This window comes from Drosophila biarmipes, chromosome 3L, assembly GCF_025231255.1.
Source record: "Drosophila biarmipes strain raj3 chromosome 3L, RU_DBia_V1.1, whole genome shotgun sequence".
NCBI lineage: Eukaryota > Metazoa > Arthropoda > Insecta > Diptera > Drosophilidae > Drosophila > Drosophila biarmipes.
Window position 1 is genome coordinate 11,973,443 of NC_066613.1, and position 259,346 is coordinate 12,232,788.

The 259,346-nt window shown below is 44.1% G+C and overlaps 69 protein-coding genes and 1 long non-coding RNA gene across 81 annotated transcripts; 33 read left to right on the plus strand and 37 right to left on the minus strand.

The window, feature by feature from the left end:
* Positions 1-4,166: 4,166 nt before the first annotated feature.
* LOC108028068 (serine protease 1-like) lies at positions 4,167-5,095 on the minus strand. The gene is made up of 2 exons (XM_017099709.1): positions 4,833-5,095; positions 4,167-4,772 (listed from the first exon to the last, which is right to left on the minus strand). The coding sequence occupies exons 1-2, from the start codon at positions 5,090-5,092 to the stop codon at positions 4,214-4,216; spliced, it is 819 nt and encodes a 272-aa protein (XP_016955198.1). The 5' UTR covers positions 5,093-5,095; the 3' UTR covers positions 4,167-4,213.
* Positions 5,096-6,221: 1,126 nt separating this feature from the next.
* Positions 6,222-7,104, minus strand: LOC108027995 (serine protease 1-like). The gene is made up of 2 exons (XM_017099622.1): positions 6,845-7,104; positions 6,222-6,780 (listed from the first exon to the last, which is right to left on the minus strand). Exons 1-2 carry the CDS (start codon positions 7,102-7,104, stop codon positions 6,222-6,224), a joined length of 819 nt encoding a protein of 272 aa, XP_016955111.1.
* Positions 7,105-7,600: 496 nt separating this feature from the next.
* Positions 7,601-8,514, plus strand: LOC108028548 (serine protease 1-like). The gene is made up of 2 exons (XM_017100448.2): positions 7,601-7,863; positions 7,918-8,514. The coding sequence occupies exons 1-2, from the start codon at positions 7,604-7,606 to the stop codon at positions 8,474-8,476; spliced, it is 819 nt and encodes a 272-aa protein (XP_016955937.1). The 5' UTR covers positions 7,601-7,603; the 3' UTR covers positions 8,477-8,514.
* Positions 8,515-8,638: 124 nt separating this feature from the next.
* LOC108028546 (serine protease 3) lies at positions 8,639-9,606 on the minus strand. Its single transcript, XM_017100446.1, has 2 exons — positions 9,338-9,606; positions 8,639-9,280 (listed from the first exon to the last, which is right to left on the minus strand). The coding sequence occupies exons 1-2, from the start codon at positions 9,595-9,597 to the stop codon at positions 8,725-8,727; spliced, it is 816 nt and encodes a 271-aa protein (XP_016955935.1). The 5' UTR covers positions 9,598-9,606; the 3' UTR covers positions 8,639-8,724.
* Positions 9,607-10,233: 627 nt separating this feature from the next.
* Positions 10,234-11,190, plus strand: LOC108028547 (serine protease 1). Its single transcript, XM_017100447.2, has 2 exons — positions 10,234-10,507; positions 10,576-11,190. The coding sequence occupies exons 1-2, from the start codon at positions 10,248-10,250 to the stop codon at positions 11,126-11,128; spliced, it is 813 nt and encodes a 270-aa protein (XP_016955936.1). The 5' UTR covers positions 10,234-10,247; the 3' UTR covers positions 11,129-11,190.
* A 1,253-nt stretch (positions 11,191-12,443) lies between these two features.
* LOC108027996 (brachyurin) lies at positions 12,444-13,524 on the plus strand. The gene has a single exon (XM_017099623.2). The coding sequence runs from the start codon at positions 12,444-12,446 to the stop codon at positions 13,395-13,397; it is 954 nt and encodes a 317-aa protein (XP_016955112.1). The 3' UTR covers positions 13,398-13,524.
* A 979-nt stretch (positions 13,525-14,503) lies between these two features.
* LOC108028761 (serine protease 1) lies at positions 14,504-15,464 on the plus strand. Its single transcript, XM_017100734.1, has 2 exons — positions 14,504-14,793; positions 14,856-15,464. The coding sequence occupies exons 1-2, from the start codon at positions 14,537-14,539 to the stop codon at positions 15,412-15,414; spliced, it is 816 nt and encodes a 271-aa protein (XP_016956223.1). The 5' UTR covers positions 14,504-14,536; the 3' UTR covers positions 15,415-15,464.
* An 8,428-nt stretch (positions 15,465-23,892) lies between these two features.
* On the plus strand, positions 23,893-25,791 carry LOC108028706 (serine protease 1). Its single transcript, XM_017100655.2, has 2 exons — positions 23,893-24,155; positions 25,195-25,791. The coding sequence occupies exons 1-2, from the start codon at positions 23,896-23,898 to the stop codon at positions 25,757-25,759; spliced, it is 825 nt and encodes a 274-aa protein (XP_016956144.1). The 5' UTR covers positions 23,893-23,895; the 3' UTR covers positions 25,760-25,791.
* Positions 24,212-25,099, minus strand: LOC108028707 (60S ribosomal protein L15-like). Its single transcript, XM_017100657.2, has one exon. It carries the CDS (start codon positions 24,888-24,890, stop codon positions 24,288-24,290), a length of 603 nt encoding a protein of 200 aa, XP_016956146.1. The 5' UTR covers positions 24,891-25,099; the 3' UTR covers positions 24,212-24,287.
* Positions 25,792-26,572: 781 nt separating the features above from the next.
* On the plus strand, positions 26,573-27,381 carry LOC108028309 (serine protease 1). Its single transcript, XM_017100032.2, is given in 3 exon segments — positions 26,573-26,606; positions 26,609-26,924; positions 26,926-27,381. Coding segments are annotated over 3 exon segments (795 nt in total). The 3' UTR covers positions 27,371-27,381.
* Positions 27,382-28,511: 1,130 nt separating this feature from the next.
* On the minus strand, positions 28,512-29,342 carry LOC108028310 (serine protease 1). The gene has a single exon (XM_017100033.2). It carries the CDS (start codon positions 29,332-29,334, stop codon positions 28,546-28,548), a length of 789 nt encoding a protein of 262 aa, XP_016955522.1. The 5' UTR covers positions 29,335-29,342; the 3' UTR covers positions 28,512-28,545.
* Positions 29,343-30,130: 788 nt separating this feature from the next.
* Positions 30,131-31,833, plus strand: LOC108028308 (protein tantalus). The gene is made up of 3 exons (XM_017100031.3): positions 30,131-30,435; positions 30,553-30,654; positions 30,708-31,833. Exons 2-3 carry the CDS (start codon positions 30,584-30,586, stop codon positions 31,555-31,557), a joined length of 921 nt encoding a protein of 306 aa, XP_016955520.1. The 5' UTR covers positions 30,131-30,435; positions 30,553-30,583; the 3' UTR covers positions 31,558-31,833.
* Positions 31,834-34,622: 2,789 nt separating this feature from the next.
* LOC108028306 (chymotrypsin BI) lies at positions 34,623-37,033 on the plus strand. The gene is made up of 3 exons (XM_017100029.3): positions 34,623-35,663; positions 35,723-35,898; positions 36,402-37,033. Exons 1-3 carry the CDS (start codon positions 35,143-35,145, stop codon positions 37,031-37,033), a joined length of 1,329 nt encoding a protein of 442 aa, XP_016955518.1. The 5' UTR covers positions 34,623-35,142.
* On the minus strand, positions 37,019-38,711 carry LOC108028307 (brachyurin). Its single transcript, XM_017100030.3, has 3 exons — positions 38,219-38,711; positions 38,056-38,154; positions 37,019-37,386 (listed from the first exon to the last, which is right to left on the minus strand). Exons 1-3 carry the CDS (start codon positions 38,676-38,678, stop codon positions 37,073-37,075), a joined length of 873 nt encoding a protein of 290 aa, XP_016955519.1. The 5' UTR covers positions 38,679-38,711; the 3' UTR covers positions 37,019-37,072.
* A 3,574-nt stretch (positions 38,712-42,285) lies between these two features.
* LOC108028303 (organic cation transporter protein) lies at positions 42,286-47,383 on the plus strand. The gene is made up of 3 exons (XM_017100025.3): positions 42,286-42,835; positions 45,432-45,874; positions 46,055-47,383. The coding sequence occupies exons 1-3, from the start codon at positions 42,468-42,470 to the stop codon at positions 47,203-47,205; spliced, it is 1,962 nt and encodes a 653-aa protein (XP_016955514.1). The 5' UTR covers positions 42,286-42,467; the 3' UTR covers positions 47,206-47,383.
* A 613-nt stretch (positions 47,384-47,996) lies between these two features.
* Positions 47,997-49,395, plus strand: LOC108028305 (uncharacterized). The gene has a single exon (XM_017100027.3). The coding sequence runs from the start codon at positions 47,997-47,999 to the stop codon at positions 49,305-49,307; it is 1,311 nt and encodes a 436-aa protein (XP_016955516.1). The 3' UTR covers positions 49,308-49,395.
* On the minus strand, positions 49,339-51,112 carry LOC108028304 (T-cell activation inhibitor, mitochondrial). The gene is made up of 3 exons (XM_017100026.3): positions 50,892-51,112; positions 50,401-50,828; positions 49,339-50,343 (listed from the first exon to the last, which is right to left on the minus strand). The coding sequence occupies exons 1-3, from the start codon at positions 50,974-50,976 to the stop codon at positions 49,396-49,398; spliced, it is 1,461 nt and encodes a 486-aa protein (XP_016955515.1). The 5' UTR covers positions 50,977-51,112; the 3' UTR covers positions 49,339-49,395.
* Positions 51,113-51,405: 293 nt separating this feature from the next.
* On the plus strand, positions 51,406-51,978 carry LOC108027997 (U6 snRNA-associated Sm-like protein LSm5). The gene is made up of 3 exons (XM_044094961.2): positions 51,406-51,555; positions 51,628-51,824; positions 51,887-51,978. The coding sequence occupies exons 1-3, from the start codon at positions 51,507-51,509 to the stop codon at positions 51,914-51,916; spliced, it is 276 nt and encodes a 91-aa protein (XP_043950896.1). The 5' UTR covers positions 51,406-51,506; the 3' UTR covers positions 51,917-51,978.
* A 134-nt stretch (positions 51,979-52,112) lies between these two features.
* On the plus strand, positions 52,113-58,545 carry LOC108028820 (microtubule-associated serine/threonine-protein kinase 4). Its single transcript, XM_017100807.3, has 3 exons — positions 52,113-53,297; positions 54,935-55,297; positions 55,378-58,545. Exons 1-3 carry the CDS (start codon positions 52,992-52,994, stop codon positions 57,289-57,291), a joined length of 2,583 nt encoding a protein of 860 aa, XP_016956296.1. The 5' UTR covers positions 52,113-52,991; the 3' UTR covers positions 57,292-58,545.
* Positions 58,546-58,970: 425 nt separating this feature from the next.
* Positions 58,971-68,932, plus strand: LOC108028502 (protein SCAI). Of its 3 annotated transcripts, none has more exons than XM_017100378.3 (9): positions 58,971-59,414; positions 63,381-63,530; positions 63,588-63,770; positions 63,914-64,144; positions 64,201-64,323; positions 65,179-65,639; positions 65,699-65,953; positions 66,015-66,218; positions 66,602-68,932. In XM_017100378.3, the coding sequence occupies exons 2-9, from the start codon at positions 63,433-63,435 to the stop codon at positions 66,844-66,846; spliced, it is 1,800 nt and encodes a 599-aa protein (XP_016955867.1). In that variant the 5' UTR covers positions 58,971-59,414; positions 63,381-63,432; the 3' UTR covers positions 66,847-68,932. The 3 variants fall into 3 exon arrangements, with proteins under 3 accessions (XP_016955867.1, XP_016955870.1, XP_016955869.1); XM_017100381.3 differs by having other exon boundaries at positions 65,194-65,639; XM_017100380.3 differs by having other exon boundaries at positions 63,914-64,132; positions 64,189-64,323.
* On the minus strand, positions 68,923-69,865 carry LOC108028504 (chymotrypsin). The gene is made up of 2 exons (XM_017100383.3): positions 69,597-69,865; positions 68,923-69,529 (listed from the first exon to the last, which is right to left on the minus strand). Exons 1-2 carry the CDS (start codon positions 69,830-69,832, stop codon positions 68,959-68,961), a joined length of 807 nt encoding a protein of 268 aa, XP_016955872.1. The 5' UTR covers positions 69,833-69,865; the 3' UTR covers positions 68,923-68,958.
* Positions 69,866-69,942: 77 nt separating this feature from the next.
* Positions 69,943-71,476, minus strand: LOC108028503 (galactose mutarotase). The gene has a single exon (XM_017100382.2). It carries the CDS (start codon positions 71,130-71,132, stop codon positions 70,038-70,040), a length of 1,095 nt encoding a protein of 364 aa, XP_016955871.1. The 5' UTR covers positions 71,133-71,476; the 3' UTR covers positions 69,943-70,037.
* Positions 71,477-71,877: 401 nt separating this feature from the next.
* Positions 71,878-73,586, plus strand: LOC108028039 (transmembrane emp24 domain-containing protein B). The gene is made up of 6 exons (XM_017099677.3): positions 71,878-71,917; positions 72,012-72,240; positions 72,307-72,384; positions 72,709-72,972; positions 73,041-73,208; positions 73,266-73,586. The coding sequence occupies exons 2-6, from the start codon at positions 72,094-72,096 to the stop codon at positions 73,320-73,322; spliced, it is 714 nt and encodes a 237-aa protein (XP_016955166.1). The 5' UTR covers positions 71,878-71,917; positions 72,012-72,093; the 3' UTR covers positions 73,323-73,586.
* A 1,518-nt stretch (positions 73,587-75,104) lies between these two features.
* On the plus strand, positions 75,105-103,196 carry LOC108028681 (DNA-binding protein D-ETS-3). Of its 3 annotated transcripts, none has more exons than XM_017100617.3 (10): positions 75,105-75,616; positions 78,312-78,605; positions 79,012-79,388; positions 81,934-82,101; positions 92,320-92,370; positions 94,565-94,624; positions 96,645-96,692; positions 99,709-99,898; positions 102,356-102,564; positions 103,016-103,196. In XM_017100617.3, the coding sequence occupies exons 2-10, from the start codon at positions 78,373-78,375 to the stop codon at positions 103,150-103,152; spliced, it is 1,473 nt and encodes a 490-aa protein (XP_016956106.1). In that variant the 5' UTR covers positions 75,105-75,616; positions 78,312-78,372; the 3' UTR covers positions 103,153-103,196. The 3 variants fall into 3 exon arrangements, with proteins under 3 accessions (XP_016956106.1, XP_050742226.1, XP_016956109.1); XM_050886269.1 differs by lacking the exon at positions 75,105-75,616 and adding an exon at positions 76,353-76,357; XM_017100620.3 differs by lacking the exons at positions 75,105-75,616; positions 78,312-78,605; positions 79,012-79,388; positions 81,934-82,101 and adding an exon at positions 91,409-92,130.
* A 1,779-nt stretch (positions 103,197-104,975) lies between these two features.
* LOC108028682 (protein lethal(3)malignant blood neoplasm 1) lies at positions 104,976-110,088 on the minus strand. Of its 2 annotated transcripts, XM_017100622.3 has the most exons (6): positions 109,827-110,088; positions 109,659-109,767; positions 107,522-107,665; positions 106,784-106,945; positions 106,157-106,612; positions 104,976-105,811 (listed from the first exon to the last, which is right to left on the minus strand). In XM_017100622.3, the coding sequence occupies exons 1-6, from the start codon at positions 109,857-109,859 to the stop codon at positions 105,081-105,083; spliced, it is 1,635 nt and encodes a 544-aa protein (XP_016956111.1). In that variant the 5' UTR covers positions 109,860-110,088; the 3' UTR covers positions 104,976-105,080. The 2 variants fall into 2 exon arrangements, with proteins under 2 accessions (XP_016956111.1, XP_016956110.1); XM_017100621.3 differs by having other exon boundaries at positions 106,157-106,945.
* Positions 110,089-112,120: 2,032 nt separating this feature from the next.
* LOC108028404 (larval cuticle protein 65Ag1) lies at positions 112,121-112,900 on the minus strand. The gene is made up of 2 exons (XM_017100219.3): positions 112,536-112,900; positions 112,121-112,476 (listed from the first exon to the last, which is right to left on the minus strand). Exons 1-2 carry the CDS (start codon positions 112,652-112,654, stop codon positions 112,278-112,280), a joined length of 318 nt encoding a protein of 105 aa, XP_016955708.1. The 5' UTR covers positions 112,655-112,900; the 3' UTR covers positions 112,121-112,277.
* A 126-nt stretch (positions 112,901-113,026) lies between these two features.
* Positions 113,027-114,009, minus strand: LOC108028403 (endocuticle structural glycoprotein ABD-5). The gene is made up of 2 exons (XM_017100218.3): positions 113,813-114,009; positions 113,027-113,313 (listed from the first exon to the last, which is right to left on the minus strand). The coding sequence occupies exons 1-2, from the start codon at positions 113,944-113,946 to the stop codon at positions 113,127-113,129; spliced, it is 321 nt and encodes a 106-aa protein (XP_016955707.1). The 5' UTR covers positions 113,947-114,009; the 3' UTR covers positions 113,027-113,126.
* Positions 114,010-114,791: 782 nt separating this feature from the next.
* Positions 114,792-115,385, minus strand: LOC108028411 (larval cuticle protein 65Ag1). The gene is made up of 2 exons (XM_017100228.3): positions 115,216-115,385; positions 114,792-115,156 (listed from the first exon to the last, which is right to left on the minus strand). The coding sequence occupies exons 1-2, from the start codon at positions 115,332-115,334 to the stop codon at positions 114,958-114,960; spliced, it is 318 nt and encodes a 105-aa protein (XP_016955717.1). The 5' UTR covers positions 115,335-115,385; the 3' UTR covers positions 114,792-114,957.
* Positions 115,386-117,344: 1,959 nt separating this feature from the next.
* LOC108028405 (larval cuticle protein 65Ag1) lies at positions 117,345-117,940 on the minus strand. The gene is made up of 2 exons (XM_017100220.3): positions 117,766-117,940; positions 117,345-117,706 (listed from the first exon to the last, which is right to left on the minus strand). Exons 1-2 carry the CDS (start codon positions 117,882-117,884, stop codon positions 117,508-117,510), a joined length of 318 nt encoding a protein of 105 aa, XP_016955709.1. The 5' UTR covers positions 117,885-117,940; the 3' UTR covers positions 117,345-117,507.
* A 1,548-nt stretch (positions 117,941-119,488) lies between these two features.
* On the minus strand, positions 119,489-120,016 carry LOC108028407 (larval cuticle protein 65Ag1-like). The gene is made up of 2 exons (XM_044094745.2): positions 119,837-120,016; positions 119,489-119,777 (listed from the first exon to the last, which is right to left on the minus strand). The coding sequence occupies exons 1-2, from the start codon at positions 119,953-119,955 to the stop codon at positions 119,579-119,581; spliced, it is 318 nt and encodes a 105-aa protein (XP_043950680.1). The 5' UTR covers positions 119,956-120,016; the 3' UTR covers positions 119,489-119,578.
* Positions 120,017-121,087: 1,071 nt separating this feature from the next.
* LOC108028408 (larval cuticle protein 65Ag1-like) lies at positions 121,088-121,577 on the minus strand. Its single transcript, XM_017100224.3, has 2 exons — positions 121,427-121,577; positions 121,088-121,367 (listed from the first exon to the last, which is right to left on the minus strand). Exons 1-2 carry the CDS (start codon positions 121,543-121,545, stop codon positions 121,169-121,171), a joined length of 318 nt encoding a protein of 105 aa, XP_016955713.1. The 5' UTR covers positions 121,546-121,577; the 3' UTR covers positions 121,088-121,168.
* Positions 121,578-122,690: 1,113 nt separating this feature from the next.
* On the minus strand, positions 122,691-123,057 carry LOC108028409 (larval cuticle protein 65Ag1-like). Its single transcript, XM_017100226.2, has 2 exons — positions 122,942-123,057; positions 122,691-122,883 (listed from the first exon to the last, which is right to left on the minus strand). Exons 1-2 carry the CDS (start codon positions 123,055-123,057, stop codon positions 122,691-122,693), a joined length of 309 nt encoding a protein of 102 aa, XP_016955715.1.
* Positions 123,058-123,608: 551 nt separating this feature from the next.
* LOC108028410 (larval cuticle protein 65Ag1-like) lies at positions 123,609-123,975 on the plus strand. The gene is made up of 2 exons (XM_017100227.2): positions 123,609-123,724; positions 123,783-123,975. The coding sequence occupies exons 1-2, from the start codon at positions 123,609-123,611 to the stop codon at positions 123,973-123,975; spliced, it is 309 nt and encodes a 102-aa protein (XP_016955716.1).
* A 1,136-nt stretch (positions 123,976-125,111) lies between these two features.
* LOC108028400 (endocuticle structural protein SgAbd-6) lies at positions 125,112-125,900 on the minus strand. The gene is made up of 2 exons (XM_017100215.3): positions 125,664-125,900; positions 125,112-125,358 (listed from the first exon to the last, which is right to left on the minus strand). The coding sequence occupies exons 1-2, from the start codon at positions 125,807-125,809 to the stop codon at positions 125,169-125,171; spliced, it is 336 nt and encodes a 111-aa protein (XP_016955704.1). The 5' UTR covers positions 125,810-125,900; the 3' UTR covers positions 125,112-125,168.
* A 1,458-nt stretch (positions 125,901-127,358) lies between these two features.
* LOC108028401 (endocuticle structural protein SgAbd-6) lies at positions 127,359-128,506 on the minus strand. Of its 2 annotated transcripts, none has more exons than XM_017100216.3 (2): positions 128,212-128,506; positions 127,359-128,145 (listed from the first exon to the last, which is right to left on the minus strand). In XM_017100216.3, exons 1-2 carry the CDS (start codon positions 128,343-128,345, stop codon positions 127,950-127,952), a joined length of 330 nt encoding a protein of 109 aa, XP_016955705.1. In that variant the 5' UTR covers positions 128,346-128,506; the 3' UTR covers positions 127,359-127,949. The 2 variants fall into 2 exon arrangements, with proteins under 2 accessions (XP_016955705.1, XP_043950678.1); XM_044094743.2 differs by having other exon boundaries at positions 128,208-128,506.
* A 1,137-nt stretch (positions 128,507-129,643) lies between these two features.
* On the plus strand, positions 129,644-130,216 carry LOC108028402 (larval cuticle protein 65Ag1). The gene is made up of 2 exons (XM_017100217.3): positions 129,644-129,830; positions 129,907-130,216. Exons 1-2 carry the CDS (start codon positions 129,700-129,702, stop codon positions 130,100-130,102), a joined length of 327 nt encoding a protein of 108 aa, XP_016955706.1. The 5' UTR covers positions 129,644-129,699; the 3' UTR covers positions 130,103-130,216.
* Positions 130,217-131,461: 1,245 nt separating this feature from the next.
* Positions 131,462-132,007, plus strand: LOC108028081 (larval cuticle protein 65Ag1). The gene is made up of 2 exons (XM_017099723.2): positions 131,462-131,666; positions 131,722-132,007. Exons 1-2 carry the CDS (start codon positions 131,539-131,541, stop codon positions 131,921-131,923), a joined length of 330 nt encoding a protein of 109 aa, XP_016955212.1. The 5' UTR covers positions 131,462-131,538; the 3' UTR covers positions 131,924-132,007.
* A 1,029-nt stretch (positions 132,008-133,036) lies between these two features.
* LOC108028156 (larval cuticle protein 65Ab1-like) lies at positions 133,037-133,625 on the plus strand. The gene has a single exon (XM_017099815.2). It carries the CDS (start codon positions 133,053-133,055, stop codon positions 133,359-133,361), a length of 309 nt encoding a protein of 102 aa, XP_016955304.1. The 5' UTR covers positions 133,037-133,052; the 3' UTR covers positions 133,362-133,625.
* Positions 133,626-134,084: 459 nt separating this feature from the next.
* Positions 134,085-134,795, plus strand: LOC108028024 (larval cuticle protein 65Ab1). The gene is made up of 2 exons (XM_017099660.3): positions 134,085-134,301; positions 134,357-134,795. The coding sequence occupies exon 2, from the start codon at positions 134,437-134,439 to the stop codon at positions 134,749-134,751; it is 315 nt and encodes a 104-aa protein (XP_016955149.1). The 5' UTR covers positions 134,085-134,301; positions 134,357-134,436; the 3' UTR covers positions 134,752-134,795.
* A 1,177-nt stretch (positions 134,796-135,972) lies between these two features.
* On the plus strand, positions 135,973-136,292 carry LOC108027998 (larval cuticle protein 65Ab1-like). The gene has a single exon (XM_050885780.1). The coding sequence runs from the start codon at positions 135,978-135,980 to the stop codon at positions 136,290-136,292; it is 315 nt and encodes a 104-aa protein (XP_050741737.1). The 5' UTR covers positions 135,973-135,977.
* Positions 136,293-137,787: 1,495 nt separating this feature from the next.
* Positions 137,788-138,382, plus strand: LOC108028023 (larval cuticle protein 65Ab1-like). The gene has a single exon (XM_017099659.3). The coding sequence runs from the start codon at positions 138,026-138,028 to the stop codon at positions 138,338-138,340; it is 315 nt and encodes a 104-aa protein (XP_016955148.1). The 5' UTR covers positions 137,788-138,025; the 3' UTR covers positions 138,341-138,382.
* A 1,615-nt stretch (positions 138,383-139,997) lies between these two features.
* LOC108028083 (larval cuticle protein 65Ag1-like) lies at positions 139,998-140,588 on the plus strand. Its single transcript, XM_017099725.3, has 2 exons — positions 139,998-140,167; positions 140,227-140,588. Exons 1-2 carry the CDS (start codon positions 140,049-140,051, stop codon positions 140,423-140,425), a joined length of 318 nt encoding a protein of 105 aa, XP_016955214.3. The 5' UTR covers positions 139,998-140,048; the 3' UTR covers positions 140,426-140,588.
* A 1,945-nt stretch (positions 140,589-142,533) lies between these two features.
* LOC108028162 (larval cuticle protein 65Ag1) lies at positions 142,534-143,177 on the minus strand. Its single transcript, XM_017099822.3, has 2 exons — positions 142,832-143,177; positions 142,534-142,767 (listed from the first exon to the last, which is right to left on the minus strand). The coding sequence occupies exons 1-2, from the start codon at positions 142,942-142,944 to the stop codon at positions 142,569-142,571; spliced, it is 312 nt and encodes a 103-aa protein (XP_016955311.1). The 5' UTR covers positions 142,945-143,177; the 3' UTR covers positions 142,534-142,568.
* A 634-nt stretch (positions 143,178-143,811) lies between these two features.
* LOC108028760 (larval cuticle protein 65Ag1) lies at positions 143,812-144,218 on the plus strand. The gene has a single exon (XM_017100733.3). The coding sequence runs from the start codon at positions 143,836-143,838 to the stop codon at positions 144,142-144,144; it is 309 nt and encodes a 102-aa protein (XP_016956222.1). The 5' UTR covers positions 143,812-143,835; the 3' UTR covers positions 144,145-144,218.
* A 259-nt stretch (positions 144,219-144,477) lies between these two features.
* LOC108028759 (endocuticle structural protein SgAbd-6) lies at positions 144,478-145,169 on the minus strand. The gene is made up of 2 exons (XM_017100732.2): positions 145,105-145,169; positions 144,478-145,023 (listed from the first exon to the last, which is right to left on the minus strand). The coding sequence occupies exons 1-2, from the start codon at positions 145,114-145,116 to the stop codon at positions 144,718-144,720; spliced, it is 318 nt and encodes a 105-aa protein (XP_016956221.1). The 5' UTR covers positions 145,117-145,169; the 3' UTR covers positions 144,478-144,717.
* A 4,414-nt stretch (positions 145,170-149,583) lies between these two features.
* Positions 149,584-150,888, minus strand: LOC108028757 (uncharacterized). The gene is made up of 2 exons (XM_017100729.3): positions 150,247-150,888; positions 149,584-149,873 (listed from the first exon to the last, which is right to left on the minus strand). Exons 1-2 carry the CDS (start codon positions 150,480-150,482, stop codon positions 149,696-149,698), a joined length of 414 nt encoding a protein of 137 aa, XP_016956218.1. The 5' UTR covers positions 150,483-150,888; the 3' UTR covers positions 149,584-149,695.
* Positions 150,889-151,318: 430 nt separating this feature from the next.
* Positions 151,319-151,868, minus strand: LOC108028758 (endocuticle structural protein SgAbd-6). The gene is made up of 3 exons (XM_017100731.3): positions 151,781-151,868; positions 151,627-151,718; positions 151,319-151,566 (listed from the first exon to the last, which is right to left on the minus strand). Exons 1-3 carry the CDS (start codon positions 151,787-151,789, stop codon positions 151,338-151,340), a joined length of 330 nt encoding a protein of 109 aa, XP_016956220.1. The 5' UTR covers positions 151,790-151,868; the 3' UTR covers positions 151,319-151,337.
* Positions 151,869-154,147: 2,279 nt separating this feature from the next.
* Positions 154,148-155,133, plus strand: LOC108028756 (pupal cuticle protein 20). Its single transcript, XM_017100728.1, has 2 exons — positions 154,148-154,549; positions 154,804-155,133. Exons 1-2 carry the CDS (start codon positions 154,148-154,150, stop codon positions 155,131-155,133), a joined length of 732 nt encoding a protein of 243 aa, XP_016956217.1.
* Positions 155,134-156,731: 1,598 nt separating this feature from the next.
* LOC108028209 (zinc finger protein 672) lies at positions 156,732-158,643 on the plus strand. The gene is made up of 2 exons (XM_017099874.3): positions 156,732-157,467; positions 157,771-158,643. Exons 1-2 carry the CDS (start codon positions 156,939-156,941, stop codon positions 158,616-158,618), a joined length of 1,377 nt encoding a protein of 458 aa, XP_016955363.1. The 5' UTR covers positions 156,732-156,938; the 3' UTR covers positions 158,619-158,643.
* Positions 158,644-158,853: 210 nt separating this feature from the next.
* Positions 158,854-167,825, minus strand: LOC108028434 (serine/threonine-protein phosphatase 6 regulatory subunit 3). The gene is made up of 11 exons (XM_017100264.3): positions 167,681-167,825; positions 167,300-167,459; positions 167,040-167,239; positions 166,652-166,976; positions 166,277-166,590; positions 166,076-166,214; positions 165,903-166,021; positions 165,264-165,840; positions 165,144-165,208; positions 164,021-165,085; positions 158,854-163,837 (listed from the first exon to the last, which is right to left on the minus strand). Exons 2-11 carry the CDS (start codon positions 167,357-167,359, stop codon positions 163,711-163,713), a joined length of 2,991 nt encoding a protein of 996 aa, XP_016955753.1. The 5' UTR covers positions 167,360-167,459; positions 167,681-167,825; the 3' UTR covers positions 158,854-163,710.
* Positions 167,826-168,186: 361 nt separating this feature from the next.
* LOC108028586 (E3 ubiquitin-protein ligase SHPRH) lies at positions 168,187-173,041 on the plus strand. The gene is made up of 10 exons (XM_017100500.3): positions 168,187-168,376; positions 168,439-169,583; positions 169,648-170,363; positions 170,433-170,988; positions 171,053-171,227; positions 171,282-171,667; positions 171,725-171,840; positions 171,901-172,132; positions 172,190-172,350; positions 172,407-173,041. The coding sequence occupies exons 1-10, from the start codon at positions 168,226-168,228 to the stop codon at positions 172,570-172,572; spliced, it is 3,804 nt and encodes a 1,267-aa protein (XP_016955989.1). The 5' UTR covers positions 168,187-168,225; the 3' UTR covers positions 172,573-173,041.
* Positions 172,824-175,866, minus strand: LOC108028588 (zinc finger protein 91). Its single transcript, XM_017100501.3, has 3 exons — positions 174,885-175,866; positions 174,212-174,825; positions 172,824-174,155 (listed from the first exon to the last, which is right to left on the minus strand). Exons 1-3 carry the CDS (start codon positions 175,798-175,800, stop codon positions 173,097-173,099), a joined length of 2,589 nt encoding a protein of 862 aa, XP_016955990.1. The 5' UTR covers positions 175,801-175,866; the 3' UTR covers positions 172,824-173,096.
* A 330-nt stretch (positions 175,867-176,196) lies between these two features.
* LOC108028366 (zinc finger protein 26) lies at positions 176,197-178,967 on the minus strand. The gene is made up of 2 exons (XM_017100155.3): positions 177,966-178,967; positions 176,197-177,908 (listed from the first exon to the last, which is right to left on the minus strand). Exons 1-2 carry the CDS (start codon positions 178,834-178,836, stop codon positions 176,464-176,466), a joined length of 2,316 nt encoding a protein of 771 aa, XP_016955644.1. The 5' UTR covers positions 178,837-178,967; the 3' UTR covers positions 176,197-176,463.
* A 547-nt stretch (positions 178,968-179,514) lies between these two features.
* Positions 179,515-180,180, plus strand: LOC108028370 (uncharacterized). Its single transcript, XM_017100158.3, has 2 exons — positions 179,515-179,822; positions 179,879-180,180. Exons 1-2 carry the CDS (start codon positions 179,577-179,579, stop codon positions 179,954-179,956), a joined length of 324 nt encoding a protein of 107 aa, XP_016955647.1. The 5' UTR covers positions 179,515-179,576; the 3' UTR covers positions 179,957-180,180.
* Positions 180,047-183,332, minus strand: LOC108028365 (zinc finger protein 668). Its single transcript, XM_017100154.3, has 2 exons — positions 182,252-183,332; positions 180,047-182,194 (listed from the first exon to the last, which is right to left on the minus strand). Exons 1-2 carry the CDS (start codon positions 183,186-183,188, stop codon positions 180,591-180,593), a joined length of 2,541 nt encoding a protein of 846 aa, XP_016955643.1. The 5' UTR covers positions 183,189-183,332; the 3' UTR covers positions 180,047-180,590.
* Positions 183,333-183,947: 615 nt separating this feature from the next.
* Positions 183,948-186,388, plus strand: LOC127010912 (zinc finger protein 14). The gene is made up of 2 exons (XM_050886701.1): positions 183,948-185,316; positions 185,375-186,388. Exons 1-2 carry the CDS (start codon positions 184,009-184,011, stop codon positions 186,176-186,178), a joined length of 2,112 nt encoding a protein of 703 aa, XP_050742658.1. The 5' UTR covers positions 183,948-184,008; the 3' UTR covers positions 186,179-186,388.
* Positions 186,389-186,425: 37 nt separating this feature from the next.
* On the minus strand, positions 186,426-187,481 carry LOC108028368 (splicing factor 3B subunit 6). Its single transcript, XM_017100157.3, has 3 exons — positions 187,277-187,481; positions 187,080-187,198; positions 186,426-187,011 (listed from the first exon to the last, which is right to left on the minus strand). Exons 1-3 carry the CDS (start codon positions 187,292-187,294, stop codon positions 186,783-186,785), a joined length of 366 nt encoding a protein of 121 aa, XP_016955646.1. The 5' UTR covers positions 187,295-187,481; the 3' UTR covers positions 186,426-186,782.
* A 336-nt stretch (positions 187,482-187,817) lies between these two features.
* On the plus strand, positions 187,818-194,717 carry LOC108028523 (transportin-1). Of its 2 annotated transcripts, none has more exons than XM_050886502.1 (10): positions 187,818-187,966; positions 188,395-188,500; positions 188,565-189,236; positions 189,311-190,423; positions 190,481-190,651; positions 190,713-190,884; positions 190,947-191,042; positions 191,371-191,446; positions 191,701-191,875; positions 191,929-194,717. In XM_050886502.1, the coding sequence occupies exons 2-10, from the start codon at positions 188,402-188,404 to the stop codon at positions 192,034-192,036; spliced, it is 2,682 nt and encodes an 893-aa protein (XP_050742459.1). In that variant the 5' UTR covers positions 187,818-187,966; positions 188,395-188,401; the 3' UTR covers positions 192,037-194,717. The 2 variants fall into 2 exon arrangements, with proteins under 2 accessions (XP_050742459.1, XP_050742460.1); XM_050886503.1 differs by having other exon boundaries at positions 187,825-187,966; positions 188,398-188,500.
* A 121-nt stretch (positions 194,718-194,838) lies between these two features.
* Positions 194,839-198,376, plus strand: LOC108028277 (transportin-1). 2 transcript variants are annotated; one of them, XM_017099981.3, is made up of 9 exons: positions 194,839-195,028; positions 195,081-195,752; positions 195,828-196,895; positions 196,948-197,118; positions 197,178-197,349; positions 197,412-197,507; positions 197,582-197,657; positions 197,718-197,892; positions 197,948-198,376. In XM_017099981.3, exons 1-9 carry the CDS (start codon positions 194,930-194,932, stop codon positions 198,053-198,055), a joined length of 2,637 nt encoding a protein of 878 aa, XP_016955470.1. In that variant the 5' UTR covers positions 194,839-194,929; the 3' UTR covers positions 198,056-198,376. The 2 variants fall into 2 exon arrangements, with proteins under 2 accessions (XP_016955470.1, XP_016955471.1); XM_017099982.3 differs by having other exon boundaries at positions 196,960-197,118.
* Positions 198,377-213,047, minus strand: LOC108028276 (laminin subunit alpha). Its single transcript, XM_017099980.3, has 15 exons — positions 212,628-213,047; positions 212,114-212,260; positions 209,989-210,613; positions 209,672-209,881; positions 209,080-209,493; positions 208,742-209,014; positions 207,743-208,595; positions 206,932-207,583; positions 206,589-206,869; positions 206,303-206,531; positions 205,774-206,244; positions 203,806-205,706; positions 200,555-203,746; positions 200,274-200,488; positions 198,377-200,210 (listed from the first exon to the last, which is right to left on the minus strand). The coding sequence occupies exons 1-15, from the start codon at positions 212,847-212,849 to the stop codon at positions 198,748-198,750; spliced, it is 11,148 nt and encodes a 3,715-aa protein (XP_016955469.1). The 5' UTR covers positions 212,850-213,047; the 3' UTR covers positions 198,377-198,747.
* Positions 213,048-215,769: 2,722 nt separating this feature from the next.
* Positions 215,770-216,146, plus strand: LOC108028234 (uncharacterized). The gene is made up of 2 exons (XM_017099898.3): positions 215,770-215,861; positions 215,923-216,146. Exons 1-2 carry the CDS (start codon positions 215,828-215,830, stop codon positions 216,009-216,011), a joined length of 123 nt encoding a protein of 40 aa, XP_016955387.1. The 5' UTR covers positions 215,770-215,827; the 3' UTR covers positions 216,012-216,146.
* A 1,319-nt stretch (positions 216,147-217,465) lies between these two features.
* Positions 217,466-218,033, minus strand: LOC108028537 (uncharacterized). The gene is made up of 2 exons (XM_017100434.3): positions 217,938-218,033; positions 217,466-217,878 (listed from the first exon to the last, which is right to left on the minus strand). The coding sequence occupies exons 1-2, from the start codon at positions 217,996-217,998 to the stop codon at positions 217,601-217,603; spliced, it is 339 nt and encodes a 112-aa protein (XP_016955923.1). The 5' UTR covers positions 217,999-218,033; the 3' UTR covers positions 217,466-217,600.
* Positions 218,034-218,133: 100 nt separating this feature from the next.
* On the minus strand, positions 218,134-218,630 carry LOC108028539 (uncharacterized). Its single transcript, XM_044094837.2, is given in 3 exon segments — positions 218,134-218,430; positions 218,497-218,560; positions 218,562-218,630. Coding segments are annotated over 3 exon segments (303 nt in total). The 3' UTR covers positions 218,134-218,260.
* A 1,410-nt stretch (positions 218,631-220,040) lies between these two features.
* Positions 220,041-220,565, minus strand: LOC108028538 (uncharacterized). Of its 2 annotated transcripts, none has more exons than XM_017100436.3 (3): positions 220,468-220,565; positions 220,240-220,410; positions 220,041-220,183 (listed from the first exon to the last, which is right to left on the minus strand). In XM_017100436.3, the coding sequence occupies exons 1-3, from the start codon at positions 220,499-220,501 to the stop codon at positions 220,077-220,079; spliced, it is 312 nt and encodes a 103-aa protein (XP_016955925.1). In that variant the 5' UTR covers positions 220,502-220,565; the 3' UTR covers positions 220,041-220,076. The 2 variants fall into 2 exon arrangements, with proteins under 2 accessions (XP_016955925.1, XP_050742017.1); XM_050886060.1 differs by having other exon boundaries at positions 220,240-220,413; positions 220,468-220,538.
* Positions 220,566-220,804: 239 nt separating this feature from the next.
* Positions 220,805-226,608, minus strand: LOC108028536 (multidrug resistance protein homolog 65). The gene is made up of 9 exons (XM_017100433.3): positions 225,938-226,608; positions 225,166-225,411; positions 224,942-225,113; positions 223,619-224,503; positions 222,723-223,561; positions 222,101-222,661; positions 221,663-222,044; positions 221,244-221,600; positions 220,805-221,153 (listed from the first exon to the last, which is right to left on the minus strand). Exons 1-9 carry the CDS (start codon positions 226,252-226,254, stop codon positions 220,953-220,955), a joined length of 3,960 nt encoding a protein of 1,319 aa, XP_016955922.1. The 5' UTR covers positions 226,255-226,608; the 3' UTR covers positions 220,805-220,952.
* Positions 225,005-225,869, plus strand: LOC127010833 (uncharacterized). The gene is made up of 3 exons (XR_007763651.1): positions 225,005-225,119; positions 225,187-225,422; positions 225,503-225,869. It is a non-coding gene; the product is annotated as an uncharacterized LOC127010833 (long non-coding RNA).
* Positions 226,609-227,172: 564 nt separating the features above from the next.
* Positions 227,173-232,497, minus strand: LOC108028657 (multidrug resistance protein homolog 65). Its single transcript, XM_017100583.3, has 12 exons — positions 232,366-232,497; positions 231,733-232,052; positions 231,234-231,479; positions 230,996-231,167; positions 230,558-230,872; positions 230,046-230,502; positions 229,891-229,991; positions 229,449-229,836; positions 228,687-229,395; positions 228,333-228,629; positions 227,897-228,263; positions 227,173-227,831 (listed from the first exon to the last, which is right to left on the minus strand). The coding sequence occupies exons 2-12, from the start codon at positions 232,032-232,034 to the stop codon at positions 227,277-227,279; spliced, it is 3,909 nt and encodes a 1,302-aa protein (XP_016956072.1). The 5' UTR covers positions 232,035-232,052; positions 232,366-232,497; the 3' UTR covers positions 227,173-227,276.
* A 163-nt stretch (positions 232,498-232,660) lies between these two features.
* On the minus strand, positions 232,661-243,808 carry LOC108028604 (bestrophin-2). 3 transcript variants are annotated; one of them, XM_017100523.3, is made up of 12 exons: positions 243,701-243,808; positions 240,555-240,926; positions 239,325-239,435; positions 239,075-239,261; positions 238,645-239,013; positions 238,416-238,544; positions 237,656-237,763; positions 235,319-235,558; positions 234,515-234,824; positions 234,310-234,402; positions 233,997-234,239; positions 232,661-233,929 (listed from the first exon to the last, which is right to left on the minus strand). In XM_017100523.3, exons 2-12 carry the CDS (start codon positions 240,623-240,625, stop codon positions 233,361-233,363), a joined length of 2,430 nt encoding a protein of 809 aa, XP_016956012.1. In that variant the 5' UTR covers positions 240,626-240,926; positions 243,701-243,808; the 3' UTR covers positions 232,661-233,360. The 3 variants fall into 3 exon arrangements, with proteins under 3 accessions (XP_016956012.1, XP_050741725.1, XP_016956013.1); XM_050885768.1 differs by having other exon boundaries at positions 233,997-234,053; positions 243,571-243,802; XM_017100524.3 differs by having other exon boundaries at positions 243,571-243,802.
* Positions 243,809-244,719: 911 nt separating this feature from the next.
* Positions 244,720-246,046, minus strand: LOC108028178 (lipase member H). The gene is made up of 3 exons (XM_017099840.2): positions 245,863-246,046; positions 245,092-245,804; positions 244,720-245,034 (listed from the first exon to the last, which is right to left on the minus strand). The coding sequence occupies exons 1-3, from the start codon at positions 246,044-246,046 to the stop codon at positions 244,801-244,803; spliced, it is 1,131 nt and encodes a 376-aa protein (XP_016955329.1). The 3' UTR covers positions 244,720-244,800.
* Positions 246,047-246,774: 728 nt separating this feature from the next.
* Positions 246,775-250,421, minus strand: LOC108028737 (L-lactate dehydrogenase). The gene is made up of 4 exons (XM_017100703.3): positions 250,286-250,421; positions 248,215-248,594; positions 247,264-247,719; positions 246,775-247,192 (listed from the first exon to the last, which is right to left on the minus strand). The coding sequence occupies exons 2-4, from the start codon at positions 248,590-248,592 to the stop codon at positions 247,028-247,030; spliced, it is 999 nt and encodes a 332-aa protein (XP_016956192.1). The 5' UTR covers positions 248,593-248,594; positions 250,286-250,421; the 3' UTR covers positions 246,775-247,027.
* Positions 250,422-259,346: the final 8,925 nt, after the last annotated feature.

Below are 259,346 nucleotides of genomic sequence, written 5' to 3' on the forward strand. Positions count from 1 at the left end.
TTGTTGTAGGGCACATATACACCCGCGAACGGTGGCATACACTGGGAAAAAAATTGTATAAAGTATTACAGTTTATTAAGCATACAAATATATTTTTAGATTTATGGGGTAAAAACGGTCATTTTTATCACCATAGATCCTGAATCAAGCTTTCAAACATCGGTTCTGAAAATTAGAAACCACATTTTTATACAATTTGAGCAATAAATGCTTTACTTATTTGCTAATTATAATAAGTGGACAATTGTATATTTCGTTTCTGATCTAAACTCAAGGATTAAATTTACTAGGCAAGGCCACTTTGTGTAATTATTAATATTTATTTTATAGCTATTATTTTATTAGCTCCACCAAATTTCTTCAAGTGCACATTGCGACATATACTTATGTGAATGCTACCGCTGGCCTGGCTTTTTGTTTAATTCGTTTTTCTATTGTTCACAGCCAAGAACTTTAGTCCGACGGGCTTTGGCAACATTGTAAAATGCATGAATGTGTTTAGCCAACTTGCGCTATCTGCGCCCCTTTTCCACGCCCCTGACTGCAGATTTTTGCATTTTGCCAGCATAAAAGTTGAAAGCGACATTATTGAATATGCGTTGTCGTTGTCGCTTTCCCATTGTTTGGCTCTAACACACACTCACACACTTACACAACGCCCTGGGGTGGGCGTGGCACTTGGCTGAAAAGCCAGAAGCTTAGCGGATTCTTACGGCCCATAGAAATTTATATGCCACTTTCGCACACATTAAAGCCGGAATGGCCGAAAGCGAATCGAATGTTTAAGGTCAGACGGATGGCAACTACAGATACACCTCCACCGAAACCCCAGCCCGTGCTTATTTATGCTTTGTTTGTCGCTTTGGCTAATAAATTAGCAGCTTTACCTTTTGGCCCAACTGCAAACCAATAGCAATTTATCGCAGCCACAAGGAAAGGCACGTAGCGAGTGCGGGATATTCCAGGATCCCGGCACCGAATCCCGGATCGAAGGGGTTCGTCCTTCCAAATGTGCTCGCCTTATCGCCGGCTTAGGCGACACGCACAGGTGGGCTAACTCAGGTGAAGACTGCGCGGGAATGGGTGGGTGGGTGGTGAGACCCCTCCGACGAGACAGGCAATAGTTGTTACCGACTTTAGCCTTTGACTAACGACGGGCGACAATAAAAATGGCCCTGGCAATTGGCACATTGCGGTTGCAAGTTAAAAGGATTTTCGATTGGAAATTATGGCCTACGAAGGGAGTGGGGCTGCGGGAGGAGTCTGGAGAAAGTTGAGGACTGAGGTACCTTTTAATGAAAGTCAAAGTAAATTCATGCTCAAATTAAATTGCTGGGGAATGTATTAGATAAGTATTTTGCGTTTTCAAAGAAGGTTACCGTAAGTTTACACTGATAAAAAAAATGCTAGAATAAATTCATGCTCAAATTAAATGGCTATGAAATGGGTTAATGTAAATTGTCTACCTTGATACACAAATTTTAACTGAATGCCTTTGTATTTGGTCAATTGAATAATATATTTTTGGATTTAAGTTGATACGTCTTATTTAATTGCTTGCACAGATATTTAGTTTTAATATTCAACTCGTTATTAAGGTAAACAAAATTCAGACTTTCACATGCCCAAACTTTAAGCTACAAATTTAATAAGAACCTAGTGCAACAAGCAGGCCAGTCCGCAGGAAAGGAGAATCTAAAAAATATATATTTCGATTGCGTGCGCGCGAGGAAAGTCCTGGAAATTCGGAAACGCTTGCCAGGATTTATCGTGCGTCCATTACAAGCGGAAATTAAGCGCGGCAGGTCGCCAGCTGGACAAGGGGGGCGTGGCAGGCGGAGGGGCGGGCGTGCGTGAAAGCGTTTTGCCGGCTGGCCATAAAGTAACGAGCGGGCCAGGCATTCCGGCGGACCAAAGCAGAGCTATTGTTTTCGGGTCCTGCCAGAGTCCTTTGGCCGCCTTTGTACGCCAGTCACGTGGCACGCAACGACAACTTGGGATTTGTTAAGTGGCGCGTCGTTTTTGATGTGCGGAATGTTTAGCAGAGGTCCCGACCCCAGCTCTCCGGGCATTCAGCTTTTTTTAAGGGGAAAAGTCCATCACGTGTCCCGGACATTTTGCACATAACTTGTTTCAGCGTTTTTATTGCCAACTTCCGCTTCCGCTTTCGAATGCACTGCGAATGTCTTTTGTTTTTGCCCACCTTGCGGTTAATGGTCCTTCGACCGGCAAAAAAGGCGGCGGCGGCGGTTGCCACTCCAGAAACTCCATCAGCCATGGCTGATTCGATTTTCCGATGTGTACCTTTGCTTTTAGTGATTGAAATCGCACATTTTAAGTGAAAAAGCGCACACAGAAGTGCACTCAATCATTCGTCACGTGATTCAGTTGGCGCGGAGTGAAGACCTCCCTCCCCATCCATTCCTGACTTTTCCAGGTTTCCCGGGTTTTCAGGGTCTACCCGCTTCTCGCCGAGCTCCTTGTGCAAATGTTTTTCTTAGTTGGACATCGGGTGGAAAGTGTTGGAGCGCCACGGCTGTGTTTATTCAAAAGATTACGCCACCAGATGAGAAATGGAGACACAATTGTTCATGTTGTTTATTGTCTCGCGGGCGGGGGAAACGAAAAGCCCTGCGATAATGCCACGTAAATGTTTTGAATGCGAAATCAATAGGGAAAAGCAGCTTTAAGTCGGGTGGCAATTCAATGGCGGAAATTCGCAGGGCGAACTTCAAGCGCAAAACTTTTCTAATTTGCGCATTATGAAAATTGGGTTCCGACATAAAAATCCCACCAGCAGTAGGAGAATTAAGTGAAAAGCAATTTTTGAGCCTAGTCAAAAGGGAGAGAATGAATGAAAAGAACTGAGAAAAACTTTTCCATTAAGGAAATTAACTGAGATTAAGTGGGGCCCCTGCCTTTGGCCCCCCTTGAAAACTTTACCCGATTGGGATGAATCAAAATTGCAACAATTTCAAGGCATTTAAACAGTTGTCACATACACACACAGACGCGCCGGAAGTGAGCCTGAAAGCGGAAGCAGCCCACAACACATGAAATTGGCTTAAGGAAGAAAGCGGAAGAAGGAGGAAGGGACTTTATTTGTTGCCTGCCACACTTCGGTTGCTTGTTTGTCGTCGTCCTCGTCGGCGTCCCCGTCGATACTAATCTAATTTTATTGATATTGACACAATTTCTGCAGATTTCCGCATAAACATAAAAACAGAGCTCGAACCCACATAGACGCTTCGGCTCAAGTAGCAGAACATCCAGGCACGCAAACAAATGGTATCTAATAAAAATTGAACAAAAAGCAAACAAAAGTTCGATGATGTGGCCGCCATTGGAGGGAAGTCAAACAATGCTCAAGTACTCGGCAGCCATTTCCCGCAGCAAATCGAGAAGGCACAAAATAGATATGTTCAGGCAAAACAGAGTTCTAGAAAATATAAGTTGCAAAATCGATTCGAAACAAAAGTATAACTTAAATAATAAAATCGAAAGCCTTATTTGAGCGGATAGACTTGCTCCGAAAATAAAACAACCTGTGGAAAAGTTTGGGACTTAATCATAAAGCGCACTTTATACGACTTCATAAATCTAACTAGCAAAAGAAATTCCCTCAAGAAATCGTTGTGTATTTGGACAAGTTAAGATAGGTGTGGGTATTGCCCACTTAAACAAATTGTAGCTTAAACTGAAAATTTCCCAATCCATAAATTGATAAGAAGCCAGATTTGTATAGACACAGAATTAGCTTTCTACAAGATAAGCTAAAAAGATCCGGAAACTTAATCTTACACTTTTAAGGGGAATTACCAGGTGTTGGAGTCTTATAGCCGTTAATTGACTGATTGAAGGGCCAATAAGTATAAATCAGCTACAACACGATAAGGGTAATTTATAAACATACCTCTGTTCTTTCTAAATAAGATCTGAATTTAAAAGAAAAATGATTAACATTTAACCCTATCAAATGGGGTTTAAGATCCATTTTAGACAACTCAAGCATTTTTTAATTTTAACTTATTCTTTAAGTGCTAGGATACATTCTGTTAAAGTACAAGTATTGAGAATTAAAATGGGATGCAAATTTGTTTCGTAGGTAGTACAAAATATAACAAAAAATTCAGAATATAAAATAAGTAATCTGAACAATTTTTAGAGGGGTCAATCACTTAGTAATTTTATTTAATTTTTCACAAGTACATTTTTAGGCCGAAATTCCGGAGTTGGTCTTGATCCAGTCCAAGTAGCTGGTCACCCGGGTGAAGGCAGCCGGGGCACCAATCTCGCAGCCGTCCTCAGCTCCAAAGGAAGTGATGCCAATGAGGGTGCCATCCAGAGCCAAAGGGCCGCCAGAGTCACCCTGGCAGGTGGAAATGGCATTGGTTGTGGCCACGCAGATAACCTTGCTGGTGACCACCAAGCTTCCGAAGGTCTGCTGGCACACGGAGTTGGCAATAACCGTCAGATCCGCGAACTGCAGGTTCTTGGTGACAGAGGTCTCCGTGTCGGCGGTCATTCCCCATCCAGAGGCAACAGCGGTCTGGCCGACGTAGGAGGAGTAGCTACTGGCGATGGCTGGCAGGTCGATCTTGTTCACAGAGGCCGAGAAGGTTACGGATGGGGTCTTGATCAGGGAGATGTCGTTGCGCACAGTCTTCGAAATGTAGTTGGCATGCTGGATCCAGTTGGAGCTGGAGATGGTCTGGGTGAACTGCGGGCTAGTACGGACAGTTGCTCCATAGTAGATGGTCACGTAGGAGGCTCTGCAAGCGGGAGTTGCCAATAACTATATCATTCTTTAGGTTACCAGTAGTGAAACCTACCCGCTGGTGCAATGAGCAGCTGTCAGCACCCACGAGTTGTCGATGATGGAGCCACCGCACCACCAGCTGCCCTTCAAGCCGAGGAAGCTGAGTCCCACCTGGTAGGGAAACTGATCCGCCACTGCATTCTTTCCATTGGTAATGCGACCATTGATGGATGGCTTCGCCACCCTGTCACGAGGATGCACTAGCGGTGTCTGGGGCAGAAGACCCGCGGACGCGGAGGCAATGGCCAGAACCAAAACGATAAAGACCTTCATGTTGATCGTAGTACGTTGACTGAATGCCTTTCCTTTGCTAATTCAGGCTTTTATACACCATCCTGGGATTGCTTATCGCTGTGACATATTGGGCGAATCCCAAAAGCGATAAATGCGACTTGGTGTTTTGCCCTTAAGCAATTTGCGTTGCTAAAACCCCATCGTATTCGATTCCTAATACCATAAAAATCTGATGATTTTTGGGCATTTCCCCCTTTAGGAAAATATTTTATGATGGTTAATTGAATGATGGTTAATTGAATGTTTTCAAATTATGTAAGCTTTAAAATCGCATTTTCAATACTAATTCATGCTAACTTTATATCCTTGTGTTACTGAGAAACTTGTGTGTCTATGATTAATCTTTGTATTTAAATTGTCCAATTAAAATATTTAAATGAGGAAATTATTATTAAAATTAATAAATAATTTTAGATTCATAATAAATAATAATAAGATTCATTTATAATTATATATAGTAATGTTGAAATCCATCTTATGTACCATGATTTACGCGTGTCACCAGCTACTTGGACTGGATTAAGACCAACTCCGGTGTTACCGCCTAAATGGGTTCCTTAAAATATTTACCAAGTTAAGCATTCCGTTTCAAGACAATCTTTTTTTGTTTTCTTGTCTTATGAAAAAACATTTTCGTTATTTGTAGAACTAACTTTGTGGTATTTGGTGACAAAATACCACAATTGATAAAAAATTTTAAAATCACACAGACCTTTGCGACTGAATACAATGCAATAGTAATAAATGCTTGTAGTAACGATCACAGAATAACGTTTTTGCATTTTTTTCCTAATGCTCATTAGGGGCGCTCATTAAAAATGTCTTTATTTTATGTTCATAAAACTTGAAGGGGGCACAGAAATCTCTTTCAACTCAAATTTGCCTAAAACAAATCTTTGAAACCAACCAAATTCACGAGGCTCGAGATTCTGAGACACTGCCATGTTGACTTCCCAACTAATAATCCATTTAGTATCTTTAGTATCCATTTAGTTTTAAAGTTCATTTAATATTTAAATGCAACACTTTTTTCGTGCAAATTAAGAAACAACAAATTTCAGGATATCATGATTTTATTTTTGCAAAAGGTTGCAGAAGTTAAGTAAATCTAAGCCGAAACTCCGGAGTTGCTCTTGATCCAGTCCAAGTAGCTGGTAACGCGGGTGAAACCAGCCGGGGCATTCCTTTCACATCCCTTGGAGGAAACGAAGGAGGTCACTCCGATCAGCTTACTGTCCAAGGCCAAAGGACCGCCGGAATCGCCCTTGCAGGTGGAGACCTCATTGACCGAGGACACGCAGATGACTCCGCTCCTGACCACTTTGCTTCCATAGGACTGCTGGCACACTGAATTTGCAATCACCGTCAGATCGGCGTATTGCAGGTTCTTGGCCACAGAAGTGGTGGTATCGGAGGTCCTGCCCCATCCGGAGGCCACTGCAGTCTGTCCCGAGTAAGTCGAGTAGCTGCTGGCGATGGCGGGCAGAGCAATCCTGTTGATGGAAGCCGAGAAGGCAACCGATGGGGTCTTGATCAGAGAAATATCGTTGTTTAGGGTTGCCGAGTCGAAGTTGGCATGCTGTTGGAAGTTGGAGCTGGAAACCGTGTGGGTCAGTTTCGGACTGGTGCGAACGGTGGATCCATAATAAATTTTTACGGAAGACGAACTGGATGATAAGAAAAAGAAAACATAAAAATCTCTCAAGGAATCCATCCAAAGAGGATACTCACTCTTTGGTGCAGTGGGCAGCCGTAAGGACCCACGAACTTGCGATGATGGAACCTCCGCACCACCAACTGCCAGAAGAGCCGGTGAAACTGAGTCCCACCTGGTAGGGAAACTGGTTCTCCGCTGCGTTTTTTCCGTTTGTAATTCGACCATTGATGGATGGAGCTGCTTCAATGTCGCGAGGATGCATTGGAGTATCCAGGGGCAGGAGCCCAGCGGAAACGGACGCAACAGCCAGAGCAAAGACCAGGAAAACCTTCATGGTGACCATTAGTGCTTAGTAAGTGAATCATATTACTTGTTCTGAGGTTTATATACCTTTCTGAGCTCTTATCGATCTTAACTTATGGGCAAATCCCCCTTCATTAAACTGATTGTAAATTATGGCCAAAGCAGTGATACATCCTGAAGATTGAAGTGTGGAAAATCCCATTTATTTTAATTTGACTTACTCTTCAAGTTTAACCAACGAGAAAACCTGAATTTTTCATGTAAATATACTCTGAACTTATTTTAATACGATCCATTAATAAAATTAAGATTCTCCTATATTAAAGGCCTTACAGCTACTATCAATGTCCAAGGCGCGTAAAGATTATCTGTTCATAGTTAGGTGGTTTGGCATTTCCCTTTGAAAATTTCTGGAAGTTCTATCGGATCGTGGGGATTTGCCCAGCGATCTCTAGATAAGACCCTTACAGCAAGTATAAAAAAGTCTCGTTGAGGAGGGGAAAGCATTCATTGTACGATCAACCATCAGTATGAAGGTCTTTGTGTTCTTAGTTCTGGCCATCGCCTCCGCCTCCGCTGGGCTCCTGTCCCAGACCGCTCCTGTGCATCCTCGGGACAGGACCATCGTTCCTTCCATTAATGGTCGCATCACCAACGGCAACAACGCCGTGGCCAATCAGTTCCCCTACCAGGTTGGACTCAGCTTCACAGGATCGGAGGGCAGCTGGTGGTGCGGTGGTTCCATTATCGACAACTCCTGGGTTCTGACCGCCGCCCACTGCACCAGCGGGTAAGTTACCTGCAGACACCACTAAGATTCTGAGACTTAGTTTTGCATTCTCAGTGCCTCCTCCGTGACCATCTACTACGGAGCTACCGTGCGTACCAGCCCGCAGTTCACCCACACGGTTTCCAGCAAGGACTTCATCCAACACGTCAACTACATCTCCCTGACAGTCCGCAACGACATCTCTTTGATCAAGACTCCGGCCGTAACCTTCTCGGCCTCCATCAACAAGATCGCCCTGCCCGCCATCGCCAGCAGCTACTCCACATACGTTGGACAGACCGCAGTTGCCTCCGGTTGGGGCCTTACATCGGATGAGGCCACCGCCGTGGCCAGGGATCTGCAGTTCACCGACCTCACGGTCATCGAAAACTCCGTGTGCCAGAAGGCCTTCAGCAGTCTGATTGTCACCAGCAGGGTCATCTGTGTGGCCACCCCCAAGGGAACCTCCACTTGCCAGGGAGATTCCGGCGGCCCCCTGGCTCTGGATGGCACCCTCATCGGTATCACATCCTTCGGATCGCCCGATGGTTGCGAGGTTGGCGAGCCAGCTGCCTTCACCCGCGTGACCAGCTACTTGGAATGGATCAAGAGCAACTCCGGAGTTTCGGATTAGAGCTTCTTTACTTCTGTAACCTCTTGCAACAATAAAATGAGTATTGAAATATACAACACCTTTTTTTATTAAAAAATCATAAATGTTTGTTGATTCTTTTAAAGGCGATTCAATGAATTCTTTCCCAATATTAAAAGCTATAGTGAATGAAATAGGCTAGGATTATAAATGCTTCATGGAATTAAAATATATTTCCAGTTTCTTTATTTATTAACTATTAATCAGTGGGGGAACTTTATAGACATCCCCTAATAAAACACGCCGGACTTGCTCTTGATCCAATCCAGGTAACTGGTCACGCGAGTAAAACCAGCTGGGGTATTCCTCTCACATCCCTTCGCGGATACAAACGAGGTGACACCAATCAGCTTACCATTCAGGGCCAAAGGACCGCCAGAATCGCCCTGGCAGGTTGACTTCTTGTTGGTGGAAGCCACGCAGATCACGCCACTAGTGATGACAGATCCAAAGGTCTGCTGGCAGACGGCATTACTGATAACCTGGAGCTCGGCATATTGCAGGTTAGAGGTAGCGGAACTGTCGGAATCTGAGGTCTTGCCCCATCCGGAGGCGACGGCAGTCTGTCCGGCAAAGGAGGAGTAACTGCTGGCGATGGCGGGCAGACTGATCTTATTTATGGCAATCGTGAACTTTACAGATGGAGTCTTGATCAGAGAGATATCGTTACTCAAAGTGGACGCCTTGTAACCGGAATGCTGGACAAATTTGGAGCTAGAGACCTTCTTTTTCAGCTTTGCACTGGTGCGAACGGTAGAACCATAGTAGATGGTCACGGAAGATGCGCTAATAATGAGATATTATATAAGTTTAAGAAGTAATATCCATTAAATGATTACCAACCCTTTGGTGCAATGAGCAGCGGTTAGAACCCAAGTGTTAGAGATGATGGAGCCCCCGCACCACCAACTACCAGAGGAGCTTGTAAAACTGAGCCCCACCTGGTAGGGAAACTGGTTCGTAGCCGCCTTATTTCCATTAGTAATTCGTCCTTCAATAGATGGAGCAGCAATACTGTCTCGAGGATGGACTGCAACATCCTGAGGCAAAAAACCCGCAGAAACGGAGGCAATAGTTAAGACCAAAACTGCATAGACCTTCATTCTGATCGATTACACTTCATCGAGTGAAAATTACCTTGTAATGAGGGTCATTTTATACTGCCTTCTTATCAACATAGGAAAAAAGGAGTTGTAAATTTTATAAATCCCACCGACCTAGTAGGGTTTACAAAATTCTGTTGTCAACATCATGGATGCCTCACGAATGCGTAACATCAATAGGGGAAACTACGTTCCCATATTACCAAGAATAAGTTAATAAATTTGATTTGCCAAAGGTTTACTTTTAGATGATTTATTTATAATGTTTACTACACAGATTACGCTGCAAGAAGTCAGTAATAACGAAGTCATATTAGCGAGTAGGGAAGAAGATAACGATTATTTAACCACTTTATGACACATTTACTTTATAAATGTGTCTACTCCAAAGTTTTTAGGTAATTGGATTTTATTCCCACAAGTTAAAAGTTCGGAATATTCGATAAGCAAATGAGTGCCCGTACTCTAAACCTTATCAGTCTAGAAATATATTACAAAACCGTCCAAAATTAACTGATATAAATTTCTGCGAAATGTAATCAAAGCATTTGAGTGGACTGGCCCAGCCATCTAAGCAGATAAGATTCTGCGCGTTTGGTATAAAAGGGGGCCCAATCGAGTCGGATAATCACACTCAGTTGAGCAACAACATGAAGGTTCTCGTAGTTTTGGTTCTGGCTCTGGCCTCCGCCTCCGCTGGGCTCCTGCCCAAGGTCGCTCCTCTCCACCCCCGTGACAGGATCTCGACCCCATCGATCACCGGGCGCATCACCAACGGCAAGGACGCCGTGGCCGACCAGTTCCCCTACCAGGTGGGACTAGCCTTCTCCAGCTCTGCCGGCAGTTGGTGGTGCGGTGGTTCCATCATCGACAGCAACTGGGTGTTGACTGCTGCTCACTGCACCGACGGGTAAGTTTCGCCACCCTCCTCCTTCGGATCGAATCCTTGCTAAGGAGACATTTTCTTACCCCATGCAGAGCCGCCAGCGTGACCATCAACTACGGTGCCACCGTCCGCACCAGCCCCAAGTTCACCCAGACCGTGGCCAGCTCGGACTTCATCCAGCACGAAAGCTACCTGGCTCTGACCATCCGCAACGACATTTCCCTGATCAAGACCCCCACCATCTCCTTCTCGGCCGCCGTCAACAAGATCGCCCTGCCCGCGGTCAGCGCCACCTACTCCACCTACCTTGGCAAGACCGCCGTCGCCTCCGGCTGGGGTCTTACCTCCGACTCTGCCACCGCCGTCGCCAAGGATCTGCAGTACGTCGAGCTGACGGTCATTGCCAAGAGCGTGTGCCAGGACACCTACGGATCCCTGATTGTCACCGACCGCGTCATCTGCGTTGACACCAGCAGCAAGGCCTCCACCTGCCAGGGAGACTCCGGCGGCCCATTGGCTCTGGACGGAACCCTCATCGGCGCCACCTCCTTCGGATCCGCCAGCGGATGCGAGGCTGGACTCCCCGCTGCCTTCACCAACGTGTCCTACTTCCGTAACTGGATCCTGACCAACGCCGGTATCTAAGCTTTGAGAGAATAAAAAACTGCAAGCTACTTTGAAAAATTAAAAAAACATGTTTTTAATTAATCTGAGGAACTTTAATAGAGCAACTTATGAAACGCGCTAGCAAAGAAAATCTAATTAAACAAAGAAAAATATTTTATTGTTAGCATTTCATAAAAATCTACTTAAGATGCTTATTACGAACAACAACTTCTTTTTAAAAGTCTTACTGAAAGCTCGAGTTTTAATAATGTTGGTTCTTCTGACGTTCTTAAATAATTTTAATTAATTAGTTAAATATGAAATATTTATTTTATGAGGGTTCTTCGTGATCATTTGCTTTCCTACGAGCTTTATTAGGCGCCGTCTATCAATAACTTTAAAGCAAAGTCAACCAATCAATTAAAAGTACAAGCTCTTACCCACTTAAAACTATTTTTCTCTTATCTGATTTCCAAGTAATCTTACATATTAAGCAAGCAAATATTTTTTCTTCCCCTAAAACCAACAACCTACGATCATAATTAAAAACGTACTTCAAGATCACCATACAACTAAATGACGGATATTGGGCCTTGGTACGGAATTCCCCAAAGCCATTAAGCTCCCGGAACTTTATCAATGGCCTTTTCATGTGTCGAAATGCAGGCGAAGGGGTGCAGTAAATTAAACAAATAATAAACTAAGCGCTGATAAAACGGCAGTCAATAAATATAAAGACCCCGACCCAGACATTATAGCCAGCGTCGGGGCCAAGACAGAAATCATGCAACTGAGGGGCCCGGGAAAATGAATGGTTTGAAAGCAATTAAGGAAACTGCACTGGGCCGAAGGGAGGCGAAGGCCCATCCTAAGCAACATAATCGTCGAAACGTGCGGCAATTACACGGGAGCTTGAGGAATTGAATGCCAAACATCTGCTGCTCTTCCCGCCACTCCGGAGGTTTAATTTGCACTGGCCCCAGCAAATTCAATTAACAGACGAATCGGACACGTGCCGAAACCAAGACGTTGACGCAATTTTGATGCCGCAATCGCTGGCTATAAAAACACCAGCCAAAACAACAACAACCCCAGTACTTCACATGAAGAGCCCACTCAGGCCCGAGCCAAGTCTTACAACCAAGTCTCATTACAACCAACAAAGAAATCAGATATCGGGGTATAAACCAGGAGTGAAGCGCTTCCATTCATCGTTTTCATTCAACATTATATGTTTTTGATAATGGGAAAAGAGCAACCTCTTTATAAGACTGGAGAGTTCCCTCAATACAGGGTCAAGAAACACGATTAAAGGCGAGTCCCCATATTATTTTCTGTCCTTTTCAGTGATAAGATGACGCTTCCAATGATGGCCCCTCTTTGCCTCCTTCTTTTAATACTAGTTGTATCAAGTGAATCCTGGCTGGACTCTTATAAAGATCCTGCAGAGAACTCTCCTGCTGAGGATGACGATGAAACCCTCATGGAGAGACGCTGGCAGCTGGGCTATGAGAACTGGCGTCTTCGCTGCGAGAAGTTCGAGGCGGAGGAGAACCAAACCTCCCCAGTAAACACTCGAATTGCAGGCGGGGAACTGGCCGCACGTGGCATGTTTCCCTATCAAGTGGGTCTGGTGATTCAGCAGAGTAATGGTGATCTCGTAAAGTGCGGTGGCTCCCTCATCACCCCTCAGTTCGTGCTGACCGCAGCCCACTGTTTGATCGATGGCATAGGGGCTAGGATTTACTCGGGTGCCACCAGGTTCGCAGATGAGAGAGATTCTGCCGAAGAGTTTTTGGTCACTCACCGGGATTTCATAACCTATCCTGGCTACTTGGGCTTTGGGGGATACAATGATTTGGCCTTGATACGGCTGCCGAGGAAGGTTATGGCCTCCGATCGAGTGCAACCCATCGAGCTGGCTGGAGAGTTTATGCATCAAGCGTATTTGGAAGGCAAAAGTGTAACCCTCTCGGGTTGGGGGAGCTTGGGAGACTCGCCGGGAAACGAAACGCGACTCCTTCAGTACCTGGATGTGGGGGTTATTGGCCAGGAGAGGTGTCTCTGCTACTTTCTGCCCGGTTTGGTTACCCCGCGCCATGTGTGCACCGATGGCAGCAATGGACGAGGTGGCTGCAACGGCGACTCCGGCGGACCGTTGGTCTACCACTGGCGCAACGTCAGCTACCTGATTGGGGTCACCTCGTTCGGCAGCGCCGAGGGCTGCGAGGTGGGGTCGCCCACTGTCTACGCCAGGATAACCGCATATTTGCCATGGATCCGACAACAAACGGCAATGACCAACTAAATGCAATTAACGCCTAATGGCAGGCCATTAATTGCTAAACAATATAGTCGGGCCAGACAATAAAACCAATTTGAGCAATGAAACCGAGACGGGCTCTTGTCGAGAAGGGAAGGTGAAAATGGTCCATTTTATGGGTGGCTGTTCTCCCTTGAATGGAAATTGTTACCGATAAATAACAATAAACATTTCGGCATTACAGCGGACCAAGTCAATTTGGGGAGCTCAATAAAAAGGAAATCTTAGGGAATGTACGGAAAACATTGCTGACGAATTCGCCAGTGAATTGAATTCTTCTTTGGCTTGATTTATCGTTTACAGACCTCCTCCCCTTTGCGGCTAATCGCCTTTAATTGGCCATCCGAATTGGCTATTAACCGCAGCGATGTGGTCAGTCCAACGCGTCACCAAATCACGCGGCCAGCGATGATAAAGAACGACTGCGGTTGCGAAAACAACTGAACTCTGTTTGTTTATAATCGTAAATCGAAAAGAGCGTCCCGATGCGCAAATATTAAACAGCCGAATGATTTGTGGTTTTATTATGGGACTCTGTGGAAAGTCAGCTGTCAAAACAGGGCTTTCGGCGGTCTTGACCAACTCACGTCCTCCTCCTTGACCTTTGGCGAAGGTAAACAAACCGTCAACCCTTCTTAACTATGGGTTTACCACTGCTCTCCCTACAGACGGACGATAAGATAGTAGCCACTACTAAGATACGCAACCGGCACACGTCACGCGCTGAAGAGCAAAGCAAACCCTTGCCAATTTTATAAATATATATATCATGTTTGTTTAAAACTAATCAAATTAATTAGCAACCTCATGCTCGGCTCCCGATAGCACACCGGTGGGATCTGGAAATCCACCTGAGGTTTAGATTCGAATCGGGATTAATACTAGAGGACTGGGAAAGTAATTTTGGCGGCCGCATGGCTGAAGTACATTCATTCATATCTTCTGCGAAAGATCTCGGCAGATAAGGCCGTTCGAACCGACTTCAGTGGTACTATCTAATCGCGAGGGCTCTATTTGTGAATTGCAACCTAATCTCGGGCGCGATTTTTCCACTATAAAAGACCCCCGGCGGGCCTTGGAAGACCAGTTGAGTTCCTTTGACTGAACAAACAACAGTTCCCGAGATGAAGTTCCTGATCATCCTTGCCCTGGCCGTGGCCGCCTCCGCTCTGCCGGAGCCGGAGCTGCGTCACCGCAGCCGCGAGATGCCCGTGGTGGGCAGCATCGAGGGCCGCATCACCGGAGGAAGCGCCGCCGCCGTTGGCCAGTTCCCCTACCAGGTGGGACTTTCCCTGAAGCTGAGCGCTCTGTCCAGCGCCTGGTGCGGTGGCTCCCTGATCGGCAGCCAGTGGGTGCTGACCGCTGCCCACTGTACCGATGGGTAAGTGTCCTTTGGCCGGGAGGATGACCCAATCCTTATACCCTATATTTGCTCCTTGACAGAGTCCAGTCCGTGACCGTCTACCTGGGCGCCACCGTCCGTACCTCCCCCGAGGTCAGCTCCACCGTCTCCAGCTCCGACATCATCATCCACTCCGGCTGGAACAGCTCCAACCTGAAGAACGACATCTCCCTGATCAAGATCCCCGCCGTCAGCTACAGCAGCAGGATCTCCGCCGTCGAGCTCCCAGCCGTCGCCAGCTCCTACTCGACCTACGCCGGTGACACCGCCATCGCCTCCGGCTGGGGCCGCACCAGCGACTCGTCCAGCTCCGTGGCCACCAACCTGCAGTACACCCAGCTGACCGTCATCACCAACAGCGTGTGCGCCGCCACCTACGGCACCTCGATCGTGACCTCCACCAACATCTGTGTCTCCACCACCAACGGCAAGTCCACCTGCAACGGTGACTCCGGCGGCCCCCTGGTCCTCGAGTCCAGCAAGGTCCAGATCGGTCTGACCTCCTTCGGTGCCGCTGCCGGTTGCGAGAAGGGCTACCCCGCTGCCTTCACCCGTGTGACCAGCTACCTGACCTGGATCAAGTCCAACACTGGCCTGTAAGGAGCCATTGGGAACTAGCATTTCGCAAAATAAAAATCGATTCTAACGAACTTTAATTGTTTTTAATGGTCGAAATAGTCACCAACTAATACCTTAAGAGCCTTGATTTTTAGCCAGTTGGGAACTCATTTCCAAAGTTTATTGCATCATATAGATAATCATTTTATAAATTGTATAGATTAATATTTATAGATCGCCTCGACTTTTTGATGGGCAAAAATTAAGGAAGTCTCATATGTCCTTGAACCCTAATCCATAAAAATGGTTGGCAGGTTTTAGTTATTTACCAAAAGTTATTCATAACTTAAAGCTTAAGGTCAAAAGTCGGCAGTTAAAACTGAAAGTTGAGAGTCCTCGTGGCCAAGCTGTTACTGCCTCTTGGCAAAAACGATCTTATTAAAATTCATTAAATTGCCAAGCGACACATAAAAGCAGGAAACTTCAGAGGCAGCTGGGAAAAAATACGGACGAGGAAAAGTTTCGCTCAATTGAAAGTCAAAAGGAAAAACGCAGACAATATGTCAACACTTGAATTATTACGAGGCATTTAAATAAATGACGAAAGTTGTTGCCTTATTTGTAGCACTTATTATTTTCAGGCCATCAATTGTAATTTAAGGACTTGATCATGGTGCTTTCCGGCAGTGTACGGAGCTCACATGTGGAAGGATGGCAGGTGGTGCCTAAAATCCAGTCCCGACCAGATGGTCCTGCGGTTTCGCATAAAAAGCATTTACTCAACAAAAAGCAGAGACGCAGATAGAAACAGGAACCAAAAACCAGATCCAGAGACATAACAAAGTCAGTCAGGGAAATAGCAGCAGCTGAGCTTGAAAGTGGATAAGGGAATGCGAATGGCAACGGGAACGGGAGACCCCCAACTCCCACCCGAGGGTTAAGGGGTCCAGTCGTGCTGATAAATGTTTGCATTGCGGAAATTTATGACAGCACAAAAAGTTTCCTGCACTCGTATTCTGTGGTTTAGATATGACAAAATATCATACATAGCCCCGAATAAAAAACGCAGAAGTTACTGCATATAGCTGTCACAATGGGTATATGTGAGTGTAGGCAAAGTTAGTTAAAATGTCAACCCGAGAGCGGATGACGAGTGTTTATGGGCAAAGTTTTTTAGTTAAAATCCACTTTGGCCAGTTGCAATGCTCTGATTGAACGCCCCAGAGTTCGCCCCTTTCTTGGCCACAAACTTCATTTCCCTGCTGGTTGAAGTGAACCTCGATTTGGGACATTTCGTTGGCTTCCCAATGACAGTCAGTTGGTCAAGTGGTTTTGTTTGATTCACTTTATTGGCAAAATATTTTGCCAGCCTGCGGGCAGAGACGAGAATCCGGTGGCCGGAATTTGCATTGACTTCAATTTACTTATTTATGTCCTGGCACCTTTGGGCCAAGACCCTTGGCCTCTGACCCAGTTCGCAGCTATTAAATATTTAGCTCCCTTTCATGCGGCAGCTAATAAAATCAATTCCCGCATCGTATGGAGCTCTAATCACAGAGCAAAACCAATTAACGAACTGTCAGCTCATCAATTATGGCCACATAAAAGGGTGGGGCGACGGGACTTTTCGACTGGCGAGTCAACAACGCAATCCTGGCTAATAAATGCCAGCCAATTCAAAGCAATCAACTTAATTAACGATTTTTGGTGGGGCCATGATTCGGCTACATAATTAATTAAGTGGAGTCGGAATTAGCCAACCGCAAAGAAAACCAAAAAAAGGAAATCAGACGCTGGCAAATTCGCAAACTCAGCTTTTCGGGGTCACCACATGGTGGAAATGAGACCGACTTCAGATAGTTTTAGTCGTAATGATGTTTATGATGATGTGTTACACTCAGCATGACCAACAAAATGGTAGATAAGTTAATCAGACACGGAACTTTGACTTTACCCTTTAGGTCAGCTAGTTATTATAGGTTTGCAGCTTTTCTAAATTAATATTATTTTCTTAACTAACTAGTTAAATTAAATGTAATGCAAAATGGAGATTGATGTCATTGTAACAAGCACGTGCATGGCATCACTATAGAATTTTTGGGTCACCACTTTGCGGAAATTGGCATCATTGCAAAGTACAGTTCCGTTGAATAAAGAATAGTTGGGGAAATAACTTAACTTGGGACCAACTTTGACTGGCATATTCTTAACCCTTGGTTCGCCGTGTGCCTGTGACACTTTGAATGATGTTCGGCTAATTAAGCGCCCAACGATTACTATTGCTCTGGCACTTAACAACCCCAAGTCACTTGCGATGACAGGCCAACACAGAAAGTGTTTCTAACAAAAAAGCCCCATACCGAAACCAAACAAAAAACACTGGCACATACACAGACACTGGGTATCGCACACTTAATTCATTTAACTCAAACATTTTCATTTATTTATCGCATTACTGGCTCTTTCCTCCCCGCCGGAGCAACCCCAGATGGAACCGCCATCACCAGAGTTTTTTCGGCTAATGACTTCCTGCTTTTCCTAACGCGCTCAGCATCCGGCTTCCCCACATGTGGGAGTGTGTGGATCTGGGAGGGATTGGGTTGGGCGTTCTGCTGGGCTTGCTCCGGTTCGGGATAACTGACTGGGTGACTGACTGACTGGCTGACGGGCCAACCACCCACCGAGGGGTAAGTGGAAGGCGCATCGGGCTCATTGAATGCTTTTGGCATGTTGCCCGGCTCGACACCATTATTTCTGGTAACAAGATAATTGTATAATGAAATCCAAACAACACTTCGGTCCTGGTGTGGCCCTGCTGGTGGCTCCACTTGAACCACCAACGCCGAAACGAGTTCACTCAGCTTCCACCACAATGACTTGACGGCAAAGTTCGCTGGTTTTTTGTTTGGACCCGGAGACAAAGAGTTTTGGCTGGCTTGCTTTCTTCCCTGACTTCTGATGGAGTGGCATTACTTGTTCTGCTCCAAGTGGGCTCTCCAGATGATCTGGGGAGACTGCAGCTTCCTATTTCACTTTAAGCCTTCTTGGATAAATATTTATTTAACGCTTTCTATAAGTTTCCCCTTTGGGAAACAGCATTACTTGGTCTTTATTTTTCTCGAAATTAGAAAGTCATTTGCCGAATTTGGTGATAAGATAATCCGTATTTTCATGCAACTCATTCAATTTCTCCAACACTATTCCATTGATAAGATAGTATTTAATTTTAGCACTGAAATACCTTTTCCCCAAATGTGTTTTTTAATTCATATAATTCGTAGAAAGAGTTTATCGCAATTTTATCAATAACAAAAGAGGGGTTTTTCTGATATCTTAAAACCTTTAAGGTCGAAGATTATAAGAGATTGTGATAGAAGTTCCACACCAAATTATCAGCCAGAGCTGGCTGTAACTTTCCTACTGATAAATGAGTCTATTGTGAGTATCTTAACATTCCAAGTTACTCGAGTAATTTGCGCAACAAAATCAATTGTGAGAGCAATTCCTAGTCCGCATTCCCTCTGTCGAAGATGTACAGGGAACACATCCCCTTTTCTCTTAATTTCATTTCATTCACATGGAAGTAAAATGTCTTGTCATGGTCTCGTGCCTTTTGTTTCCATGTTTCCTTTTTTCCCGCCCGCCTTTTGTTTTCCCTCTGGGAGTGACAATTGATTGACGGGAAAAGTTAATGGCTTACTCTCCGGGTTCCAAATATAGAACTCGAGGAACACTTAAAGAAGTGCGTCTGCTTTTAGGCCAGCAAGCCAGCAATCGGTAACAATAATTGAAACATCTCCGGGTCTTGGAAATTTCCCCAAAAGCTCCGAGCACATATCAAGTAGATAGTCCACACACTCCACTCACGGCCATATGCAAAGCCGCTCGGAGAGCACTCACCGAAATCCCCATGCCCCATCCTCCGTGGATCCAGGCATCCCTGCACCCTGGCATTACCTAGAGCCATCACTCAGTAAAAAACGGAGAGGACGGGCTGCAAGAGTAGGGCAAAAAATAATAATACTCTGCTCCTCCGGCAGGGCACAAAATAAAGACATAAAGCAAACAAATGCCGGCATCGAGGAGGAAATATGGGAGAAACCCGTCCGCAAGGAAGGTGGATTGAATGCCTGACTGCCAGTGGAGTGGCTTTTAGTGCGTTCAAGCAGAAAAATATATAGAAAACAATAAACCGAAATTACAACAAGGCAGAGTACCGAAAAAATATTGGCAAACAAAACGCTTATAAGCCATAAAGCATTTGCCAGCCCCAGCTGCATATTCATATAAATATTTGCATACTAAAATTTGATGAGTAGTTGTATGTTTTCCGGCACAACAGCGGCAAACATTACATCCAGCAGAGTGCGGAAATATTTCAACAGCGGATCGCATAAATTTCAGGCATTAATGAAGTCCCCGCACAAAAGGCATTCCCGACTGAATGGACAATCTACACAGGATATTAACTACTCCCGCACCCCGGACAGAGCATCAGACTGCATTCAAATTCTGGCAGACAAGACACGCAAATATACAAAGGAAAGTTGCAATATTCGATGCCAAGAACGCCGGCAACAATGGCAGGAATCCACAGCGAGTATTCAGAAGTCATTGATACGGCCCGAGCGGAATCATTTTTTCGGATGTGCCAATGCCAATAAGCAGACAAGTACCATCTCCGGTGGGGACACGTTCCTGTTTCGCCCCGGAAAAATCCACCCGACTTCGTCCTTCACTCCGTGGAAATCCAATTGTCGTAGTAGACAAAAATCCTTGGCGTTGGCACACAATAATAAAAGCGACGGCGGCGAAAAAAAGAGGAGAGCCAAAAGCAATCTATCGAAAAGGATTTGTTTGCATGGCAGGAATTTATATTTATATATTTCGAGCTGGAAAAAGACTGAGCCTTCTCATATGCAAAAGCCGGCGGGATGCCGTCAGCTTATTGATAGAAAATCACGGAGAAAGCAAAAATTGTCCTCGCTCTGCGTTTTTCTCAAATATTTGCCCAGCCAACTCGATATGTACATTGTACACATTATATCCACACATATACATTTATGTATCCCCATATAATAACTTAGTTTGATCCCTGCGCATAAAATTTAATGCTGGCCACTTGTGTTTGTCGTCTGTTCGCCGGATTTGTGTCAGAATATTGACAGTTGGTCGACGCCACTGTATCGGGACAACAGGGCGTGTGTGCAATGCTCAGGACCACCTTCCGTCACTCTTTCGGCGCTAAGCTCCCTCCTTATCAAGTTTTCTGGTTGAAAATTGCACTCAGGTGCAGTTCGAGACTTGGAAGGAGCTCCTTAGTCTGCCAGCTGTTCCCTAATCAAACTTTTTCAATACATCGCGCATTAAAAACGAGTTGACAAACTGCAACACAAAACTTTGACCAAGTCCCGGGACCTGCTAAGTCCTGGGTTAACTTAGGTCACAGCGCTGGGGGACAGGATAGGGAGGCCGCCCTCAGACGTGAGTCACGCAAACATCTCTACTTGCCACCCAAGTGCAGTGGCAAATTGCATTTTGAAAAAAGGAATAAAAATCAAACTTTGCCAATGCATTTCCACCAGGGGTTTGGGCAACATCTTGGAAATGGGATGATGTAAAATGAGGCGATAAGTTGTTGGCAAGTTTGGGAACCTGCACAAAAAAGGTGGCTAGCGAGCACATTACTCATACGCAGTGTGAGACCATCCCGGGAGGCATGATTAATGAGGCGGCTGCTGTTGACATCCCCAAAAGCAATTTGAATTATAGCAGGAAATAGACATAGTTCCCTGTGATAAGTCATCAGCGACGGGGCCGAGAAGAGGGGGTGGTGCGGGTCAGCTGGGCCAGACAGTGGTCATTAATTCTGGCCAACAAGCAGTCCGAGACGGATTCCTTGAGCTGACCGCAGGCACAGCGACATTTTCATGACAATTTAACACAAAAAGCTCAACTGACCGATCTCTGCTACACTGCCAAAAAATAAGTGACGAGTTTCCTTCATGTATACCAAAGTTAGATGCGATTTCTCCAGCTGATGTCCATTATACGAAAGACAAATTAATAAGTCATTCTAAATGTGATGTTGATATTAAAAAAGAAAAAGTATTTAAGTCTGTTAGCAAAAGTTTCATTGGAAAAAGTAGATCTGGCGAACAAATAACTTACTGATGAAAGTTACCATGACAATAAAAAATCCGCTCTAATTATTCCAAAAGAAGCTATATCTCTTTTCCCAATTTGTACCTGTATCTTTAGTTAATTTCTTTAGCTGGCTTCTTGCAGCAAGTTTCAGGGCACTACAATATGTTCTATCCGGTCACTCCATAAACTTTTCTAACTAGATTGGAAAGTATATTTTTTCAAGTGCCTGATACGACATTATTGGATTGGGCGAATAGCGACAGCCAAAACACACAATCCGAGTGCCAGTGGAAGCGTAATTGATGCGGCTCACATTAGATGGTTGCTCCGAAGAGGGCCAAGCTCGGCTGAAGTGAGCCGGACGGAGTCCTTGGCCAGCCACCAGCCTCTCAAGTGCTCCCCAAGAACCCAACTGACCTCTCGGGGAACTGCTCCTTTCGCAGCCGCTGCTGCTTTTTATCCCAAGCTGCTGCTTCGTTTATCATTTGTTGTTCACTTGTCGAAATTTTATTGCTGCAATCTTGTTTGTCGTCGTCGTCCTCTCGTCCTTTTCCTTTTCTCGTCAAAGGAGAGCGCTCGCTGGGGGACATTTCAAATGCCTTCCTAAGGACTCTAACATACACTTACAGCTGAAGACAAAATATTGGCACTTGGGTTTTTAAGAAAATTTGTTGATCTATTACAAAAAAATTTTTAATGTGCGTTCGTACGTATTTTTCACGAATGAAAAAAAGGTTTTTTTTAGAAATTAAGTAATATATATCTTAAAAAACTTTAATTTTTACCCCTTAAAAATTAAAAGAATTCTCGGTTAACTATTTACCTAAGAAGAGGCTAAGCAAGGATGAAAAAGAACCTAGCATCCAAAGCACATTTATATAAAAAAACCAAAACGCGAATTCTTCAGACTCCGCCTCAATTTTGACCCCAGCTGTGTCGCCATCCAATTGGGCCAGAGGCGTAGTCGCACCCTGATGAATATTCGGGTCCTTTTCTTACCAGCCCCCTTTCGACGCAACTGGATGAGCAAGCTGCATGCTCCTCGCATCCGAGAGGACTGGACATTGTTGTTCAGGCTGTCGTTGTCGCAGCCGGAAATGCGTCTAATAAGCGTGTGTGTCGGGTGAGCGCATTACGTATACGTAATACACATTTATATATAAGTGTATTACATACGTCTCTGCCGGCAATTTAAAGGGCGACCCTTTTTCGGTTGCCTTAAAGCTGGTGCTCAACCAACAATGAGAGCAATTATTTCAGGAAAATTAGTTTCCTTTGTTCCTCCTGGGGGACAGAGACAAAAGAAGCGAATTTTCACGCAATCAGCGAAAGGAGCAACCATAAAAACGCTCAGCGCAACGGCGAAGGAAAATCAATAGAATGCAGTTAATATAGGGATTAAATAAATGAAAAACTTTCCAGTTCAAGCTCTGCACTACTCTTCAAGGCGAGGAAATATATTTTATGGCCGGCATTTATGGCCCAGACACGCACAGTGGCCCACAAAAGTCACTGGCCGGCGGCCACTACTACACATACTACATGTGTCAGCATGAAAGGCAATGAATTGTTTTTATGTGCTAATGTCCGGCAGAAGCCTGCTCCCAGGACCCGAAATCGGGAAATCCGGTTTGCTTGGCATGCCCGACACGTAAGGCGATTTGATTTCAATTTCCCAGATTCAACTTGCCACTGTCATCTAGCCATCTGCCATCGCCCATCCGACCGCCCACCCAAATGAGTTGGCAACTTTGGCACACCGCTGCGTATGCTTAATACGATTTGCTGCCGACCATCAGATAATCACTGGGTATTTCAGCCACTCCACACCGCCGAGAGCCGCCGTAAACCATTTCTGATCGATGGTTCTCGCAGGAATCAAGTAATTCGATTTCGTTTAGCCGCTTTTCCCAGCTAAAAATACACCAGAATTTAAGTTAAGCAGTGCAAAAGTCAGCCAAAGTCGTCCGTTTGGCGGAGGCGGAATAGCACTGGCGTCATCTAGCGAATCTATGCTTATCACTTATCACTTATCACTCGAGTGGGCGACGTCTGCCGCCTGTTCGCCTGTGAAGTGCGTTTAATTGAAAGCCTGCGGCGTGTAATCTCAGCGGTTTCCCACCGTCCGATAACAGCAGATACTTTATTTCTGGCTTCGCTCAATCAAAGCCGATAAGTAGAGCTACATCCTCTCGGCCCGAAATAAAAAGAAAAGAAACAAAAAAGGAAAAGCCACGGCTGATAAGGAGTTTCACGCGCATAAACAGAAATGACTTGGTCAGAATACAAGAGGCCCGGCAGCCGATAGCCGGGCCAAGTGAGTGGGTATATAAGAGCCGCTGTGTCCAGTGGAGAATCATTCGTTCTTCGACCATCATGAAAGTGCTCGTTGTCTTCGCTTTGGCGCTGGCCACCGCCTCCGCCGGTCTGCTGCCCCACCAGGTGCCCGTCCACCCCCGTGACCTGCCCTCGGTGACCACCATCGAGGGTCGCATCACCAACGGCAAGACCGCCACCGCCGGCCAGTTCCCCTACCAGGTGGGACTCAGCTTCGCCAGCACCAGCGGCAGCTGGTGGTGCGGTGGCTCCATCATCGACAACGCCTGGGTGCTGACCGCTGCCCACTGTACCGACGGGTGAGTTGGGGCTCCCTTACCTATATATCCACCAGAACTTGAAAGTACTCTAGATATTCTAGTTAACGTGCCAGTCGAGAATTATAAGGCACGACATGGTTTATTCAACCGACAGTAGAAGGGCTTTCCAAATTATCGTTTCCTGGGCATCTGCTCTCGGTTCTTGCGCTTCCAGGCAGCGCGTTTAGATCCACCAGTGGTCTTAGAACATCTGTATCCCTTGCCAATGCCACGGGAACTCTTCCCACCTGAAGTTAGACCGCGCAATTCCCGATGCTTTGAGGTCCAGTTGATTTTCGGATCACGGCGAATGGCTCCGTGATGGGCGTCGATCAAGATTACCTCAAAATACTTGAAAGCAGCATCTTTCGCAATCCAATACGAGTTGAGAACTCTTAGGCCACCAAGCCTGCGGCCAACCCGTTCCTCAGCGATGGACTGCAGTCCCCGATACGGCTTCAGTTGGTTCACTCCATGACTCTTCGGCTTGCCGTAAGTGCAACCTTTGGGCACTGGACGCTTGCGGCCACCACGGCGAACACGTACTCTGTAGATCACGAACCCTTGCTTGGCTCGGTATCCCAAACGCCTGGCCTTATCCGGGCGAGTGGGTCTGGGTGCGCGATGCAGCTTGGCCACCAGATGGTACTGCCAAGCGCGAATGCGCAGCAGGTACCGCATCACATCGCTTTGCTTCTTCCTGTACAGCTCCTCCATGTAGCGATAGGCTCCCATCACAGCAAATTGAATAAGAAGGCTTTAGAAATCCAAAGGACAATTACTTTGTCAAAGCCTTCTTGAATGTCTGTCTTGTTTATGACAGCAAACATTTTTAGATAAGAAAAAAATACAATACTCAAAATAATATTTGCTCTGAATTAGTGATTTTAAATAACATACATAGGTGATTGTCAATTAATTCATAATACTTAATTAAAAATTTCTACATATTTATTTTGGTTATAGAAGTTATATGAAATAAATATATAATATAAGAGATATACATTTCTGTTTTATAATAACAATCTTTCCGATACAGTGCCTCCTCCGTGACCATCTACTACGGCGCCACCGTCCGCACCAGCGCCAAGCTGACCCAGACCGTCGCCAGCTCCAACTTCATCCAGCACGCCAGCTACAACTCGGTTGTGTTGAGGAACGACATCTCCCTGATCAAGACCCCGTCCGTCTCCTTCACCAGCGACATCCAGAAGGTTGTGCTGCCCGCCATCGCCAGCTCCTACTCCACCTATGCCGGCCAGAAGGCCATCGCCTCCGGATGGGGCAAGACCTCTGACGCCGCCTCCTCCGTGTCCAACACACTGCAGTACGAGGTCTTCGATGTTGTGTCCGTGGCCACCTGCCAGTCCACCTACGGCACTCTGATCGCCACCTCCAAGGTGATCTGCATTGCCACCCCCAACAAGACCTCCACCTGCAACGGCGACTCCGGCGGCCCCCTGGTCCTGGAGAGCAGCAAGGAGCTCATCGGTGTCACCTCCTTCGTGTCCAGCGCTGGCTGCGAGTCCGGCGCCCCCGCTGGCTTCACCCGTGTGACCAGCTACTTGGACTGGATCAAGACCAACTCCGGTGTCACCAACTAAGCACCTATCAAATAAAAACGATTATTGACTTATATCTTATTTTTTGGGGGGAATGAGTAACAGAAACATCTGCTACCAAGGTATAAAATGTAAAAAGGTATAAAATGTTAAAATTAACAAAGGCTTAGGAAAAATAAAAAGGCTATAATTTATTAATTGTAGCTCTCTTTGTAGTATACTTTTCGGCATACAAAGTATTTAAGACTAAAATGTTTGAAGAATATCATAAATGATATTAGGAGAACCAAAAACGAATAAGGACTTATTATAAACAACAATTGCAACACAAATCTTAAGATATCACAATTACTACTACTTTTCCTGACAAATTGTTTTATAGCACCCATAAACCTCGTTGTTTAAGTTAAGCTGTAGGTATCCAAATAAAAATCTCTTCAATATAACAAATTTTAACTTTAGGAATGAAAAATTAAGATCAATAAAACATATGATTACTCAAGACTTGCTAAAAACCATTTCCTAGAGATAAGCATTTAGCTTTGTTATTTAAGTTATTTTACGACCTTAATAAAACCGTTTATAGATAGTACATACTCTTTTTGTAAAGTAAAAGGTAGTAGTAGTAGTAGTAAGGTAGTTCTTCATTTGACTTATTTAAATATTTAGACCTATGAATTATGGGCACATGATGTGAAGGAAGCGAATATAAATAATCGAGTAGGAAAGAGGATCGTAAATCGTCGACCTAACTGATTACGAGTTCTTAGAACGGATAGATACGAACCTATTCTTGAGCGTATATAAAGCAGTTCCGCTAGTGGTGCCACCTCAAGTGAAAAAATTATTCAAACCATGAAAGTGCTGGGAGTTCTGTTCATTTCGGCCTTCGCTTGGTGGCGGCCTTCGAAAAGCCCGTGCCCGTGAAGGACATGCCCGTGGATAAGAGGATAAACGGACGTATCACCAACGGCTATCCTGCCTACGAGGGAAAGGTGCCCTATGTGGTGGCTCTGCGATTCGAGAGCGGAAACGGCGGCTGGAACTGCGGCGGCTCGATCATTGGCCACGAGTGGGTCCTCACCGCCGCCCACTGCACCTACGGAGCCAGCTACGTGACCATCAGCTACGGCGCCGTGTGGCGCCACCAGCCGCAGTTCACCCACGTCTCCTCGGAGATGATGCACCACCCCGACTACGACAACGGCAAGCGACATCGCCCTGATCAAGACCCCCCATGTGGACTTCTGGTCCCTGGTCAACAAGGTGGAGCTGCCCACCTACGACGATCGCTACAACAACTTCTACGGCTGGTGGGCCCTGCTCTCCGGATGGGGCGCTACCTCCGATACCAGCGGCATGACTGACTACCTCAACTGCGTGGACATCCAGATTTCCGACAACGACGTGTGCCTGAACTACTACGGCAGCCACTTCATCACCCCCAACCACCTGTGCTACGCCACACCAGAGAACAAGGGCTCCTGCGGCGGAGACTCCGGCGGTCCGCTCGTCCTCCACGACGGCAACCGCCAGGTGGGCATCGTCTCCTTCGGCTCCGTCGAGGGTTGCCTTTCCAACAGCCCCAAGGGAATGACTCGTGTGTCCAGCTACTTGGACTGGATCCGCGACAACACGGGCATTTCCTACTAATAAAATCCGCCTTGTTTAAATAAAAGAAATATTAATTTGCATTAAAACCTTAGGGCTTTTGAATTGATCTTTATTGATCATCAAAGGTTTTTTGCTGAATATTGTAGGAATCACACACAAATTTATCGGGGTATTCCACTTCAAGATCAAATTTAATTTACTCAAGGTATGCATTCTAGAATGACAGTTTTTGGGTTCCGATTGCGAAAACCATAGGAATTTCGGAAAAATCGAACATGAGAATGAATTTTGTCTTTGACTCTCGGTTTTTGGATACAATGTAATAAAAAGTATTAGAGAACTCCAACACAAACTCAAAGAGGTGTCCTTCGTCTAAATCGGAATTTAAACTCCCAAGTTATGGGATCTTGAGTGCAGTTTTTGAGTTCCCATTCCAGAAGCCATTGGATTTACGAAAGAAGCGGACCTAAAAATGGGTAAAACATGTGACCATCTTTCAAAAATCTCACTTTAATGCAGAACAATGGGGAATTCCACCACAAAACTTATAAAGGTATCCCACATCAAAATCGGATTAAAATGACTCAAGTTATGAATCTGGAAGTGCAGTTTTTGGGTTCAAATTTAAAAAACCAGAATTATGAAAAAATCGAACATGAAAATTGGTTAAAATTTAAACTCTCGATTTTAGGATCAATTTTAATGTAAGGTATAAGAGAATTCCATTACAAATTCATAGAGGTATCCCATGTTTAAATTGGTATTCTATAAGCCAAGTATTTAGAATTTGGGTACCCATTATGAAAACCATTAAAAATACGGAAAAATCGAACATCAAAATGGATTAAAATGTTGACCCCCTTTTAAAAGTAACACTTTACTGTAGAATTTAAGAAAATTCAATCACAAATTCATAGAGGAACCCCACATCTATGAGGTCTTAAAGTGTCGTTGTGTTCCATTCTGAACTTAAAGAAAATATGGAAAAATCTTAATGTTCGATTTTTTTTGGATTGGGTAAAAATTTTAAATCTTGTATAAATTAACAATTGTTTATGAGACATTATCGAATTCAGCCAAGAATTCATAGAGCTATCGGACGCCTAAATTGGAATCCAATAACTAAAGTTATAGAACTTGGAAGTGCCGTTTTTCTCCCAGCCCAACCAAAAGTATTCAATTTTCATTTAGCAAAAGTATATTTAGGAATCTTTTTAGTAAGAGATGCCAGTGTTGTCGCGGATCCAGTCCAGGTAGCTGGTGACGCGCACCATTCCCTTGGGACCGTTGGACAGGCAGCCGGCGGAGGAGCCGAAGGACACGATGCCCACCTGGCGGTTGCCGTCGTGGATGACCAGTGGGCCACCGGAGTCGCCGCTGCAGGTTCCCTTGTTCTCGGGCGTGGGGATGCAGATGAGGTCGCCGGAGAAGCTGCCGTAGTAGTTCTCGCACACCGAGTTCTCGCCGATCTGGACGTCCACGCAGTTCAGGTACTCAGAGACGCCGCCCTCGTCGGAGGTCTTGCCCCAGCCGGAAACCAGAGCCCACCAGCCCTGGTAGTTGTTGTAGCGATCGTTGAAGCTGGGCAGCTCCACCTTGTTGACCAGCGACCAGAAGTCCACGTGGGGAGTGCGGATCAGGGAGATGTCGCCGGATCCGTGCTCGATGAAGTCGTTGCGGGACACCCAGTGGGTGTACTGGGCCTGCAGGCGCCACAGGGCTCCGTAGTAGATGGTCACCGACTCCATGCCGTCGGTGCAGTGCTTGGCAGTCATGACCCAGGTGTTGCCGATGATGGAGCCGCCGCACCAGGTGCCGCCGCCGTTCTTGCTGAAGCCCAGGCCCACGATGTAGGGCACCTTGCCCTCGTAGGCAGGGTAGCCCATGGTGATGCGACCCTCGATCGAGGTCTTGCCCACGGGCACATCCTTCCAGAAGACTGGCTTCTCGAACGCCGAGGCGGAGGCAATCACGCCGAGGAGCAGGACCGCTAGCACTTTCATTTTCCTCAAGTTTTGAAAACTTAATGATTTCAAACGAACAGTTGCGATTCTTTTATAGATTGCTGTTCAGCCGGAAACGAAGTAATCTGCTGGGAGCGTAATTTACAACATCCTGATAAGGGGATCTTTGTTTTGTCTTTCAAGTAAACCAACTTGACGAAATCTCACGAATGAAATTGGCACATTCGATAAGATTTAAGTGTGCGTTCTATCAAGCAAAGCTTATCAAATGTGGGGATTTATTATGGGCATAAAAAATGTATTATATTGCCTCAAATATGGAAATAAATAACGATAATTAGCGCGTATTATAAAAAACAAAAAACAGATGATTAAATACATTTTTCTTCAGTTAAAAATGATATTTTTTATTTCTCCTTACAAGAGCACACACAAATTTTAAATATTTCTCAACAGATTTCTTCTTTTAAGTTCTTTTACATTTTTGTTTTTTGTTTTCCCATTCAAATTTGGCGCCCGATTTAACGGTATTCTTTTAAAACTGATTTTTAAATAATAGCGGCGGAGAAATACCATCTTTTTTTCCTGCGAGCGGACGGTCTCTTTAAATGTATATTACATATTATACCCGGGACACACACCCCTTCAATTGAAGTCTCCAGATTTGTAGAATAACATCAAGGACTTAAACCCTTAGCCATACTTGGCAAGGACTCAAACCACTTATCAATACCGATAGTATTCTCGATACCAGGAGACTTGGAAAACCATATTCGATAGTTTGTCTCCGCTTGTTTCGCTCCTATTTCTTAGCGTGACCGTTCAGTGTTTCGGCATTTATGTCCACATAAGGGAGAAGAAGCGTTAGGACGTCGCGTTAAGACGTATTAGAGAATGTTATATTTTATTAAAACCTAATTATTTTCCATTAATTTGTACGCGTTAAACGATACTGAAGGGGCTCGTTGCATATTCCGAACCGCACTAGGCAACTCCTGTCTGCGCTACATTTACCCAGGACTAGCTTTCCTTTCACTGTTCGCACAGAAAGTACCCCCTGGAGCGAAAGGGATCTGCCTTTTCAGACAGACGCCTCCAGAGAAAGGGCTCCACAACAAGGAAATGCGCGATTTTGGGAAGGTATGCAAACCACAGACGATCTTTACCTCCCACGGTGTTCCAACTTGAGTTATACAGAAAACCCCACTCTTCAAGATCTGTGTGTATGTATTGAGGTCTCTTTTGTTATTATTTCAGGCATGATTTCTAGATTCCAAGGGAAATTATAATGGACAACATTGTTTACGACTTTGCCAAGATCACTTTTCAACCGAAGGAGGTGGCCTTCACGGGGAATCGGTGAGTGGCAGCAGTAGACCTAGTCAGAACCCCGCCTATAACCCGCCTTTCAGGTCATCCACTAGCTCGAATCTTTCGTGGCGACTGAAGGAGATGGCCATGTCGGACATGGAGGAGATGCAGGATACATCCGAGCCAATAGCGACACCCGAATCCGACGGCAATGTCAGCAGTGCGTCCCAAGACTCCGACGACGTGGACTCCCAACTGAGTCGCTGCGAGGACAATGACGACGACAGCGATTGCATCAGTGGATCCTCCAGTCACAGTTCCCACATCGGGGCTCGGGCGGGCGTGGCTCGTCGCCGGATGCCCGCCAGGGTGTCCAAGGATAACTTCAATCGGATCTGCAGTGCCATTATGAAGCCCGTTAAGAAGAAGCAACGCAGGGAGTTAAGCACCAACGCCCAAACGCTCAAAAGCATCGAAAAGATATACACCAGCAAGCGGATGAAGAAGTTCACGCCCACCAACCTGGAGACAATCTTCGAGGAGCCCAGCGACGAGAACGCCGCCGATGCGGAGGACGACAGTGAGGAATGCTCCATCAGCAGCCAAGTGAAGGTGGTCAAGGTGTGGGGTCGCAAGCTCCGCCGGGCGATTTCCTTCAGCGATGGCCTTAACAAGAACAAGATCCTGTCAAAGAGACGCCGCCAAAAAGTGAAGAAGACATTTGGCAAGCGCTTCGCCCTCAAGAAAATCTCAATGACTGAGTTCCACGACCGTCTGAACAAGAGTTTCGACAGTGCCATGCTCGAGGCCGACGATGGCGAGGCGGGCGGGTCGGGGGATCCCCAAGACGTCCTTGAGATCCCCAAGACATCCATGACCATGGAGGATATACAGCTGCCGGCCATGAGCAGCCAACACCAGTTCCTCATGCAACCGGCGGGCTTTGAGTAGACAGACTGAATGATTCAACGCGCACCACATAATTATTCATTGCATTATTACTAAACAAAAACAATTGTACTGATAGCAACTATGAAGCTAGGATTTACGTTCGTTTGGCGCTCTTCACGCCGTAGCCCTAAGTTCCCAACAAAGTTATATGTGTGTAAATAGCATGTAGTGGAAAGTAAACTAGAGCTAAACCTAAAACTAAACTTATCCAGCCATAGAATACGATTCTGTGCCTAGCCATTAAGCGTATAAATAAAAGTTGAAAATACATATCCATCCACTGCCGTACGAGCATCCGATTAAGTTGACGAATGAGGAACTCTCACGATTTGAAGGTTTTTATTTATAATTTTAATTTGTATGAACAATCTCGGCGCCATCTCTGAAGTGGATGATTAAGAAGTATATTTAACTGTCTCGTAACTTATCATAGCAATAATTTTTATTTTTAAAGCATAAATATATAAAAAATTCATTTCTTTAAAGGCTTCTTTATTTACAAATCATTATAATTGGAATGTGAATATTGCCGAAGGATGTAAACTCTAAGCATTTCTGCGAGTCCACTGTAGTTTTTGCTATTTTTTTATAGAGTCCAGTTCTCTATTCCCTGAACTCCACCTTCACGCCAATGCCATGATGTAGTCTGCCATTAAGACCAACTGGGGGCGGTGAATAGAGCGCTAACAAGGAACACTTAAAAATAAAAATAAACCAAATCGCATGCGAAACGGAAGCGCAACGCACCGAGGTGGCCGAAAGTCTGGACGGATTGTGCGAGCCGGGTGGCTCCCGAGCTCAATTATTTAACGGCCGCCGCGTGATTAGCAAGTGCAATAAAATGCAGTAACAAAAACGCGCCCATTATTAATGAGTGCAACATGCAACGGGGAGCGATTATGCAGCGAGTATATATAGCTAAAGTTATAGACACAGATATAGACGCACCACCGCACGATAGCGAACTGGCCGGGGGGGAGGGGGTCGAGGTGGGTGGTGGTGCGGCGGTGCATTTGCATAATCAAGTTGCTGTGCCTCACTGTTGTTGCAGCCTCATTACATGCGGCTTCGTTTCGATTTGATCCAATCCAATCCCATTTGATTCGATTCGATTTGATCATACATATCACATTGGCGAGCGCGAGACGATTTGATTTATTTGCTTCGCTAGGCACACAGACCGCAGCAATTTCCTAAATCGACAACAATGGCCAGGTAACAGAAATACTTTCAACACCAAATAAAGCTGATTATCCCAGCCGGCGGCAGGCGGCGCACGAATTAATTTAATTAACAACACATACATATTTTATGCTGCATTTCATTTCCTGCTAAGAATTCTGCGCATGCCAGCCGCTGCTGCATGCAACCGAATGGCAACCTGTTAATTTGTTGACGAGCCGCGGACGGGTGTCCGCCCCAAGGCCCTTCCCTCGAGCCACCCCAGTCCGCCCTGGCAATAACCTTGAGGTCTGCAGTACCCAGTAGTCGGCTTAATTTGAATCTCCAAAGCCCGGCTATCCACTCGGAGCCACTGCGGTTGAAGAAGACAAAACGCACAGGCGAGCTTCACTAACTAGAAAATAGATGATATGGCTTGGAAAAATTAAAAATAAATATTTTTCAAACATATTTTAAACATATATTATTATTAAATGCAGCAAAAACTATGTGCCAGGATCAACATTATATCGCAGGCCCTAAATAAAATATAAAAGTTATTGGATATGGGTTAGGGGTTTCAAGTTAAAGGGCATATCATTAAAATCATATCAACCAAAAAATTCATTCAATTTATTAACTTTAATAATTCAATTCAAAATATTAATTTTTCTTTAATTCTTAATATTCACTATTATATATTAAAATATTTAACAGTCAAGCACTACCTACAGTTAAGATTAAGATATAAGGTGAAATATTTAATAAAATGTTTTTATAAAACTAGATTTGAGCTTAATAAAATATAATTTTTATGAACTGAACAGGTGCTTCTATTTAGAAAAATTTTAACACAGTTCCCCAAACAGAAGCTTGACTGTAAAGTGATCAAATGCTATCGCAACTGGGGTGAAGATGGAGCAGAGGTGGCATGCAAATATAAGTGTAACAATTGTGTTATTGTTTTTCGCTTACAGCAACCCAGCGGCCGGGGCTTTTTCTCAATGAAAGACTCTTCTCGCCACTCAGCCACCAAAGCCGAAAAAAACCCGATCGCGAATGCATAATGAAGATGGAGCCAAAGCGAGAAGCGAGTGAAGTGGGGAGTGATGTAACAGCGCCAAAGCGGGCGGATAACTAGAGTTACAGCCTCGCATTCAATTTAAATGGCAAAACCACAAGGCACCGACCGAGATCCAAGACGAAATGCTGCCTATGCGGCACATATCTCCATTTCCAGAGTAAAATGCGGACTGGCAGCGATCGAGGCAAAGGGCGGACTCCGACTGAAAAGCGACAGTTCCTCAACGAGGAGAAGAAGACCCATCGAGGGAGGGAGATCGCCGATCGAGAGGAGCACTAATCAGAGGCGAATTAAGCCAAATTGATGCAACTGCATTTGTGCGCGGCCAACTGAAATGCAGCCAAATAGATGAAATAATTAAGGCGGCGCGCAATTTCTGCGCTGGCAAAAGAGTTTATAAAAATGCTTGCAACCTGCGCGCCGGCGCAGTGGCTAACAAGACGCGAAGAAAGCAGTACTGGCGACTGGCGACTGGCGGAGATTACGACGCGCATTGCGATTACAGCTGATGTTCAAAGCGGCGAAGTGTCCAGTAACCAGCGCAACGGCTTTTCGAAACGGGAAAACAAAAGTGACCAGTGGGTGAACGGGTGGCAGGAGGCGAGGTGGCGGAAGTGGGTTACAAGAGGAAGCAAGGAGTCAAGGAAGTCCAGCGAGCAAAAGGAAAGCAGATTCGGTGGTCGAGGAAGCAGTGCAAGAACCGGAAAAGCAGTCCAGCACCTCAAAGAGGGAGGAAGTTACCCAAGAAAACTGATAAGCCGGGCAGAAACGAATTTAAAAGTGGAAAAATCAGTCTGAGATATAACAATAAGGAAACAAACTGACTGGCGCAAGCTTAGAATCACTCGATACAGTCAAAATATGTTTAGAAAGTGACAACATTCTAGTAAAATCAGTTTACGTCTTCAGGAAATAAGTCAATAATCCACAAGGATACTTTAAATTGTGGACAAAAATATTCAAAACAGAAAACTAAAACTGGCCAAGTTGTTTAGGAAGTGGTAAAATTAAACAGGAAAATATAAAAAGAGTATTTCATTAGTTGAAGAACTTAGTAAAGCCAAGCTTTAAAGTAACAAATTAACCTTTTTTTGAAGATACAAAAAAAAAGGCCAGAAAAAAACAGGGGCCTGGTGTCTTGTAAGTACTAAGCAGCTTCCGAATCCGCAGCAGCCTGTTCCTCCGGAAGTAAGCAGTGTTAGAATCCCCGCATTCAGCTAAACAGGAAACCATGCAAGGGAAACACAGTTAGCAGTGAAAGCAGTCCAATCACCATAAGTGCCAGCAATTGCACTCGCAATTAAAAATTAAATGCGTGCGCGAACAGAGCAACAAAGCCAATGTCCAAACAATCCGCAAGTGCAAGTGCCACGCTGCTGCTGCTCATTTGGCTCACATGGCTGACGATGCACTGCATCGCTCTGGACTGGCAGCAGGTTAAGCCGATGTACCTGGTATCCATGTACCCGGGTCCCATGGGTCTGTCCACCTCCTCGTCCTCCCCCTTTTCCTCCTCCTCGTCCTCCTCCCTGGAACACGATGCGGAAATGAGCGCCAGCAACATGGACAGTCGTCGCATAAAGGGAATGGGACTGGACCTGGATGTGGGCGGCTTCAGCGAAGAGGATCTGGAGGACAGAGAACCACTCGTGCTCAACCTGGAGACGACGCCGCTGGTGGAGAAGATGCTGCCCGAGGGAGCCATGGCCATGGACCGCATATTTGGCGGCGACGTTGGCAATCCCCACTGCTTTCCCTATCAGGTTGGAATGCTGCTCCAGAGACCCAAGGGTCTGTACTGGTGTGGCGGCTCCCTGATCTCCGATAAGCATGTCATCACCGCCGCCCACTGCGTGGATATGTAGGAATGGTAAGAGTATGAATGGGGAACCAGTTTGCTCACGGGTGTATATATTGCAGGGCTAAAAGGGCTCTGGTCTTCCTCGGAGCCAATGAAATCAAGAACGCCAAGGAGAAGGGCCAGGTGCGACTGATGGTCCCCAGCGAGAACTTCCAAATATATCCCACCTGGAATCCAAAGAGGTTGAAGGATGACATTGCCCTGGTCAGATTGCCTCATGCCGTCAGCTTTAATGGTGAGTATGGTTGTACAAAATGGTTGTTTAATAATGGAACACGTCGTCAGCTTTTAAAAATGGTTGTTTATAAATGAAAAACTGTCAAGTGTTTCAAAAAGAATAGGAACTACCTCGACAGATTTAAAAAGCCTTATTAAGTATTTAATAAATAATAAACAATATTATTACAATAGGTTCGACTGCATTATTTAAGTTATTATTGCTCCTCATCGTTCCTAAAAATAGTTAATAAAATGTCTTAACATATTTATTTTAAATACGTAAAAAAAAGAAGTAAAAGACATCCAAATCGAACATATGTAGGTTTATCTACCTGGTATCACTACACGCACCAAAAAATTAAATTGTCTACATTTAAAAATTATATTTTAGGGTAAATAAAGCATAGCTTAAAAAATGGTGCATTAGCAGTAAATCAATTAACAACCAGGAAAGAACTATCTTAAGATCTTTCTATACTTTTATAAACCTTTTATAAATTCTGAAACCTCTTCTTTCAGAGCGCATCCATCCCATTCAACTACCGAAGAGGCACTACGAGTACCGCAGTTTCAAGAACAAACTAGCCATCGCCTCCGGGTGGGGCCGATATGCCACCGGAGTACATGCCATCAGCAATGTTCTGCGCTATGTCCAACTGCAGATAATCGATGGACGCACGTGCAAGTCCAACTTCCCGCTATCCTATCGCGGTACAAATATATGCACCAGTGGCCGGAATGCCCGCTCCACCTGCAATGGGGATTCAGGAGGGCCCTTGGTTCTTCAAAGGCGACACTCGAAGAAAAGAGTTCTCGTGGGAATTACCTCCTTTGGCAGCATCTACGGCTGCGATCGTGGCTATCCGGCGGCCTTCACCAAGGTGGCCTCATATTTGGATTGGATCAGCGACGAAACTGGAGTTAGCTCCCATCAGGATACCACGGAGGCGATATTCTTCGATCAGTATCTAAGGGACTACGGAAAGCCCCGACAAAGTCGCCGGCTGGAGACGGAGGAGCAGCCGGAGGACGATGTGCCCGATGAACTAGATGTCCATCCCAGACCCTCTTCCGACGAGGACATCTCCGAGGACGTCAGACCGCGAACACGGCCACGCCCGCACTCCGAACACGAGTTCTATTTCTTGTAATCCAAAAATAAACTTTTATTTTAAGACAAAAGCCAACGCTTAGTTGCCGTAGTTGACCACACCGGTCTTGGCCTCGATCCAGTCCAGGTAGGAGGTGATGCGGGTGAACACACCGGGCCAGCCCACCTCGCAGCCGAGGGCGATTCCGAAGGAGGTGGCTCCGATCAGGGTGTTGCTGCCGTCGTTCAGGACCAGAGGGCCGCCGGAGTCGCCGTTGCAGGTGGAGATGCCGCCGGTGGTCTTGATGCAGATGTTGGTGCTGGCAACCAGGCCGAAGTACCAGGGCGAGCAGCCGCTGTTGTTCATGATGGGAACCTCGGCGTACTGCAGGATATCGGTGGCTCCGGTAGCGGCTATTGGGGGAAACAAGGAGAAGGAAATCGGAATAGTTCTAGGAAAGTGTGTAATTTCTAAGGCTAGGTTAAATCTATAATAATTTTTCTTTTAATGGACTAAAGGTGTATTTTTTGATAAATTACTTAATGGAGTGACACTAAAGCTTTCTAATCAGGAATCCGTATGGATTGTATTAAACAAAGGTATTGCATAAAAATGTTAGGGCAATAATAACAAATAAGATTAGATTTCCTGAAAATCGAATATGGAATCTAGTTTGAAGTTGTTTTTCCTTATAGATTAATGAGATTAAAACAGTTTGTCCAAAGGTTAAATACCGTTCGGAATAGGGTTTTTCCCATTGCCGATTTAATGAATTAATCAAATGACTAGGAACCCATAAATGTGTATTCCAATATTAGATTTCACTATTAGATATTTCCAAGAATAATTTTCTTTGTTTAAAAATGATTACTAGCATACTTAGGTTCAACGATTCAATTTTATATAAATATTTAAAAATATGGTAAGGTCATGCTTTGTGCGTAGACCATCTATTTATATTTCGTGCCTAAGTGGCAGTGACTTTGCCAAAGGTCTTAAACTTGCTTGCTGCATTATGACGACTTAACTTTCTCTGTTACACTTAAGACTCCAAATTTGTACAAGGTATAAAGGTCACTTACAGTCGCTGATCTTGCCCCATCCGGAGGCAATGGCCGACTCGCCGCCATAGGTGGCGTAGCTGTTGGACTTCACGGGCAGGTTGGCGGGCTGGATGTACTCTGTGAGAGAAAGAAAGAAAAACCACTTTAGAACTCTTCCCTTTGAAGAGAAAGAAATACCCACTGTTGAACTCGATGGGAACGGGCAGCTTAATCAGCGAAATATCGTTGGTGATGGTCTCGGCGATCCAGTTCTCGTGCACGATCACATTCTTGGTCTCCACAAAGATGATCTGCTGGCCCTCCTCCTTGGCGTTGGTGCGGTCGTGGGCGCCCAGGTAGACATCCACTCCGGTGGTCAAGCTGTCCGTGCAATGGGCGGCCGTGATGATCCAGCGGTCGCTGATGATGGTGCCTCCGCACCAGGCAGCACCTCCGGCGACGTACAGGAGTAGTCCCACCTGGTAGGGGAACTGGTTGGGCTGGGCCAACTGTCCTCCGGTAATCCTTCCGCCGGGCAGGGGCTCGCCATGGACCTTGGGCATCGGGGTCTCGATGTTCAGGTTCTTCACCGACTGCCAGTCGACAGCCTGGGCCCCCAGGATGGCGGCCAGAAGCACAACCGTAGCGCAAGCGAATTTCATTGTGATCACAACTAAGGTGTTCGCCAAGAGTCGGGGCACTTTTATACGGCTTTCTATGGGCACAGGGGTATCATAATTCATCGACTATCTGTGGTGGATTGCCCAGGCTGGAATAAACCGAGGTGATTTATAATCGTCTATTGGCCACTACTGATAGAGGCGATGCTACTTCTTGGCGATAAGGAGCGCAAGCCGAAAAGTGTGAATCGACATGGCCCAGTATTGGCAATAAAGCCCAATCATGGCCAGATTAATCAGTTCGTAGTAGACTTATCTGGGGCACTGATGACGAGCCCACGGGAATTCTACATTGAATGTTGGTAAAATACTGGTTTTCATTGCAATATTACTTTTACTACTGAGGTAAAACCAAAAAACTAATATAATAGAAGGTTCTGATGTTCCTACTTTTTTCTAAATTAAAGCCAATCCACTTTTTCCATGTTCTTTCTTAAGAAAACCATTTCAGATAATCGCAATCGTAATATCTCCACAAAGCCTTATCTTCGAAATACTTGTATTGCCGGCGATAGCAAGCCCACGACATCGATTACCGAAGGGGTTTCTGATTTAATTGCATAATTTATAGAGCCGCCAGTCATAATTCTCGCAGTCTGAACTGCGATGTGCCTATGATATGAGTAAACAGCCTGATCGTACGTGCGAACTTCCTGACGACTCATTATGATGTCATAAGCGCCGATGCACTTCCCTCAGTTCAATTAAAAGGTTCGGTATTTTCAAAACAACTTCCAAACTCAATTAAAGCGTAAGACTTATGGAGCCAAATGGAAATAAAATAAGTAACAAAAAGCTTAACAAAAGCGGAGAACTAAGCGAAAAATGAATCAAAACGGAAATGGATTTAATGCAACAATTTTTGTTTGTTCAGTTGGAGGTCGTCTTACAGTTGAGCCAGTCCAAACAAAAACCCTCGAGACGAAGTCTAACCAGCTGCAAGTTCACAGAGAAGAGTCTCAGGGAGACCCATAGAAGGACACATTTGCCCATTTAATTAGCACAGCTTTCTAAAAATTATACAATTCAAATGACACCTGCCAAGTGCTCAGGTAGGCCGACATAATACCGAATTACCCGTATGACACTATCTCGCTATAAATCTAAATCATAGGCGTTCTATTAGCTCGCCAACAATCGTTGATAGATACACTTAGCAAAGTTGAAACACAAAATGGCAAAGTCCTTGAAGCAGGCCCGAAGCAGAGCTAATTAAAACATTAAATGCGTAGCAAACTATTAAATTGTAACAAAAAAGCAAAAACACATAGCTAAATTAATTCAAAACAACAGGGTGTAAAGCTTGTTTCACAGGGTCGAAGACCTGAATACCCTTAGTGGTTCATGAAATACAACTGCAGTAACAAGCTAAAATTATTAGTAAATCTAGAAAGAGATTTATATCTATATCTAGATATCCATAAAAATCAGTACTGAACTAATCCTAGTCCTTGTTTATCAATTTTAATTTAGGTGTTCCCTTTTTATGCATAACTTTCCCCACTGTTGCTCCAATTTCGCTCAAAATGCATAAGTCCACCTGACAAAAATATCTTCATTCAAATGCACGTCAAACTCCTAATCTTATTTATGTTACATACACTTAGCAAGGGTATAATAAAATTTTAATTTATTAAGCGCGATTAAACTGGTTTAAAGCGGCAGCGGTCAAGAGAACAATATTTTCGTGTGCAGTTGTAATGAGAAGCGATATTATGTGATATGGGTGCGACTTCATAATTAATATAAATGCACGCATGCGCCGTCGCCCCCGCCACGGAACATGCGTATCTTAAATTGAACACACGAACATTTGTGAATAAATAAGATAAACAGGCATAAACACTTCAAAATATTAATTTAACAGTTAAGTCCTGAATAAAATATATGCATCCTTCTAATTGCATACTCGAATAATATAAGACAGAAGATAAGCGTATGCAAACATTACATTTTGAATGAGTTCAAATCAAGTTCGGGTGTAAATCTCTCAAAAGTGTGTCCCAAAAAGGAATATCGAAATAAGGAAAGCTCGTGCATAAGTAGTCCGAATAAGACGAAGATGCTTATAAATAAGATAAGCCAGTGCTTCTTCTGGACAATTAAAGATACAGTACAAGATATTTGCTTATCGGAATTCATTTCGTATTTTTGTGAAATTCTTTTTTATGAATTAATACTTGGGTGTTAATAAACAAGCTTTGCCAAAATAGCACGCAAAAATGTTTAATTTGAAGGCTAGTTGTTTATTCCTCACAAGGAGTTTTCTTTCACCGGACATCTCAAATTGGGATCTTCATGTATCTTCATGTTTAACTTATCAATTAATGCAAATATGTTAACAAATAAAAAAAACAGAGCATCAAAAAAAAACCTAGCTGGAAAAGTAATTTTCCATTGTTAATTATTTTATTTTTTTCAAAAGTATTGTGAAATTCTCTATAGGACTTTGTAAAAATAGGTACTGGTTTCTTATTCGGTGAACTATGCACATGAGTTATTATACAGATGTTAATCAATAACACATTAAAAAAAAATCACATTAAAAAATATTTTTAGGTGGATGATTAGTTATGGAAAAGTACTGGCCTAAATAAATTGTGAAACGCATGTTACAAAGATGTTAATAAAAAAGGTCAACTGAAAACTTTGATAAACAAGTATTACCTAGATTCATTCTGGAAAAGCAAAGATTACTTCTCAAACTTTTCGCAATTATGATCTCATGAAAATACGCCAATAGAAAAGATAAACTATAACTCAATCCGTACTGCTTGCATAAATGAATGATAATTGAAAACACAAATTTGCACTGGAAAATGAAATCTCTATTTAAAAAACTGGCGCCCAAATAAAAATATATTAATGCTTCAATAAAAATAGGAAATAAGAAGTCGGCACGTGATTACAATTAAATAAATGAACTGCTAAGCTCAAGTAAAGTGCAGTCGAGTCTTTGAAGGCTAGTCAGGCTCCCCATCTCCTCCTCCCCCGATCTGCGGATCACGCAAACTCGTTTTGTTAGATGGCTTGATCCGATGTCGGGTTTAATCCCCTCGCTGCTCAATTTATGAATGGGCCGTGACGTATTTATAAATATAACAAATAACAAATACTCTTTGCTAATTTCCTCAATCCCCAACAATCGCCAAGTGTTTGCGGCATGAATCACGCCTGAAAGGGGCTATTAATAAAAGCTGGACCCAGCTGCTGGGCCTGGAGCACCCACAAGATGTGCACGGGCACCTTCCGAGCTCCTGGGAGTCATGGATCGCTCGGCAGGCTTAAAAATAAGCCACCAAGAGCTCTTAACACAAAACGCCGCCATAAGATCTGGCAGGCGATATGGGCGTTTGGGGCTCGCCTGCCGATTCACAGCCGATTCAGAATGCCGATCCGAGTCGATCCGGTTTGCCAGCTGTGTGAACCAGGCGGCGAACAGCTGCTGCTGCTCAGCGGCTCAACTTTCGCTGCCGGCGGTCTCTTGTTCTTGGCAGCGGCAGAGCACAAGTGCAGCGGCTCAAACCCCAAACCCCTGAAACCCCAAACCGCCAAGAGCCGAGCTTCTTGGCCCGGGCTCATATAAAAACGGCTTTTGGCGCGCGTGCTCAGTCAGTTGCAGATTCGAAACGGAAACGCGCGCGTGCGCCGCAATCGAAGTCGATCAAGTATTTGGATTTCAAATTCAATTTTTCGCCGTTTCGGTCAAGTTCTGAATCACTTGGAGTGACACACATAAGGCAAGGTCGCGGCATACCGAACTCAACAAACATGGAAGGCCAGGCCAAGCAAGCGTACTTCGTCAATGAGGCATTTGCCCACGAAGAGCCCCCTCAAGGTGGAGGTGGCGACACGGTGCATCGCCGGAAAAGCGGTGGCAACAAAGAGCTCCAGCTGGAGGTGGGCGGCTTCAAGAAGGGTCAGGATGCCAACGATCCACCGCCACCCAGCATGGACTTTGATGACATACTCCCCCTCATCGGGGAGTTTGGGCGATATCAAAAGCTGCTCTTCATCTGCATGATCCCCTTCTCGTTCTTCGTGGCCTTCGTGTACTTCTCGCAAATATTCCTCACCCTGATACCCGAGCAGCATTGGTGCCATGTGCCCGAGCTGGATGCCTTGGATGTGGAGGCCAGGTGAGTTCAGTTCGGATCTCTGGGGAAATCTCTAGGGGTCTCCCTCAAAAATCTAAGAAGTCAAGGAAAATCGTAAGACAAGGCAAGGCGATTTCGGTTATGGCATCCGCAGTTGAGCGCGGCTTAGCTGGGTAATTCACGTAATGTGCCCATAAATATTCAAATGTGTTGTGTGTAATAATGATCGCAGTTGATTGCTGGCCCGCACACTACACTGTGTGTAAAGTGCAGTAGTCGCAGACGTCGCCTCGGGTGCTAAAGTGTAATGAAGACTTTGTGGCTATTCAAATGATCATGAATCCATTAACGGACAGCGCGTTTCAGAACTTTATGATTGCCCACAGCTGTGGGTGCTAAATAACAACAATGACTATATTAAAGTCATAAACGGAATGCGGTATTGATCCAATCGATTATTCAATGTAGTTGCTTTGAAATTAACAGCTTGTCTGCTTATCAGGGGTTGTAAAGCGTAAAACAAGCTGCACAAAAGGGTTATAAAATTATAACATTTGCTTTCAAATCAGCCAAATAAATATGGCAACTTGAGTAAGCCCAAAAGCCAAAATCAGACATAACAAGTATATATGATTCAACAGAAATAAATAAGAAAATAATCAATCATAATTTGAATTTGAACTGCTCAAAATAAACCCCAACTCAAGTACCACAAAGTTCAAGGACTTCAAAGAGTTCAATCAATTTAAATAAATAGAACGGGCCAAGTTATAGCAATTAAGGCAAATCATAATCGAGAAAAAGGTTTAACAAATATTGGTATTTATGTGACTTCGAGCAATCTATTCAAACAATCCCCATCCGGAAGTGTTATTATTGTGCGTAAATGGCTATCTGAACTCTGCGGTTCCGTTTTAACTTTCACAAAGCAATTGATCGATCACTATAACTAGCAACCAATAGTACCAATCACCTTGGAACCGAAAGGCTAAGGCTAATACCGGTTAAGCCTGCCACTTGGCGCGTTTTTGTGTGTGTGCTAGACTAAACTGGATAGTACCAAATTATAAGAATTGGCCGCGCGAAAAGATTTGGCCCGCCTTAGCCCCCACTCTCCGAATTCTCGATTCTACTAGTCAAATTATATAAAGTATGTGCAAGTCTTAGCCGTGCAGCGCGATTTGAATTGAAAACGAAAAACGAATGAAACGTAACGAAAACGAGTGTTCTGACCAAAGTCATTAGAGCCGACTTGGCTAGAACGGCCCGTCGGGACGACCTTGGGCCATGATTGGGTTTTCCAGTCGGGCGGCGGCTTAATAAGGCAAAGAACCTTACTGCGAAAACGATCATCTGGATAATTGCCGAGCTGTCCGCCGCCCAGTGGCAAGGAGAGCGTTTTCCTCCGGTTCGGCGGATGGAGTGGGTGGTGGGGCGATGGGTGGGCCGGTGGGTTGGTGGCTTGGCGTGCTGGTGGGGCGGCGGGCCACTCGGGGCAGTTAGATAAGCCAGGTTGGCCGGCCAAATTGTTTAATTAGCAGCAGCGCAGCGTGAACGTTGCGACAACGCAGCAGGTAGCAGCAGCAAAAGCACAAGTAGCAACAACAACCATCATCAAGCCTAATGTTGTGTGGCGGCGATGATGTGAGACCGCCGACTTTACGATGGTCTACTGCCTGGGCCATCGAATTTTAAACACTCTTTTAGGGGTTCGGTTAGGGTTCCTTAAAATATCCTTTCACTTATAAACCTACTTTCAAAAACGATTTTGTTAGATGTACAGATAATTACAGCTTTTAAAAAGAGTTGAAAACGTATTTGAAGAAAAGTAAAGCATTTAAATCTAAGATGATCTTTCCTAATTAAACAGCTATGTGATACTACTAAAACACACTTTTTATGAACTTAATAAAAAGTTTAATCATCGCCTGTCTAGCGGATTATGCAAATAAAATCGATTAATGTCAAAGACTGCTCTCGGAATAATATGATAATGTTTTTTTTATGAGCGATGAAGCCTAATACACGTTGAATTCATTTATAAATTTAGGCAGCTGATGCATTATAAAACCAAGAATGAGGTTTAAATAGACTTGGTTAATAGAATCAAAATTCCACAGAGATCCATTTCATATAATAACATCTATTATACGCTAATAAACTAATATTTCTTCATCGTGGGAAAATAGAAAACAGAAGAGAATATTCGAGTTCTAGTACAACTAGGACTATAGTTATTAAAATAACTTTAAGTTGGAACAATTAAATACTTTAAGTATTACGTGATTTGGTCAATTTTCCGCATGACCACATCCGTCATGAACTCGCAACAATCCATCTTGGTAATACACCAAATGCAGACACTTTAAACCGACCAAAAACGGGGCAGACATGGACGGTTAAAGTGTATCCAACCGCATTTTCGAGAGCCCCTCAAGATCACGATAATTAAGTTGTCTCGCGTACATACCCATTCAAAGATATATGTACTGTGGCTGGCTGTTAGTGTGCCCGGTGCAGAAGTGTTGGCCATGGCTTAGAGCGTCTGAGAACTGGAGACAATTCCACACGCCTGACCCTGGATGCGTTAATTGCACCGACCGAAAGATAACCCCCTTTTGCCACCTCTCGTTCCCAGACTGGCGATTTCCATACCCATGACCAACGGGGAGTACAACAATTGTTACATGTACGACGTCAACTACACGGAGGTACTGGCCCAGGGCAAGGTGATGGCCGACCCCAAGTGGCCGCAGGTCAAGTGTCGCCACGGCTGGTCATATAACTTCACGGAGATCCCCTACTCGACGGTGGCCACCGAGCAGAACTGGGTGTGCGACAAAGCAGCCCTGCCCACCTACGCCCAGTCCATATTCTTCCTGGGCGCCATCGTGGGAGGACTCCTCTTCGGCTGGGTAGCGGATCGATTCGGTCGCATTCCCGCCCTGATCGGCACCAACATGATGGGACTCGTGGCCGGAGTGGGCACTGCGTTTGTCACCAACTTCTGGCAGTTTGCAGCCATGCGGTTCTTCGTGGGATTCGCCTTCGACAACTGCTTCACTATGATGTACATTTTGGGTGAGTTATGCATCTTATTTGTATATAAATCGTTAGTTAGTTAATTGAGTGTTTGTAGTTACAAATATAAACCTTCCTTTGAAGAGAAATATCTGTAACACAAATCAGTGATTAGGGTCATTATTCGGTACTGAACTATAAACTAAATGAAATTGTTTTTTGTGTTTTTTTGACCCACAGTTCTCGAGTACGTTGGTCCCAAGTACCGCACCTTCGTGGCCAACATGTCGATAGCTATATTCTTCACTGGTGCCGCCTGCCTGCTTCCCTGGATTGCGTACTTCATCGCAGATTGGAAACTCCTGGCCATCGTGACCTCCGCCCCGCTGCTCCTGGCTATCTTTACCCCATTTATGGTGCCAGAATCGGCCCGTTGGTTGGTCTCCCAGGGAAAAGTGGACAAGGCCGTTGGAATCCTGAAGAAACTTGAGAAGGGAAACGGTCGTCAGGTGCCCGCTCAAACATATCAGATCTTCGCGGACAGCTGCAAGAGGATGAGGGAACAGGAGGCCCAGAATGGCAACTACTCCGTGCTGGATCTTTTCAAGTCACCTCGATTGCGACGAACCACATTGCTGCTTATTGTTATCTGGATGGCTATATCCCTGGTGTTCGATGGACACGTGAGGAATGTGGGATCCCTGGGACTGGACGTCTTCTTCACCTTCACATTGGCTTGCTTCACGGAACTGCCTGCAGATACCCTCCTCACGGTGATCCTAGATCGCTTTGGTCGCCGTTGGCTGGCCTGCAGCTCCATGGTGCTCAGTGGAGTGTTCAGTCTACTCGCCACTGTGGTGCCCGTGGGCATTTACTCCGCTGCCCTGGCCATCATGGGTCGATTCTTTGTCAACATCAGCTACAATATTGGCCTCCAGTGGGCGGCGGAGGTGCTGCCAACAGTGGTTAGGGCCCAGGCTGTGGCCTTCATCCACATCATGGGCTATGTGGCCAGCATCATTGCTCCGTTTGTGGTTTACTTGGCCAACATTTCCCAAGCACTGCCATTAATCATCCTGGGAATTTTGGGTATCATTGGTGGTCTGTTGGCGCTGCTCCTTCCGGAGACCCTTAATCATGTCCTACCACAAACCCTAAGCGATGGTGAGGAGTTCGGACGTGGACAGAGCATTTGGGACTTCCCCTGTTTGGCCAAGCAGGTGGACGACGATGAGGACGAGAAGAGGAACGCCGACGTGGAGGAGGTGCGATCTCAGGCATTTGTGAGGGGAACCCAGACGGGGGCATCCTTGAATGCATCCACAGGTGGAGAACTGAGATCCAGCATCCTGCGCAGATCTACCAAGTCACGCAACTCCACGAAGCTTTAGAGGATCAGCTCTAAAACCAACTATTAGGTAGCTAATTGTTATAGCAACCAATAATATGTAGCTCTGCCTTGCATTTGTAGCATCATCTAGCCTCTATGTGTCGTTATAGACTTTTGTGATACTAGAAATAAGAAATTCTATGCGCCTCTCAATAAAGTCAACAAGTCCAGCCAAACAAGTTTGAATGTGTTTTCTAAGTTATTAAATACCATATATTATGGCTAGAAACTTTCGAAATGAAAGCGAAATTAAATAAAATACGTAAAATTCATGTAGATAGATCCCGGGTTTTAAACCGGAAGAGTGTTAATCATTTAGCTTCGAACCCATTTAGCTTACGCGAACTGCTCGTGCACAGCTCGAAAACTCTATTTAATTAATGCAGAAAATTATCTTAGGTTGGTCATGTATTGCTTCCACTATATCTTACAAAATCTCATTTTTTCGGCTTAATCTCTATTTACTATATATTTTACTGAGCTAGAAAGATGTCATAACTTATCAAGGTCTTGAACATCATGTATGTTTTTCTTTGTTTTAACAGAATGCAAATGCTTGATTATATAAATGATGTAATATATATACATATATGCCCAACCGTTTATGATCGTCGTGTTTTTCAGCTTTTCCGCAGGTGCAAAATGCAATTAAACGTTGCATGCATTTATTGGCACAAGGGTCAACAACCAAATCCGCAAGCAAATATCCGATTGAACTACAAATAACTGCCGATTCGCCACTTACCTATAAAAGCTACGCCCTATCGAGGGCATCCAACCAGTGCAGCCAGAATGGCAACTTCCTCCGCTTGGCTTGTCCTTATGGTGGGGCTCGGGTTCACTGGCGCAATGGATTCAAATATCCAAAGTAATAGCAGCAAACTCCTGGCGGTTCTCAACACATCTGCTCCGGTTCAAGAGCTACTATACCATATCGATGTCTGGCGGAATGAGGCAGCCTCAGTTGCCCTGGAAACTCCTGCTCCTTCCAATTTAGAGTACGTAATTCGCTCTGAAGTTGGTGGAGACTGGGAACGGGGCAGGCTGGTCCTGCAATTGGCGAATCAAGCGAGGACCGTGGAGCTCAAGGAGGCCATTTACACTGCTCTGTGGAAAGAGCTCCAGCAGACCAAGCAGATCTACGATCCCTCGAAGATCCTGGAATTTTACGACCAACTGTCTCTGCATACTGATGTGCCACTCCAACTGATGGAACTGATCCATCGGGCCTTTATCAATCGCAGTGCTCAGTTGTTGGAGGCTCCATTTCACACAGCCAGTCGGGAGGCCACCTTCCCGTTGGTAAACTCTCTGGTCCATCGCCTAACACTCAGCACTTTGGATTATCTGAGGGACATCCTTCAAGTTCTCTACGATACTGTTCTAGCACTCGAAACGCCTTTGAGTGTAGTGCAGAGGCTGGGCAACTTTACGGCCAGCTTGACGCAGTTGGCTCAGGCAAACCTTCAATTACTCGACAGAGAGGAGCTCAAGCGTGGAGATCCGCTGGTGCAACAGGCTTTGCAAAGCAACCTTAGAAATTTATTGAAACAGCCTGGCTTCGAGCAAGAAGTGGAGCCCTCTCTCCAAGCAGAAATCTATGCTCACCTTCCCAGGGATGAGCAACTCCTGTACACTGCGCGAAAAGTTTGCATCCGCAATGCAACCGATGAAAATTCCTACATATTCGAATGCCCGCAAACGTATCTGATCTGCAGTAACGTTAGAGATTCCAAGAAGGCTGCCTATTTCATCCAACGTGGGCACAGCAATGACAGCCGGCTGCAGTTTGCCTTCTACAGCGCGTTCTGGCGGAATCGCTACATCCTCATGGAACCGGCTACTTTAACAGTGCACAATGCCTCCAACTCGATCACCAAAAACGTCTACAGCCGCACCAATATCAACTGGTGGCGTGTGGTGTATGGAAATGGAGGAATCTCCTTGTATGATGCAGCCACCGAGAAATCCGTCCTGTGCGGTGGGGATCCCTCGCACTGGGATGGCGAGGAGCATCATGTCTACACCCGTCATGCATCTGAGTTTTCAAAGCATCAGGAGGAGTGCACCTGGGCCCTGGAAGACTGCAGCGATGCCGCTTAGCTGAAAGGAAGAAGCGATGGTGCAGCCTTAATTACTATATATTATTACTATGTTTATTTTGACTAATAAGGCACATGAGAAAATCCAACTACCTCTGCTGAAAATCCCAGGGTATGCACACAACGCCGTCGGTCAGTACCGAATAGTAGTGGGTTATGTGCAGCTTGCACTCCTTCAGGTCCCCGACCTGCAGCTGCGATAGGTCTTTCAGTGCTGTTATCATCTTGTCTGGCGTGACGGCGTCGTCTTTGGTCAAGGATTGCAGCTGCAGCTGCTTTATGCACGAGTCCATTAGCTCCTGCTCGACGTGTTTATCCTGGGCGTACTTCTTCATGCGCTCCCTGGCCAGTTCCATATTCACAGTGATGAAATCTACGAGTATGGAACCCGGACAGGTGGCTGGCGTGATGAACTGGCCCGTGGGGCTCACCATCAGGGGACCCGCCTCTGATTCCACCACAATGGTGAACTCCTTGAGCGTTTTCGGCCATTCCGCCGGGTACTTTTGTTTACCTAGGTAGTCGTTGAGCGAAGTGGTCACCTTCATGAGGTAGCTTGCGTAGCCCCTGGCCTGTTGCTTGGGCATAAACTTTCGTCGGCCGATCTGGATCTCCAGAAGAACCTGCGACAGTGTCTGTTCGTAAACTGGGACCACCTTAAGATAAGCATCATGATGCGGAATGTTCTTGATGAAGTCAATCCAGGTGTTGAGCACATCGCCAGTAAACAGCATCACATGTCCTTCCAGACTGATGCCCGTGAAGGGAGCAAAGACCACAATGCGACGCTTAAGGGGAGCCATTTCAACCAAATGAGTGTTGGCCAGTCGCTCTAGGGTCTTCAGGCAGCCGCGATAATGTTCTATGTTCCAGCCGCATTCGTAGCGGGCATCCTGTAACTCGAGCTTCTCGACTAACACTTTTTGGAGCTTGTCGATCTCGGCCTGCAGGTCCGCAGTTTCCTTAGAGCGCTGTTTGGCTGTGCCCGCATTCTCCTCCAGCCAGGTGGACAGTACTGGTCGCTTGAAGGCACGTTCCTGAGTTGAAGCAAGTTATTTAAATGACTCTTAAACGGAAACAGGAGTAATACTAACATTCTTCAACTGAGATTCGAATTCGGCAAACTCCGTGTCGTATTGGTAGTCCTGGCCTGGTTTAAAATCCAACCCGGAGTAGCCTTTCGGCGGCTCCGGCTGCGCCTTGATGTTCTTCACAAACTCCGTGGACAGGTTGCAGGACTCCAGGAGGCCCTGAATGAAGGTCTTTGGATCCCTAGTGCTCTGCCAGTCTGTTCGTATCTGGATAAGCTTGAAGGAGTCCCGCTTGTCGGCATCGGCACTTGTGCGCACATAGAACTTAAGCACCTGGGTGTCCCCACTCCGCTGCCTGCGTTCGTACAGGGCCTCCAGATGCTCACTCAGCAACTTCAGGGAGTTCTCGTTGGTGTTCCTCTGCTCAGGATGCTGGGCAAAGAAGTCCGGGTGCACGGCGAAGTAGAAGGGCCTCAGCGCCGTTGTAAGATCTGCAAAGGATCGGTATCACATGATTAGTATCCAAAAGTCGTGGCATATGCAAAAGCACTGACCTTGGTTCAGCGATCGACGCAAAAGCAGGAAGTGCCGCCTGCTGGTGACCAGTTTCCGGATCTTGGGGACCAGCGACATGGACATTATGTAAGCGGTGGGCGGCGGCAAGACCCTGCCCCTCGTCACAGATGGCCGGCATACGGCAACGACTGCTGTGGGCTCAAAATTTTAAGATATATAACTTCTGATCTTGAAATTATGAAAGACGGTCAAATTGGTAAGACCGTTTCGCGAAATGCCTAAAATCCGTTACTATCGGGGTATCAGTGGTGACAACTTGTCTGTTTTTTGGCCGGTATTGGCTGCTTTGCTAATTGAACCTCAGTAATACTTAGTACATTGGCGTTAATTACCAGTTTGACTTGCGTTGACTTTCGGTTTAATTCTAAGCGAGATCGGACGAATATAAAATCCAAGAGTACAAAAATTATATATTAAGATATAATAACTTCCTTTTAGCTAAAATTATGAACAAGTTTTGCCAGCACTACCCGCCGATAGTTATTATGTGGCCAGACCTAGCACAGAATTCCGCATTGTTTACCTCGCTGCTAAAGTTTTTAGCGGAACTCCATTTATTGTAGTAATAATAGTAGAACAAATCTCAAGTAATAATGACTGCCGTTCCGCCCCCTTCCAACATCTCCACCCTGATGCCGTTGGGTAAATAAAGCTGCCCAAAGTGTACAAGCCACTGTTCCTAACTTTTGCCGGTTTGCCTGGGACTCCTTGCAGAACTGGTGGACAAATGCATCGGCTCCCGCATCCACATCATCATGAAGAACGACAAGGAGATGGTGGGCACTCTTCTGGGATTCGACGACTTCGTAAATATGCTCTTGGACGACGTGACGGAGTATGAGAATACGCCCGATGGTCGCCGCATCACCAAACTGGATCAAATTCTGCTCAATGGCAACAACATCACAATGGTGTGTGTTTCGCAAAATCTTATCTACTTGTGCATTATTAACTAATAATTAATTCATTGCAGTTGGTGCCTGGCGGCGAGCTGGCGGAGTAAGAAGGTTTCATTTATGAACATAAATACATTTGTAAAATAAATCAAGACTTTTTAATGTGGAAGCGTTTGCACATATGGTAATCTACAGAGGTATGTTAAGTGCTAACAGTGGTCTAACCGGTTAACAGTAGTTTTGAAAAGCGGTTGGTTTGTGGTTTGCAAATACATTGTGGAAAATTAATTCTAGGAGATGTTTAATGGACTATTGGTGAAGAAATGTTAATGAAGTGTAAACGGTAAAATGCATAGTTTTGAAAATTTTATAAGAAAAATTTAAAAAGGAATCTACACTTTTTATATCTAAAAAAATTCTTAGTAATCTGTAGACCTATAAAACCTACGAAAGCCATGATAAAATCATTACTTTCTTCCATCATAATTCAAATGAAATGTTTTTAAGTTTGAGACCTGATAGCACTACTTTATTTGTTAACAGAAACCAGGAGAGGCGGAATTTCTAGACTTTCCCAGTGAAATTTACTTTTGGAAATTCAAATGTTAGGTTTAACTTTTTGGGACTTCCCGTTAACACTTAACAGCCATTTATGCTCTGGCGGTCATGCAAAGTAGGCGCATGCGCTCAACCCCCCAAATCGCGGGTCTCAGCGATACAGCAGTCAACATGTGCCATAAATATTAACCGCTTTTCCCTCCTGGCCGTGCGTGTGGGTGCACCGTGCTCTCCGCAGCGCCGCTCTGCGTTCTCCCGCTTCCGTTCGGCACCTCCAGCGCTCAGTACGGCACCAGGCTTCGACGGAAGTGGAACAATCCAAGCGGAAACCGACTCGCGCGACAACAAAACCGAACTCGAATATGGAAAACTTTTTCGCCAAGCCGATATAGCACTGATAAACGCAGCTCGGAGTGAACTTTATGAATGGTCATGACTAATTGTAGTCACCCAGCGGCAGCAGCAGCTCCAGCATTCGTTGTGTGAGCTCGAAAGGTGGAGGTTCCCCCGTTTTGCAACGAAAGATTTCAGTATCTCGGTATCTGTATCTGTCGGTGTCTCGTTTGAGCGGCTCGAATGATCCGCCTGTAATTATGACTGCGTGAAGAAATCAATAAGAGGAGGATGGCCAGCAAGCCCATGAGCACCAGCTGCCAGAGCATTGCGACGGCGGCCAGCAGTGCGGCCACGACGGCGGCGGCGGTGTCCATATCGGCCTCCAACGCCACCTCCGTGGGCTCCCTCATTGCCGCCGCCTGCCAGCAGCAGCAGCAGCAACATCCCCACCAGCAATATGCACAGTCCCAGCAGCAACACCTCTATCAGACGCATCAGCAATCATCGCACTATGTCAATGGCACCGGCAGCTTGGGCAGGCTCAAGTTCCACAAGAGTCTCGACGCCAGCGACGAGGAAATCGAGTATGCGCAGGTATGTCCAAGTGGCCAAGTATCCAAGTGCTGGTCGGAATGGTCTCCAAATGAATTCAATTGTCCCCCACACTGAGTCATAATAATGCGACAAGGTCCTGCAGTGCTGGCTCAATTGAATTTGTCTTGTGGGTGGTGGGTCGGGACGGCTGGTGGTTGCTGTTGAGTTCCTTGTCGAGTGGGCGCTCTTGGGGGTGGTTTGCGCCACCCAGCTCCCACATCGCTGCATTTGCTGCCCCCCTCAGCTGTTTAACCTCCCGGCCGGGTCGTTATGCATAGTTTACGCTTCGCCAGGCAACCTCAACAGCCGCCAACAGCCGCCGTCGTCGATCAAGTGTTAATAATTCAATGCCCCGGAAATAGTCATATATTGGAAAGTATCGTACACCCGGGGAGAAGATGGGTCTCCGGTAGGGCCTTGACTTTGGCCCAGGCAATTTGATGAATTAACCAGTTGGATTCATTTATGGGTCGTTGGATTTGGGGGAGGCTTACTCGCATGCCATAATATCCATAGCTCTATTGTAACTGCGGACATCACGCTATATTTCCTAGCAATGTCACGATAACTAGTACGATTGGCTAATACATTAAATTACTATCGAGTTCGTGTTTAGTAAAAAATAGTACCTTCCTCATCAAACCCAATTACCCAAATTCAGGTAAAATGTTAGTTTTTTCCTTGATTTGTCTTTTAAATCCTTTATTTTGAATGATTTTAAGGAAATATATCTTTCCCATTTGTACATTTTTCTTCTTGGTTCCCTTTTTTACTAAAAGCCTTTACAATATCCATTTAAATGAACACTGTAGTTTTCTATATATAAAGCCACACAATTTGCTGTTCCTTGCCGATGGCATTATAGCCGGCGGGAGGTCCATTGCAAAGCCTTTCAAGCCAGTTATTATGCTCTACGCAAAAGAACGTTAATGAAAGAGCAGTGCGGTATATCTATGTAGTTATCATTTCGTATCAGGGCCGCTGTTTCTTACTTAAAAATATAAAATTATCTTAAAGAAACTGGAATTTCGGATGTAATTATGTTGTTGTTCTTCATGAAAACAAGTGTTATAATAATATTTTTCTTTCATAAATTATAACACGGAAGCTAGACTCCATCGTGGTCATTTCCCTTTTCCTATATTTTCTTTTCTCTATTACTATCCTAATTTATGGGTACGGCCTGCATGGTATTATTTTGTCCGCACCTGTATCTGGGTTGGTTTGCTTTTCTCCTGCCCGTTAGCTATCTTTCTGGGGGGGCAGTGAAAGTGTTGCCTGCTGGGGGCTTCATCCCGTATTCATAGAAATGCTTTCAATAAAACAGGAAGAACACTGAGGACGAGGGAATGGGCTTGGCAAACATCATTTTGATGGTTTGCACCCCCAAACCTGGCGGCTATTCGGTGTGCCACATTGCTTAGACGTGCAAATACCCGGAAGTGCTAACGATAGTTTAGCATACAAGCTTTTCACTTTCGCCGCAAATCAACACGTTCCTTTCACAGAGAGAGAGAGTGCATAGTGAGATAATGGTAAATCTGGTGTGCGTTATAAAGATACGAAGTTACAATTAAATATTTTGGTTTCTTGTATCTTCAAGCTGGTAATGATAATATTATATTATGTATTTTTAGCTATCCCGTTCGACCCACATCCTGGGACGCCATAAGTCGGAGCGGTTTTTGGCGTCCAATCCGGATGAGGACCGTAGGCGACGCACCATAATAGTGGAAAAGAAGAACAACTCCTATGGGTTCACCCTCCAGAGCTACGGGATCCACTACAAACGGGATGAGGAGCTGGAAATGATCACTTACGTGGACTATGTGGAGTACGGTGGACCAGCCTATCGTGCTGGAATGCGGGAGGGCGACGTAATACTCTCCATCAACGGCAAAGATATGGAGAAGGCGGACCACAAGACCATCGTCGAGTTCATTAAGCAGTGCGACACCAGGATGCGGATGGTAGTACTTTTTGAGGACTGTGTGAGGAAGGTAGAGTATCAATAGGAGCAAAGATATACCTTTTAAAGTTGTAAAAAGCGTGATATTTTCACAAACTTATTTTCCCCCAGGTGGACCTTCACATGCGCTACATCCAACTGCAGAGCATGTTGCAGCAAAAGATGAACGAGCTGGAGAGGGTTCATTTAAGAGAGCGGGAGTTGTTGGAGGGCAAGTGGAAGACGCACAGTTTGCCAGCGCGGAAGAAGGCCAACGCGAATACTTCGCCCAGTGACGGAGAAGTTGTTTCACCTACGGAAGTGGGTGCTGAAACGGGCTTTTATCGTCCAGCCCTGTCCACAGAGGATGTGCCCAACATAGCGGCCCGCCAGCAGGGAGTGGGTGGACCAGGAATAATCCCACCTCCCGCTCAATTTATGCTCACCTACCACTACCTGGATCCTACTTACCGATACGTTCTGCGACCCACCCACGGCAGCTCAGAAGATTATATTGAAGGCCTAGGCCTCCAGAGGAGCAGCAGTGATCATCAGCAACCGGCACAGCGTTATATACTCCAGCGAACCGAATCCGTGGATACGAATTCGATGACTCAAACTCAACCGACAGCAACGGCTCCTACTCAATATCACAGCACTACTGGTGGATCGGCGAAGCCACCGGCACCACCACCTCGAACCTGTGAAAAGCACAAGCCACCGCCTAAACCACCAAAAACTGAGAAGGAAAAATCCACTGGGAAACATTATCATATGGGACACTCCTGCAATCCCTGCTTGGGGCACTTTCGTTGGAAGTCAGCGGAGAAATCAACGGTTCCAGCGCCAGATAACGTAAGCTTGGATGCCTACGATCTGGCCAGTCCCTGCTGCGATACGCATTGTGTACCGACGAGAAGACGACATCGCCAGCATAAGGAGCACACCCATAAGCACAAGCACCGAGAAAGGGAGCGGGTGGAGAGCAAGGAGCAAAGGGTCAGACCCAAGTCCACATCCCATGCGTCACCCAATGCCAATGGTGGTGCTGGAAACGCAGGACCTGGCCACCATCACCATCATCATCATCACCATCATAGCCACGAGCAGCAACAACAACAGCAGCAAATGCAAGCGGTTCTCCACCATCATCACTATTCCCACCAGGTGCAGAATCCCTGTCAAGTGCAATCCCAATCCGGCAGCACACGCTCTCGCTACTTTGACTTGGCTTCTGGATTGGCCAGCCATTGCAGCTTGCATTCCTGCACCTCTAGTGAGTTTGCTCCAGGGGATACTGCTTCGTACACCACTTCCATTAGCACGGATACTTTGTTTTGGGACCCCAAGAGCGAGGCGGGCCAATCCCGACAACACTCCACCAAATCCAGGCAATCATATGAGCAGCAACCACAACAACAACCGCCCCACCAGCAGCAGCAACAGCCGCATCAAGGGCACCACCACCACCATCATCATCAGGGGGATTACCACCAGCGGTATCATGTGACCGCCAACCAAATGCAGCCCCAGCAGATCTATCCCAATACTATAGCTTATGTTCAAAAACCCAAATCCTGGGACAACCTGGCCAACAAGGCGGGCTATAATGTTGGTTACGGTTACCTTGACACAGTGGCTATAAAACCAGCCATAAAAATGCAGATTGCCCAGCAGCGTCACTCGATGCCGCGAAGAAATCCATACGGCAGGTACTCCACCTACGGAGATGTCGAGAACTATGCCCCACCGCCTACAGAGTTTGTGGGCGAGCTGACCACCACCACAACCACTACGATAACGGCAAAGTCCACGGAGGAGCTGTTGACCGCCTGCGATTGTTTGACGCCCCAGCAACAGGCTGCTATTAAGGCGGCACAGTACCAGCTTAGCCAAAATCAGAAGCTGACCCACCAGAACTCCTGCCAGATGGGATACTACTCGCACCTGCCGCCTCCCACCACGGATGTAGGCACCTCGACCACCAGTCAGCAGGTGCACGGGGCAGGAGATGTCCAGACGACGTCCGAGGCCACCAGATTGTAGGCTGCATAGAGATCCAACCAGGAACCGTCTCATGAATAGAAACAGTGCACCATGAGTTGAATAGTAAGACTTCTAGAGTTGAATAGTTATTGAAACAGTTTTAAAATCACAGGTTTAATATGAGTATTAAGTTGAATGAGCGTAGAAAGAATTTTTAATAGTTTTTATTTTCACAGAAAATAGAGCTCAACACGATATGAAATTGTAATCTAAATATTGGAACTTTTAAATAGTCTTTTGATTTGACCAACAAGTTATACTCGAAAATTCTAAATTATGAATTTTTCACAATGTACGGATAAGCCAAAGAGTGAAATACTTAGTTAATTAAATATTTTAGGATTGGATTATAGGAGTGAATGAAATATTTAGCTAATTATTTGGTATCTATATTTAGTTAATGGTATAGGTGGAATTAAAGTGAAAAAAGAATTAGGTGCATATTTCATACTATAAATTACAACTCAAACGCTCAACTTATTAACATGATTCAACCACTCATGAGTGCACTCATATTCAGCTCCATTCGCGTCTTAAAAACCGAACATCGAAATCATTTGAAATGGTAAACGAAGCCAAATTTTAAACGTTTAACTCCAACAAAATTTAAAAAATTTTCGTAACTATTCAAATATATGTACAGTGAGTTTCACAGGTATAAGACAAATATTTAGCATCCAAAAACCGCAGGACAATACACAGAGATAAGCAGAATAGAAGATACTTCTAAGGATAGATGATTCCACAATTAGTACACCCTAAGATCTAAAAAATTACAAATTTAAAGCTATCTTATGTGTATGGAACTCACTTTATGTATATGCGATTAAACTAGGACGCATTGACGTTTAGATTTTTGGATTTATTGAAAGACTGAAAAGCCACGCGCATATTCCAAATGAGAGAAAAATCTGGCGTCTTGTAATGATATAGGATTATATATATCTGTAATTGCCATATAATATGGTTAACCTATCATGCAACTAGATACTGTTTTACATGTAGCATATACACACACGTAAGCATATATATTTATTGTATACTGTGTCCGAACAATGTAATTTATTTCATTGTGATAGTGAAAGAGCAGGCACTAAAAACCGCAACAATTTTAGTCGCAATTTTATCAAGCAACCAACCAAATATAATTTAAAAAGCTTTTATGTAACGCGAAATGTAAATGTTATTGTACTTTATGTATTGCAATAAAACTCAAAAGTGTGTTCATGTAGTGTGGCCCCTAGAAAAAACTAAGATTTGAGTTCTTAAAATGTAAGAGGTTTGGTGTTTAGGTCTTTTGGAAAATAAGAGTTTTTGGCTGTACATACCTAATCTCAAAACATTTGTTGACCAACGAAACACTCTCTATTGGCCGACTTGAAATTGTTTAAATATTTATACTTTCCGGACGTAGATAAAAAAATTTGACCTTTTGTAATTTAAAAAAAGGACGATTTGGGAACACCCCATTCCGAGCGAATCAGCTGCTTTTACGGAAGTGCCGCCATCTACCGCTACACTTTGGCATTTTTCAACCCCTGGAGAATGCCTCCGCCAGTTGCAACGGGAATTTGCCGGTCAGCTGTTCAACCCCCGCGAATGGAGCAACTGTCAGCGACGCCCTCTGTCGGACATCGACGGCACCAGCAGCTGTCAAAGTGGCAAAAAAATCAATACCAACCCCCAACCCTCCTCGTTAAAAATGTAAATGCGAAAAAATTCAATACTGTGCAGCCAAACGCGACGGTCGCAGCGTTCTCCACTCACAATCGCTCTCCCCGCTTTGTTTCCCCAGCACGTAATGCTCCAGATTCGGAAATATATCCCAATAGTCGGTTAAAGATTGAGAAGGGTTTCGAATCGCCCCTAAATCCTCGGCGAAATCCCCAGCGAGGGCAACTTGCAAACCGGCAACAAAATAAAAAGTGCACAGCCTGTTCAGTGAGTGAAAAGTGACAAAGCGTTCCGGCGTTGAGCTGTAGCATACGATCTTGGGCAGATCCGGCGAAACATATGTCAAGTGCAGGGCGCCGCGACTGCTGCGGGAGGCTGTGACTGCGACTTCCGCATCCGCTCCTGTTTCTGTTGTTGTTGGCGGCAGCAGCAGATACAACAATGATAAGGTGAGTGCGCCCGGGGTTCCCCCTGAGAAGTGTATGAAATGACAACGAATAAAAACGGGGATTTCAATAAGTTCCTGTGAGTTAAATACATTTTTAGGAACATGGCAAAACACTTTCCAAATTCAAAAGAGTAGGGTATACCTCAGATTTTTTTGGTTTGTAATAGTGAGTATAATTTTTATTATTATTTTATTTGTTCCTAATTTTTATTAAAAAAATTATATTTTTATGTTTTATTATATTCTTGGCTGAATATTCCTCTTAGTTTCTAAGGTTTTAAATGCTATTTAAATACCTTGTCCTGGTTTAATGATCAAATTTAAACAGATTTAAGGTATACAATTAAGATCTTTGAATTATTAAAAGTATTCACTATTGGACCTTCTCATTTACCTAATTATTTGACTTTAGAACACGGTTCCTGGCTAGCATACAAACATCCTTTGCCCACTTCGAGGCGAGATCCATTTCGATAAATAGAAATTGCCAATTAAATGTGAAATGTAAATTGCCCCCGGGCGACAGTCGAGCAGTTCACAAAAAGTGTCCTGGGGGCCGAGGGAAAAGTTCTCCGCTGGTCACTCGCATCCGGTTTTTGGTCCTGACAAAGTTTTTGTGCAGCTTGTGATGTCTGCAGCGAGATATGAGAATTGTAACTTTGGACCGACTGTCTGTCGGTGCGTCTGTATCATTAGGGCAAAGTTGGCCCACTCAAGTAGTTGGTTTTTATATGTATGTGCGAGATTTTTGGAATTCTATTTTTTACCAGCCCCGCTGCCATTAATTATGAAGGCTGAACTATGCCAAAGTTTTGCAGACGCTCCCCCGCCTACGCCTTTTGAGCTGCTCAATTGTTAAACCGAAATTCATAAGTCCTAATGACTGGCTGGGCGGAGGTGAGGTCCTCTTTGGGGGGTTTGGAGCAACAGACAACTTCAAGTTGCTGCGGATGCGGACGTTGCATGTACGACAACATCATTATCAGCGTCGGCAGCGTCAAAATGCCATTAAATGTGTAGCCTACAATGCCTTTGAAGGATTACACACCCCTCCCACACACTCCCGCCTCCAGAAGGAAAACGGAAAAAATGTGCAGCTTTGTCAAATAGTAAAGAGCGCGGAGCGGCAGCGAATAGTTGATACACAGGGAGAAAATAAATCAATTTGAAAACATTACCTGGGACTGAAAAAAATTTCCTAACTTTAACCTGAATTTTGTTTACATTTCTAGGCTCAACTTTACTTAAAAAAATTGTAATGAAAAGTCAATTCCAGAGAGACTTCGTTTGTAAAGCTGAAAATATAGTTCCTATTGAGAATCAATTGACAATTAAATTAATACTTTTTAAAGTAATAAAATAACACAATCACAATTCTCTCTCTTTAATGAGGAAACGAAACTTTAATGTATAGATTTTCTGTTTATTAATCAGGTAATTTCAATATTGTTTCTGGAATATTTTTAATATATCTTTATTTTTTTGTATGTACAAAATACATTTCCATTTTTATTAGATCTGATATATTTATAAATAATACATTTCTCTCTGTGTAGTGCTGCCGCTGTTGGTGTGGCAGTTGCAATTGCTGTTGTTGCTTTTGCTGTTGCATGAGTGCTGGCGGGCATTGAAAAACACACTCACCCACACATGCACGCACTGGCAGTCAGTCAAAAGCGCGCTGCCCACCCACTGCGCCCACTTTACCCCTTTTGCCGCCCAACAACCCCCCAAAGTGCGTTGCATACTCCACTGCTGCTTCTTTTTGCACGCTTTGTTTGACTGGGATTGGGATTTTCCCCAGCAGTTGTACTCACTCCCGCGGCTCTTGTTGTTGCTGCTGTTGTACACATTGTCACACAGGCAACAACTACAGACGGCAACTACAAAAACACGAGCAACAGCGCAAAAAAGAGGGAAAACTTTGCCACGTTAACTAGTGACTGACTCCGCGAGGCGACAAAAATGTCCTATATTAAGAAGAACTTCAAATCTAGATTTTAACATATTTTTTTAAGTTTTACTAAACAGAAAAACATTTTTGGAAAAAGTTTTTGGATTTTAAATTTGAAATATTTTCTTATACCATTGTTTACCATTATGTTCTCCTTATTAATATACTCGAATGAATTGGGCTTCCTACATAGATTTTATTTATAAGTAGTTTTCGAAATCAGTGCTGCCACATTTGAGGGTGACAGGACGACATCCTGACGTAGCCCTGCACCAACTGCGTTTGGGGGCGGGAAAAGGACGACGAGCAGTCGGGCCAGGACAGGACAGGAGTTCCCCGGCCACGGGGAGGGTGTTAATGAGCAACATCGCAGTGGCAACGGTTCTGCTTAGTATTTGTGTTTCTTCATTTCCGGCTTCCACATGTTGACATGCTGATGATGTTGGTTAACTTCTGCCGAGGATGATGGCCATGATGAAGTCAGCAGCGGGAGCAGGAGGAGGAGCAGCAGCCGGCCTGTCAGTCAGTGAGTGAGTGGGCGAGCTGGTTAGTCAGCTTTGTTTTGCTACTCCACTCGCTGCTTGTTTGTTAACGCTGCGTATGCGTAATTTTCATATTATGTAATTTTAACGCGCTAAATGGAAGCTTAATTTGATTAGGGCGCCATAAATGTGTCCTGCTCGCTGTGTGTGCCCCAAATTGACTTGTTGGTCGGACTCTCGCAGAGGTGACGCATAGTTGACGCAGTTTCCCAGTTGCCCAAAAAAAAGAGGAAACTATATTTACGCCATCTCCCAGCCACTAGCTCGCATCTCCAGTTACCAATTCAAGGTGCACAGAAAGAAAACATTAGAACAATGGGTTGATAAAATGTCACTCATTGCAAGGAATATGTTTTAATGATTTTAGGGGTAGGCGTGTAACTAAAAAAGTACTGTTGGAAAACATATGTGTTAGGAGTAATACCCTTTAAATATAATATAATTGTTTTAAGGGTGATAGAACTGTTCAACATTTTCCAACTTTCGCTAAGAACCTAATATATAGCCCGACAATGCAAGGTCATTTAGTTATTAAATCCCAATTTCTGCCAGTGTACTGGGCTGCTGCCTGATGAGCTCATATTGAAAGTTTTTGTGCTCTGTGGGACGACCTAGTTTGGCCAAAGCCAAATCAATGTGGCCGCTGCGGCGCCATTTGCACTGCCGACCCTTTTGTGCATTTACTCTGTTTTCCGCTCTGCCCTGCTCGACATTTTCCGGGTTTTTCCTCCGCCTGTGTGTGTCTTTTTTTCTGTGCAAACAATTTCGCCTGGTCGCCTGGTCGGGCGTTATTAATTGAGCTTTTGATGCATAGCCAGTATAACGATTGTCCCATCCCCATTTCACCTCCCATCCGGGCCATCTCATCCATCTGTTCGTGTGCACTTAAAAGGCTACATAATTGTTTTTACCAAATTGAAATTTTAATTGAATTCGTATTGGAATCGGCATCGGCATCGGGCATCGGGAATCCCTCAGTTATGACTTTAAATCGTTGCCGCACCGGCTTAGAAGACAAAGGCCGAACGGCAGCTGAAATTCTATTTGAATTGGGGGAACATGAAAATTAAAAATTTAATACGCGTATTCGTGGAGCAAAAGAGCCGCATAGGCATTTCATTTTATTGCAAGCAAAGCCCCGGCATCAGCATCGGGCCCATTGACATCCTCGTCGTCATTATGCACATTATCCACATCAACAATGGCTCAATGAGCGGCTGAATGAATCTCAAGTGGGCAGTCAGCCCCGCCCCTTATTTGGTATGGATACGTGCAGCAATAGATAGCAAGATAGATGGATGGTTATAGGGATAGATAGATAGATGAATGGGTAGATACATATTGAAAAAATTGCTTGAATCAGTTTGTTTATTTGCGGGATAGTTGAGACCCTGCCCATCGGAAATGGCGAGAGCTCTGCGGATATACCCAAAGCACTTGAGATTAATCAAATGAACAATTCCCATTGCAGCAGAACCGATTCGCAGACATAACACATTGCGGTGGCGGTTGAGAAGAACGGCATGGTGAAAATGGAATCCACGGAAGAACAGGATCGAAAGCTCGTTTTGGAGTTCTGCCACCTGCTAGAGAAGTCCAAGCAGCTCTTCAACGGGCTCCGGTGAGTTCACGGGTTCAAGTACTGTTCTGAGTTGTAATTGAAATTATTTGCCTCCAGGGATCTGCCTCAGTACGGCCATCGGCAGTGGCAAGCGTACTTCGGCCGCACCTTCGATGTTTACACAAAGTTGTGGAAGTTCCAGCAGCAACATCGCATGGTACTGGACTCAAAGTACGGCCTGAAACGCTGGCAGATCGGAGAAATAGCTAGCAAAATTGGCCAGCTCTATTATCACTATTAGTAAGTATGGGAAAACAAAAATAAACATAAGAGAGAAAGAAAGTAAACTTAAATACTTTATATATACGTATATATATAAATAAATAATTCAAAGATAACAATTCGTTTGATTAACTACTTAATGGCAAACACTCCTCCCACAGCTTAAGAACCAGCGAAACCAACTACCTGAACGAGGCGTATCAGTTCTATGCGGCCATCAGGGGCCGGGCCTACTACTCGCGGGCGGCCAAGGAGGACCGGCCGGACCTGATGGTGAAAAAGCTGCGATACTACGCCCGCTTCATCGTCGTGTGCCTGCTGCTCAAGAAGATGAAGCTGGTGCGCGAGCTGGTCACCGAGCTGGAAAAACAAATACAGGAGTACACCAACACGTAATTACTTAGTGGCCCATTTTTGACTCCGTATTAATCCCCAGATTTCCCCGCAGCTACGAGCCGGAGGACCATCTGGAGTGGTCGCTGGTGCTGGAGGAGATCAAGGGCTTCATCAAGGCGGAGGCGGCGGTGGCCGTCCTGCACGCCGACTCCAATCCCATCATCCTGTCGCACAGGTGAGTCGTTGCCACAAACTCCATCCGTACTCGCGTGTTTGCCCGTGCTTTCGTCGGCGGAGGAGGAGTCTGGACAGCTTGTGGGTGGCCAAGTGTATAGCCTCTAACTGTCCGCATATGTCTATATGCCCTGTTCTGTTTGCGTAGGTATACGAGTTTTGCTTGAGTTCGTTGCCGTTGATTATGTTCATTTGTTGTGCTTATCACAGAAGACTTGAAACACCAGAAAACACTCACCGTTGTCATTTTGTCATGCACCGAAACCATGATCTCTGTCCCAAAAACACCTGCCAAACCAATCACAATCCGGGTCGGGGGACTAAAACTGTTGAATTTGTAAAATAGAAGGATTTTATGTGGATAACAATAGATTTCCCTTATTTTTTCTGTGTTTATACCTTTATATCTGTGAATTATCTTACAAACTGACTTTTAATCTAAAAAATATCTTATAGATTGACCTGTAAATATGTCAAAAATTTTATATTTTTTATATCTTTAAAGATTTCATATAAACAAAATTCTTACTTATTCAAATATTTTTTTGTATTTATTATACACAAAAATTGTTCTTTTATACAATGAATTTAATTAATTTTTTAAATAAAATAATAAAAACAAACTTAGAAACACTTATTTATCAAGTGAGGAACAACAGTTTTATCGCCCGACCCCCCACACACTCCACAAGACGTTATCATTTCATTATCATTTGGTCCACGATCCCCCGAACTCGATCCCACACCCGTACCCTTGTCACCTCATTAGTGCGCCGCATTCTCAATTCTTCTGTGAAAGCACGGGCCCCGCCATCCGCCTGAGGACGAGTGCGACTACCCCGACTGATGTGTCCAGTGGTTCCGGTTCTAGGTTGTCGCCGCTGACGACGCCGCCCTGCGAGCGATCGCCGCACATGACGCTCAGCCTGCAGGAGATCCTGATCGTGGGCTCCGCCTGCGAGCAGGCCAAGTTCTCGGAACTGACCATGGACATGTTCCGGATGCTGCAGACGCTGGAGCGCGAGCCCACGGAGTCCACCACGAATCCGCTGAGCATGGCCCACGGACTCCATGGGCACGATGCGAGTCCGGCGGCCAGCCGGATACCGCCGTACGGAGTGCCGGGCTCCAAGGGCTACATGGAGAACGGACGGGCCTTTCGAGACAATCCCCACAAGTATTTACTGTACAAACCTTCGATTAGCCAGCTGCTGGTATTCCTCGCCAGCGGCTCCAAGGAACTGCCGCTGGGCGGTGCCCTGCTCCTCTATATGTCCGCCGACGGCTGCTTCTCCACCACCAAACATCCCGAGGATTGTGAGTATTGTATCTTTAGTTGTAGGCCTTACCTAATCCGTGATATATCTATTTTTCAGTTGGCTACGAGCTGGGCGGCCTGGCCACCAGCGTGAAGCGGGACAGCGTGGACGGCGGCGGTCTGTCGTGCCGGGGCAAGTCTTACAAGGAGAACCACTGCCTATACCCGGGTGATCTGTATCCCTTCACACGACGGCCCATGTTCGTCGTGATCGACTCGGACAACTCGTTCGTCTTTCAGCACATACCGCGCTACTTTGGCCAGCCGCTGGTGGTGCTCATGTCGCCGCAGGACGTGCCGCCCGCATTCCAGGGTGATATTTCTTTGGCTAACTTATGGGTTGTCCAGTTCTGACCATTGTGGCTCGATTTCAGCTGATGTCCAGCACCACGGCTCGCTGTTTACATTGTTCCTGCACTCCCCGCTCACCGCCCTCTGCTACATCTGCAACGTCGGAGACGTGCCCATCCACCACTGGGAACGCTGCCAGACCTACGTGGACCGCTTCATCACGGAGGCCTCGCGCCTGGTCACGCGGTGTCGCATCGACGAGATCGAACAGGGCATAGGATTTATAGGTCAGTATTTCTCACTATTATAATTATAAAGTTCTGTTTAAAGGGGTTTCTACATTTTTAAGGTACCTTAAAAGAGGTTATTTAGATTTAGGTACATTATATGACATGTACATGTAAACATAAAAATATAGGATTTTATAATTTAAAAAATAATTTTTTTAAATGTTGGAATGTTGGTATAGTCTTGTATTGGAAATACCACTTAACTAATCTACTTACAAACATCGAGATACTCTGTACAAGAAATGAACACAACTATACTGTCATTAAAATGTTATAATATAGAGATCTACACTTGAAAAGATAATATTATGACCCATACAAGCATATTTACATTTTCTCCCCAACAATCTTAAAGTTAAATAATAATCCCCCTTTTGCAGACTCCTCCTATGTGCAGTTCTTCGGCGACGACTTCCTGCGCACCCTGATCCTCCGCTTCGTCTTCTGTGATGTGGTGCTGCGTCTGCACCGCGGCTTCCGGGGGCGGCACATGAGGCCGCGGTGCGAGCCCCAGCTGCCGGCCAACGAGCTGCTGGAGCACCCCTCGCTGTCGCACATCATCTTTCAGCTGGCCTCGGCCCTGGACGTGCGGGGCCACTTCTCGGAGGGGCCGGAGTGCGACTGATGACTTTTTGCGGCCGTAGTCCTAGCGGTGGCCGTGGGGATCTGCCTGCGCCAGCAGCTGTGCCAGGTGATCGAGAGGCAGCTTTCCGGGTGGATGCTTTCGCTGTACAATACTTTTCCGCTGGGCTGGAACTGGGCCTGAGACCGGGGACGTGGGTTTCCATGGGTTTCCGTTGCCTCTCCTTGGCAGTGCCCCGGCTGCCGGCGTAATTCTTTTAATAACGTACGCAACGTAACTGCAGTATAATACGAATATAAATATATAAATACGAGTATAATATATATGATATATGCGTATATGGATAAAGGTAAATTAATCAAGTAGCTAGTTTTCTTATATAGTGCGTCGCGCAATGGAAATGGTCCAATGATAGTTGCTTAGCATATACATAATTAATGATAACGAGATATACATACGGGAAATCAATGATATTCAGCCGATATCGCTGCAGCAACAAGAACAACAACCACAAACATGTCAAAAGAACCTAACAAACGATAACTGCCAAAAGAAGATGAAAAAATCATAAAAAACGAAAAACAATTTAAGAACACGAAACCGAAGATCTAATCAAATTTAGTTTGAGCGATAGCGGGGAATTTTTATGAAAATTGTGAGAGGGGATTTTTTGTACCGGGTCTAGGATCGCCTGATCGGGAAAATACGCAGCGGAAACATTTTAGCTTTTATACAACCGATATTGGGGGAAACCCAATCGAAAGTGAATTACGAACACGACACACTATATAAGAAAGGGAATGCGTTTTTTATGCATTGTACGCGGCGCTCATAACAAATTTAACTTACGAAACCAGAACATTATTGTACGTATGTAATATTGCATATATGTATCTATTATGATTACAAGATGACTGAAAGTTACTGTTTCAACAAAGGAAAAAGAAAACCATAAAACAACCAAAAAGAAGGCAAAATTAGCAAAAGTAATAATAAATAATAATAACTTATACATAATGCCCTAGTTAAGGAAACATGGAAAATATACAAAATATATTTTGCGTATGTAAAAGTGAAATACAAAAGCCCAACCAACATTTTATACGAAATAAACGCATACAAAATTTACACTTCAACTAACGAATGAGGATCTGTTCTTGAGTCATTTTCCAAAATGCCGCAAAATTCCATTTCGGTTTTCGGTTCAAACTGTGAATTGGAACAGGTCACCGTAATAATAAATATTTATGATAACGGATAGTTACAAGTCACACTTACTCTATGGATTTATAGGCAAATGATAAACGCAATATTGAAAGTTACAAAATTATATATAAAGCATATATATTTCAATACGAAAATAAAACTAGTTGAACGCATAGTAAATTACTTGATCATTTTTACACGACAAGCCGCAAACGAAAATAAAGCAAAATCTTACCAAAAAGTTAAGACACTTTAACAATTACTTTAAATTTATTATTTACTACGGATAATATGTGCATTTTTATATATTTAAACGAAAGATAAACAAATTTTACGCTAGTTACAATTAAATTTTTTTGAAGTCTTCAAGCAGCCGTATTAAAACGAAAAGAGAACTACCACAAAACGAAAAGATAACTAATTTATTCAGCCGAGTTCTTATCAACTTATTCGCTTTGTTAACTAACAAATTGTATAGCTTTTCACAATTTCGTTTACACTTTTTGTACATATAGGACAAATACTGAAAGAATCGTTGAAAGAACCAAATTGTATCACTCACTCATTGTATCATTTCCATTCGGGTTTTGTACATTTCGAGAACTGCATTTACGAAGTAGCGAGAGCCAGTAAGGTAAATAAAACGAAGGAAAGAATTGCAAATAATCAGCAACATTAACCACACACTCACACGTAAACCAAGCCCACAAACGAGAACATCTAAACATTATCATAAACAAATTGTTTAAACGACATGCAACACCGTCAAAGTCACAAATAACATACAAATCGACAACAGCATTAAGAAATGATAACAAATTTAGCAAAGCCACAAGAGAATATTATGAAAATGGAACGGAGAACGAGAAAGTGTATGGGAGTTTGTATGAAGTAATAAGAATAAAGCACACGTTTGAAAAGAGATTCGCTTTTTAATGGCTCCGCGGTCTACTTTTTAAGACCCCCAGTGTAATAGTTTATCCACTTGAGATGGGACGAAACCCGAGTGGATATATCGGGTAGCCTCAGCTTGCACTCGCTGTCGAACCCGTGGGATACAATCCCCACCAGAGTCTTGGAGCCATCATCTAGCACCATGGGACCTCCGGAATCTCCTCGACAGGGCAGACCTTTCGTGGAATCAATGCATATGAAGGAGCTGGGCACGACCTTTCTACCTGTCCCATTCAGCTGCCTGTTCCACTGCCTCTCACACTCCTTGTTCGAGATGATGGACACCCTGATGTACTGGAGCACCTTGCTGGGCTCCTGCTTGGTTGTGATGCCCCATCCAGAAATGATGGCGCGACGACCCTCATAGGTCTTCTTGGTGCTGGGCAACTTCGCGGCTTGTACATTTCTACCGAAAGTGAGCCTCTTGGGTAACCGGATCAGGGCTATATCGTTGGTCACGGTCTTCCGATCGAATTTCCTGTGCACAATGGTGTGGCTTCTGTTTAGCACGATTTCCTTATCGTTATAAGAATTGAGGTTTCCCACGTTGACTAGCACTTTTGAGCTAAGGTGAGAAAGAGAAAGAGAACAGTACTTAACATTTATTTGGATCCTGAATGGGCGATACATACAGCTTAGACTTGGGATCCTGTAGACAGTGGGCAGCGGTTACAATCCAACGACTGCTGAGAATAGTACCTCCGCACAGATTGGGCTCATCCATGGAGCCTTCGAAGTAGCACAGGAGGCCCACCTGGTATGGCAACTGCTTTACTTTTGCCACAGTGCCATTCATAATTCGCAGGGAGCCGATCTCCTGGCCTAATCCCAGAGAGAACTGAACTATAAGCACCAGCTGGAGGATCATTTAAACTGATTTATGACTGCACACCCTACAACAGCTTATATATGGCCCGAATTCGTGGGGTACATTGATTGGCCTGTTTTATGGCCTCGGCGTGATCGAACCTGTTTGCATAATCTGCGTGCTCTTCCTTTATTGGTTATAATATTTACGGTTAGACGGATACATGGTATTTATTCGTATATATGGGTGAGATAGGGCTCGCCGCTCAGCGAGAAACCCCAAACTTGTAGATAACTTCATGGTGGTACCTTTCTCCCGGCCGCAAAATGGTCGAGGGAAAGTTACTGTGGTTCACGGAGTCGGGAAACTTTTGTGTCTCCAGGCAGAAGGCTCCGTGCTTGGCATAAGAAGCTCCTTCCTTGCCGGGAATAGCCAATTCACCGCGTTCCACATCCGGCATAAAGTTGGAGGTGTAGAACTGCACTCCGGGCTGATTGCTGACCACTTCTAGCCAGCGTCCAGAGGGCGGATGGGAGGCTCTGGCCACCTTGGCCAATGGTTGCGGTGGGTCGAAGGTTACACAGAAATTGTCGTCGAAGCCACGAGCGGGTTGTAGATTCTTTAGACGTTCACCAAGATTACCGGGGGCACGGATATCAAAAGCTGTTCCCTCGACTGGTAGAATCTTTCCCGTTGGTATAGAGGATTGATCCGTTTCGGTGATCGCATAAGCATTGATCTCGATGTTGTGCTCGTAGAGACCACTGGCTCCGCTTTTGTGGCCTGCCAGGTTGAAGTACGAGTGGTTGGTGAGATTAACGGGTGTGGGTTTATCGGTCACTGCACTCAGATCGACATGGAGGCAGTTATCCTCGCTTAAGGTAAATCCCGCAGCGACTGTGACCTTTCCGGGATAGCCCTCATGACCGTCCGGATTGGTGTGGGAGAGAGTCACACCATCTGGACGCACTGCCACCACTTCCCAGTGGGCCTTATCGAAGCCAACGAACCCGCCATGGAGCTGGAACTTGTTGTCCCGGTTCTTGGACACCTCCACGAGCCTTCCATCCAGCGTGAAGCTGCCGTTGCCAATCCTGTTGCACACCCGTCCAATGGTTGCTCCAAAGTAGGGATTCCTGTCGCTTTGATAGCCCGCCAAGTCATCAAATCCCAGGGTCACGTCATCTATTTGACCGCTGGCATCCGGAGTCTTTATGCTGGTGATGGTGGCTCCACGGGTGATCACCTGTACGGACACTCCATTCCCGTTCGTCAGGGTGAACCGCTTGATGGTGTCCTTTGACTTGGTGATCGGGTTCACCGCTTCGGTGGCGAACACGTCCTCCGTGACGTTGACCATTTCGGATCAGGCTGCAGCTGGGGAATGAGTGCGAGTGCCGGTTGCACTGCGTTTTTATCTGACCCTCTCCAATCCGTAGAGGTTAATCAGCACTCGATGCGCAAATGTGTTGGTTTAATTATCACACAAAAGCCGCAAAACAAAAACACACGATTGTGCACATAGATAATGTTATCACAAGGTGGCTATGAAGAGGTTTTGACAAAGGGGAAGGGTAGTCCCGGGGCTCTTTAAAAATTGTGGCAGTCTTGGCTATCCCAAAGATTGCTCAAACTCGGCAATAAATTAGAATAATTCTTGTTTACTCCACTTTTTTAATCACCTTAATTATAGTTCAAATTTCAGAGTTGCCAGGTCTGTTTCAGAAAGGCTGCATTATGAGCAGGGGTGGAGTGAAAAAAGTTGAGGATTAACCCCCCTCAACTTATTTTCTTGATGAGTTGTAAAGTTTTTCTCAATAATTATAACTTTGATTAAAGAATATTTTGTAATAAGTTCTTAAGATTTTGTCAATGATCGATATTCTGAAGTGTATTATGTATATCTTCTGAAAATATTCAATATCTTATATCTTCTGAAAAATATTCAATCAAATAAAGAAAGGGCTATCAATTGTGCAGTAAACAATATCCTATACATTTCTGTCCATTATTTTAAAATTTTAAAATAATTTATATTCCAACTCCACCCCTATTGAAACTGCCGCCACCCTAACCGATCTGGCAACTCTGCCCTAGAAAATACCAAAATACCAAATAGCACAACAGTCCACCTCTAAGCAACAGGTCGGTTGTTTATTGAATTTGGTTTATTTAACTTTAAGTTAATTCGGCAAATAGAAAGCTATCTAACCGGTGCAGATTCCCCTTTTGTTGACAGAAAGCGCAGAGGAAACTGAAGAGTGGCGCCCGCTGAGTTCACCCCACCCACGCACCAGTAACCTGACTACAGAAATCCCACAATGCAATTGACGTGGCAGAGAGATCAGATAAATCTAATACTTCCCATCGCCGTGATTTGTTGTTGCCTGCTAATCGACGTAACCACCGCTCAAGAGGCCCAACAACCATGGTACGAGAATCTCCCAGCGGTGGCCATGGACTACAAGGTGGGTTCCGTGTTAGGGATTCCCCACGAGGATCGCACTTCATCTGGATTGTGTCTTGTCTTTTAGGTTCACATAGATGCTGGCAAGGAGGACTGCTACCATCAGTACGTTAAGGCAGGAGCCACCTTCTATGTGTCTTTCAGTGTAAGTGGAGGGTTCAAGGGCCCAGGGCTCGAAATCAGTCGTATGCTTTAGTTCCAATCTACCCAACTATTCAGTAATAATTCGAACATCAATCCAGTGAATGAAGCGGAAATAATTGAACAATGCTTAGAAATATTAAAAATTACACATAATCCGGTTGTTCCATCGAAAACCACTTATGAACATACTAATTTATCTTATATCCAGGGTAGAACGTCCTATTAATATTTTATGATTTTAGGAAAATTAATTGCTTATTTAAGTCATTTAAATATAACAAAGATTCGAATTCGAACCACTATTGTAAAACCAATCTATTTGCAGGTCGTGCGCGGAGGCGATGGCATGGCTGGCTTCGCAGTCCGCAATCCTGCTGGTGAGGTGGTGAAGCCCTACCAATGGCAGGCCACTGCAGACTACACGGACCAGGTCTCGCCAGGCGGCTACTATTCCGTGTGCATCGACAACCAGTTCTCCCGATTTGCCAGCAAGCTGGTCAACATCTACATCACGGTAGTGAAGTACGATGCCTGGGACAAGTACGCCAAGGAGATCGAACAGCTGCAGCTGAACATGCAAAACTTCACAGTAAGCTAAACTGGTTTTTAGACACACCCGAATATCCGAATAAACAATCACAATGATCTATTTTCCAGAACACCATTGGCACCGTGGAGCGGAATATAAACGAAATGATGGGCTATCAGGCGCATAGCAGGCATCGCGAATCGCGAGACTATGCGTTGCTATTGGACAACAATGCTTATATTCAAACCTTCTCGATTAGCCAAATCGTGGTCATATTGATCACGTGCTCCATACAGGCAAGTTGTCTCTTTTATTACCATTTAATATTTATTAAACAATGTTTCCTTTTCTAGGTTTTCTTTGTGCGCAAACTATTCGAAGTCAAGTCGGGCTCCAAAAGTCGCATTTAAGCTCGCCAAGCTAATTTCCAAGGCTTTACAGCTTCTTTTTCAAATTCCATCCGCATTTCCAAGACATTCATTATCCCGGCTGAATCCCGTTCGCGTTTTGTAACTTATTTTACCACTGGCTAAACTGATCAAGTGCTACTAAGCAGACTTTTTCGTAATTGCGACTACTTATGTCATACGAGTTGTAGACAGCAAAACTTATTGTGATAAGTGTACATTTGTGTGTTTTGTTCAATTAAAATATTGAAGATTTTTGTAAATTTAGTCTCTTTGGAGATTTATTTATTTTGGTTGGTAATTTCATCGATGTGTGTTTAACGACTGCTGCCGTATGCTGTGCGTGTGCCGTCAGAGGCTGAGCAAAGCTGTTCCCTATGCACCTTTAAATTAACATTTTGTTCTTCACTGTTTTTGAAAAGCTATTGGGTTTGATTCTTGACTTAAAGCTCTTAAAGGACTTGGAAAAAGCTTTGGTAGTCCTACATGAACAGTTACAATTTAAAATCCTGGTGGGAAAACCCTTTTTAAAAAGATAGTATATTTTTGATGCAAGCTAATATAATATTTGTTGAAACAAATATACTATTTTGAAGTTAAACGCTTATGTCCCAGTAAGCTTTAACAGGAAATATGTTTCCTCCGTATCTTGATGAATTTTAGAGGCAGCTCATTAGCTTCATCTTCGAACCGAAGACATTTCACAGAGGTTTCTTAACCTATGCTGGAAAATTAATCACCCCCAATCCCGCTTATCGCAAATTATCCGGCCCCATCCATCGCAGGTCCTTAAATCATGTCACCTCGCTGGCCGCTTATCTAAAAGTCATTTAACACATGTGTGTGCTGCAGCAGCTGGCATGTTAATTATATCCTTTTTGGCAGGCTGGCAGGCACGTCTGGGGGTACTGGGGCGCCTTTTGTGGCCACTTTTGCTCGAAATTAAAATGGTATTATGTGAGCTTATCTGCGGGCCTTAAAGCGCCCGCAAAACTAAGGCCCTAATGGCCTCGCACACCAGCTCACGCTCTTTAACTGTTTTAAACGCCATTGTTAAAATATTGCTCATACGCACTTCCGCCCAAAATGGGGTCTTCTTTCTTCGGCAGCACTAATGATGCCCCAAGAACATGGAGCAAAGGGCCCGGCGAACGCAGGAGCATCCACGATGGCACAGCGTTGGCTCCGCCCACCAGCAGGAGCGGGAGCAGGGAGCACGGGGCAGCAGCCGATGACAGCGGCAGATAAAAGGGCAGCGGCAGAGTGGGCTGTGGGTGGGGGTGGTGCGGAGAGCGCGCCTGCGCGTCAGCCACCGCAGGAACGCAGGACGATGGGGTGACACATCCTTGCTGATTATACCCTCCCTCCCCAGCTGGGAGCAGGGACCACCGCCAGTGGGAGGAGTGTGTCGCCATCTTTGAGCGTGGACTGGTGACTGGACGGGATGATCTGGCCGCCACATTAACTTGGAGTGCGCGCTACCAAGTGCAACACGTCGCGGACGACATAATAGCGGTACTTTGCGGTTTAGATTCGTCGGTCACACGTCGTCAATATTCCCGGGAAGAGTACCAGAGGCGAACCTTTCTTGGTCAACAGCAGACAGCAAAACAAACAGTGGTGGCATTCAAGAGGAGCACGGCGGAGGATACAAACCCACACACACTCACGGCCAGGAGTGCGGAAGACTTGGACACACACGCCCAGCTTGTTGCTCGCTGGGGGCGTGGCAATAGTGAAAAAGAAACGACAAGGACACATGTGTCCTGCCAGTGTGTCGCGGAAATTTTTGTGCGGAAATTATAGAAATTTCGCTTTTTGATTTCATTTTCGTTCCGCTTTCGTTGCGAGCCTCTCACCGCACATCGCACACCACCCTCAACCCACCGCCCACTCTCACCTCCGCCCCTTGTACACCTGTGCGAAAAGGCACCGAGTAGTGCCCAAGGAGCCCGCTGCCGTCGGTGTCCGTGTCCAGTTGGCTTCGTCGTCCTTGCACTGACAAATTTCCTTGCATATCCGCTCCAGTACTTCGCAACTTTGGCTGCAAACAAACCCGTCATTTGCGTGGCGCGTCGCTGTCGCGTTCACTTGTCGCATATCCGTCGCCATTTTGACAATAATTTCATTTCCGGTCGGCAATTTGTACGCACCTGAGTGAGTGATTAACTGCATCGAACTCGAGCGACTGTGAAGTGTTTGCGATTAGAACGTGTCCCGCCGGAAGCCCGAAAGATAGTCGACGAGGGGTCTTATTTTTGGATAAACTTAATTGCATAAACAGGCACAATCCTGAGGTGAGTTTGGGCTGCGTTATGAGATTAATATGGTTGGTTGAATATCCGACGGAATCTTGAACTTCGAAAACTGTTTAAGTTAAGTTTTTTATTAATGAGTCGAGTTTCTATTGGTAAATAGAATATATATCAAATCCAAAATCATTTATCTTAGATATATATTTTTTTACAAAAAAAAAAATTCAAACCATAACGGATTTTTGTTTTATTTTTTCTACTTTAATTTACATTTTTAGACCCTTTGGATCCTTTTTGGAAGTATATGACCTAATATAGTTTATAATAATTGTATGCATTTTTAAAGAATCAAAAATGCCTTTGTTTAAGTTATTCCCATATTTAAAAAATCAAATCAACTTAGGTATAAGCGCCTTTAACATCACTGATCAAATGGTCTGATGTTAATAGATTATTAGATTAAAAAAGTCAGGAGGATATATACAAGTTTGCGTACTATATTCAGCTTTTTTAGATCTCAAATTAGGTTAATGATTATTTTGCTTATATAAACGAAAGCATCGTGTTTCCGATGAAGTTTGTGAAGCAAGTGTCAAATATTAACTTAGATCGTCTAATCAGTTTAGACACCAAATTTATGCCAGTTTAAGTATGTCAGATTTTAAAAAGACAGTAGAGACAGACTGATAGGAGGAAAGAATGAGATGCCCAGATGCTGATCTTGAATTTTTTCAAGTCTCAATTGTTTCCTTTAATGCGGTGCAGTTGTAATATAAACGCAAGGTAATAAAAGTGACATTTGAACTCTAAGGAAAGACATTAAAGACATTAGACAGTAACACAAAATAACCAAGTGCATCTGAGATATTATTTAATAATTAAAGGCAAATTTGTTTAAGAATACAGTTAATTTGTTTTGAGCAAGTTACCTCAGTCCAAAAAAAGGCTAGGATAATTCAGTTTAATAACTAACTTTCGCTATTTCCTGCGATCTCTCTGCATTTTCTCCCTAACGCCAATTATCCAACCCCCAAAAAGCTCATCCCACCATCAGAACATTCTGTGGCATATGTTTTCTGCTAATCGAATTAGCAGACTTTAAGCGGAAGTATTCATAAACCAGCACACAGAGCAAATCAGCAGCATCATCGGCATAAGCTCGGCAATTAGGCAGCCCCGCAGTTCCATCAGCCAGCGAGCAGCGAGAGCATTAGAATATCCAAACTTCCGAAAATCGCGTAAAAATCTTACAAGCCATTAAAGCGCAGCCAAACGTGTGGCCTCTTAATTAAAGGATCTGTCGTTCGACAAGGGGATTACGCCATTAACAGCTGTCGAGCAGCACAAACTCGGCAATCACAGCGATACGAGCTGGTGTTCAAAAACTCAGCACGCGTTGGGGAGCGGGACGAGCATTCAGCCCATCTGCAGACCGACATCCTGGCATCCCGCTCGTATTTCCGGTGTGCGCGCGTTCGCTCGGCGATTGTGATAACTTGGGAAATACTCAAATGCGGAGTACAAAAAAGCAAAAGAAAATGTCTGCCTGCTAATGTTGGCTGCTGAAATTTGCGTACAGGCAAACGCAGGTCCTCGGCCCAAGTACAAATAATAATAATAAATAATAAATGAGGCGTGTGCAGGCCGTTTATAATGTCTGACAAGGCGAAAGTTGATGATGTTCTGTAGATGCGACCGTTTCGATAACGAAATCTATTCCCCCAAAGATCTTAAAGCCGCTGGGGGTTCTGTTTCGGTTTCAGTTGCTGGCGTTTCGGGGTACTTTAAGCCAGAGACAGGACAAGTCGCACTTTGTATGGCATAAATTTCGTCGGCATAAATCAAAATCCAGCAACTTCCGACGAGGGCAGAGTGCAAAAATTTGCATGCCCTGTGTGTGCTAACTGCAGACTGGCCGAAAAGGGCCAGTAAACAATGGTTCGCCTCCCCAGTCCCAGGGCAGCTGGACATTAGAGAGCCACGCTCAAATGGCCGCCACCCACGCACAGTTCAGCGCTCATACGCAACGTTGGCCCAGTCCAAAACCGGGACTGTACACACAATAAATAACGAGCCAGATAATTATGCACGTCGTGCTTGTATCTAAGGGAGCTCCGCAGCTCCGCAGCTCCAAAGCAGCCACTATTAATTATGCCAGCCGTTCGGGGGCTCCGGGCGACTTGTTTAACGTGTTGGAGCCACGGCAATTAGAGCGATTGTTGGCCCGAGAGGCATTCCTAAAATTGCAGTCTTTAATTGTGGGCCAGGCGCTGGCGTTATGATTTATTAATATCTTGTTCTGCAATTCGCCATGAGGTGAGCGATGGAATTTACTCGTACTTTAAAGCAATTAAGGGTCAATTAAAGTTGAAGAATTTAGAGGGAATTGCATTAGTGTTCCTGTGGTATACAGTATTTGACTCTGAATCAATAACTAAACTTCCTTGAAAGGGCACTATACGTTGTGTAGGAAAAAGGTATTAAACTTTATAAAAAGAATAGTTTTTTTATATCTAGTGAAAAGGTTCCTTTTACGGTTTGAAATGTTTATAAAGTTATGACATGATTTGTTTATTTTGCTGTTATTTTAGTTATTAAATGTTTATCTTTTATTTTCAGTTCTAGACTTTGTTTAAACGGAATTTTTAAGGTTCCTTTGAGTGTTGCTTTACTTTGTTATCCTCCTATTCGTGGATCTTCTCAATATTTTTCAATGTACGTTCTCCTTCTCCCGCAGAGTCAAGTGGAATCCCTTGTTTAGCCAACAGCCACCCATCGAGGCTCCCCAGGCGTGCGCCATGTACGAGAACTCCTGTTCGTATCAGACGGCGCTGGACCTGAAGCGAGTGTCGCCGCCCACTCTCGCCCAGGTGAAGACGGAGGACTGCCTGACCCTCGGCCAGTGCTCGCCGGACTGGACCTCGTACCGCTTCCACCAGTCCACCTTCGAGCAGCTCAAGCAGAGTGTCGAAAAGGCCAAGGCCGCGCTTCAGGACCGCAGCAGTTTCTTCGGGGCCAGCAGTGCCTTCAGGTGAGTTTTGAAAGTTAAAACTTAAAAAAGAATTAAATGACATATTTACGCTTATAATATATATTATAAGTTAGTACAAATATATTTTTTAAACGTTTAATATTGTTTAAAAACTATTGTTGAATTTCAAACAATCCACTGTTGTTCTTAGCTCTTTAAATTTTTGAATTTTATAAATTATTCTATGGAGCTTCTCAAGAAAATTCTTGCAAGACAGTTTTCAACTTAGGAATTATAAAATAATTTGCCTAACCCTAACTCTTTCAAACTAAACTTTTAAAGACATGTCTATGATATCCTAGTAATGAAAACTAAATTGCCTAATAATAATATATATAATTCATAATTTATAGCTTATGTTTCTCGGGTTACCTACTAAAAGATTAAATGTTTCCCCCCATCGCAGTGACATCTACTCCAGCCAGCGCTTGACGGACACCTTGGACACCCTGCCTGTTCAGTCGGGGAACGGGGCCGGCAGTTGCCTCGGCCTCCCACACAATCCCAATGTGGGAGTGGGCGTGGCCGGAGTGCTTAACTACAATGCGGTGAGCAGCAGTACGGCCGGAGTGCTGGGCAGCAGCGGGAACGGTGTGCAGAGACACCGGCTGGACACCCTGCAGCCTCCACCTGGCTGCTCCCCCGCCGTCACCCAGCACGGCGTCATCACGTCCAGCGCCGGACAGGTAACGTCCGGAACTCTGGATGCGGTGAGTGCGGCTCCGGCTCTGCCATCGCTAACTGCGTCCAGTTCCTCGCATGTGGAGCACAAAGTCAGGGCAGGTGAGCAAACTATAGCTTTTACATCGGGATAAAACAAGTGAAAAAAACCAGTATAAGATATTTCATGTTTTTAAATATTGGTAATGGGTAAATGGGTAATACACGTAAATGATTTACATTAAATAAAATCTTTATCTCAAAGATATTTGTATTTAACATACGATTTTGATTTGACAATTGATTAAGATTTTAAAAGCACCTAAATTTTAAAAAAGGCTGAAAAAACTATCTTACTGATTTATGCGGAAATAATATCTTCCTTCTTGGACTTTAACTTTACTATTTATGGCTCTGCGTTGATTCTTAGAAATTACGCAGAGCTTATATATAAATTTAAGTTTCCCAAGAATATGATTAATACAAAACAACATATGCATGTTGAATTATATTATATTTCCTAAAAAAAGCTTTTTATTTATAATTTAGATGATACATTTATTTTTTCTTGGCTTAATATTTAATGGTAACATATTTTTAGACTTGGCAGTTATATAATTGAATTGACATGGGGAAATATATTTTTTAGTGCACCAACCCACTGACCTTCTCGCAATTGTCTAGCACAAAAATGTCAACGAAATGGCGGAAAAACAAATCCTGCGCTTCCGGCCAAGGCAAACGGACCCAAAGCAAAAAAAAGTAGCCGAAAATGTTGTGCCACAAAAGTGGCAAATTTCGCGTATTTATTTAAACACATCCAAGCAGCATATGTTGGCCAACGGCCACCCCCGCCAATCCCAAACCAGTTGACCAACCACCAAATATGTCCGAACCCGTAACATTTAATGGCCAAAACAACGGCTAAAAACCGCGACCAGCCATGTACATAATTCTGCTTGTTGTATCAGCAACAATAAGAAGCGAAAAAATTGGGCAAAAAATTTAAATTGAATTATCCATATAAACGCTGGGGTCTCCCGGGGTCGGTTCTATTCCTCTGATATTTTCATGGCTCGTTTTTATTTTCGGCTTGGTTTGCTTGGTTTGGTTACATATTTATCAATTTAAGCCGGGCCGGCGGATGTGGCTTATAATGCGGCCCGGAGCCGGTTGCTGTTGACTGTTTGCGGTCCTTGCCAGGTTTTGATAGAAACATCAAAAACCGAACAATTTCATCGCGTGCCTGGCAAGAGTTTGTTATGCCGCCTCCGTCCGTCAACTTGTCCGTGTCCATTTATTTCTATAAGAAAACTTCTTTCCTTCTTGCTATCTTTTTTTGGCAAATTTATGTCCTGTTTCTGCTTCGTTTTCAATTAGAAAAGGCTGACAAGGCACGACTTGTCTGGTTCTTGGCCGAAGGACGAGTGGTTCGTGGAAAAACTTGGCTCAAATTGAATAATAAAATGCTGGCTTGAATATGCCCTATCTTACTTTTACTTTAATCGCCAATTTAAGGACGCTCTTCCTCCCAAGAGACAGCTTCAGAAGTCTGCCCTCGCAGTTGGTAGACACAAAATGGCCGCCCAGCTCATCTTTTTCCATCCTCCTCTCGACGCGCTCAAGCAAAAATTGAAATGAATCCTTTTCAGCCAGCCTCCTGCTCCTTGACGCCCCCGTCTCTTTCATCTCTTCTCCGGCTGTCTCTTTCTGTGGTCGATGTCAAGTTGTAGCTGAGTTTTTGCCGCTTCTGCTGCGCCATGAAAAGATTTTGTCATGCGTAACTCATTATTTTTTGCTCAAAAGACGTTTGGCTCACAGAGGCGCATAAAAAATAATTACACTTTGCAGCCAGCCAAGGCGCAGAAAGTTATATACATATTAGTATAATATTGTATATTATATATTTTGAGAAAAGTCTTAAATTAGTGTACTTTCTTAGAAGTAATTTGATTATTTTCAATTTAGGTGGATAAACATTGAATATGCATTTTTAGAAAGAATTCTTATATTTTATATTAAATATCATGATATAAATCAGCTATCTTTCCTCTTCCAAATACGTTTTCGCCCAACCTAGCAGCACAAGTTATGATACAGTTCCTTTCCAGACAGCTCTCATGATGGGAACCGATTCCCATCATCTTCATGGCTATGATTATCATGGGTTCGGTCCATATCCGGCTTGACATTTCAATTGAAAGCGTAGCAAATTCCTCGTGCAATTTTTCCTTGCTGACTGGCTTATTGTTGTTTACATCAAACAAAGATTTACGGCAATTAAACATCTCCATCGCTGGTCTGTGAAGTGACAACCCTCGCGATTATGTCCTTTGCGGTTCACAGGATCTGTCAGCATTTCCATTGGGCGAGGGAGAGAGTCGGAGGGTTGAGAGGTTGGAAGGTTGGCGGTCGAGCGACGTTGCGTGACGTGCCTGCAGGGTGGGGTAGAGTAGTAAAAACCATAATTCGAGCCATAAATAAACCAGTCGCTAGTTGTGATGACAATTATCTATGCCGAGATTTATGGGTGCCGACTCTCCGTTTATTTTCACTTTTTTTTCTGGGATCCTTTCCGTGGCTAAAGGCGAAGCGTGCCGTGCTGAGTGTGCAAATTTTCGCTGGCCGGCAATTAAAATGTCCTTTTGTTTGTGCCTTCGTCTTGCAGATAAATCCTCGCTGGACTGCGCCACCACATCCTCGCATGCGGCGGTGCCCTCGTCCTCGTCCTCGAGCAGCGACCATCAGCAGGGCAGGATCAGCGGCAGCAAGAGCAGCAGCACCAGTGGCGCCGGAGCAGGGGGATCAGGAGCATCGGGCGGCGGCTCTGCACTGTGTAAGTTCAAAATTGTGATTATGTCAAAATGTCCTTTGAGCTTTTGACAGCTTTCAGTCAGGACAGCAACCTGAAGGTGGCACACAAAGTGTCATTGCTCACATAAAAGGTGGCGCCTTTGTGCCCAGGGGGTGGAGTGTCCCTGGCAAGGGTTTTCCGGGGCAGTGGGTGGTTCGTGGCATAGCATTAAAACGACTATCATACAATATTTTTGGAACCTTCAATTTTCGATAAACTGTTTTGAAAGCTCATTCAATAAGAGTCCAATTTTTACTGACTCTAAAGATCCGTAAAAGTTACTAACTTATTCAAACGAAAATTTCGAATTTATTCTATTTTTACATAATAAAAAAGAAAATGAATTATTTGGTACGAGATAAATGTACATTAATAATATCATATTTAAAAAAAGGCCTGGTCTTTCCTTACACATTTGATTAATAATCAAGTTATTATCTGCTTAGATAATTATGTTTGCGTTCTTATAGTATTTGTATTATTATAATAAGAAAGAACCTTTCCTTGGTGAACGGTCTTGGGTTTTGAATTTCCTGTAGAAATACACATTGCAGAGACAAGCAGCTGATAAAATTGTAAATAATCGTATTATGTATGGGGAAACGTTTAACTTAACAACTTACATATTTAATTGATCAGTAGATAACCAATAATTAATAATTTTGATAAATGTGGTACCTATCAATTCAACTAAAACATAATAATAATTTTTAACATAATTGATCCATTATTTCCCACGAAGTGCTTATGTCCCTCTTGATACCTCTACCAGTTTTGATAACTCAATTGCTCACTTGACATAATGCTTTAAGCCTGACTAATGCGCGTAATCTGGGCTGCGAGCCTTTTATGGCAGGTCCCTCTGGGAACTGCAATTGAGTTCATTTGGCAGTGGGAAAGTTGGCAAACAATTGTCAAGGCCTTATGTTAAGGTCCTTTGTTCCTGTCTACTGTAAACATACAAAACGCAACAGTCACAACACTCGCTCGCTTTGCCAGTGAATCTGTGACTGCCCGTTGATAATTTGACTCTTAAGTGCTCTTCAGCGCTAATCCTATTAAAGCGTGTTAGTCACACGCTCCTGCGAGCGCACTTCACTCGCAAGGACAACCCCCGAGCGCATCCAGACAGCCTGTCTACCAGTCCCAGCGACCAGCTCGAGGGATGGTCCTTCAGCGAGGACAATGAGGCTAATCGACAGATCATAAAATGATCAAAATGTTATGTGAAGCGCATTAGGGCGCACGCTCCGCTGACAGCGTGGTAGATACTCTACGGAGTATCTGTATCTTTGGATTGGCAGGGAGGGGCTCGATGTGTGGGATTCTTTCGGCACAGACAATTGAGCGGTTAGGTGTGCATAATGGGAAAGGGTGCAGAGCGGCAGCACGACATGGTTAAACTCATCGAGTGGCAATTGATAGAATTTATTGTTTTATTGGCCTGATTACAGATATGTTTGTTTATTCATGGTTTATTGGGTATAATGAATGGGGCTTAGCTGTTGGTTTAATAGTTTTAACCTTATTAGGGAAATATAAAGATATAATGAACACTTAGAATACATTTTGGTGAACATCAGACTATTTTAATAATAGTTATTAATATTTAATACGTAAAATGTGTCCACTTTATTAGTTTAGTTAAGATCATGATACTGTTGACGTATATCTAAGACACAGACAAATAAATAAAAAGTTTTGAATTCTACGAATTGATATTGTGAATTTGGAATGACAAATCAAATTTCAAAATCAAATTTATAAACTAATATGGGTATTTATTTACTTTGCATTTTTTGACAAATATTATTATGTTATACCATTATATTGTTAGATGTCTCTATGGTATATAGAAAATTTCACATATTGAAAGTTAAAAAAAAAACAAATCCCCGTCTGCTAGAAAACCTTTTGTTAATTTTGATGATGCAAAATGTTTCTTTATAACTCCGCACCAAAGATTTACAATTTTAGACAGAACGTGCATCGATCACCCTGGGCACCCCGTTCCTTCTATTCTTAATTACATTTCGGGCCCTACAAAATCATTTTTTGCGATGTCTATCATCATCTGTCGCTGGGCTGTTTGTTTGCCGGTGGCTCACCCGAAGTGCTCAACTCTAATCATAATCCCATAATCTGCCAGCAGGTCGGGCACACCCCCACACCGCCCCTCATCAGCGCGCCCAGCGGGTGGCTGCCACCCCCTTTGGCCTTTGCCGCCCACAAGTGAGCGCCACATTGCGTCCTTTCGTCCTGCCTCCCTCCATATGTCGCCCTGTTCCAGTATCCCGTCTCTGTCCGCCTGCGCCGTATGTTTTGCTCACTTGAAATTTAATTTCTGATTTCATTTGCGCAGAGTTTATTCTTTATTTTCTTTTTTTGCCCGTAATTGTTTCAGGCTGTGAAAATAAATTGAAAACGCTGCTGTGCCAACTGGCGCCAAAGGACGATGAAGTCCTTTTTGACAGCTTCGCGGACTGACGCTTGCGCTTAAATTTATTCACTAGCATTCATGAATGTTGTTGCAAAAAAACCGAGAAGAGTGGAAAATGGCAAGCAAAAAATGCGCAATTTGGTGGGAAGGAAACGGTGAACTTGGCCTGGAAAAACTTCGGGTTCCCATGCTCTATTGTCCGCTCATGTGTGCGCCTATTGATGTCCAAATATTTTTATTCATGGCCCTTTTCGCGGTTCACTTAACTGCCGATTCAAGTCATTACCCTCCCCCGGGAGATTTCGGCACGAGTCGTTCATAAATCAACTCATTGTTGGACCCACCACCCAGCCCAGCCCACCGAAAAGATGACGGCAACAAGCTGGAAAATGTTTGGCTAATTTAGTTTTTGTACTCTCATACTGATCGGCCGAAGATAGGCTAACAAATTTGCCCAGCCATGGCGTAAAACTTTACAAAAAATAATTAAAAATGCCCCAAACAGTTGTGAAATAGAAAACTGTCAGCTAGTTCAACAGGTTGGCTTCCGCCTCCGAAGTCCGCCGCTCTTTGTGATTTATGCCGCTGGAAATGACCCGCTTCCGACATGGTATATCAGAAAAGGAAAATATATATATGCAGAGAAAATGGGAAGAGCACACAAACCAATGGGCGGCGGCGAAAGGAAAGTGGAAAAAGTGGAAAATGGAAAAGCGGGGCGCACTTGAAAGTTTTAGAAGCCCTAGGCCACCTCCAGGCGACCAGGAGGAGCGAACCCACCTACCCATCCCCAGCTCCTCGGCGGAAACGCAGTGCACCCGGAGCCGGAGGTGGCTGTGTCGAAGCGTCTCCGGTCTCGGCAGCCAGCGCTCCGCAATTTAGTTGTCAATTCAATTTATGAGCTCGCTGAATTTATGGCCGCCACCTCGACACTGGCCGTGCTTTTATCTCAAGTGACACAACTCACGTGAGACCGTGGGACCTGGAGAGTGGAAACCCTTGACCCGCCAAAAAGTCAATCCGCGTTATCAATTGACAGCGAGGGTCGCTGGGAGTCAAACCGCCGTAATTTATAGCAGGCCGGGCACGTGAACCGCTCCTCCAACCCCTTTTCCAATGTTAATTGTTTGTTTGCTGTTTGTTGTCATTGGCTCTTAAGTGGCGCGGGGCGAGGGGTCGGCCTGGTGAGGGGTGCTCGCCAGGGGTGTGCCGTGTGAATATGTTAGCTTTCAGTTTAGAAGAAATCAAAAAAGATACAAAATACAAATCGGAGCCCTGTAGCTCACTGCTACGACCAAGGCATACTCTGTACATTCCGAAAACTGAGATGGTAAATAAACCCTGAACAAATGTCCTCAATTAGTGAAATGGTCTCCTTACTTATTCAAGAAGAAAAGTTCTTGAATTCATATCGTCTCACGAATTTGTTTTTAAAGATAAAATCTTTATAAAATTGAGTTTAAAGAAGCTTCACAGACCAAGAACAGTAAATTTCGATTTTAGGAACTTAACCGATCATATCTCACTTATAAGATCGACAGAACAGCATTGAGATTGGTCTAAATAATATATATATTAATAAATAATTAAATAATTAATATGCAATATGATTGTCATGGATATTTTTATGAAATAATAATTTTAATAGCTAAATTGATGACAAAATGTATAGTTAACATATTTTTTAAGTTCCCACTTTGTTAAAGATTTTTGTAGTTTCCCCAAACCCAATATACCCTTTCAATCTGTAAGGGTTACTCAGTATAAAAAGGAGCGTGGAACAAACGAGCTCATGGCACTCTCTTGCAATTATCTGAGAAAGTCAAACGGTGGTAATCGGAGTCGAGCCCGGCACCCTCCATCCGTGACACCCTTCCACCTTTCCCTTTTTTCGGCCGCACACCACCCCCTCCTCCTTATCAATCGCGCAATTATTGCCGGCATTGTTTAGATAGACAGCCACGAGGACACCTTCAATATGTCGCTGTGAGAACTTCCTTTGGCCCACCCGTTTGTTGTTCGTGTCCGTAATTTGTTTTTATTACAATTTTCACTTTTATTTGTGGCCCTGGTGTTCATTTTCGTGGTTTAGGGTTTGTTTGATTTCGCGTGTTTACCTTTTTGTTCGAATTCCTAGGCGACATTGTTTTTATTTTGTGGGAACGACTTTCGGAGAGTCATTAAGATCTGGTGCATTTGATAAGCGGGGTGTAATAGGTGTGAATAAAAGTAAGGTAGAGCGGTCAGCTTGACAATTAAGGAGCGGTGTAAAAGAGATAGGCCTTTTGATTAACCTAAAAAAATTATAATTTAAACCGGCTTATACCATCCCTATATATGCAAATTATAAAATATTTATACTGTTTTGATTTTTATCAAAGAAATTCATCATTAAATTGATATATACTAATGAAATTTATAAATATGTGGACCCATTTTCTAGAGGCTGTTTCGGCTTCCATTTTTTTTGCAGTTCCTAGTTTATAGAATTACAAATTTTGTTTTATTGTAGTAGAAACTGAAATAAGTTCAAGAGTACCAATAAAATTAAGTAGTTGATTGCTAAATCAACTTATACTAATTTATATTTTCTTAATAAAGACGACCCTCCATTTTTTGAAAACCCAGCCCATCTTAGACCTCTCTTTAACCCCTCTTAACCCTCTCAACGCTTTCCTAATAAAAACTTTTTGAGCTGCCAGTTCGAAACTGATTTATGGGCCGCCGTCGCCGCCCATTTGATTAACAAATATTGGAACAGCACAGCCAGGGCAATATAAAAATGGGTGTATTGTATTTTTATTATTTTTATGCCGATTATAACAATACGCATTTTGGCAATAACAAAATGCACAGCGCCAGGCGAAATTCGCCGCGGGCAAAATGAGCAATCCGTGGCAAAGGAGGAGGGGGTTCAAGGCTCGAGCCAGGACATAAAGACCCGCAAGGAGTCAATGGGGAACCAGGAGCAGGAGCAGGAGCAGGAGCAGGAGCAGGAGCAGGAGCAGGGGCATCTTTCGGCCTGTCATGCCTCGCAGGCCGCTGGCCACGTGCCGCGTCAAAGTCTCCATCGCGTGTTACATCATTCATACGTCATTAATGGCCACGTGTCTGACTCCAGTTGTTATTGTAGGCAGGGCCATTTCAGTGTTTTCAGCCTTGCAAGGCGAATAAATATTAGCAGCCCTCTCTGTCTGGCCAGCACTTTCCCATCTATCTCTGTCCCCGTCTCCCTCTATCTCCGCAGGCTTGAGAAAACAAATCGCGGCGCTGATTGCGTTTCTTATTAACTGCTGTGGGTGGTTGGCCAGGACAATATGCTCCCTGTCTTTAGTGCACTTTAAGAAAAAATAGGGAAAGTCCCCCAAGAACAAAAATGCAGTTGAAGCTAAGAAAACTCATAAAAGTGAACTCATAAAATCTATGAATCTATTGTTTTTTAACTATAACACTAAGAATTATGACCTAGGGTTTCCTATTGTTTCAAGATTTCATAGGTATATGGGTAGAATTCTTATGTTCAAAATTTATATCTGCTTAATGTACTCGAAGTTAGTTAAATATTGCTTTTCATTAAGTAAGATGTGAGAAAATTTTAAAAATATATGTGAGAAGATATGAAAAACAGTTTGAAAATAGAATATTGTTTAAAATTGTAATTTAAAAACAGTTAGATAAGAATAAGTGTTTGGAAAGTAAACTCAGAACAAGGATCATATTGTCGGGGGTGACACAGAAATCATTTCGGGTGAATATATAAGGTTCCTCCCAAATTTTTTATGATTTACCTGTCGGTGTTTAAAAGAATTTAATCCCACACAGGGAAATTTCATTGTGCATTGGACATTCAAGTACTCGCTTCATTTTTCTCCCAGTGCAGGTGGTGTCGTCATGTTTGTCTTGACGCTCCGTTGAATATTTTGGCTGCACACACAAAACAAATGGCCAGGCGCCCGATGCATTGATTGTCCTCTTGGGGCAGTGGGATTTTGTGGGTGGCTGGTGGCGAAATCTGACGAAGGACACACAGATGTTCCGGGCCAATGTGTTGCGGCTTAAAGCTGGCTTAAAACACTTGACTTGTGGGCGGGACCGATGGGCGAGCCGAGGCAACCGCAACTGTGAGGGGGCGGAAGTGTTACGGCGGCGCAAAATGGCGGAAATCGCACAACAAAAGAAATTAATTTAAAGTTTTTCGCCCAAAAGCGTGAAAATGAAATTACATAATGAATGCAATTAAAATGTTAAGCCAAGCTGGAACACACAAACAAACACATGCCGGTGTGCCGAAAAGAGAGCTTTTCCTTTTCCCTCGCTTTGGCAGAGCAAACATTTTGAGCCAAGTGAAACTCGGTTTCTGCCAGAGGGGCAGAGAACAGCAAATTGCTATTTAGCCATTTTAGATGCCATTAGCACGGCACACACACACAGAACTTGAGAGCTTATGGTGGGTGGGATGGGGGTGGTAAGGTGTTTGGGGCCGGTGGAGAAAAGGGAAAAGGGGCTTTCCCTGCAGCCACGTTTATTAAATAACTGCGTGTCAAAGCAACGCACACAGCACCAACACACGAGCAGAGTCACAAACTAGCACACCCACACATCGGCAGTTGCCTTGACTTGCTAAACTTTTCCCTTCGAATGTTTGCAGATGTATGGGTACGGTGCGTGGGCGAAAAGCGAAAATTGTTTTTAACTAAAATGAAATAGAAGAGTGAGGGAAAGGTCAAACAGTCGAGTACTGTCTACTCATTTTATAAACAGAAAGGAATTAAATTTAATTAATTAAATTTTTTTAGGGATATAATTTTCCTAATTTTTTTGTTAAAGAACATCTATTAAAGAAAAAGATCACACAGAGTAGGTGTACTACCTTAATCATTAATAAAGAACTACTATTCCGAGTTAGAAAACCGCATCTTAAAATATATAAACTTAAATTATAACTTTAACTTATTATTGAATGTGGTAGTCCCAAAAGTGACACTAGTTCAAATACTTCCTATTTTGAATAAAAATAATTAATAAATATTAAAAATACTAAGAAGATTTATAAAACTTTTTAGTTAGATAAGTGTCATTTACTTATAATAAAATTTATTCAAGGGTTTAATAAGTAAATACGATATTACTGGCTTTTAATTTATTCGTTTTATTTTAAGTTTACATGTGCAAAGAAATACAAATTTAAAAATTGCAGTTACTCTTTATAAGTACGATTTGGATAAATAAAACCTTTTTTATACTTTTAAAAATTTGTAATTATGATTAATTTGTTTCCCGCAAAAGTGTAAAATAAGTTTTATACATTGAAATTGTACTTATACAAAAGGAACTACTATCTGTATTCGTATAAATATCATTTTTTTAATCAGTATGGTATTACCTTAAATTGTTGTAGGGTATTGAAAGGGCATAATAGGGCAGGGCGGTGAACACAATAAAAAAGGAAGCAGGCTAAGCTTTTCCTCTGTTCGTGTGAGTGAGGAACTACAATTTGTTCGTTGACGCCTGTGAATTAGCCTGGCCGCCCACGAGGATACACAAGGATACGCAGGGAGGGGATCCGAATGGCCAGCGGCACTGCCAGGGCAAAAACAATTTCAATGGGAATTCAAAAATTAATTAAGCCAGCCCAAAAGGCAGCTGTGTAGATGAGTTCGTCAGAGTGTGTGTGTGTGTGTGTGTTAGTATGTGCCTCGGTGTGGGTCTGTCATTTTCTGTTGCCTGCTTCGTGGGGCAAGAAGAAGGCGAAGGAGTTGGGGGCGATGGAGGAGGAGGGGGCAGTGCTACAATTGCACTTGAGCAGCTGCAGCGAAGTTGGCGTCGACGCCAACGCATGTGCACCACCCTAACCGCCCCCTAACCCACCTGACCCTCGCCCCAACCCCCCCAAAAGCAGTCAAAGCCTTTCACAATCAACTATTGTTGATTTCTCCTACGAAAGCCAGCAGGCAGCTCCAACTTCTCGCGCATTGTTTTTGCCCTGCCACCCCAAAGCCACCCCCTAGTCACCCAGCCACCCAATGCCACCCAATGCCACCTCCCCCTTTTTGGGGGTGGGGGCATGGTGTTGTAGGCGAACGACGAAACGGTAATATCCTTGTGTTTGGTGGAAGGAAAAAGGAAGTGGATAATACATCCGTCCTTGTTGCTTCGTGTCACCCACTAAAAAGGCGATGCCACTTCTGGAAGCTCTGCCGCAGGAGCAGCACGAGCGGCGGCAGCAGCAGCGGCTGCATTGAGTGGCCCGCGAGAGGGACAGCACTAGTGCGCACTGCGGGAAAGAGACGGAGTCAGGGGTCCTGCGGCTTGTCCTTAGTCAAGTGGAAATGGTAACCTCCTACTGGAAAAGCGGGAGAGCGAGCTTGGAAAGCTCTAGGGTTTCACTTTATAATGCTTAAAACTCAAAACCATAGAGATCATTAGAAATGGGGTTCTGAAAACGAAACTCTAGCAATTCTCTTGGCTCCCCAGCTATTTGCAAAAAGCTTTTCCCTATCGAAGCTTTCTCTAGGCCACACCCCGACTCACTGCTGATTGGCGGACGCCAGTCGAGGGGGTGGCTGCGGATTAAAACCCTAAGTATATCCTGCAGAGGCAGCGGCAGAGGCAGCGACAGAGGCAGCAACACATCCACCAGCCAGCAGACCAACCCAGACAGATAGATACACACCCGGGCCGCGGACCACCCACCACCCACCGAAGCACGACCAACCAACCAGCCAGCCAGCCACCCCCAACGGCCGCAAAAACGCCGCTAAGGGTTGGAGGCGATAGCAGGACGACGGCAGGACGAAGGCAGGATATGCGCGATTTGACGACGGAATGAAATCAATTGTTACGCTGCCGTGCCACAGATCGGACGCAATCCGGTGTCAGTGCTCAAGCCCGCTAGTCCTAGCATCCTTCTTAGTGCCTCCTGGTGATTTACGCGATTCACTCGAGTCTCGCCGAGCCTACCCACACAAACACAAATACAGCCGCACAGAGGGCCACAAGGACCTTAAAATATCACGTATACGTGCGGGGACATTGACACATATAAATCAGTTGGACACGCGAACGGCGGGCAGGTCGAAAAGTGCATTGGAAAGTTCGGGCGGAAGTCGAGGTGTCCGGTAAACGGTAACCGGTTCCGATCGTCACTTTTCCCGTTCCCGTTCCTGTTCCCTTTCCTGTTCCGCTGCGCGTCGCTGCCGCTGCCCGCTTTGGCCTTTTTTAAACAAATTCAATTGCGGACACCACTTGGCGACGTCTCCGTCTCCGTGTTATTAGTTTCCGGCCGCCGGCGACCAATTTACCGCTTGCCAAAAAAAGGCAAAAATAAAAACAGGAAAATAGAAAACACACAGAGAGTGCGACGAGGGCAGATAGCAAAAAGCAATTTGAATTTGAATTTGAAATTCCAACTAATTGCTGTGTGCGGGGGAAGTGGAACGAAGCCTAACCGAAAAAAACCAAAGCGCCCAACACCCAACCGACGGCGGCCACAATGCTGGACATCAAGTCCTCCGCCGATTACTTGTCACGCTCCACGGGCAGCTTCAGCAACTTCTCAATGCTCTTCGCAGGTGAGTGGGCGGTGTGTGAGCCAGCCCGACCGTCGGCCACCTGGAATCCAAGTAATTAGACCAATCCAAGACCCAGAGTAGCCCTTGCCCCTGAGACACTGCCGTCGGCTGACGGATGGAGCGCCCTTTCTGCGACTTTTGGCCCTGCCTGTGAACATTACTAAACCAACTGGTTCTCCTCTCTTGCAGATTCCTCGTATAAATCGTCGTGGGGCTCCCACAGTTCGACACAATCGCAAGGTGAGTTCTGATCAATGAATCAATTTAAAGGGATATTTAAATTGGTGTTTAGAAAAAGGTTTTGATGTACAAAATGCAATTGATTTATAAGGAACAACTGACTACAAATTAAACTTCTACCACTTAAAATTATATCAAATTTTATGTTAGCATTTAACACTTCATTTTAACAGTAATCAATCACGACGGTGATATCATAAAATACTTATATTCAGCTTACAAATATATTCTTGCACAAAATGAAGACCATCGATTTAAAGTATTTATAAAAGGGCAGTTAGAATCCAGCCTAAAATATGAGTTTTAGTAAATTTTAATAGTGACTGAAATAAACTTTATAAATATAGGTAAGAAAAAATGATCCAAAAATGTAGTTCTTTGTGCTTTGTCCACAAACCAAATGAAAAAGTACGGTCTTAGGAAGATATTTTGTTCCCATGCTTCCCTATCTTTCTTCAGATGTGTCTCTGCCATAGATTGCATTACACATCACCCTTTCCTAACGTTACTATTTTTAATGGACTAAAATCCTCAACCGACATGACTTATTCGCAAAGTTTCAATGATCACAAATTGCCATAAAATATACTCAGAAAGTTCCGCGTCAATCCCGAAATTACAGCAAATTACGTCCCACAAGGCAGGCACTCAAGGAACCCGAAAATAAACATTAAATATGCAAAACACACACATGACATGGAGTGCGAAACCAAAAGTGATGGAAATTCACACGAACCGAAGCCAGTGAAGCATGCAAAATGGGCGCCTGATAGACGTATTCAAGCAAATCAACCAGCCATCAATGGAATATTGACAGGCATTTCGTTTGGGGGTACAATATAGATAAAGGCCCGAAAAAGGTGTGGACTACACGTGTTCCGGGGGTTGCGACTCGTCGAATCAATGGTTAGTGAAGCGAGCAGAGGGGTTAAGGGCTATTAGGCCAGTTATGGTTATGGCTCACACTAATTGAAATTATATTGTCCTTTGACACCCACTCCAGCAAAAGGACCGCCGCCTCGAGCGGTTTTAAATCTGAGAAATTCCAAAATATTTTTTTACACTCCGTGGACGACAGCAACAGAGACTGAGTTTCAGCTTGGCTGAGCGCATTTAGCTGCTGGCCATTGATGACATCTAAATTGTGCACAGCCAGAGTTGGTGCTCAACTCTAGTTGAGGCTGGAACCTGCACCACCGAGCCACCGAGCCACCGAGCCACCAACCCGCCCAGAAACCCATCCCCACCCAACCACCTCCCGCTGCTGCTGCAATCGGTCGCCTTTTGTGCTCTTCGCAGTTGAGTGGCCACGCAAAGCGCAAAACCAAAAATGTCATATGAAAAGTTGTCGGTGTTGCTGCTTTTTTAGCACAATAAGTGACAACGAAAACAACAGCGGGCGGTGCACGAACCACCCAGAAGATGTACAGCCCTCTGCAGAGAGAAAAACTCCGGGAAAAAGGCCTTCGGTTGAATACTAAGTAGGGATTTAGTTTCGAATTCTCCATGTCATGTTAGATTCAACATAAAAGTATGTTACAAAAGATTCGGTGCATGATTTTCTGCAAACAGATTTTTTTAATGAAAAGGTTTAACCTTTGAGAAATCGGTCGTAAAATCCATAATCAATGATTTGAAAGTGTTACAAAATCCCTTTTTTTTAGATGTTTGACAGGGACTTAATTTCTGAACATAGTTGGGAACCAGCTTAAAATATCCTATAAATCCTGCCAATTTGGAATCCGATATTCTCAAACCCTATCCAGAGCCACCCTTTTTTCCAAGTGTTCTTCCCAGAGTCCTTGGTGTTTCAATGCGCTTGCGGCTTTAATTTTATTCGAGTATGAAGCGTGAAGTTTGCCACACAACTTGAACGCGCCGAGATTGTAAATTGAATTGCCAGCGGCATTGTTTTCGCTCTTTGCAATCATATTCCATTACGAGCGGGCCGAGAGATCCTGCGATGCGGTGCGATGCTCATGTCACAGTCGTCCTGTGTCCTGCCTTCGGGCACCGTTGCGCCCCACCCAGGCGGGCTCTTTGATGCCGGGCCAGAGATAATGTTTGTGTTGCGGTTGAGTTGACGATTGCCTTTGATTGTTCGACTGAGAGTGCTAACTGACAGGGCCGACAGGTTTTTAATTTAGCAATTTGAATATATTTAAACGCGTTTCTCCAATGCTCTCGCTTGCAGGCTACAGCTCGAACGCCTTGGGCATCAAACATGATCCGCACTCACAACTACGGCAACCTGGTGAGTACTCTGAATTTGTCATTATATGTTATTGTAGGCAAATACAAACTGCAAGTTTTAACAAGAGATTAAATGGGTTAAACATATTAATTGGTAATGGGGGATGTCTTTCCCCGAACAAAAAATGATTTTGAAATGCATCACTACACAAATAAACTGGTAATAATAATAATATCCATAAGTCTTTAAGAAGAAGAAAAAGGTTTTTAGTAAAAATTATAAATATTTACCTGTATAATATACGATATCGTATAAAATCTCTCAGATATTTAAGTGAAAATCATAAATATACTTCAATCTGTCACTCAAACCAACTTAAAGTTTTGAAGTGCAGATGCTTCAGCCCACGTGCCACATTGTTCAGCCTAAAAACCAACATAAACAGCCAGGAGGACAGATCTCGAAAGAGCCGAGTGTGCGACTCAAAATACGAAACGAATTCTGTTGGCCAACACTAATAAAGTTCGGGCATTGTGTGTATCGAACGCGCGCTGCAAGTGCCACTCGACGAGTCCTGTGGGCTGCGAGTCCTTTTTTCCAGCCGGCTACCCTGCCACTCCTGCTGCCCAGCTTTAAAACCCATTCGAAATCGCTTCGAGAGCGAAACCGAAACCGAAACAGAAGCAGAAACAGCAACTGAAATCGAGCAAATACTGTCGCAGAATCAAAACCTTAAATACGCCACTTGAGCAATGGAAATGGTAATGGAAACAAAAGTGCCGAGCGGTGGAATTGAAGCGTAATGGAAACAATTGAAGCTGCCATAAAGGATTCTCAATTAGAGGGCGACGAGGAGCCGGCGGGGAGGAGGAAGGATCCGCAGACCCAGACGCACTTGGCTCGGCTTTTGTTGCTGTCAAATTTGACGGCCGTGGTTGAATAAGACGCGTGCCAGTCGGGGGCAGTTTTTTCGCTTTTCGGGGCATTAAGGCTGTTGAGAGAACAAAGCTGGAGCCGAAGAAACTGTTGGCAAAACAATGGCCAGGACACAGGACGCAGGACACAGAACTCAAAGTTACGACAGAAAATACTTATATAAAACAAGGCAAGGACCGGCGGAGGACTCTGGCTGGATGATGCGAATTAAGGACAATTGTGCCGTATACTATGTCTGGTGTCGCTCGCGGCGCAATCAGAGTAACCTTTCTTTTCCCCAAATGCAGCACACAGAGAAAATGCTTTCTTCAGGTTCAGAAACTCAACAATTTCCCAGCATACAGTTAACATTTCTGTTTTAATCGTCCGTAAAAACTGTGATAAATGTTTTATAAAGTTTAGAAATTTGTTTTATTACTACACATAGAAAAATAATATTAAAAGTGTGGCAAAATTAATGGAATCTCAAAATAGTATAGCCGAGAATGAATCGATCCCACAAAACAGAATCTATAACTTTTTCTTTTTATAAGAAAATCGCTTCATATCGCAAGACAAACTCGAGAGCTTTTTGTCTTGGTTTCAAGAACGTTTCTCCTCAAAATGGTGAGAAAACGCATTCTCGAAATGGTACTATTAGACCTTGGCTTTCCTACATCCTAAATAGTTCGGTATCAATTATTTGAATATTTTTTATGTTTTTCTGTGAAAATGTACTATTACTTGACGTATTGTGGTATTATACATATATTTATTTTGAGTGTAGCCACTCTTACACACATATACACACTTACACAGCTAGGCCTTTGCAACGCGCAGGAAACTCGCGCCGGATAATAAGTGAAATGGATATTTCGAGTGTGAGTGTGTGTGCAAGTGCACTCGACAAATGCGCGCAAATGAAGCATCTGCAGGCACACACACCCACCAAATATAGCAATATGTAAGTATACATGCCTTATAGCAAGGGCTTTTCATGGTTTTCTGGTAATGCATTTCATTTCGTCAACGGAAACTAAAACTTGCCTTTTGTATTTGCCATAAGAACGGTCGTACGGTCGGCACCCTTCATTAAGATATTTGCATAAAGAACCGGTACTAATGCCACGCTTTCCATTTCCATTTGCCTTTCACCCCCCCGCAGATCCATATCAAATGTTCGGACCCACCAGCAGCAGACTGGCCAGCTCAGGTGAGTGGAAATCACAAAAGCATAAAGATGCAGGTGCCGCGATTAGTTTTCCCCGACTTCCCGCGACTGCCACGTGACTAAGCTCCAACCCCCAAGGAAAGCACTTCGACCTCTGCCGCCCGCAGTTCATTATCATATCAATTTCTGGCCGAGATTCGACTTAGTCATTGCCCAGACGGGCGACCCTAACAAATTAACCCATTGCATGCGAGCTTAACCCCTTTCGGCGGGCTCCCTCCGCCTTTTCGGGGTGCAGTTTTCTAATTTATGCGAAAGGTGTTTTCCCAAATTTATTGCACCGCTTTATGCCAGTGTGAGTGTGTGAGGGGCGTGTCCTGGCAATTGTTTTTTGCAGCTCTGACTTTTCGTTTCATTCATTGCTTGGGAATTGTCTATTTTCTGGGCACGCGCCCTGCCCGAACTCCGGCCAAAATCCATTAAAAAGAGTTGCGAACCCAGGCAAAGGCTCCGTCAAAGGGTTTCAACGGTGGGCGTGTCCCTTATGGATTTGATAAATTGGTCAATGGATGTGTTCTTTTTCTCACAAAGCATTCGCCATAAATGACCATGAGAAAAAATAATAGGATTTATTAAAAGTATTCCCTAAATAGGGTTTCGTATCATCGAAATTAGGCAACTATATTTTCCCAGGCTGGAAAAATATAGCGAAATACTGTTAAAAGGCTGCGGAGAAAATTACCCTTAATTAAATAATAGTTTCCTACCATACTTAATTGATAAAAAACATTATATTTAAACGGGGAAAATTGTATATTGCAACAATTACCTTGCTCACAACAAAGGAAAATTAAATAATGCATGTTTTATCGAAATTTCTTAAAAATGTATTTCGGCAATAGATTTAAAACGTGAAACGAAATCCAACAGGCAGGTTTTGCAATGTAAAATTTAGGGCAGAATAAAATACTAGTTTAATGCGAGTGCAAACAATGGCTTTTTTTTATCCCTTTTTTTGCTAAATTTTTCCTGAAACGAAAGTCACTTTCAAAATGGTGTTCAATGCCTCTGACCAGTTGCCAGGCAAAATCAATAATTCCTATTGATCCTGCGCTGGGGCAAGCTTTTGACGCCGCCATTATGGTGGCTCGGGCTTTGGCTGGGGCTCCACCCACCGTTGCCAGTGCCCCAAGTGGGCTGCAACCACCTCTCCACCCCACTTTTGCACCCTCGAAACATGGCGCTCGAGCGGAATTAGCATAAAAACCCAGACGCCCAACATTTTCCGGCGCGACATTTACACGAATCCAGCCCTCTCGCTCTATCTACCTCGCTGTTTCTCCCTCTCTTTCGATTGTTTGTTGTGCGGTTTCCAGCATAGGGGCTTTGGGCTTAGGCCGTTGCCAGGAGTTGGCTATAAACTTCAACTTGAAGTTGGACCCAAAAGCTCACTGAGAAAAACCCACACACAGGACCTCGGTGGTACACAGTGCGCTTTCGCTTTTTGGGTGGCAAGAATGCTGTTTTTGATTAATTATGGCTTCCTCCCGACACGGAACCGCTTTGTTAGCCAGGTCCGGCCAGCTGGCCAACACTTGACATGCCACACTCATTTGCATATGTGCATATGCAGGCCGCAGGAGTGATAAAAAGGGGAAACATGAGATTGCCTTAGTTCGTTGCTGCATAATTAAATAAGCCAGGACCAAACTGAAGTTTTCTTAATTATGGAAACAGCAAAGTGCAGAGATCAAAGAACTGGCCGGGCTAATTGCTTCCGGTTTTCCAACTTTTTTCCCACTTGTTCTTATTAAATTAACATTTTTTGGAAACACAAACTTTAACGCCTCGCTGACACTCCTTGGCGGGCAATTACAACACTTTAGTTAGCTTTTGTCGGCTGCTAATAGCGTGTCAATTGCCCAAGGGCCACGCCCAGTTTCCCCTGACTTGGTGTCTTCTGCCCGGCCCCAAATTGTCATTCATCATCGTCAGCCGGCGGAGAAGCGTCGTGTTGGCACTTAGCACATTTACTTGGCCATGATTTGCAATTAACGCAATATTCATGACGTTCTCACACATGAGCAGCCCAAAGCCACCACCCAAAAGGCCCCTTTTTTCTCGACTCAAGTTTTCCCAACCACCCCGTGGAGTGTCCTTTTTTTGTGTATTTCGCCTGACAGCAAACAGAGAGAAAGGAGCGATTGTACTCCCTCGTATTCGTCCTTTCGCTTCCACGGCCTAATTGCCAAATGATTAAGCGATTTATGATGTCTGCGTCGAATGCGTAGCAAATTCGGCGCACAATATACAATCATAATTCTGTAAATGTTTCAGCACGCACAATGGGAAAAGCCAAAGGCTGAGGGAGTGGAGTTAAGACAGAAAGTCAAAGTTCAAATGGGGAAATACTGCGATGTGGGTGTATACATATTGCTGGAGTCACATTTCACGGAGTCAATAACAAAAGAAGGTGGAAAGCGATGGCATTGGCTTAGAGAATTGGCTATAGTTTAAGAAACAAGTATTCAGATTTAAATTTAAAAAGGGAATTTGGTTTCTTTCCCTTAAAAATACTTCCCAGAAATTCACAGTTTTTTACTAATTCAAATCGCAGCATGGTTCCTCCCGAGTGAAAGTGCAAGCCATAATATCTCCATGGCCTCCCGGAGGAGCTGCTTCCATTACACTTACATGCAATGCCGTTTCCGTTGCGCTACACTTCTCTTACAATAATTTGAGGCAAGCGTCATACATTACCCCCGTGGTCCCAGTTATTTATCGGGGGGATACCCACTTTGGGGGTTCTCGGACTGCGTTTCGATTCCCTGGCCTGAGGACCGGGCAGGAAATGCTTTATGGGGCCTTTGCATGCCACAAAATGCTTACATTTTGGCCACATCCCCGCAGCTGTAGTTAATTCAAGCCCGAAACGCCAAGAGGATATGCTCTTTTGATGGACATTTAGGCAGGCCAAAAATACCCACATTAAATGTCTCAATACGTAGGAGTCACAGGGGTCATTTCTCATATTTCCCGCTTCCCCTGCCCATTTCAGGCTCTGGCCAGATCCAACTGTGGCAGTTCCTGCTCGAGCTGCTCTCGGACTCCAACAACGCCAGCTGCATCACCTGGGAGGGCACCAACGGCGAGTTCAAGCTCACCGATCCCGACGAGGTCGCCCGCCGATGGGGCGAGCGGAAGTCCAAGCCCAACATGAACTACGACAAGCTCAGCCGCGCCTTGAGGTGAGTTTTACTTTTACTTTTATTAAGCCAATTTGGAATTTATAAATTTGTTTAAAGGAAAATGTATTAGAATAGAGTATCTTTTTATTTTGCATTTTTTCAATTACAAAATCGTATAGATATGGAAATATTAAAAAAAATTGTTGCTTTATTATATTACGTGTTCAATCTTATCAGTTTGTGTTTCTTTCATTAACAAAATCATATATAATTTGCAAATATTTATATTTCAAAAAAGTTGGGTACATTACATTTTTAACTAATAATAAAGCATTTGTCAAGGCTCTGGTTGAAGTCCAATACATCTTCTAACTATTTGTCTGTATTTTTCCGCATGTTATCTCACGAATTAATCCAAATACAAAAAATAGTTCGAATTCGGATTATTTCCCAACCACATGGGGTTGTTTTTTCCCTGTGCACTGAAGTAGACCCCAATTAGCCGATATCTGCGCCTCGAAATGCGAGCATGTGTGCAATTTGGCATTCGGCTCATCAGTAAATGATTTGTCCCTGCACTGATTAGCCGATTCGATGGCTAAACAGCCAGAAAATCACCCAAAAAACTGGCTAATCCACTTGCTGGCCAAGACTTTGGCCCACTTGATTGTGTGGGCGTGGCAGGTCGGCACAGAAATTCAATCATAAATTGTTCCCTCGGTCCGAGCGGGAATGTAATCGAAAATCCAATAAATTCGAAATCTAATTTCAGAAGAAGGTAACTCGATTTCGCAAACTGGAGCTCCAATATTTGACTGAGCAGTGGCATATGCACAACTATTTGTGCAACGGTCAATTTGCTGGGTAAACAGGACCAGGACTGAGCTGGCCTAATCCACTGGGCGAAGAACCCTTTTAGCCGGCTCCTTGAAACTGTCACTCGCAATCAGACGAGTGCCAATGAAGCGAATTCAAGTGGAAAAGTCCTGACAGCCAATTTGCAACAGGCTCCGCTCACAGATGTAAATAAATGTAAAAAGTCTAGAAAAATCACGCAACAACAAAGGAAGAGGCGGTGGGGAATGGAATCCTTTTTGATGTGCAGGAAGCCTCAGCATGTCTGTTCTTTTTGCGCATTTCAACTCAATTGAACACAAGAGACATCATCGCCGCTGGCTTTCATGTTTGCTCAGAAATGCGAGAGTGTGTGTGGGTGTGGGTGTGGGTGTGTAAATTAACACTCAGCCCGGCCGGGATATATCCTTCACTCGCACGAGGACATACAAGACACCCAGGACACCCGGGACACCCAATCCCCGATCCCCGATCCCCACTCACCCACTCACCCACACAGCCGCACAGCAAGGACAAGTGCTTTAATGCTTCATTTGACATGTTTATTCACAGCCAGCTGGCCTTTTGTTGGCCTCTGCTGATCTGGCCTGTCCTGGCCAATCCTTAAAATGGCTTTGCTTTAATCCTTTTCTCGCCATGCAGTTATCCTGGCCCCTGATTGTGCCCCTTTGTCCTTGGCTCATCAGTCATTGATTGGCTTCGATTGTCTGGGCAAAGAGCAGCGGCACTTTCTTCTTTCACTCTTTTGCATTTTCCCCCGTCGAGCTTTTGTTTTTACTGCTTTTAATTTATGGCCGTAATTGGCATAATTTATGGACGGTAGAAAAAATAACAGAAAGAACGGTCTCAACTGCTCGCATTATGCCAATTTGCATTGATGCATTGAAATGTTTGCTCTGCCTGCAACGCTTTGTAATTTATTTGCCCATTTTTTTGCTTTTCACTTGTCTGGCGGAAGTTGTGGACATTTTAAAGCGTAACAATAAACGAACAATATGCAGGAGGAAAGGGATATTAAATTGCCGTTTGAATGTGCTTTAAGGGCTGCGATATTCCGACGACTGGCCAAACATCCCAGCATAATGAAAGAAATCGCCTGCTAGCCCTCGAATGCAAACAAATTTCGCTCGGATTTCTTGGCCGTCTGCCCGCCCACACGATTTTACCCCTCGCTAAAAGTTATATTTGCGTTCTGGCACAAGGCGTTGCCATTTAATTGCTGAACAGCATCGGAAAAGGGAGCCGCGCCTGGGGAGCGGCACTAAAATCGCTTAATGTCAGCAAATTAACTTAAAACGCATAAAGCGAGCATTATTCTGTAATTATTTATTGTCCTTTTGGGGGGAGTCTGCTCATCTCAGCTTTTGTTTGACTTTCCCACATTGAGATCAGGGAAATGGCCAGCAGGAGGAGCAGCTTCACTGTTCGGGGGTTGATTGTTTAGGTCCAAACTCAATCTTATGGGTATGGTTGTAATAGTGTTAAATAGTAGTCAAGAATGAAAGATATACACTTGCTTGGATCGAGTTTAAAGAGCTTAGGTTTTGCTAGTTATAATAATTTTCTTAATCATCCTAGAGAGCCAAATAGATTTTATAACAAATATTAAGGTAACGTTCATCGAGTGTTTTACTGACTGCTTTCTCCCACTTCCCCCTGCAGATATTACTACGACAAGAACATAATGACCAAGGTGCACGGCAAGCGGTATGCGTACAAATTCGATTTCCAAGGCCTGGCAGCCGCCACTCAGCCGGCGGCCAGCGATCCCACCTACAAGTACCAGAGCGACTTGTTCATGACACCATATCACCACAGCGCCAAGCTCAGCTCGTTCATGAGTCCGCACCACGGCATGACCTCATCCTCGGGTAAGCACACGTTTGGGATATCCGTATAAGGAACCATCCATAACTCATTCTTATAGCTTCCAAAAAATGAGACACCGCTTTAAATTATTAATGTGATCTCAATGAATTCTCCATTCCTAATTAACTAAAATACAAATATTTACACTCAATGAAATTGATTATAAATTGCGTTATTAATAAGTGTTAAACAATAGCCCACACAAGTCCTTAAATGGAAGTGCACCTTTTTAAAACGCAAATTAACAGCTTTAGCCATTAAACAAAACTTTACAATAGAAGAATACATTTAAATGAATAGATTTAAATGAATAAAATTAAATATGAAATTTTGAAATAGGTTGAGAAAAAATGTTCGAGGTCTTTATAAATTATTTTAATTTATTTAATAAAAGAATTTGTATATTTAAAATACACTTTTCTAAACTGAACATTTCCTTTAACTTTCTTACAGCTTCGATCTTCCCGTCGGCCGCCTCGTGGGGCAACTGGGGCAGCCCGGCCACGAACCTGTACCAGCCGCACTCGATGAGCCATGTGACCCCCTCCCACGTGGCGCCCCATCTGAGCAGCTATCCCCACTACGCATGACCATCATCGTCCGGTGGCGCCTTCTAATATGAGAGCAACGCCATCGCCGGTGCCTCGGGCATTGGCGGCGGCACGGCCTCGACGGGCGTGGGCCTCGGCGGAGGTGGAGCTGGGGGTGGTGGTGGCGCCTCCGGTGTCAGCACGGGCGTGGGCTCCACCTCGAGCAGCACCACCAGCAGCGGAGCAGGAGGAGGCGGTGGAGGAGGCGGCGGAGGCACTGTCATGAGCGGCTTTTCCAGCAACGGCAACCTGAACGGAGCCCACGTCTCCAGCAGCGGAGGGTCGTCCAGTGTGAGCAACAACCTCAACATAGCCACGGCCACCTTGACGGCGGCTCCGGCTCATGCCAGCGCCGGATTCGGGACGATTGGCGGCCTCAGTGTGGCCGGCATGGGCGTTGGGGTCGGAGTGGGCGTGGGGGGTGGCAACTCGACGCTGAACTCGCTGGTCGTGGGCAACCGCCTGATGAACAGCAGCCTGCCCACGCTGCTCAAATGATGCCACTTGGAGAAGTTCGGGCTGACGATGGGCGCAGGTCCTTCGCCGCCGGCTGCCACGCCCGCAGGCGAAAACATACCGCCGTACCACCATCACGGGCATCCCGCCCACTCCGGACTTCCAGGACACGCCGGCAACTACGGGGCCAACGAGCGGGCCCTGTACGATTATCTGGACATGAAGAGCGGCGAGCAGGCCACGTTTTTACTGTAGATGCCAGGCAAAACTTGTAACCAGAACCACCAGAAACGATCCAAACAAACAAAAATCGAAACGGAAAGCAGGCAGCAAAAGTATTTGCGGCGGATTTTATTCATAGGTACTTAGCGAAAGACACCCATAAGTCCTAACCCGAAGATTATAAAAAGCAGAGGCAACACGACCCCCGGCTAAGTATTTTACGTGTGAGTGTGAGTGAGTGAATGATTCGTTGTTGCCCTAGGTTTAGGAACTAACTTTCCACTAATATACGATTAAGAACCGAACCGATATAGTTGGCATTCGAAGCTAAACCAAGCTCTAGGTGTTTTAGTGTATCAAGGACTAACTCTTTCCCTAAATTCAAAGCAGAACTTTTCCAGGCTAAGACTCCGAATAGTTCCAGAATTCTCCAATTGTTGTTAGCATTTTGTGTGTAAAGCATTTGTAAATAGCAAAGTAACAATATCATCCTCCAAATAACGTTCAGCACAACAGTGAATGTCTAGTTATAAAAGTTTGCCACATTCTCACTTCAATTTACGATTTGTATATAAATATTTGCCTAAGTGTAAAAATGTTTAGAGCGTAAAGTAGCCTATTGGTTTATTTGAATTAAAGCATTAAATTCGGTTTTACGTTTACCAATTTTCGTTTATCTCTTATCGTTTCGAGATGGTTGACTGTGATAGTTGATTGTACAGTTAAAACTCTTACATATTTTTTAAATACCAAATTACAAACGAATAAATATTAAAATAAATTACGAGTACGTACTAACCCCAAGTCTAGACATACTATATATTTGTGTGTAAAAAAGAAAACTTTCTAAATTGTAAGTCAAAGTTTAACTATAATAATACGATGCGAATATATATATGGAAATTTAAATGTGTGTAACTATATGTATTTACCGAATCGAAATACGACAAAAAGCGAACTAATCGTTAACGATCTAAGTGTATACAATTTTAAATTCTGAATGTAAACTCTACGAAGCGGAAACCAATATAAAAACAAACATCAGCGATGCCCACACACCGAAACCCTCTAAGAATTTAGTTAATTTAAGGCAAAAACTTTCAACAAAAATAAAACCCAATTCAAAAAGACTCGATTCCTATCGGTTAAACGTGTTTTTATTGGAGAATATTAACAAGATTTGTTATGTACAGCAAGGGGGAAAGAGGTGGCTACCCTAAACTTGGACTAATCCGCTGCAGAATCACCGGCTACTGCTCCTGATTGAACCACTTGAACTCGTAGTGTTTCAGCGAGTTCTCCTCGGGCAGCGCCTCCTTGGCGTCCAACTTCCGCCAGCTAACGTGCGGCTGGAATCCAAACTCGTTCGCAATGTACTCGATGGTCCGCTGCACTGCATCCTCGCCGATGGCGAAGTAGCTGCCCTGCTTGTCACCATTGCGACCGCCGGTCTCCTCGTGCCCGTTGTAGTCCAGGATGTATTTGAATTTGTACAGGTCCCCCGTGGCACCAGCGGCACTTGCGCTTCCGGAACCAATTCCTCCGCCTAGCCCTGAGGCTTTGCTTCCGGAACTGACTCCTCCAAGTCCGGATCCTGACGAGCTCGCACCACCGACTCCTCCAAGTCCGGATCCTGACGAGCTCGCACCACCGACTCCTCCCAGCCTAGATCCTGACGAGCTACTGCCACCTACTCCTCCAAGTCCAGATCCTGTCGAGCTTCCCACAGGTTCCGATGGTTTCCTGCCTCCAGCTACTCCCAATCCAGATCCTAGAGGACTTCCTCCAGCTGAACCTCCTGATGCCTTACTCCCTCCTGAACCTCCTACGCCGAAAACACCGCCAGATGCTCCAGTTGGTGATCCTCCAGATCCAGATCCTCCCGCAGGGGCCTTTCCTGCCGAGAAGCTTCCACCGCTTGCTGAACTTCCGGCTTGTGGATTGGCTGATACTCCGGAAATTCCCGCAATGGTTGCCGAATCTGATAATAAGCCCAAGGGAAATTTAGTACAGACTCGAACCATAAGGTAGAAGATGTGTAGAAAAAGTGTATATACTTAGTGCAAATTTATACCAATAGGTGGCTTTTGGTTTTGGTATTTTTTGGCAGCACCCAAAAAACATACTTAAAATTAATTTAATTGAATTTGTAAAAGTTTCAGAGAAAGAACTTTAACTTTAAGAAAAATGCCACAAAATTGAGAAATTTGTAATAGATCTTCAACAAATTAGTTATTTTGGGTATGCAAAAAAGTCAGACCCAGGACAGACATTAAAAATTAAATATTATAAATACTTTAAAATATCTTCCCCCAATTTGGCTTACTCAAGAGAAGTGCTTGGTGTGGGTTCTGTGTGAGTGTGGGCTGTGCCTTCGAACGCGTCACTGTTTTCGCAGAGGCAACTCCCGATCGAAGGACCTTTCTAATGTCTGCACTCGGGCTTTGTGCTACGGATTGAATGTAGCTGGCGATCGGAAGACTGGCTTGGCCCTCAACAGCAAAGATTTTCACTTGACTGGCGGGCACCGATGCGGGGGCAACCAGTGGCTGTTTCGCCAGGGCCACAGGACCTGTGATCTGGCCTGCATACGTGATGGCTTCCCTTACTGCAGCCTCGTCCAGTTGGATGTTCAATGGCGGATACACCGGCGGTCCAGCCTTGTCGACCACGCCCACATTGAAGTCGATCTTTTTATTGCCACTCGACGATTGCGAATTGGAGGTCTGAGTGCTCACATGTCCGGTCACAGCGCCCTTGGTTGTGTAGTAAGTGTTCATGGCTAAGTTGAGACCAAGTTCGATGTGTTTAGTGTTTGGTGCATTCGTGTAAGTGTTGGTGCTTTGCTGTGTATCTTGGTCCAAGCCAAGACGCTTTGCCACAGTTTGGGCAATGGAGTCGCGGAAGGGCAACTGCACGTTCAGGCCGTAGTCCGGAGAGCCCTCGGGCTTACCTGTTTGCGCCGGCGCCAATGGCTGGGAAAGAGTGCGAATCTCCGTTTTGGGAGGGGACTTCTTCAGGAAGCAGCCGGCACATCCCTCCGTGTTGAAGGTATTCCTGGGCACAGCCGCCGGAAGTGGCAGGGCCTTTGGAGTCGTTGCCACAGGCAGGGTTTCTGGGAGTTCAGAAAAATAAGGTGATATGTGGCCATTGAATTTTACATTAAATGTAACAAATTATCTCCAAAAAAAATATCATATCATTATTAAATACTTTAAAATATTAAATACTACGATGCTGAAAACCATTTAGTTTTTTCATTTGATTATAAAAACATGTGACTGAAATTTAAGAATTTACTTTTTTCTTTATTCCTAACTATTTTAAAAAACGAGTTCACTTTAAACATTCAAAAGTAAGAACTAAAACAGACAGAACTTCCGAATTTCAGGCTTAAGTTCAATTTCCTAAATTTTTTGAATTGTTTTATTTGCAAATTAATACTATTTTCGTATGCTGAGCCAATTCTTATCGAACCATTAACGGCTAGTTATATTTAGATCACTACGTAGTTGGATAACCTGTTGGTTATTAAAGGAAATAATGTTGTGGAGTCGGTTTAATGATTTGAATTAATAAATAATAATTTTGAACGCTTAAAACATGCATTTAAATAGGTTGACAGGTTTCAAGTAGGATGCATTCTGACTTCAAGAGCTATGAATTTGTCTCCAAACTGGTTATTACTCACTTTGGCCGACTGGACCTGCGTAGGGATAGCTCTTCATTGAGATAATGCGGAACTTGCCCTCCTCGTCGGTGGCATAGACCGTCACGTGGTATATTCCATCGGCGGTGATGAACCCAAACTCGCCCATGATAATGCCGCGTTCATCTGCGAATAGGGAAACGAGATGAGCTTTGGGCAAACAGATTTTGTGTTCATTTTGAATATGAATGCGAATTTTACGCCGATATGTGATTCTTAATTCGTTTGATAACCTGCCCGGCCGGGCCCATAAAGATTAAGATCTAATAAACTGTATCGATAATGGCGATCATAACTTGTGAGCTGGTTTCTTAAAACCCCCACACCCGCGCCAACGCCCGCCGGCCCGAAAGGCAGGGGCCTACGCAAGATACATTCCTATGTTGAGAAGAATTTATTAATTTGGACGACACTGTGCATGTGGATGGTCTTAAAGAGGTGCGACTCTCACCGAAGCATCCTGTCCAGCCACCCACCAGAATTCTCATGCGAAATTCTGGCTTGTGGCCTTTGTCTCTTTAAACAGGTTTCCCCAATACTGGCCAACAAGTTTTAACGGTTTGCATCAATTGGCTTTCGATTGTTTGTTTTATGTTTGATTCGAATACTGCTTCGTGTCACTTTCCCATTTGTCTCGATCGCTTTCGTCGCGATTAGAAAATAATTCTTTATTAAAATTTATTCTTTTGTCGTGATCAATTTGCGATTAAATTGTTCATTGGGCTGGGCTAAGTAATTAAAACTATTAAACTCAAATCAATATAAATTATCTAATTCTTTTTTCTGGTTATAAAATAAAAACGAATTAAAAAGGAACAATAAAAAGGCTTTCAATTTAGACGGTAATAAAAATAGGAACACCTTCTTCTGATTTAAATTATAATCCTTATTCTCAACAAAACAAATAAAATATAAACTTCTGTTGTATTTATCAAAATACTTTGTGATATACACTATTAGGAGAACCAATGGACTTAATTTTAATGCATTTCATAATATAGACCAATAAAAATGGATCAATAAAATTGAGGATCAAAATTTAGAGTGGTCTTAATAATTAGCACCAATAAACAAATTTCGAGCTGTAAGTTGTGTTTTAAAAATTGTTCCACGACTGTTTTGCAACTTGTAAGAGAACGCCTAATAACAAGGGTACACTAACATCAGTTTTTTCAATGGGTCATGCCCTTTGTGTTTTGTTATTATTTTTAGCGTTAAAACACGTTAAATAGTAAATTGAGCATACCATTCCAATCGACTTGATGTAACGCCCCGTAAACTAGACTTCAAAATTTGATCTAGATCAATGAATCAACCATTTGAATAAGAATGATTCAAAAACGCCGCAATCGAATAAAAGGCTTTGTTAGGATACCGATATCTTGTGTTCTCCTTTAACGTGTTATTCAACAAACGAATATCACTGTTGAATGCACAACAAGTTCCTGAAATATACAAATATGAACGTAATCCAATATTTCGGCCTCAACTCTGGCATTTCATGTGCCAGAATTATACTTATAAATATTGAAATGTGACTGTTCTTTTTGGAATTAGCATTAGCCGAAGAAAGAAAAACCATAAATAAGGCAAACTTTTGTGAATTCGGACGCGTCTACATGTTATGCTAATCGGACGCGTTTCGTTTTCGTTTTTCAGAAAACTTTATCACCGATTCAGCATGGAAATAAAAATCATAACGACCATGTATGCCATTTGGACAATGGACACCGTACGTGGATGTGGATGTGGATGTGAATGTGGACCTCCGGCCAGATGTGTCTGTGAAGATTCCGCTAATTGCCATTGGTGGCTGGTATTTCAATTGCTGGTGACCTGTCGCTCAGGTGCACCGTGCACCCATCAAACGTGTATTGTGTGGCATTGCACAAGCCGCCAGTCGCAGTCCGGCTCAAAAGTCAAAAGTTATGGCTTTTTTTGGCTAATGCTGCCAGCCGAAGCCGATGGCGACTCCGCTGCATTTGCGCACTTGTGCTCCTAACGACACTCGAGATGACGCATCATCTATTTACATATTTCGGTTTTGTGCCAATAAATCGACGCACAGTAGTCGAGATATGCTAATGGTTTAATTAGCATCATTAGCCAGGCAGCTCACCTCTCTTCTCCGCCCGATGCTGCTGCTCGTCGATGGTGAAGCCGAACTTGTAGGGACGCACTGTGGTCGCCGCCGACAGGACGCGGGTCAAGGTGCACAGGAGCAGGAGCTTAAAAGGATCACCGTGAATGCCGAGGTCAAGAACAAGGCAGGGGTCAGAGCACTTACAGAACAAACGATCGCAATCATTTTTGGGCTCATTTTGCGGCCTGATTTTTATTTAAATTGCTCACAAATTTATTTTATCTTCACGCCCTATTATGAACTGTCAGCGATCTCACAAAAAACGCATAAGTAAGCGGGCGTTTATATTTTAATACAAATATACGACTATAAATATTTGAATTTCAAGCGGACGGAACGACGACGCGTTTCTCACGCCGAGATTATCGGTTCGGAGCAAGCGCCTGAGAATGAAACACACCCCACGGTGTTCGGCAGCGAATTGACAATGTTAATAATATTAGGTAAACATTATAAAACATTAGAAGCGGACGCGGACCTGCCGCTGCCCGTTGGCCGCGTGTGCGTGCGTATCTGTGTGGCCCACGCTGTATCTGTATTCGCCAAGTCTCAAACCGCAGAGTTGGTAGCATTGGCCAGAGCGCATCACACCTCTTGAGCGTCGGCCGGGCCTTTACTCATAATTTAAATTTCATGCACTCTGTATGTTATTTATTTGATTATTTATTATTTGCTGATTTGCATCCTAGATATGTTTAACCAACGGCGAAATTCGTCTTTGTTAGACAACAAATGTGGCTTATTCTTCTAGACTTTCTGAGTACCTTCGATCCGCATATTTATTGAGAGTTTGAGTACTCCCTTTTAAACAATTAATGATCAAAATAAATTATTCTTTAAACGGAGTATAGATACGGAGTATATATAGATAATATAGAGTATGCCTATTAAACGTATACATTTTTAACTAAACGATTAATAAGTTAAATTTTAATCACAATGTAAGATGTTGAAAGACCAAGAAAAATGAATACATTTAAAATCCTTAACAATGCCTTGTGAACCAACGCTTGCTTAATTAGCTATGCATGTTCCAATCCTAGCCTGTTCTTAAAAGATAATAATGAGTAAAAGGAAGTTTAAAATAAATAAAATTAGTGGGAGTATAAAGCTGTAATACCCTTTTAGGTAAAACTTTTTCATACCATAAAACCTAAATTTCACAAATATTTCCTAAGATCCTTCACGAAACATCTGAATAGGTCTGAGAGCAAAATTTGTCATCGGGTATTTGTTGATAATCAAACGAATCCCATGTATTTGTCATCCAACTTGTTGAGTCCAATTAGTGGCCGGGCTTTTGACCTGCTTGATGAGCAAATCAGAATGCAATGAGGAAGATGTTTGCACTTCTCTATTCTCATTATCGATCGGCAATCAGCAGTCAGCGTGTCTTCTGCCGGATGCTAGCGGGCAATTGTAATTGAAATATTGCTGTCAAGTTCGGCAATGACTGATGTTGTATGCTTAAATTTGCATATTAATTGCAATAAAAGTTGCCTTTGAGTACAAGCATAAGTGTTGCGAATCTAACCCGACGCTCACGAAGTTATTGGTAATTAGCCGTTGGCACCCAAAAGTATGCAACGGAAAATCTCAAGTTCGTTGTCTAAGTCATTCGTTTTGAAGGCAGATTTACATACAAAGCCCTAAAGCTTGCTAAATGTTTTACAACATTTAACCATTTTATTGCGGTCCACAAGTTCGACTATAAATTACCTAAACCATTGTTTCATTTTAATTTGGATGAAAACTAAGGATAACACATATCGTATTATAATCATTCAACAACTAAGCTGATAAAACGGAGAACAATACAAAATGGTAAAGGAGTTATAAAGAAAAAAAGATTTCTTGTCTTTAAGTTCTGTTATAACATTATAAATTTATTAATTAATTAATTTCCGGGAAAGAGAAATAGATATGTTTTTCATTATTTCATTGACTCTTCATGGTGGAAGGAAACTGAAACTAATTTAATATATTATAATTATAATATATTATTAAAATTTTTATTTAAAATTTGTTCGTCTCTAACAACGATTTATATATTCATAAGAGATGAATGCTCACCAAAATGTGTTGACAGTTGTGCCTCTCTGTACAAAATTCAACTTTTATGAGTGTCAAGTCAGTAAAAATTAAAATTTAGGCTAGTTTCTGTAATTGTTTCTAAATTCTTTTAAATTTCATCATAATCGAAAAATATAAACTTGTTTTTAACACTGTGAGCTGTCAAAAAATAAACTTTAGGCCTCTCTAATGAATTAAACTTGTAAAAGCTTCAAGTTTTTTACAAGCCCGACAGCTTTTAATTTAGTTGCGGGTGAGTGCATACAAAATAATACGCGCATTTCGTGAAGACCATAATTTCTTTCACTGCTCAGCCAGTACCCGTTCATTAGCACATAATCTGGAGCAAATAAAACCAATTCAAATATAATCTTCAAGTTTTAATATTCAACAAATTGCGTTCTGTGACTTAGAAATGGTTCCCTTTCAAAGAAAGTGAAACCGGAAAGTATTGGGGAAAATAACAAGGAATTGTGTAGGATTGGGTGGCTTTAAAGCTGCTTTGAGTGCAAGCAACTCAATTTAGGCCTCGGGGGCAACGGGCAGATGGGCACCCTGGGGCTGGAATCCGTTCTCATCGGCGATGTAGGTGACTTCGTAGGTGACACCATCATCGGCCACGAAGCGGTAGGATCCCTGGACGGAGATGGCCTCCTGCTCGGTTCCAGCGTTCTTCAGCACACCTTGGGCCTGAGCTGCCTGACCATCGCTAGTCTCCCAGCTGTTACGAAAGTCAGCATTAGTTAGGCATCCCTTTGGGGCAGCTGCCAATCTACTTACTCGTATTTGAAGCTCTCGGGTCCAACGTCGGATTCCGATCGCAAGATTTGAGCCTCCGAACCGGCAGGAGCGGCCAGAGCCACGGAGAAGAGGGCAACGAAGACAATCAGGAACTTCATGGTGATTCTTGGTTGGTGATTTGATCTGCGGTTATCGAACAGTTCACGACGAATGGTAACGATGGTTGCCAGTGTAAACCCTTTTATAGTTGGCAAACTGTTGGCAACGGCTCAAAGCGTGGCCGAACTAGTCAAACGTGTGGAAGACATAATCAGCAAAGTCAATGTTAATGTGAAAAAGTCTGGTTTGGGTTTCATTTTCGTTTGGAGATCGAGCATTAAAAGGCCTAATATGAAATTTAAATAACACCATAGGCCGAAAAGAATTGCGGCTATAAATATTCAATTATTCAAATTTTTACCAATTCATTGTGCTAGTATTATGTTTCTATAAATCCACCCAAAGTCAGTGACGTCAATAAGATCTGGAGCTTCCTTCAGATTTTTGTGTTGTGTCTAGTTTATTCTTCGATCTTTAAAACTTTTACATTAGATTGGGAATATTTAGCTCAATTTGAATTTCAGACATCTCCTAGGCCACCAGCCTGAACTTAGGGTGGTAGCCGGTCTCGTCGGCCGTGAAGCTGATCTCGTACTTCTTGCCATCTGGAGCTGACCAGCTGGTCGAGCCCTGGACAGAAAGAGAGCCATCCTCCTCACCTGCACCTGGCTTTACCTCTCCGGTCTCGGTGCGCGAGATTCCATTGCTCGTCTCATAGCTGTGGTCAGGGATGGAAAAATGGAGTTAACTAATTAATGAAAGGATTTGGGTTGGGCGCAAGTTATTACTGTGAGCATAACAAAAAAACTAAAATAAATTTATTTTTCTAATTGCATTGCACGCCTTATTGACCAATAAAATATCATCATGAAAGCTCATTATGATCTTTCTCCTTTATGTGTTACTGTATTAATATTATATTATATATTAATGAATGTCGACAAGAATGTCTTATAGATTTTTTTAAATCAAACTGGAGTATTTAATACATACGATTTTATAGTAACGATTTATTGTGCCAAACCTTTCTGTTTGCTTTGTACATCTAATCAAAGCATATAAATTAAATGTGTATGACAAAAGCTCAAATCTATTTTTAAAAAACTTCCCAGCATACTTGGGTCAGGACGTCCAAACTTCCTAATCCCACATTTCATTTAGAAAATTTAAGAATAAATTTCAATTGTTCACATTATTGCCGTCAAGGCAATACCTACGCAAATGAATACTTGTCTCCAGTATTCTCGCTCTCCAGTTTGATGGTCTCCGCCTGGGCGTCCTCACCAGCGGGCAGGGCCAAACAAACTCCTATGGCCATTAAGGCTACTATCCACATAAAATTCGAATGCATCGCGGGTAGAATTCGTTTTCACAGTCTCCGTCACACTTAGCTGCACTTTACTGAGCTGCCATGCGATCGAATGACGCCCTTTTATACAAAATCTCTCGATAATGTCCTCATCGGCGAAAAATGCAAAATAATAAAACAAATAAAAATAAAGAAATCAGCTATAATGGAAACATTCAATAAAACACATTTTAATTACAGATTTACACTCTAAATACCCTGCACTAATCGTGCATGAAGGTATACCCAGTGGGAGGTAATGCATGCAATTACCTTGTCGACAGCCATTGATAGACATAATTACGTCTCACCGCTCCGTCAAGCTTTTTTTAAATCCATTGCTACTACTCGTGGTTTGAAAGAAAAACGAATCATGAACATTTTCTTTTGTAAAACCTAGATTAATCTAACAATCTTCGAACACAAAGTACCAACTCAAGCTTACAAGATGTCTTCTAGTCGGTATGCTTGCTCTCGGTTCTAGCTTTTTGTTATTGTGCATTGTGATTTTGCCATTGTCATTTCTCATATTATCATTAAATGTATGAACAAGTACTAGCCCATGCATATGTAAGAATGTGAACACTTCTGATGGTAAAAAATCATAATAGAAAATTATTGAGCACCGAACACTCTCAGTCCAATTTCTAAATAATTATTCCTTCTTTTAGTTCCTCTCTTGGGCAATTAAGTAAATAAAAGCTATTTTTAGTAACCTATTTTCTATCGCTAACTATATGTAATAGATTCCTATGTAAACCAATACCTTCTGCTAACTAACGTTAAATCAAACTTTGTGCGTTGAGAACCAAAGAAAACAAAATTTTAAAAAGTAAAACACAATTGACTTCTGGTAATCATTTTTCATTTAATATTTAACAAGTTGAGTGGACTGACTTAGTTCCCATCCTTTGAAAACAAGGACAGGATCGGTTTGGTAAGGTTCGGAGTTATTAACAAGGATTGGGTAGGATTGGATGGCTTTCAAGCTGCTTTGGATGCAAGCAACTCAACTTAGGCCTCGGGGGCAACGGGCAGATGGGCACCCTGGGGCTGGAATCCGTTCTCATCGGCGATGTAGGTGACTTCGTAGGTGACACCATCATCGGCCACGAAGCGGTAGGATCCCTGGACGGAGATGGCCTCCTGCTCGGTTCCAGCGTTCTTCAGCACACCTTGGGCCTGAGCTGCCTGACCATCGCTAGTCTCCCAGCTGTTACGAAAGTCAGCATTAGTTAGGCATCCCTTTGGGGCAGCTGCCAATCCACTTACTCGTATTTGAAGCTCTCGGGTCCAACGTCGGATTCCGATCGCACGATTTGAGCCTCCGGACCGGCAGGAGCGGCCAGAGCCACGGCGAAGAGGGCAACGAAGACAATCAGGAACTTCATGGTGATTCTTGGTTGGTGTTTTGATCTGCGGTTATCGAACAGTTCGCGACGAATGATACTGTCTGATGGCTGGGCCTCTCCTTTTATAGATAGAGGGCTAAACTTCAGCGACCGAGCCCAACGCGGCCAAACTAGTCAAACGTGTAGTGTATAAAGCATAATGTGATAAATGTGTGAAATTAATTTCAGCCTAAAGCGGAATCGTCAAAAGGCCAATACAATATGTAAATTGACCATCTTCTTCTGTGTAGTTAATCGCATTCCCCTTACAACTGTCTTCTTTGGGTTGTTGTTAAAATGGAGCTTTAAATTATAAAAGATTCGTTATCATAATAGGCCCCAGAATCAACTCTTGGTTCTTAGTCTCATAAGTAGCAGTTGCTATACAATTTTAAACATAAAAAAAAAACAAAACAAATCTTCTCATGTATTGATAAAATATAAAACTGATTGCCATTGTATACTGCCAGGTATTTCATATATAATATAAAAATCTCGCCTAATTGATTCTTGCAGTAAAAGCCTTCCACTCCCTTGAGTAAATAAATTCAACGACTGTCAATAATTAAGCTTTGTTATGTCATTTATAATTATATGTAGCACATATTGATTAGGATCCACTCCGTCCCATCATTCCTTGTATAACGTTTATGGAACTAGTTGGTTAAGTTTAAATGAGTAAAACATTGAGGTAAACACTCTTTAATAACTTATTGCAAACATTTGTGCTTACAAAATATAAGACATCGGCCAATCTGAAGTAAAACACATCTTAAATTAAGTTTTTTAGAACACAATTGTTTAACAAATACTGCCTAATACTACCTTGTTTAACTAATACTATCATTAAAGGGCTTTTAAGCTAAATAAAGCAAATAAAAATGTTTATTCATAATATTGTTTCTTTGTTTATTTTAACACATACGACAAGCATATATTTCCATATTACTCTGTTGTTGGGCACTAGAATTGTGTTCAAAAATGAAAAATAAAATGCTGTTAAACGCAGCACACACTTAAGAATTTAACCGGGGAAGTGATTCAGTTAAGTTTCAATCCATTCAAACATACTGTTTTTAATTTACTAGTTATACCCGTTACTCGTAGAGTAAAAGGGTATACTAGATTCGTCGGAAAGTATGTTACAGGTAGAAGGAAGTGTTTCCGACCCCATAAAGGATCACTAGCCAAGTCAATCTACCCATGTCCGTCTGTCTGTCTTTCTGTCCTTCTGTCCGCCCGTTCGTATGAACGCTGAGATCTCGGAAACTATAAGAGCTAGAACCAGTCAGACTTGTCATGCAGATTCCTGGGCTTCCTGCACAGCGCCCACTATCTGTAGCGCCTACAGTTTTAATGATAAAGACAAAATTTTACCTGAAATGTGTTTGTCTCATCAATACCTTTCGACTGAACTATCTACTCTAACGCATGCTCCCTTATGCTGAGTAACGGGTATCTGATAGTCGAGGCACTCGACTAGAGGAAGAATTTTTTTTTTTTTTTTAAGGAGTAAATGGGAAATGGAGATATATAACCAACAAAGCGATATTTTAAGGCGCCACCTATCTGCTATTACAGTAGATGTTATGTGGGCGAAAGACAGATTCAAGCGTTTAAGCCGTTTGTTGGCATTAGAGTGGGCGACAGTCGATAGGTATCGATGAGACAAACACAATTCAGTTAAAATTTTGATTCCATCATAATAACTGCAGATTTTCGCGGATTGTGCCTTTTAGAGTGGGCGTGGCACCCCGCTGAAACAAACTTGCGCTGCGCATGAAGCCCAGGAACCACATGCCAAGTCTGCCTGCCAACAGTTATTTTTTTGCAGTTAATCGATATTAGAAAGGTACTGGCTAATCCATTATCGAGGTCTTTGCTACGACTGGCACGAAAATATTTTTCCTCTACGTTCTCATTGGCGATGTTATTGACGGATTTATGAGTAAAATACTGCCTTTTGCCAATAGTAATTAATAGTAATTCAAATAGTAAGGCACAGTTGACTTCTGGTAATCATTTTTCATTTAATATTTAACAAGTTGAGTGGGTTGACTTAGTTCCCGTCCTTTAAAAACAAGGACAGGATCGGTTTGGTAAGGTTCGGAGTTATTAACAAGGATTGGGTAGGATTGGATGGCTTTGAAGCTGCTTTGGATGCAAGCTCAATTTAGGCCTCGGGGGCAACGGGCAGATGGGCACCCTGGGGCTGGAATCCGTTCTCATCGGCGATGTAGGTGACTTCGTAGGTGACACCATCATCGGCCACGAAGCGGTAGGATCCCTGGACGGAGATGGCCTCATTCTCGGATCCAATGTTCTTCAGCACACCTTGGGCCTGAGCTCCCTGACCATCGCTAGTCTCCCAGCTGTTACGAAAGTCAGCATTAGTTAGGCATCCCTTTGGGGCAGCTGCCAATCCACTTACTCGTATTTGAAGCTCTCGGGTCCAACGTCGGATTCCGATCGCACGATTTTAGCCTCCGGATCGACAGGAACGGCCAGAGCCACGGCGAAGAGGGCAACGAAGACAATCAGGAACTTCATGGTGATTCTTGGTTGGTGTTTTGATCTGCGGTTATCGAACAGTTCGCGACGAATGATGCTGTCTTATGGCTGGGCCCTCACTTAAATAGTTGCTCCAGCCTCTATGATTATGGTAAACTAAATATCAAGTTCGGTTAAACCTGAATAGTTCAAAGCCCAATACGAATTGCAAATGAAACATTTTGGCCTATTTTGAGGCATTCGCTTTACATAGTCGTTTTCTGTGGACCTCAATACTCTTTTGCCAATAATGCGCCTACAAGCATAAATTAAATTGTATCTGAAGGACATTATATTGAATAATTTACTATTTGTAATTAAACTTATGTTCTTAAACATACTAATACTACCATTTGCCATGCGAAAAAGAAATAATGGTTTAATGACAGGTTTTGCCACTAGTAGAACCACCATTGGATACTCAATAAATGTTTGGTTTTGTTGGATTTTACTTACTAATTAGATATATAAAATATCACATAGTGTCCGGGTGAATGAAAAGGGCTATAAAGGCAAGACTCTTGGGATTTCCGATTTATTTTCCTTGGCTTGGCAAACAGCACAATAACACCCAAAAACATATTCTGCAGGTTTTACATTTTTTATACCCTTGCAGAGGGAATAATGATTTCAATCGTATAGTTGCCATAGAAACGATCGGAAAATTAGTCGGAAAATATGAAAGAAAATATATCTTTCGAGTTTTTTCACAGATAACGTTCTAAGCTTGAAAATACCATTTTTAAATTTTTTAGAATTTTGAATTCAATTTAATAAAAATCAAATAAATGGTCTAAAAAAGAATGAAATCATTTTTTTAATATCACTGAAGTCAGCAACAATCCTTAAAATTTTCACAGGTGTTACTAAAGTTGATTATTTCTTATAACTGCAAGGGTATACAAACTTCGGCTTGCCAAAGCAAATTTCCTTTCTTGTTTTCATATTATATTCCTACCAATTTTCCGATCCTTCCAAAGACAGCTACAAATATGATATAGTCGTCCGATTTTGATAAAATTTAATTCGAAACTCAAAACCAATTAAAAATTTTTGTTTTCAAGCGTAGGAGGTTATAATTTAAAAAACACCAAAGACAGTAGCTATAAAATATAGTTATCCGAACCGACTGGTTCCGCCTTATATACTACCTGCAATAGAAAGAAGACTTTTGCGAAAGTTTTAGCCCGATAGCTTTAAAATTGGGAGACTACTTTGCGTAGAAACGGACGGACAGACGGACATGGCTAGATCCACTCGTCTAGTGACGCTGAACAAGATACTATCTATACTTTATGGGGTCGGAAACGTCTTCTTCACTGCGTTGCAAACTTCTGACTCTGCAAGTATAAAAACACCGGAAAACCTTTTTAGTACTAATCGACTTAAAATCACGGACGATTTCCTGTAATATGTACCATCTCATTCCATTGACACTTCAGATCTTTTTAAACATTTATTAAGCACTAGACTGTAAGACTCTAGTTTAAGAGGTTTTCTGGGACATGAAAGCACTTGGAACCACGTCCAAAAAATTAAAGGCATATAAATTTATTTTTAAATACCTCCCTTATAAAAATGTTTCGCGGATTAATAGTAGCACATTATTTACATATTAGTTTTATATTTTAATTAAATTTTCATTTAAGATCTTTTTCTTTCCTAAACAATATCAACAAAGAACTTTGGATGGCTTAAGCCTCGGGGGCAACGGGCAGATGGGCACCCTGGGGCTGGAATCCGTTCTCATCGGCGATGTAGGTGACTTCGTAGGTGACACCATCATCGCCCACGAAGCGGTAGGATCCCTGGACGGAGATGGCCTCATTCTCGGATCCAATGTTCTTCAGCACACCTTGGGCCTGAGCTCCCTGACCATCGCTAGTCTCCCAGCTGTTACGAAAGTCAGCATTAGTTAGGCATCCCTTTGGGGCAGCTGCCAATCCACTTACTCGTATTTGAAGCTCTCGGGTCCAACGTCGGATTCCGATCGCACGATTTTAGCCTCCGGATCGGCAGGAGCGGCCAGAGCCACGGCGAAGAGGGCAACGAAGACAATCAGGAACTTCATGGTGATATTTGGTTGGAGTTTTGATCTGCGGCTATCGAACAGTTCGCGACGAATGATGCGGTCTTATGGCTGGGCCCTCACTTAAATAGTTGAACGCCTCTTAGGCTAAACTTATACAAACTGCTCAAAACGTAATGATGAATGAATAATTTGAGTTCAGGTTAAAGCTGAATAGTTTAAAGCCGAACATGAAATGTAAATCGACCCCTTTATCGCTGTCGTGGTTACTTTACGCATTCGCTTTCTGCGGAGAGAAATATAAGCTCAGATAAGTAAATAAAGAGAGTCATTATGTTTGGGAAAGTAATATATTAAAATTAAATTAAGTTCTTAAAGATTTCAAAAACATATTTGGAATTACAATGTATAACCACAAATATCAGAAATTCGTGTAGACGCAATTTTAATTCATTTCCTAGCATTAATAATATGTATTTAATAGCTCCTATCGAATTTGAGGACAATATTCCACGCCTTTAATCTGAAATCTTTATTGTTGTTAATACAACAAAAATAGTGCCGGTCTATCGATTAATTTTCAATACATTTTTAGCCTACTATTGGGCGACAAAAAAACATTAATTAATTATATAAAAAATAAAATGTGTATCAATTATATGTTTACCCTAACAGCACTTATTACATTACACTCTCTTACCGAGATTGCACAGCATACTGCTACAGCATATACTATCGGAATAGAAGCTTGGTAGGCAGTTAGTGTGTTCAAAGTCGGAAACAGCATATTTACTACATTCATATATCTCACTTAACTGAGTAATGGGAATCTGATGGTAGAGCCATAGCGATTTTTCTTCTTTTCACTTAGCATGAATTTCATTGACATTATTCGTGCGATTTAAAATAAACAAACACAGTTATGAATAAATTATTTGATAAAAAATAAAAAACATTTTTTGAAATTAAAACAATATTTAATATAAAAGTTAAATTTTTTACATTTTTTATTGTTCCATTTTGGTTGTTACAAAAAGACAAACGAACATGGATAGACCAACTGTAAGTGAACCGGGTAACATACCTTCTATCACCTTCATTATACTCGTTTAATCTACGAACTAGCCATAATTATTTTAAAGAATTACAGATTCGAATTAAGACAGATTATGTATTCATTTTATATTTTATATTTATTTGTATAGGTTTTATGACTTAGATTCTTTTTCATTATTAACAAAGAACTTTGGATGGTTTAAGCCTCGGGGGCAACGGGCAGATGGGCACCCTGGGGCTGGAATCCGTTCTCATCGGCGATGTAGGTGACTTCGTAGGTGACACCATCATCGGCCACGAAGCGGTAGGATCCCTGGACGGAGATGGCCTCATTCTCGGACCCAATGTTCTTCAGCACACCTTGGGCCTGAGCTCCCTGACCATCGCTAGTCTCCCAGCTGTTACGAAAGTCAGCATTAGTTAGGCATCCCTTTGGGGCAGCTGCCAATCCACTTACTCGTATTTGAAGCTCTCGGGTCCAACGTCGGATTCCGATCGCACGATTTTAGCCTCCGGATCGGCAGGAGCGGCCAGAGCCACGGCGAAGAGGGCAACGAAGACAATCAGGAACTTCATAGTTATTTTTGGCTAGTGTGATGATCTCGAAGAGTTCAATGCGAATGATATCGATGGATGAAATTGTGATCTCTTTTATACATAAATGGTTAACCAATCCAAGGGTTCGGTGAAGCTAATAAAACTCGTATGGTGAATATAAAATGTGTGATAATATGTAAGTTCGGTTTTGAGCTGAACTCAATGGTGAACGGATGTCTTATAAGCTCTCTTCATCGCTCTCTCTATTTTGATTAATTAAAATATATTTAAATTAGATTAATACAAAATGTAAACATAATCAGAGGGCGAACTTTTTAAATGATTTTAGGTACAACAAGATGATAGAAAATAAACCTTACGACTTCAATTATACAGTGGTATTGCAGTTTGATCACCTGGCAAAGAGACATTGACACTGGCTTGAAATTTGAAAAAATGAACCAAAAGGTTGCGAAATAAACTACTGTGCAAATAAATGAAGCGTGCAAAGTGCCTACAGGAAAAATTTAAAATTAAATTTAAAAGTGATAACTTCTTTATAACATACAGATTTAATAAAATAAACATTGCCATCGCTACTTCTCAAAAAAGTGTACAACACTGTTTTATGAAAGATTTTACAATAAAGTTAGTCGGAACCAGCCGGATCGAAAAACTATATCTTATTGCTCCAAAAGGAAAATTCGGAGATATACATTTTTTTAAATATATCTTTGGTGTTTTTAAAATATAACCTCCAACGCTTGGAAATAACATTTTTTACTAAGTTTTGAATTTCGAATATAAATTTATCGAAATCAACCGACTATATCATATAGCTGCCATAGGAACGATCGGAAAAGGGAAAAATATTATGAAAAAACTATACTCGGTGTTTTTTGACACATTATTATTGGGAATATAAATTTATTAACATTGATTATTTCTTATAACTGCAAGTGTATACAAACCCTAGCTTGCCGAAGTTAACTTCCTTTCTTGTTTTTAATAATCTTAAATATCATGCCCAGAAGTCTTGTCTTTAAAACACATTGGTCATGTATTCAGATTTTCTTTAATATTTTTGGATCAGGGTTTTGACTAAGATTCTCTTTTCTTCAAAGTAAAGACTGATGAGAGACTTATAGCAATTTAGCAATTAATCAAGGAACTGGGTAAGCAGTTTAGGGCGCAACGGGCAGATGGGCACCCTGGGGCTGGAATCCGTTCTCGTCGGCGATGTAGGTGACTTCGTAGGTCTTACCATCGTCGCCCACGTAGGAAAAGGATCCCTTGACAGCAAGGGACTCGTGGTCGCTGCCGACATTGTTTAGCACTCCCTTAGCCTCACCCTGCTGGCCATCGCTCGTCTTAAAGCTGACGAGGAGAAAAGGATCAGTTGGGCAACCTCTCGCGGGGCTCTGACTCAACTTACTTGAAGGAATAGCTTTCGGGTCCAACTTCGGACTCCAAGTTTTCGATGTAGGCTTCAGGAAGGGCATCGACAAAAGCCACCGCGAAGAGGGCAACGAAGACAATCAGGAACTTCATATTGACTTTTGGCTAGTTTGCTGATCTCGAGGAGTTGAATGCGAATGATATCGACTAGCTGCAGGAGGAACTCTTTTATACACAAGTTGCAAACTAATCCGAAGCATGGGTTAACTAACAAAAACTTTCATGTCGAGTAGGAAATTTATGATATTGAGTATTTATGTAGTTTCGCGAATTTAGTGGCAAACGCTTTTTGGCAAAAGCAGTAGTTTCATGCGATGCGGAGTCTGGTTCTCTGATTTAATGGAGCTGCATTCTACAAATTGAAATCAAGTTGAATAACTTGAATCACATATGTATAGGAGGATGTATTTATGCATTCAGTAGTTCAACACTGTCACAATGGGCCTGCTCCAAACTGCGTTTCCCATTTATTTCGCAAACTAAACTCTATATCATAAACATTAGACAATATTACTAAAATTTGCTAGTTTTATAGTTTGCCTGCGCTTTGAACTAGTTCAAGAGTATAAAAGATTTCTTCTTGCAGTCAACCGATATCATTCGCATTCAACTCCTCGAGATCAGCAAACTAGCCAAAAGTCAATATGAAGTTCCTGATTGTCTTCGTCGCCCTCTTCGCGGTGGCTTTTGTCGATGCCCTTCCTGAAGCCTACATCGAAAACTTGGAGTCCGAAGTTGGACCCGAAAGCTATTCCTTCAAGTAAGTTGAGTCAGAGCCCCGCGAGAGGTTGCCCAACTGATCCTTTTCTCCTCGTCAGCTTTAAGACGAGTGATGGCCAGCAGGGTGAGGCTAGGGGAGTGCTAAACAATGTCGGCAGCGACCACGAGTCCCTTGCTGTCAAGGGATCCTTTTCCTACGTGGGCGACGATGGTAAGACCTACGAAGTCACCTACATCGCCGACGAGAACGGATTCCAGCCCCAGGGTGCCCATCTGCCAGTTGCTCCCTAAATTTTTTGAAGTGGATTTTCCTGTTCCTTGTTAATACTTCCTAATTGCCCTAAGGCGAAACCTGAAACATTAAAAATAAAAGCGAAAATAAATACATAATCAAATGTGTTTTTAAATACAAACATTCTGTGCAGATTATTTTCGAAGACAAGACTGGGAGTAATCTGAGCTTGGAGGCTTAATTTGTACAATCTAGCCGCCCGGAAAATCGTTAAGAATCCAGTTCGCTCTGCTAAAAATATTTTTAGAATTTCTCAAAGTTCACCTGAGAGCAGCCTAGAGTCTTGTCCATCAGTAACAGATATGTAAATCAAAGAGACATGAGCCAAAATGTGTTCAACCCCCAATTGGGCATGGCAACTACGTCAGCAGCTGAGTAAACTTAAAGAAGCTACAGCCGCGGTCAATGCGGTCGGTCGGCTTAGTCCAAAACTAGTTTGATCATTGTCGCTTTTTATTTCATGCATATTAATATGGGTACTCTATGTTGTATTTGGCAGAGCAGGCATCTTCCAAATTTCATTAGCATCGCATGAAATTTAAATCAACGCCTAAAATTAACCTTCAAAACTTCGTTTTCATTCGCGGCCAGATCGCTCGCACATATTTCAATATGCGCCACTTTAATTATGTATTAATTACAAAGACAACAAAAACGCAAACAAGTTTGGCCGTGCCAAAAATTTGCAAATTTCTGCCGGCCGAAGGCCATCCAGCAAAGTCGCCGGACGAGACGACCGCGGCAGCTCTTCGACGTCCAACGGTGCGTATGGAAAATGTGAGGAGAACGAGACCCTGTTCTGCCACCACTTGCGTCAAACTTTTCTTTTCATTTCGCCTCGAACGGGTTTTTGTATGCTCGCAGGCCTACCATAAATATATATGTTTAGCATAGTGGGCGCAATATGATCCGGGTTCAAGGGACGTTCTATGTTTATGAACGGAAAAAACCTTAACACAGTTTAGGCCTATGTTAGACACTACCCTTTGACGTACGTATTTCAAATATTTCAGGCTTATGATGGCCAATGGACTGATTAATATAACAGAGAATATAAATATTATTCCCATTTTTTAAGGAGATAATCATCAACGCATTCGCAAGTGATTTAAAATTAAAAAAGTTAGAACTTGGTTTTATTTTACAACATGGAGAAATACTGATTAATGCTGGCTACATCAAGAAGTCAAGCTTAGTTGTGGGGCAGATGATCGCCCTGGGGCTGGAAGCCGTTCTCGTCGGCAATGTAGTGCAGGGTGTAGGTCTGGCCATCGGGAGCCACCCAGCTGACGGAACCGCGGACGCTGAGGGCCTCCTGGTCGGTGCCGGCGTTCTTCAGCTCAGCCTGCTCCTGTCGGGTGATTCCATCACTAGTTTCGTAGCTGAAACCGAGAGGGTTTTTTAAGTAAATAATAACCTTAAGTACATAATAAGCTATAACCTACAGTATTTTTTCTCAAAATTAAAAATTAAAATAAAATATGTTTGTAATTTAAAAATTTTTAAATCAGTTTTGGATCACATAAACTCTAAAGTTTTTCGATTAAGTAGGAGTTTTTCAGTAATTCAAGTAATAAAACAACTTTACGAAATAATTTAGATCCCAATTTGTTCTTTCATGGAGCGAATAAGTAATTTTGTTTTCAAATCTGTGGTAAAGGATTATTACAATCTTCCCGTCACTCACCCGAAGTTGTAGCCATCGGTGCCGATGTTGTCGTTGTCGTATCGCAGGATGGTGGCGTGTTGGGAGTCATCCAGGGGAGCGGCACTGATCGAGGAAGCCAGAACGAAGGCGCAAATGGCCAGGACACAGATGTTGGAGGACTGCATGTTCGCTGCGATTTTAAACTTGAGACTTTTCAAAAGGTCCTGCGATGAGTTTTGATCTGGGGTTTGGTCCGCACGCTCCGGTAGTTGTCACAATTAGGCACTAACGAGTAATGTGACGCCCTGCAATGAGTGTTGAGCTATTTATAACTGGCCGGGCCAACACTCCGAGTGCTACCAAGCACTCACACTGATATGATCCGTGAAGTTCAGGTGGCCCATAACAAACACCTTAAATGCTAACACAATTATCTGTCTACCCATACGCAGGTAATTGAAGGCAAATGTGTGTGAGCGGAGTGCCTTAAGCTTTTAATTAAACAAGTCAAAAGATATAAAGACCATTAAGCGTTTGATGTGCGCTCCAAGCTCGTCTCAATTGCCTCGCCACGGGAGCCGAAAGTAAAAGGAGCTGAAGATGATGGGGCGAGTGATAATTAAATGTTTGGGCCTCTTGAAAAATAAATATTTGACCAATGCGCGTGTTTGTCTACAAGTACACAGACGCACACACATTTGGATCTGTGGCAATAGGTCAATGGCTATGTTTGCACTTATCAACAAATTGTGACGACAAAGATTATACCCCAGCGATCAGCCAAAATGGGTTTTGAAATAAAATCCCCAAGCGAAGTGAGCAGTGAGGAAGTGAAGATGGGCTAACCACATAAACAATGTTCAGGAAATTAAGCTAAGAACGGGAAGAAAAAGGCAGTTCATGGAACCGTGGAGTTCCCATGAGCTTGAGACTTAACTGCCCACTATATATATAATTAAAATCTGTTTTTGGGCGAGGTGTTGCCTCATCAGAGTAATTCCTCAATTACCCAACTGCAGATCTGCAAACTGTTGGGTGTTTTTGGTTGATATCGAAGCATTTCCGCCCTGAGCTCTGCTCACTGCTGACACAATTTCCGATTAAGGCTGGCCAAGTTAACCTCCAAAAGCCTCGCATCGAATCGAAACGAAACAAAAACCTCCAACGCCATTGCCTGTCAGCTGCATTTGCTGTTCAAGTGAAGATGCGGCACGAGAGGTTCAAGATTACGCGGCTCATCATCATCGTCTCCATCTCCATCTCCAGCTCCATCGTCAGCAGCCTGAGTGTTGGTTGATGACCTTAGTCAATAAAATAAAAACGATTTTTTACCAGCTAACCAGACAACAAAAGCCAATACCAAGCTCAGCCAACTGAGCCTGGGTTGTGCCCTACAACACACCGGGGCGTATGCGTAATGTCAGTTCAGGCCGTTTGCCGGCATTATAAATCATTCGAAATTCGGTGAGTGGTACACGGCTCGAAGAAGTTTACACAAAGAACTACATAGTAAAAGAAGAGGTATTTGCATAATATTTGCACGTGTTAAAAGTCGAATTTTGATTTGAAATTGTATCTGATTTATCATTAAGCAATAATACTTAATTATTATTTATCACTTCCTAAAACATCATTTATTTTGAATTTAATTTAATTGTTAAAACTTTTTTAAAATTTTATATTGTATAAACAATCTAAATTTTCCCAAAAAAGAAACATTTATTTATAGTTTCGTATTTGTTCCAAATTTATTTTGTTAATCTGGTGACCAAAGTGTAGCCATTTTCCTCAGTGCAGGCTGACATGTCTAGGCTTTGAAAGGACCGATTATTTTGTAGTTTACGATTGATAAATGAGAGGAGCTTCGCTTAATTGCCTTAAAATGCCCTTTTTTCCCCGAAGTTCTCACTTTCGTTGGCAGCTTTGAGGCTTCTTTAATTGTTATTTGCTTTTTTGGCAACCTTTGTTGGGTGCTTTTTGGCGTTTATTGAACCGGTTTGGTCAGCTCACGCAAATTGGGGATCGCATACAGCAGATCGCAGATCGGGGGATCGAAGATCGCAGCTACTCGGTTACCGCATACAATCCACAGCTCAGGCGCGAAGAGCAAACGGGTTTGGAAGATACAAATGTATATGCTAATTCGCTGCCTAGAATACAATTCAATTTGGATGGGTGAAAATTTATGCCCCGCCATGTGTATACATATACACATGTGTGTCTAAATTTTTATATTATTATGTATTAATTTCTATTGTTTGCCCGCCTCCTCCAGCCATTCGGTGGTTTTGCTTTTTTTAAACAAAGTCCAAAACTATCACGTGATCAGGGCTCCACCTGCGGAAGATGCTCGCCCTGGGCCTGGAAGCCGTTCTCATCGGCCAGGTAGTTGAGCTTGTAGTGGACGCCATCCGGTCCCACCCAATTGACGCTGCCCTGCACGGAAATCGCCTCCTCGGGGGTGCCGGGATTTTTCAGGGTGGCCCTCTCCTCGCGAGAGATTCCATCGCTGGTCTCGAACCTACAGGAAGAGGCCTGTAAGCAATTTATTGCACCACCGCGCCTTGACCCTGAACCACCTACTTACGAGAAGGCATAGCCATCGCTGTCCGAGTTGGCGTCATTCTCGTACCGCAGTATCTGGGCCGTTTCGGCGGCAGTTGAGGGGCACGCGCAGCAGCTGGCCAGGATTAGGCCGAGCAGCAGTGTTAGTCTGGCCATCTGTCACCTGTCCTGTGCCAATCCGCGCATGCGACTAACTCGGATTGCGCAAAGGCCGTTCAATATATCCACATGCAATCCATACTGGCCCAACGCAAACTCGGGCTAATTAACGGAGTGTGTAATAAAATGCGAGTATCCAAATGACTCGAGCGGCAGCCAAAAAGCAGGCAAATCAAGTCGAAATGAAATTGAAAGCAAACGATCTGCTGCGCAGACGCTCCAAAAAGTTCAAATGGTGTTGCCTTAACCCTCTAAATTAGCTTAAAACGTTTTATAAATGTTGCTGTGGATTTTGCCCACGAGCGAGTATTCATAGCAAAGCGGTCTGCACAACCCTTCATGTATTTTTTTTATAGTTTTCTAGTTTTTAGCTATTTGTTATCAACAGTTCTGAGCCGAATGCAACAGAAATCACCTAGTTTTATTTTGAGAATCTTGGATTCTGATACAAATTATGTTATTAAACTATGTTATTAATTGCCCTCATTTTGGTTTTTGTCCCAATATATAATTGTATTAAATATTGTATATTGTTGAAAAAAACCAACTGTATAACACATTACAAAATCCAAGTATGGGCACAAATAAATTATTTTTGTTATGAGCTTAAGCGTTAAGCGACCCTCAGATTTGAAATAGAATTTATTTCAATAAGAAAAAGTATGAGGTATCCATGATGCTTAAGTCTTAGCTTAAAATTTGGGGGATTTTTTGGAACCGCCAGTTAAACATGCATGAAACTACTTCTGTCGACGTGGAACTTCACAGGCAGAAATTAGGCATACGAACTAGTTATTATTAGCATTGCCAACCAAATTCTACGTACATATCCAAGAGAAATCTTTATTTAAATGACATTGAAATTGGAAATGGCAAAGACTTTTTATTAGGCCGGGCATTGCGCCTGCACTTGAGCCGAGTTCGATGTGACCCAGTTCCCCAGTTTATTGACTATTTCTAGGCCCAACTAACGCAACTCATTGCCTGGGCAGGGCGCACTTTGCAGTTAATTTGTTGAAGACAAATGAAATCTGTGTATCTTGTCGCTGGGCAATCAATCAATCGCCGAACAGCGAGCCGGGCTGAAGCCGAGCCAAAGCATCCAGCAACTGGTTGGGTAACCGGTGTGGGTCAAAGGAAACAAAACGAAAACTGGTTTCTCCCACTCTCACTCACTTATTTTTGGGTCTCGGCTTCTTTGCTCCGGTAATTGCCACTTACACGCATTGCATTACATGGCCCAAGGAGTATAAATTGGCCACTCGCCGAGGGAATCGCAAGCATTGCCTGCCAGCTCCTCGAACCCAGCACTCGAGTCAACTGTCCCAGCCAACCAATACCCAGCTGCAACATGAAGTTCACCATTGCCATCGCCCTCGCCTGCCTGCTTGCCTGCGTCCTGGCCGCTCCACCAGCCATCCAACAGGACGCACAGGTGCTGCGATTCGACAGCGACGTCCAGGCCGAGGGCTATAAATTCGCGTAAGTGGCGCCCCTTCTCCATAGACTCCCAACTGTGTCAAGGTCGTTTGCTAACTGGTTTCTGCTTTCTGTGCAGCGTGGAGACGAGCGACGGCAAGTCGCACCAGGAGGAGGGCCAGCTGAAGGACGTGGGCACCGACCACGAGGCCCTGGTGGTGCGCGGATCCTACGCCTATGTGGGTGACGATGGCCAGACCTACACCATCAACTACCTGGCCGATGAGAACGGCTTCCAGCCCGAGGGCGCCCATCTGCCCAGGGCCGTTCAGTAAAGCGGGCAAAGGTCCCCGCGGGGAATCCGATTGCAAGTCATTCGCCAATCAAGTTCCAGTCCAGCATAAATGTGTTAACTATGTTTAAGTTATGTGTGAAAAGCATCGTCATATTAAAATAACATCCATTCACTTCAAGTATTACTCTCGCTTTTTAATTTGGCTTGTTACGAGTAGGACTGAGAGAAAGAGATAAAGCGGAAATATCGTCTTAACAATAAAAATCAACGATGGACTTCAAGAACCACTCTCCCTTTTTATATTGGAATTATAGGAATGAGAACTTACTTATATCAAGGGAAAATATAAAGAAGTTTGGTCTGAAAAACATCAAAATACCATTTTTTTTAATAATTTTAAAATATTTTTAAAAATAAAAGTCTAGGGTAAAGTGAGACACCAGGTGATGAAAATGTTGCATGACACAAAAACATTAATGATAAAACATGTTTAATTTTCATTATTAAGTAGGACACTTCCGTTGGCCTGATTTCAAATCTACATTTAGTAGTAATTTAAGGACCTAAGAGTTTTTATTTTATTGTAGATTTTAAATGAAGATGTAGACTTATTATCAGGTGTGCAATAGAAGATGGTTTTAGCGCTGTCACTTTGACAATTTAAATGGATGCACATAAAAAACTTACGTTGAAGAATTGAAATTAAAAAAAAAAATTTATATTTTTTGTACATTATTACACATTTTTGTATTTTAAGTTTTATCCGAGTATGTTATTCGTTAACTTCACTTTCACATTTGACAGCACGTAAAAAAGTTTTTGGAACAAACTGTCAGCGTTTAAACGACAGTTTTTACTGTTCTCAAATATCCTGCTATTTTTGAATCACTTATTTTTTTAGGAGTTGCACTTTTTGATAATTTAAATTATTTACTATCAACTGTGTACTTTTAAGACGAAACAGGCTTTCGATTCGATTCACCTGTGGTCTCTGGTCTCGATGCTTCTGTTGCTGCAGGGCGAGTTGTCCGTCCCACTCTGCCACAAAATATGAATACCCGTGGATTATCAAAAATGTTTGGCTCGTTGTCTTCGACTGGAAGCGATTGGAGTGATTGATTCACGAAAAATGCAAATGATGATGATGAGGTATTTCCTAAAAACGGCGCCGATTTGTTTGCCTTAGAAGTTTTTGTTTTAAGTTATTATTTGGCGTCTTGGTATGGTTGTGGTGCTTTTTTCATGATGTTTTTGTGCGTTTTTCAAGCCAATTTGTTGGCTTTGGTGCTCGGCGTGTAATTAGTCATTTTTATTTTCGACTGACTTTTCTTCGATTGGCAGCCTCCGATCCGACTATATAAACGCCTGGACAGGGCCACAGACATCACAAATCAAGTAACGTTGACTAGCCGTTCGGTCGCAAGTTCCCATCGAATCTTCAGCCAATTAGCCAAAAACCAAAACCACAGATCCACCATGAAGTGCACAGTCGCCATCGTCTTCGCCGCCCTCTTCGCCGTCGTCCTGGCCGCCCCCGCCCCCGACGCTGATGCCCAGATCCTGCGCCTGGAGTCCGATGTCCAGCCCGAGGGCTACAACTTCGCGTAAGTCCTTCCAGGCCGGGAATATGCCAGGATTATAACCCCCGTTCTCCCACAGTTTGGAGACCAGCGATGGCAAGAAGCACGAGGAGCAGGGTCAGCTGAAGAACGTGGGAACCGAGCAGGAGGCCATCGTGGTCCGCGGCTCCTACTCCTTCGTGGCCGACGATGGCCAGACCTACACCGTCAACTACATCGCCGACGAGAACGGATTCCAGCCCGAGGGTGCCCATCTGCCCAACGTGCCCATTGGCAACTAAGCGGACACGGATACGCTAACCGAGGGCTGTTCTATGTATAATGGTTTCTAGTTGATTATTAAATAAACGCGGCAAGAAAATCGAGTCTCACCTCTGCTTACTTATCCTCTGATTTAGGCAGAGCCCCTTAAAATCACAGAGAACATTATGCCGGAAGGTCTGAGGTGCAGGAACAGGGTCAAATAATTTAAAAGTGTAAAGAAAAAGTTTAAAAGGTATTCAAAATAATTTTTTCATTTATTTTGTTTATTTTAGAGATTCTTAGAAAGAATTTAAACTGGAACAGCCTCGACTATCAGATACCCTATACTCAGCTTTAGGGATCCAAAGCGGTATTGAGATATATAAGCAGAAAAGCTTTTTTCAGTATATGTTATGTGGGCGGCAGACAAAGTACAGCGTTTTTGGCCATTTGTGGGCATGTAAATCAATCGGCCCATCAATAGGTATCGGTGATACAAATACATTTCAGTTACAATTTCTTCCTTCCTTCGATTCCTTCTGCCTGTTACGAGAACCGTTATAAAAACTGGCCAATAAAATACCTGATATTTATAGTACTAGTCAACATTTTCTTTACTCTAAACTTTAAATATTCAACCAGCTCAAGAAGTCCCAATTTGGTAACCCAAACAAATGGCATGTGCTGCTTTGAATGACCGAGTTATAAAAATTAGCTCAGACCATCAATAGTAAAATAACACGCGGTTTGCGAAAAAATACCTAAAACCATTTTCATTATTAGCATGCATTCGTTATAGAAGTACACAAACTCTTTCGCCGAATTCGGATGTTATAAGGTGTATCAAATGAAAGCACTAAATTGCTCGAGAGATCACCGACCGGTGGACCCACTCCTTTCACCCACGGCCAAGCGCAGCCACCGAATGCAGCCGGTTGGGCGACAATAGTTTGACGCGACCAGTCCAGTTTGACCGGAAACAATGCTGAAATAACGATGCGCTCATTATCGCCACAGATCTACATAAATATTAGCAGAACTCATTTGCAATCCGCCGAATTCATTGCCACCTTTGACTTTTGCATTTCGCGATTTTTGGCGTATAAAAGCCCCTCCCCAGCTGCAGTGGAGCATCAGACAGTCCCCAGCTTTCTATCCAGCTCCAACATGAAGTTCCTCATCGTCTTCGTCGCCCTCTTCGCCATGGCCGTGGCCCGCCCCAACGAGATCGGAATTGTGAGGCTGGACTCCGACGTGCAGCCCGACAAGTGGAGCTCCGCTCTGGAGACCAGCGACGGCACCAAGATCGACCAGCAGGGTGCCCTGAAGGACGTTGGCACTGAGCACGAGGCCGCCGTTGTCCACGGATCCTACTCCTGGGTAGATGAGAAGACCGGCGAGAAGTTCACCGTGACCTACGTCGCCGATGAGAACGGATTCCAGCCCCAGGGAGCCCATCTGCCCGTGGCCCCCTAAACTGTCCTTGATCACAAAACGAAACTTGTTCATTCAGAGACTAAATAAAATTGATTGTTAATTGCAAATATCACAAACAGTTTTTTACCAATTCAATGCTGTGGAAGGGGTTTATACTGAAATCAAAGTACAATATAAAGCTTTCATTAACATACTAAGGAAACAAATATGGGAATTGCCTAAGACCCCTCACCTTTAAACTACCACCGATTTTTTACAAACAACAATAATATAAATTTTTCCTAAATCAAGGCAACCCGATATACATAATGGAACCCTAGAAAAAAAACAAGTTGCACGCATAATGGCATCAAATGTACTTTTACAGAAATAAAGAATTTTACTTATGCATATCCCAAACCACACTCTTTGTTTTATTAAAAAAAATCTTATCACCTATTTATTACCCCATTATAAGTTATTTTGTACCTAAATATTAATAAAATTGTATTCCTCAGTGTCTTAGCACTTAGCATATTCGAAATAATTCAATTTAATCGAAATTATTATGTTATTATTATTAAGTATTTCAAATTTATTATAATATGTATTATAAATATTTTGAAGCCAGATAAAAAATCATTAGATTCGATTATTTCATTGAAGTGCACTTTAAGGCTATACGAATTTCGTAACATGTCTCGTTTATTAATTTTTTATACATTTTGGATTTAAAATTAGCATTTTGGATTGCAATAATTATTTCATTTATTTCCTAGCAACCGATGCCCAAATATCAAAACTTGTTGTATTATGTCTGAACACCAATTATATAACCCCAAGAATAAAAAACAACCTAGAAAGTAAGTAAGATGGATTCAGAAGGCAGAACCTCGTATACTCTTAGGTAATATCACGATTTTATTCGTGTATATGGCAAAAACCAAACCCTGGAACCTTTGTTTGACGCTCTGACAGAAATTCAATACCCCCTTGAAGAGTATAAAAACATCAATAGACACATTTGCCTTTTGAGCTACTTTTGACTTCTCCAGTTTTCGCTTTGGCGTATAAAAGCCCCCGCCCAACTGCAGTGGAGCATCAGACAGTCATCAGCTTTCTATCCGGATCCAACATGAAGTTCCTCATCGTCTTCGTCGCCCTCTTCGCCATGGCCGTGGCCCGCCCCAACGAGGCCAATATCCTGAAGCAGGACTCCGACGTGCAGCCCGACAAGTGGAGCTCCGCTCTGGAGACCAGCGACGGCACCAAGATCGACCAGCAGGGTGCCCTGAAGGACGTTGGCACTGAGCACGAGGCCGCCGTTGTCCACGGATCCTACTCCTGGGTGGATGAGAAGACCGGCGAGAAGTTCACCGTGACCTACGTCGCCGATGAGAACGGATTCCAGCCCCAGGGCGCCCATCTGCCCGTTGCCCCAGCTGCTTAAATTATTGTATAGACCAAAATAAATTGATTGTAAATTGCAAATAACTTGATGTGGTTTTTAATAAGTTCAATTTAGAGAAGTGGCATTTTTTAAATTGTCATAAGAATTATTAAAAACGAATATAAGGAAACGGCAGACTTATGGACGTTCCTGGGATAGCCCCATGTTCAATTAAATAAACTTCTGTAAAACCCAATCATACTAAAATGAATATTGGTATATAAAATAAAAAGAATGTATCCAAAAACGACTTATTTTACAATGTCTTCTCAATTCTCCGAGACTTGAAAGGTATTTAGATTATTATTTTATGTTTATATCTTTGTTATACTATTATTGTCAGCACGGGCTTAACAAATAAGTTTAGGGTATTTTGGTAAAACCCACTCTGTGCATTGAACTTAATAAGATGTATTTTTCATATGGTATACCAACAAAATTAAACACAATTATTGATTGTTTAATTATAAAATATTATAAATTTCTATTACTACTATAACATTAAATATAAAAATTTCTAGTTATAATTTGCAACTTAAAAATCAAGGTCACATTCTTTTTCCTGGAGTTTTAGATTTAGAGAAGATATATTATCGAAAGCTTTCGTTAACTTATTGAGGATGCTCTAAGTTAAAAAAATTATAGGTTTACTTAAATTTTAAATTTTTATATTTTTTTGTTTATATTTCACTATTAAAACAATTTTCAAATTGACATTTTTAAACGTATCTTATTATAAATATTTTAAAAAACCTTTTTGGGACTGTTGTCATATTAAACAGTTTACTAATACTATAACTTTAAATATAAAGTAAAGTAATTAAAACACACTGCGATAACATTATAGATACACTAATCATTATCGTATTTTTCTTTGGAACGGCAGCTACAAGATGTTTTTTAAATACGATCTACTATATAGCGGATATTGGCATGGTAAAACATAAGTATATCTGCACAGAACAAAAGATGATTGAAAAAGTTTCAAGATCTCAAGCATTTGAACTCCGATTGAGGAACGTGTGTTTGCATATTTTCTGCTCTTCGGTAGAGACCTGGTTGCGCGCCTTTTGATAGGGTAAACACATATTGGCAAAACTTATTTGCATATTGCGAATTTCAATGCTACTTTTGGCATTTGCAATTTGCGATTTTTGGCGTATAAAAGCCCCCGCCCAGCTGCAGTGGAGCATCAGACAGTCATCAGCTTTCTATCCGGATACAACATGAAGTTCCTCATCGTCTTCGTCGCCCTCTTCGCCATGGCCGTGGCCCGCCCCAACGAGGCCAATATCCTGAAGCAGGACTCCGACGTGCAGCCCGACAAGTGGAGCTCCGTCCTGGAGACCAGCGACGGCACCAAGATCGACCAGCAGGGTGCCCTGAAGGACGTTGGCACTGAGCACGAGGCCGCCGTTGTCCACGGATCCTACTCCTGGGTGGATGAGAAGACCGGCGAGAAGTTCACCGTGACCTACGTCGCCGATGAGAACGGATTCCAGCCCCAGGGCGCCCATCTTCCCGTGGCCCCAGCTGCCTAAACTATCTAAAAGACTTAAATAAAATTGATTGTTAATTGCTAAAGGCTCAATGCGTTTTCAATACGAGCACTTTCACAGAAAAGCACGCCGTTTTGGATTATGTCCTGTTTGAGTGCGACCGGACAATCGCAATCGCAAATAGTGGTCCTTTTTTTTGTACGCTAAAAATACCTTAAAATTAAGGAACATTTTCTTAAATTAAGACAAAAAAATAGTTTCGTAAGATTCGTTTTTTACGGTTCAAATAACATAAATTACAAATGGAAAAATTCTTACCTCAGACAACCCGGGCATGAACCCGAACCCGCGACTGTTCGCACCATAGCAGACGTATTAGCCATTCGGGCACGCGTGCTTATTGTCAAGCAATAACTAAGAGGGCTATAGTGTTTTTGGTCCAGCTCTACGCATACGAATAACATTAAATCTAATCTAAACTTTTTTAACAACCATTTAAATAATTTGATAAATAGAAAAGTGAAAAAAAGAAGAATAAAAATTTAATTTATGTGAAAATGAAATACAATTTAATAAATAAAGGGTTCACTTGTCGTGGCGTGAACTCGAACCAGGTACTTTTATACGATTGTTTATTGACCGGAGGTCTCTACCAGCTAGATCACCATCAAAATATATAAAAAATGTCCCTTATCCCTAAAGATATGGGTATTTCTTTTCTAAATTTAAGTAAGAAATTATTAGTATTTCAACAAAAAATATGGCCATTGGTTGAATAAAAAATTCATCTTAAATTAATAACGCTTTCATTTAAATATAATTGTTCACTTAAGATTGGGTTGAATGAAGTATTAAATGAGACTTTACTATATTTTTATCAGTTGTAACCCTCAGCATTTTTAGAATACTCTATATACTTTGTATATTAATACATAAAAGATTTTAGATTATTAGTTTATTTTTAATTTCATGTTGACCTGAGAAAACAAAGAAATAAAGAAAAATACATTTGTTATTATTGAAAAATGGTATGTTATATTCGGTAGACACGATGACTTGTTACAATTTAAGTAATTTTCTGTTTTGTTTTGTTGTTTCTGGAAATAAACTAAAAGTTTTAATAAAACTCCGTATTTTCCATTAAAAGTTAATACTTGACGATGTGTCTGCTGGTTTTCCCAAAAAATAAAGTTTAACAAAACCTCAAACACTATTAGGTTACATTTTATTCACAACTCATTTTCTCAATTTTTTTATTTGCTTGATTTTAAGCTCAATACTGTCTTATAAATATATTAAGCCACTTATTTTCAAACCGCTTTGTCATGCACTGTGGTTGATCTACCCACATTTTGAACAACATTTTAGTTAAATCGATGTGCACAATCGTTGAACTTCCCTCCCATGAATATATGGAAATCGGCAGCGTGATCTTGGCCTTAGATGTTGTTAGCAAGTTGTTTTTATACGGATGCACTGGACCAGCTGGTTCGGCGACAATAGATCGCATTCAGTTTAGCTTTGAGCTTGTGCTTCGGTTTTAGCTGGTGGACTGCAGCCACTGCTTTAGTTTCCAGTTTGACCGGAACAAATGCAAATAAATTCGCGCTACTATTGTCCAGGCATTAAAATATTTTTGGCAAATTCACTCAATGTCATATCTCACCTTTGACTTTTGCATTTCGCAAATCGCGAATCGTATAAATGGATATGCCCGAATGCAGTGGAGCATCAGACAGTCCCCAACTATCTAACAAACACCACCCAGCTCCAACATGAAGTTCCTCATCGTCTTCGTCGCCCTCTTCGCCATGGCCGTGGCCCGCCCCAACGAGGCCAATATCCTGAAGCAGGACTCCGACGTGCAGCCCGACAAGTGGAGCTCCGTCCTGGAGACCAGTGACGGCACCAAGATCGACCAGCAGGGTGCCCTGAAGGACGTTGGCACTGAGCACGAGGCCGCCGTTGTCCACGGATCCTACTCCTGGGTGGATGAGAAAACCGGCGAGCAGTTCACCGTGACCTACGTCGCCGATGAGAACGGATTCCAGCCCCAGGGAGCCCATCTGCCCGTTGCCCCAGCTGCTTAATTTATTTAAAAGACTAAAATAAAATGACTGTTTATGCACTTATCTCATAAAAGTTCTTTCTTGAATTTCACATTTTTTTATTATTTTCAAATAAGTGCTAAGATTTTTATTCAGACAGATCAGAAACATTATTACTAAACGTGGGAGAACGATAATGTCACAAACACCTTACTCAGCCAAATGGAGCTCGAATGGGATGTAGATATACAATTAAAAAGAGAGACTTTTTTGAAGATCACGATTACCTACTATTTTCCCCAACACTTGTTGAAATAAATTTGCATGACTTAAATTCATCGACACTAGTTTAATGATAAATGAACTACAAAGTGCGTAGGCGATACAACAGTCCATATGGCTTTAGTCCTCTTCGTCCAAAAATACACATTATAAAGACCTGTTATAGCCATATTATTTAAGTTAAAATGCATTATTCCTGAATTAGTTAGGTTAGTGAAATTAAGTTCAAGACTTTCTTTTGGGTGTACACGCACTGCCAGCGAGTCAGGCACAAATTACAGATGGGAATTACATACTTAACACATCTAAATTAAGGACGAAATAAGAATGGGATAAATCTAAATAAATCTAAATATTTCAACCCACAGAAATTATCAATCAAAGATTTCACCATATCATTCGAAGACAACATCAACCGCAGAGACCTCACGAATTTCTTAATACCACGTTTTATACATACAAGATACACCCATGAGCATGTGCTCAATAAACAACCTCCACCCCAGTGTGAACACTGCGGCACGCGAAACAACGAGAGGCACTTCCTCCTAGAGTGTTCACCTCATTAAAGCTCAAGAAGCAACACGCTCTCCGTAAAGACACCTGATGCCGTATCCCCAAAATCCACCAATATATCCCACGCCAATGATTTCACGAAGGCCATACGCCTATATAATAATATCCAAATCAGCAGACCAACTATAAATTAATACTCTTTTGCCGAAAATATGTTAATAACACCCTCATAGCTTATTTATAAGTGGCTAGAGGCAATTTGCAATTTGCTCAGAATATAAATAAATAAACTAAATAAATCATCATGGGATATTGACATATGAAAGTAGCGATGGGAATTCAACACGTCTCTTAATTAAACTTTAAGACCCACAAAATCAGACGATTTTCGGGTGTTAGAGTGGGCGTGGCATATTCGCGTAACAAACTTGCACTTGAAATCCCAAGTCTCTAGCTCTTAACTATACGATCAATCATAGCGTTTACACGGACAGACGGTCTGATTCGAATATTTTCTGTTTCATGTGTACTGGTGGTAAAACCTGCCATTAAACCATAATTTATTTTCTACAGGGTATTAATTGTATCTTTAAGAACATACGTTTAATAACAATAGTAAGTTATTCAATGTTATGTAAAATGTAGTTTCGAAAGCTATGTTCTATAGATTCAATTTTATTTATGCTTGTAGGCGCATTATTGACAACCGAGTATACATATGGAGGTCCACATACAACGACTGTGTTAAGCGAATGCCACAAGATAGACCGATATATTTCATTTGCAATTCGTATTGGGCTTTGAACTATTCAGGTTTAACCGATCGCAATATTAAGTTTACCATAATCAAATAGGCTGTTCAACTATTTAAGTGAGGGCCCAGCCATAAGACAGCATCATTCGTCGCGAACTGTTCGATAACCGCAGATCAAAACACCAACCAAGAATCACCATGAAGTTCCTGATTGTCTTCGTTGCCCTCTTCGCCGTGGCTCTGGCCGTTCCTGTCGATCCGGAGGCTAAAATCGTGCGATCGGAATCCGACGTTGGACCCGAGAGCTTCAAATACGAGTAAGTGGATTGGCAGCTGCCCCAAAGGGATGCCTAACTAATGCTGACTTTCGTAACAGCTGGGAGACTAGCGATGGTCAGGGAGCTCAGGCCCAAGGTGTGCTGAAGAACATTGGATCCGAGAATGAGGCCATCTCCGTCCAGGGATCCTACCGCTTCGTGGCCGATGATGGTGTCACCTACGAAGTCACCTACATCGCCGATGAGAACGGATTCCAGCCCCAGGGTGCCCATCTGCCCGTTGCCCCCGAGGCCTAAATTGAGCTTGCATCCAAAGCAGCTTCAAAGTCATCCAATCCTACCCAATCCTTGTTAATAACTCCGAACCTTACCAAACCGATCCTGTCCTTGTTTTTAAAGGACGGGAACTAAGTCAACCCACTCAACTTGTTAAATATTAAATGAAAAATGATTACCAGAAGTCAACTGTGTTTTACTATTTATAATTTAGTGTTCTTTGTTTGTCAATAAGTGAAGGTTGATTTTCGAAAGCTTTATTTGGGAAAAGGTAGTGATTTACACACAAATCCGTCAATTACATCGCCGATGAGATCGGGTTCCGGCCAAAGGGAATCCGGTGCCACCTCCTTGCTAATATCGATAAACTTGAAGAAAACCTGTTAGCACACACTACACAAGAAAAAAACTTTGTCAAAAAGGGTAAAATGTTAACAAAAGGATTAGTACATTGAAAGTATTATGTTTAAATTTATTTAAATCTTACTGTGGTATTTACTCGGTCACATTCTGGTGTGTGTTGGATCCTCTTCTAGACAGGCACCTATTAAATTTATTTTTATTTGTATACCCTTGCAGAGGGTATAATGATTTCAGTCAGAAATTTGCAACATAGTGAAGGAGACGTTTCCGACTCTATAAAGTATGTATATATTCTTGATCAGCATCACTAGACGAGTCGATCTAGCGAAGTACTTCTGTCCATCTGTTCGTCCGCTTCTACGCAAACTAGTCTCTCAGTTTTAAAGCTATCGGGCTGAAACTTTCCCAAAAGTCTTCTATCTATTCAGGTGGTATATAAGTCCCATAAAACTATCGGGGAACATTTTTCTCTTAAAGTATATGTTTTTTAACATATAACATCCTACGCTTAGAAATAACATTATTAAAGTAGTTCTGAATTTTGAAATAAATTGTATGAAAATCGGATGACTATATCATATAGCGATCATAGGAAAGATCGGAAAATGGTTGGGAAAATAATATGGAACAAATTATAGCATCGGTGTTTTTTGACATATTAACCCATAATATTGGGAATATACTTTTTTATATTTTTAAGGATTTAGAATTAAAATTAATAAAAATCGGAAGACTCTTACATATAACTGCCAAAGAAATGGTCAGAGAAATAATAAAATAATAATTATTTTTTAATATCTCTGAAGCCAGCAACAATCCTTACAAATTTCACATGGTGTTACTAACGTAGATTATTTCTTATAACTAAAGGGAAATACAAACTTCGGCTACCCGAAAATTGATTCAAAATTCATAACTAATTTAAAATTTTTATATCCAAGCTTAAGAGCTATATGTTAAGAAATACCAAAGATATAATTTTTTCGTATTATTTTACCACTGATTTACCGATCGTTCATATGGCAGCTATATGATATAGTCGTCCGATTTTGATAAAATTTAATTCGCAATTCTGAACTAATTAAAAAATGTTATTTCCAAGCTTAGAAGGTTATATGTTAAGAAACACCGAAAATATATTTTTTAAAAAAAATTTTCCCCGATAGTTCCTATGGGAGATATAAGATATAGTTGTCCGATCCGGCTGGTTCCGACTTATACCTTATACTTGCAAAAGAAAAAAAAACTTTTGGGAAAGTTTCAGCCCGATAGCTTTAAATCTGAGAGACTAGTTTGGGTAGAAACGGACGGACAGACGGACGGACAGACGGACAGACGGACGGACAGACGGACGGACAGACGGACGGACAGACGGACGGACAGACGGACATGGCTAGATTGACTCGTCTTGTGACGCTGATCAAGAATATATATATTTTATGGGGTCGGAAACGTCTCCTTCACTGCGTTGCAAACTTCTGACTGAAATCCTTATACCCTCTGCAAGGGTATAAAAATACAAAACGCAATCATAAAGAAAGGTTAAAAGAGCAAAAATCTCTTCTATTTGACTTAAAAAGCTGCTATGTATAACCAAATTGTTCTTACTATCCTTAGCCCACACCATTTAGAATAGTGGATTACAATAACTGTGGTTACTATTTAATGATGAAGAATACACTTATAAACTATCCTGCGGATCGAAGAGACGCCTTTACTCCATGAGTAAGTAGTTCGAAGACGAAGATAATGAGCGGTAAACAGTATTTTTTTTAAATCATTTTATTTTAACTCTATAAACTTAGGCAACGGGGGCAACGGGCAGATGGGCACCCTCAGGCTGGAATCCGTTCTCGTCAGCGATGTATTTGACGCTGTAGGTCTGACCATCATCACCCACATAAGAGAAAGAGCCCTTGGCGGAGATGCCCTCATTGTCGGTTCCTTCATTTACCAGCGTACCCGACTCCTCCTTCTGGCTACCATCGCTGGTTTTCACACTGTAGATGTAGGGAGGTTAACCCTGCTTTAAATCTGGCACATTGAAGACCTTTACAAACTTACGAAAATCTGTAGGCATGGGGTTCAACTTCAGATCTATATTCCTGGATATCGACTTCTGGGGGGGCAGCAACGGCCACGGCGAAGAGTGCGAAAAGGACGATGGCGAATTTCATGTTGAAGGCGTTGTAGATCGTTGAAGTCTCAAAGATTACTATAGTTTTTAGGACCCGTTACTCGCGTTTTTATATCCAACAGATTTCTGCGTTTGTCCACACTAGCGAAAACTAGTTCAAGATTTGGCAATGCCATAATGTAGTGCTTACTAATTTATGATAATAAAACTAATCATGGAAATGCGCTCGAAAACCATAGAAATAGAAACTATACATATAGTTTTGTTCGCTTGGAAATTTGTAATAGTGTTAGAAAAGTGCACGCAGGCCCTGATTAAAAAAATCCCACAGCCGGGCGTGGATATTTTGTTGTGAATGTTATTGTATTTTCTATTTTTTTGCAGTTTCTATTAATTTTTTTTAACAAACTCTTTCCATCAAAAAATTTAAATTTTCAAGACAAGGAAAAAAATGTTCACACAGAAATTTATAACTTTCAATAAATACTGATTAGGTTACGAAAAGTAGTGAATCATTCAATCGGCATTTAAATTACCTTTCCATTGATGCCAAAGGTTAAACGAAGCAAGTTCGAGTTACGAGTATATTTCACTTTTATTATGTGAAAATACTTTTTACCACCCCTGTATAATAAACTTGGGGCGAGTCAAGGTATTTGCGTATATTTCACTATTTACTTTTTATATGGGAATGACGAAGTCAGATATCGCTCTCCTTTATTGTAGGCAATTTCCAAAATATATATTTCATACACTTTTCATTAGCACTGCTCGTCAGATCGAGCCAGCCAAATCGAGCTGAAGACTTAGTTTCAAGTGCTAATCCAATTAGTTCTTGTCTCAGCCTCCCCTGTTGGGATCCTATAAAAGCCACCTGAGATTGTGCAATCTAGCAGTTATCCCGACCACCTCTCAGTAACCACTAACCAAGATGAAGTGCATCCTCGTCTTCGCCTGCATTTCGATTGCCCTGTGCCTGGCCGCTCCTGCCCCCGAAACAGAGATCGTCAACCAGGAATCGGATGTGAATGCCGAGGGTTACAGCTATAAGTTCGAGACGAGCGACGGCACCAAGCAGGAGCAGCATGGCTCTATCAAGAACCTGGGTCCCGAGGAGGATGCCCTGCAGGTGGCCGGATCCTACAGCTACACGGGGGACGACGGGCAGACCTACGCTATCACCTACGTGGCCGATGAGAACGGATTCCAGCCCCAGGGGGAGCACATTCCGCATCTATAAACTTGGCTAACCCAAGATTCTTTAAAAAAAATCAAACGTTTCTTGAATGTATGGCCATTACTTAATTCGATCAATCAGAAATTATTATAAATATTATCCTCTTTTAAATTTGTAATCTTAGCATCAGCACAAAATCTTTTTAAAAGGAAATCTAACTTCATTTTGATGTAAAATTCTTTTAAATCGCAAACTGTTATGTGATGTGAAATGTGATTAAGTGATATACATTATCCGAATGCACTTGAGTATGGAGATGCATTTTCGTGGCTGAACCTGAAAGGAAGGGTGTAAGGTCTAAAAAAGGGACCCTTAGAGACCCTCAAAGAAAACATATTTTTTCGAGAATCGAAAGTTCAGCTTTAATGCGAGTAACAAGGAATAAAGAAAACAATGCACGACACTGACTTGACTGACTGATCGACTTACTAACTGACTGACCGACTGCCTGACGCGGGACAAGGGGCAGCTCCGCCGGACAGGACCTCAGCACCTCACTCTATGGCCGGGTTGCTTGGGATCGAGGGGTATATTTTGGGGTGGTGATATCTACAGGTTCGCCCCGGAGGCGAGGATCTACTTGGGCAGGTGGGCGCCCTCCGGCTGGAAGCCATTCTCGTCGGCCACAAAGTTAATGGAGTAGGTCTGGCCGTCGGGAGCCACCCAACTGACGGATCCCCGGATGGATATCGATTCATTTTCGGTGCCCGCGTTGTTGACCACGCCCTCCTCCGTGCGGGTGGTGCCATCGCTCAGTTTGTAGCTGAACTTGTAGCCACCGATGCCGATGTTTTCGGACTCGGACTCCAGAATTTCCACATCGTTTTGGGGCCGGGCACTGGCCAGCGCCAGGAGCAGGGCCATCGAGCCAACGACTAGCATCTGCAAGGCGAAATATTAAGTATCCTTTGCGTTATCCTGGCATCGGTTGCCTTGCTCGCCGCAACCTCCAAGTTGACCTACCAATTTCATCATGTTGAATGGTTCTCGGACTGCAGATTCCCCTATGCGGCTGGACAAACTGGCGGTTGTCTAATGGTGGCGTTCCATTGGCGTCCACTGCATTTTATACTGAACTCGCAGCCGCATTTGCAAACGTCATAAATTTGCACAATTGTGGAAGAAGCCAGGCAGCTCGGTGGCTCGGCGGCTCTGGCGGTCGCCGGCTAAATGTTTTTCTCTATTTCCATTTTATTTTGTTTTTGTGCCGCTTTTCAATTGCCAGCGTTGCACCAAAGTCGCCAAAGTCGCTGCGACAAGTAACATTTAAAGCGGCTTGGTGCAGCGGCGAACTCATCCGAAAGGTATTATTGCTCTTCGCCCACACTCGAAAAAGCACTCTTCTAAGAAGAATTCATGTTAAGAAGTTATGCAAAAACTATGTTCTTAAGTCACAAATAATATTTGTAAATTATACCCTAAATTTAAATATTCTAAAAATATTTTCTTAACTTCGTGTTTATAAGGGACTTAAAAATAAAATCCTAGATAGAACGCCTGTAGTGTTTGTTAAAAAATCTATTATATGAAACAAGTCTCTTATTGGTGCAATACGATTAAAATACGTTATAACACATTTAGGGGTTTAGTATAATAACCTATTTAATAATATAAATTCTGAAAAACTTTCTGAAACATTGCAATTTTTTTTGTGAGATGTACTTACATTTCTTTATAAAAGCTCAGGCAAAAAAATGAATCTATAGGTGATAAAAAACTTCTAACTACAATGCTTAAAAAAAAGAAGCCAAGCAACTAGGTCGAATAACCACTTTTAGTCACATTTTCTTTGAGTGCCGGCTGGCAGCTTTAGAAAACTCGAAAAAGTTCATGAATCAGGCAGATGTTTTGGGGAAAAGGTTGCGGGCTGATTGGGCAGCTCCGGGGAAATACCGGGCCAAGAACTATGGGAAACGATAACCAGAACAGCTCGGCACCCTGCTGGAAATCGAACCGAAACCGTCGAAGTCTGGGTAGCCGGGGAGAGCTTAAGTTCAAGTGCTGTCGACGCCAATTGGCAGGGCAGCAAGTTCAAGCCGCGGACACGAAGAACTCGAGCTGAGCCATGTGTGATGGCCAAAGTGCACGGTGGATGGGACTGTAGACGGAGATGGAGTGGAGATGGAGATGGAACCGCAGCTTGACTTTTGGCATATGCAACGGCCTTTACAGAGCTCGATTGATGTGCCTGCCCGGTAACAAGCGCCAAAAGCAGTTGGAAATGTATAAAAAATACATCGAATAACCTACAACTGCTTCTCGCATGCAATTTAAGTCTCTGGCTCTGGTTGTTTTTCTGTATATATTTCTTTTTATTTTTTCAGTTGCCGTTTCTGCTTGCCAATTTATGCCACCTTCGTTGACCGCTAGCAGGCCGACGAAGAAGCCCCAGCAGCGGATCTTTCGAGCCGGTCAGTCGGGTTTTAACTTTGGTCATCGGTCGGCCTCTGTCTGACCACGGTTCTGCCCCAGCCTCCTACTCATCCTCCACTCGGATCGGGACAACAACTTAATTGTCCCATCGACGGGGTCTTGTGCACTGATACTGGCATTTCCTCAAATGTCGCCCAAAGGCGCAGATTCTTTGGTAGCTGCAATTTGACATTTTTACCATCGAATGATCTAAGCTAAGCCAGTCGTGTTTGATTTTCAACATCTTGTAGGGTAATTATTGTTTTTAACGTCTATTATCAGCAAATGTATAATTGAATTAAAGCACAAATGAAAGCCAAAAAAATAAAGGTTTCTAGGAGTTTTATTGTCACTGCTATCGGAGGAATTACAGAAGAGATATTATTTTCGTAGTGTGAAAAATATGAATTGACAAGCCAGCCATTTCTGATTAGACAGCTAATGGAAAGGAGTGTAAATGTGTAAATTAAACAAGTAAAACAAGTCAATTATTATCTATAAATATAAATGTCAGGCGGAGCTTTAACCTTTAGTAAGCCCAAGACTTAATTTGCGCACAAAGTACTCCCCAAAGCGAGCCAACTTAAAGACATAATTAATTGGGCTTGTCCGCCTACGAAGTGAACTTGGGGCCCTTGAAAATGGATCTCATTCCACTCGATTCGTGTCTGCATGCATAATATTTATTATTTGGGGCTCTTTCCGCTGCTTTTCGAGGGCATCTGCAGCGAGCCAGCTGCATTTATCATGCTGGATTTGCATAATTAATCCGGCTTTGATCGATGGCAGCGAACGCTAATCGCTACGATTGCCTCTGCGAGCGGGGGCGTTGTCTTCGACAAGCTTTCGGGTCCGAATTCTTCCTCATACAGAGTCATTTACATAACTGTTCTAATCAAATCTTAGCGATCGACAGGTTTTTCTGGCTTCAGACTGTCGCTTTCAATACTCAAAGATGAGACGCCCGTTGCCAGACAGAAATCGCCGCAGATACAATAGACATTTATGTAGATGCGTCTTCACATTTACGTCTTCAAGGTCAGCGCCAGATGCTGGTGCTGCTGCTGTCCATCTGTCCGTCCGTCCGGCCATCTGTCTGCCGCCCATTCAGCTGCCGTTTCGGCCCGGCTTTCGTTCGTTGCCAACTCGCACGCACCTCACTCCAAAGTTGGCCAGACCGGCTTGGGCGAACTCGGTTTTTGGGACTCGGCTTGGCGGCTCAGTGGATGGGTAGGAATCGAACTCGGTCTCGGTTTACTTTTTTTCTTCTTTTTCTTCTTTTTCACTCTTTTGTTTTTTGTCTGTCTCTGCTCATTTTTGGCTGCCGCATCAACTTGGTCTGCAAAATTAGCACTTGAGCGTTAATGGCAATGTTTTAATAGCAGGGCCCCCTCCTCTGGCCATCACTTCTTTAAATATGTAAATGTCACATTGCTGTTGTTTTTTCATTTCTTTTTTATCACTTTGACCGCTTGTTTCGCAATATTTGCATTCGGCTAAAAAAACACACACACAAACGGTTTCGGTTTAAAAATACTTCTGCTGACACCTGACATTAAGAATCGTGCGTATAATTTAATTTTATAGCATGCTTTGACTATATATGTGTGTTGTTTTTTTTGCGGCCTGAATGCAACACATCTTGAATCTCCCAAAAAAAAACGTTGACGCAAAGATTGATTGCCGTGAATAAACATTAAAATTTATTTATGTTTGCCTCACCGAGATTTTGAGGAAACCAGAAGCATTCTGTACCTTTATTTAGTAAATTTTTTAACAAATTGTTAAAAATGAGTTTTAACTCATTTTTATTTATTATTTAATAAAAATATTTTTAACGAGTCATTTACTTTAGGAGAAACGCGTGTTCTCAAATTTTGGCTAATCTTCTTTTCTTTCAGCATATCAAATGACTTAAGCAAAAAACTTAGACTTGGTTTCTGCAAACTTATTCGTTGCATACTTTTAGGCATTTTAAATTACTTATTCGCTAAGATTAATAAATAATATTTAAAATAGAAACTTCAAATATATTACCACAAAAATTAATATAAATATTTCTTTAGTGAGAATAATATAATAAAACAACAATAACATCAATAATATTGTTCATTTGAGTCTTATGCAAATAATGGTTTCACATTAGAAAAATGTCAAACCGTAATGCTCTCAAGCCACGAAAGTAAGTACTTAGCCAAAAAACTTGAATCGCGATTTGGTTAATACTCACATACTTTTGGGAACAATTTTTAGAGGGTTGTTATTTTTTATTAGGTTTTTTTATGTTTAAAAGGTTCATTTAAAATCAAATTGGTGATACAAATTTTGGTGATTTATTTAAACTTTTGGTAGCTTATACCTTTGGTATGTATAACTGTAAATATCACTGACCATTGTATTTTGTTAAGTAAGTGTAAACATATTTTAAATTTATTGACAACATTTCGGTGTTTTAAAAAAAAGTATTATAGTCAAAATGTACTATTTATGAACATAAATATAAAACAGTTACAACAATATAAAACAGTTACATTTTATATAGTTGCATATATCCTATACTATCCTATTTTATAAAATGATGGCTAAATAGTAATTACTTAAAAGTCTTATGGATCTTTCAACATCTTTCTATCGTTAAGTCAGTTATCAAGGAACCAATATATCTACTGATTTTAATTGGTATATATGGGAAAAGAAAAATCAAAAGTGTGCCAAACTTTTGACCAAAATAGAGTTAAATGCTTTGAAACCATAATTTAAGTATCTTAAAGTGACATCGAAGATTATTGTTATCCAAATTTTAAATTGACTAGTATTTGTACAGACCTTTGTATGCGATTTGTAGTTAGGTGCCCACGCCCCTTTTCCACTTCTAAAAAGCTGCAAATAATCTCTATAACCCATCGGCACTTGTGCGTACCATTTTCTTAATCACGATGATTTTATGAAATTCGCTTGCATACTGTCAACACGATTTCCCTTGCACAACAAACCAGTTTTCAGAGTGGATCGCTTATTTTGTATCGATTGTTTTTATGGCTTGCAAATTTAACATCTCAACTTATAAACTAGCCTAAAACAGTTGACAAACTGTTGTAATAAATTCGTGATGGATTCGTATAGGAATTTTCTTTGAGTTGGTTTAACCGGCCAAAGAAGCGAGGGATTTTCCAGACAATTTGCGGATTTTCAGGCCCTGCTCGCGGGCGGGGCGGCGGTTCTTGGCCAGGTTGTTGGCGTTCTCGAGATCCTGGGCTGCCGAAGAGCCGCTGAGTACTTTGCCAATTTCATCCCGGAAAGTTCCATCGGGAAGGGTGTAGCTGAAGGTAGAAAATATTGCAATGTTTGTTGTTGTTATCTAATGACACACAAAAACTATAATACGAAATTATCAATATGATACTATCATTACCAAAAAAATATCAATAATAAGGGTAATTTAGCTAAACGTATATTTAATATTTAATATTATTAATAAATATTTTATAAAAAAAATCAAATAATATTTCATAAAATGGTTATGACTTTTCAAAACAAAAACCTCCAAAACTCCGCCTTATTTTCATCTTTTCCAATCTTTATGAATTGGCTTTAAAATACTTAATTATGTGATTTAACAATCTATAAATATACATTTTTATTTCTAATCCATGTTTTTTCTCGGTTTTTAAGTATATTGCAAGCCAAACCTACTTGAACTCGTATCCGTCGCGGGTTGGTGTATAGCTGAACTGGTCGAGGGGGACATCTCCCAGCTTGATGTCGATCACAGTGCCGGGTGGGAAGGAGGCGTAGTTAAAGTTGGCTCCGAACAGGACACAGGCCACGAGGAGGATCAGGGCCTGCACCAGCTTGCTGTTGATCTTGAGCCCTTGGCGAACTTCCTTTCTGCCTTGACTAATGCTGCTCGCCAACGGAGAAAGACTCATTTTGGATCGATAGTTGGTGGCCTGTGGAAAAATACGAGTCTGGAAAAACACAACTGGCAACCTAGGCGGCTGGGAGCTTAATGAAACGTCTTCTTCGAGGCCACTGGCATAAGACACCTATGTGGAGCCATAATGAGTTGTTGGTCCAATACAAAGCGGGCACCACAAAATGCTGAGTAAGCTACAGCCGAAGAGGCGGCTTGCCCAATTCCTCGACGCTGAATTGAGATTTGCATAACGAAAGCAAAAGACTTCCACGGTTCGAGGCACAATTTGGTGGCAACTCTCAAATATGTGCATTACATTTAAAACGCCGTCAAATTGGAAAACTAATCGGCCAAACCCAGGGAAGAAAGTCTGGGTAGGGCTTGTAGGGACTAACGTATACCCTAATTTTCGAGAAGTAAAAAAAATAGAAAATACTAAATAAATAAAGAAATTTATGTATATGTCCTTTTCTGATTGTGAACCGTTTTTTTGAGAATGGAATATTACTGTAGAATTAATGGAATATTATTGTATAATAGGTACAAAAAAATAATGATTCAAATTGAAATAAAACTAAAAAAACTTAGTTATAATTTTTATGCAATCATTTATGCTATTTTAAACTGCTCAAAATAGTCAAACCAACCCAAGCTGCCTGTACGGAAACAGAAACCCATTATTATGCTTGTGATGTTGCAATCTGTCTATCTCGAAATGATTTAAGATTAACGACCGGGCCCGAACTCACTTAAGCTTTTTTAGCCAAGTTGAACACCACCAAGAGCTGAGCTTTCGAGCCACGCTTAATACACTGATAAATTATGCGGGTTTTAATTATCTATCACAATACAAAGAAATACATTTTGCTTAACTCTTATCCGGTTTGATTTTGTGGGCTGTCACATAGGGCTGGAAACCGTTTTTGTTGGCCTTATAGAGGACCTGGTACTCATATCCGTCGGCCGAGATGAAGCTGTAGCCACCTTTATATTCCACTGGCTTTTGGGTTGTCAATTCCTTCGGGTCCTTACCCGTTTCCGGTCTTACGGTGTATGTTATAGCCTCATCCCTGTGCTGACCATTTTCTGTGTGGAATCTTAATGGGGAAATATTTTTTAATATATATATTTCCAGATGCGAACCCTAATAACCCCACCCGAAATGAAGTGCCTCCTCTCGTTCGCCTTTCTCCAAAGCCGCTGATGAGACCACAGCAAACAACGCCGCCATTGACAAAACTTGGCAAAACTGTATAAATAAATAACATTATATGAGCAAACCAACTTAGTGATCTGTATACTTTTACTCACCAATTTCATTGCAAATGTATGGTCTCAAGAATGTTTAAAATAAAATTTAATTGTGATCAGAGCTCCCTCCACGTTCTTTTCCGTTCCGTTGACCGATTTCAACTGAAGATGATCTGCCAGGTGAGCCAAACAGCCAAAATAAGTCAAAGAGATCGGAATAATGAAAACAAATATCTGCGCAGGCAGCTATTTAGCAGTGAGTCGTAGCCCGAATAGGATTACGTCATTGTTTATGGCCCAACTTTGGTTCTAAGCAGCCAAAGAAGCGCAAAAAGAAAGGCGATTAAAAAAGGCATCATATAAGTAACATGATTTTTAAATGCTCTTTACGGGGTCTATAAAATTACTCGGCCTTATATGTTGGTTTATATATTACAACTAATTTAAGTAAGTTATTAAATAACATTACTATTCTAAATATAAAGTATTACATTTTGAATCTTATAGAAATAGTCAAATTACGACTAAAATGTTAATTAAAATTTAATGTTTTTCTATATATCCCAATGCTAGGTCCTTCTTTTTAAATTATTTTTTTATTGTTGTTAGGATTTCGATAAAAAAGGTTTTCCATAACCAAATACCAAAACTTTGTCTTTATTTTATTACCAATTTGGGAATATCTCAAGGGTAAATATTTTGAGTTAAAGGCTTCAAAACACAACAATGGTTCTTTAACAAGCATTCTTTTATATTCTTGCGACAAAACCTCAGTAAAAGTTGAGACTTTGCTGCCTCAAAATAGCCTAGTGAGTGAGCTCAGGCAAATCAGTTGGCAGCCACATTATTATTTTAATATTCGCAATAGAACCCATTTAATAGCGCCGACAGTTGCACAGATTCCCGCGCCTCCTCCCATATGGAGGCTGTCATCGAGGGCCAGTGGCCAATTTATCAACGGACCTCATCTGAAAATGTTTATTTAAGCGATGCGAGGAACTTAATCGGGCAACCCTCGCGAAAACAACGCCAAATCGCAATCAGATCGTTCCGCTCGGTCAGAATTCGCTTTATAAACGCGAATGCGGGCGTGGAATATGTGCCATCGGTGCGTGGCTAACTGGAAACCAAAAGCCGAGCACCAAGGACTAAAAACCAAGGACCGGGGACCGACAATTGTTGGTTTATGCAGCCGGTGCAGCAGCCGGCTATGCCTGGTCCTCCCCGGTGGTTGCTTGGTCGCGAGCCAGATCTCGCAGCCCACAGCTGACGGCCGAAACAGGTTCACAAAATCCACACGCCCGAATCCCGAGTCCAGAGTCCTGGGAGCGCGTCAGCTGTGCGCCAGCACATTACAAGTAGGACAAGCTGCAAACGACATTGCCATTAGCTCGGCCTTCTGCTCGGTCCTTCGTGGGGGAAGGTTCGGTTCTACATTAGCGGCATCCACGACAGGCACAAGCTGAGCTACCAAATGATAAACACACACAACAGCAGCCGCAACTGAAGCACAGTGACATAATATAACAATTTTGGGATAAAATTATTAATTAAAATGAAATGTAATTGATAAAAATATAAAATCAATTTTTTTTAATTATACTTAAAAAAATTGTCTGTTCAATTTGTTTTTTATTTGTTAAATATGTAGAACTTAATTTTCAAGAATGCATATAAGTTTCATATTTTGGAATCCAAAACATACATTACACAACTTACCCAATTAAACAAATTTAACAAAAATCGTTGTTTACTAAACATGAATATATAAATATTTGAACTAAACACACTATTTTATATAAATAAAAAGTTAACCATTTTATGATTACAATATAAAAATTTATACATTTTCCATGAACACGGCACCACTGTGCACAGGCTGGCAAAAAGTTAATAGACGATTGACTAAAGCCGACATCCCTGTCCTTGTAGTTGGGTGCTGTGCTCGAGGCTGGGTCCTGAATCCAGGTCTTAGCACCCCTTGGCAACAGGCAAAGTGCATTAGACAAGGGATCTTGCGGGGTTAGGATGGCCTGGACTGGGCTGGGCTGGGTTGGTCATGCAGGTGTTGCTCGATCCTGTTGAAAATTGCTTTTGAATTAAAAGTTTTGCCTGTGGCCGGGCGGGTTTTGTTGTTTCTAGCGATTAGCTGAAGGGGTCGGGGAGGCCTGGAGATTGCACACTCAATTTATTAGCGCTTTGTCAGTCTTTCAACTAATCGGATGGCTGTGGGGATTTCTGCACTTGCACTTGCAATGGCCCAGTTCGTTGGTTCTGTTTTCGATTTCATTGTGTTTTCGATTCCAATCGGAGGAGGTGGCACGTGCCTGCTCCACTGGGGTCGAGGGGTCGCGGTCAGAACCACCTGTGGCTGGTCATATAAGAACCCATCGAGCCGTCGGCCACCAGTCAAAGTTTGAATTTGAGATGAGGCTGACCACTGTGTTTTCCTTGATTTGTATCGCCTTTGGCGGCGTTTGGGCCCAACCGGCGGGCTATCCGAATGCCCGTCCCCCTCCTGCCACCTATCTGCCTGCCAAGCCACCAGCTCCTCCACCCCGTCCTCCTCCACCACCGGCCAATAGCTACGGGCCCCCCAAGAACGGCAATGGGAAGCCACCAGCTCCTCCGCCGAAACCCAATAACAGCTATGGACCACCACCCAAGAATGGCAATGGAAAGCCTCCACCCAGGAATGAGTACTTGCCACCAGGAAATGGAAATGGAAACGGAGGTTCACCGGGAGGCGGAGGAGGTTCAGGTGGTGGTGGAGAGGATATACCCATCATCAAGTTGGAGTCCAAGGTCAATACAGACGGTTCTTATAAGGTGAGTCCCTTCCAAATGCTAGTAAATAATATTTAATATTTTAAATCTGCAACAAATAATGTTTTATTTTACGTTCTTACATAACATCTATGTTTTCAAGGATTCATAAATGTTATTTTAATTTGAAATTTAAGTAATCAACTTCCAGATATTAAACATTAGATAGTCAAAGCTAGAAAATAAAATATATTCCAATCAATTTCTTTTTTATACGAAACGTTTGTATTAAATAAATATTTTTCAACCGATTCCAGTACGAATACGAGACCGGAAATGGAATAAAGGCGGAGGAAATGGGCTACCTGAAGAACGCTGGAGTGAAAGGGGAGGAGGCGCAGACGGCAGAGGGCTCCTTCTCTTACACCAGTCCCGAGGGCCAGGAAATATCGGTGACCTACATCGCGGACGAGAACGGTTTCCAGCCGCAGGGTGATCACCTGCCCACACCGCCACCCATTCCCGTAGAGATTCAGGAGGCGTTGGACAAATTGGCCGCTGGCGGAGGATGCCATGGGTGCGATGACAACGAGACGGGTGGCAATGATGATGGCGGTGGAGGTGGCTATGTCTACCGGAGGAGGTAGAGGACTTTCCACTAAACTGCGAACCGTATAATGATATTTTTCAAGAACTTGATCTCAAATGAATATTTAATTATGGGCTATTTTCCATCAATATTAGTATTATGAAGGAAATGGGGCACTTAATAATGAATAACTTTCTAAAAATAGGAAGTTATCTAGACCTTTAAGTTTAGCTTCTCTTCCACTAGTTTTTTAAAAATTTGATTTTCTCTCACTAAGCGCTGGCAGTTGCTAATTAAAATGCTTCCTTTGAAAACCCTTGGCGGCCTACTTATTAAGGACTAGCAAACACCAAGCCGGAGTTGGTCCTGGTCCTGGCCTGGTACACCTTGCTCCTGGCTGGGTTGGTGTGTCCTGCTGGCCACCATTCCAACCCTTGAGCAGGCGCGACGGCTGTGTGACTGGCAACACATGTTTTTTCCCCGTTTGCCATTCGCTCGCCCAACTTTATCCTGTTGATCGCTCGACGAAGGGTGTCCAGGGGCGGGGAAGGGATAAAGGGGAGGGGATGCCATAGCGATTGTGTCGCAATAATGAAAACATTAGCCTCGTAGCATATTTGTCAGCCAGCAGGAGCGGATCTGATTTCGATGAGGGTAGAGCAACTACTAAAAAAGGGGCGGCCTTCAATATACTCTAAAAAATGTTAAATGCACCAAAAGCAATTAGCTTTACTGGCTTGCTTTTAAATGTTAACATTATATCAATATAAAATGCTTCTTCTTTTAATTTAAAATAGACTTGGGATTTCAAATTTAATAAAAATTTATTGAAAAGGTGTTAACTCACAAAAGTAATTATATTACAAAATATAGGAAATCTAGTTTTGAGTACAGTCATGCAGTAGTTGAAAAATACATTTAAGAGATGTCTAAAACTATCTATATTTTGTTGTTACTTATTAAAAATAAGTAAAATGTTATCTTTATTAATATATTTAAATTAATATTATCTGTAATATATATATTATATTTTCTATATATTACCTTAAATGTTATAAAATTAAAATTAAAAACGCGCTATAGTATTTAATATTTCTCAATTAACACAATTTCGGGCCCGTCACCCTTTCGCCGAAGAATCCGCTCCACCGAGCATGCAACCAACCTTCGTGACGGGCGCAGAAATCACGACCCACCCCAAACCGCAAATAGTGAAACGATACACGCCAATATATTATGGCATTAGCATTATAGTGGAAGTGGAAACTCCGGGCTGGGGAGATCATCAGCGGAGGGAGGGACCATGGGCAGAATGACATTGACGATGGCGAATGCGATTTGTATATGGTGGCATTACAACAACAACAACGAGCACGGCGGGGAGGTAACAACAAACGATCGTTTAATTTCAATTAAAAACATTTTCCTTGTGCGCAGCCCAAAAGCCAAAAAATAAAGGACTCGTCGGCGGAAACGGGAGGAGGGGAGGTTTTTGGCAGAGGAATACGCACACTTGCTACAGGCCGCTTAGCTTGGCTTAGTGCTCTGGTGATTGCGAGGACATGATGTTGCACTTGCCGAGCAACCACCAGGACGCACCAGGACCTCGAAAAGGGATGCCAAATGAGCCAGGGGGTTGAGCCGGCAAAGTGCGTAGCTATGTCGAGGCTATAGCCGGTGCCGGACTGGATTCTGGGCTGGGAATTCTTGCACTTGCCGCCAGCCGTGGTATTGTGACACTGCAAGTCCGTGGCAAATCCGAATCCGAAAATAAGGGAGCAGGATGCGGACACGGATGTGGCGTGGTATAAAAACCACGGCCGGCTTCCAATTGGAACGCAGAATCGAATTCGAAGGCGAACGATGCACACGACGGCTCAACTGGATAGTCTGGAGCAGAAGCGCTCGGCCAGCCTGATCTTCCGGATCGAGCAGTTGCTGCCCAGCACTAGCATCTCGCCCAGCACCATGACCACTTCGTCGACGGAGACCACCCTGGCGGCCACTACGAGTGCAGCCAGTCCGGCAGCCAAGAGGATGAGGAGCAATCCCCGGCCAGGTGTCTTCACCGCGCAATACACACCCAAGGATACCTGCTCCACTGCCATACCCACGTCGGCTCTTCTCGGATCCACGGCCACGCCCACCGACGGAGGACGCGCCCACTGCCAACTGTCCAATGGCGAACTGATCGTGTCCGCCTCCCTGCTGCGCCAGATCAAGCTCTCCGAGGATGTCTACAGCTTCAATGCCATCTTCGAGCTGCAAGGCGGACAGGTGCGGGTCCGTTTGGTCAGGGATATAGCCAGGGATGACGAGATCGTGGCCTGGTTCGGCGAAGAACTGGTCCTCCTCATGGGCATTCCCTTCCTGACGCCCTTAAATATTCAGGGTAAATAATAATTATTAAAAAAAATGATTTAAGTTTTTTTTTGCGTAATATATCAAATAATCAACAACATTTAAAGATAAGTTGTAAGTTTTTTCTTATTTTAAAGATCTTTTTTTAAAAAAGATAAATTGTCCAAAATATTTTTAAATTAAGGACAGATTTTATTAATATAAAATCAGTCGGTTCCTAAATAGTTAAAATATACAATTAAGTATATCGTTATATTTTTATGATAATAGTACAATACAACCATTTAGTGCTGAGTAATAAACTAACCCCAATGTGTTATTCTTATAATTACAGGAAACAGTCGCTACACGTGTCACCTGTGCCACTTGACCTTCGAGACTCCTCACCCACTGAAGATCCACTTGGCCCTGGGTTGCGGGCGCAGTTCCATGGACATCCTGTGGATGCGTCTACACTACGCTCTGAAGGCGGCGGCCCGAAGTCACACGGCCACCCAACACTCACCCATTCCGGCCACTTCTTCCACCTCCTCGGCTTCGCCCAACCACTCGCCACCGCCTCAGATGCCACCGCGCTTCTCGGCCTTCCGACCGATTGCAGGACTTACCCAGAGCTTGCCCATGACGACGACGACCACGACTCCGGGAACTCTACCCTATCTGCCCTCCATTTCAATGGCCACCGCTTCGTTGTCCACTCATCCCATGAATGCTGCTGCCCAGATCGAGGCCATTGTCAGCAACATGGGTGCCTCCAAGCAGGGTCATCTGTGCATCTACTGCGGCAAGGTGTACTCCCGGAAGTACGGACTGAAGATCCACATAAGAACCCACACCGGCTTCAAACCGCTGAAGTGCAAGTTCTGCCTGAGACCATTCGGTGATCCGAGCAATCTCAACAAGCATGTGAGGCTGCATCTCCAGACGCACCCGGGTAGTTCCTCGGGAGGAGCAGAAGGTGGAGCAGGCGGCGCGGGCAGCGATGTGGACATAGAGGGGGAAACGGAAACCGGTTACCCGTGCGGGAGATGCCACAAATCATTTCCTCGGCGAAGGGATCTGCAGCGACACATGGAGACGCGCCATGGCGGATCCCATTCCCACTCCCAGGCTCTGTCCAGCACCACCAGCACAGCCACCATGACCACAACGGTGGTCACATCTACTTCGAAGTCCAGCTAAGTTCTGGGGGAAACATTCGTAGCAAGCTGTGATAGAGAAATACAATTTTAGAATATACTGTAGGATAAATATAAAATACTTTTCATAAAAAATAAATTTTACAAAATACTTAAGAGCTTCATTCAATTCATTCAATGACCAAAAAATTAAAATAAATCATTTTTTTGAAACAGAGTTATTTAAAAAAAATCTATTGTAGAAATTAAAGGTAACTAAGTGAGATCAGAAGACCAGGTTAAGAATCAAATAGTATCGCTTTATTGATAAATTTCAATACGAATTCAAAGTGAATTTCTATCGTATAATGCACAAATCTTATTGTTAGACAATTAATGCTATTACTCGTACAGTTTACGCGTCCGCTTCCGCGGCTTAATCCATATTCGTGTAAACTCGCTTAACTTTAGGGTACATGCAAAACAATCACAAATTGTCTTCAACTTGGGTAAAGCGGGTGTACGTGTGTGGGCGTGTCTCTCTCTCAGTGTATTTTTTTGTATTTTTTATATTTTTTTGGATTTTTTCAGTGTATGTTCGTGTGTGTGTGTGCGTTGAGCAAAACGTTGACGGGCCAAAACACTCACAATACAAGGTTTTAATTCATAGTTAATCGTACAATTACGTCTATATGCCAGTGTAGAAATGCGACGGTAAAAGGTATACAGTGTGTACGTATATGTGTACTTTTAGTATTTTAGATCGGAGCATAGAGTTAACTGTTCTTTTTGCTTGATTTCTGGAACTACATTTAGTCGGTTGGCCGGGGGCTAACACTTAGTTGAGTTTTGAACAAGGTCTGTCCCTCCTTCTCCCTAAACAAGTGTACCGAAAACATTCGATTTACTCTTGGATCTGGCAGCGTAGTCCTCAAAACCCTCCCACTCTGCATCTCCATCCCCATCTCCCTCGCACTCTCCATTACCATCTCTCTCTGTCAGTTTAAGGCACTTACTCAAGAAGTCGCGTTTCCCGAGTGTCCCTTTGGGGTTAGTATTTCGCTTCTAGGTATTCCCTCGGAGTTTCGACCAAAACAATGTGGCAAGCAAAGCGGCGAGTATGTGTGGGTGTCTTTCTGTAAGTGTATTTATTTGTGGGTGTGCAGTAGGGTGGACCATTCGAACAAAAAAATTATTTCTTTAGGTGCCAGTAAAAAACGTTAATATTTACCACAAAACTATATGAAAAATATTTAGACAAAATTAAGTCTAACGACACCTTTCAAGTAGTGTTAAAGCTCATTGGAGTTTTTTTATAAATAACTGCCAGTATTTGAATAATCATCTTACAAAAAGTGAAAAAATATTTGTACATGTTTTTTGGTTACAAAGTCTTTATACTTAAGATTTATTTTTGGCTAATGAAGATCCAACTTTAAATGTAAATAAGAAGGAAGGAGAAATAGCAAACATCACAAAATTTACTCATACGACACGGCTACGTTAAGGGCATCGCTGCAACACTGCGTATGAGTGATTCACATTGAAACCTGTAGCACTAAAATTTGTAATGTGCAAACAAAACCAAGGTCCACCCCAGAGTGCAGCTATCACCTTGAGCACTTAACGTATTGATGTATATATTTGCTCCATGGCAAGTATGACAAATATGTCTGTTTCGGATATTTGACGATACGTTTCGCAGTTCTCAAAAGTCTGTACTCGGCTTACAATTACGAAGGTAATATATAGTATAGTTCGTTAATAATTGTGTATATGCATAGACACCAATAGTTGTTAATCGTTAAGAGTAGTATGCAAATTCTGTATGTGGCTTTCATTTCGCTCGGTTTAGTTAGGAATATGTATACGCGTATTGTTGTAAATATCTAACATAAATTCATACATGAAGCACACTTGGGTTCGGTTTTCATTAACTATTTGCTAGTGTGGTTAGTAATTCGTTCAAAGTTTCGCATTTAACAAAATATCCATTATGTTAACAACTTGATTTATTTTTTTTTTGTATTTTCTCTTTCGCGTTTTCTTTTTTCAAATATATATTTACTGTACGAAGTGTAATTATTTATTTCTTATTCTTTGTCGTATTACAGTTGCTTCTTCCTCGTTGTTGTTCCCGCTGGTTCTTTATTAAAGAGTTAGAGAATTAGGCCTTCGATTTATTACACTGAATTCTCCTGTTCATGTGGTTTGCACTTGGAAACCATTGTAGCATTTTCTGGGGGTATTTGTTGAATTGGCTTAATTGAAATACTGAATTGCTGAACACACACAGACAAATTAATGTACGCTACGATCCTTAAAAATAGCATTTTCATCGCCAACACTATCCCGCTTCGGTTTTGTCTCAAATAATTGCGCCTCGAAAGTTACAACCTCACTTAACATCTAATGCACGTCACAAAATATTATAGAACTGCACTCCATCGAGATGCGGATGCATATTAATCACTCAATTAATTAATCGGTAATTTAATGTACCTCTGTATATAGGCATGCATGTACTTATGTGTGTATAATTATGTTTCTGTTTCGCATCGAGGTGATCAAAACATTTCTGAAGACTTTCTTGTTCACAATTGTTCTTAGTTCTTGTATGCAAAAAACTTTGGACGTTTGGTATTCTTATTCAAGTTCATATAATTAGACAAACAAAATGCTTTAAGCTGCCCACAAGACTTTGTCTACATCGTTTTTAGGTATTATGATTACGATTCCGTTTTGGTTTTATAATTAGTACTCGTATATATATATTAGGCTTGCTGCAGCTGCTTAACATTTAAAAGACACACAGTATGTAGGTGAAACTAACTCTAGGATTACGGGTTCTACACTCTCTAAGTGGCTCTCTATGGGGGTGAGTGATACTTTTTTGTTTCATATTTTCGTAGTTTTTAGTAAGGCATATGCACAAGGGAAGGACTCGATCATCGCCGCTTACATATCGTTGGATACTTTGGGTTCTAAGTTAGTTGGTAGAAACGAAAACACATAACTAGGGGGAAGACAATACTGGGGACAATTGTATGTACAGTACAAGGTCTGCAATTGGCTGCTTGATATGAGTATTTAGATTTTACTTTAGTTTAGTGCTTAGTTTGTGAGAAGCTAGATAACTAATCCTTGCCATCCCTGACCATCATCCCTACTAGCTCAAACTTAGAGATACTTTCGCACTGTTACAGACTACACGTTAAAACGCCTTCAATTACATTTCATTGCAGTAGTTATTGCTGTTTGGTTGTCGAGGTGTCCTGCTGATTGTGATGCTAAAGAATCGTATAATTAACTGCGTCAGAGTGTCTCGTGTTGGCTGTGTTTTGTATTTCCCAAATGGTCGAGGCCATCAGTTGATGTTTACAATTTGTTTAAATTAAGTTTGCTTTATCAAATACCCTGCAACTTCATTTAATTATCACAGTTTTTCATCAGAGATAGTTTAAACGTTTCAATATTCTTTAATTTCTTATTTTTTCTGTTTCGTTAAATCAATTTTCTCGGTTGTTCATTTGTGTTGCTACAGTAAGCAAATAAAAAGCAAAGCGAGTTCAAATTTGTGCATAATTGTGTCCTATAAATAAGCCTTCTAAATTTCTCAGCAAACAAGGATTATTTTGCTTTTGTCTAGGATGTGTGGGAAGGGGTTTGGTTACTACTCATTTTCCACACATCTTTGCCTGATATGCTGCCGCCTTTCTCTCTCGATAATCTTAGAATATACTCTACTTGTCTAGATTTTGTTTGTTTTTTTTTTAATTTTTTTGTTTTTGGGGAGCAAGTCGTCTCGTGTAAAACAAACATCGATTTCACTTTTAAAGTAGTTTCTGTTTTATTTTTAATCATAATTAAAACGTAATTATTTGGAAGCAAAAGATGGCATATTTGTTTAACTTCTTGTCAATATTTTGATTAGCGTTTTGTTCGTGGTTCTCTGCACGTTTAAAACACAAACATTTCTCAACGATAGCTCGAACCGAGCAAATAAACAGTACACAAAAAATATAAATGTAAATTTAAAATGTCTTCTTGGAAAGTCTTCTTTTCAATTTCTCGTTTCGTTTGGTTCTGGTAATCGTGTATAGTCATAGGTAGTGGTGTGTAGATCGGGGGTAAACCATTCATGTGGTGACAAATGCCGGCTGATGTCTATTTCACTTCTTCATTTGCGGTTTCTCTCAGGGTTTTGTACTTTCGACAAAGAATATTTTTGGTTAAACCGATTTGTATACAAACAAGGTAGTAATGGCAAAAGACACAAGTATATAATATACCTCGCTAATACATCATGCGTACTTTGTGCTTGCAGCATGTGGGGTATGTGGTGTTGAACATGTTGGTATTTTGGCATTGCTTTTGCTTTCGTTTTCAAAATACATACAATAAATACAAGTCTCCAATTTAACAATACAAGTGTAGGTGCGGGGCTGTCCGAATATTACGTCATCACTGATGGGGGATTGCGGGGAATCCCCTGCAAAAGGAGGGATCAGAGGGCCAAAATGCGCTAACGTAATGTACGAACACCCCTCGAGTGTGTGTGTGTAAATATAATATATATGTCATATGCATAGGTAGATAATCCTCGTCGGATCGAGCTAAAACAAATACAATACGAATATAAACTAAGCATTCTAAGACGTTTCGTGAATTTTGGTACTTTAAGTAATGCTCATAGGTTGCCTAACACATTGAGAGTATTGAAAGTTAAAGCGTACTAAAACGACAGACTAATACAAATTACAAACAAAATACAGTTCGCTTAATTAGGAAACAGGAAGGAGGAGTAATTAAAATAATTGGCAATACGAGCGAGGAGCAGAAGGAATCAACAACATACTAATTACTTTTGAACATTTTTTTTGTCGTTTTTTCTTTTTTGTTTTTTGTTAATTTTCATTTTGGTTTTGGGCGGGCTTCGGCCTTTTGCTAATACACAAATCGTTTGTTGTACTATGCAGCCTGTTTTACGTGTACGTATAGTAGTAGTATGTGGTATATATTTATATAAATATGTATGCATGATTATGTATAAGAATGACCAAAGAGCAAATCAAAGGCAATTTTTACAATTTTCGTCGACACATTATATGCTATACAATTGCGGTTGGATGATGTGTGGTGTGGTGAGAGTGCATTTATGTGGTCGTAGTTGCGATTTCAACATTGTTCGTCTTGGCGCCGGCGGCCAATTTCTGCTGCTCCGCTGTGATGTTGGCTTCGTGGCCCTCCACGTTGCTGCTGCTGTTGTCGTTGGCATGATTGCTGCAAGGTAAGGCAGTGGTTTCAATTACAAGGGCTTGGCAAACAAATGGGATTGTAGCCAAAAATCGCGGAATTATTCGAACTTATTAAAGCTACACCTCTAATACATCGTTGATTTATGGATAACTGATATCAGAAGAAGCAATTCAAGGTGAAAATTTATTTTAAAAAGGTTTTACTTACAATTCATTAATTTTGCTGGTTGGTCCATTTGAAATGGGCGTGGTCTGCTCGGTTTCCGCAGGACGATCCGCTCCCAGGGGCTTGGTCCACATGCCCTCGTCGTCCTCGTAGTCTTCCTCGCCGTCCAGCAGCACAGACTGTAGTCGGGTAACAATCGATGCCGTCTCCACAACACTCGACTCTGCCAGCTTGTCGCTGATGGCCTTCTCCACGTTGGCGTTATTGTCGTACTCGGCCTGCTGATCATCGCTGTGCGTTATATTATCCTGAACGCTCTGGCCCACAGCGGGCTCAGCAGATTCAGCAGGTGCGCGCTTCTCTTCTGGGTCCACTTCGGCGGCAGCTGCCGGAGCTGGTGGCGAGTCCTCCTCCTCGTCATCGCCCGGCGGCGCACTAGTGGGCATGCCCAGGTCACTGCCGAAGGTGCTGAAGTGCGCGTCAAAGTCGGCAAAGTTGTCTGCATTGAAGTCCGTGCCCCAGTTGGCAGTGCCCGTGTTAACCTGCGCCGACATGCTGGGAATGTCGGAGAACTGGACGTCCATGTCCCAGGGATCCGCCAAGTTGTTCAGCGTTACCGAATTCCTGGTAAATAAGCCGTGCCCGTGGCCATCGCCACCTCCCGAGTGGTCGCCATGCTCGTCATCGTCATCATCCTCGTCGTCAATGTTTCGACCGAACTGGAAAAGATTCTGATCGTTGTCCATGGTGAAGACAATGTCCTGCAACGTATTGTCCAGATCACTGTACCCCATGTTGTTGTACGAAACGGTTCCGATGTCCCAGGCACTGGTCTCGCCCAGATAGTCTTTGGCGCCCACATTGTACTCGTTCTCCTCGTGCGGATTGCAGTCGGCCAGCAGCTTGGTCTGTTGTTTGACCGCCAGAGTAAACTCGCCAGTTTCCGCATCGATCAGAGATTGCCAGAGCTTCAGCTCGGCTTCGTCATTTAAGCTGGTGGCGATCAGGTCAGCGATATGTTCAGATTCTGATATACAATTCGTAATGTGACGTAGAATTTTGATAAGGTGGCCCATGTAACCCAGCCGTCGACCCTTTTCAGCAAGTCTAAAAGTGAGAGCATATGTTTATTGCCTGACCGTTGTAGTTATTATGACAAACTTACTGCGCCTGCGCATTATGCTGCCAAAAATCGACCAGTTTGGATACCAAGTGGCAATTTACAATCAACTGCAAGTCATAGAGAATAAGGACTGGTTCTGGACAGGATCGAACTGCAACTTACGTGTGTTTGCATTTCAGATGGCGGAGCACTGGGCACGGTCTTGGTCTTATCGAGATCATTGAGCGTTGCGTCCGTTTCCTGCTGATCTGCTGGAGATTCACCATCCACCTCGCTACTATCCACGTGATTTTCTTGGGCTTTGGGTTCTACGCCCTCGGAAGGAGTGGCTTCGGCTGCGACTTCCACTTGGTCCGTTTTTTCCTCCGGCTCCTGTGCTTCCTCCGTAATTGCCTTTTGCTCATCCTGCGCCTGGGCAGCTGCTTCCTGCGCAGCTGCCACCTCGATTTCGATGTCGCCTCCATCCACCTCCTCCTTGCCTCCCTCCGCCCGCTTAGCATCGTTCAGAGCGTTCTTCATCTCCACCTCGGACTCCTCGTTGCCCACTTTCAGGAAGGCATTAATCAGGCAGTCTGCGGTGAAGAAGTCCGTAACCTCCGTGGATGCCGTGTTGTTGTTAGACAGCTCGTTGTAGAAGACCACATGTAGCGCCTTCTCCATTTCGGTGTGCAGGAAGTTGTTCCAGCAGTACTGCTTGAAGAACTCCAGCAACAGGCTGAAGTACTCAGTCGTGCAGATCCTTTGGAGGGAAATAGGTATTTCATAATTTTGTTAGCACTCTACTATTAATTAGTTACTTACGCCTGCTGAATGGTCTCGTGTTTGGTCTCAAGCAGGGCGGTGAACACGCGGCACACTTGCAGTCGGGTCTTGCCAAAAGGGGGCGTCAGCACGGCGGCAGTAGTTTCCAGCGTGGGTTTCTAGAAACCAAGCGATAACAACAGGTTTTTTGCAACCAAAAACGGCATACTAACCGCAGGGGGGTTCTTTAAAATGTGGACAAATTCCTGGAGGCGTGGCGCCATCACAGTGATCACAGTCTCCTGCACTTCCTGGTGGAATTCGCGCTCGCGTTTTTGCAACAACCGCTGGCGATCCGAGTTGGGCTCATCTCTGCCAGAGATCAATGTATTGCATTGGGTTTGGGGACTAAAAACACCGGCAGCACAACTTACGTGAAGGTAATTGGCTTGATAAGCGTAAGTACAACCGATATTCCTGACAAGATGGCGCTCTCCTCAGCGTTTGGTTCCAGAATCACATTTAACAAGGCTTCAATTGTGTCCGCAGATTCAATCGTCTTCAGGATGGGGTTGGAGCCATCAAATGCCGGCTCGAACGAATCGTTCTCCTGCTCGGTCTGGCGCATCAGGCGCCCTTGGTTAATAAGATCACAGAAAAAGTCGGCAACATTTGCATGTTTGTCGGTTTCTTGAGGATTACGCAATATTGCAATCAGTCTCTCAACAATTTTATCTTCAGTTAGCCACTGTAACAAACAAGTATCCGGTTAGCTTTAATATTAAGAAGTACCGGGTACAAGAACTCACTTCGAAAAGGTTCCGCTTGAGTCGACCACCCTCGATGTCCTTCATCATCTGCATTATTAGATCAGGTATGACCGGTGTGTCAAAGTGTTTACAAATGAAATCCAAAAAGGTCTTCTGCGATTTAATATACTCCAGGAGTTGTAGGCACATGTGTTGATACAAAAACCAATCTTGTTCAGGCTTTTTGGTAAAGAGCATGCTAAACGTTTTGCTAAAAAACGACGATAGCAATGGATTTAACGGTGGTTCCTTTTCCAGATATGAATACAGCAGCTGTAGCGTCTCCGGGTCGTTCAGTAGCTTCTCATCCAGGGACGGCAGACCGCTGCAAGGGATTGGCTATAGAGTTCTGGAGGCGATGGAAGGGGCGTTCTGTGGATATTCTTACAGTGTGAGTATCTCACAAGACATGTTGGCATAGCGGAAACGCTGCGACATGGGCACATCTTCAGAGGGCTCGGTCGTGATGAGCTCCACCAGGCGCCGGATGACCTCGAGACGTGTAAAGTAGTTGACCAGATTCTTCTTTTGCGTCTTGCATTCCTGCAGTATGTCGTCCTCGTCCAGGAACTCCTCCAGCGTTGAGTTCTGAGGGCGGACAAAGAGCGAAGTGAGATCTTTCCACTTGGCCAGAGCGGGACCACCTACCTCCTTCTCCAGCAGCGCCTCTATATTCGCGGAGGGCGCATAACCCTTGTCCCAAAACATTTTTCGCACGTACGTCTTGGCGGTGACACTTTCAGGCTGGGGGAATCAAAAAATCTCTTCGCTGGGCTCGCGGATCGCTGATGACTGGGCATGCACGGCTCTGCAGGATAGGAATCGGAGATTGGGAGATTTGGGGAAGCGGAATCGCTCGATTAAATCACGGCCGAGACTCAACACTCGACTCGCACAAAGTAATGCGTAAATTTTTTGTAATTATGCCAAGCAGGCCCCACATATACACTACGAATGCGGGCCGAAAAATGGGTGTTCGCCGGTCGTTCGGCCTTGCAACGGGTGGGGGGTGGTTGGGGCCACACTTACGAGTTGGTTGGACTGTGTTTTTCTCACTATTTGTTGCACTTTTAATTGTTTTTCAACCTAAAAAACCACGCTGTAATTTTCTTCTCTGCTTCTTAGAGGTGGACAGTATTCGATTAGACAATAGAGCTGGTAAGGTATCGGTGCTACTATCGATAATATCGATGGTGAGGAGCCAGCCAGCACCATCGATTGTTTGTAAAGAGTCGCGATAGTACCGCTGTCGCAGCACCCAGTTATACCCTCTTCCCACTCCACAGAGCCCATTCGTTGAAAATGGTTGGAATTCAAAAAATAAAAATAATTATTTATTTCTGTCATAAGTTATAAAAATTAAATACGAAATTGTTAAATAGATGTAATAACTTTGTTTTATTAATTGATCGGTTTTGTTCATTAATTTTAAAATAACAAAGCAACTAAATATTTATATGTTCTTCACGTCTAGTGAGAACATCGATAAATTAGGCAGTGAGAACGGGAAATAACATCGGTGTTTGGCGGTCATCGCTCACTTGTTTTTCAGAATTGTATTGAAGAGTTGCGGAATGGGTGAAGTTGTTTTGTGCGAAATTGCGGATGAAATACCTCCAGATTGGCCAGAGGATGCATCGGAGTTCGGCTTTGCCAAGAGGAGATGGGTGTTCAAAGAAGCCCTCGTTGAGCATAAGGAGGAGATTCTGATTTGCATCGAGAGATGTGCGTAGGATGGAAGGAGTCTGGATTTGTTTATATTGATGGATAATAATGGTTAATTATAGGTCACAGTGCACGGACGCGGAAGCTGAAGTTCAAGGCCACTCAGAGCGTCCTAGTCCTCTGCCATGATCAAACGCACTTTCGAGCGCGCGACGTTGAGATGCAAGTGGCAGAAAAACTGCTGCCCCTCATCTTTAAGGACTTCAAAACCAGCCTCGAGTTCAAGGTGGCCCTGCAGGAGCAGGAGCACCAGCGACCCCTTAAAACCTATGTGACCACCAAGCTGTATGACGCCCTGTACGAAAAACATCTGCAGTCCAAGGATGCAGATCAGGAGCTGGCCCTCAACCTTCCCGAAAGATTTCAATCCCGCCTACGCAAGTACCAGGAGCGCACTGTGTCCTGGATGTTGCGCCGGGAGCAACATTTCACCCAACTGCCAGCCAGCTATACAGTTCTCCAAGCCGTTGACGGCCGGAGTCGCGTCTTCAAACACAACTACTGCCTGCAGTTTTACGCATTCAAGGAGGAATTTCCCAAGATCTCCCTGCCTCCGGGAGGCATACTCGCGGACGAAATGGGACTGGGCAAGACCGTGGAGTTCCTGGCCATGCTGCTGATGAATCCCCGGCCACAGGACTCCTTCAGGAACGAGTACTGGCACCAAAGGCTGGATGAGATTGCTGACGATGTACCACTGAAGCGAGTGCGTAGGCACAAAAGCGATGAGGTGTTCTGCATCTGCACCCAGAAACGCGGAAAGCGAGTGCAGTGCAGCAAGTGTCTTCGGTGGCAGCACGAAACGTGTATGGACGTTTCTTTTACCGAGCAGGACTTTCCCCACCTGTGTCCCAGCTGCTGGTCAGAGCTGGCAAAATCGGGCGACATACTGGTGGAAACCGGCGCCACTATCATTGTCTCCCCCAGCGCCATAATGAAACAGTGGTTCCAGGAGATGATGAAGCACATATCGCCGAGTCTTAAAGTGTTAATCTATACTGGCCTGCACTCCTGCAGGTGGGTCAGTCCTCTCAAGTTGTCCAAGTATGATGTGGTGCTTACCGACTACACGATACTGCGCAACGAAATATACCACACGACGGACTTCAAGTCCGACCGCCAAATGCGACACAAGCAAGTGTACATGCGGCCCGACTCCCCGCTCCTTATGGTCAACTGGTGGCGCGTCTGTCTGGATGAGGCACAGGTAATGTGGATACTTTTCAACTGCACCCAAAGCTGGCTGAATATTTTATATTTCGCCTGCACAGATGGTCGAGAGCAACACTTCGCAAGCTGCGGAAATGGTTAGGATGCTGCCGGCCATCAATCGCTGGGCCGTAACTGGCACAATCGACGACCTGCCGCCTCTGCTGGAGTTCGTGGGTCGGCCAGAGGTCTGTAGGCCACCGGATGCCTGGACAACGGTGGACAAGGCGTTCCAGCTGAACTACAAGTGCGAACCTCTGCTGGAACTGCTCGTGCACAGCCTGTGGCGAACTTGCAAGTCCAAGGTGGAGCACGAACTGGGCATTCCGCCGCAAACGGAGGTAATACACCGGCTGGAGTTGAGCAATGTGGAGTCGCTATACTACCGAGAAGAGCACCTCAAGTGTCACGAGCAATTCCTCGCCGCTGTGGCCAAGCACACACGACACAACGCAGACAACAGTTCCTGCCTGGCTTCCATCTCGCCGCAGTTGCTGCGCATCATCCTGAAACCCTTTCTCCGCATCCGGCAAACCTGCTCTGTACCAGTGGTGCTTAACAGCAATGTGTCCAGTACGGACTACCTGAATCCGCAGGATCTGCTGATTCGACTGAAGTCCAACAATGAGAACGAGTGCAAGACAGAGCTGCGAAGCTGGGCGTCCTCCTACAACGGCCTGGCGGCTATACACTTTATAAAGGAGGATTTTCCTCAGGCTATCAAGTATTACAAACTGCTGTTGAAGCTCGCTGCAGACTATAACGAGCAGAATATATCGTAGGTTTTCTTAATAGTATATTTCAGACTTTAATTAAAACATAACTTGAATACCCTTTATTTTTTTAGTGTGGACAGTGTGCTCCAGATTCATGCCATCTTTAACCTTCTACAGGCGAGTGAATTGGCTGCCGCTGCAGACAAGATATCCGAGCTGGAGCAAAGCAACTATCAAGCTCAGATGAAGAGACTGGAGTGGAAGTATCTGCAAGACAATACACCAGTGCTAGAGAGCGCACTTAGTTGCTTCGAGGAGAAACTTAAAGAAGTTTGCGAGCTGGAGGCTCAGTTCGAGGGCAGCACTGTGGATCTGCTGGCCTCGATGGTGAACCACAAAGCCTCTCTGCATGATGCTATATGGAACAAGGTCCGCGATGATTTCTTCCGCCAAAATATCTCTGTGGAGAGGCTCGATAATGTCAGTTCTATGAACGGGATGCTGTACTTCATAGATCTGTGGCATAAGAAACTGCAAAAGTTAAAAAGTAATTTACTGATAGAGTTTGAATACCTAAAAGGAGTTATGCAGGAAGCATGTGGAGCTGTCAAAACGGGCAAGGTGCTCTCACAGGAGATAAACAACTTTATAGGAAGCGTAACCGATTGCCATTTGGCAGAAATATTGGTATGTTTATTTTCGGAAAAAGTTGTATAGCATTATACAATAATTTCTTTGAATTACTTAAAAGGACGAAAACAAGGTTAAGGCGGATAAGCCCAAAAAGCGACGCCATTGTCGCTTGTGCCAGATCCGCGATTCCTTGAACCAGTTTGAATGTCTACTGTTTGCTAAGAAGCTGGACGAAGAGGCTGCTGTTACCGAGGGTCTGGAAAATCCCAGCATGGAAATAAGTCTCATTAAAGGTAAGCAAAAATAAGTGGTAAATTAAGTTATTAATCTTTTTTATATTCACCCAGCCATCTTCTCCTTCCTGCGCTCCAAGCCGGAGTTCGGTGAGTGGAAAGCGGAATGTCAGAGCAAACTGGATTTGCTGGCCAGTCTGCAGGACCTGGTCAAGTTCCAGATCAAGTACTGGATTGAGGTGGAGTACATGGTCAAGGCTTTTGATGAGCTGGAGATGTGCAAGATGCGCATCCTCCTAACAGACGATCCCGAGGAGCAATCGAACTACCGAATCCTGCCCTGCCAGCTGGACGAGCAGATGGAGTTCAATAAGTACAATCTGCACGAGTCGCAGCTGAATTTCACGCGGTTGTGTGGTCGTTTGAAGTACCTGAAGCATCTGAAAGAGGATACTACTGACAAGCCTTGTCCCATCTGCCAGACGCAGGATGATGTGAGGGTAGGTAGCAGGATCCTAAATGCTGTGTCTGGTGGTAAATATTAGCTCTCCTTTCAGTATGTGATGATGGTGTGTGGGCATTTTGTGTGCCAGCACTGCCTGGACAGCATGAGGAAGAAGTATGCCCGTGATGGTGTCACCAAATGTCCACTTTGTCGACAGGACTCGCCGCAGTAAGATATACCCTTTTTCTCCTCCAAGCGCCTCTTATAAATGTTACCGATTCCTTAAAGATTATACTATTCGGTTCGCCCTGGAGCTCACAAATCCATAGTCGGAGACTTCTCTACAAAAATTGCAAACATTGTGGAACTAGTGCTGAAAATTAGGAACGACAATGAGCAGGAAAAGGTGCTTATCTTCTCCCAATGGCAGGCGATACTCCTTCAAATTGCCAGAGCCCTCAATCTTAACGGCATTCAATTTCGCAACAAGTGCACTAACAAGGATTTTGAGGACTTCAAGGTTGGATTCTTGATACGAAGTGTAATTATGATAAGCTTACTCTTAACTCCCTTTTAGGATCCCTTTAGCAAGGTCACCTGCCTTCTGATGCCCCTTTCCAAGGGGTCAAAAGGTTTAAACCTCATCGAAGCCACTCACGTTTTCCTCGTAGAACCAATCCTCAATCCAGGCGACGAACGCCAGGCCATTGGTCGCATCCACCGATTCGGGCAGGAGAAGTATGTTCATTATTTTTATGAAAATATTTGCCAATTCTAAGTGCCTTTCCTTTTAGACCCACAAAGGTTCATCGCTTCATTGTAAATGGTACAATCGAGGAGAATATTCTCTCGCTAATTACTTCGGCCGATGACACAACGACTCTGTCCACCCACTGGGACTTGGAGAACATGACTCTCGATAGCCTCAAGAAGCTATTTATACTCAAGGAAAAGGAGTAGAATCGACTAAAGTTCAACTAGTTTAAGGTAGCTTTTTGTATATACCCTTGCAAAGGGTAGACCATTCCGATTAGAATTATGTACACATTTACAAGATTAAGCCAATTTTTTTTTAGTGCTAAGAAAAAAACCTAAATGCCAAGATAAGATCAATCAATGGATAACCATGGAAGAAAATATTTTCCTACTAAATATTGGAAATTGAGATCCTTGTTTTCGTATGCCCAAACAACCCAGTGAAACATTTTGAGTTGCTTTCGAAGTTATAATTTCATAAGACCTGGCAACCTCTCAATATAGTCCTTATTAATTTAACTTAAATCTGCTCCCCATATGTATTTTGTGTTCTCCTGATTAATGTACAGTATTATTTGTACTAAGATTAAGGACTTTAGATCGAATTTGATGTAAACGTACTTTATGCTTAAGCCTAAGTTATACCCATCTTATAAACACTGCTTCTCACAAAGATTTGAAGGTATTGCTTTTCCACTTCTGACGGCGTTAAACGCTGGTCAAAAATCTTAGACATGGTCGATTTTTAAGGCGTCCAAGCTGGTGCCGTCGGCATGCGCCTTCTGTGCGTAGTAGCCATCGTAGGAGCTCTGCGCCTTGTCAATCTCCTGCTGATGCTGCAGCCGCTGCAGCTGCACGTAGGCAGCCTCCTGGATCTTCCTGCGCTCCTCATCCGCCTGTCGCTTCACCTCGTTCTCCTCAAATTGCTGCGCCTGGAGTTCCGCGGATGCAGCTGCTCGCTCCGCCGCCGCCTCCTGGTACTCGTCGTAGGAGTGAAGGTTGCGATCGCTGCTCTCGAGCTTGTGCAGCGAGGATAGCTGCTCCTTGGCCGCCTCGGCAATCTCGCGTCGCTTGGCATCCGCTTGGCGCTTGGCCTCCCGTTTGCTGCGCTCCTGCTCCTCCAGTTCCTCGCGAGCGGCGTAGAACTTGGGCGAAATCACGGGCGGACGGTTTTCGTGGGTTCGCTGGTGCCGCTTCAGTGCCGTTTCTTGGCGGAAATGGGTGCCGCAGGTCTTGCACTCGAATGGCTTCTCGCCCGTATGAATCCACTCGTGATGCCTCAGCGTCTGAGCCTTCGCGAATCTCTTCGGGCAGAAACGGCAGGCGAAGTCCTTGACCTTCTCGTGGATGATCTTGTAGTGCCGCTTCATGTTTCCGATGTTGTTGAATCCCTGACCACATCCGGGGCAGATGTGCTTGCCCTCCTTCTTGGTGAAGTTCACCTGCGGTGACCAAGAGGGCACTGAAACCGAGGGTATGGGATTCACCGAGGTGCCAGCCAACTGGGCCAGGTCCACCCGTTGGACTCGGCGTGGATCTTTGGGTATGGTGGCCACGGACTCGGCGCACACCTTGAGCAATTCGTCGGCGGCGTTTTGTGACATGACGGGCTCAATGGTCACGCCCTCAACTGGTGGAGCTGGGGGATTGTCCAACTGATCGCCAGTCGTTTCGCCCATCTCCACTTGGCGCTGGCGATAGGTCTCTATGGCACGGAGCACTCTCTTCTCGTGCGTTTTCAAGTGTTTGGTCAAGCTCTTGGGATAGAGGAACTTTTTGCCACAGACCTAAAATTACAAAAAGGTTAAATTGGATTTTATGACTTAGATCCTCCTGGCCTTACCTTGCACTCGCAACGCTTCTCCCCGGTGTGCGTCATCTCGTGAATCTTGCAGGCATGTGACTTGCCAAAGGTCTTCCCGCAGTACTGGCAGGCATAGTTCTTGATCTTCTCGTGCACGATCTTAATGTGGTTCGCCAGACTCTGCTTGTTGTGCGAGGCGTGCTCGCAAATGTGGCACTTGAACTTCTTTTCCTGGGTGTGCGTCAGAATGTGCGTGTTCCACTCCTGCCTGGTGGTCTTCCCCACCCCGCAGTAGGGACACACGTAGTTCTTGATGCCCGCGTGCCGCATAAGGTGATCCTTTAAAGCACTGTTGATCACGAACCGCTTGCCGCAGATGTTGCAGGGGAACGGCAGCTCCTTGCCGTCGTGCTTGTACATGTGCTTCTTGAGTGCCATGGGGCAGCGGAATACCTTCTCGCACTCGGAGCAGGGGTAATCCCTTGGCGGCGCCGCCGCCTTTGTGATGCCGTGCATCTTTTTCATGTGGAAGGTGAGCAGGCGGATGCGCGGGAAGGTCTTGCCGCAGCCATCGACACTGCAGGAGTGCACCTCGGATAGCTCCGTGTGGGCGTGATCGATGTGCAGCCTCAATCCGCCAGCGGTGGTGAAACCTGAGATCGCAAAAGTGTGAGAGTATTCATTCAGGAGGGTAATACTATTTGACACATACCTTTCCTGCAGGTCTCCACCTTGCACTGGAAGGGCAGGAGATCGTTGTGGTGCTTCATGTGCTCCTCGTAGCGGATGGCCTTCTTGAACTTCTGATGGCAGATGTGGCAGTCGATGATGCGGTGCAGATGGCGTTCGCCGGGCGGAATCCTCCGGCGCCTGCCCTTCGACTTCTCCCCCTCCTCGCCCTCTTCCTCCTCGGAGCCCGTTAGGTACTCCCCGTCCTCTTCCTTGACTTGGGCTCTCTTCGCCTTTGGTTTTGGCCGGGAATTCTCCCTCAGGCGCTGGGCCAAGGGAACATCGTCGTCGCCATCGCTGCTGTTGGGCTCAAAGTCCACGTCTTGGTCGAAGTCTTCTCCGCCTTCCTCCGAGGAATCCGACGCGAAAATCGTCATCAGATCGGCTGCATCCATCTCGTCCTGCTTCACCTCCTTCTCCACCTGCTCGGCCTCTTTGTCCACGTGCTCCAGCATCTTGAACACATCCTCCTCGTTCTCGATGAGCTCCATCTTGTGATCCAGCAGGGGATCAAAGTTGATCCGGTCCTCCTCCTCCTGGCCCACCAACTCGGGCTCGTTCCCAGCCACGTTCATGACATCGAAGGTTTTGATCTGCGAACTGGCGGGCGGGCAAAAGACGTTTCTGGCCACCATGTCCTGAAACTTCTGCACCGAGTCGACACACAGCTTCTGGAACTCATGCAGGTCGTCTAGCCGCGTGTAGCACTGCGTGCACAAGCTCTTGGGAAAGCCATCCGACTGCTCCACCGCCAACGAAGTGCAGAAACATAGCTTCTTGGCCAGTCCGGGGATCAGGAACAGGTCGAAGGATCCCGCTCCGCCGCCATCCTCCGGCAGGCGATTCAGGCAGATGCGGCACACCGCGTGCACCGGGTACTGGGCGGCCTTCTCCTCCATGTTGCCTGCTCCAGAGGGAATCTATTGGCCGAAATCACGGATTAAAAACCGAGAAAAACTTTACGCGTCAGAAAAACAAAACAAATACCAAAAAATACTCGCCAGTGCTGCGAAATTTTGGCAACTAAAAGTAGCCAAAAATTAAAAATGGCAGGAAAATATAGTTTATAAAATAAAAATTACATTTATGAAACAATTAAAACTTACAAGTATAAGCTGCTTAAATATAACGCGTTGTTTTTGCTTTTATAAAGTAAGTAGCCTACATAAAAGATTATCGATTTTTAAGAAACTGTAATACAAAAAACCCCTTTTGGCTTGAAAAGAGCCAAGTGGACTGAAATACCGCTCGTAACGACATTTTTTATTTACCAACACTGAAATTTAAAATTCAAATTTTTATACTTATTGCTGTTTATTTTATTAAAATTAAATCATTAAAATCATTAATAAGGGAATACAATTAGTAGAGTACAAACTTAAGCAGCTGAGAGGGGGGCTAAATACAAAACAGTAAAAACATGTCTGCGAAGTGATGAAAACTAGTTGGTAAATCTTAGAGACCTATAACTCATATGTCCTTCATAGAAACACATAATGAAAGGGATCGGAACGGATGCGGAATCGGGTTAGGTTGCAACTACTTCCGGTCTATCGTGCCACTCAAACATGGTCCAGCTTCAGGGCATCCACCGAAGTGCCTTCCGCCTCCGCCTTCTGTGCATAAAAGCCGTCGTAGGTGTTTGTCTGCTTCTGGAGCTTGTTGAGCTGCTCGTAGGCCGCCTCCTGGATCTTCCGCAGTTCCGCCTCCGCCTTGCGCTTGGCCTCGTTCTCCTCGATCTGGTAGGCCAGCAGCTCGGCGGTGGCCGCAGCCCGTTCCGCTGCCGGATCCTGGTACTGCTCGAAGTTCTTCGGCTGCTGCCGCTTCACCGTGGTGCTGGTCTCGGCCTTGGGACCCGCTGGGTCCTTGGGCTTGCCCGGCGGACGCGGCGGCTTGTCGTGCACCTTCATGTGCGTCTTGAGCACCTGCTCCTGGCGGAAGTGCTTGCCGCACACCTTGCACTCGTACGGCTTTTCGCCGGTGTGAATGTACTCGTGGTGGCGCAGATACTGCTTCTTGGCGAACCTCTTGGGGCAGAAGCGGCAGCAGAAGTCCTTCACCTTCTGGTGCACCACCTTGTAGTGGAGCTTCATGTTGCTGACGTGGTTGAAGCCCTTGCCGCAGTCCGGGCAGATGTGTTGGCCCTCCTTCTTGGTGAAGTTTACCTGCGGCGACCACGAGGGTAGGTTTACCGATGGAATCGGGTTGGCCACCGTTCCTGCCAGCTGGGCGATGTCCACCCGCTCGACGCGGCCTCGCAGATGCGGACTGGGCTTGGCAATCGTAGAGGAGCCACTGGCTCCGTCGGGATTGGCCCCCTGCGTCTTAGGCAGGTCGCGTTTCTCGTGCGTCTTCAAATGCTTGGTGAGGCCCTTCTCGAAGAGGAACACCTTTCCGCAGATCTTGCACTCGCAGCACTTCTCCCCGGTGTGACTCCGCTCATGGATCTTGCAGGCGTGCGACTTGCCAAAGGTCTTTCCGCAGTACTGGCAGGCGAAGTCCTTGCGCTTCTCGTGCACCACCTTTACGTGGTTGGCCAGAGCCTGTTTGTTGTGGGAGGCGTGGTCGCACTGCCGGCACTCGTACTTCTTCTCCTTGGTGTGGGTCAGGATGTGCTTGTTCCACTCCTGCCGCGTCGTCTTGCCCACTCCGCAGTACGGGCACACGTGGTTCTTGATGCCCGCGTGCCGCAGGAGATGGTCGCGCAGCACACTGTTGATCGGGAAACGCTTGCCGCAGATCTCGCAGGCGAAGGGTAGCTCCTCGCCGGTGTGCTTGTACATGTGCTTCTTGAGGGCGGTGGGGCAGCGGAACACCTTCTCGCACTCCGTGCAGGGGAAGTCCCTCTGCGGGGTGTCCACCTTGTGCACCCGCTTCATGTGGAAACTGAGCAGCACGGGGCGGGCGAAGGACTTGTTGCACCCCTCGTAGGTGCACGGATGCATGGCCGATGTTTCCGTGTGGGCGTGCTCCACATGAACTCGCAGTCCGTTGGCGGTGGTGAAGCCTGCAATGAAGAATAAACACGTTAATACGTTTCCCGAGGGTTTTAAATCTAGATTACCTTTCCGGCAGCTCTCAACGGTGCACTGAAACGGCAGCAGATCATTGTGATGCTTCATGTGCTCCTCGTAGCGGATAGCCTTCTTGAACTTCTGGTGGCAGATGTGGCAATCAATCAGCCGGTGGCGATCCCGCTCATTGGCGGGAATCCTCTTGCGCTTGGCCTTCTCCTTGACGTTGCCGTCGGAGTCCTCCGAGGAGCTGGACTCTTCGGACTCCTCATCCGCCTGCCGGTTGGCGGCTGCCTTCGACTTCGCCTTGGCTTTGGGACCACGGGCAGCCCCGCGACGGCTGCGCTGGGCCAGCGGAATGTCGTCGTCGCTGCTGTTCAGCTGAAAGTCCGCGTCCAGGTCGTTATCGTTGCCGCTCTCGAAGGAGTCGTCCTGCGATTCGTCGGCGAACGGCTGTTCCAGCTGATCCATCTCCACCTCCTCGACCTCCTTCTCGACGGTCTCGAGCATCTTAAAGACATCCTCCTCGTTCTCGATGATCTCGATCTTGGAGTTGAGCAGCGGATCAAAGTGCACGTTGTCCTCCTCCTCGCCGGGCATGTCCGCCACGGGGGCACCGGTGTCCAGGACATCGAAGCTGGTTTGGCAGGCGAATGCGTTGCTGGCCACCAGGTCCTGGAACTTCTGCACGGAGTCGACGCACTGCTTCTGAAAGTCGTGCAGCTCGTTCAGCTTGGAGAAGCAGAGGGTGCACAGGTTCTTGGGGAAGCCGTCCGCCTGCTCCACGGACAAGGAGGTGCACACGCACAGCTTTTTGGCCAGGCCGGGCACCCGGAACAGATCGTAGGCCGCCGCGTCGTCCAGCGTGGACAGGCAGGTGCGGCACACCGTGTGGATGGAGTACTGGCTCCCCTCGTTCATGTTGGACGCTCAATTCGACGCTGGGCGATCCCGAAATCCCAAAATCCCGAAAACTGCAGCAATCCGAAATGTTCTCCGCCGAGAAAAAAATCCAATACAACACACATTTGTGTGTACTCGCCTGTGCGTGTGTGTGCGTCTGTGTGCACGCTCGTCAGCAACTCGGTTATCGATTGCCCGCCAGTAGCGAGTGGTCTCGCTGCCAAACTGCGCAGCTCTAGCACTCGCCCACCCACACTCCAGCGTTTTGTTTTGTTTTTCTCACGCACACATGGGCGCAGAGGAGGGGTGTACAGGAGGGGTCGCAATAATAGCAAATTATTTTGTTTTCCTCTTTGTGGTTAACTTTGGACGTTTAATTTGAGCAGTTACATATTCATAGATAAAAAATTATAGTATAGCTGTATAAAATAAATAAATACTAAAATATAAAAATATATTTATACAAATTTTAAAGTTTTAGGATCTTTTTTATAAGGGGATGGATATTCAAAAGAATTCTCGACTTCTTATTTATATTAATTTTGAAAGTAGTTTCAGCTATTACGGGTTTTGAAAAAAAAAGAAAATTTAATTTTTGAGTTCTTAATTTTCAATTTCTACATAATTATTTATTCCTATAAAAAGTTAACTTGTTTTTTTTTTGTTTCTATGGAAAGTTTCTATGGCAGCCGCTGCCAAAACAGTAGTCCAATTTTTATCAATCCCAAAACGTGGCGCTGAAATTAAAGTATTTTAAAATGGAGCAACCAGGCGAAGATATCATAAAAGTTCTTGAAGGCGAGGCTAAGATGTTGCGTACTGAACTAGCATTACAAAATGCCGGAGTCGAAAATAGTAGGCTCAAACTGGAGGTCTCGAGGCTAGAAGAGATCCTGGAGAAGCAAACTAAGGTCCTGCAGAAGGCCGAGGACAACAGAAAGGAGGCTAAGCTGATGTTCTCAACGCTGTTCGGATTAAATAGTGATCTTGGGACTAACCCAACAGTTAAGTCTCAACCCCAGTTTTAAATAGGTTTTTTTAATTAAATCAGTCGGTTTAGGATGCATCAGATCCATTGAACAGTGAGACACCATCAAAGAGTCCATATGGAGAGGGAAAGAAGGAGTTTTCCCAGTAATACGCCTGCAAAACAGGACACCTTTATATATAAGTCTGATCAATATATTCCATAATTCCATAATTTCCCCCAATACACTAACATTTCACATTGAAGTTTTCGAAATATTTTCGATATTGGCTTTATAAAATGTTTATTCATCTAAATTGAAGACATACATAATATTTGTAAAACTTTGTTCAAAATAATCTGTGTAACTAATAAATCACTTAACTTAAGTTCAACTTAGGGTTTCAAGGGTAATGTTCTTCTGGGCTAAAAAAAGATTTCACATTAATATTAGTAAGAATCACTGGTATTGCCAAGTGCTCGTGAGAGTCCCTCCCACTAAAAGCAAACTCCAATGGCGCTATGTATATTATTTTTAATCCATTACTCTAAGTAAGCACGGGAGACATTATACGGAAAACAAAGTACATATATTGCATGTATGTATAAACGTATGTAAAAATAAGAAGTGTTCATATTGTAATATGTACTCGAGTAATTAAGAGTGTTCGTAAACCTACAATCTGATCCAGCTAGAGAGCAATTTGAGGCATGCCTAAAACTTTCCGGACAGTGACAGCTGCTGAAGAAGTGGATACATATGTCGCTAGTGTATATATGTGTAAAGAGGGGCCGACCCCGGGGCCTAGACATGGTCTATCTTCAGGGCGTCCATGCTGGTGCCCTCGGCCTGGGCCTTCTGCGCGTAGTAGCCATCGTACGAGGTGGTGGCCTTCATAATCTCCTGCTGCTGCTGCAGCTTCGTCAGCTGCTCGCAGGCCGCCGCCGCGATCTTCTGCCGCTCGATGTCCGCCTTCCGCTTGGCCTCGTTCTCCTCCAGCTGGTGCGCCAGCAGCTCGGCTGTGGCCGCCGCCCGCTCCACCGCCGGATCCTGGTACTGGTCGAAGTTCCGCGGCTCGGCATCCGGCTCCAGCTTGCGGAACGTGATCTGGGTGGGCGCACTGCGCTCGGGCACGTGCCTCCTGTTGGGCTTCTCGTGCGTCTTGATGTGCTTCTTGAGCGCCGTCTCCTGGCGGAAGTGCTTGCCGCACAGCTTGCACTCGAAGGGCTTCTCCCCGGTGTGGATCCACTCGTGGTGGCGCAGAATCTGCGCCTTGGAGAATCTCTTGGGGCAGAACCGACAGGCGAAGTCCTTGACCTTTTCGTGGATGATCTTGTAGTGGAGTTTCATGTTTCCAATGTTGTTAAAGCCACGTCCGCAGCCGGGACAGATGTGCTGTCCCTCTTTCTTGGTGAAGTTCACCTGCGGCGACCACGAGGGCACGGAGACGGAAGGTATGGGATTCACTGCGGTGCCGGCCAATTGGGAGATGTCCACCCGTTGGACGCGTCGTGAGTTCTTCGGCTTGGGAGGCACTGCAGCGGGCCCGCCGCCGCACGCCTTAAGCATGTCCTCATTGGGCATCTGATTGGGGTCCATCGGAACCAAACCATCGGCCTGCATTTGCATGGGCATCTGGCCCGGCATCTGCCCAGGCATCTGACCGGGCATCTGGCCGGGCATGGGAATGTTGAGCTGCTGGCGAAGGGGCTCCGCCGGCGGCAGATCCCGTTTCTCGTGTGTCTTCAAATGCTTGGTGAGGCTCTTCTCGCAAAGGAAAATCTTGCCGCAGATCTTGCACTCGCAGCACTTCTCTCCGGTGTGGCTCCTCTCGTGTACCTTGCAGGCGTGGCTCTTGCCGAAGGTCTTGCCGCAGTACTGGCAGGCGAAGTCCTTGCGCTTCTCGTGCACCACCTTGACGTGATTGGACAGAGCCTGTTTGTTGTGCGAGGCGTGGTCGCACTGCCGGCACTTAAACTTCTTCTCCTTGGTGTGTGTAAGAATGTGGGCGTTCCACTCCTGTCGCGTCGTCTTGCCCACTCCGCAGTAGGGGCACACGTGGTTCTTGATGCCCGCATGTCGCATTAGGTGATCCCTTAAAGCACTGTTGATCACAAACCGCTTGCCGCAGATGTTGCATGGGTACGGCAGCTCCTCACCCGTGTGCTTGTACATGTGCTTCTTCAGCGCCGTGGGGCAGCGGAAGACAGTGTCGCATTCCGGACAGGGGAAGTCGCGCAGCGGGGCCGCCGCCTTGGTAATGCCGTGGACCTTCTTCATGTGGAAGGTCAGTAGGCGGACGCGCGGGAAGGTCTTGCCGCAGCCCTCGGCGATGCAGGCATGTACCTCGGACAGCTCCGTGTGGGCGTGGTCGATGTGGATGCGCAGCCCGTTGGCGGTGGTGAAACCTAAAAATATGAAAGGATGAACACCCGCTCTTGAGAAGTTATACACCTGTACTATACCTTTCTTGCAGGTCTCCACCTTGCACTGGAAGGGCAGCAGGTCGTTGTGGTACTTCATGTGCTCCTCGTAGCGGATGGCCTTCTTGAACTTCTGGTGGCAGATGTGGCAGTCGATGATGCGGTGCAAGTGGCGCTCCTCGATTGGGATGCGCTTCCTCTTCGGTTTGTCTCCGCGCGAATTGCCGTCCTCGGAGTCATCCGACTCGGACGAAGAGCCGCTTATTTCCTCCTCGTCCGGTGGCGGCGGCTTTATCTTCTTGGGTCGTCCCCTGGGCTTCGGTTTGGGTTTGTTTTGGCTGGCCGAGCTGGATCCTGGTCCGGTAGCTGGTCCCCGCATGCGCTGGGCCAGCGGAATGTCATCATCGCTGCTGTTCGGCTCGAAGTCCAGGTCGTGGTCGTTGTCGTTGCCGCTCTCGATGGAGGATTCTTCGTCGAACATCTTGATGGAGACGTTGGCCTTGTCATCCTCCTCCACCTTGGTTCCGTTCTCCACCTCCTCGGCCTCCTTGTCGACGTGCTCCAGCATCTTGAAGACATCCTCCTCGTTCTCGATCAGCTCCATCTTGTGGTTCAGCAGGGGATCATAGTTGACGTGGTCCTCTTCCTCGCCCTGGTAGTCCTGCACGGCAACATTGGGATCCAGGACGTCGAAGTTGCTCTGGCAGGTGAAGACATTGCTGGCCACCAGGTCCTGGAACTTTTGCACTGAGTCGACGCACTGCCTCTGAAAGTCGTGCAGCTCGTTCAGCTTGGTGTAGCACAGGGTGCACAGGTTCTTCGGGAAGCCGTCGTTCTGCTCCACGGACAGGGATGTGCAGAAGCAGAGCTTCTTGGAGAGTCCTGGCACCAGATACAAATCGTAGGCGGCGTCGTTCTGCAGGTGGTTCAGGCAGATCCTGCACAGGCTGTGGATCGAGTACTGCCTGCCCTCGTTCATCTTGCTTTCACTCGCAATCGGCACTGCGGATCGGGGCGGTTTTCAATTGTTTTTTGCGTCTCTCCCCGGGCAGCAAGCAATAAAATAATATTGACACAGAAAAAATTGTATACTCGTCGACTGGCAATCGGGCGAGTGGGCAATAAGCAGGTACGTCTGCGAGCGAGCTACTCGCCGGAGTGGCTACTCGTTGTGCAGTCCAGGGCTGCAAAATGGCTACGTATTGGATTAACCCTCGATGGGCCTTCACGACTCTCCAAATAAAAATTCTTATAAGGTTTTTTGTACTGATTAATCAGAAACAGAGTTTGAGAATGATTCTATGTAGCAGCTTGTTATATACAAAAATATTTTACCATCACTACGGAAGAAAGTGGAAAGACACCAAAAATACGAGCTATGACACTTTTATTATTAAGTTGACATTAGTTGCGCAGTTCATCGAATATATGGTGCTACAAAAAAGGTTTCTTAATATTCATTTAGTTTTTAATTTAATTAAATGTAAGTTAAAGCTTAAAATTATTAGATATCTGGTACCAAGGAAAACAATATTACTATTAAACATTATACAAATATTTTTATGTAGATATTGTATTTTATTTTACAATAAACGAATAAATAAAAAAAAGCAAATAATAAACTTTATAAAAATTATTTGTTAATTACTTGGCTCTTTTTTTATAAAAACTTGTTGGTTGATTTTGCACCCTCCGCACCGAAATGGGTTAAGAACAACGCGGTACGGTCACACTGGCAGGCACACTGCAACAAATTTGTTTTGAAGCTCAGTTTGGAATCTCCCCGAGAATTGGGAGTAATGGGCACCAGGGAGCTCCAGTACTCCGTCCACTCGCTGTGTCGCATCTGCCTTATCCACCTGGAGCGGGGTCTTAGCCATGATCTGTTCCTGGTCCCGGATCTGGCCAGGAAACTGGTTTCACTCACCTCTTTGGAGGCGGATCAAAGCGACGGCTTCCCGAAGAAGCTGTGCGCCCAGTGCTTCACCAAGCTGAACGACCTGCATGATTTTCGGGAACTGTGTGCGGGATCTATAAAGCGCTTCAAGGAAATGGTGGCCAGCAACAAAATTATGCCCATGGGGGACTTTGAGCCCGTGGCGGAGGATTCCGAGGCAATGGGCAGGCAAGAGGAGCAGGCCAGCTTTGATCCCCTGCTAAATCACAAGATGGAGCTGATCGAGAACGAAGAGGAAGTCTTCAAGATGCTAAACACTGTGGACAAGGGACCGGAGGAACATGACCAAGATGATGAATCCAGTGAAGAGGAGAACGAGGAGTTGGACAAGAAGCCGGAGGAAGCGTTCTCCAGCGACGATGAACAACCCTTGGCCAGGCGTCGCAGGATCCACAGCGACGAGCGTCGCCTTCAAAGACTTATAACCTGCCCCATCTGCCAGCAGAAGTTTAAGAAGCCGTCAAAGTACGAGGAGCACATGAAGCACCACAATGACCTGCTGCCTTTTCAGTGCGAGGAGGACAGCTGTCGCAAGGGCTTCACCACAGCCGGTGCACTGCGTCTGCACGTGGACTATGCGCACACGAAGAAGGCGGATGAGATCCCCTGCAGCGTGGAAGGCTGTAGATTAGTGTTTCCCCGTCTCCGCCTGCTGACCATCCACCTAAAGAAAGTTCACAACCAGGCGAGGATCAGTGCTCCGCGGGTGGAGCAGCCCTGCGCCGAGTGCGGTGTGGTCTTCCGCTGTCCGGTGGCTCTCAAGAAACACATGTACAAGCACACCGGCGAGGAGCTTCCCTATCCCTGCAACATCTGCGGCAAGGGCTTCCATATCAACAGTGCCCTGAAGAATCATCTTCTCCGGCATGCCGGGATCAAGAACTACGTGTGTCCGTACTGCGGAGTGGGGAAGACCACTCGGCAGGAGTGGAGCAAGCACCTCCTAACCCACACCCAGGAGAAGCAGTTCAAATGCCACATCTGCGATCATGCCACCCACACAAAGCGTGCTCTGGACAGCCACGTGAAGATTGTGCATGAAAAAATCCGGAACTTTGCCTGCCAGTACTGCGGGAAGACCTTTGGGAAATCGCACGCCTGCAAGATTCACGAGATGACGCACACCGGGGAAAAGCGCTGCGAGTGCAAGGTTAGGACTAGGATGGTTCTTTAATATCCTCTTTGTTTAACGTGTCTTTACTTTGCAGGTCTGCGGAAAGAAGTTCCTGTACACGGAAAGCCTTACTAAACACCTGAAAATCCACGAAAAGAGCGTGGAGAGGGCTTTGGAGACATATAGGCAAAGGCAAGGAGATGGAGAGGGCTTAGACTCCCAAGTGGACGCAGATCAGCTGCTAAAGGTGTGCGCTGAATCCGTGGCCACAATTCCAAGGGATCCCCGACGTGTGGAACGAGTAGACCTGGCCCAACTGGCGGGAACCGTAGTGAATCCCATTCCCACAGTTCAGTTGCCGCCCAGCGAAGTTCCAGCCCGCACGAAGTTTGTCCAGAAGGAGGGTATGCACCTGTGTCCCGGCTGCAGCCAGGGATTCAATAACCTGGGCAACATGAAGCGCCACTACAAGAGCGTCCACGAGAAGGTCAAGGACTTTGAGTGCCGCTTTTGCTCACGTCGCTTCGCCAACTCCCAATCCCTGAAGCAACACGAGTGGATACACACTGGCGAAAAGCCGTACGAGTGCAAGGTTTGCGGCACTCATTTCCGCCAGGAAGCGGCGCTCATCCGTCACCAGAAGGTCCATGACGAAAAGCCGCCAAAGCCTCCAAGACCACCAAAGGAAATTAGCGAAAGAGCTCGCCAGAAGGCGATGCAGAAAAGTGAGCGAAGGCGGAAAGTGGAGGAGCTCAGGCTGGAAATAGCTGAGGCCGCCAAGGAGGAGCTCAAGGACTTGGAGAACCAACGGGCACTGGAGAGGCAGCAGAACACCTACGAGCAGTATCAAGCAGCGGCAGCTGGTCAGACTAATACTGAATCCCAGGGGGAATCTTGATCGCTTAAGGTTTCCATAAGGCTTCAAAACTCCCCAAAAAAATGGGAGTCTTTATTGTTGGTTAATATTTAACTAAGACTTAATTGTTACCCTAGTTCTAAGTAAGCAAAAATCTTTTATTTACCTAAATGTCTCCGCCTCACGGGGTAACCTATTTGTAAATAGATCGAATATTTTTAAAACCACTAATAAAGCAATTTTAAATTTAAATTCCCTCGGAAACCCTATCCAGTATCATTAATCAACCTTTTCTATTTTTTCAATTTTTTTGTATTTTTACTTTTACTTGCTTGTTATTTTGATGAGAGAGTGTCTTAATGTCGTCAAATGATTGCAAACAGTCGGATCCGGGGCGCAAATGGCTGCGCACTGGGGTATCCGTCCGTTCATATGATAGATGGAGTGATGGATGGATGATAATGATTAGATTCAAATGATACAAAATGCGATCAAAAAAATCTACAAGTAGATAGCAAAAATTTGGTATACATATAGGTAGAGCGAGAAGTTCCCTAAACAATGGAAAATGCTTGGTGGCAATGGGGCGTCATCTGGTGGGGCCTGTCCCCATACCCATCCCCGCCTGCCGCATAGCGTGGTGGTTCTAAGGAGCCTCCGGCGTCTTCAGATTGTACTTGGCCTTGATGTTGTTCAGCTCCTCCTGCTTCTTGTCCATGTCCACGCGCTTGAAGGCCTTGTTGGACTGGTAGTAGAGCACCACCAGGTAGCGGTTGCACACATTGAAGCCGGATAAATGGTCGCAGGCGTTCTTGGCATCGAAGATGTCCTCGTAGACGACAAAGGCGGTGCCACGCGTTTCCGGAGTGTTGCCCCTGTGAGGGAAACGGAGAGCATTTCTTGAGAGGATTGCGGTGTGGAATACAGACATTTTCTAACTTACACGCGTATCTGTCGGATGGCTCCGAATTTGCCGAAAATGTCGTACATCTCGTCGGAGGTGATTTTGTACGGCAGGTTGCGCACGTACAGCAGCCGATTCACCTCTGGCGGCAGGCGGATCTGCAAAAGAAAAGCGTAAGTTGTCCACCCAATCCATTTAATTTGTGCGTGGAGTTCCACTCCAGGTTTTCTTCTCACATGGTTGCGCTTGTTCATGTCCGGTCGCCTCGGATGTTAAACTGCGACAAGGCGAGAAACTTTCACTCTGCCGTGGAGAAAGCGAGACGCGGCTTTGTCCGACACGGGATGAATGTCCTGAAGCGTGGTCCTTTGTTTAAAATTAATGACTCCTCTGTCTGGCCTCAAACCCAAACAAAATTGACCAGGGTGGCGAATGCGGGCACTCTGAAGTAGCGCAGTGTGGCTGCGTTTTCGTGAGAGCACCTAGAGAAGGACTTGTTGCCAACATATAATATGCGTCTTTAAAAATTTATTTTATTATTTACTATGTATTAAGAAAGATATTTAAAACCATTTGGTAATTAAAATATAAATTATTAATATTTGTTTACTTCAATTGCTTAAAATTAAATATATCCAACGGACATTTTGTGCTTTGTATTATAAAATTAAATGTTATTTATGTGTTTAAAAAAAATGTATACAAACAAATTAAACTTGAAAATAAATATAATTAAAATTTCTTTTACACCCGCAACAGCACGTTGCCATCTCTATTAGCCGAATGGCATACTCCCTCACTCTTGCACGGTCACACTACGCTATTCTGCTAATTGTGCGAAGAAAAGGTGAAAAAAGAGAAAATTCGCAGGAAAACTCAAGATAATTCCAACCAAACTAGTTTTAAAGCACAGATAACCCCCAAAGGTGAGTACGGGGGTGGCGGTTATTGCCATATACTTGGCGGAAACGCTTTTTTCCGTGGCCTGACCGTGGCTCACAGAATATGGCGGAGGTAGGCGGGTTCTCTTCGGTGTTTTTTCTCCTGTCTGAGGTTCTGGGCAGGAAATCGCATGTTCCTCGCGGGGAATGGCTATCTTCTGGCTGCGTCCGCCGTAAACCCATAAGTGCCAGGGAAAAATCGCACGGACCACGTACATGTATTTCACAACAGCAGATGTCCGCGCGAGGGTGTGGGTGCGGAATGCGCTGGTGTGCGTGAGTGGCCTCGAACAGAGGGCCTCTCTCGCTCTCTCTTTCTCCCCCAATTGCTACCCCTTGCAAGGGCATTAACCCTAATTCCAAATTCCTAATTCACGATTCAAAACTAAAGCCCAGTCCATTTGCCCTTGCAGCAGCAAGATGACGTGGGAACCACAGGGAGAAGGTCTGCAGCAGATCATAGCGATCCTCAAGGAGTCGCAGTCACCGGACACAGCCACCCAGATGGCAGTACAGATGGTGAGTAATAAGGACCTCACCACTTCCTAAACAATCAAACTTACATTTTCCTTGCCCTCTACAGAAATTGGAGGAATTCAATCGCTACCCAGACTTCAACAACTATCTCATCTATGTGCTGACCAAACTGAAGACAGAGGACGAGCCCACGCGATCGCTCAGTGGCCTGATCCTTAAGAACAACATCCGCATGCACGGCAGCAATCTGCAGCCCGAAATCGTCGAATACATCAAACACGAATGCCTGCAAGCTGTGGGCGACTCCTCACCGCTAATCCGAGCCACCGTGGGCATCCTGATCACCACCATCGCCAGCAATGGAGGCCTGCACAACTGGCCGCAGCTCCTGCCCTCGCTCTGTGACATGCTCGACAACCAGGACTACAATGTCTGCGAGGGAGCCTTCAGTGCGCTGCAAAAGATCTGCGAGGACTCTGCCGAGATTTTGGACTCCGCGGCGCTTAACAGGCCGCTTAACGTGATGATCCCCAAGTTCCTGCAGTACTTCAAGCACAGCAGTCCGAAGATCCGCTCTCACGCCATTGCCTGCATCAACCAGTTTATAATAAACAGATCACAGGCCCTTATGCTGAACATAGACACGTTTATTGAGAACCTCTTCCACCTCTCCTCGGATGAGGACCACGAGGTGCGCAAGAACGTCTGCCACGGATTGGTTATGCTGCTGGAGGTTCGCATGGACCGACTTATGCCGCACATGTCGCAGATCATTGAGGTAAGAATTCTCGGAATATAATCAAAGTTAAAATTTTATTTAGTTAATATAAAACATAATTTAACTAATTTTAGTACATGTTGTTGCGCACCCAAGACTCCGACGAGGGCGTGGCTCTGGAGGCCTCAGAGTTTTGGCTCTCGCTGGCGGAGCAAAGCATCTGCAAGGACGTGCTTGCGCCGTTCTTATCGCAGTTGGCTCCAGTCCTTGTACGTGGCATGCGTTACTCAGAAGTGGACATTATTCTTCTGAAGGGTAATGTGGAAGAGGATGACATGGTGCCCGATCGCGAGGAGGACATCCGCCCGCGTTTCCACAAGTCCCGCGCGCATACGATCAAGAGTACTCAAGAGGCGGGTGCTGGAGCTACAGGCGATGATGATGACGACGATTTTGACGATGGATTGGACGACGATAGTTCGCTATCGGAATGGAACTTGCGCAAGTGCAGCGCTGCCGCCCTCGATGTGCTAGCCAATGTGTTTCGAGAGGACTGCTTGCCCGTCGTGTTGCCCATCCTAAAGGAAACGCTTTTCCACCAAGAGTGGGTGATCAAGGAGAGCGGCGTGCTGGCCCTGGGAGCCATAGCCGAGGGTTGCATGCAGGGCATGATTCAGCACTTGCCAGAGCTGATTCCATACCTGATAAGCTGTTTGTCGGACAAGAAGGCCCTGGTGCGATCCATCACATGCTGGACGCTTTCAAGGTACGCCAATTGGGTTGTCAACCAACCGCACGACCAATACCTGAAGCCGCTGATGGAGGAGCTGCTAAAGCGCATATTGGACTCAAATAAGCGCGTCCAGGAGGCTGCATGCTCTGCTTTCGCAACGTTGGAGGAGGAGGCCTGCACAGAACTGGTGCCCTACTTGGAGTACATTCTGAAGACGCTTGTCTTCGCCTTCTCCAAGTATCAGCACAAGAATCTGCTGATCCTGTATGATGCCGTCGGTACTTTGGCTGATTCCGTAGGCCACCATTTGAACAAGCCGCAGTATATTGACATTCTAATGCCGCCTCTGATCGACAAGTGGAATCTACTTAAGGACGACGACAAAGACCTATTCCCTCTGCTGGAGTGCCTATCGAGCATCGCCACTGCCTTGCAATCCGGTTTTTTGCCCTACTGCGACCCGGTCTACCGAAGATGCATCTCCCTTATTGAGCAGACCATCAACCAGGAAATGGTAAGTAACAAGGGATCATTAATGGTAGATGTGTAAATACAATAATATCTTTTAAAGCTGTGCAAACAAAACCAAACGTATGATCATCCCGACAAAGAGCGCATGATTGTTGCCCTAGATCTGCTGTCTGGTTTAGCCGAGGGCTTGGATCGCCACATCGAGACATTGGTGGCCAACAGCAATATCATGCATCTGCTCTACCAATGCATGCAAGACGTTTTGCCGGAGGTAAGTGTTCTTCAAACCTAACTAGACTATGCTAAGATTACAATGAAATTTTACGATTTAGGTGCGCCAGTCTTCATTTGCCCTGCTCGGTGATCTGACGAAGGCCTGCTTCCCCCACGTGCATCCCTTCATGGCCGAGTTCTTCCCCATCTTGGGGCAAAACCTCAACCCCGACTTTATTTCGGTGTGCAACAATGCCACATGGGCCATTGGCGAGATTTGCATGAAACTCGGTGAGTATGGAGGTCTTTTTCGGGAGTCACATGAAAGTTATAATTTCATATTTTGCTTGAAGGTGAGGAGACCAAGCAGTACATACGCCTTGTACTCAGCGACCTATTTATCATTATCAACCGCCCGAACACGCCCAAGACTCTGCTGGAGAATACAGGTGAGCCGTTTGGGCTGACCCAAGTCTTTCGAGTTTCTGTCTACGCTGTCTAAGAATTTATATGCGATTTGTTTGTATATATATGATTCTGTATGTATGTGCGTATGTGGATGTCTGGAACCTTGTTTCTGTTTTAATTTGTGTTACTTGTTGCACGAGCAGCAACGAAACGAAATCGAACCTCATTCCCATACAACATGCATAGATATAGATAGACGAGAATCGCAATTGATATTCAATTCGAGTTTAGCGATCAATCAAAGCAAACTACGTGTGGTATTGATTTATTCAGTTGATTTATTTATACTTATTTCTTCTGTTCTTTTAGCAATAACAATCGGTCGTCTAGGTTATGTGTGCCCAGTTGAAGTGGCTCCTTATTTGCCCGAATTTGTACGACAGTGGTGTGTAACACGTTTACTATTTAACTAGCTTATTCTTTCTTTCTAATCTCTTATCTATCCTTACCGTGCCATATCTCAAATTACGCTTAAACACTAAAAACCATTCCTCTTATACCCAACAACTAAACACTCATTACTTCAACATTTTTTAACTGGAGTTTCAAATTTTCCTTAAAACTTTCGTGTTTGCCAAAGCCTGCTTTATTTACTATCTGTTAAATCGCCAACTAAACGCTCTCTATAAAACAATGCAGGTGCACATCACTGCGGCACATACGAGACAATGATGAGAAGGACTCGGCCTTCCGTGGAATGTGTCATATGATCACGGTAAATCCAGCTGGCGTGGTGCCCGACTTCATATTCTTCTGCGATGCCATCGCGTCGTGGGTTAATCCCCCTCAGGATCTGCACCAGATGATCCAAAAGGTTAGTGTTTCCATGACGGTTTAGTTTCCATTATTTAGCATGTTTTCCTTCAGATTCTCCATGGCTTCAAGACCCAAGTGGGTGAGGAAAACTGGCGTCGATTTGTGGAGCAATTCCCGCCAACTCTGGCCGAGCGCCTGGCCACAATGTACAACATCTAAGGCCGGCCAAGCTGAAGAACACCCACCTGCACCCACTAGTGAGCCAAGCAGCAACATCTTAACTAGACAATTATGTACAAGTATGCGTAATAAGCGTGTCGTCTTAATCTTTAGCCTCCCTAAGTTATCAGATTCGATGCAGTTCGAATGATACGTTACCATTGAAGTCTATGCTTTTAGGAGTCGAAAAAACAGCAAATTCACATAAAAGCAGCTGCATACCAGATTTATAACCACATACATATATCGATAAATCTAATAGAGAAGAATCACATTTATATTCGAAGTCGCACTAGAGGATCTTAGATCTGTAGAACCTCTCTAGGCATTCGTCTGTCCGCTCAGAGCATATAAAATGCAAAAAACTCAATAGGAACTACAGGAAATTATGTGTTCCGGCCGTACTTAACCGGAGTCAGTGCTATAGTAGACAAGCCCAACCCTCCAATACACTCACCCCCAGCCCAAACCGAAAATAGAGTTCAACATGGAGAGCACACGGGTGTTTCCCATAGGTAATAGAAGAAAACTAAACGGAAAATCGTCGAAACTAATGATATTGCGGGATCGTGTCGCGGTAATTATAAACTAATTTAACTAAATCGTTAAAAGATGAAAGTGCTGGGTCTGCTGTGAAATCCAAGGATCAGGAATGGAAAAATGGATTCACTTGCGCATGCAAACGAAAAGCTTCAGCTGAAGAAAATGTTACAAATCAAACAAAGACTGATGTTCAACTCCGTTCAAAAACCATAGAAAGCATTCATCAACAGCCGGTTCGGATTTCCCAGGAGAACCCAACACTTTCAGCACTTAAATAATATTGAACAGAGGAAAAATCGTCGCGTTTCGGGTTCTTACGGTTTCGCGTTCGCGTATTTTCGTCGCTCGTTCGTTCATAATCGTAATCGTCGTTCGTGGTATCTCGTCGGGTAATGAAAATCGGAAAATCGAAAAATTGAAAAATGAAAGAAAATAATACAAGGATAACGATAATATTGCAACTGTTACTGATACAAATTTACTTATACACTACATGATATTCATATGCTATACAAAATTAGGTGTTTTTTTACGCATTGTGAGAGCGAAAAGCAAATAGGGAAAAAATATTAAATTGAGATTAGGATTTTGTTGAGTATCTTATTTATTTTTGTGCGATCCTTTAACTGAATACAAAAGCAACCATTGACTGATCACTTTTTAAAGTATTATTATATAATTTTTTTGTATAGGGACAAGTGTAATTAATTAACTATTATTATTTTCTTCAAACTTTGGTATAATTTGTATAGGCTCGTGTTTTGCGTAACCTTCATAATTTATGATGTTTGTACAGAACAAATTTTTTACAATTATACGATTAGGTGTAAAGTGTACTACTAAATGGAAACAAAAGTCTTTGAAATTGTCGCGGAACAACTAAAAACAAAAATACGAAAAATAAAACTAGGGAAAACCAAACTCAGTCAAACACAAACAAATGAAAGATTATGAAGCAGGAAGATAACAAAGTAAGTCTAAGTAATAGTATTATGTAATTATGCAAACCGTGTTTACGTTTGTGTTTTTATTTCGTTTCAAAAATGGGGGAACGTGTGATAATAAAGTAACTTCGGGTCGTTCGTTCGCGTCGCGTTAAACTCAACCAACTAAAAATTAACAATAAGGGACTTTCGCCCCCGAGTCCCAAATAATAATCGCAACTTGATAACTATAATACGGTCTAAATAAATCGAAGTGAAGCAATGGCTAAAACTGAAACTAAACTAAAATGGAAAATCGTGATTTCGTTGTACCTTAATCCGGATTCATCGCGGAATCCGGTCGCGTTCGCGTGCGTTTGTATCTCTCTCGGGTGATCTTAGTGATTAGCGTTTAAGCAGATAAAAAATAATTTAAAAACTAAAGCAACACTACAACTACACACACACAACATTGAACATATACACACCACACATATACAACTATATGAAAAATATATTTATAGATTTTATGCAGAATAGGTTTTTGTTCTTACTATTGTTTTTCACGATGATAGGGCCAACCAAAAAAGAAAAGAGTAGGGATCTTAAATTAAACTAAATGTTAGGTCAAGTTAGGGCAACAAATTAATAAAGGCAAAACGTAACAAAAACAGGAAATCAAAATAGATTTGTGCAGCACTAGAAAATTTTATTTTTTATTTATTACATTATCGCGTGTATGTAATTAAAGTTATGAAGAAAACTACCCAACTGTTTTTAGTCCTCTCCACAAACACAATCTTTCGCCCCTGTTGTTTCCTTAAGTAAATGAAGACCAAGCCTAGTAAATGTTGTTTTAATTTTAACCTACACACTATACCTATAACACACACAGTTCATCCAGCACACACAACTCTGATAGGTTTATATCCTGTAATCCTCTATATTTAAATCCACTGTCACTAGCTCGGTTAACAAAAGGTCTGCAAATGTCTAACGAAATTGAATATGCATATATATACATTAAAACCATACACTTATATACATATGAAGTACATGCATGTATGTATAATCCCCACATCTAGCTATATGGATTATTCCTCGGGAGTTTAAATACTTGTTTAACTGAAACTCCACTTCAAAATTCAGCTATCGAAATTTGTGTAAATTGAAGATATATATATGAATAAATATGTATGTATAACATTACCATCAGCATTAAATTGTTTTAACTGGGTATGAAGTAGATAACTAACAAAACTTGGAGCAGCATATACTTTAAAAACGGATAGGTAGGTGATGTGAGTAGGCGGCCCAGCGGGAGGTGTCACTCTAACCCACTCCAGTTGCTCCAACTGGCAACGACATAAACATATACCAGATTTCAAAATTTTACACGAAACCCAGCCAACTCTTGTACCTACAAAATGACATGGGGACCACGGGAAGAGGGTCTGCGGCAGCTCCTCCCGATCCTCAAGAACTCGCAGTTACCAGACACCGCCACGCAGATTGCTGTACAATCGGTAAGTCATCCGCTACTGACTGTTGTGCAACTCGCATTCGCTTTGTTCACAGAAACTGGAGGAGTGCAATCACTATCCGGACTTCAACAACTATCTCGTCTATGTACTAACTAAACTGATAACGGAAGACGAGCACACTCGCGCGATGAGTGGGCTGGTCCTCAAGAACAACATCCTTACGCACGGCAGCAATCTGCAGCCGGAGATCGTGGAGTACATCAAGCACGAGTGCCTACAGGCAGTGGGCGACTCTTCGCCCCTGATACGAGCTACCGTGAGCATCCTGATCACCACCATTGCCAGCAGTGGAGGGCTGCACAACTGGCCGCAGCTGCTGCCGTCGCTGTGCGACATGCTGGACTCCCAGGACTACAACGTATGCGAGGGAGCCTTCAGCGCACTGCAGTTGATCTGCGAGGACTCCGCGGGCAACCTAGACTCCTCTGGACTCAACTGGCCGCTCAACATGATGATTCCCAAGTTCCTGAAGTTCTGCAGGCACAACAGTCCCAAGATTCGCTGTCACGCCATTGTCTGCTTCAACCAGTTCATCATAAAGAGGTCACTAACTCTCACGCAAGACATAGACAGCTTTCTCGAGAACCTTTTCCATTTATCCTCGGACGAGGACCACGAGGTGCGCAAGAACGTCTGCCATGGATTGGTTATGCTGCTGGAGGTGCGCATGGACCGCCTTATGCCGCACATGTCCCAGGTCATAGAGGTATCTTGAGAAGTGTCTTCAGAAAGTGTCCAGATTATCTGTAAATTGGGATTAATTTTCGTTATCCAATTGCAGTACATGTTGCAGCGCACCCAGGACGCCGATGAGGCCGTGGCCCTGCAGGCCTTTGAGTTCTGGCTATCGCTGGCGGAGAAGAGCGACTGCAAGGATCTGCTTGCTCCTGTTCTGTCCCGGCTAGCACCAGTTCTTGTACGTGGCATGCGGTACTCTGAGCTCGAGATCATTCTTCTCAAGTGCGACGAAGAATCGGATTATATGGTGCCAGATCAAGAGGAGGATATAAGTCCGCGCTTTCACAGGTCTCGCATGCATGTTGTAAACGATGAATTGGACGAAGAACCGGATGACAATAAGTCGCTTTTGCAGTGGAACCTGCGCAAGTGCAGTGCGTCTGCCCTCGACGCGCTAGCCAGAGTTTTCCGTGAAGATTTCTTGCCCGTTGTGCTGTCCATTTTAAAGGAAACGTTGTTCCACCAAGAATGGGTGATTAAGGAGAGCGGTTTGCTGGCCCTGGGAGCCATCTCCGGCGGCTGCGTGGAGTGCATGGTTCGGCATATGCCAGAGCTGATGCCCTACCTGATATTCTGTCTGTCCGACAAGAAGGCGCTGATACGCTCCATTGCTTTTTGGACGATCTCACGGTACGCCAATTGGGTGGTGAGCCAGCCGCACGACCAGTACTTGAAGCCGCTTCTGAAGAAGGTGCTGAAGCACATTTTAGACCCCAATAAGCGCGTCCAGGAGGCTGCGTGCTCTGCCCTTTGCGTTTTGGAGGAGGAAGCTTGTACGGATCTGGTGCCCTACTTGGAGTACATTCTTAAGACGCTCGTATTGGCCTTCTCTATGTATCAGCACAAGAATCTGCTGATTCTGTATGATGCAGTCGGTACCTTGGCTGATGCCGTGGGTCACCACCTGAACAAGCCGCAGTACACTGACATCCTAATGCCGCCGCTTATAGACAAGTGGAACCTGGTTAAGGACGACGACAAGGACCTGTTTCCGCTGCTGGAGTGCCTATCAAACATCGCCACTGCCTTGCAATTCGGGTTCTTTGCCTACAGCGAACCGGTCTTTCGGAGATGCGTCTTCCTCATTGAGCAGGCCATCAACCAGGAAATGGTAAGTAACAAGGGCCCCATAATGTGAGATACATATAAAATATCTTTCAAAGCTGTGCAAACAGAACCAAATGGTTGATCAGCCGGACAAAGATCGGATTGTTGTTGCCCTAGACCTGCTGTCCAGCCTAGCAGAGGGTTTAAATCTCCACATCGAGGCAATGGTGGCGAAAAGCAACATCATGCATCTACTCTTAAAGTGCATGCAGGACTTGTTGCCGGAGGTAAGTTTTCATGAAAGCGACACTGACTGTCAAGATTACAATGAAATTTTACATTTTAGGTGCGCCAATCTTCGTTTGCCCTGCTAGGCGATCTGACCAAAGCCTGCTTCCACCACGTTCACCCCTTCATGGCCGAGTGCTTTCCCATCTTGGTGCAGAATCTAAACCCAAATTTCATTTCGGTGTGCAATAATGTCATCTGGGCCATGGGCGAGATTTGCATAAAACTGGGTGAGTGTAAAGACCTATCTTTAGAAGAAACACTGCTGTTCATTTTACTATTGGTTTCAAAGGTGAAGAGACCAAGCAGTACGCAGGCCTGGTACTTAGCGATCTGATCATCATCATCAACCGCCCAAACACGCCCAGAAGTGTCCTGGAGAATGCAGGTGAGTCATTTGTGATTATTCCTAACTGTCTAGGAACCCTACAATCAAAATATATGTAACTTCTTCTGTTCTAGCAATAACAATCGGTCGTCTAGGTTATGTGTGCCAAGCAGAAGTAGCTCCTCATTTGCCATCATTTTTACGACACTGGTGGGTAACATGAATAAACTTAAACTTCTTGTTTTTAAACCCTCCTTTCGCTTTCTTCAGGTGCACAACGTTGCGCTGGGTTAAAGACAATCAAGAGAAGTATTCGGCCTTTCTTGGAATGTGTCATATGATAACGGTGGACATAGCCGTCGCGGTGCCAGAGTTCATATTTTTCTGCGATGCAGCTGCCTCGTGGATTGATCCCCCACAGGATCTGCGACTGGCAATTCAGAGGGTAACCTATTTTTATTAAAATTGTGTCTTCTCACCCAACTCAATGGATATTGCAGGTGATTCATGGTTTCAAGTTCCACGTGTGTGAGCAAAACTGGTCTCGCTATGTAGATCAATTTCCGAAAGTTTTGGTTGACCGCTTGATCGACTTGTACAACATCTAAGATCAGGAACATCTTATTTGTAGCCTGTTACAAATTCTAATTTTCTAACTGTAAGCAAATGGAAAACAAAGAAGATTTTTTCAACAAGTTAATGAATGACGAAACAGGGCATACACATGGAAAAAATCAAAAAATATTTCTGCACAATTATGTACAAAGAACGTATTTCTAATGGTTTTTACAATAAATTAACATTGTCAAATAACAGCAATTAATAATGTATACACAATATTAACGAACGAAAGTCTTTAACTAAGGGTCTTGTAAAGCTCTTTTGAATTTATCCCAAATACCTGAAAATATTACGAAAAACAAAATCAATCTAAGAAGGTTTTACTTTTATTAAAATGGTTATAATTATTGATTTGGCAAAATTACAAGATTTATTGATGGACTTGAAGAGATTTAAAAGGGATAAAGGCATATATATTATAAGCATACGGCTTTAGTAGATTGGCACACAGAATTTCGGCTTAAAGTACCAAGCAATATACGACTGGCATCTTTGCTGAGGGTCCATTATCTATGATAACCCCTGACTTTTTCATGGCAGGTCGATTTTGTTCGTTGAAAATTTGTTCGATCGTTGTCCTTTATTTAGCAATGGTCGGCTTCTTTAGATATTCCCTGGCAGTTTTTCGTAGTTTTGGTCAAGTTAAATCATTGGTCCCTAGGCGTTCCGAGGATCTTCATTAGTTGAGTGGACAGTAGCCCTGCCATATGTCACCGACGACCTTGTCGGGGGTGATGTTGATCATCTTTTGGTTGACCTCCACCTTGCTGATGCAGCCCTTGAAGGACTTCTTGGTCTTGATGCCCGGCGCCTTTTGGAAGGCCACATGACCGCCCAGGAACAGCGGACGGTTCGTCCTTGTGACGACCGAGCCTTCGTTGCCCACGCCCGGATTGGAGCTTATGAAGTCCACGGCTATGTTGATTACAAACTTGGATTTGATGGCCTGCACGTTGCGTGTCTTGCCATCGCAGAAGCTTTCGTTGTTGGGCAGCTTGTAGTTGGTGGACACAATGTTCTTGGGATCGGTTTTCACGGTGAAGGTCAGGGTGTTGTCCACCAGCTCGAGAATGGCATAGGAGTTCTTGCCGTGCACGGAGAAGAGCAGACCGTTCGGGTCCCTCGGCCGGAAATCGAAGCTGATCTTCATCTCGGTGCCGACATCGAAGTGCTCGAATATTTTAACGAACGACTTCTGGTTGTTGAAGAACAGCCCGCGTTCCACCTGCTCGGAGCACGGAACCACACCGTACTCCTCCGGCGGCGTCTCCAAATCGGCTGCATTGAACTTGATGTTCTTGAGGCAGCCGTTGTAGAAGGGCACCAAAGTATCGAAGCCGGTGAGTTTCTTGACCTCCGGCTCCAGGAACTTGGTAACGCCACCCACAAAGATGGGCCACTGGACATCAAACAGCGGAGGACTCCTCTCCGTATTCAGATCCACGGTGCCCGCCTGCTCCACCTTGTCGATGAGCAGGGTGACCTTTCGCTGGGTGCGCACCACCTCCACGCTGTGCCACGTGCCGTCGTTCAGTTCCGTCTCGCTGGTGATCTTCGCCTCCAGCAGTGCACCCACCCGGATCTCGTACGTCACCCGACCGTCCAGGAGATACACGGCTATGAAGTCCTCGCGCTGCTTGCTACTTTGAGCGAAGATGAGCAGGCCGTTGGGTCTCTCCGTGCGGAAGGAGATGCCGATGTCATGCTGGCGACGCAGCCTCACCGGCAGCGAGTTGATCTCCAGGCGCTGCTCCCTGTTCCCGTAGAACCGGTATCCCGCCTCCGCGAAGCCCACATCGAAGTTCGGCTGCTCCGGCAGCTTGCAGCGCTCATCGCTGGGCAGATTCAGCTTGGCCGGTGCCCGAGTGGTTAGGGTCTTTGGCGGAGTCCTGTACTCCTGGTCCTTATCCGCATCGAAGAAGATCGGCGCTTGGGTGGTGGTCGTGGTAGTGGTCGTTGTCGAAGTGGTTGTTGTGGTGGTGGTCGTCGTTGTGGTGCTTGCTGTCGTTGTGGGCCTTGTGGGCGCTTCTGTGGCCTCGAAATCTGGCTTGAGTGGGGGCAGTGGTTCGGGGTTTGACCAAGGTGACTCCACCTCGTTGTCTCCACTGGGGTAGTAGCTGGGCACCAGACTGGGCTCGTAGGCTGGTATAAAAGAGCGTATATGATATAATGGACTTCAAGGGATAATCAATCCTGATTACTCACCTAGTACATGTGCAGGACAGCTGTTGATGTTGCCGTTCTTCTTCTCAGCACTGTTGGCAAAGTTAATGACCTCATTGTTCACGGTCACATCGCTGATGCAGCCGACGAAGTAGGCCAAGCTGGCCAAAGCGTTCCTGGGTGTTCGATAGTTGTCCGGCAAGCCAGCGAAGAAGATGTCGCCACCCTGCAGAATCAACGGTTGCGGAGAGCCGTACCTTGGGATATAAAAAAATATAGATTAGCAAAGGAAACCTTGAAAAAATACGGGTACATGAACCCACCTTTTGTGCTCCACATCGTCCACCGAGAGACGCAGCTCATTCTGGATGTGTTGCACCGTAACCACATGATCCTCGCCATCGTTGAGGATGCGATCATCGACCACCAACTGGCTACCCATGCTGTTGAGCTTCAGCAAACCATCTTGCAGGCTAAGTCCAATGTTCGAGCTCTGGTCATGGTTGGCCGCGTAGAAGATGACGCCATTCGGCTGGGTGGTCTTGAAGTGCAGCACCACATGCAAATCGTTATCCGAGGATATGTTGTCCATCCTCAGGAAACCGTACTCGTGCGGTGCATAGGACAGCACTGTGGAGTACTTCTCCGAGCAGCCCTCCTCCACGCCGCTGCCAGTCACGTACTCAGTCAGGTCCACGACTCCTTGATTGATCACCACATTGTCGATGCAGCCATCGAAGTTGGGCTGCAAACTAATTGAGCTATTCTGACGTCTGGGATGGCCACCGAAGTACAGCCGCCTCAGCTTGGGCAGCTCCAAGTCCGCCTCCAGTGGAGCATTCGTCCGGGATATCACGATGTCGTCCACCTTGAGCAGACCGTTTCGGTTCTCCCGCTCTGCCTGCACCTTGTGCCACTGGTTGTCGTTGTAGCGATCCTGGCTGCCGGACTGAACGCCTCCACCCACGCCTAAGCTAATGTTGAAGAAGATGGCTCCGTCGATCATCTCAATGCTCATGTAGTGCTTGTCCCTTCCGTAGAAGAAGAGCAGCCCATTGGACGTGTCCTTGTCCGCCTTGAAGCTGAACTGGATGCTGGAGCGGGTCTTGAAGTTCGAGGTGGCGTTCAGCTGGACATAGCCATTGCCCTTGAAGCGCAGACCCGTAACCGGCTTCTTCTTTTCAAGCAGTACATCCCGCTCCTCGGCGCCCTCCTCGTTCTCCTGGCCATTGACGAAGTTCCACAGTCCCACGCTTTCGTCACCGATCTTCAGATCCTCAATGTCGCCGTTGAAGGAGTTGGTGGTCAGGTCTGTGGGAGCATTGAAGTCGGATATGCCGGGATAGCCGCCCACAAAGAGACGACTATTCTTATCCACATGGAGAATATTCTGCGAGCCCTCGAGGGGAGCGCTCTTAGTGTGATCTACAATCGTGCCGTTGTCTAGCTCTTCCCTGATGGTAAGCGTGGCCTTCGGACCCATTCGATCCACCACAGCCTGGTACCAACGGCCATCTGCCACGTACTTATCGCTGGTGATGCGCTCCGGACCGTTGCCCAAATCGATGGTCAGGATGGGATAGCCATTCACAACCTCCACGGCCACAAAGTCATTGTTCTTCTGGGCGGTCTTGTTGTCATTGCCCAGGTACAGGAGGAATCCATTCGGTTCCTCGGTCCGGAAGTAAGTCGACAGATTGGTGCGGGTGGCCAGTAGTTTGGTCTTTTCGGGTGCCTTCAGTTCTAGGATCGTGCTTGGCTTGAATTTGACGCCCACCTTGATGCTGTTGGCCAACTGGCGAGCGGCCTCCAACTGGGCCTTTAGGTTCTCTATTTCGTGGCCCAACTGCAGGGTCTGAGCGCCCACTTGCTGCTGTTGCTCCTCGATATCCTCGGCCAGTTCGTTCAGTTTCGAGACGGATCCCTCAACGTCGTCCAACTGTTTGTTGGACTGAGAGATGTCCTTGTTTGTCAGATCCAGGTCCCTGTTAATGCCGTGCGCCTTCTCGAGTTCCTTTGGCGTTTGTGCACTTACTGGTTCGAGTATTTCCAGGACGTTCTTCAGGATCTCCAGGGCATCGCTGGCATTGGCATTTGATTTCTTCCACATATCCCTCTGGGATTCAGCCGGCAGTTGCTCGATCAGAGCGTTGATGTCCTTCAGCTGCTGTTCGGTGGCAGCGTGAACGCCGGAGATCTTTTGGACCTTGCCAGCCGAACCGTTGAGACGTGGCTCCAGGTCGTCTTGGACCTTCTGCAGGGACTGGCGGGCCTTCTGGAGCAGATCAGCAGATCCGGTATCAGCTAGACCGGCTCTTTCTTCAATGCCATCTGTCATTTCAGTGGCCTTGCCAGCCGCAGCGATCGCATCCTGGCTGAGTTTCTGGGCAGCGTCCACGGCCTCCACGATTCCGGAGTAGGCGCTGGCCGCCTTGATGGCCGGCTCCGCACTGGCGGTCATGTCCGTGTACTGGGCAGCCAGATCCTTCGCCTTGATGTCCAGCTCGGCCGCCTTCTGCTCCGCCCGATCGGTCAGGGCATCGGCCTCGTTGTGATCCTCCTCCCTCAGGGGCAAGTCGTCGTCCACCAGTTTGTTGACCGACGTGAGGTCTTGGAAGGCTTCCCTCAAGCTATCCAACTTCTGGTTGATTTGACTAAGTGTCAGATCTCCGTTGATCAGGTAATGACCCGCATCCTTGATGTTCTTCTCCGCCTGCTTCTTTTGCTCCGAGACAGTGTCGAATTTGGAGTTGTTAAAGGTCTGCTGGTTGGCCACATTCCTGCGCTCCACGTCGGCGGACTTAGCCTGCGCTTCCTCGCTCCAGTTAAAGAGGTCCTCCAGGTGGTCGCTGAACTCCCCAATGTCATTCTTCAGGGCGTTCAGGCTCTTGTTCTGCTCCTTAATGGGCAGCACCAAGGTGTTCACCTCCTCATAGAGTTTCCGCGCCTTTTCCAGGACCTGTTCGTTGGGTGAGAGTTCAATGCTGGTGGCGTTGATTTGACCCAAGATGTGTTGAGCTTGTTCCAAAGCGGCGTCCAGCTTTGTGCTCGCCGCCGCCTCCAGGTTCTTCGAAAGGGCCTCCACCGCGGAGATGGCCTCCTTGGCCTGGCTAGCACTCTTGATCGCCTCATCGTAGGCCACAGTGATGTTGCCCAAAGTGGTGCTCGATCGCTCACGGATATCCACAGCGTTGGCCAGTGTTTGGTTGACCTGCTTGGCATAGGACTTGGCCTCTGACTCCAGTTCGCTGTTGGCCTGCTTCGAAGGACTGAGGTCCACACTGTTGGGATCTAGTAGCTTGACCTTGGGCTCCAGTTCGTCGGCCAGCTGGTCGTAGTAGTTCAACTTCTGGCTGGTGAAGAAGGCCAGGGTCACGCTGTTGAAATCAGCCAGAACACCGTCGATTTGGTATCGCATTCGATCGGTGACATCCAACAAGGCATGGTGACAGTTGTTGCACTCCTGGCAGCCCTCGTCCTTGACCAGCACCCAGCGGTTCGGACAGGCGTCGCATCTGAGCGGGAGAACGATTAGATTCAAATCTAGAAATCCCCCAATCTAACTAATAGTTACCTATCCCCAATAACGCCCGGCAGGCACTGGCACTTGCCCGTGTCGGGATTACAGCCGAATCCTCGAGAGTATCCCTGGTTGCAGTTGCACGGAGTACAGCCATCCTTGTTGTACTTCCAGTGGTCCACGGCACATCGATCGCACTGTCGTCCCGTCACTCCGGCCTTGCAGGCACAGTGACCCGTATGGAGATCGCACTGCGTCGAGTTGGAGGCCGGTCCGCAATCGCAGGATCGGCAACCCATTCCCGACTCGAAGCCATAGTGGTCCGGCTTGCAGCGATCGCAGCGCTCGCCAATGACATTTTCGTTACAGGTGCAGATGCCCACGAAAGGATCGCACTCCTGGGTGCCCAGATCGTCGCAGTCACAACTCTGGCAGTTCTTCAGCTTGATGGCATCGCCATAGAAGCCCGGGGCACAGAGGTTACAGGCAGCTCCGAAGGTGTTATTTAAACAGCGCAGACATTCACCCGTTCTCGTGTCACAGGAACCCTGGTCCTCGGGATTGATGTTTCCGGAGCACTCGCATGGCTTGCACACCTCTCCCAAGTTCTCCGGCTGGCCGTAGAATCCATTGGCGCAGGACTCGCAACGGGGTCCCGTGTATCCTGGCTTGCACTCGCAATGGATCTCGTTGCCGCTCTCGGAGATTTCGCAACTGGTGGCAAAATTGTTCGAGTCGAAGGGAAGTGGGCAGGCGCAGATCATGCAGTCTCCAGGAGAACCGTTCGTGGCATTTCCATAGTAACCTGACACACACTGCTCACAGTGCTCACCCTGAGTTCCATGCTGGCAGTTCGTACAGATGCCGGTGGCACAGTCGCAGGTATCCGAGTGGCCATTACACTCGCAGGGAATGCAGTAGCCGCCATAGGGCCCGCTGGGGTCTCGGTAGTAGCCCGGGGCGCAGTCCTCACACGAGTGCCCGGAGTAGCCGGGCGGGCAGGAGCAGCGCTCAACAGCCAGGAACTGGTACTCACCAGTGCCATCCGCATCCTCGTCGGCTAGGGTTAGGTAAACATCCGCCAGGTGTGTCACCAAGGTCTGTTCCCAGTAGTTGGCCCTGATGAAGATCATCTTCAGGTCCCGCAGAACCATCATGAAATCAGCTCGGGAAACTGGTTTTCCCGAAACCGTCTGGAAATTCGACTCCACTATATTGATGCGGTTGGTGAATGGCTCATTCCTGTTGGGCTGCTCATAGCTTTGGTGCACAAGGACATTGTGTTCGCCGAATAAAATCACATCCGGAGAGACAATATATTTGCCGTCGAAGCCCGAGGTGAAGTGTAGAGTGTAGGCCAGTTCTCCGCCGTAAGCTGTGATATGATTATTTTGGTTAAGCAGATAGTCAAGAACGCCGAAGTAGGCGGGTCGCTCATCGTTGACCTCTCGTAAAGTGAAGTCCGCCTTCAGGGTGGTCTCATTCAGGAGAATCTCCTCCGCCGGCACTGGCCACATTTCAAACTTGATGCTCTCCTCGCGGAACTCCGGGGTGCTGATGGTCACATGCTTCAACAGACTCACATTGTACACCCTGAGATAGGCACTGTCACATCGTGAGGTCTTGCCGAAACAGAAACAAGTGGTGCAGCCCTCTGGATTCGAGTCCTGCAGGTTGTACGTTCCATCGATGCACTGGTCACAGTCCCTTCCCACCGCATTCTTTTTGCAGAAGCAGGTGCCATCGACCTTGTCGCACACCTCCAGGTCGGTTCCTGGCTTGTGGCAACTGCACTGCTGGCAGTGTGGGAAGTTGTAGTATCCATGGGAGCACACATCGCAGGCCCTGCCCTCAATGTTGTCCCGGCACTCGCAGGTTCCGTTGAACAGATCGCACTGGGTGTTTCCGTTGGCGATGCCCATGGGGTTGCATCCACACTCCTCGCAGCCAATAACCTGGTGAATATGGAACAGGGATTACAATTAAAAATGGTTATTGATATAGTTGAGTTGGCTGACTCACCTGATGGAATCCGTAGGTGTTGGGAGCGCACTTCTCGCACAGATCTCCAATCACATTGGGCGGGCACATGCACTCTCCGGTGTTGGGCTCGCACATGGCGCTGCTGGGGCACTCGCAAGGCTTACAGTCGGGGAATCCGTAGTACCTACTCTTGCAGGCTCCGCACGTGCGCTCGATCACATTCGGCTTGCACTGGCACTGACCACCGAACGGATGGCACTCGAAGCTTGTGGACCCGGCGTAGTCGCAATTGCAGGGCAGTGCTCCACTGTTGTAGTCGGCGGTCAGCGAGAAAACGGACTTCTTGCAGAAGTCACTGGCGTTGTGGGTGATGTGGAAGTGGTCGTGGCCGCAGTTCTGGATGAACTCCTTGGTCTGGTCGAAGGTCTCCTCCACCAGCAGGTCATCATTGTACTGCTTCAGTGGAACCACCACAAGGTAGTCCAGCCAAACGCTCTGGGATCGATCGGTCTATAGAACAATTTAAGCTTTAGTAGTGTTTTACCATTGGAAATCCTAAAGCTCTTACCGTTATTGTGAACTTGAACTCATCGTCAATCTCGAACGAACCCTCTCCCGGAGGACGAATCACTCCGCGGCATCCGGAACTCGATGGGCAGTGCTGAATGTCGAACTTGCCATCATACTGATTCTTACCAGCCGTCAAGGTGTAGTACACCTGGTACTTGGGGTGGTTCGGCTGGTAGTACTTCACGAGGATCACAAACAGATTGGGTTTCGCAGCATCAACCTTTGATCTGGAAGAAAAGATTCGGCTTAACAAACATCCTATTTACTTAGGCAGGCCAACTTACTCAATTACTATGGTTCCTTCATTAGGACTGGCCAAGTGGACCAGTTTAACGCGTTCATCGAGCAAGGCATACGGAGGCTTGTCTGAGGCAATACGATCCTCGTGATCAGTTTCGAACTCGATCTTCTTGGAGTCGGGAACTGAACGGAATTTGGGCGTGGCGCACTGCTCATTATGGATCACACAGACGGGACTGGGGTTGATGTAGTCAATGGACCATTCCTCGACCGGAATGGCGGTCACCGAAATAATCGGGAAACGAGATGCATCATCAATGTCAGCCTAAAAAATAATTAATAATATTAATATGTTTCCTAATAGGTTGAAATCAAATTGAAACTCACAAAGATGGTGACCGGCTGCAGGTCCTCCTTGCTGATATAAAAGGCCTTCTCCATACCATTGTCGTTCACCGAAGTCCGGCAGATAGTGGAGTACAAGCAGGGATACAACAGCACGGATGTCTCCGACTCCGGATTGTTCTTGAGCTTTAAGTTGATATAGTAACTGTTGGGGAAGTTCCTGTCACTGATGTAGTCAATCACGAATATATATCGTCCACTGCGAGGCACATCCACAATGTAGTTGAGCTCCTTCTGCGACTGGCTCAGCACGGGGATATCGCCCACATGGCTAACAATCTGAAGATGCTCTGGATCCATGTAGACCTCCACGGGATTTGTGGGCTTATCGTTGGGTCCGATGACAAATGGAGTTCCAGCCGGTTGGAATACATTCACGGAGGCGTACTTGTAGTGGCGGCACAGCTCCATGTTGCCCAGTTCACAGGGATTGGAGATGTGGCGGGTTAGGATACCAGCTTCGTAATAAGCGGCTGGCAGGAGAACAAAGTAGTCGAGCATCACATTCTTGCTAGCCTTGGTGGTAAAGACATAGTGACCCGGATCCAAAACAATGGCCGAAGGCTTCGAGCCCAGCGGACCCGCAACGGTCACGAACTGTGGTTCCAGAGTGGGCTGCAGGAGTACTTTCACGCTGTAAAATAAAAAAAGTTCAAGGTTTGCTGGATTGTTTTAATGAGAATAAGAGAAGAAGCTACTTCGGCATATCGTTACATCATAACATATTTGTTTTATGTTACAGAAACCGTATAGCAGTTCCTAAAATAGCTCTTATATCTGCGCCTATACTCACTGCTGGTCCACTTCCTGGGGATTGTCTGACGTGACCGAAATGGTAGCGGTGACATTCTCGGAATTGGGATTCACGTAGCGCAGTACAATCCGGTAGAGAGAGGACTTGAAGACGTGTAGCCTGTTGCGCACCTCGTTCTGGATGGCGTTGAACACCACGTAGCCCTTGCTGCTGAACCCGGGGAACGCCTCCTCATCGTAGTCGTAGCGCACCTGGGTTCCCGAGGGCAGTAGTCCATCCTCGTACTCGTACTGGAACTGATGAAGCGTCGGGAAGAAGTGGGTGGTCAGGGGCTGGGTACAAGCCAGACCCGTAATCCTCGGGTGGCACTTGCACTGGCCGCTGACCTTGTCGCAAACACTCTGCCACGAACCGCCCACATCGCAACTGCAGTCCTTGCAGCCAAACAACGAGGCACTGTCCAGGTCGAAGGTTCCGTCGCGACACTCCTGGCAGCGCCTGCCCTGAGTGTGCGGCTTGCAGGGACACTGACCGGCCTTGGAGGTGCAGGTATCCAGGGCGGATATGGTACCATCAGTCCAGCAGTCGCAGATCTCACATCCCTCAGTGTTGCTGATGTTCAGATTCCAGTACAGGGGCTTGCACTCATTGCAAATCCTGCCCGTCACTCGCTCCTTGCACTTGCACAGCTCACCCACGGGCACCGATCCGCACCCGGCGAACTTACTGATCACTCCAGCCGGATCGCAGTTGCAGCCCTCGCAGCTGGGGAAGTTATAGAAACCCTCCTTGCAGGAATCGCATTGCCGTCCATCGAAGTTGGGCTGACACAGACACTGGCCGTCCGAGTTACAGGACACTCCCTGAGATCCGTGCGAGTCACAGTTACAGGCTGCAAATAGATAGGAGTTATTAAACATATATTATTAGTCCCACAAAAGCTATGATAAGCTGATAAGTATACTATCTATTGCGAATAGTTTGACTTATATATAAAGTTTTTGTATTTTTGATTCTATATATTTTAGGGAAACTCACATAGACATTCGGGGTAGTTGTAGTACCCGGCAGTACAGAGGGTGCACTGCTTTCCGGCGAAGTTGTTGAGGCAGTTGCATTTGCCGGTGTTGTCGCAGGTGATGGCCGAGCTGCCCGTCCTGGAGCAGTTGCAGGGCTTGCAGTCCGGGTAGTTGTAGTATCCTGGCAGGCATTGATCGCACCTGGGGCCACCGAATCCCTCGCGGCAGATGCACTGGCCCGACTGCTTGTTGCAGATTTCCGACTCCGTGCCCTCGTTGTCGCAGTCGCAGTCTGTTAAGCAGAGGTCCCTTTTTGGATAAATATCTTTCTTATGTTTAATATAATGATAATCTCACATGAGCAAGTGGGGTAGTTGTAGTATCCGTGCTTGCAGCGCTCACAGTTGTCGCCTCCGAAACTGGTCAAGCACTTGCACACTCCAGTGGTCACGTTGCAATCGTTGCCCATCGAGCCGATCTTGTTGCACTCGCAGGCCTTGCACTCGGGGAATCCGTAGTATCCCTCGGCGCACTGCTTACAGTAGTCTCCTGCAAAGTTGATCTTGCACGGGCACCGCTGTCCGCTCTCCGCCTCGCAGTGGTACCCGTTGGTTCCGTTCAGGTTGCACTCGCACTCCCGGCAGTTGGGGTAGCCGTAGTATCCGTAGGCGCAGGAATCGCAGTTCGGCGGCTGGAAGGCGGCACGGCACTCGCAGTTTCCGGTCTCCTCCTCACAGTGTCCGGTGGAGTAGAAGTAGTCACACTGGCAGGCTAAGTGGGTAGAAAAGCGACAGTGAATACAACACATCTTATCTTATATCCATTTCAATTAAATTGAGAAAATATAAGTAAAACTGAATTCTTATATCACATTTGTTTTTGGCGATCCGAAACATCTATCTTTTCAAAGAGGATTTGGAATATATTTCTAATAAAAACTGGTACTTACGACTGCAGACATCGGTCTCGTTCCAGTGCTTGCCTTTGGGTCGATAGTACTTGGGCTTGCACTTGTTGCAGTTAATTCCCACTGTGTTGTGCTGACAATTCTGGCAAACACCACCTCCATCGTAGTGTCCGTGAATGTCCAGGGAGAGTCCTTTGCGGTTCACTTCCTCATCGTACTTGCAGTCGTTGCTGTGACCATGGCAGTTGCAGGCTAGAAAGGTAAGGAACATACATTTGGATTATCAAAGTTTATCTATTAAAGCGGATGAAGTTTGTCCGCTCAAAGGAGTTGTCCGTCCAAGGGAATTCTCTACTCACGTTCGCAGTTGAAGGGTCGGGCATTGGTGTTTTGGCGCCACTTCTTTTGCTCGAATCCTGGGCAGCACTCGTTGCACTGGATGCCGCAAGTGTGATGCTGGCAGCGGCAGGCAAGGATGCGCACTGGACTCTTCGGGTCCTTGACGTCACAGGTATCGGCGTGTCCGTTGCACATGCACCTTCCTCCGATCGAGATGTCCTTAATCGAGTAGAAGTAACGACGCGTCACCGTGGGATCCTGACGAGCCACGGACATCAAATGTCCCAAAAGATTCTTTGTGCGGAGCAGACGGATCCTGATGTTGGTGGCACGAGTCCATTCCTGCAGCACCGTTGAGTTGAAGTAGTTGGTGGAGCTGGGACGCCCGTTCAGAAGGAGCACGGGAATCTCGCCGCCCTCCAGTGGCACTATCTTTGAGTATTCAGTGGTACAGATGACGTCGTCGTCGCGGGTAATCGGTTTGTAGGTGTCCTTGCCGAAGTAGGTCTCACAATCGGCGGGAGTATCGGAGAAGTGCTGCCAAGGCGTCCAGGTTTGGCCGTAATCCATTGACTTCTCCAACGTCCAGAGACCCGGACGAGGGGAGTTGCCCATGCGAATGAACAAGTAGGCCACATGGAATTCCTGAGTAAGTTAAAGAAATCATATAGGAAAGTTAATTTTATGGGTCTACGCAATATGAAGATCTTGGATCTCTAGTCTTATATTTCTGGGAATATCAATTTCAATTTCGACAATGTATTATTAATATATGTATGTTTGGCAAAATAATTTTTTTTTCTGAAGTTGAAATAGTTGAAAACAGTTTCAAGATCAGGTCATTAACTATTAAACGGTGCGTCTCTGATCTTTGTAGGAACAGTGATATCCTAACTGAGTACTGCTCGTAGTTCTTTGGGAGCCCTAGTCTAGGCACGAAATTCATTTCGCACAAGCAAATTCATTAAAATTTATTGGTCGAGTGTACACATTACTTATATACGAACTACACCATCACAAAGGCAAAGGCGAGACGACGACATGAGATCACTGTGGGGGAATTAACTCCGAATGTTCTGCAGCGGACTCGACCAGTGTTTGTTCGTTTATTTATATTTTCTTGGTTTATGTTTGCTTTTTAATTTGGCTTCAATTGAAAACGAGCCCAGAGATAGGGAGATCCACAGAGATAAATGTCTTCACATCCATGTACTGAACTCACATGTTATGTACTTTGATTTGTTTACATTTCTGTGTTTTCTTTAGTTTCACCCATGTGGAAGTTCATACAATTTTTGCATAAACAACTTTCTGTAATTAGCTCCTCGTATGTTTTCCTTCAAAAGTGTATCGTGCACGTTTTCTACATGAGTTGCAAACTGTTTCAATGTTGAGCAATCTAAATATAAACGAGAACCTCATGTTCAGTTGCATTCTGTGAATTAAGGAAAGTGCATTTTAAGAATTAAGTCCCCGCGGAATTCATATGAGATCATGCTGAGCTGTTGAAATCTTAGCGCAATTATTCTCGAAATTAACTATGGAACCTCGCGGATTATTCCGTTTCCGTTGCAAGCGAGATAAGAACGTAACATCTTTTTATAGAACACTTTCATACACACTGACGATAAGGCTGTAGTTTCTTGCGACTTGAGGCTGATTATCAGACTGCTCCCAATTCGTTTATGTCGCATGCTGGTGCCTTAGGAAATATTACGCCATTATCGCTAAAGAATACAAAAAAAAATCAGAATGAAAAGCTCGAAAGAGTCAATGCTCCGTGTCGGTTTCTAAGCAGCTTGTAAGCCGAGACTGCCCATTCAAGAGTGTGGGTATACAAATGTATATACCCGTACATATCTCCGTCTATATTATGTGTAGGGGCTGACATACTGATAACCCACAACTTCAAAGGGGAAGAAGCCAACAACAAATGCCCGAGCTCAGCAACATTTTTTTTGTATTCGTTCAGTTTTTGCTGTGTCGACGTCGTCGAAATGAAAACCCATTAAAATTGTTTTCAAATTTTACGATCCCATCGCTCGGACCCGAAAACGAGTTGCATCCATCCACCGTCTCCCTCCTATGCGTTTCTCGGGCGAAGATACCTTTGGCGTCTTTTATGTTCTCTTCTCTCCTGCTTACCTGTTCGAAATCGATGGTCAAATTGACTTCATTGAATTTCATGCCCCTGGACAGCGGAGGACTCTGCCACCAGGCCTGGGTGCCATCGATCGCGTTCTCTGGCGGGTGATTCCGCTCCGGGTTCCTGGGATCACAGTAGTCACAGACCTACAAAAGGCAGAAAACACATGTTAGAAACAAAGTACATGGAAAGATCCAAATCGAGTCAAGATTATTTTTAGAGTCCAATTCGAATGTTCAACACATGTGGGAGAAGTCCAAATGCAGTGCACACTTGGAAAAAATATTTCTTCAAAGATTAAAGGTCACTTAGCATTTAATAGTCTATGTTTCACTATCAACATCAGTATATACATTATATAATTCAGTCTTTTTGATTCATTTTGGAAAAAGAAAATCCATTTCGATTCATATATTAGTGCTATTTTTTATTTCTCAGTGTAGGATCACAGATTGTCTTATGTGTGTATACTGGAAAGATTTTTGGGCGTTGCTGGATGTCGATTATATTTACCTGTCCCTGGATAACTGAGTGTTCCACGTGATCCTCATCCGCATTGGCTCCTACTAGCTTACAGTAAAGCTCTGGTCCGTCTGTGTCCTGACCACAAGTGGCCGTGGCCTGTATCTTCCTGCCCGTAGCGAGGTTGAAATATGGCGGCGTGAGCTCTGCCTGGCAGTAGGAGATCGCCAGGATCAGGAGCAGGCACCCAATGGAGGCCATTCTCAGCCCCATCGTGCCGAGAGTTCAAGCACCCGCGCTGCGATAACGACAATCCTTCCTCGGACCACTTCCGGTTCTATCTCTTTCTTTCCCGGTTCACTCTTATGTGTTTCACTTTCTTATCTGCTTGTCACTTTCCTCACTGTTCTCTTCGTATTCCTTTTAGGGAGCTCATCCAACCGCACTGGATGGCTCTTCGCGAGCAACTGATGGAACTGCAGCGAGAAGTTTTCCTCGAGACCCCAAAAATTTTGATTTTCGTAGTCGCCTCTTTCGGCTCTTCTCGGCTGTCTTCGGGAGCTCTCGTCTTGGGTACTTGTGTAGATACGAGAACGACAATCTTTCCGATTCGGGATTTGCTCTCAACATATGTTTACATCCCCTTCCCTGGTTTCCGATGTTTGTTTTTGTTATTCGCCGGCCGGGTCAAAAGGTTAGAGTCGACACCAGACAGAACTAAAAATCTGTCCGTTGGTCCTTGAAGTGCAATACACGACTTCTAATATTTTGAAGTGCTCTAAAATTTTGAAAAAAGATAACGGAAAAGTGCGATTTGATATGATATGAAATGGTGGTGATAATATAGTATCATATGTCATAATAAATTGTTGCTTTCGAGTGAAGAAGATTAATTCTTTCGTTTAGTATAGGGCATATTGTAGTTTGTTAGTGGCAATTCGATCCTCAAGATCATCTTTCATTATTCAATCTAAAAGGTCAGACCTGGGGACTCATGAACTCCTTACATATGTTAAGTGGGTTATATAGAGTGGCCTGGAGCTCGTCCAACCGCAGTGGATGGCTCTTCGCAAGCAACTGATGAAACTGCAGCGAGAAGTTTTCCCTGAGACCCCAAAGTTTCGATACTCGTAGTCTCTCGATCGGCTCTTCTCGGCTGCCATCGGTTGCTCTCGTCTTCGGCCTTATATAGTACATAGCTGAGCACGATAATATTTCCGATTTTGTTTTGCTCTCGACATGTGTTTACAAACTCTTCTCCGGCTCTTTGTTGTTAGTCTCATTCGCCGGCCGGCTTGAAAGCGCGGAATCGGAGTCAAATAAAACCAAAAACCGGTTCGATGCCATCGAGGAACGTTGTGGAATGGATCAAAGCCTCTGGTATATGAAAGATTAACAAGAGGGTGCTCTAGCTTATACCAAAGAATCGAAATTGTAAGATTACAAAATCTTTAGATTCCTAAAATGAAACATTTATAACTTCATATTAGGGTCCCGATCTTAAATTTATTTCAGAATACGACCAACAATTCTTAGAAATTATTGCATACTTTCTGGCGACCCACTAGGGTGGAATAAAAACGAAGTTACTCAGATATCTCATCTAGGGAAATATAACATATGTACATTTCATCCTAGTTAAGATATATGACTACTTCTCTAACTTAATTTAACTATCCCACGCTGCCTTGAACACAATTTTATTTTTTAATGTTCATCCATTCGCGCCGCGTGTAATGAAGCACTTAAAAACAAACTTATTTAATGACTTTACATTACACCTAATCTATTGCCACTTATCGTTTAACCAGAAGCGTTACATTTCATTGAAATAGTTGTTATTAAATGGAAGAACGCCACCCAGTCAAAGGCGAGAAACTGCTGAGATCGCTTCCAACCAAATCCGCTCAGGCCTGACCAAAAGAAACAAAACCAAAGTATCGCACCAAGCTCAAAGCACCATAAATTGCAACTCAGCCCACGATCGCCGAAAACTTGAAGTTTATTGCTATGCCGATTAATAGAGCCAAATGCAGAAACTAGCTAGCAGCAGCAGCTATTGAAAATCACGATCACAGCTAAATATTGTGCAAAATTCATGACCAAAGCGTCGGCTGCGCCGTCGACTTGAACTGCAGTAACTTTTCGAGGGGCTATTTCGATTTCTCGATTTTTGGGCTAACTGTATGAGTTGTACCGAAACTGGTTTCCCACCGCGTTTGCAATGACACAAGTAATTGCATTGATAAAGACTGCGGCGAGTGTCAGAGCTGCTGGTTCTTTTTATTTTTGGCCTCAATCGCTGCGCCTGCGCAGCAGCTTCTCATGGCTGCATGTAAACGAGTTCTGATGACGTAACTCGCGTCGCTCGATTCTGCGCCTTTTGCCTTGTGCAACGCACGCAAATGAACATTGCCGAAAAAATTAATGGAAATATGCGCTTGTAAAGATTGAGGAAAAAATCAGCAGGTTGCGACATCAACAAGAAGTTCTCGATTTAGCTTTGCCCACACACCAGTGGCACAGTGGTACAAGAGGTATCAAATGTAGTAATAGGAATAGATAAAGCTTTCTAAACATTCGACTTAAAATATATATTACAATACATAATTCTTAAAAAATATTTGCTTTTTCACAATAAAAAATATTTTAACTCTGAAATTTTTTTTACATTCTCAAAGATCAGGTTGAGTGTATTCCATTAAAAATTAAATTGCAGTGTAAACAAAAAATGCTTGAGCTTTGCAATAAAAATTGTGAAAGATAATTAACAAAAAAGAAGCATGGCTAATTGACACTCACTCGCTAAAAATATAATGTGAATAAACACATTACAAAAACGAAATAAGCATTGCAACACCAGCAAAAAGTTCTTGAAGTACAGTGGAGAGTACAGCATAATAAAATGGGAAAATAAGTTCGATTTTCACAGTGGGGAAACTTGTTTACACATCTTTAGGTAAACGCAGGCATTGTGTGTTCGCGTGGCAAATATTTCAATTTGACTTAACGCGCTAATTAGCCCATAAAAACTTCACCGCCTCTGGGTGGCACGACCTTTGGCCAACCAATTTGCTCCACTGTGCCGACGCCACTGCCGGCGTCTCTGCTGGCGTCGACGTCCGCGCAGCTGCCGCTCACCAAATGTTTTCACTTATTCGCGATTGCATGGGCGACTTTGCGTTCAATTTGGTTCTAAGTCTCGCCGCGTGTGCATGGACGCAGTTCTTTGAGTTCTCGACTCTATCGCCATGGTGCTGCTGCGAGTGATCAAGTATCTAGTGGGTTAGTGAAGTGATCTGGCCAGGTGTTAGGCCCGTTATTTCATCACTCTCTTCCTTTGAAGGCTGCGTGGTGCGCGTCTGCAACGAGTTGTCCCAGAACATGAGTTCGCTGAACAAAATGTTCAAGTACCATTTGCTGGAGGTCAGCTAGAGATCCCAGGAAGCGGAGATCAAACCCGCCCCCCGCCCCCCACAAATGTACATATACTTCTCTGCCCCTGTCTAGCGAGTTCGTTGCTCAAGTCTTTCGATATGTGATCCAATAAAACGTATACCACCCACTCAACCACTGCGTTTCTAACGGTCTCGGATGTAGAATGGCAACTCTAACCTTGAGGTTTTTGCACAATTCAAGTCACTGTTACTAGATAAAAGCACATTTGTAGTAATAATACAAAATTCTAAATAATATTACTTATTTAAAAATATGACTTTTAGGAGCCAATCACGATTTAAGAACTTTTCTTTTCTGTGTAGCGAAAGAAATCCACGGGCAGGCAGCATTCAATTTCAAGTTGATTTCGGGGACTAATCACTCGATTGGAACCAAGTCGTTGTTCTAGAGAATTACACGCAAGATTCAAAAAGTGCTGAGCTTTGGATTTTCCCCTCGAAAAGAAATCCCGGTCAGCGCGCTGAAAGTATCGCCAGCAAGGTCTCGTTATGACTGATTGTCCAAACAAGCCAATATTTACAATTAATGCCGGCTAAACAATGCTCAAACCAGTTTGCACAGAAAAAGAAAATAAAAAATAGAAAAAGCTAAGAAATCCACAATTAGCATTTGTAAATTCGCGCCTCTCGTGTCGTCACACATAATCGCCTTAAGGGGGAAAAAATTTCTCGAATTAAGTAGCGAAAAAACCCCCGGCATCACAAGAGGGCTTGCTTGATAGAGACGTCATTCCTTTTACGCTCAACACCTCTGTTCATTCATTAATATGATTAATTTCCCGTTCTGCCCGAACAAAGCTTATAACGTATTAGCACAAAGTTGGGTCAAGTCGAATGTCCAGCCAGATCGCAGACGTCACTGGTGGAAGTTTTGGGTTGGGAGCGGTTTGGTAACAGATGCGTGATTTTATGACGTCTTAATTGGCGTAAACATTTTCCTATAAATATCTCTCTTCACTTTATACCCATATTCACACCTAATTCATTCGTTAAGAGACGTGTCTGGCAAAAGAGTTTAAAACGTGATAGAGGCAGACGAAACTTTGAATTTATAACATAGTCGCACGGAGGTAAATTTTGTCTGAATTTATTAAAACGTTTTGATAAAATGTGTGTCCTAGTTATGTCTGGGTAAGAGAGAGTTTGCTAAATTGCAAAATAAGTCGTAAAAATTAAAATATAAGGTGTAAATGTAATTTGTGAATTTTAAACATAAAGACAATTCAACTAAATACAAAAACAAATGTGAAGAAATATTGTACAACTGTCCAGGACTGATAAAGTAATCAAGTGACTTACGAGTATGATGAATTTGAAGAAGAATTTGGATTTGAAATATTTATTAAAATTTACTAAAAAACGTTTTAATTATTCGATTAAAAATTCGAGTTTATTAATAAATTAGCAAAGTAAAATAAATTAACTAAGTAATGGCTTTAAAATCAGTCCTTTTAGATATTTATTTATGAATGTACAACAATATTTTAAGCTACAACATGTGGCAATTGGAATCACGAGATTTGTATTACGAGTTTTATAGCTATTTGCATAAGTCTAGGATGTTTTTTATTCATCCCTTACGAAGGACCTGCCAAAGTTGATCATACTGCTGAAGAAACCGAGCATCGAGGTGATCATGGAGTGGGCGTGCTTGGAGCTCTCCGTGGTTTCACCCTTATCGCTTCTGCTGGGTCTGACCACCTCCTTCTGGCTTCCCGACGGCGATTCGCGGCTACTAAAGAGACGATCCAACCTGAGAATGGGCTTCTTGAACCATTCTCCGCTGATCTCGTTGTTCCGATCATCGTCCTCCCGACTGAACCTGTCGAAGGGCCCGGCGTTGACTTAAAGGAAAATCCAGTTAGGGATGACTAATACGATGTCAGAAGGTGCAGTGACTTACTTGTCTGCATGACCAGACAGCCGATGAGGAAGAGCAGCACCATCTTGCTTTCAGAGGTCATTTTGCCTGTACTTTTCGCACCGAAAAGAGATTGATAACTGAGTGAATCGAATGCCAGAGAGTTCAGATTTATAGACGCCGCCCCGGCGGCGGATGTCATGACATTCTACGTGCTGGAATGGAAAGTAACCATGCGCACGTTTCACCAAAGTAATTGCTTTATTTTACGCTTGTACATTTTGCCTAAGCTTAGAACTACATAGCCATAACCCTGAATGCAACATAAGAAGTGGCACTGCGTATAGAACACACAAATCGATTGTCTAGCCCTTCAGATCTGGACTTCGAGGCCTTATAGTAAACCGATCGAAGGCGCTGTCCACCTCGGCGTCTGCATCGCGTTCATCGGGAACCGGCGGCGTTTGACGGTACCGCTCCTCGAGTTCCTGCCGTGTGAGCTCCGAACTGGGCGCTCCTGCACTCCAACCGATCACTGTAAAAGTTAACGTGGGTCATTGCAGTTGGTTTTTAAAGTGATGCTAAATAGTATTAAACTAACCGCAGATAACGAGCAGAAATATCAGGTAGAACTTTAGCGATGCGCTGCTCATGGCTGTGCCTGGGATGGACTCGATTGATGGGCATTAACTGACAACCGAATCTCGGAGGGGTCCACTTTTTATATATGCACATGGGGCCGGTCTGGAGCTCTCCGCTGATTGGCGTTGGAGGAGGAGGCCAATGGGCTGAGGCGCCGCCGCCGGAGATTATGCAAAGCACCCGTCAAAGAGCCAAAAATAACAAAAACAGCGCAAAAATAAAAAGAAACGGCGAAAAAGTTGGTTAAAAAAGCGTATAAAAGGCTCGAGGCGTCGTTCTGTCTCAGTGAGTGGGAAAAAACGCTGGTGGCTATCGGCTGCTCCTACCGGTCTTTGACGTAGTCGTCGTCGTCTGGCACGTGAACGGCGCGTTGCGCGTTGATTGATTATTTATTGAAATGCTACCTAATTAATTTGCACAATCGAGTCGTCACTCACTCGTCTTCTTGGCCAAAGAAGAGTGTCCAGCGTTCGTAGGGCGGCTCTTCGCACAGCCAACCTTCCATTCCGCAATACTCGTCGCTGTAGTCGCTGAATTCTGTAAGTCGAAGGGTTCCCCCTGGTTATAATTCAATGGAAGGGGTATTGTAAGACAAGAATATGGTGGTAACTGACATAAGTCAGTCACCAGAATAATCTGGCGTTGACTTTCGGACTGATTTAAGGGGTGTAACCAAATCATTCTTTTAAGTGACAAACCAAGATAAGAACAATTTTTAACAGAATAGTCACCAAAGTATATAATGAGTTTTGCCAATAATACTTCCAAAAATCTATACAAAAATGTAAAATATTAGGTTTACTATTATGGGGAAGGTAATTACTAAATTGCGATCGGAGAAAACGTGTTTTTGATGATCGTTTGCGAAGTCTTATAAATTTAAATAAAATTCTTTAGGTGGAAATCTTGATAGTTTTTAAAAACAATTTAAATGTTAAACTTTAATTTACTTCTGTATTATAATTTATGTTTAAACTCTTTATTTAGTCTAATTTAATATTTAGCAGTTAATATTCTTCACTTAATATTGTTAGCTTACGTAGATTACGATCCCGACAGGCGGCAATAGCCAGGTGACAGCTTGACTTAAATTTTCTTATACAATTTTTATTTTCATCCAAAATGCAAACGGCTTTGGATTCGCTGACTTCTCCACAAATTTTCTCCGCAGGGCACCTTGTATTTGGATTACCGCCTGCTCTCAGACTGTAAACTGTGAGATTTTTGCACCTATGATTTTGTTTAACAATATTTAAATTTTAAACCACTCACGTAAGCAGAAGAACACAATGGACAAAAATTTCATGTCTAACTGGGATAAGTTGTATTTCTTAAAATTATATTTCTTTCTAAAAAATATTTCTTTCTTTGCCTTATTAAACCATGTCATTACCGGTTATGTATAACTAATTTATGAAGCAATTATACATTTTTGTACTTGAAGCTATATTTGAATCAGTAATGCAGTTCGATTAATCGAAGTACATTTATAAGCGTATTATTTCAGCTCTTGTCGCCCATTATTCTAAAAGTTCCCTTTTATTCATCCTCGTGACCAAAGAGAATGGTCCAGCGCTCGTATGTTGGTGACTTTTCGCAGAGATAAGGCTCCATTGAGCAATATACCTCACTAAAGTCAGTAAAATCTAAAAATTAACTAATTGATTAACAGGCATATGGAAAATGAAATATATAGACTTACTTCTCCCTTTCTCCTGGCAGGCTGCTATATCCAAATGACACTTGGAGGCGTACTTTCGAATACAACCCACCTCCTCATCCAATCCGCAAATAGCCATTGACTCATCCGCCACGGCACAATTACTTTCCAAAGGGCACGGTGTTGGAGGAATATTTGCTCCAAAAGTACAGGCTGCTAGGAGAGAACTCTTTGTAAAGTTATTAATTAAATATTTTTTACATTACTCACCGAGCCATATAAGAAAAACAATCGCTGACTTCATTCTTATATTCCTAAACCTTACGCGTTGAGGTGAAAAATCGCAATGCGGCAGCTGAAAAATATTGCCTTCTACAAAGTAAATTAGATAAAGCTTACCCTATATCTTATCACAAAGTCAAACAATAGAGAACAAACCATTGTCACAAATTTCGCCTTATTAAGCGTCCATAGATAAGGTCATTTAAACTTCAAGCACTGCAAATTGAATTAAGATAATAGAAAGCCATTCAACTATGGTTTCACGACTTGATTGATTGAAAAAGTTGGCCCTGTTCCTATATATGTGACATCAAACACTTACAGATACTTGTTTATCTTTATATTAATTTATTTAACAACTATTCCTAACGTTTTATTGCTTACGGTCGAAGACAGTTTGGTTTGTGTCTCAACTAACAACTAAGAAATATTTATTGCATACTTCCGTGCTAAGCCATTTTTCAGAAGTCTTCTCAAGAGGCTTTCGTCTGACTGCGATACAACTTGGAATAGATGCCATTCTTGGCCAGAAGTTGAGCATGACTTCCCTGCTCCATTATTTTTCCGGCTTGAATCACACAGATCACATTGGCATTTTGGATGGTGGACAGGCGATGAGCTATTACAATGCAGGTGCGACCTGAACACGCCGAGTCCAAGGCTTGCTGAACCACCTGAAATAAGGAATTAGTTCATAAATTGTGCTACTCAAAAACATTTAGGGGATTCTTTTTTTTAAATTCAATTTTAAGTAAAAAACCCACCCTTTCACTTTGGAAATCCAGTGCAGAGGTTGCTTCATCTAGCAGCAGGATCTTGGGATTTCTCACCATCGCCCTCGCAATAGCAATCCTTTGCTTTTGTCCACCGGATAGTTGGGTTCCCTTGGAGCCCAGCACCGTATCATATTGGGCAGGCAGGGACATTATGAACTCGTGGGCATTGGCCATTTTAGCAGCCTCAATAATTTGCTGCATGGGCACTTGCCGCGAGGTGTCCCCATAGCCAATATTCTCTGCAATAGACTTCTCAAAGAGCGAAGGTTCCTGGGATACAATTCCCAACCGACGGCGCAGAGTCTTCAGCTCCATATCGTGGTGGATGCTCTCCTGATCTATAAGCTGGAATAAGAAAAGATCTTTAATATTCTCTCTGATATATTAGATATCTTGACTGGACTTACAATCTTTCCATCATCGGGATCGTAGTACCGCATCAGTAGCTGGACGCAGGTTGATTTTCCCGATCCCGAGGCACCCACCAAGGCCACCGTCTGACCCTGGTTTACGTCCAGATTGAAGTTTTGCAGCACTTTGATATGGGGTCTTGACGGATAGGAAAAGTTAAGACCCCTATAGCTCACGCCCTGTTGCACCACATTCGCCTTAAAAGCGGATCCATTGCCGTTCTGCTGGATCTCGAAGGATTCGGGTGATTGGATTGTTGGCTTGCGATCGATGATCTCGTACATGCGATTGGCGGAGAGCAGAGCGGCATTGAAGGCAGGAGTAAATGCAAGAGATTGAGCCAGAATGAACAAGCCATACAGCATTGTGTTGGATATCCTAAAAATCTAAAAATGTAAATACTTGATAAGGAATTTATATTTGTATTTACCCACTTCATAATAGTCTCGAATTTGATATTTCCATCGGCACACATGTGTCCACCATAGGTTAAGGTCACTGCATAGCCAAAGAACATGAGAGATTTGCCCATGGAATTGACCAGTCCACGCCATTTCAGACGACTGAGGATCTGCACCCGATATCGCTCCACCTCCTTGTCGTATATCTTAATGAGCTCCTCCTCCCGTCGAAGTCCTGCGACCGTTCGAATTTGGGTTATGGTTTCGGTGGCTATGCGGCTCGTCTCCTCGAGAACCGCCTTCTCCTTCAAAGCGGACTTCTCCCCAAATCGCGCCTCGAACACAATGGAGGCTATCATGAAGGGCGAGGTGCTCAGGCAGATTAGGGCCAGTTCCCAGGAGTAGGGAAAGGCAATCGAAATACTGCATATGAAGTTGGTAAACGCCTGGATGATGTTGCTCAAGGGAAACCCGATGGCTCCCTGAACACTGGCCGCATCTCCAGACAGTCGGGCAGAAAGAGCTCCAATACTGTTCTCCTTGCGATCGAACCATCCCATCTCCTGGTGCATGATGCAGCTGAATGTCTTGGAGCTGTGAAGTAAAGGTTTATTAAATAAGAACCTTAATAATGGATGACCACTTAGGGACCCACCGCATTCGCATGGTAAGCCAGACTCCGGCTAGATTGAAGAAAAATGTCTGGATGAAGCAGACCACGCCAGCTGCAACTCCAATCACCAGGGAGATGATGGCCATGGAGGCACTCTGTTCGAGAACCTCCTCGTCCGTTGGTTTGGCCAACGAACCATATAATTCCGCTAGGATTACGGAAAACACAGGCATGGTGACTCCATATAGACCAGCACAAATGGCGCCAATAATGAGGAAGCTCCATTCGGGTCGGGCCCAACCCAAAATGCGAAAGAAGGTACGGATATAATTTCCAGATGGACCCGGTTCCTCTGTTTCCTGATTCAGAGTTTGGTTGGCTAGACCATTCAGGTTCTTCATCTGGAACTCCGCATTCTTCTCCAGCGACACGATGGAGTTACGTGTGCCTAGTTGGAACTGTTCGATTTCATAGGACATTTTTCTCTCCTTGTTTTCGGCATCTAATTCCAGCTCGTTCAGTAGCTCCTCGGCAGAATCATCATAGGAATGCACGGTGACCATTTTGTGGTAGAATCCCTCCAGCTTCATCAGCTCCTCGTGGGTGCCTTGCTCCACGGCCTTGCCATTATCGATATAAACAATCCGATGAGCGTGCCTGATGGCGGAAAGGCGGTGGGACACCACCAGGGTGGTTCTACCCTTGCAGGCCTTGTCTAGAGCGGCTTGGACCAGCTTCTCGGCATGGTAGTCCAGGGCTGAGGTGGCCTCATCCAAAAGCAGAATTTTGGGCTGCTGAATCAGGGCTCTGGCGATGGCGATCCGCTGACGCTGACCTCCAGAAAGTTGTACGCCCTTCTCGCTGATATCCGTATCATAGCCCTGAAAGTAAAGGGAATCCTTTAGTAAATATAGGTTTTTAAAGTTTAACAACCCTACCTTATGCAAAGCTATAATAAAGTCATGAGCATTGGCAGCTTTGGCGGAGTCTTCGACTTCCTTTTGGGTGGCTTCTGGCTTTCCATGTCGGATATTCTCCCCAATGGTTCCCTGGAAGAGCACCGGTTCCTGACCCACCACGGCAATGTTCGAACGCAGCCAGTTAAGGTTATACTTCCGCACATCCTCACCATCCAATAGAACTTGTCCAAAGACTGGATCATAGAAGCGCTGCAACAGCTGTATGCAGGTGGATTTTCCACAGCCTGAGGGACCGACCAAGGCTACAGTTTGTCCTTCTTCCACGACCACATTGAGACCCCGCAAGACAATCACATCTTCTCGGGCGGGGTAACGAAAGAACACGTCTCGGAACTCAACAGATCCCTTCAGGCCGTAGTTGAGAATTTTCCCAGCTTTGGAGAGTGGATCAATCAGGGAAGTGCGATCGATGACGTCCAATATGGCGGATGCCGAGCCTCGAGCCATGGCAAAGGTCTCGAGGAATGGAGATGTGCGGGATATTTGGTTGGCGCTCACGATTATTCCCGATATCACAATCATCACAACCGCAGGTGTGTACTCGCGTTCGTTGATGGGAATACTTGGGTCACGGTAGAATAGAATCAAATTGGCTCCGTACCAAAACGATCCCGCTCCTGTGATAAACAACATGGCCTTCATCACCGTGTCGCTCAGTCCGGAGAAGACTCCTTTCCATTTTCCAGCTTTGAGGGCCGGTTTCAGGAGGGTATCATAGCGTACAGACTCCGTGCGTTCTCCTCCGAAAGCCACCACAGTCCGGATGGCCCCGATTACTTCCTCAACCACAGAGCTGGCCCGCACATAGGAACTCTGCTCCTGACCCGTGAGTTTTCCTTGGTACTGAAAAATTAATGGGGAACATATTGGATTAATAATAACAAGTATGACTAATTTAATTATGACTAATTTAATTATGATTATTTTAAAAGAATACCAGTTGCTTAGATATTTTAATTACCAATTAAAAATGTTTTAAATAAAAAACTCTCCTACAAAAGATTCTTCTAATCTCTTACAGAATTTATTTTATGTTTGAAATCGTTCTCCCAAAACTACTCATGCGAACAGATGGGGAAAACAGTTTCACTGAGGTAGGTAGGTACTTATTCTATTTTTGGAAAACTATTTTCGGATAAATAAGCGAATGGTCAAGTTCACTTAATGTTTGCTAGAAAAAGCTTTTGTTTCTGGCAAACGGTCTCTAAACAAATCCTGAAATCTTACAAAAATTAGATGCGGTTTTTAAACGGTAATTAAAATCTAAATGGGTCTACTCACATGGGCCACTGCCGAGTTGACCACTAACGTAAGGGGAATGTAAAACACTATGGCCAGGGCCAGTTTCCATCCGTAAATAAAGGATAGAACCACACTGATTATCACCTCACACATTATTTCCACATAATGACCCAGATTCTCGGCTATGCCACTGCGTATTTTCTCCATGTTGCTATAGGTAAGGTGGATTAATAAATGTCTATTGTACTTTTCAAATTACTAACTCGGTAATGCGCACTGCAAAGTTTTGGTCCTTGGCCATGTCATGCCAGCCGATTTCCTGCCTCAAGGTGGCCTTGAAGAACTCCCTACGCATGCGTACTGTGAGCTTTAAAGCCAGTCTGTTGAAGGCATCCACATAGTAAACTCCGGAGAAAAGCATCAGCAGAGTATTCAGGGTCATGAGTATGCCGAAGGACACACTATCCTTTCGCAGCTCCTGCATGTTCTCCTCGTAAGAGGCATTTGTGCTGCAAAAAAGGTAATTAATTCAAATGGCTGGTTCTATATACTTCTATCTAAAAACTAAATTGAGTTAATTTTGTGTGAACTTGCTTACAGCGACGTCCTTGAAAACTTGGCATTGTTTTAGCCCTTTTTTGCTGCAAAAGCATTCTTTTGTTGAAGAGTCGCTGGTTTTCTCGAAACAATGAAGAATTTGGGCACCGTAAAGCCGAAAAGACGTCCGATCGCTTTGAAAGAGAGCGAATAATTGATTCATCCTCTCCTAAGAGGCCTCTACAATATGTTCTTTTATAGTCTATAAATAGGATTTCTAATGGAATACATTCATGAAGGGAAACAGTCAACAGTCATGAACTAACATAAAATATGTATAGATAAATGTATGTAATAGATTTAAAAACTGCAAGTTCAGAAAATTTGACTTGCGGAAAAGTAATTGAAATAAATTAGCCTTCAACTTTAAGCTGAGAATTTTTTTAAGTCAATTCTTTGGAGGAAAAACAATTAACTATATCGCAACCCCAGACTTACAGTATCTTTCCGCCTCCAAAGAGGGGCAATCCGATGGTCACCGAACTGGTTCCCTGGCCCAGGGTTCTGTCGATGAACATGGCCACCAGTTCGCTGTAGACCACAATGGCAATGGGGTAGACCAGGGCTTGGAGTAGGGCCGCCACAAAGGCGGACAGGAGCAGGACATAGTCCCATCCGCCGATGTACCGGAAGAGCTGAGTGTAGCTGATCATCGGCGGGGCCTTATCCTGGGACTTGTCCTTCTTCTTTGCCTCCGGCGCAGCATCGTCCGCGTCTGCAGCCGGAACATCTTCGCGGGGCTCCGTCATCGTCATCACTGCGAACTATCGCCTATACACCAAACTCATTGACCGGCGGGGTCAATTAATAGTTAAGAAAGCGCGCGCAGGGCGAAACCAAAAATCGAAAGGCCCGCAGTTCGTTTCGCCGATGGATATGTGTGGAAAGATGGTCTCGAATGGGTTCTTGGCTCTGGGTAATTAACTCCCGCTCCGACGGAGATTGTGGTGCTATGCCAGATGCACTGCCGATGAGGCTGATCTGCCTGGGATCGTGTTTAGCTTTAATTGCTTTGCATTCCGCGGTTCCACAAAATCGTTCGCCACTGGTCTTTTTACTTCGATGCTATTGCCATCCGGAGCGAAATATTCCGCGTCTGTTCCGCTGAAACTGCAGAAAGCGACTGGCAGGCCTGGCGGCTGTGGCGTCAGTTTTCTACAAATTCGGTTTCTATTAAAGTTCAAATAGACTGGCGATGGTGGGTCTCTATCGTCGAGAACCCCTTTATGGTCTTTTATTAATATCAATTGAATTGATTTTACTCAAGGCTCACGATGACTGGTGGAAAATCATTGGCCATCTTCTCTCCGGCAAGGTGTGCACCGCTCCATCGCGGAAATGGGTCAGCCAAATACGCAAATTTGGCGCACTTCGCATTCCAGGCTGTTTAACTTATGATCTTCCCTGTTTAATTAAGATCTGTTATCATTCCACTGATACGCAAAATCAAGTTTGCCTGTCATTGACCATGAATATTAGCAGCGGTCGTGTGGGTGGGTGGCGTTATAGACACGCCGCCAAGATTGCTCTCTTATCAGCCAGATAAGTTTTGTGGCGAATCTTACAACTTATACCGCTAATAATTATAAATTCCGCAAACAGGGTTACCCAACCATTAGTTAAGATAACTGTGCATCCCTTATTGATAAGCTATCTCCCGAAAACTCGACAAGCATGGTTGTAGAAAAAGTTTATTTATTTATTGTAGTTTATTTAGTTTTTGGTGACAAGTGTATTTGGGCTTTTGGTGAGAATTACAAAAAGGTTTGGATAATATTCAATGGTCCTTTTGGGTCTTGTGCAGCTTGGCGTAGATGCCGCCCTGGGAAATCAGCTGCATGTGGTTGCCCTGCTCCACCACCTGACCGTTTTGGATCACACAGATCACATCCGCGTTCTGGACGGTAGACAGACGGTGGGCTATGACGATGCAGGTTCGCCCGGAGCAGGCGGAATCCAAGGCCTGCTGGACCAGCTGCTCACTCTGCAGATCCAGAGCTGAGGTGGCTTCGTCGAGCAGTAGGATCTTGGGATTCCTCACCAGCGCCCTGGCGATGGCAATACGTTGCTTTTGACCACCGGACAATTGAGTGCCTCTGGCTCCCATGCGAGTATCGTAGCCATTGGGCAGGGAGATGATGAAACTATGAGCATTGGCACTTTTGGCTGCAGCAATTATCTCCGCCATGGAAACCGATCGACGGTTGTCGCCATAGGCTATGTTCTCCGCAATCGAACGTTCAAAGAGAGTGGGTTCTTGGGAGACTAAACCCAATTTGGTCCTTACCCCCTCGAGGGTCAGATCGTGCTGGATGTCATCGTGATCTATGTGCTGGTTGGAAAGAAAATATTCGTGGGCAATTAATTTGCTAATAAAATATCAGAAAAGTTACTTACTATAGACCCCTCATCGGGATCGTAGTATCGCTGTAGCAGCTGCACACAAGTGGACTTTCCGCACCCGGAATGACCCACCAAGGCCACCGTCTGACCCTTGAGCACCTCGAGATCCAAACCATTGAGAATCTTTGCATCAGGTCGTGTGGGATATCGGAATTCAATACCCCGATAGCGTACACCCTCGAAGAGATTTAACTGCTTGGCGAGAGTATTTTTGATAGCACCCATGGGTGACTGAATCTTGGGTTTGCGATCCAGGATCTGGAAGAGGCGATGACCCGCGATCAGGGCAGCGGAGAAGGCAGGGGTAAAGGCCAGGGATTGGGCCAGCATCATGGAGCCATACAGCAAGGTTTCCGACACCCTTTAATTAAATATAAAATAGATTATATTAATAGGTTAGTTAATTGGAATTATCCTTTCCCATCCTTACTTGATAATATCCTGGAAGGGCAGCTGACCTTCGGACACTAAAACACCTCCGTAGCAGAGGGCCACGGCATAAGCAAAGAAGGCCGACGCCTGCATGGTGGAGTTAAGGACTCCTCGCCATCTTAGCTTTTGGCGGATCAGCACCTCCACTCTCTGGATCTCCTCCGTGTACTCCCGAATGACATCAGCCTCCCTTCTCAGTCCGGCAACAGTGCGTATGTTGGATATGGATTCGGTGGCAATGCGACAAGCCTCCTCAATCACCTGCTTTTCCCTCACTATAGCGTTGGACATCATTCTGCGAAATGTTGAAAGGGTTAATTTGAGTAGAAGTACGAATACAATAACAACCCACTTGGCTTCTAGGATAACAGATCCAACAATGATGGGACAATTGGCCAAACACAAGAGGGCCAGCTTCCAGTTGTAGTACATGGCAACGCTGACACTCGATATAAAGTTGGACAGGGCCTGGATCATACCACTCAGGGGATATCCTATGGCTCCCTGGACCCCAACCGCCTCGCCGGACAAGCGAGCGGACAAAGCTCCCACCGAGTTGTTCTCATCGTCGAAAAATCCAATTTCCTGACTCACCATCGCCTTGAAAGTCATGGCTCGCATTCTGGTTGTCAGCCAAATGCCTGCGTAGTTGAACAAGTAGGTTTGCAGGAAGCAGACCAAGCCAGTCAGGAAAGCCAGGCCCAAACAAGCCCAGGAAAGCACGGCCGTGCGACTTAAGGCATTCTTCGGATCCTGTTCAGCCAGGGCGGCATAGAATTCACCAAAGATGATTGAGAAAGCCGGATACAAACAACCCACGGCTATGGCGCTTATGGTTCCCAGAATGAGATAGCACCACTCGGGTCTGGCAAGCTTGAGGATCCTTGAGAATGTGCGGAAGAAGTTGGGTTTCTCGGCGGGAGCATCGACTATCTTGGCATTGGTGTCCTTTACGAGTGCCTTTATGATGGGTTCGTCAAACTGGACGCTGTTCTTCTGTCCTTTCTCAAAATTCAAGGGGCTGGTCTCAAAGGACTTTTCAAACAGAGCCAGGCTTTTTCCTAAAAATGTGTTGGAGTATTATTTATAAGTCATAAGTTTAATAAGTACCTACTTTTGGTTTCCTCAATGGTCTCCTCCTTTTCCACCTCATCGGGCATGTTGATGTCGCCTGCATGAACCATGTTGTAATAGGCACCCTCAAGAGCCATCAGATCATCATGAGAACCCTCTTCCAAAACTTTGCCATCATGGATAAAAACAATCTTATCTGCACCCCGAATGGCTGATAATCGATGGGATACAACAATGGTTGTGCGTCCTTTACTGGCCAAGTCCAGGGCCTGTTGGACCTGTTTCTCCGATTGGTAATCCAGAGCTGAAGTGGCCTCATCCAGCAGCAAGATCTTGGGGTTCTGAATCAGGGCTCGGGCGATGGCTATGCGTTGTTTCTGTCCTCCGGACAGCTGCGAGCCCCGCTCACCAATCATACTACGATAGCTCTAAAAAGTTTTCGATATTGTGATTTAGTTTATGGGGTTATACATTTTTCTAACCTCTGGAAGATTGGTGATGAACTCGTGAGCCCCCGCCTGAGTGGCTGCTGCCTCGATCTCTTTTTGTGTGGCTCCTGGCTTTCCATAGCTTATGTTTTGTGCTGTATGAAGAACATCATGTAAGACTTGTAATCAAATTCATATTAAGGGCCCACCTATTGTGCCCAAAAACAGCACAGGTTCCTGACCCACGACGGCAATATTCGATCTCAGCCATTGGATATTGTATTTCCTAATATCCAAATCGTCCAGGAGCACTGAGCCAAAAACAGGATCGTAGAACCTCTGAAGCAACTGGACGCAAGTGGACTTTCCACAGCCCGAGGAACCAACCAAGGCCACGGTTTGACCTGCTCTGATCTTGATATTTAGTCCCCTATGAACTATAACCTCCGGACGGGAGGGATATCTGAAGAAGACGTCCTGGAACTCCACATCACCACGAAGACCGTAGTTCAATAGCTTGCCATCTGTGGAAAGTGGATCGATCTTGGAGGTCAAATCGATGACCTTAAACAGGTTGGTGGCACAACCTCGGGCGGTGGCAAAGGACTCAAGGAATGGTGCCGTTCTGGCTATGTTATCCGCACCCACAATGATGCCAAAGAATGCCTAGAAATATTCAGATATAATTTGTGATATAACACATTACATTTATAATCCTCACAATCATCAGAATAGCCGGTGTATACTCCTTGTCTTCCTCATATCGATCGTCGATGATGAGATTGACTCCATACCAAAACGCTCCGGCGCAGGACAGATATAACATGGCCTTTAAAACAGCATCACTGACCCCCGAGAAGGCTCCTTTCCACTGACTGGCCTTTCGAGCTGGGACCAAGAAGTTCTCGTAGCGCTGCACCTCTGACTTTTCTCCACCGAAGGAGACCACAGTGCGAATGGAACTCAGAATTTCCTCTGCCAAATTACCAGCTCCTGCATAGGATTCCTGTTCTCGAGCCGTTAGCTTGCCTTGGAACTGAAATAAGATATTATGATATAGTTACAATACTTTGAGAAAGTTAAATTGATTGCAGGAAATTCTTAAGGATAGTTTTCTAAGTATTAGATTTTTTGTTAATGGTTTCTGCGTTCTTCATACCTTAGCTACATAGTAATTAAGCAGGATCACCAGAGGTATATAAGAACTCACAGCTAGGGTGAGCTTCCAGCCGTAGCCAAATGAAATGGCTACAGTTATGATGAAACCCACAATCAAGTATACAAAGTGACCCACTTTCTCAGAGATGCCATCGCGAATCTTTTCGATATCGCTGTGAAATATAGACAGCTTAAGCTTTCAACTTCTCCAAAAGGATAACCCTGCTTCTAATACTTACTCGACCATGCTCTGGGTAAAGTTTTGCTTGCTGGCCAGATCGTGCCAACCGATGTCCTGACGTATCACGGATGTGAAGAGCTTAATCCTCATCCTTGTGACTTGACGTAGGGCCACCATATTAAAGACATCCACAGAGAAAATCCCTGAGATGAACATTACTACCGAAGCGATGGTCAAGAGAATGCCATACGATATAGAGTCATCGTAAAGTGCTTCGCTGTTTTCCTCCCTAGATGCATTCGTACTGGAATAATAATAATGAAGGTTAGAAGGTTATATTTTCTTCAGTTTCCTTAATATTTCCTTTAAAAGATTATAATGAAAGATACAAAATATATTGGTCAAATCCATTTTTTTTATATTTTTTTATGATCTTAAATCCTCCCAAACCAACAATTTGGAAGCTTCTTATTTTGATGATTAATACTACAAAAATTTTGTATAAATTAAAAATAAATAAAAATACATAAGGAACCTTTTTTTTAGTGTACACTTACAGAGTTTTACCACCTCCAAGGAGCGGCAGGGCATGGACCTTTGAGCTGGTGCCAAACTGCATGGCTCGGTCCACCAGCATGGATGTGAACTCGCTGTAGATGATGACCACGGCGGGCAGGGTCAGGGCCTTGATGCAGCACATTATGAATCCGAAAAACAGCCAGGCGATCTCCCCGTACGTGGAGAACCGAAAGAGTTTCAGGAACGCGATGGGCTCCGTGGGCTCCAGACCCTCAGCCGTGGGCGTCTCCTCCAGGGATTTGCCCTCGCTGGTCGAGGTGGACACCTCATCCCGCTCCATTATGATGGACAGTCGACACTGACGAAATGACAATTAAGTGGGGTTTATTATTCAATGGGCCATCGATCCGTGGTCAAGATTTCTTCACTCAGAGCGGGCACAAACTCGAACCAGACCAGACAAAAGGTTAATTCAATTAGGCAACACATTGCCTCCGCATGCAAGTTTGTTTCTTTGGCCACATAGTTCTCATTGACCCGCGGGGTTAACAAGTAATAGAATATATTCTATTCGACACATTCCTGGGCGAATGGTGGCGTAACTTTTCAGGTTACTCGTCTGCGGACTGAAATCTGTTCCTTTGAGTGGATCTGCACCGTGGGATATTCACCTTTCTATTGGCACTTTGATTTATCCTTCAGTTATTCGCACTTGCTCCAGATCGAAGTTGGAGAGATACCGCAGACTGTCACCGCTCGAGCGCCCAAGCGCAACTGACTTTCCATCCTCCATGAGCAGCCATTTAAATTTGCTGCGTACATATATCGCACCGTTGGGGTTCAAATTCTAATTGATCTTTCTCTTGGGGTAGGTTCGAAGAGCATCGATTGATCAAAGAGTGTCAGTGGGAAATGTCATAAATTACTCTCCAGTATCTCTTATATCGGCAAGAATATATTTTAAAATCTCGTTATTTTGTGGTTGATTTTATTTAAAAGTATAAATACAAGACGTTGCCTCTTGATCTGTACAAAGGACAAAATCGCATAGATTTCCTACATTCACATACAGGGAATAATGGTTACAAAATATATATTAAGGCACTTATCTATGGGTACTTGTAAAGATACAAAATCTAGCTGGATAACAATCGCATATCACATACTGTGTTGGTTTACAAGTATTTACACGGCCTACACGAGATAGAGATTCTTTATAAAGTTATGCAAAGATTCAAACGCTTAACTAATATGGCAAGTGCCACAACAATAAGTCAATTTCCTATCAAATACGCTAGTTATATACAATACTCTTTACAGTTACAGATGGATGGTAATATACTTGTTGTCTTACTAGAATTTTGTTGAGCTGAACATATAACAAAGAAGTGTTGGGATCTGATAAGGTTAAAATAGTATATACTATTTTTCACCAATTCCAATTCCATAAAACAGGTTTGAGATTTCCTGATCTGCTGCTTGATTTGCTATAAGAACGGCGATTAAGACTTCTAGGACAAAACCTTGAACTAATCGAACCTTTCTAGGCTATTGATAATATCATTTTAGTGGTTCCGGGTGGCCCAAGGCCATTGGGTCTTAAACGTAGTTACGTGGCTCAAATTCCGATCGAATCTTTACCAATCTAATCCGAAGGATATCAATGTCAGACGTACACCTCTCCGGTCTTTTGTTCCGGCTTGTGTTTCGCCAGAGTTGAGGGAGCCGAAGATCCTCCAAGTCCTCCCGTTTCCCCACCGCCACTTCTGTGAGGCATTGGCATCGTGGCCGAGTTGTCCACTGTATCGGTGGCTGCTGGCGATCTCATGGAGGACCGCTGCTGTGGATCCTGCAGATTGAAGCTCAAGTTGAAACTGTTGTTCCGTGAAATGTTGGGATTTCCGTTGAGGGGTTTCACGGAGAGCAGGGCCGTGGTGGTGATACCACCATTGCCATTGCTGGACCCACTGTTGCTGTATCCATCCTGGACGTCGGCACCGGTCAGCTCCACGATGGAGAGTGCCGATGGCGATCGCTGAATGGACAGGGACACCGGAATGGTGGTGATCACATCGTTGGGGTCGTAGCCACTGGCCGTCGTCGTGATCGTGGGCAACTGGGCGTTGGCCGAAATGGGCAAGATGCTCAGGGTTCCAGTGGGCATCGTTTCCCCACCGCTGCTGGCCACGCTGAAGGGGAACGACAGTGTGGTGATGTTGGTGGCAGCGGGCATATCTATAGATAGGGGGATAAAAGTTTTTCTTTAGTAAACTAAAATATTAATGGTATCTCAGAAACTTACTGCTCGCTGGGAATCCCTCCTTCATGCTGGCTGCCAGGGCGGCGGTGGCGGGATGTCCTGGAATCAGAGTGTTATTGGACGATGAGCTATCCATCTCTTTGATGGGCGAGAGCAGCAGCGTGCCCAGCACCTGGCCGCTCTCCTGGTGCAGAAGGGGGTCGGGTGCGTAGGAGGAGGGGTACATGCCCGGTGGTGCGCTGGTGGTGCTCAGCTGTTGTGGTGCCATAAGGACGGAGCTGGTGGCTACACGGGAGTGGTGCGAGTTGTTCAGAAAGTTGCAGGATTGGTGCCTTGTTTGTGCGTTCTCACTCACCTGGATTCGTATTGCCTTCCTTAGTTACCTCGGGTGTGGGAATCCGCGGTCTGGTCTTGGCCACATTCACATTCAAGCCATTCAACTTGGAGTCTGTGAATAAAAATGTATTTAATTAGTGAAACATACTTTTGGGGGTTTAAAGAAAAGAGTTTTGGTATTGTCATAATTTAATATATAAAGTGAATTTATTTTATTTACTCACTCTGCTTGATTAGTTGCCTCTGTGCTCTTATGGACTTGCGGTGCACAAACTTCCCGTAGAGACTCGATTTACTTGGCTGCGATCCCGCCTGCTGTTGCTGATGCGCCTGCTGCAGTTGCTGCTGCTGCAAGATGGTCAGTGGCAATCCGGACTCGGGACTAGAGTAGACGGAGTTGAGGCGGTTCCGGTTGAAGGGCATTCCGCCGGAGGAGTAGGCCGTCGACTGGCTCCTCATGGAGCCCATTCGAGAGAGCTGACGAACCAGCCAGTTGTTCTTTCGCCGCTCCACCATCGGCGTGTCCACGCTCTCCTGTTGAGGTAAAATATTTAATTATAAAATATCCTTTATCAATAACTCACTACTTATCAGTGACATAAAGAAAAAGTATCTTTTTAAAATATTAGACAACTTTAAATGTGTACAAGCTTATCATAAATAATCCAGTATCATAAAAAACTTTAAAACGTTTGATAGCCTTTTAAGCTAAAGTTATTTTCCATAAGTTATTCAAAACGCCAATAATGTCAAAATGAATGCGAGAATAATAAAACAATGACAGTAAGTGGCTATGGTTCCAAATGTTAAGTGACTTTAGTGTTTTAATGCTTGCAGGTATACTTTTTTGAAAACATGTGTATTTGAGCTTCTTTAGTGTGTGGCCATTACGCGAAATATAAATAAATGTGGGTCATAAGGTAATTTAAGTTTCACCTATTTCTTAAATATGCTTTAATTACTTCATATACATTTTTATCAATTTATCTACTTAGGAATATTTTTTATATTGGGCACTATATACTCACGTAGTCCGCGTAGACGTCGTCGTTGAGCATCCGCTTGCCGCCACCGGGCATTATGTTGGCGTACATGGCGTCCTCCTTCTTGACCTTGTACTTCTCGGCGGATCCCTTGGGCTCGTCCTTCCGGTAGTGCTCGGAGGCCACTGTGTAGGGCAGGTCCTTGGGCACCACGCACTCCCAGTACTGATCCCGCAGCAGCTCGGGGTGCTCCTCGTGCATCTCGTCCACGATCATGTAGGCGGCCTGAAAGCGGGTTTGTCAAAAGTGGATCACTTGAGGGCTTTTCAAAATCGGAACGTGTTTGCCATTTGCGATTTTCGGGCTATTTCGAGGAGGCACTAAACCCTATTACGTCACGGCAATTGAACCGTGGCTACTGTCCCACATCGAAACAAAAGAAAAAGTGAAATTGTTTACAAGTTTTTTAATTATTCCATAACAAAAACCAGCGCACAGCCCACAACAGAAAATTGCAAATAATAAAAAATACAAATCTGAAACAATAATAAAAATAAAAATTAAAAAAATACTCATTTGCTTAATCATTTTGCCGCGCTCTGCTTTCAATTTGCCAGTTACGAGCGAGTGAGCCAAGAGTCACGTCTGGTCGTGTGGATGTGGAGTGCAGTTTAACTGGGCCAGAAGAGCTGGCAGAGGTGTTGGCATTAACCCCCTGCTGATAACCGGGCCCGAAGCGGGCGCTTGTGTGCTCGACCACTTGGGATGCATTTCCGAAGTCGAGCAAACCCAGCGCTGACCATAAAAACACACACGAAAACAGTCAATGATAAAGCTCTACAAAAGAGGTTTCAATGTTTTCAGTTTGTATTTTTTCGCCGTTTTTCTCATTTTTTGAACAAAAACCTGTTTTCGATTTACTTTTGCTGCTGCTGCTGCTAACTTTTGTAAATAATTGCAAGCGACGGCAGACCCCAAGCACAGATACAGATTGCACACATGCAAAACGCGCTCCCAACACACTCCAACGTCGGGCTCCAAAGCCCAAGTCCAAAACTTCAATCAGCATCAGCAGTCGAAGGGTTATAGTCGAATCGAGATGCCCTAATCCAGCTCCAAATATTCGGGATTCGAACTTAACTTTTGAAATTTAAATTAGGTCCTAATAGAAAGCTACACATCGAGGTATATTACGTGATTCCTGTTAAGTATCATTGAATAACTCTGAAGTGAATGCCATAAATAAAGATTTATTCAGCGTGATTTGCAGGCACATGTAAATGCTAAGCTAGACTAGTATTTAAAATGAATATTTATATTGATTCATTGCAACTTTTACAATTATTTTCAAGAATGAATTGAAACGTACTTCAAAATCTAAAAGATTTATCCCACACTGCAAGATTAAATTACGTTAAGGTAAGGCAAGTTTTTCTTTATGAATGCAAATTTAATCTTCCCATATTCTGGCACAAGCAAATGCTAATTTCAGCACACTTGCTTATCCCTGCTAAATTTCAGGTTATACAAACTTTTTATCTTTTTATAATTGCAAGTTTTGATAATAGAATAGGTATATCTTTTGAAAATTCTCGTTGTCTAAAATATTGTTTTTTTATTGAATTCTAAATCAGAAAACAAATTAAAGAACTGATGATAAAATGAGTATACTATTGTTTTATTTTCAGTTTCTTATCAGGGCGAAGGGCACTTCGTTATGCAAAAAATGTATTCTCCTCCCCAGTCTTTTGTTGGTCATGTAGAGAATGCCTGTTATTTTTAGCACGTGGCAGACAGACATGTTCTTTTCCTTTCAGCAGCCATCAAAGAAGTGGCTGACTCAAGCGATTATCGCTTCAAGAGCGCAAAATCTTTACTTAGTTAGCACGATAACCCAATTAGCGAACTCGGGTTTTAGCAGTCATAATACTTGGAAACCCATGAATTTATAATTATGGGTATTATCCCCGACCAGATACGTATAAGTATCTTGGCGATTCAAGGGGCTCAAGGTTTAAGTTAAAAGCTGGGAAGTTATGTTTGGAGTATTTCCAGAGCAAAACCATCTGTTCCCCTCACTGTTCTTAATTTAATTTGTAAGTCATCTGTTCCCATCACTGTTCTTAATTTAATTTGTAAGTCAGTGAATTTATCTACCTCTTGCTAAATGAAATTAATTGGGAGTCATACAGGTTTTTGGCGAAATTCAAAGGGGGGAATTTTTTCGCATCCCTAACGAAAAATGATTGTTTTATGGCTGCAAGCACCGCAGATGCGATTGGCACTGCTTATTAAAAATGTTTAACGGATGGCTGGAGTGAGGACACAACGCCACATTGAGTTACGTAAAGATTGTGCGAAATTTGAGCACTTGTGACTCACCTTGATGTGCCGGTCAATCAGCCAGTTGAGCTCGATATCGTCGTCATCTTCGCCAAAGGGATTGATTAGCACCTCGGCCACTTTCAGCCAGCCCACGTAGAAAACAAACTGCAAAGATTAATTGAAAGCGATATGATCGGGTAATTACATCATTGAGAAAGGAGGATAGCCAATTTCAACAGAACTTGGGAACAATTTGAAGGCACGCCAGGGAAAGTTCCGCCATTCCATTCACTTTTTGTGGCTTCAAATTATACGGTAACAGTTAATAACGATAGCCAAACACTTGTCACAGATTTATATCGCCGAGAAACACAAACCAGACCAGAGCCCTGCAAAATGCCAATTTATTACGTGGAACGTGACCGCGAATCGTTTACATAAAGCAACTTGAAATCTGTCCCCAGCCGAGAACCGCAAAAACCAAAACGGAAAACAGCGAACACATCTGTTGTAAGTGGCCATATCATGATATGGCCATTATATAGTATACCATATATATAGAGCATCGGCGGGGCATATCGCTAACAAGGTATAGCCATTACATTCGACCACTCGGCTTGGCGGAGAACAGCAAAAACAATTGCGAATAGCAAACAACCGCAACAAGTTTTTAAACTTTTACAAAACGCCGAGACGTGCAAATTTGACTCTGATTTATGGTAAATAAGGCGGAACGTGCAAATTAAGATAACTTCTAAACCGTCTTAAATCAAGCGCGAAAAAATGGCTTCATTAGGTGCGGAGTAAATTGATTTACCTGCAGCACGGTGAAGAGGGGGAAGTACAGGTCGGGGTCCTCTCGGCCATTCCTATCCAAGACATTGGGCAACATTTGGCGGCCCAGGAGGGCGGCTATGAAATAGGTGTACAGCACCAGGGTGACCACCTGAAAATGTTGTTAATTATGATTAAATAGAACATACATATATTGAAAAAAATATTACTTCAAAATATTTTCGGATTGAATACTAGTTTTTATAGCTCACCTGAGTGTAGACCAGAGGAACGCAGACCGTGTCGTATCCAATGAGACCACCCAAACGTCTGCGTATATCCGAGAGTTCCACCAAAATGGTCTGGACAATGTGATCCGAGGCGATTAGGCCATCCTTTCTGGCTCTGTTGATGATGTTGGTGGCCCAGACCAGCGGCATCCAGTACTTGGACATGGGACTCTTCTGATTCAGGGCCTCGAAGATCTTCATCTCGGACTCGTGCATCAGACCCGCATCCACAAGATGCTGGGTGGTGGGAAAGCGACGTTTCACTCGGAGGGAAATTCGCTGCAGGGTGATCACATAGGCCAAAACCATGTATCGCATGATATTACGACGCATGAGGCGACCCGTTTCGTTCTGTGTTTTGAGGTATTAAATAGTAGTTAGGGCAGATCTTTCTATATCAAATTATTCTTACATTTACACCGCCATTTGAATTGGGTATAGCAGCACTTATGAACAGGGCCAACGTATCTGGCCAGGGCAAAAGGCGGTACTGCTCCCACCAACGTTTCACGACAAGATTTACATAGAAGCCCAGCACAAAGGACATGGGTATACTTTCGCTCTGCTGCCCGAAATAAAGGCGAATTTTCTTAAAAATGCTGCCAGAAAAATACAAGATTATCCCAGAGTTAATGTGGATATGAACTACTTGTAATACTTACGCTTGCTGACTTTCCGTCAGTCCAAATCTGTAGATAACATTTATAGTATAATATAAACAGAGATACGCAACTAACTCGCGCCAAATCAATTTGTAAACGCTGCCTCGCCATCTGTTGAAAGAGAAATATATTTGAGTTAGGTTACTCAAGAGGTAGCCAAGGAATTTTCGGCTCAGCCGATGTTTGCCGACTTTGAACTGTAACTAACTGGTTTTGTTTTATTGAAAATGATTTCCTCATTAAGATATCTAATCTTGCCCCCTTGATTGCTCATCGCTCATCCGCTTGTTTTTCCTGCTCAATGGCTCGCCAGTCGGCAAAGTTTTTATTTTACGGGGGTATTCCAATCTTGCAAGTCTGTTCCAATGAATTCTAATGTGCCACAGTGTGATTTGATACGTTATAAAAAATATATATTTATAATGATCCGCATAACCGCTTTGAAACTGGTACTGTTCAGGTGGGGTCTTTGTTCTGTTTGTTTTGATCAAGGTTTCGCTTGCCTTCTTCTCTTCAATATTTAGGTTGCTGTGGCAACAAACTTTGTTCGAGATTATTAGTCCAAAACAACTCAAAGTATAGGAATTCGAGGCTATCGCCAGAAAACAATATGTTTTAGGTAAGTTTAACATTTCAGCCATAAAATTAAGTTGCACACGTTTTCAATTAGTGAATATTTGCCTTATCAACTGAGCTCTTCGAAGCCTCGGTGTTATGGCTACCAATTTTTCTTCTTTCTGGTTTGAATGGCGAAAACTGGAACCGTGCAACAGTAACTGGAACTGGAATTGCTGTTCTAACTGCCCAGTTACGAGTGACTGCACTTGGGAAACAATTAAAGCGAACTGGGGTTAAAAATAAACACACTCCAAAAACAAAATAACCTGAAACCAGATGTTGGCCGGGGGAACTGTCAATATGGGGTCTGAATAGAGAAGTTCAGAGTATTGGATGTTAATTGCGTTGGTAAACACTCGAACAGGTGAGTGAGTAATGCGGAAAAATCCCCGGATTCGGTACCTCTTGGGTGGTGACCCAGATTGTCCAGACCCTGGGCTACATTTGTTTCAAATGTTTTTCATGTTTTGGTGACATATTTCTCAGGCTTTCTTTATAATACGTATGTAAATAATATCATTGCGAGGAAAAGCAAATAGTTTTTAATGAACACTGTCGGAATTCAAAATTTTTATATATTTTTAAGGACTCTTTCTTATAGATAATACTCACTTCCAGAGGATCTTCCAGAAGCAGCCGAAGCTGCTTCCATTCGGCACTTCCCCCGCATATGAGACGGTCATTGTTTGCCGACGTCCCTCCTTCCAGACTTAGTTTTTACGCCGATCTTGTTTTGTTTACTTAATCACAAACAATTGGCTTTTATTGTTATTTTTGCCGGCGCTAGGCCGCTGCCAATACGGAGAAGGCCGAATCGTAGTTGTTGTTTGATTTCGTACGCGAATTTTGTTAATTGTTTTTGTTGTCGCGTCATTGAAAAAGCGTCGCCGTCGGCTGCTTTCCCTCTCACTCACACCCCCGCCGCTCAGGCTGCGACTGCCTCTGCCTCTCGCTCTCTCCAAGCCTCAGTTTTTTAAGCTTCTCCTAAAAAATAAAAAAAAATATACAGTCGTACTACTTAAAAAGTGTAATTTAAGTGCATTTTGATCAAGCTAATTTTAAATAACTAAATAAACTGTTTTTCAAATATTTCGATGGTCAAAAATGTACATATAGTAGCATCTCTTAATTTTAAATTAATATTTATTTCACATATTACAAAAAATCTAATTTAAAGTTTCAGAAAGGATCGTTCTTGTCGTTCTTATTTTATTTGAAAAATCTCCAATGGTTTATATTTCTTTATTTCCATTCAACAACTAAAACTGACACCTATACAGTTTCATATCCCCTTATCGAGGCTTGACTGTGTCCCCAACAATAGGAGGCAGGCGGTGGGCGGTCACACGCGCCCAGTAAAACCGTACAGAGTAATACACATGCAATCCATGCAAATAATACTGGAGGGCTCAAAAGCTCAACTTAAATTCCGGCACGTATCGAACAGTATTTCTGTTGTTGCTGCTGTTTTCCACTTTGTTATTTTGAATTTATTGTAAATTTAAATGGCTATGCACTTTCGGTTCGGGTGAAATGCGTTGCTCAAAGCTGAGAACTGAGTTATGGCCATATATTAATTTGTCACTGCTAGTGTGTATATATAAAACACATTTTTAAGGCGTTTTTCACTTCACTTTATTACGATCACCTTGTACACACAATTATTGCGGGTTCCCTTTGGGGGCCTTTTGTTTTTTAAGTACCTAAAGATCAGGATTTCCCCAAAACCCTCAATGGCATGGAATCTGGACGACTTGATGTCGGGATTTTTGGACTGCTGTTTATTTTTTTCCTCAGAAAACCTTGGGTTGGGCAAAAATTCGGCAGTTTCTCTGTATTTTCTGCGGGTGCTTAATTCGCGCCGTCAGCGCCACGAGTCTTTATCGTTTCCCGTTTTCTGTTGATTCGGCTCTTGATTAATTCCGTTTATGTTGCGTTTCTCCGACGCGATTTTGATTAATCGAACAATTGGCGATCACAGATTTTTGAAACAGTGTTTTGCAACCTGGGCCCGTAAATGCGAATATCTTAAACCTGTTGTATTTGCTCCTTAGCGCTAGTCGATGCTGCAAATATTTGCATAAGCCATCACCAGACGGGGGCCACAGAACGGGTTCTATATGGGACTCGGAGCTATACGGATTCCAGGGACGGGGGACTCCGGCAATTTTCACTTTAGCGCGTTAATTTCGTTTACAAACATAGCAGGTGATCTTCAGGAATGTAAGAGCCAACCGGTTGTGAGCCGGGGTCTAGGCCACGTTAAGTCACGATGGCGTTTGATTACACGGCTAGAGAAGCCACCCACTGCCACGGGGCTACTTCTGGCCAGTTGCGAAGAACTTCACGATTGTTTAGCGGTTGGAAAACAATGAAAGATGCTCGTGCCTCGCAGATTAGTTGTTTAAAACTGCCTGACGGCTGAAAGTTTCGCAATCTACATGTTCTTTGGAGACAAATAGTAGTCATTGACCCTGCCCCGAGACTTAATCTCGACTGTCCAGCTCGGTGGCAATATATTTTCAGAACAAATAGCCTGTCAACCTGCGCTGGAGATACGAGGGGATGCAGCTTCTCAGGTAAACACATTGCGTATACGCGATATGAGGTAAACCACACAGAAGAGCCGACATTGATTGGTGACGAATTCGGGCCGAATAATTTTCACTTTCTTCTGACGTATTTGCCCCGCAATTTGTTTACCAATGAGTCGAGGCACTGGCTCTCGAATTCGCCTGCCACTTGCGCTTTTTCCGGCGGCAGCCGTTCCCAGAATTAACTGCCTGAAAGGTGGGAGTTTTCGGGCCTCATTAGCACACAATAAAGCAGATATATCTAGGCTTAAGCCGATTTCTGTTAGCATTGTTAGCGTTCCCCGCAAACTCATTAAGTATTATTGAAGCGATTTAAACAGCTCTTTTGAGGAAAAATTAACGTTTTTGTTAAGGTATTAAAAGTTTATCACTATTGATCTTCCGCCGAGGGCTGCGAACACATACAAAGCTGTTCATTCATTTACATTGATTTATTGCCTGCACTCATGTGATGGCTTATAACTTTAATTTATTCGCCAATACATCAAATACATTCCATTTATCATTCTCGTGCGGATTATACAACCAGGCACCATCAATTACATTATTACTCCGCTATTTATAGTATTTTCTCTGTGTCTATATGGGTATATACATCTTTCTAATTGCTCTTCGCTCATTAAGCTTAGTCAATTGAAAAATTGCATCCGAATTCGGACTGGCCGCGCATTCGGTCAATAGAATGCCGCCTGAACACCTCAGTGGATCGGCTCGAAAAAACATAAATAAAAGTAAACTTGACCAGTTGGGAGCTGGAAGCTTGGTTTACGGAGCCGCCTAGGCCATTTAGAGCTGGAGACACGCGCTGGCGTGCGACGCGTTTACGATTTCAGATACACAGATACAGATACGGATACTCAGCCCATTGGATACGCGAGTCTAATGGATGGCGCTGCTCATCCAGAGCATATGAGCATGCTTTTTCATTCACTATATATCTACTTTTGATGGGGGGTGCCTTTAATTCCGATACACTTTACACACTTCAATGTTTACAAGTACTCAAAAAACAGCAGCAGCAGCAGAAATCGTACATTTTTTGTGTACAAAACTCCAGTCGTTTTGTGTAATATTCGAATGCTGGCTTCAATGGGGTTCCGCACGATCAACTGGCGAGTGTTTTAGCTGAGCTCAGTTCAGCTCAGTTAATTTTGCTCCACGTACCGACAGCGCGACGACGGGTTTATCGCTGGACACTTCAAGCTGGAGCTGCAACTGCGATTGCGATGCCGACCGCCGAGCAACCTGACCGCTCGACAAACTCAACCAAACTGCGCTCCAGAGTTGGTCGCGAGCGGCTCTTAACTCACTTTATTCCAGCCCGCACGAAAAAGTTTAGTTGGCAACAGGTACGCGAGCCAACAGCGAGCGGATCCCACAAAGTACTGGGTGCATACGTATTGGTGAAGACAGAGGTGCGGAAGAAGCTAAGAGGGGCTTATAAACTGACTACCCTGAGCTCTACAATTTTATCCAGTTTAGTTGTATTACAAAAGTCAAAAAAACATTAAAAGTTGATGTGAGTATAGTTGTAGGACTTAGGAGTTTATTAATCAAAATGATATTTTTAATCTTTCAAATGCTTTTAAAAGTATCATTAAAGAATTTGAATAAGGATTTTTTTATTTTAGGCTTGTCTTCACCGGTCTTCAATTCTTAATTTGGAAAATAAATTAACAGAAGAAATTTGTAACAGTTTTTTAAATCTTGAGTACTTGAATACTTTAAACTAACCCTACTCATCTACGCCCCTGAAACTGTAGAGAATCTGTAGCCTCTCAATTTTTGGTCCTCTCTTTCAGCTGTGGGCTGAGAGTCGGCTTCAATGGGGTTAATCAGCTGTTTCATTTGGCTTAAAGCCACAGATCAGTGGAGACAAAGAGAAGTTTTTCCACACACAAAGGGAGCGGGATTCTCAAAGAGATCAGTTCGGTCCGCTATAAAGAAACACGTATGGTTCCCTAATGCTACCCGCAATTGAAATTTTCAGGTACCATCACAAACTTAAAATTGTAAATTGGCAAATAAACTTGTCATTTATTGAACATTAAAATAAATAATCAATTTAACGCTTCAGCACCTTGGAGTTAACTAATTGCAACTGTCTGGCAACGCTGCATTTGAACAATCGGCAAATCGAGGCATACTTCTAGGCTTCCATAAATAAATAATTATAGACACCATTACCTTACAAAAATATATACTTTAATAAATTAACTATCCAACTAAAAAACAGATACACTTTTTACAACTAAAAATATAACTTAAGAGGTTTTTCTATCAGCTGGTTTCTCAGGACGTCTCGCCTTGTAGCGGAGTCCGTGTTCCATGTAGGTGAATGGTGGATTCGGTTGGGTCAAACAGAAGTAAAGACCCTTGGCACTGGCTGGATAGATGAGACCAATGTTGATGGTGTTCTTGAAGTTACAGTCGCCCTGCCGGAACTTGGCCCAACTTTCGCACTTGGTAGCTGGGATCATCACACCCTCGATGAGAGCCTAGGGATTTGTTTTAAAGTTCATTAAAAATGTTTCGGTTATCTCACAGGTTCTTACCTCCATGAATAGAACAAATGGGTACATGTGACTGCAGATCTTGGACTCGCAGCCAGGTTGAAGTTTCCTTCTCGGGAAGTAGCCAATGCCATTGGGGTATATATCGATGTGACCCAGCGGAACCCTCACCCCGAAGACATCTCCCTCGCCATGCAGAACCACCACCCTTGAGGCCACACTTTGTTTCACCAATATATCGGTGGTGCGGCACATGGTGGCCGGATCGATGGCTATCAGTTGACCCACCAACTGTTTGTTTTCCCGGGCAAAAAGCTGGGCCCCCAAAGCGGCTACATTCGCACCCACCGAGTGCCCTGCCAAAGTAATGTCCTGCACAGCAATGCCCGCATCCTTGAGAGCCCGCACCAGTTTATACACGAAATATCCATCAACGGAGAGATGGTGTCGCACTGCGTAGTACAACTGAGCCACATCCTTGGCGAAATCCACCACTATGATGTTGAGATCCCTCCTGCTGTTCTGCAGCAGGGTCAGGTGCTCCTGGACACTGAAGTAGCTGTCGGCCGTGTGGAAGGCGTTCACATAGATGAGGGTCTTGCGCTCCGGATTGATGTCGAAGTCCTTGATTTGAGATATGGACTTGATGGGCAGCTCTACACTCTGGTTAGTGATGGTCATCACATGGAGGCGGGCATCGCTGGGATTAATGCCCTGAAAGAGGGACATTACACCCTCATCCACAGGGGCATCACCTGGTCAAGGTATTACTATGAGATCCTTTTGATTACTTATTATATTTTTCAAACTTACAGAACGCTCTCCAGCCGCGGTTCAGTTGCTCGGTTAGCAGCTTTAAATTGTGCTTTTGAACACCGTCAATATTCAGGGGCCCTTTGGCCCTATCCTTGAGTTCCACTGCCAAAGACTGGCAGATCAGGCAGACTGCTACGATCATCTGGGCTGTGCTCTTCTGCATGGTGAATTCTGCTCTCATGTCTGCAGTCGAACACCGGGGCTCTTTTATAGCCAGGTCTTATCGGGCCCAAAGACTCGCCAAGCGAAACTCTCTTATCTGCCAGTTGGTCTTCGATTTCGGTTCATTTTTTTAGCTTGATGCAGCACGTCTGTTAAGAGGGGGTTCTGTCTGGCCATTGTCTGCGGTTCCGCCCCAAAGTCTTCAGCCCCAAAAGTGAGTGGCGGTGCCAGATAAGCCCTCAAATCTGGCCAAACCGAAACTGATTGATTATCACCCCGAAAAACGATCGTGCCTCAATATGAAAATTCTTGCCAAAGTCCCCCTGCAGCACTTCATTCACTTCTTTTTTCCGTCAATTGATTAAGCTTACAATCTTCATTTTTTGATGGGTGCTCGAAGACAACTAGGTGCTAATTTATTTATTCATTAAAATGTATATTTCGGCTAAAAGAGTTTAAGTGCTTATTTTTCAAGTATAGTTAGGGCTGTAAATTTGACTAGAACTCGTCTTGATGGACAAGCGATTCACAATTCAAAATTTACGCTAATGAGGTAGCGGCGGTTGTTGTCTGACTCTGATCCTTTTCCGGGCGGAATTTATCGAGAGTGGCCTTAAGATTAGATTCCTTAAGTGGTACAGTGGTGTTCGAGGGAGCTTTGCTAATCCAGGTCAAATTATCATAAGAAAACAAAGAGGAAATCCAAGGAAGAACCCAAGAGAAACCAAATAACAAGAGCGTTGCGGGTTAAACTTAAATTTTAAACAGTTTATTCGTGTGGGCACACAAAAGCTAAGTCATAAAAATAATAAATAAATTGAGAGGTGTACTAAAAATAAACATTGGTAGTCAGAAATACTTGATGCTCCGATCCGGGGCATCTCTTCACTGGCATCTGCTCCCCCGCGGCTCCAAATTGGGCTAAAATTAGCATTCCGCTCTGTTTGTGTTGTGTTTATGTTTGGTTTGTGAATGGATCTGTTAGTGGGATGGCTTGCATTTAGAACTTGAGACCAGCCTGGACATCGGACATGATGTTGGCGGACTTCTGCAGCTGCTCGACCTCGGTGGGGGTCAGGATCTGCTTGACCACGGAGGTCACGCCGTTGGCGTTCAGGATGCAGGGCAGCGAGAGGAACACATCCTTGTCGATGCCGTGCTCGCCCTATAAGATTTGGGAAAGATATATAATTAATAATTATGCTTCATTGTTATAATCGTTGTTTAGAAACTCACCAGAACGGAGGTGGAGACGGCGGCCACGCTGCTCGTGTTGCGCAAAATGGCCGAGGCCAGGGAGGCAGTGCTCAGGCCGATGGCCCAGGAGGTGTATCCCTTTAGCTTGATCACCTCGTAGGCGGAGTCCACCACCTGCTTGTGCAGCTCGTTCCACTTCTCCGGATCCTCGCTGGTTCCCAGAGTGGGGTTCAGTTCACGCAGGCGCACGCCGGCGATGTTCACTCCGGACCACACGGGCACGGAGCTGTCGCCGTGCTCTCCGATGATCCAGCCGTGGCAGGAGGTGGGGGCCACGCCCAGGCGCTGCGACATCAGGAAGCGGAAGCGGGACGAGTCCAAGTTGGTGCCACTGCCGATCACACGGTTCTTGGGCAGACCCGACAGCTTCCAGGCCACGTAGGTCATGATGTCCACGGGGTTGGACACCATCAGCAAGATGGTATCGGGACTGTACTGTAAGTGGAATCGGAAACGTTAGTTACAGGTATTACAAAATAGTAAACCGAATGAAAATTTCAAAGGATTCCCTAAAAATGACTAAGCTTTATTAAGAAAAAAAAAATTTGTTTAATTTAGAACTTTCTTTCAGATAGTTTCGTTTCCCAGCTAAATTAAACTGCTAATATTAAAATATTTATCGCAACATAAACATAAAACAAAATTTAAAATATATTTCATAAGAAATTTAGCATCTCTGATGCTCTAAGCAACAAATTTGTAATTATTTTGATGAATAAATGCTGCAAATCCCAGATCCTTCAAAACTCTAAGAAGTAATATTAAGTTTATTCTCAAATATAAAATCTAAACACCTGGATAATACAAGTTTTTTTATCACTATGTTTCTTATATAGGATGGATTATAGGATATTTATCGGTATCTCTGGGAAATTCTCAGCTTTTAAGAGTTAGTGTTATTTTTAATAAATATTTCTAAGCTTCACTTACCTCCACCAGCTTGGGGATGATGTTCTTGAGGATGTCGGTGTTGCGCTGAACCAGTGACAGACGGGACTCGCCCTCCTTCTGGCGCACTCCGGCGGTCACGATGCACAGCCGCGAGTTGGCCGAGGCGGCGAAGTCGGTGCTGGCCGTGATCTGGGGGTTCTTCAGGAAGTTGGAGCCGTGCTGCAGATCCATCAGCTCGCCCTGCAGCTTGTCGTTGCAGACGTCGATGAGGCACACCTCCTTGGAGACGTTCTGCGCCAGGATGCTGAAGGCGCTGGCCATGCCCACCTGGCCGATGCCCACCACGGTGACCTTGTGCCCGGAGCTGGGCAGCACCTCGGCAACCTGGGCCAACAGACTATCCTTAATGGCGGCCATTGCTAGGGAGTAAATAAAAGAATGTTCCTTTAATTTTCCGATTATAAATCCGGTAGTCTCCCCTGGGGGATTACCCATTTATAGTGCCATCACGTGCCTATGATTTAGTTAAAACATTCACAATTTTTTTTGGGGAAACTCTCCCCACACAAACACACACATACTGCTTAGTCGGCGTTCTTTAACCTTCACGAAGGTCGAATTAATGAGAAAAAAGCGACATCGCCACAACACGCAACCGGACCGAACCGAAAACATTGCCGAAAAAATTAACCTATGATGTTTCTGGCTCTTTTATATAGCAATTCATAGCGCCAACTTGTGACGGCACATGACAGTGGCAGTCAATTAGGGTCTTCTTTTATCATTTAGATAAAATCTAATTAGGCCCAAATGGAAGTTTTATCAATGCAAAAATGCGAAGCCTTGTGAAATTAATCCCCCGATTCAGCATTAATCGTTTTATTTCTGATTCGACCACCGCCAGATTGACTTCCTGGAAACTTGGCCATTTCGTATCTTATCGATAAAGTGCGAACCATTAGAGCAATTTGTTTAATCCAATTATTGCATGTTCCTGATTATTAATAACTTGACTGTGAATAACTGATGACTGTGGCATACCATATACCATATATCGGTTCTATCACCGTGACGTAGGACTAGCCTTATCGCTTGCAGGAAGGGTTTTGGGGGGCCAAAGTTGAGTTGGTTGCCAATGTTTGCAAAATTATTTCAGATTAGATTGCTTCAGATTATAAGTGCATATTGAGAGTATTATCAGTGAGAAAATATTTATATAAACATGTGGCACGTTTTTAATTAGAATCTGCTTCAGGTTGAGTGTTTTCCTAGCTTGAATTACGAGTGCACGAGTTCTGAAGAATATGGGTGGGGTTTCAATAAGAAAAAACCCGAGAGTTCCGATGAGTTCCGCAGAGCCAATTTTGAGATACAAAAAGTCACAGAAATGTCACAAATATATAAAAACTAGATAATGATTAATGGCTGAACGCGCATGGTTTATTTTTATTGTCAGCTAGTATCTATACAGGTATTGAAAAAAAATGTTTTTTTATGGCTAACGGAGACTAGCAATAAAAAATAAAGTTAATTTTTTAAAAAATATAAGAACTAAAAGGAAATAAAATATTTTTTTTTAAACAATTTCTTTAAGGAATGTATATAACACGGAAATGCACAAATATTTGTATCTATAAACATCTCTTATAAGAAGTAAAGTGGAAAATATCCCATTTTTATGTCACAAATTTTAATTTTGATATTAATATTTTCCACCCCCACTTGTTGTGTGCCCTACACTTGGGCCTACAGATGACCTTCCCTCAAAGTCAAATGCGGTTGTTCCACTTAGTCGGGGGCTCGACGTCACCCCGTCAAAAAATGGGGAAACAGCTGTTTGCGACACGGCGCATGCTCCCAATGAAAGCAAAAGTGAAAGCCAATTGTACGCCCAATTGGCACCCCTCCCGCCTTTCGGAAAAGCCCGGAAATTCCCACCCCACTAGAGGTGCAAGTGCGGAAGGCCAAGGGCGAGGTTTGGTTTCGGAAACGAGCGTTGCACCTGACCCCTGAAAGGTGAATGCACTTTGATGGGGCAGGCAGTGAATACGTCTAAATCTAACAGTCACTAGAACTATTTTTCCGAGTGCATGCTGGTATTTTTGCTTACTTTTGGATTGGTTTTGCTTTAATTCACTTGGTGTTTCACTGGATTGCTTTGGGCCTCTGTGGTTGAGCTCGACGTTCCGTTCACTTTGCGCGTTCGTTGCGAACTGTTTGCACTTCAGGCGGACTGCTTTGGAATTTAGCTGCCGCCGCTGGATTTTGTAGCCTCCGCAGCCGCATTTCTCTCGCTACCTTTCTCGTTCTCTCCTTCTACGCCGGTACACTGGGAAAAAACTAGCTTAGGGTCCTGCCAAAAAATTGCGGAACACATTAAGGATTAGCGATTAAATGTATATTCGATACCTGATTTAGTTAGGTCAACCTTTTGTATTTTATAAATATTTAAGAAGTCGTACTTACATTACCACCATTACTGGTGGAAGAAAAATATTGTTGTTAAGTTGGTATCAAAATTATTTTTAAAATATGAGCATTATCAAAGAACTAATGTGATTATATATTTAATACCGATTTATTTGTCAACTCCAATTAATATAATTTTTCAGTAATTTAAAAAAGGGTTTTTAATGTTTTATGTAGGAACCTATACGATTTATCCTCTACCACAAACTGCTTTTAAAACTTAAATGTCTTACTTAGTCTTCCAGTTATACAAAAAGCTTCGTTAACATGGCCAACTGTAGTATACCTAAACGTTTAAATTCGTTAAATTTTTTCCAGTGTAGGCAGCTGTTTTGGCCCTCTCTGCCGGCGTCGAAGCCAGCTGCGCCAGGATGAATGACGAAACGGCCTCCGAGGCGTTGTGAAAGTGAGCGAGCGTTGCTCTCTCTCGCTCTGCCGCCGCCCGTGTTTGTTGGTGTTGCGCTCTCCAGAGTTTTTGGCTCCACTCGGCCAAGTTAGTCAAGGTGACCTTTGCCGGTTCTCCTTACATTTCCCATCTTTGTATAGCCGACACGTTTTCGGGTTATTTTCCGGGATTTCCACTGAGTGGGCGGGGAAGTGGAGTTGTCGGATAATTCTTCATTTACAATTCCCTGCGGCATAAATTACTTTTTGATCTCAAATTCGGAAATTGTTCCGTTTTCCTAAGAAGGTGGTTGTTTCTCTTAGCCTCGTGACAGCAGCTGGGGATCTTGAGGCCGACACGTGCCCAAGATCACATATAGAGGCGAATTTATGGGATTGGCTGTGTGTTTTGGCCAACTGCCCAGTCAGGCGGCTGCAACGGTGGCGGCTGCAGTAATTTGGCCAACAGATGGTCCAGATCCGGAGGGATTATGGCTGCTAGGTAGTACCCTGTACTAAGCAGGTGGTGTTATTAATCTCAAAAAAATGCAGATTAAAGAACACTTGGTCTTAAGTAAAAACCAAATGAATTATCCTACTTATTAATTAGTTTTGAACAAGAAAGAAAGGATTTATAAGGGTATATAAGGTTGATAGATAAAACAATTACTTTATTTTCATATTATAGTTTGATATTTGTATAAAGTTATTTAAAAGTTGTTCTTGCAAAATACAATTTTGTATAATAAAAATGCGAAAAATATATTTTTTTTAAGTGTAGGTAATTTCACACAGTTTAACCTGGATTTAAGCAGATTTCCGCTAATTTTTTCAAAAACGTCATAGCCTGGGCTAATGGCCACACATTGTGGTGAGAGACTTCCAGAGAAAATACCACAGAGATCGATGGAGAAAAAGAGAAGCGGAGGGAGATCCCCAGAGAGAAGTCGCTCCACCAGTTTGCCGGCGTTCGTGACTGCAAACACATTCAACCAACTAATACTCACTTGATTATTCGCCAGTGATTCACTGCATTCAGCGCATAGCTCTCCCGGTTTGCGCAAGCATTCTCGGTTAATACGTCATCATCGTCGCCGGCTGAACTTGAGTGGGTGGCAAATGGGGTGCAGATGGACGGTTTATTGCTCCCAATGTCGCTGCAATTTAACGCAGTCGTTGTGAAAGTGTCGGCGGTGGTGACCCACTTTTTGGATTGACCCAAGTCAATGTCAATGCACTTCCCCTCGAACCGCTCCATACCTTTCCCCCCCTTTTGGAGTCATGACGTCGTCTCGCCCTTCAATTGTGAAATGCGGTTACGAATGAGTTACCAGCGAGCACTCACATATGCACCTATCGGAACTGGTTTTGTTTAGGTCTGGGTTGATGAACCTTTGTTTATGTCTGCAGTGTTATGATTTATTTTCCGGGAATTCCTAGTGAGTGGAAGGGGCCTTGCTCAGAGTTTGGTCTGATAAAGCCTTTACTTTTGGATGACAATCAAAGGAACTACTAAAAAAATGTAATATGTGCATCAGGTTAAAAGTACAAGTTTCAGAGCTTAGTCAGTATAATTTGAGATTAGTTTAATAAAATAATACAATATTTAAAAAAGTGCGCCATTTGCCTTTGAATAGCCGCAGCGCCCTCTAACGGCATGTTCTGAAAGCATTTATGTTTTAAAATTTGCCCACAAGAGGGAGCCAGATAGCTCCATGTAGAATTAATTTTGTCTAAAAGTAGATGTAAAATTAGTGTAAGACATGTAAAAACCGAATAAAAACTATAACGAAAAGATTTATAACGTTTTAAATATAATTTATATTCAATTAAAAATGGATAAAAAAAATAATTGTGTGCTTCAATAAAAATGAAAGTTGCCTAAAGACTACTGTAATAACGATTAGAGGCCGTGGTATCTTGACTTATATATGTCTTAAATATATTTATAAAAACAATCAGAAAAAACAGTTTTTCGAAATTTAATCTATTGAAGTAAAACATATACTGCCCTGAAGTTGGGTTAGTTGACATTAAATTGATGATAGGAAAGAGGTACCAAAAAATCCTACAAGAGGAGTATAACGATATGTGCAAGAAGCATAGCAAACATTTTAAAACTAATCATAGCTTTAAAGTATGTATCTGATTCATGTTATTATTTCGCAATAAGGATTCCTTACACTATTGAAATACAAAGAGTAAAGTAGGAAATTATATAGTAGCTATTTATTTAAGCTTAGGCCCAGCTGATAATTTTAATCCTTATAAAACCCATTGTTCCAGTTTCGACAATCTTTTAGCTTCCCATATTACGCAACCTCTTCGATGCATTCCCCAGATTAATCAGTACAAACGTTTCTCAAGCTCCGCGCTCCCAATCTCTGGAGCTCTGCGTGCCGGCTGAAAAGTGAGAGATGCCCCGGGAACCCGATAGTCCAACTCCTGGCCAAAAAGCGACACAAGGCGTTGTTATCAATGCCGGGGAATCTGATTAGAGCCACGTTGCTGCAGCAAGAGTGTGTAAGCCAAGTGGCAGGAACCGACTTCATCGTCTGCGAATCCTCGGGAGCACGCAATCGAGGGAAGATGTCGCTGCCCCACTGCACATTAATATTCAAAAATTGCGTTTTTATGCTAATTCTCACACACAACGTTCGGGCCGACTAAATGGCCAACCTGTCGATAGATTACTCAATGACAAGCAGGAGGCAGTAGCAGCCGGAGCTGGGGATGCAAACTCTCCCAAGGAAGAACCCACGTTGCACTGGCAGAAATAACTTAGCCCAACTGAACTAATCTGAGGTAATTTGTACTTTTTTAGGTGTATAAATTAAAGAGTATTAAAAGAGTACTTTCTGTTATAGAAATGAATTAATTATACAACTATATTTATACCTAAAAACTAAATACTAAAGCTCAAAATGATTTTTTTATTCCAAATTATAAATTTCTCTTTAATTTACAAAGCATAATTAGTTTCTTATTCAATGATTCAAAAAACAAATAAAATTTTTCATTTGTTTGATTTTATTTTAAATGTTAATAATAATAAATAAATAAATCATTTTTATAATAAAATGTAGGCATTTCCTTATATAGACTAAGACACACGGTCAAAACCTGCTTCGTTTTTCAATTAATAAACTGTGTTATTTTTTTCTCTGTGTGGCCCAATTGGCCAAAGCAGCCCGCAGTGGTTGTTGTTGCTGCTCTGGCCCATGATGATCATCTTTCGGGTATATCGCGCCTTGCCATCTTTTTGGCAGCCAACAGCCTTATTATTACTTTTATTTCGCCAGCCAGCCCCGACTTTCCAGTCCCGCACTCCAATATCACTCATACGCACCGTTGTTTATTTATGGCTAGATGCTGGTGCTGCTGCCCGGTGCCGCTGATGTTGTCGATGTTGTTGCCGGCGTAGTTTAGCAATAATTAAGTTGTTAAATTGTTGCACGTAAGTCAAGTTGGCCGGGACGGATGTCCGTCGTTCGGTCGCTCAGTCGGTCAGCCAGAGACCGCCTTCGACTGGCCGCTCCGCTCGGTGGCTCCGCTTAATAACAATGTTCGGCTTGACTTACGATCCACGTCCTTGGGTTACTGATATATGCGATACTTAAGGTATTTATTACAAGCGATTGTAATCTTATGCCTGAATTTCTCTATACATATAAATACATTTTTATTCTCGTTTAGCCAGCAGCAGCAGCGGCAGCAACATATATATGGTCCGGACGGCCGGCTTGGTTGGCTGCCTTCTTGCTGGTGATTAGCAGGGCTTAGGCACCGCCGTATACCCTCTAATTTGCCAGCTGAACGCATTAAGATGTTGCACTGGATGCTGCCTGCCAAGCAATTAATCATCTCCTCGTTGCATCTCATTATCAAGTTTCCCTGGCATCGCCCCCCACTTATGTGGCATACCCTTATGTGCAGGGTACTCTCTGCATATTTGCACTGGGAACCACGCCTCATTAGAGCCTCGGATTTGCGCCTTTCGCCTGGTGGCATCTCTCAGCGCAGCGACCAGCGAATTATATAATACATAAACTATATCCACACACGAATACCAATGCTCAAGAGCAAGCACAGTGAAAGCTCAATAACTTAAGACTATACACTTACTATAATTGTCATAATTTTACAATACGAAAATAAAAATAAAATAAATGACTGCTATAAATAACAACGTATAAAAATTATTTTTAGGTCATGAATACAATCAATTATTTTATACCTTAAAAATTGGCTCCTTGGTCTTAAAATACTATTCAAAAATAAATAATTATTATAAAAAAATATTTATATAAATTATTTTAATACCAAAAGACAACAGAAATCGCTGAGAATTTAAAAACACATTTAAGTAAGTCTAAAAGTAGGCAATGGATTTTTGTACAACTAAAAAGTGCCTCGTTAAAAATCACTAGCAATATATTGGCCAGCTGATGCAATGGGTTAGTTAGCGTGTTACGACGCCGGTAAGTGGTTCGGCTTAAGGAAGATTTACTGTACTTCTTTGGGCATCTCATTCCGTGGAAGACCAGACCAGTTTCCCAAGCTGGGCGCTGCACTTGTTACGTTTTCAGTTTTGTTTTTGTTGCATGCCAAATATGCAAAAAGCTCTGGCGCATGTAATTTTCTTTTGGCCCATGCTCGGATATGTGAGTGTGTGTGTTTGCATATAATGATTATTGTAGGTACAAGTGCGAGAAATCGTGTTAGATCGCGGGTAATAAATTTAGACACCAACTTTGCAAAAGGAGTCCTGTCCTGCCATGGCCAAAGCTTCCCTTTCCCTCCCCGAGTGCCCCTGGAGATGCCAGCCTCATCTAAGCCAATGTACTTGCAGGTCTGTCCCCTCCCCCCTCGAATGCAAACCCCCCTTTGGTTGCTGGTGCAAGTTTTAAGCACTTCCTTTTATTATATTTTATGGGCACTTGTTTTTTCCCCCGACTGGCGACTTGAGAGGCTGCCGTCGTCGTTCGGCGGTTGTTGTCGATTTTTTATAGTCGCCTTGGTGCGTTCAAGTTGGGGGCTTTTCGCTTTAATGTCCCATTAGAGGCCTCCATACACACCTGAAAGACTTGCAATGTATTTAGGGATAATAAAATTAATGCGAGGTCATCGCTAGTTAGGCGTTTATAATGAGCTGTGGATGGGAAACAGGAATCCGTAGCACGACCGAGAGCCTAATTCCGCTGAGCAAGATAAATATATCCAGTGATGATCGGTGATCTTAATTAAGCCAAAGTGCTTTTATCTCCGGCAGCTAAGTATAAATACTAGTGCAAAATATTACATTAAATTGCAGGCCCAGCGTGTGGTTTTGCCCTACCAAAGGTATACTGAAGAATGTTCAAATGTTAATTTAATTGGTTTCTTTTTGTACATGTCTGCTTATATCGATTTCCCCTCGAGCATATCACTCACGCTCCATTGACCAAGCAAATTCAATTCAATTATATTTGTTCTTTCTGTGAATCATTTAGCAAAATGTCGCTTAGTTCCCCACACACATAACTCATAACCCACACAGCGAGCAAAAAATGAATCGTTTGGCAAACCTTTTTCTGCCTGACATTTTTCCATGCCATTAACGACAACTTGAACCAAAACAAACCGTTTTTTTTTGTTTGCTCGCTGCGGTTTTCTACTTTTCTGCCTTATGACTTTTCACCAATGCACTCGACTTGGCCCGAACGGCTGGGCCCGGTGACTCCGTAAGTGAATGGCTGGCCCTTACTGGCGAGCCGGGCTCGGAGCCACGGCGTTGTTATTAGTAGATGTCATATTAGAGCCAGCCACCAGCCAACCGCAGCAACAATAAAAAGCAGCCAGAGCCTAGACCAACTTCACTTTTAGCCACGACATTCAATTTGAACGCGGCATGGGGCAGGCTAAAAGATAGGGGCAAGAAATGTATAACCCGAAAGATATAGTCAGGTTGTGGACCAAGATGTACTTCCTAAGCCTGAATTCTAAATAACCAGATCTCATCGAAACAAATAAAGCCATGTTTGATACCAAGAAGTGAGGGTTGCTTACACAATTTATAAATAATATGGTATATATAAACTAAATTTAACAGGAAGACGTGGTATCAACCGGTTATTAATGGAAAAAGGGAAAAATATCATGCAACAAGATCATAAGGTTTATTTCTGTAATAATTGGGAAACTAAGAGGATCTTTTAATAATCGATTAATGAGAGTCCAAGTAAGATACTTCTTAACTTCTTCTAAACCCCATATACCCCACCAATTTCCTGATTACAGGGCATAGATGAAACGAAAACAGTTTTCAGTTTCAATTTTGCAATTGCCAATTGAGCCCGAGTCGCTGAAAAAGTTTGTTTGTCGACTTCGATAACATTTCGACATTTGCTGGCTTTAATTGAATTGCCAGCGGAGCGGAATACCTGGGACTGCGCTCGAGCAGGTGAAATCGAAATCGAAAGTTTGTGGCCTATCTCGGCAGCCTCCATCCGCATCCACCATTCCCGACGGGAGCGGCGCGATTGAAGGCCGAGAAAACCGCCGGATTGGAGTGCATTTTGACCAGCTGGTTATACTAATTAGATCGGAGAGCCGCGACTCAAGGTCGCTGACAAAACTGAATGCATAACAAATTTCATTTATAGCCGGCACGCAATCGACACACATCAAAAAGGAGTGCGGGGCCGGGGCGAGGGAGAGGTTGCTCTGGCAGGCTTTTAGCTCTGCCATAATTCAGCCCGATAAGCGATCTTAACTATCTACACGATCTGGACAGGCCGGACCGCTGTCGTGGCCCGCCGACTTGTTGCCAATTGCATTTCGGCTTCTTGTCGGGGTCGTCGCTGTGACAATATTTGCATGCCGGCTCGCACACTCTCGCGCCCAGGGAGCGATCCACTCGGAGGCGGTATCAGCGCCATCATCTCATCATCGATATGCCATCAATGTGGAATGGTCGCAAATTATCTGGCCTTAAAAGCGGGCTGGCAGCGGCGGCTGGGGCTAAGTGCACTGCGAAGAAATGGATTTCTAAAAAAAGAGTTCTAAAAAATGGATTACTCAAAGAAAACTGGCTTGAAAAAGTTTTTTTTAGTTAGGAACTTAGGTGTATCGTACAATATCTTGATTATAATATAAGTTTTTTTAAAAAGATTTTTCTTTTTTTTGGATCTGAAATATTAGAATTAGAAAATATACTATAGTTTTATTACAAAGAGTTCGTGTTTCTACAAAGTGTCCTGACTTAAAGCTTATATATTTCAGGTTAAAAAAATATTTATCATTAATTAAATTCATTTCAGCAATACCGTTCCTGTTAAATAGTAGTATCCATATAAAAGATGCTTTTTCTGGAAGTGCACCCCTGGGATCTTCTCCAGCTGCAGCCAACTTCCCGAAGGCGGCACCACTCTGTGGGATCCCCGGCTCGGCTCGCTTAATGCCTTTGTGACATTTTAAGTTTCAATTTGGCTAATAATGGCGGTGCGGATGAAACGGGCTCTCAAGTGCTGATTGGCCGCGACTTCTGCGGAGTCCATATGGCGTTCTAATGAACGGGGAGTTAATTGTAATGCAACGCCAATATCTGGCCGGGTAATTAGCGTAATTACAAGGTTTCGGATTTCGCTCAATCACTCATTTCTCCCGGGCTTCCACTTGGGTTCCACTTTGTTCCCAATGCAATTTGCTTGGCCGATGTCCCAGAGCCAAAACAAATGTCTCCCCGATCCCAGTCGTTTCCTTGGCTTTGACTGCCTTTTGATTTTGTTGGCCAACTGCTGGCCCAAATGTTATGCCAAATTGCAGCTACCGTTTGCCGGTCTCTGGGGCCTGTTTTTTTGGTATCGGCTTTAATCTCTCCCCAACTACCAGTCGACTACCAGTGTTGCCCGAAATCGCTTTGGCAACGCTTTTGGCCGGGGAAAGGGGCGGCTTTTGATCTCATCATCGTCATCGAGGGTCTCCCCCTCAGCGCTGCAACAACTCTTCTGCTTTCTGGCGAAGGACATCAAACAGAAGCGGCGATCGCTTCTAATTTGCATAAACATTCGTTTAACATTTATCCCCAAAAACGTTTTCGCTGTTGTGTTTTTTTTTCGCTTACCGCTTTTCACTTCCATCCCGTTCTCTGCCTCAAAAAGTCGTCATAATCTTCGGACATTTTTGGCCGAGACCAACAATTTTGGTTAGGGTTTCTGTTTTTTTTCGCTTTGCTTGCCGATTTCATTTCGGTTCTGCGATTCCCAAACCATTTAAGACCAAAATAACCGCTTTTGACAACAAACAGCAGCATCTGCAAGAGATTCGCCTGGCAATCA

What these genes read in the sequence shown, in the direction of transcription:
- LOC108028068 (XM_017099709.1), bottom strand. Translation starts at nt 5,092, where the DNA reads ATGAAGGTCTTTATCGTTTTGGTTCTGGCCATTGCCTCCGCGTCCGCG. An exon ending in GCTGCTCATTGCACCAGCGG is followed by an intron (nt 4,773 to 4,832) that starts GTAGGTTTCACT and finishes TCCCGCTTGCAG; the next exon opens with AGCCTCCTACGTGACCATCT.
- LOC108027995 (XM_017099622.1), bottom strand. Translation starts at nt 7,104, where the DNA reads ATGAAGGTTTTCCTGGTCTTTGCTCTGGCTGTTGCGTCCGTTTCCGCT. An exon ending in GCTGCCCACTGCACCAAAGA is followed by an intron (nt 6,781 to 6,844) that starts GTGAGTATCCTC and finishes CTTATCATCCAG; the next exon opens with TTCGTCTTCCGTAAAAATTT.
- LOC108028548 (XM_017100448.2), top strand. Translation starts at nt 7,604, where the DNA reads ATGAAGGTCTTTGTGTTCTTAGTTCTGGCCATCGCCTCCGCCTCCGCT. An exon ending in GCCGCCCACTGCACCAGCGG is followed by an intron (nt 7,864 to 7,917) that starts GTAAGTTACCTG and finishes TTGCATTCTCAG; the next exon opens with TGCCTCCTCCGTGACCATCT.
- LOC108028546 (XM_017100446.1), bottom strand. Translation starts at nt 9,597, where the DNA reads ATGAAGGTCTATGCAGTTTTGGTCTTAACTATTGCCTCCGTTTCTGCG. An exon ending in GCTGCTCATTGCACCAAAGG is followed by an intron (nt 9,281 to 9,337) that starts GTTGGTAATCAT and finishes TCTCATTATTAG; the next exon opens with CGCATCTTCCGTGACCATCT.
- LOC108028547 (XM_017100447.2), top strand. Translation starts at nt 10,248, where the DNA reads ATGAAGGTTCTCGTAGTTTTGGTTCTGGCTCTGGCCTCCGCCTCCGCT. An exon ending in GCTGCTCACTGCACCGACGG is followed by an intron (nt 10,508 to 10,575) that starts GTAAGTTTCGCC and finishes TACCCCATGCAG; the next exon opens with AGCCGCCAGCGTGACCATCA.
- LOC108027996 (XM_017099623.2), top strand. Translation starts at nt 12,444, where the DNA reads ATGACGCTTCCAATGATGGCCCCTCTTTGCCTCCTTCTTTTAATACTA.
- LOC108028761 (XM_017100734.1), top strand. Translation starts at nt 14,537, where the DNA reads ATGAAGTTCCTGATCATCCTTGCCCTGGCCGTGGCCGCCTCCGCTCTG. An exon ending in GCTGCCCACTGTACCGATGG is followed by an intron (nt 14,794 to 14,855) that starts GTAAGTGTCCTT and finishes GCTCCTTGACAG; the next exon opens with AGTCCAGTCCGTGACCGTCT.
- LOC108028706 (XM_017100655.2), top strand. Translation starts at nt 23,896, where the DNA reads ATGAAAGTGCTCGTTGTCTTCGCTTTGGCGCTGGCCACCGCCTCCGCC. An exon ending in GCTGCCCACTGTACCGACGG is followed by an intron (nt 24,156 to 25,194) that starts GTGAGTTGGGGC and finishes TTTCCGATACAG; the next exon opens with TGCCTCCTCCGTGACCATCT.
- LOC108028707 (XM_017100657.2), bottom strand. Translation starts at nt 24,890, where the DNA reads ATGGGAGCCTATCGCTACATGGAGGAGCTGTACAGGAAGAAGCAAAGC.
- LOC108028310 (XM_017100033.2), bottom strand. Translation starts at nt 29,334, where the DNA reads ATGAAAGTGCTAGCGGTCCTGCTCCTCGGCGTGATTGCCTCCGCCTCG.
- LOC108028308 (XM_017100031.3), top strand. Translation starts at nt 30,584, where the DNA reads ATGGACAACATTGTTTACGACTTTGCCAAGATCACTTTTCAACCGAAG. An exon ending in GTGGCCTTCACGGGGAATCG is followed by an intron (nt 30,655 to 30,707) that starts GTGAGTGGCAGC and finishes CCCGCCTTTCAG; the next exon opens with GTCATCCACTAGCTCGAATC.
- LOC108028306 (XM_017100029.3), top strand. Translation starts at nt 35,143, where the DNA reads ATGTCCAAACAATCCGCAAGTGCAAGTGCCACGCTGCTGCTGCTCATT. An exon ending in GCCGCCCACTGCGTGGATAT is followed by an intron (nt 35,664 to 35,722) that starts GTAGGAATGGTA and finishes TATATATTGCAG; the next exon opens with GGCTAAAAGGGCTCTGGTCT. An exon ending in TCATGCCGTCAGCTTTAATG is followed by an intron (nt 35,899 to 36,401) that starts GTGAGTATGGTT and finishes CTCTTCTTTCAG; the next exon opens with AGCGCATCCATCCCATTCAA.
- LOC108028307 (XM_017100030.3), bottom strand. Translation starts at nt 38,678, where the DNA reads ATGAAATTCGCTTGCGCTACGGTTGTGCTTCTGGCCGCCATCCTGGGG. An exon ending in CGTTCCCATCGAGTTCAACA is followed by an intron (nt 38,155 to 38,218) that starts GTGGGTATTTCT and finishes TTTCTCTCACAG; the next exon opens with AGTACATCCAGCCCGCCAAC. An exon ending in ATGGGGCAAGATCAGCGACT is followed by an intron (nt 37,387 to 38,055) that starts GTAAGTGACCTT and finishes TTCCCCCAATAG; the next exon opens with CCGCTACCGGAGCCACCGAT.
- LOC108028303 (XM_017100025.3), top strand. Translation starts at nt 42,468, where the DNA reads ATGGAAGGCCAGGCCAAGCAAGCGTACTTCGTCAATGAGGCATTTGCC. An exon ending in GCCTTGGATGTGGAGGCCAG is followed by an intron (nt 42,836 to 45,431) that starts GTGAGTTCAGTT and finishes TCTCGTTCCCAG; the next exon opens with ACTGGCGATTTCCATACCCA. An exon ending in CACTATGATGTACATTTTGG is followed by an intron (nt 45,875 to 46,054) that starts GTGAGTTATGCA and finishes TTTGACCCACAG; the next exon opens with TTCTCGAGTACGTTGGTCCC.
- LOC108028305 (XM_017100027.3), top strand. Translation starts at nt 47,997, where the DNA reads ATGGCAACTTCCTCCGCTTGGCTTGTCCTTATGGTGGGGCTCGGGTTC.
- LOC108028304 (XM_017100026.3), bottom strand. Translation starts at nt 50,976, where the DNA reads ATGTCCATGTCGCTGGTCCCCAAGATCCGGAAACTGGTCACCAGCAGG. An exon ending in GCGTCGATCGCTGAACCAAG is followed by an intron (nt 50,829 to 50,891) that starts GTCAGTGCTTTT and finishes GATCCTTTGCAG; the next exon opens with ATCTTACAACGGCGCTGAGG. An exon ending in TCGAATCTCAGTTGAAGAAT is followed by an intron (nt 50,344 to 50,400) that starts GTTAGTATTACT and finishes GCTTCAACTCAG; the next exon opens with GAACGTGCCTTCAAGCGACC.
- LOC108027997 (XM_044094961.2), top strand. Translation starts at nt 51,507, where the DNA reads ATGACTGCCGTTCCGCCCCCTTCCAACATCTCCACCCTGATGCCGTTG. An exon ending in CTCCACCCTGATGCCGTTGG is followed by an intron (nt 51,556 to 51,627) that starts GTAAATAAAGCT and finishes GACTCCTTGCAG; the next exon opens with AACTGGTGGACAAATGCATC. An exon ending in ATGGCAACAACATCACAATG is followed by an intron (nt 51,825 to 51,886) that starts GTGTGTGTTTCG and finishes AATTCATTGCAG; the next exon opens with TTGGTGCCTGGCGGCGAGCT.
- LOC108028820 (XM_017100807.3), top strand. Translation starts at nt 52,992, where the DNA reads ATGGCCAGCAAGCCCATGAGCACCAGCTGCCAGAGCATTGCGACGGCG. An exon ending in AGGAAATCGAGTATGCGCAG is followed by an intron (nt 53,298 to 54,934) that starts GTATGTCCAAGT and finishes ATGTATTTTTAG; the next exon opens with CTATCCCGTTCGACCCACAT. An exon ending in TTGAGGACTGTGTGAGGAAG is followed by an intron (nt 55,298 to 55,377) that starts GTAGAGTATCAA and finishes ATTTTCCCCCAG; the next exon opens with GTGGACCTTCACATGCGCTA.
- LOC108028502 (XM_017100378.3), top strand. Translation starts at nt 63,433, where the DNA reads ATGGTGAAAATGGAATCCACGGAAGAACAGGATCGAAAGCTCGTTTTG. An exon ending in CAGCTCTTCAACGGGCTCCG is followed by an intron (nt 63,531 to 63,587) that starts GTGAGTTCACGG and finishes ATTTGCCTCCAG; the next exon opens with GGATCTGCCTCAGTACGGCC. An exon ending in ACAGGGCATAGGATTTATAG is followed by an intron (nt 66,219 to 66,601) that starts GTCAGTATTTCT and finishes CCCCTTTTGCAG; the next exon opens with ACTCCTCCTATGTGCAGTTC.
- LOC108028504 (XM_017100383.3), bottom strand. Translation starts at nt 69,832, where the DNA reads ATGATCCTCCAGCTGGTGCTTATAGTTCAGTTCTCTCTGGGATTAGGC. An exon ending in CAGGATCCCAAGTCTAAGCT is followed by an intron (nt 69,530 to 69,596) that starts GTATGTATCGCC and finishes TTCTCACCTTAG; the next exon opens with CTCAAAAGTGCTAGTCAACG.
- LOC108028503 (XM_017100382.2), bottom strand. Translation starts at nt 71,132, where the DNA reads ATGGTCAACGTCACGGAGGACGTGTTCGCCACCGAAGCGGTGAACCCG.
- LOC108028039 (XM_017099677.3), top strand. Translation starts at nt 72,094, where the DNA reads ATGCAATTGACGTGGCAGAGAGATCAGATAAATCTAATACTTCCCATC. An exon ending in CCTTCTATGTGTCTTTCAGT is followed by an intron (nt 72,385 to 72,708) that starts GTAAGTGGAGGG and finishes ATCTATTTGCAG; the next exon opens with GTCGTGCGCGGAGGCGATGG. An exon ending in TGATCACGTGCTCCATACAG is followed by an intron (nt 73,209 to 73,265) that starts GCAAGTTGTCTC and finishes TTCCTTTTCTAG; the next exon opens with GTTTTCTTTGTGCGCAAACT.
- LOC108028681 (XM_017100617.3), top strand. Translation starts at nt 78,373, where the DNA reads ATGTACGAGAACTCCTGTTCGTATCAGACGGCGCTGGACCTGAAGCGA. An exon ending in GGGCGGCGGCTCTGCACTGT is followed by an intron (nt 82,102 to 92,319) that starts GTAAGTTCAAAA and finishes CCTCTCTTGCAG; the next exon opens with ATTCCTCGTATAAATCGTCG. An exon ending in CGGCATGACCTCATCCTCGG is followed by an intron (nt 102,565 to 103,015) that starts GTAAGCACACGT and finishes ACTTTCTTACAG; the next exon opens with CTTCGATCTTCCCGTCGGCC.
- LOC108028682 (XM_017100621.3), bottom strand. Translation starts at nt 109,859, where the DNA reads ATGAGCCCAAAAATGATTGCGATCGTTTGTTCT. An exon ending in TGATTGCGATCGTTTGTTCT is followed by an intron (nt 109,768 to 109,826) that starts GTAAGTGCTCTG and finishes GATCCTTTTAAG; the next exon opens with CTCCTGCTCCTGTGCACCTT. An exon ending in GCATCGGGCGGAGAAGAGAG is followed by an intron (nt 107,666 to 109,658) that starts GTGAGCTGCCTG and finishes CCCTATTCGCAG; the next exon opens with ATGAACGCGGCATTATCATG.
- LOC108028404 (XM_017100219.3), bottom strand. Translation starts at nt 112,654, where the DNA reads ATGAAGTTCCTGATTGTCTTCGTTGCCCTCTTCTCCGTGGCTCTGGCC. An exon ending in CCCGAGAGCTTCAAATACGA is followed by an intron (nt 112,477 to 112,535) that starts GTAAGTAGATTG and finishes CTTTCGTAACAG; the next exon opens with CTGGGAGACTAGCGATGGTC.
- LOC108028403 (XM_017100218.3), bottom strand. Translation starts at nt 113,946, where the DNA reads ATGCATTCGAATTTTATGTGGATAGTAGCCTTAATGGCCATAGGAGTT. An exon ending in GGAGACAAGTATTCATTTGC is followed by an intron (nt 113,314 to 113,812) that starts GTAGGTATTGCC and finishes CCCTGACCACAG; the next exon opens with CTATGAGACGAGCAATGGAA.
- LOC108028411 (XM_017100228.3), bottom strand. Translation starts at nt 115,334, where the DNA reads ATGAAGTTCCTGATTGTCTTCGTTGCCCTCTTCGCCGTGGCTCTGGCC. An exon ending in CCCGAGAGCTTCAAATACGA is followed by an intron (nt 115,157 to 115,215) that starts GTAAGTGGATTG and finishes CTTTCGTAACAG; the next exon opens with CTGGGAGACTAGCGATGGTC.
- LOC108028405 (XM_017100220.3), bottom strand. Translation starts at nt 117,884, where the DNA reads ATGAAGTTCCTGATTGTCTTCGTTGCCCTCTTCGCCGTGGCTCTGGCC. An exon ending in CCCGAGAGCTTCAAATACGA is followed by an intron (nt 117,707 to 117,765) that starts GTAAGTGGATTG and finishes CTTTCGTAACAG; the next exon opens with CTGGGAGACTAGCGATGGTC.
- LOC108028407 (XM_044094745.2), bottom strand. Translation starts at nt 119,955, where the DNA reads ATGAAGTTCCTGATTGTCTTCGTTGCCCTCTTCGCCGTGGCTCTGGCC. An exon ending in CCCGAGAGCTTCAAATACGA is followed by an intron (nt 119,778 to 119,836) that starts GTAAGTGGATTG and finishes CTTTCGTAACAG; the next exon opens with CTGGGAGACTAGCGATGGTC.
- LOC108028408 (XM_017100224.3), bottom strand. Translation starts at nt 121,545, where the DNA reads ATGAAGTTCCTGATTGTCTTCGTTGCCCTCTTCGCCGTGGCTCTGGCC. An exon ending in CCCGAGAGCTTCAAATACGA is followed by an intron (nt 121,368 to 121,426) that starts GTAAGTGGATTG and finishes CTTTCGTAACAG; the next exon opens with CTGGGAGACTAGCGATGGTC.
- LOC108028409 (XM_017100226.2), bottom strand. Translation starts at nt 123,057, where the DNA reads ATGAAGTTCCTGATTGTCTTCGTTGCCCTCTTCGCGGTGGCTTTTGTC. An exon ending in CCCGAAAGCTATTCCTTCAA is followed by an intron (nt 122,884 to 122,941) that starts GTAAGTTGAGTC and finishes TCTCCTCGTCAG; the next exon opens with CTTTAAGACGAGCGATGGCC.
- LOC108028410 (XM_017100227.2), top strand. Translation starts at nt 123,609, where the DNA reads ATGAAGTTCCTGATTGTCTTCGTCGCCCTCTTCGCGGTGGCTTTTGTC. An exon ending in CCCGAAAGCTATTCCTTCAA is followed by an intron (nt 123,725 to 123,782) that starts GTAAGTTGAGTC and finishes TCTCCTCGTCAG; the next exon opens with CTTTAAGACGAGTGATGGCC.
- LOC108028400 (XM_017100215.3), bottom strand. Translation starts at nt 125,809, where the DNA reads ATGCAGTCCTCCAACATCTGTGTCCTGGCCATTTGCGCCTTCGTTCTG. An exon ending in ACCGATGGCTACAACTTCGG is followed by an intron (nt 125,359 to 125,663) that starts GTGAGTGACGGG and finishes TCTCGGTTTCAG; the next exon opens with CTACGAAACTAGTGATGGAA.
- LOC108028401 (XM_017100216.3), bottom strand. Translation starts at nt 128,345, where the DNA reads ATGGCCAGACTAACACTGCTGCTCGGCCTAATCCTGGCCAGCTGCTGC. An exon ending in AGCGATGGCTATGCCTTCTC is followed by an intron (nt 128,146 to 128,211) that starts GTAAGTAGGTGG and finishes CTCTTCCTGTAG; the next exon opens with GTTCGAGACCAGCGATGGAA.
- LOC108028402 (XM_017100217.3), top strand. Translation starts at nt 129,700, where the DNA reads ATGAAGTTCACCATTGCCATCGCCCTCGCCTGCCTGCTTGCCTGCGTC. An exon ending in GCCGAGGGCTATAAATTCGC is followed by an intron (nt 129,831 to 129,906) that starts GTAAGTGGCGCC and finishes CTTTCTGTGCAG; the next exon opens with CGTGGAGACGAGCGACGGCA.
- LOC108028081 (XM_017099723.2), top strand. Translation starts at nt 131,539, where the DNA reads ATGAAGTGCACAGTCGCCATCGTCTTCGCCGCCCTCTTCGCCGTCGTC. An exon ending in CCCGAGGGCTACAACTTCGC is followed by an intron (nt 131,667 to 131,721) that starts GTAAGTCCTTCC and finishes GTTCTCCCACAG; the next exon opens with TTTGGAGACCAGCGATGGCA.
- LOC108028156 (XM_017099815.2), top strand. Translation starts at nt 133,053, where the DNA reads ATGAAGTTCCTCATCGTCTTCGTCGCCCTCTTCGCCATGGCCGTGGCC.
- LOC108028024 (XM_017099660.3), top strand. Translation starts at nt 134,437, where the DNA reads ATGAAGTTCCTCATCGTCTTCGTCGCCCTCTTCGCCATGGCCGTGGCC.
- LOC108027998 (XM_050885780.1), top strand. Translation starts at nt 135,978, where the DNA reads ATGAAGTTCCTCATCGTCTTCGTCGCCCTCTTCGCCATGGCCGTGGCC.
- LOC108028023 (XM_017099659.3), top strand. Translation starts at nt 138,026, where the DNA reads ATGAAGTTCCTCATCGTCTTCGTCGCCCTCTTCGCCATGGCCGTGGCC.
- LOC108028083 (XM_017099725.3), top strand. Translation starts at nt 140,049, where the DNA reads ATGAAGTTCCTGATTGTCTTCGTTGCCCTCTTCGCCGTGGCTCTGGCC. An exon ending in CCCGAGAGCTTCAAATACGA is followed by an intron (nt 140,168 to 140,226) that starts GTAAGTGGATTG and finishes CTTTCGTAACAG; the next exon opens with CTGGGAGACTAGCGATGGTC.
- LOC108028162 (XM_017099822.3), bottom strand. Translation starts at nt 142,944, where the DNA reads ATGAAATTCGCCATCGTCCTTTTCGCACTCTTCGCCGTGGCCGTTGCT. An exon ending in CCCCATGCCTACAGATTTTC is followed by an intron (nt 142,768 to 142,831) that starts GTAAGTTTGTAA and finishes CTACATCTACAG; the next exon opens with TGTGAAAACCAGCGATGGTA.
- LOC108028760 (XM_017100733.3), top strand. Translation starts at nt 143,836, where the DNA reads ATGAAGTGCATCCTCGTCTTCGCCTGCATTTCGATTGCCCTGTGCCTG.
- LOC108028757 (XM_017100729.3), bottom strand. Translation starts at nt 150,482, where the DNA reads ATGAGTCTTTCTCCGTTGGCGAGCAGCATTAGTCAAGGCAGAAAGGAA. An exon ending in CGCGACGGATACGAGTTCAA is followed by an intron (nt 149,874 to 150,246) that starts GTAGGTTTGGCT and finishes TTCTACCTTCAG; the next exon opens with CTACACCCTTCCCGATGGAA.
- LOC108028758 (XM_017100731.3), bottom strand. An exon ending in GAGGAGGCACTTCATTTCGG is followed by an intron (nt 151,567 to 151,626) that starts GTGGGGTTATTA and finishes TTCCCCATTAAG; the next exon opens with ATTCCACACAGAAAATGGTC.
- LOC108028756 (XM_017100728.1), top strand. Translation starts at nt 154,148, where the DNA reads ATGAGGCTGACCACTGTGTTTTCCTTGATTTGTATCGCCTTTGGCGGC. An exon ending in ATACAGACGGTTCTTATAAG is followed by an intron (nt 154,550 to 154,803) that starts GTGAGTCCCTTC and finishes AACCGATTCCAG; the next exon opens with TACGAATACGAGACCGGAAA.
- LOC108028209 (XM_017099874.3), top strand. Translation starts at nt 156,939, where the DNA reads ATGCACACGACGGCTCAACTGGATAGTCTGGAGCAGAAGCGCTCGGCC. An exon ending in GACGCCCTTAAATATTCAGG is followed by an intron (nt 157,468 to 157,770) that starts GTAAATAATAAT and finishes TTATAATTACAG; the next exon opens with GAAACAGTCGCTACACGTGT.
- LOC108028434 (XM_017100264.3), bottom strand. Translation starts at nt 167,359, where the DNA reads ATGTTTTGGGACAAGGGTTATGCGCCCTCCGCGAATATAGAGGCGCTG. An exon ending in AGGCGCTGCTGGAGAAGGAG is followed by an intron (nt 167,240 to 167,299) that starts GTAGGTGGTCCC and finishes GTCCGCCCTCAG; the next exon opens with AACTCAACGCTGGAGGAGTT. An exon ending in TCTTGTGAGATACTCACACT is followed by an intron (nt 166,977 to 167,039) that starts GTAAGAATATCC and finishes AATCCCTTGCAG; the next exon opens with CGGTCTGCCGTCCCTGGATG.
- LOC108028586 (XM_017100500.3), top strand. Translation starts at nt 168,226, where the DNA reads ATGGGTGAAGTTGTTTTGTGCGAAATTGCGGATGAAATACCTCCAGAT. An exon ending in TCTGATTTGCATCGAGAGAT is followed by an intron (nt 168,377 to 168,438) that starts GTGCGTAGGATG and finishes GGTTAATTATAG; the next exon opens with GTCACAGTGCACGGACGCGG. An exon ending in GCCATTTGGCAGAAATATTG is followed by an intron (nt 170,989 to 171,052) that starts GTATGTTTATTT and finishes ATTACTTAAAAG; the next exon opens with GACGAAAACAAGGTTAAGGC.
- LOC108028588 (XM_017100501.3), bottom strand. Translation starts at nt 175,800, where the DNA reads ATGGAGGAGAAGGCCGCCCAGTACCCGGTGCACGCGGTGTGCCGCATC. An exon ending in GGTGGAGACCTGCAGGAAAG is followed by an intron (nt 174,826 to 174,884) that starts GTATGTGTCAAA and finishes TTGCGATCTCAG; the next exon opens with GTTTCACCACCGCTGGCGGA. An exon ending in AGAAGCGTTGCGAGTGCAAG is followed by an intron (nt 174,156 to 174,211) that starts GTAAGGCCAGGA and finishes TTGTAATTTTAG; the next exon opens with GTCTGTGGCAAAAAGTTCCT.
- LOC108028366 (XM_017100155.3), bottom strand. Translation starts at nt 178,836, where the DNA reads ATGAACGAGGGGAGCCAGTACTCCATCCACACGGTGTGCCGCACCTGC. An exon ending in CGTTGAGAGCTGCCGGAAAG is followed by an intron (nt 177,909 to 177,965) that starts GTAATCTAGATT and finishes TCTTCATTGCAG; the next exon opens with GCTTCACCACCGCCAACGGA.
- LOC108028370 (XM_017100158.3), top strand. Translation starts at nt 179,577, where the DNA reads ATGGAGCAACCAGGCGAAGATATCATAAAAGTTCTTGAAGGCGAGGCT. An exon ending in ATCTTGGGACTAACCCAACA is followed by an intron (nt 179,823 to 179,878) that starts GTTAAGTCTCAA and finishes CAGTCGGTTTAG; the next exon opens with GATGCATCAGATCCATTGAA.
- LOC108028365 (XM_017100154.3), bottom strand. Translation starts at nt 183,188, where the DNA reads ATGAACGAGGGCAGGCAGTACTCGATCCACAGCCTGTGCAGGATCTGC. An exon ending in GGTGGAGACCTGCAAGAAAG is followed by an intron (nt 182,195 to 182,251) that starts GTATAGTACAGG and finishes TCATATTTTTAG; the next exon opens with GTTTCACCACCGCCAACGGG.
- LOC127010912 (XM_050886701.1), top strand. Translation starts at nt 184,009, where the DNA reads ATGGGCACCAGGGAGCTCCAGTACTCCGTCCACTCGCTGTGTCGCATC. An exon ending in AAAAGCGCTGCGAGTGCAAG is followed by an intron (nt 185,317 to 185,374) that starts GTTAGGACTAGG and finishes TTTACTTTGCAG; the next exon opens with GTCTGCGGAAAGAAGTTCCT.
- LOC108028368 (XM_017100157.3), bottom strand. An exon ending in GCCATCCGACAGATACGCGT is followed by an intron (nt 187,012 to 187,079) that starts GTAAGTTAGAAA and finishes TTTCCCTCACAG; the next exon opens with GGGCAACACTCCGGAAACGC.
- LOC108028523 (XM_050886502.1), top strand. Translation starts at nt 188,402, where the DNA reads ATGACGTGGGAACCACAGGGAGAAGGTCTGCAGCAGATCATAGCGATC. An exon ending in CGAGATTTGCATGAAACTCG is followed by an intron (nt 190,885 to 190,946) that starts GTGAGTATGGAG and finishes TTTTGCTTGAAG; the next exon opens with GTGAGGAGACCAAGCAGTAC. An exon ending in GACTCTGCTGGAGAATACAG is followed by an intron (nt 191,043 to 191,370) that starts GTGAGCCGTTTG and finishes CTGTTCTTTTAG; the next exon opens with CAATAACAATCGGTCGTCTA.
- LOC108028277 (XM_017099981.3), top strand. Translation starts at nt 194,930, where the DNA reads ATGACATGGGGACCACGGGAAGAGGGTCTGCGGCAGCTCCTCCCGATC. An exon ending in AAGTGTCCTGGAGAATGCAG is followed by an intron (nt 197,508 to 197,581) that starts GTGAGTCATTTG and finishes CTTCTGTTCTAG; the next exon opens with CAATAACAATCGGTCGTCTA. An exon ending in TGCGACTGGCAATTCAGAGG is followed by an intron (nt 197,893 to 197,947) that starts GTAACCTATTTT and finishes TGGATATTGCAG; the next exon opens with GTGATTCATGGTTTCAAGTT.
- LOC108028276 (XM_017099980.3), bottom strand. Translation starts at nt 212,849, where the DNA reads ATGGGGCTGAGAATGGCCTCCATTGGGTGCCTGCTCCTGATCCTGGCG. An exon ending in AGTTCAAGTTCACAATAACG is followed by an intron (nt 206,245 to 206,302) that starts GTAAGAGCTTTA and finishes ATTGTTCTATAG; the next exon opens with ACCGATCGATCCCAGAGCGT. An exon ending in GACGATGTGGAGCACAAAAG is followed by an intron (nt 200,489 to 200,554) that starts GTGGGTTCATGT and finishes TTATATCCCAAG; the next exon opens with GTACGGCTCTCCGCAACCGT.
- LOC108028234 (XM_017099898.3), top strand. Translation starts at nt 215,828, where the DNA reads ATGGTGCTGCTGCGAGTGATCAAGTATCTAGTGG. An exon ending in AGTGATCAAGTATCTAGTGG is followed by an intron (nt 215,862 to 215,922) that starts GTTAGTGAAGTG and finishes CTTCCTTTGAAG; the next exon opens with GCTGCGTGGTGCGCGTCTGC.
- LOC108028537 (XM_017100434.3), bottom strand. Translation starts at nt 217,998, where the DNA reads ATGACCTCTGAAAGCAAGATGGTGCTGCTCTTCCTCATCGGCTGTCTG. An exon ending in CTGTCTGGTCATGCAGACAA is followed by an intron (nt 217,879 to 217,937) that starts GTAAGTCACTGC and finishes TTTTCCTTTAAG; the next exon opens with TCAACGCCGGGCCCTTCGAC.
- LOC108028538 (XM_050886060.1), bottom strand. Translation starts at nt 220,501, where the DNA reads ATGAAGTCAGCGATTGTTTTTCTTATATGGCTCG. An exon ending in TGTTTTTCTTATATGGCTCG is followed by an intron (nt 220,414 to 220,467) that starts GTGAGTAATGTA and finishes GTTCTCTCCTAG; the next exon opens with CAGCCTGTACTTTTGGAGCA. An exon ending in CTGCCAGGAGAAAGGGAGAA is followed by an intron (nt 220,184 to 220,239) that starts GTAAGTCTATAT and finishes GTTAATTTTTAG; the next exon opens with ATTTTACTGACTTTAGTGAG.
- LOC108028536 (XM_017100433.3), bottom strand. Translation starts at nt 226,254, where the DNA reads ATGACGATGACGGAGCCCCGCGAAGATGTTCCGGCTGCAGACGCGGAC. An exon ending in TTTGGAGGCGGAAAGATACT is followed by an intron (nt 225,412 to 225,937) that starts GTAAGTCTGGGG and finishes CCTTTTTTGCAG; the next exon opens with CACAAATGCCTCTTACGAGG. An exon ending in TTTGCAGTGCGCATTACCGA is followed by an intron (nt 225,114 to 225,165) that starts GTTAGTAATTTG and finishes CCTTACCTATAG; the next exon opens with CAACATGGAGAAAATACGCA.
- LOC108028657 (XM_017100583.3), bottom strand. Translation starts at nt 232,034, where the DNA reads ATGGAGCGGGATGAGGTGTCCACCTCGACCAGCGAGGGCAAATCCCTG. An exon ending in TTTACCCAGAGCATGGTCGA is followed by an intron (nt 231,168 to 231,233) that starts GTAAGTATTAGA and finishes TATATTTCACAG; the next exon opens with CGATATCGAAAAGATTCGCG. An exon ending in TCATCACCAATCTTCCAGAG is followed by an intron (nt 229,837 to 229,890) that starts GTTAGAAAAATG and finishes AAAACTTTTTAG; the next exon opens with AGCTATCGTAGTATGATTGG.
- LOC108028604 (XM_017100523.3), bottom strand. Translation starts at nt 240,625, where the DNA reads ATGACCGTCTCATATGCGGGGGAAGTGCCGAATGGAAGCAGCTTCGGC. An exon ending in TTCCTCTGGTCTACACTCAG is followed by an intron (nt 238,545 to 238,644) that starts GTGAGCTATAAA and finishes CAACATTTTCAG; the next exon opens with GTGGTCACCCTGGTGCTGTA. An exon ending in GGAAGGCAATACGAATCCAG is followed by an intron (nt 234,240 to 234,309) that starts GTGAGTGAGAAC and finishes ACTCCCGTGTAG; the next exon opens with CCACCAGCTCCGTCCTTATG.
- LOC108028178 (XM_017099840.2), bottom strand. Translation starts at nt 246,046, where the DNA reads ATGAGAGCAGAATTCACCATGCAGAAGAGCACAGCCCAGATGATCGTA. An exon ending in CCGCGGCTGGAGAGCGTTCT is followed by an intron (nt 245,805 to 245,862) that starts GTAAGTTTGAAA and finishes TACCTTGACCAG; the next exon opens with GTGATGCCCCTGTGGATGAG. An exon ending in CATTTGTTCTATTCATGGAG is followed by an intron (nt 245,035 to 245,091) that starts GTAAGAACCTGT and finishes ACAAATCCCTAG; the next exon opens with GCTCTCATCGAGGGTGTGAT.
- LOC108028737 (XM_017100703.3), bottom strand. Translation starts at nt 248,592, where the DNA reads ATGGCCGCCATTAAGGATAGTCTGTTGGCCCAGGTTGCCGAGGTGCTG. An exon ending in TCATCCCCAAGCTGGTGGAG is followed by an intron (nt 247,720 to 248,214) that starts GTAAGTGAAGCT and finishes TTCCACTTACAG; the next exon opens with TACAGTCCCGATACCATCTT. An exon ending in CCGTCTCCACCTCCGTTCTG is followed by an intron (nt 247,193 to 247,263) that starts GTGAGTTTCTAA and finishes CAAATCTTATAG; the next exon opens with GGCGAGCACGGCATCGACAA.